At 53.5% G+C, this 278,955-nt stretch overlaps 10 protein-coding genes, 1 non-coding gene and 1 pseudogene across 17 annotated transcripts in view; 5 read left to right on the forward strand and 7 right to left on the reverse strand.

Annotated features, from left to right (window-relative positions):
* Positions 1 to 13,254: 13,254 nt before the first annotated feature.
* SRL (sarcalumenin) lies at positions 13,255 to 50,829 on the reverse strand. The gene is made up of 9 exons (XM_068524772.1): positions 50,343 to 50,829; positions 43,600 to 43,656; positions 24,513 to 24,529; positions 22,842 to 23,886; positions 21,076 to 21,177; positions 19,872 to 19,967; positions 17,337 to 17,453; positions 16,113 to 16,346; positions 13,255 to 14,208 (listed from the first exon to the last, which is right to left on the reverse strand). Exons 1-9 carry the CDS (start codon positions 50,827 to 50,829, stop codon positions 13,397 to 13,399), a joined length of 2,967 nt encoding a protein of 988 aa, XP_068380873.1. The 3' UTR covers positions 13,255 to 13,396.
* Positions 50,830 to 52,342: 1,513 nt separating this feature from the next.
* Positions 52,343 to 86,273, reverse strand: TFAP4 (transcription factor AP-4). Of its 3 annotated transcripts, XM_068524836.1 has the most exons (8): positions 63,323 to 63,396; positions 58,795 to 58,905; positions 56,534 to 56,699; positions 56,325 to 56,423; positions 55,746 to 55,916; positions 55,002 to 55,142; positions 54,204 to 54,359; positions 52,343 to 53,382 (listed from the first exon to the last, which is right to left on the reverse strand). In XM_068524836.1, exons 3-8 carry the CDS (start codon positions 56,606 to 56,608, stop codon positions 53,188 to 53,190), a joined length of 837 nt encoding a protein of 278 aa, XP_068380937.1. In that variant the 5' UTR covers positions 56,609 to 56,699; positions 58,795 to 58,905; positions 63,323 to 63,396; the 3' UTR covers positions 52,343 to 53,187. The 3 variants fall into 3 exon arrangements, with proteins under 3 accessions (XP_068380937.1, XP_068380936.1, XP_068380935.1); XM_068524835.1 differs by lacking the exons at positions 58,795 to 58,905; positions 63,323 to 63,396 and adding an exon at positions 86,190 to 86,273; XM_068524834.1 differs by lacking the exons at positions 58,795 to 58,905; positions 63,323 to 63,396 and adding an exon at positions 64,322 to 64,535.
* A 5,678-nt stretch (positions 86,274 to 91,951) lies between these two features.
* On the forward strand, positions 91,952 to 113,031 carry GLIS2 (GLIS family zinc finger 2). 2 transcript variants are annotated; one of them, XM_068524346.1, is made up of 7 exons: positions 91,952 to 92,251; positions 106,346 to 106,589; positions 107,469 to 107,641; positions 108,184 to 108,360; positions 108,460 to 108,593; positions 108,678 to 108,796; positions 110,070 to 113,031. In XM_068524346.1, the coding sequence occupies exons 2-7, from the start codon at positions 106,418 to 106,420 to the stop codon at positions 110,867 to 110,869; spliced, it is 1,575 nt and encodes a 524-aa protein (XP_068380447.1). In that variant the 5' UTR covers positions 91,952 to 92,251; positions 106,346 to 106,417; the 3' UTR covers positions 110,870 to 113,031. The 2 variants fall into 2 exon arrangements, with proteins under 2 accessions (XP_068380447.1, XP_068380448.1); XM_068524347.1 differs by lacking the exon at positions 91,952 to 92,251 and adding an exon at positions 102,942 to 103,018.
* A 751-nt stretch (positions 113,032 to 113,782) lies between these two features.
* On the reverse strand, positions 113,783 to 121,330 carry PAM16 (presequence translocase associated motor 16). Its single transcript, XM_068566018.1, has 5 exons — positions 121,222 to 121,330; positions 115,730 to 115,814; positions 114,768 to 114,904; positions 114,346 to 114,411; positions 113,783 to 113,938 (listed from the first exon to the last, which is right to left on the reverse strand). The coding sequence occupies exons 1-5, from the start codon at positions 121,222 to 121,224 to the stop codon at positions 113,852 to 113,854; spliced, it is 378 nt and encodes a 125-aa protein (XP_068422119.1). The 5' UTR covers positions 121,225 to 121,330; the 3' UTR covers positions 113,783 to 113,851.
* A 1,307-nt stretch (positions 121,331 to 122,637) lies between these two features.
* Positions 122,638 to 181,215, reverse strand: CORO7 (coronin 7). Its single transcript, XM_068566017.1, has 28 exons — positions 181,076 to 181,215; positions 178,612 to 178,708; positions 177,725 to 177,799; positions 173,409 to 173,479; positions 172,850 to 173,033; positions 169,955 to 170,031; positions 158,251 to 158,301; positions 152,452 to 152,538; positions 151,924 to 152,006; positions 131,520 to 131,574; positions 130,939 to 130,996; positions 130,717 to 130,862; positions 130,537 to 130,629; positions 130,251 to 130,382; positions 129,305 to 129,431; positions 128,749 to 128,924; positions 128,148 to 128,256; positions 127,957 to 128,043; positions 127,734 to 127,876; positions 127,556 to 127,660; positions 127,393 to 127,478; positions 126,459 to 126,600; positions 126,272 to 126,361; positions 125,545 to 125,661; positions 125,142 to 125,277; positions 124,654 to 124,745; positions 124,043 to 124,129; positions 122,638 to 123,920 (listed from the first exon to the last, which is right to left on the reverse strand). Exons 1-28 carry the CDS (start codon positions 181,133 to 181,135, stop codon positions 123,915 to 123,917), a joined length of 2,772 nt encoding a protein of 923 aa, XP_068422118.1. The 5' UTR covers positions 181,136 to 181,215; the 3' UTR covers positions 122,638 to 123,914.
* Positions 136,551 to 147,522, forward strand: VASN (vasorin). The gene is made up of 2 exons (XM_068524432.1): positions 136,551 to 136,703; positions 144,844 to 147,522. The coding sequence occupies exon 2, from the start codon at positions 144,854 to 144,856 to the stop codon at positions 146,882 to 146,884; it is 2,031 nt and encodes a 676-aa protein (XP_068380533.1). The 5' UTR covers positions 136,551 to 136,703; positions 144,844 to 144,853; the 3' UTR covers positions 146,885 to 147,522.
* Positions 181,216 to 183,861: 2,646 nt separating the features above from the next.
* On the forward strand, positions 183,862 to 184,364 carry LOC137749944 (small ribosomal subunit protein eS19 pseudogene; annotated as a pseudogene).
* A 7,259-nt stretch (positions 184,365 to 191,623) lies between these two features.
* DNAJA3 (DnaJ heat shock protein family (Hsp40) member A3) lies at positions 191,624 to 223,946 on the forward strand. 2 transcript variants are annotated; one of them, XM_068566176.1, is made up of 12 exons: positions 191,624 to 191,834; positions 197,673 to 197,806; positions 202,772 to 202,855; positions 203,661 to 203,861; positions 204,866 to 205,018; positions 212,188 to 212,335; positions 213,378 to 213,442; positions 214,927 to 215,055; positions 215,566 to 215,681; positions 216,443 to 216,540; positions 221,996 to 222,112; positions 222,721 to 223,946. In XM_068566176.1, the coding sequence occupies exons 1-11, from the start codon at positions 191,624 to 191,626 to the stop codon at positions 222,097 to 222,099; spliced, it is 1,443 nt and encodes a 480-aa protein (XP_068422277.1). In that variant the 3' UTR covers positions 222,100 to 222,112; positions 222,721 to 223,946. The 2 variants fall into 2 exon arrangements, with proteins under 2 accessions (XP_068422277.1, XP_068422278.1); XM_068566177.1 differs by lacking the exon at positions 221,996 to 222,112.
* Positions 223,947 to 226,459: 2,513 nt separating this feature from the next.
* NMRAL1 (NmrA like redox sensor 1) lies at positions 226,460 to 236,651 on the reverse strand. Of its 2 annotated transcripts, none has more exons than XM_068524099.1 (6): positions 236,456 to 236,651; positions 236,187 to 236,260; positions 232,151 to 232,389; positions 229,266 to 229,515; positions 227,812 to 228,002; positions 226,460 to 226,748 (listed from the first exon to the last, which is right to left on the reverse strand). In XM_068524099.1, exons 2-6 carry the CDS (start codon positions 236,224 to 236,226, stop codon positions 226,569 to 226,571), a joined length of 900 nt encoding a protein of 299 aa, XP_068380200.1. In that variant the 5' UTR covers positions 236,227 to 236,260; positions 236,456 to 236,651; the 3' UTR covers positions 226,460 to 226,568. The 2 variants fall into 2 exon arrangements, with proteins under 2 accessions (XP_068380200.1, XP_068380201.1); XM_068524100.1 differs by lacking the exon at positions 236,456 to 236,651 and adding an exon at positions 236,419 to 236,437.
* A 6,345-nt stretch (positions 236,652 to 242,996) lies between these two features.
* On the forward strand, positions 242,997 to 269,069 carry HMOX2 (heme oxygenase 2). Of its 2 annotated transcripts, none has more exons than XM_068524467.1 (6): positions 242,997 to 243,086; positions 264,253 to 264,379; positions 266,289 to 266,406; positions 266,774 to 267,265; positions 268,060 to 268,186; positions 268,276 to 269,069. In XM_068524467.1, the coding sequence occupies exons 2-6, from the start codon at positions 264,294 to 264,296 to the stop codon at positions 268,401 to 268,403; spliced, it is 951 nt and encodes a 316-aa protein (XP_068380568.1). In that variant the 5' UTR covers positions 242,997 to 243,086; positions 264,253 to 264,293; the 3' UTR covers positions 268,404 to 269,069. The 2 variants fall into 2 exon arrangements, with proteins under 2 accessions (XP_068380568.1, XP_068380567.1); XM_068524466.1 differs by having other exon boundaries at positions 243,000 to 243,120.
* On the reverse strand, positions 257,508 to 257,614 carry LOC137750809 (U6 spliceosomal RNA). The gene has a single exon (XR_011070593.1). It is a non-coding gene; the product is annotated as a U6 spliceosomal RNA (small nuclear RNA).
* An 828-nt stretch (positions 269,070 to 269,897) lies between the features above and the next one.
* The window catches only part of CDIP1 (cell death inducing p53 target 1), a 23,560-nt gene continuing 14,502 nt past the window's right edge, over positions 269,898 to 278,955 (reverse strand). The window contains exons 2-6 of the mRNA XM_068524393.1: positions 273,290 to 273,373; positions 272,607 to 272,712; positions 272,316 to 272,471; positions 271,297 to 271,570; positions 269,898 to 271,175 (exon numbers count right to left, since the gene is read on the reverse strand). Coding sequence (XP_068380494.1) covers positions 271,064 to 271,175; positions 271,297 to 271,570; positions 272,316 to 272,471; positions 272,607 to 272,691 — 627 coding nt within the window. The 5' untranslated portion in view covers positions 272,692 to 272,712; positions 273,290 to 273,373 and the 3' untranslated portion in view covers positions 269,898 to 271,063. The remainder of the gene's footprint in view (positions 271,176 to 271,296; positions 271,571 to 272,315; positions 272,472 to 272,606; positions 272,713 to 273,289; positions 273,374 to 278,955) is intronic.

The raw sequence follows: 278,955 nt of genomic DNA on the forward strand, positions 1-278,955 counted from the left end.
ACACCAGATTCCTTGGGAACACAGTCAGGGGGCATCTGTATCCTATCCCAGCCAGCGTGAGGCTGGGCACACAGTAAGTACCAAAAACCTCTTTGTTGACTGGTTGCTGAAGTCTATAGGTCCAAGAATCATGAGATGACAGTTTCACAGACAAGGCGAACAAGAAAGGGTAGCATGTGTAACCCTCACCGGGGATAACAGTGAAGCGATTAGGAGAAGACATGTACCTCTGGTTTTAGGGTTACCTTTTACAGAACTGAGCTGAATTTAAATCAAGGGGTTCAGACTTGCTGGGTCATTCTGTGGGACTGCCCTGCATTTCCTGTATTTCACCTTCTGCTCTCTGACCAAGTCCCAAGGTTCCTTTAATCTGTTTTTCTAGTTCCTGCTTGTCAACATTTTCCAATGAGACATGGTGTCTCATCCTTCCTCTTGGAAAGAATAATGGGGAGGACAGCAGAGTTGTCACTGCCAGTCTGGAGACCTACAGTCCAAGGCCGGAGGAGAGAGCACAGTCAGGGCTGGATGGAGGTGGGAGTGGAAAGGACCCCAAGACAGAGTACAGCTTTCTACTGGGTGGACAAAACTGACAAACAGGCACACTGGATAGGGTCAAAATCCAAACAGGTCCCCATGGGGGAATAGGGCAGCTCATGCTCCATCTCCCTGGGAGATGGTCCATCAAGGTAACCAAGTAGGAACAGGGCGGGAGGGGCAGGTGCAAAAAGGACCAAAGGCCCAGGTGGTGAGTTTAGGGATTATCTAGTCCAACCCTCTTCTCTAACCCCACAGTTGAGGTCCTCAAACATTCCCTCCTGTGACAGTCTAACCCATTTCCGCCCAGTGTCTCTCTTCATCTTTGATGCTTCCAATCCATCCTCCAGGTTGCTGCCAGAGTGGTCTTTCTGCAACACAGTCGGTTCAAGTTGTCCCTCTACCTTCAGGATAAAGTCCAAAGTCCATACGGCCTAAGAAGGCCCTTCTCTGCTAAACACAGATAGACCTTCACGTATAATCTCCTGTCTTTACCCTACTCCTCTCCACCTTCCACTGACCTCATTCCACTGACAAAATACTGCACGACATTCTCCAAAGACGCAGTAGACTTACTCCCATCTGCCAGGAGAATTCCAATTTCAAGGTCCAGCTCAAGTGTCACCTCTTCAGTTAAATCTCCCCTCACGTCCCCTAGGAAGGATGAGTGAGTTTCTCTTCTGTGCTCCAAAAACACCTCTGTATAGCATTTATTACCGTGATTTGTACTGATTTACAGAGACTGAGAGACCATCCAGGTAGGGATGGGTTTTGACTTCTCACAGCCCTCCTTGCCCTTAGTTAGCATGACAGGAGCAGGTGGTCAAAAAAATGTTGACTTATAAAGAATGAACCCCTTTCCTTTATAAACACACAGTGAGCTCCTGGCAGAGCCCAATTAAAATCTAGGTTGTTGATGCCCAGATCAGGCCTCTCCTTCCTAGGTTGCCTCTTCTACCTGTTTTCCATGCCTATCCCATTGGATGCTCCTCACTGACCTGGACTTTGAAGCACTGGGGCAGCGACAGATATTGGCAGAAGCAGGAGCCCAAGCTGTCATCTGTACGGAGAGCCTTCTGTGCTCCTCCTAGGGAACTGTTTTGATGCCGAGGGGCTCTGAACCAAGCTGTAGGCGGTGACAGAGCAGGTTAGTCATCCCAGCCCACACCCATTCTCTGCGCAAGGGCCCCAGCACCTGTCTGCCTTGGGTGATACGGGAAATGGTGCTCTGAGCCAACTCTGGTCCCAGGGAAGGAGGGCTGTCACTGTGGCCAAGGTCTCCCCCACCCCTGGTGGTGAAAGCGGGAGTGATGGCCTCTACCTATCGGAGCAAACATAAAGGGACTCAGGGAGTACAGGGAATGGCCTCAGAAAAGCTGCAACCCGTGATAAAGGTCAAGGGACTCAGCTCACCACTCTTTGGGCCCCATCTGGAGAGACAGATGTGTAGGGCTTTCCACCTAAGCAGCTTGTTCTCCACTGCCTGCCCTCATTGGTGTGTCTTCATTTCCCCAAATTCAAGGCTCCCCGAGGAAAGCACAAGGCATCCTCCACCACCTATCCCCCAGACGCAACCAGGACATTTATTTTATAGCTGAATCTTGTTTCAAGCAAAGTTAGCATGTAAAGTTGTGGGATAAACCTTCACTTAACTCTTTTCACCACAAAAAGCTCCCCAGATGCATTCATTCACTGGTGGCTTACTGCGTATAAGGATAATCCCTGCCCCCAGCAAAGAAAATAAGTTGCATATCCAAATTAGGGCACATACAGGAGACAATGCGATAAATCCTCTAGGGGAGGCTCACCAAGGTGAGTTTGGGAATCTGGAGGTGAATGAGTTTGAAGGAAGTGGCATACGAGCTGGGCTTTAGAGAACAGGCTGGATGTGCCATTCAGAAATAGGTGGAACGGCCCTCCAGACGGAGGAGGCATCATCAGCAAAGGCCTGGAGGAAGATCCACGGACTATGGATGGAATCAAATGTGAGGCAGATCCACACGGAAACCCAAAGGGTGGGCTGAAACAGTGCATTCAACATGCCCAAGCCCCAGGGTCGCAGGCTATGGCACCCGGAGAAGGCTCTGGACAGCCAAAGTGCAAGAGGAACGCAAATATTGCAGCAGCAGGGTTTATCCTGGGTGAGGAGTGGGCCAGGATGAGCCTGGGAATTAGACCACAGTTCAAATGCCAGCTCTACCCTTAAGAGCTGTGTGTTCTTGGACATGTTACCCAACCAAAGTCTTGCTTTTGTGCAAGGTCCCTCCCTAATACTTCCTACCGAGTAGATCACGATGAAACGAAATGAGATTATGGCTAGGAAGCACCTGGCAGCGTCAGGCACACAGCAGGTGCTCAATATAGGTCAGGTTCCGTCTCCATGCTTGAGGTGTTGGGACGATGAACAGCAAATGAAAGACTCTGGGGGACCCTTGACGAAGGAAGAGGCCAATAATAGAGGATTCTGAAGGAAGGGGGTGCTGAAGGAAGAGGAAGCAGGGAGGAAAGAGCCCAGTGCCTCTGAGCTGAGGTTTCTGCTCCATAGCAGGCCACATTAGGGGTGCTGGTAAAATGCTCCCGGCCACACTGGTCTTTGGTTCATCCCCGAAGAACCCTGTGTTCCAGGAACAGCACAGCAATGCAGTGAGCAGAACGAAGCTTGTGGGTGGAGCGCAGGAGTTGAGCAGGGAAGGGAGGCAGCACCTAGGCCCCTGCCCAGATGGTGGGGGACCAGAAATCAGGAGGTGGGTAAGGCTGGTTGCAGAAAGAGAAATGTTTTTAACTCCAAAGATATCCTCTACTAGGAAAGGCAAAATGTCCAAGGTGTGGGGTGGTTTTTTTTTTTCAGATCTATATACCTACTCTTTTAACCTGAATAACCTGGCTTATCACAAAGCGGCAGGAGAGACACCAACAGGCTCGGGACTCACCTCTGCAGACAGCCTCCAGTCCCTCCAGCTGCGCCCCAGCCCCAGAGAGAAGAGGCACAGCTAAGGATCTTCAGGGCGATTCTCCATCGAATCCAGCCTCTATGTGCTCCTCTTTCATTTATTCATCCCACCAACATCCACAGAGGAACTACTATACACAAGATAAGATCCTGGAGAGGCAGATGTCAGCTTAGTTGTCCACACCTCTATCCCTCGAGTTGTTTCTCTAGTCAGTTTCTTTATCTGTCAAATGGAGAAAATGGGTTTATGGCAAGATGCAATGAGATAATGAACATACCTGGCATAGAGTAAGTGCTCAAGAAATATAAACTATTGTTATACTGGTAGAAGCAAGATTGCATGTTATGCTGGTTATCTTTCATTTGTTTCCCCCCACCCCACCCCCGTACATTCTACATCTTTTTCCACCCTGTGCAGTGCCCTAGAATTGCTCTGTATGGACTAATCAAGACTCCCTTGTCCCTGATTTCCCATTGGGTTTGGTCCATGGGGAGCCAGATTAGAGGGAGGGAGAAATTGAAGACAAGGCTTTTATTCCCCCAACTCCCTTCCTGAGCCCCTTGACCCAAAGTCCCAGCTCTAGGAAAATGACCTTCCACACAGCCTCCCTGCCTCCGGGCATACAGGTGGTAAGATCCCACTGTGACTAGCCCCAGAATATTTCACTCTCCATAGTTGTTACCCTACACTCCGCCTCAAATTACGCAATTGAAATATGCCATCTGTTTTCTACTGGCCCCTGACATACAGGGTGAAGGAGTGTGGGAAAAGGCTTGGGGATCAGGAGACCTGGATTTGAGTCCCATCTCTCCTCCTCACTGGCTCTGTGACCCTAAGCCAGTTTCTCCTTCCCTAGGCCTCAGCTTCCTCATTGGTAAAAAGAATAGCTCTTTTGTCCTACAGTTCCCCGCCACCACTGGGTATTCTGTGAAGTTAAACCCAGGAAAGGGATGCATATAAGGAAGTAGAGCTGCCTTGGGCAGAGGGCAGGTGAGGCAGCTAAGCCCCACACCAACGCATTCTTCCCCAGGAATCACCTAACCCCTTTCCAAGGACTTTCCTTTTCTTCTCAGGCACCAGGGTACCAGATACCCAGATGATCTCCGCTCCAAAGCAACAGCCGAGAAAACTCAGGGAATTAAAAGAAATTCCCTTTACTTTCAGTAAGCAGCTGGCCAACCCTGGTTTAGCCACAGAGGTCCCTTCCCAATTTCTAGTGTGCACAGGGGTTCAAGCACAGAAGCCAGTAAACACTTGATGCCCACAGGGCTGCAAAAGAAGGGGGCAACTGGGGCAGAGGGACCTAAGCCAGCATCCTGTCTGAAGACCCTGAATAGAGATCCCTGTCGCTGGGCATGCGTCAAGGAAAGGCTAACGACCACTTGATGAGATACTACAGAATCTCTGAAGTCCTTTTTAGCTCCTGAAATTAGTGACTCAGGAAAACCCAGGAGCCACAAGAAAGACATTCTAATAATATCACCCTCCATGGCCCCCTTATCTGAAGTTTCATTTGCCCTAAGTGCTTTCACAACTGCGGTCACCCAGAAATAGAAAAAAGTGAGCAAGGTAAGGCTGGGTTTCTGTCCTAAAGGACAGGAAGAGAGGGCAGTGTGGATTCTAGCTTTACCAGCTTCTCTGAATTTCTGGCGGGGTGAGGGAAGTGGAATAACCTCCTAAAATTATCAGTTCCTGTTTTACCTGAGGTTTGACCGCAGGTGAAAACCACAACATAGTAACTGCCAGCACCAATTTGCCTTTGACGTTCTTCACGTCCCCCAAATGCCTCCAGAAATCTGTGGCTTCACCCCAAAACTCTGAGCAAGTTCAAGGCCTTTCCCGACCCCAAATGAAAACTTCCGCGCTCCTCCGGGCTTCCAGCGGTCGGACCGCGCACAGAGCCGGCTGGGTGGGCTAGCCTGCAACGCAGCGCGGCCCGAGGTCAGCCTCCGCTCAGAAGGCAGTAAAGGCCGACAGAGCCAAGTTCCTGCGCCCCGCGGGGAGGGGACCCCGCTGCCCGCCCCGCCCCCGGCGCTGAGTCACCGCCCGCCCCGGCTCAGCCGAGCCCGCGTTCCCAGGAAGCGCCGCCGCGCGCCTGCGCATGCGTGATCCCGGGAGCGTTGTCGGGAGCTCGCAGCCCTGGATGAGGCGGGGCCCGGCCGCGGGCACGAGCGGAGGCGCGTGCGCGGGGCGCGCTCCCGCGAGCGAGGCTCAGCCGGAGCCCGGGCTCAGTGGCCGGGCGGGGTACCTCCGCAGGGTTGCGGTGAGGAGCCTTTCAGGGATAACAATTTGCGAGTCAAGAGCCGGGCTTGAGGGGCGAGGCCAAGTTCTGGCGCCGGGAACCGGATTCCCCCACGCTCACGACCCTGGTCCAGAAATGCCCTGCTCCGGGCCTCGGTTTCCCATGGAAGGCGGGGGTGGGAGGGTGGGGGCCGTGCACCGACGAAGGTTGAGGCCCTCCGGCCGCGGCGTTGACCTCGGACTGGACCTGGCCGCGGTGAGGATCCGGACCACAGCGCCCGAGGCCCCCAAACGCGGAGGTCGCTGGTCGGGGAGACCCGTCCCTGCGCAGGAAGCCGCCCCCGACCCCCTCAGGAGCCCGTCTTGCTGGATGATCTGAGACCCGAGGCCGCGGGCCAGGAGCACCCGTGTCCTCGTCTGGCCCGGGGTACACAGACCTGCGTGTCCTCTTGTCTGCTGGCCCTGGTCACCTGGGCTGGAGTGACCGAAACGTCACAGGGGCCCAGAGAAGGAACACAGATTTGCTTCTGCCCCAGGGCTGGTAGGGGCCCAGGGTCCAACAGGGGCTCCTAAGTAGGGCCAGAATGATGGGGTGGGCTCCTTCCCGCCGCCTCCTTACCAGGCTCCAGCTCCTAGGAGTGGGTCAGCGTCGAGAGAGGACAGAAACCTGGTACCCCCCACCCATCAGGCCATGGATCACTGTCAGAGGAGCATTGCCCGTGGGACACTATCTGGGTAGCTGAAACAGGCTCCTTGGTGCTAAGCTCTCACCTCTCCAGTCAGCCCCAGTGCTGCTGCCTGCAGAGACTTCCCTGCTTCTTTTGGCCCTCTCTGTTCAGAAATGGAGTGGCCTCGAACCCAGGTTCCTTGGGCTTCCATTTAAGTGCTAGTTTTCCCTAATTCACCTCATCTCACCTTGATTCCTCACTGGCCACACAGATGTCTTCCTTTTTGTGGGTTTGGGCCCTTGATGTTCCCCCAGAATTCACCCCCCTGGCCTCTGACCTTCCAAACCCACCCATCCCTCAAAGTGTAGCTAGAATTCCCATCCCTCAAAGTGTAACTAGCGTTCCACTCCCTTCCCAAGCTCCATAACCCCCTGGCTGTCTCAGTATTCTCAGGAGACGAATTCTCAACAAAGGAAATCTATTAAATGCTTAAGTAAATTACACAGTCTATATGCATTGGTCAGACTTTTCAAATAATTACATTTGAAAATGAGAAAAAAATCCTCTGCCAGACCATGTATCCCCATGTATGATTTAGAAAATGTGGTCGCTTCATCCCAGAGGACTTCCCTGGTCACTCGGGTTCCATGACTGTATCCCTAACTGGATTGTTAGCTCCCCAGGGCAGAGACTATGCCTGAATAAATATATAAGAATTCCTGGGCTTTTGAAGTTGCGGTGGAAAAAAATCCAGAAGTCTGGAGAAAATGGAAGTAGAACAAACAAATATTTTTAGCACTCTTCACAAAGACAAAATCACTCTTTTTAGCGTGTCAGAAAAATGTACTATCATAACTTGGCCTACGCTCCAGATTAGCACAAGTCAATGTGATAGAATATAGTAGAAAGAATAATGGGATGGACAGAAAATTGGCCTTTTAGTTTGGTTTGTCATGTTTTAACAGGGTGAACTTGGACTTAACTTCTCTGGATATGCAGTTTCCCCATGCTGGATTTGGATTTAAGGATAAAAAATATACCTGCCCCATCTACTTTACAAGATGATCATGGTAGAGATCAAATTGAAATGGAATTAAGGGTTTGGTTTTTTTCTTTTAATATTTTTTTGTTGTTGCTTAGGAAATAATCCTCAATAATCTTTTTAATGAAAATTACTTTTAAATGATATTTTTTTTTGTTATTAACAAGTTTCAAGGTGCTGACCGAACATCAAAAAAAAAAAAATCAGACAATGCTTAATTTTTGCCAGTTTGTAAAGAGGAGGGAAAGGGATAGGAAAGAACAGTGTCACCAAATGTGACCCTGGGCAAGTAACCTAACATGACCTGTAGGGTAAGTCAGACTTCAGATAGAATTCTGGCCCTCCCAAATACACAGGCCATCATCCCAACCGCTCTGACCATCAGTTTCCTCATTAGTAAAGTATGATGAATAATAGTAATAACATTTACTGAATGCTTTCTGTGGGCTCTGTACTATTTCAAGCATGTTGCATTATTAAGTCATTTAATCCCCTCAACAACCCCATGAGAGAGGGACTATTAATATCTCCATTTTGTGGGTGAGGAAACTGAAGCACAGAGAAGTTAAGTCATTTGCCTAGGGCTGCCCAGCTAGTAAGTGGTGGAGCCCAAGATGAATCCCAAGCACTCTGACTCCAGAGCCTGTGCTCGTGTCTGTGCTGGACGGCTCCTTCCCTGTGGGGTTATTTTGAGGATTAAATGAAATAAGGCAGGGAGTTCCCTGGCAGTCCAGTGGATAGGACTCGGCGCTGTCACTGGCGTGGCCTGGGTTGGGGAACTAAGATCCCGCAAGCCGAGCAGCTGGCCAAAAAAAAAAAAAAGAAAAGAAATAAAGTACACAAAGCACTCAGTGTGGTCTGGCACACAGCTGTTAGAATTACTGCATAAGCTTAAGGTGTAAGAGTGGTAATGTCTATAGGTCTATAGACCAGTTCCTGGCGCAAAGGAGTGCTCTAGAAGTTGTTTCCCTTCCCCACTGACTTTATGGGAAAACAGAGAACAAGTTCCAAAGTGGAAGCACACACAGAATATGCTCATTTATGCATGTCATTTTTGTATGCTTTGGATAAGAGGTTGGCGCAGGGGATACCTCAGAACCTGTTGAATCCACCTTTGCTGCATTGCTCTACTCTCATTTTTTTTTTCTTTCTTATGCTTCTTTTTTATTGCCTTTATGGTCTTCTAAGGAAAAATTCAAGTTTCCCTGGATTGGGAAAAGCTTGAGCCGAATGTCACAGAAAGTGGAATTGGCTTGTAATGTTGTCTGAAGGCTCAGACTTTGGGGGACACATGAAAAGCCCAGGGACCATTGGGATGTCCTCCTCGGGTGGAATCTTCCTGGGTCTCCACCCTGGGTTGGGCACCCCCTACACACATCTGCCTGCACACATGCTCCCATGATCTGAAATCCACACACTGTTCATACAGTTACTTCACAGCCACGCCCACCTCCCCACCTCAGACGTCCCCATTGCCCATGGACCTTCTCCACACAACACACAATGCACACCCTCTAGACATCTGCATCTGCTGCCCGACACACACCCACACACAGAATTTACACGCATGCGTTTGCATGCTCCTTATAGATCCCCCTGTAACCCCCAGATCTTCAGGGGACACATACACATAGCTGTAGACTCTCCATCCACAACATCCCTCATATCATCAGGCTATGTTTAGAATGGTCTTTGATTTTGCTTTCTGCATTTTGCCCTTCTGTTTCCCTATCATCCTAACGGCAGACTTAACGTAAATGTAGTAGGATGAGGCTTGTGAAACAGCACAATTTTGAACATGTCAGCAGGGTCTGATGTGTTTTATTTATCTTCAGAACAGACCTCACCTACCTTGCCTTTTCCTGGGAAAAGCTCCATGTTCTTCCATTCGTGGGAAAACGCTGGTTGCAGTTACGGGCAGGGCCAGTGACTTTGTGGGGTGGGTGGCAGCAGCAGCCTTAGTCAGAGCAGCTTGCTCAGCTGATCAGTCTGTGGAATGTGGGCCCCCTAATCGGGAGGAGGCCAAGGGGAAGAGGGCATTGCCTTAAGATCAGCCCCCACCTCAGGAGAAGCCAGAGCAGATGGCCTCGCGCTGAATTCGCTGAGTCCAGCATCCTCTCCAGTGTGAGCCCATCAGTGCTGGCGTGGGTTAGCTCTCACACTCCCCTTTTGCTTATCCCCAACCTCCCACCAACACCCCAGGGCCCGGTTCTTTTCCTTTTGGGAACATGCTCACGCCAGGACAGTAAGGTGTGGCGGGAAGGGCACAGGCTTGAGGAGGCAAGGACTGGCTTGGGTTTCCTTGAAGGTGGGTACCAGCAGGAGTGTGACACGCCGTGGGGGCACCACTCTCTGCAGAAGCCAAGGGGAGGCACCATCCTTACGTTCAGGCCTGACCTGTAGCATCTCCACCTGAGCCTCAGGTGCCAGGTGGGCAGCCACATGGTTGAGGGCATGGACCAAATGCTGTGACCGCCTGGGCCAGCTCTGTGGGACAGAAGCTTCAATAACTCCTATTAATGGGCTACTGCCACAGAGGCCAGGGAAAATGACAAATTCAAGGTGATGAGGAGAGAGTATTACTTCAAGTTTCCAATTGTACAACAGCCTTAGTTTCAGAGCTGGCTGAAGGAACAAGTCACCTTTGACACCAGGAGGCTAGAAGCAGGAGGGAGTTCCAGAAGATGCTGGGAGGGCGTCCCAATCAAGGGTGGGCAACTTATACATTTTCAGTCTATCCCCAAGAAACTTAGAAATTAGTACACAGGGGACTTCCCTGGTGGCACAGTGGTTAAGAATCTGCCTGCCAACGCAGGGGACACGGGTTTGTGCCCTGGTCTGGGAAGATCCCACGTGCTGCGGAGCAACTAAGCCCGCGCACCGCAACTACTGAAACTGGCATGCTCTAGGGCCCATGTGCCACAACTACTGAAGCCTGTGTGCTAGAGCCTGTGCTCCGCAACAAGAGAAGCCACCGCAATAAGAAGCCCGCGCACCGCAACGAAGAGCAGCCCCCGCTTGCCACAACTAGAGAAAGCGCACGCACAGCAACGAAGACCCAACGTAGCCAAAAATAAAATTAAATTAAAAAAAAAAGAAATTAGTACACGGGGTGAGAGGCGACGGGAGGAACAAATAGGTGGAGCACAGAGGATTTCTAGGGCAGTGAAACTACTCCGTATGATGCTACAGAGATGGACACATATTGTACATTTGTCCAAACCCATAGAAGGTACAACACCAAGAGGGACCCTAATGTCAACTCTGGACTCGGGGTCACTATGACGTGTCAATGTAGGTTCGTCAGTTGTAACAAATGTACCATCTGGTGGGGCGCTGATACTGGGGGAGGCTGTGTGGGGAGGGGTTATGTAGGAAATCTCTGCCTTCCTCTCAATTTTGCCTTGAATCTAAAACTGCTCTTTAAAAAACTTAAAAGTCAATAAAAATCAGTACACTCCACTAGATAAAAGGAAGAAAAAGAGATTACACTGGTTGGAGGCAACGAGAAAGCACGAGGCGTTAAAGAGAGATTGGAACTTTATTGAGACTTTCTCCCTGATGAACTCAGAATGGAAAGAGCACTGGAAAGGTTCTGCTTCGGAGAGAAACAGCAACTGTTCAGGCACAAACGTTCATAGATACTCCTCCTGGAGGAATCTCCGGATTCCAAATCCCCCCCAGTTCCCCACTACCCCCCACCCCCACCCAAAGAGTCAGAATTCTGCTCGAAATCCACCTCCACAGAGCGGGGTACAAAACAGCACTTAAAGCCCCAGCTGGTTGACAAGCCTGCGGGAAGTTAGAAAGAAGGGAAGTCAAGGGGTGAACAGAGGAACAGAAGGAGTAAGAAAAGTTAGCTGGATGGAGAAAAGAAAAGGGGGGAAAGATTGCTGATGATGTTGCCCCCCCCAAGAAAATATAAATATTGTATGAATGTGTTCATCTCATTCCCGCTGCTTCCCCCAAAGCAGTGGCGACCTCCGCAGCTATGACAATGCCCAGTTCTCCACTTTTTCTTCCCCTTCTTCACTGGGAAAAACAGATATGCCAAGAGTAGCTGAGGGCAGGAAGGGGCATTAAGGAGCAAAGTGGGAGGGCAGCCCCTTGAGAGTGCAAAGGATGGGAGATGAAGCCAGGGCTGCTTTTTAATGAGAAGGAAGCAGCTCCCCAGGTGCTGGTCACCAGGCTCCTTGGATGCCCCTGGCAGGCTTTGCTTCTCCGGTTGGCTCTGTCCTTAGAAACAACGTCCTGGTGGCGGTGGGTCCTCTGGTCTTCTTGTGGGAGGTCCCGGGTCCTCCAAAAAGCCAAAAGAGGCAGCCTCTGATGCAGCACTCGCTGGAGTGCTAATCATTCTGAGAAACAGGAATTCCGGGATTGCAGTTCTCCACGTGGGCCTAATCTGATCACCAATTTGCCAATTTGCGTCCACTGCCTAATCCTCAGGGCGCCGCTCCCTCTGCTTCGTCTTCACTGTCCTTCTGGTCCGGGTGATCCCCTGGTGCTGGTGGGTCCTCCTGGTGAAGTCCCCCGAGACAGGTCACTCCCAGGAGGGGCCGGGTCAGTTGTCACTCGGCAGGAGGAGGCCCTCGGGGCAGCCGGGCCGCCCGGGTCTCCTGGACTTAGACTCTTCACCCACTCACTTCCCATCAAGAGGCTTGTCCCCTCCAGGCTCTTCCTTCTGTCCCCCATCCCCATTGCCCTCCGCCAGGCAGGCATGACTCTCATAGCTAGCTCCTCCTCTGTGCCCTCAGGCACCTGTTATCTCCCTAATCTCTCTTGGACAACTTAATACACACACATTCACACTCATTGGTATTTGAAGGCCAGGCTCCCCTACCATGTGCGCTTGGTGGGTATCAGCATCAAGTTCAGGTGGGAAACTGAAGGTCAGGCCTAGGTTGCCACCAGCACCAAGTGGCTGGTGCTGGTTCTGACTCCTGGGAAATTGCTCCGAGTATCGAGTGTCAGCGCATCAGGGAACGGAGAAGAAGGGAAAGGAAAAGCCATGTGATGAAAACCAGGAAGGAACGAATCTTCTGCCAAGTGTCTCCACGGAGAAGCTGTGGCAACAGCAAGAAGCTCTCCACTGTCCCCTCTGAAACCCAAAGCCTTTGGGGTCTGAGTTTTCCAAGACATGCAATAGACAAAGACACACTGCAAACCAATTAACCCTCTGAGCCCTGCCGGGACTTTCACTGAAGTCACTTCTAACAAGTAAATTACCTGAATGCATGGAACAGTCACCCTCCTCTTGGGGCCAAGGAAGGGACTGAGCTTCCTGGCTGGCTTAGAAAACAATGCCAGAGAAATGGCCTAGGGGAGGCAGATCCTTCTAGCCGGGAACTCTTGTTCTCTCTCAGCATTCTGGTATCCTGAATCGTTCCCCACCCCTTGGGGAAACAGGGGAGAGGCCTGGGGGTAGGCTCAACACCCAGGTTGATTCAGACCCTGAGAGACTGTCTCCTGTTGAAGCCAACCCAAGCTCAGGAGGCAGCCGAGGGCTGGGGACAAACAGAAGACTGTGTGTGGAAGGCAGCCACGTGGACGGAGAAGACAGGCCTACGGAACTCAAATCTCCTCTAGTTTCCCAGCTTATCGGGGGAAAAAGGAATTTCAGCTGCTTTTAGCTCATGTGATGCTCGTTAATCCAGTTTACACTAGAATTTAGCTGCTCTCTGTCCCTCCAAGAGGGGTCCAGGAAAAGCAGGTGTGGCCTGACGTGCCTCAGTCAGGTTCCTAATTGAAGCAACAAGACAAGCATGCCACAATTCACAGTTTCCACTCTCCCCCCTCGACCCACCCCTTACCCCACCAACTGGCCTCAATTAACTCCCAAATCTCCAATGCATAACGGTTCCTGCCAGTGTGGCTCAAAGGGTTAATAAACCAGGACTTCTCAGACAGTTAGGACACAAGCTCATTCACCAACAGGAGCCCGAGAATGGCGACACAGCAACCTAGGGTTTCCTATAGCGATTCTTTGGGGTTTCGCCACACCCTGTTTTGTCACAGTTGAGAGCACCTGGATTCTTCCCCAGCCCAAGGCTTCCCAGGAGGCTGGGGAGCTCCTGGGTGATGGCCCGCTCAATCTTATCCAGAAAGCAACCTCCCATGTAGGAACACTGCTGGGACAGGAGCTTGAAACTGGAGATAGGGTTGATGCCAAAGAAGTCCTTATAGGCCTCGCGGTTGGGAAGGTCAAATTTGCTGACGTTGGTCTTTGCCAGGATGGTCTTGAAGATGTAGAATTTATCAGGGTCTTCCACAATGTCCTTAAAGACCAGTTCCCCATCACTGAAGAAGGTCATTTTGTCCTTGTATGTCTGCAGGTAGCGGTCGACCAGGAGGGCGTGAATGCGGACCCGGATGGCATACTGGCGGATGAAGGCAATCTTGTTCTCCAGCCTGTTCTCAATCACCTGATTCAGGTCTTCCAGGAGGGAGATCTCTTCCCTGAGAAACAGGTCCCTGTGGGTGTCGGGCTTGTAGTCATATGGCCAGAAGGAGCTGACGTACACCCTTGGGGGCTCTGTGACGTTGATGAGCGGGGCCAGGCTCCAGAAGAGGGCCCCATAGACCCTCATGAGCATCTGCATGGCCAGGTTGTCGGCTTTGTTCAGGATGATCCTTATTTGGGACTCACGCCCCTTCAGCTGGCGGAAGAGCATCTCCAGCTCCAGACCCACGTCCAGCTTGGTTGGGTCAAAGACAACAAAGATGAGGTCCGCTCTGTCGATGAACCACTGGCACACGTCGTTGAATGGGTAACCTTGGGGAGAGGGAGCGAGAAGTCAGGCTGGGCAGGTCCCACCCCAAGCCCCTCGCCCCTCTTTCCAGAACCAGACCACCCCATGGCTCGAAGGGAGTAACGGCATCAGGGAGTTTCCGGGTTTCTAAAGACTTTTAAAGAATTAATTACATATCTCCTGTCCCTTGTCAACCCTCAGTCAAGAATGGCCTGGTGGGGGGCGGGGGGAACTTCCCTGGCGGCGCAGTGGTTAAGAATCTGCCTGCCAATGCAGAGGACACGGGTTTGAGCCCTGGTCTAGGAAGATCCCACATGCCATGGAGCAACAAAGCCTGTGCGCCACAACTACTGAGCCTGTGCTCTAGAGCCCGTGAGCCACAACTACTGATTCCACGTGCCACAACTGCTGAAGCCCGTGCGCCTAGAGCCTGTGCTCCGCGACAAAAAGAAGCCACCGCAATGAGAAGCCAGTGCACCACAAGGAAGAGTAGCCCCCGCTCACTGCAATTGGAGAAAGCCCACTGGCAGCAACGAAAACCCAATGCAGCCAAAAATAAATAAATAAATAAATTTATTTATTTTTATAAAAAAAGGATGGCCTGGGGAATTCCCTGGCAGTCCAGTGGTTAGCACTCCGTGCTTTCACTGCTGAGGCTGAGGGTTCAATCCCTGGATGGGGAAATAAGATCCCACAAGCCACGTGGCACGGCCGAAAAAAAAAAAGAACGGCCTGATCCTTGTTTTAATCCACAATGGAATCCAAGGCTTCAGGAAAGCAAAACACTTTTTCCAAATGGAGATTTTCCCAGTGTCTGAAAAGATCTGGGCAGTGGCAAAGATGTTGAAGGAAAAAAGTCAGGGAATTAGAAGGAATAAAAGAGAAGGTGTCTTACTTAGGGGAAAGAAACATGGACATGCCATCAAGACCTGGACTAGAACTTGGGCTCTGCCACTGGCCAGCTGAATGTTAAATGCTTCTAAGCCTTAGCATTTTAGCTGCAAAATGACAAGAAGAACAATAACACCTAAGATGATATAAAGATTACGATGTTGCTATAAATTTAGGAAAGCACCAAACTAAAACTGCCAGCCTGTCACACAGCCAGCTCGATACATTCTAATTCCTTTAATTTATTTCCAAAATGAGAGGACTAGGAATACCTGTCTTGAAATGTTTCTAAAATGATCAATCAGTAATGCATAAAATTATCCTATGCATTATAGGAGTGCAATAAAGATTAATTTATTATTATAATTATTAGTGATAATATTATTACTAGCTATAAAACAGGGTTCTGGTTATAACCAAAATGAGAGTTATAACCATAAACTGAGATCCACCATCTGGTCATATATTCCTACAAATGCCCCGTTTGACTCATCTCTGCAGACGGCCCTGCATCGTAGTGACACTAAGTGGCACTCCCCTGTCACCTGAAGGCAAGCAGAGCTTTGGAAAGTCTGAGACAGGCTTCTATTGAAGCAGGCCTGGTAAAGCAGATACTGGGACTAGGAAGAGTTGAAGGTCAGGTTTAACCCAGATCCAAGTTAGCCAGAGGTCAAGTACATGGGGACTGGGGTCCAATGAGTCCAGGCTCTTGATCACCCAGACACCCTGGGCCTCCCAAAGGCAGCTCAGCCCCAGCACAGACCTCAAGGAGCTCCTGACAGAGAAGACCAGGCTTCCCCTTGGGAAAACACTGATGGCCTCCAAGCCTGATCAGTCCTTGGGAAGGGAAAAGGATGAGGTACCCCACACCTAAGAGGCACCACGGTGACAACAAGAAGGGGCTGGAAGCAAAGAATGCATCCCCTGGTCTTGGACAACACTAGCCTCTCCCACGTCTGCCTTCCATCCACTGTCTAAAATATTAACAGTTTTCTAAGACAGCGCTCATGCTGTTCAGAAATGATTGTTAAATTACCTCTTTCTTGTTGCTTGCGGTTCTCGATGATGCCTGGAGTATCCACAAATGTGACCCGCTCCAGAAGTTTGTGGGGAACCTCAATGCCGATCAGCTTCTCCAGGAAATTCTGGCCAAACTTCTCAAGGGGAGAGAATGACCGGGCGCTGTCAGCAGCCATGACGATACCCTCGATGGTCTTCAGCTTGGGCCCGTGCATGAGGACCGTGAACTCGGAGGTGGTGGGCTCGGCGCCTGCACACACAGCATGGGGTCAGAGGGGACACAGTCATCTCCGGGGAAGCGATCCACCACCAAGGACATGGACAAGCAAGATGTTTCACGGAGGGCTTGCCACAGGCGTTGGATACTATGTTTGCTAACCCAGTGGCTTCTTTTTTTTTAGTTGTGATAAAATATACATAACATAAAATGTACCATTTTAACCATTTTTAAGTATACAGTTCAGTGGGATTAAGAACATTCACGTTGTTGTGCAACCATCACCACCATCCATCTCCAGAATATTTTCATCTTGCCAAACTGAAACTCTGTCCCCATCAAACACTAACTCCCATTCCCCCACCCCCCGCCCCTAGAATCTCTTCTGCACTTTCTGTCTCTATGAATTTGACTACTCTGGGACCTCATATAAGTGAACTCATACAATATTTGTCCTTTTGTGCCTAGCTTATTTCACTTAGCATAATGTCTTCAAGGTTTATCCATGCTGTGGCATGTATTAGAAATTCATTCCTTTTCAAGGCTGAATAATATTCCACTGCATGGATGGAACACCTGTTTGTTATCCATCATCCATTGATGGACATTTGGGTTGTTTATAGCTCTTGGCCATTGTGAATAATGCTCTGTGAACATGGGCATAACTGCTGGTTTCTTGCATGTAATCTTCATTATTATATTGAAGACACGTATGAATATTTTAATTTTTCTTTTTTCTTTTTTTAATCTGTCATATTTTATTTTTTTAATTGAAGTATAATTGACTTACAATATTATGTTAGATTCAGGTGTATGACAGAGTGATTCAATAGTTTCATACATTACAAAATGATCTCCACAATAAGTCTAGTTACCATCAGTCACCACATAAAGTTATTACACTGTTGTTGCCTATATTCCCTGTGCTGTACATTACATCCCCTGAATGTTTTCATTCTTCAAAATGCTTTTTACATATGACACTAAAATACCAACAATCACACAAGAAAGTCTCACTGTTACCTGTATAGAGCTGGTAGCGAGTGTTTTCCAGCCCAAGGAGATAGTTTATCATGGTGGATTTGCCAACACTCCACGGTCCCAGGAACAGCACCATTGGCTTGGATGTGATTTCCCCATCTGTGGGCAGCAGGGATGAGACATGGAGGTGAACTCACAAAGCTCCTTACTGCGGAGGGACAGGGTTCTTCACGCTGTGTCCCAGACAGTCCATCTTGAGTTGTGGGATTCTACCCTGGACCAGAGAGCGTGTCGCCATCAGGGGCACATCTCATGCTATGTTAGTGCAATGACCCAGTTAGAGGACATGGGAAGACAGCATTTGGGCCATGCACAGATCCGCAGCACACCGGCCCCAGAGTGGGAGGGATCAGTTGAAGTCAACTCCTCCTGGTTCAGATCTGGGAGCGAACGGTTCATAAAAGGGGCAGGAGAGAGCAGCCATGCGGGGAGAGGCTGCAACGCCGCTATCTGGATTGGTAACCGAACAAAGGACACAGAAGAGGCTTATACACCCTTGGATGGTCTGGACTCGGGCGCTGCCTGTCCCCTGCCTGCCTCCCCTTAACTGCACCTCCAGACACCCGTCCTCAGGCTCAGCCCAAGCCAGGCTCCAGGGCCGGTCTCAAATATTAGTCTCCAAAGTCCACGGCACATTTGCCAGTGTCCGAGACCAAGCGCTGACTCGGCAATTCTCGGGTTCTTGTCCCATGTTGGGGAGAACACCCTGCCTGGGCTTCCCCAGTTGGGGTTCCTGAGCAGGAAAAGCAGAATTCTCCAGGGCTCGGGGAAGGGGCAGTGAGAGGCTTCTTCCTGCTGACTTACAGCCCCTCCTTGAGCCCTGAGACCAAGATGGTGTCTTGTGAGGGGAGAGCACATATTTATTACCTGAAATTGGTACCAGGCCATGCCCCTTCCTCCCTGCTGGTAAAGACACTCAGTGAGTCCTTTGCACTGCTAGGTGTCAACCCCTGGCTCGGGGACAGGAAGGGACTGGCGGGCTGGGGGTTGGGGGTGGCAGGAGTCCCCAGTTATAGCCACAGAGATCCCACAAGAAGCCTTTTTCCCCAGGCCCAGGCCACACCAAGGGGAACTGGGCCTTCCAGCTCTCCCGGGAGACCACCCCAGCGGGCTTTCCCGGCTGCTGTTCCCGCTCTCTGCAGCAGGGGGCGGCACTGGCACACGCAGGAGGCTGCAAGTGAGGGACCCAGCAGGGAGGTCACACAGGAGGCTGCCCAGGGGCACAGAGGAGCCCTGGCACTGGCGAGAGATGAGGGGAGAGGAGGGAGCCTGGAAAGTGAGATCAGGACACTGAGATGCTCTCCCCACAGAGAAACCATCCCCCTGGGCCGCCTGCCGAAGAAGATTGCAAGGGAATTGTGAAACAGGAAGGAGAAAGTTACCACTCCTAATTCTAGCTGTGTGGTCTGAGTAGCCCAGCATCTCTCAGGGCCTCCGGTCCACCTTCTGTAAAGCAGGAATAATGTAGGCCCTACAACACCCCATCCGCTGTAGAGCCATTGGGAACGTCACGGAGATGATACAGAAACAGCCAACTAATATAGGAAGAGACGTGCAAACCACTGGCCGGCCATTAAATGGCAATTAGATGCCATTGTTAACAGGTTTCCAAGACAAGCAACACTTAAAAATGGCCTTGCTGTGGGGCAACAAGAACACTATCCTGTGGTTGTGGGTACACAGAGGACAACCTAAGGCAATTGAGCAACAACTATCAAAATATTGAATTCCAGCATTTCTTTAAAAAATGTATCCTACAAATATACTTGCATGAAATACATAACACTTATAGCAGTGTTTGTAACGCTTTAAAAACAGAACATGGCAAACACCTCGTGGTCCATCAGCAGGGTATGTTATTTAGGGTGGTGGGTTCACAAGGACCAGAAAGAGCAGCTGTGTGGTGTGATCCCATCTTTGTAAAACAAACGAAAAGACACCCTTGGATGTGCTCATGTAAGCAGAGCAATATCTGGAAGTATTCATGAGAAACCGTAGCAGCAGCTGTCTCTGGGAGTGGAATTAGAGAGGCTGGAAATCAAGAAAGAGATTTTTATTTTTCAATCTATACTATTTTGCACAGAACTTTTTTGGCAACAAGTATATCTTATTTTTATGATTTTGAAAATCAATTTTTGAAAGAATCCAGACCCAAGGGAAGTTGAGTTGAGAAGCCATTAGGAGGAGGGAAGGATTCTAGGCCAATCAGGGGACTGAAGACACGACCTGTATGTGAATGGGGAGCCCTTCATGGCTCTTGAGCACAGGAGGGATGGAAGTTGGCACCTCCATCCTTGGAAACCAAAACTGCCTGCATGAATGCTCACAGATGAAACACTTGCTCTCCCATAAAGCCCTGCGCAAATTAAGGGGCACACCTGCTGGGAAAGGATGGTTCGTGCCACTGAGGTCTCTGCCCCTCCCTGAGAACTCAGGAGAACTCCCCTTGAGGGTTCAGGGAAGTGTGGACAGTCAGAGGTATAGGCGGGACCTCCGACCTCCAGACACTAGAGGTACCTGTGATCTCGTGCTGCCGAAGCTCATTGTATTTGTAAGACTGCTCCAGGGGCTTGATGGATGAGTGGTAGATCTTTCGAAGCCGCTGCAGCACCACTGGGGGCAGAGAAGGGCAAGGGTCAGGCAGGGGCTTCACCAGGCGGCTTCACCGCTGTGGATCCATCTCACTCCCCAGCGCGGCTCTGGCCCCGCCTGGTGGGGAGCAGGGGCCGTGCAGTACATCAGTGTTCCTGGGGGGAGCTGGTGCACATCCCAACCCTCAGAAATCTTTAAACCGAAAGGCATCCCCCCAACGCCTGAAAGCCTCCAGAGGTTTTTTTTAACCTAATCCTCTTCTCCTTCCCCTCAACAGTGTGTCCAGAAGCACCGCCTCAGCCTGCAGCTACCTGAAGGCCCTCTCTATGGCAGATGGGAACCCCATCTCCTTCTCTCTGCCCCCACAAACTCTACTCATGCTTGCCTTAGGTTTAGAGGGCAAGGAGGCATGGCCACCCCAGCCCTGCACCTTTCACCGCATCCTCGGTGCCCCTGGGAGGATTCAGACATCCCAAGTATCTTCTTGAGAAGAGTGTGGCTCCAGGGAGAAGGGGCTCGTGGGGTGAGGCACAGGGAGGGAAGAACATGGGGCCACCGAGGGTCAGTCTTTCCAGACCCTGCCCGTGAGCTGCCCGTCCCCAGCTGTGTGCCAGAGCAAAGCCCTGCCCTGCTCTGAGCTTTCACCAGCTCATCTATTAAGAGGAGACAGTAAGCCCTGCTGAAAGCCTTGGGTTATTACAAGGATGAAATGAAATACTGGACACCAAAGGGCTTTATCAACTGAAAAAAATCAAAGCCAAAGTGATGAACAGCCCTCCCTGGCCATGACTTGGAGGCTGCACCGTCCCCAGGCAGCAGCACTGGGATTTGCCTTCCACCCTTTCGCTGGTCCCTCTGCTTGGATCGCCTTTCCTCCTCCCCGCCAACCCAGAGCCCCCCAGCCTTGGATGCCTTCTCCATGAAGCCCCCCATCTCCAGGGCGCTCCTCCTCCCTGGGGTGCCTGATGGCCTCGGAGCTGCAGCCATGTCCCGCCAGGCGCTGCGTGGCCGCTGGCCACAGGGCTCTCCCAGCCCAGCCCAGCTCCCCACCAACACACCACACAGCCCATCCCCCGCCCCACCCCTACCACCCCAGCCCCCCCACCTCCCAGCCTCTGCCCCTGGTTACCAGAGAAATCATCAGTTGGCTTGTCCTCATTTAGCATCAGAGTTTTCTCAATGTGGGAGCGGTCCCTCAGCGGGGCTTCCTCACTCACATCTTCCGCCTCTTCTGGGGAGAGAAGCAGAGAGCAGGGTTAGGGCAGAACTAGGAGCCAGTGGCTCTAGGTTCCCTCCAGTCGGGCAAGGGCGGGGTTGTGAGCAAGTGCTGACCAAGCCTTGCCAGGTTCAACTGCAAGGAACCCTGTTTCTAGGAGGGAGTTTTAAAATTCAAACTCAACTTGTCAAGCTCCTCGATCCATTTTAGGTATTCAACAACTGTTGATTGAGCACCTACTACATACACCAAGCACGGAGCACTGCATTGTGAATGCCGTGGTGCCCAAAACCGACCCAGCTCTGCCCTTGTGGAGTTTTCTACAGTCTGGCGGGGAGACGGGGTGAAATAACCTGGAAAGTAATATAATTACAGACAGCGATGTGGGTACGGAAGGAAAGATTCCAGAAGTTGGAGGGCCTAAGAAGTGTGCCTACGAAGTCTTAGCAGGGGGAGTTAGAAAACTTCCTGAGAGGAGTGATTTATAGGAGTCTGTATTTTGGGTTCTAAGAGAACCACTGGCCTGGTTAAGTGAGCATTTTATCAGGAAGAGCTGCTACAGGGAGTCTTGGGGAGCAGAGGGGGGAGGGGGGAGGGAGAGGCGGGAGCACTGCTGCTTCTGACCCAGCAAGAGATGTCTGTGACCACCTGAGGCTCCAGGGAGGGGTGCTCACATTCCTGGGCCTCTAACATCACAGCTGTTTCTATAGGGGCTGATTGCACAAAGGATTTTAGGTGATAGAAGGAGGATAGACTTGGCCTGTGGGGCAGAGGGAGACCAGTTCCAGGAGGGAAGGGAGAAGAGAAGAATCAATGTGCCTCATGCAGCACCTCAAGAGAGTGATTCTTTCTGAGATCAGATCCAGAACTAGGAGGCCAGGGCAAGGGGAGGGGCCTGCTCCCCCAGTGCGAGTACCTGACAGGTGTGGAAACTAAGCTCTGCAAGGAAACCTGTGCTGGAAAGTGAAGGTTGACCCCAGTGCCTCCATCCTACAAGCCAGTTCTTGGTTCAGGTCAGTGTACTTGGTGGATGAGGCCACACCTCCCTAGGATGCTGCAGCCTCCAATGTTGCCCAGCAGCTTTGGCCCTGCCCACCCCCCCTCCCTGTTCCCCGGCCCAGAGAGCAAGCAAGGCTGCTGCTGCTCCAGGTGGACGGACAAATGTGGGACATTAGTGTCACAGACAGCCTGAGGTTTCTTATCACCATCCTAACATGGCCTAGTCTTCAAGGGGAGACCCCAGGAGCTAGCCCACCAACATGGTCCCGCAGTGCCCCCTCACATCCACCAGCCTGCCTCCGGGCCTCAAATCCTGCCACTATGCCCCCCACCCCAACCCGGTCCTTTGGGTTAAGGCACTGGTCTGTTAAAGTGCATTGAGGGACCTTAACCGGTAAGTTTCTGATGGCCTATAACGTGATCAGGTTCCTCTGGGCTCTCCAGGGTCCCTCCGAATTGGGGATAAGTGGCTAATGAACAGCCCGAAGGCACCCCGAGGGCCGGGCAACCCCCATGGGGCCTCCACCCCACGAACCCGGGGCTGGCTGGGGGCTCTCCCGCCATGTGGGTCCCTGCCTGCCCCTACACACAAGACCTCCGGGAAGACCGCAGCCGCCACGCCCCACCCCCACCCCCGCCACCCCCGCGGAGGTGCCCGGAGCAGCCCTGGGATCCCCTACCCTGAGGCCCCTCCTCCTTGGGCTCCTGCGCCTCGGCCCCCTCGGGCCCCTCGTGCGACTCCTCAGCGCTTGGTCGGGGCCCCTCCTCCCCACTGCTCGAGCTTCCCGCCGCTTCCTGGGGTCCTTCCCCGACTTCCTCCCCGGCTTCTTCCTCCTCCGAGGCGCCCCCTGATTCTTCCGAACTAGACCCGTCGCCGCTGTCCTCTTCGGATTCTTCCCCCCCCTCTTCTTCGTAGGAGGCCGCGTCCTCATCGTCCTCGGGGATCCCCTCTGCGGGGCGGTCCTCCTGCGCGCCCCCCACCTCTGCGCGCGCGTCCGACGCTGGGCTGGGGCTGGGCTCCCCCTGGTCCTCCGCCCCCTCCGCGGCTTCCGCGTCCAAGTCCGCGACTCCATCTGGCAATTCTGGCTCCGGGCCGGGCCCTGGGCTGCCCTCCCCTCCTGTCTCGACCTCCTTGCTGGGAGAGTCCCCTGAGTCTTCAGGCTCTGGGGGCCCTGCTGCTGCTCCCTGCGCGGGGTCGTCCCTTAGCGCCTCCGCGGCTTCCTCGGGGACCTCGCCACTCCCAGCTTGTCCCTCCGCCTCCTGTCCTGGGCCCTCTCCTGAGGTGAGCTCTGGCGCCCCCTCCTCCCCGGGCGCCGCCTCCCCTCCTGGGGGAAGGGCGCTTGCTCCAGGCGGGCCCGTATCTTCCTCCCCGGACCCCGCAGGTTCCCCGGGGGAAGCTGACTCGGAGGCTGAGGCTTTGCAGAGGCTGGCTTCGGGATCAGAGCCCAGGCCGTTGGTGGCGGGGGCCCCGGCGGCTGTCTTCTCAGAGCCCCCAGCCTCCCTGCCATCTGTGGGGTGAAGGAGCAGGTTCGTCTCTCCAGGGGCCGCTTCTGCCTGAAGCGCCCTTTCCTTCTCCTCTAGACTTGCGTCTCCAGCAGAGGAATGATTCTCCAACAAACTGCCAACATCTTCTGTGCCACCCGAAGCGGAAACTTGCAGTTCTAGATGATTAGAACACGATTGGTAAATGTCAAGGGGTTGGCACTCGCTTTGCTTCTCAAAAGTCTAACTCAGCCTAGCTCCTGTCTCCAGGAGAGCGGTGTGGACCAGCGGGACTCTGGGGCTCCTCCCTCCCTGGTCTTCATAACCGCCCTGCGTGGCCGGCAGGGCCTCCCTCTTGACGGGAGCCGTGGCTCAGAGCGAGCAGCTGACCCACCCCGAGCCCCGCCCCTGACCCTGCCTCTCCAGCCTCCCCGTGGGGATGGAAGTTGGGCGAGCCCTTCCAGCCCTTCCTCAGCCTTGTGGGCAGGCACGTGCAGCCTGGCTTACCCGGAGATCTTTCCAGGATAGGACAGATGCATGTCCACCCCACCCCTTGTCAGTTCCTAGAGTCATTAACCAGCGTGCTTTTTATATTGCTACCAGCAAAGCAGTGAAAACAGGTGTGTGCTGGCCAGATCCTCTTAGGTTAAGGGGCAGAGCACTTAGGGGATTACTTGTGGCTCTCAACCTTAAGTCACACATCCAATTCTGTCCCCTTAAGGGCAGGCATTTGCTGGCCTCTCTACCTAAGATTAGAGGGGACATGGCCTGAGGAGGAAGAGATACCCAAAACGGGCAGGCCTGGGCTTCCTGGTGGACTTAGTGAACCCCTCCTGAGGGGATCCCCTTCTAAGGGCCCAGAGCTTTACCGGGATAGCCAAGGGCACTGGGAGAGCAAAGCAGAGGGCAGGAAGGGGCCCAGTCTGTGTCAGATGCCTCTGTCAAGGGACAAGTGTGATTTATTTGGACAATGGGGTCAAAAGGGAGGGTGGGGCCTAACGCTTCTGCCCCCTCCCACCAGGCTGGGACCTGTTTAAGGAGGAGACCCACAGAGGGGGAACATCGCCGACACATGGGGATGAGGGGACAGGACCGTGGGTGCCCTGCCTCAGGGTAGCTGAGACATCCCCGGGTCTCCCTTGATTCACAGGACTCTTTCTGAGGAAGAACCATCCCTCCTCCCTGCTGGGTACAGCGCCTCCTCTCTCAGGCCCAGCTCTGCCTCCCACAAAGAGAAGCCACTTCTTGGGGGTACCTACCCCTTCTGCCTCAGGGTACCCACCCCCTTGTTCCCTGAAAGCTGGGGAAGACACCAGGGGCCAGGAACAAATATTTTCTCATTAACCCTCACAGATACAACCTGCTATCAAATTCAGAAGGATGGGAAGTTTGGGTGCCTTTTATTATAAAGGAGCACACATGTTGATATAACACTTCCCCCAACAACCTTCACATTTGTGACCACATTCACCTCCCTTATTACTGTCAGCCAGGTTTCAGAGGTGAAGGTCTAGAGAAAGTCTTTGATTTGCCCAAGACACCAGGTGGCTAGAGGGCAAGTGGAACCCAGAACTGCCTGCTCCTTGCCCAGGCCTTCCATGCTACGCTGTGTTGAGGGGCTCATAGAAGAACCCCTTCCCGCTGGTACCTCGCCCCTCCCTGCATGCGCCCTCTCTGGCTCCTGGATTGCAGGAACCAAGGCTTAATCCTCCCTCTGTTCCCAGAGCTGGGACCCTGCCTGACCCCCAGAAAGTGCTATGAAGATGTCCATGGGGAGATTTGGGTACAATAGGAATTCCTGGTCCCTTAGTGGGGGAGCTGGAGGTTACTCATTAAAATTTTCTTTCATTACCACCTGAATACCTGTAAGTCCTGATTCCTTTGCTTGCATCTCTATCTCCCCCCCCACATGCCCCCCCCACCCCGACAACCTCTGGAAAAAAATCTTATGGCAGGTATTTGGTTTAACCCAAGAGACTGACAGGCCTCTGAGCAGCAAGATATATGTGAGATACATTTGTACAATTATTCAGTGTGCCAGGCAATGCTTGAGCACTTTATGTATAAAACATGAACTTACTTGATCTTACTCAACTTGCTTACTTCTGTAAAACAAGTCTTACTCATCCCCATTTTACAGATGAGAGGACTGGAATCAGAGGCACTGAATGCCTTGCCCAACATCACACAGCTAGCAACTGGCTGAGGCCAGTTAACTCCAGAGCTGCCAAGGAGATTGCCTGACCCTACAGAAGGGTTCTACCCTGCCCCCTACCCCATCCTACTCCCCCGCGCTACTCAGCGTGTGGTCCAGGCCCCTGCAGCATCAGCATCAGCTGGGAGCCTTGTAGAGATGCAGACTCTCAGGCCCCAGCCTAGAACCACTGAATCAGAATCTGCATTTTAACAATTCATTTGTTGCATATTACAGTTTGAGAAGCACAGTCTACATGAGCTCAGAAAACTGCCTCTGAACCAGTGGTTCTTGACACTGGCTGTATATTGGAATCACCTGGTTCTTGATCCTACTCCTCTCCCCCTCCTCAGAGGTTCTGATTGAATTAGTCCAGGGTGTAGCCCCAGCAACAGAACTTTACCCCCCCAAAAAAAAATATTGGGGAGTAATTCTAACATGCAGCCAAAGCTGCAAACCTCTGCTTAGCCAAATTATCCTGACCCCAAGGCTTCTGCTCTTGGCCCCTCCCCACTCACGTGCCCACTGGAGGCTCCCAAATTGGATGGGTCACCAGGGCTTTGCATCTGACCTTGAAATAGCAGTGGTCAAGGATTCTCCTCTAGGGAATCCAGCCCTTTCCAACAGGCCCTGTCACCCTCTACTATTAATGTTGTTGATGATGATGGTGGTGATAGTGATTTTGATGGTGTTGATGATGGCGATGATGGTGGTGATGATGATAATGGTGGTAGTGATTTTGATGGTGTTGATGATGGTGGTGATACCGGGCTGAACAGACTGTGGGTCTGACTGCCTGTGGCATTTCTAATATTGTCAAAACACCCTCTGTCCTGGTTGGGGTGAGAGAGCTGCATCCTCTGAAGGGAGGTAAGGACCCCAGACTTTGGAGGTATACGTGACCTTCGCACTGTTGTGTATTTCCACGCCTGGGCCCTGGACAGGAAGTCAAGTGGGTATATGTGTGTACACACATTTACATCCATGCTCTTCCCTGGGTTTTATGACTTAGTGCCAAGCTGCCCCTGCCCTTCCACTAAGCAATCTGGAGTGAAAAAAAACCCAGGGTAATGGTTTCATGCCCTGTGACCTTCCTTCCCAGGCTAAAAATAACTTCTCTGACAGAAAGTCTCTCAATGGAACAAGCCATGCCATTGGGTCCCCAGAGCTCAATCCCCAGGAAGCAGCTGTGCCATTGGGCCCAATCTCTCCTCCAGGAGGCAGTCAGAGGCTTCAAGAGCCTCCAGTTAAACTCAGTTCAATTCTGTGAAATCAAACCCAGTGTCTTACCACCCACCCTGGCCTCCCTAGGGTCTTGCTGAAGCCCCCTAGTGGCCCTGGAGGAGGGGTGGGGGACGCAGAGGACCCAGGACATGCTGGCCAGTGTGAGAGCCTGGTAAGATGAGTCTCAGTCTACCCCAGGACATGTAGTACCGCACTGTACGTGCTAATGTCAAGGCAGCCGCCCGGGCCCTGGACAGGGTACGTGAATAGCAAGTCCCCAGCTCAGCCTCGGCGATCATGGGAAGGCCCCTGAGCCTGACAGGCTGGTGCCCCAGGCAAAGCACAGCATAAACTGGCTCTGCTTTCTCTCCTGACACCCCCTCTGCCATCAGCCTTTCTCTGGGGGGTGGGGGGGGTCAACCATTCAGCTGCTCCCCAACCCTCCCACAGCCTTAGCAGGAACCCCAGGCTCAGTTCCTCTCTCCTCTCTCCACCACCAAACACGGGACTTTTTTCCAGCTCCTAACTCTTCCCAAACACTTTTGTACAGACTCAGGTTACTGCGGAGTTGCCAGGGGACTTGGTGAGTCCACTGCAGAGGAGGAAGCTCTGGCTGGGGAGCTTTAGAGACTTGCCCAAGATCAGGGGGTAGAGCTGGGACAGAGCCCAAGTTCATGGCCCTCAGTCTAGAGTTCTTTCTGCTCCCACATGGTTTGCAAACCACGCCCCATGAGATGCTAGCGTTCCATGGAAGGGCCTAGTGGGTGAGGGGAGATGAAGGAGCTGGGGTTCAGCCACCCCCTTGGTACTTCCTGCCCAGCAGCTCTCCTTGGGTCTGTCTGTCCCACTGCCTAAGTCGGGTGGGGTGGGGTGGTTGACAACCATTCTCCTGCCTCCCCTGCCTTTTCCCTAAAAATTCCTCCTCTTGATCATTTTCTCCAGCAGCCCAAAAAGACCCCCATCACAGCATCTTTCCACTTTGCTGATCAACATGCACCCAGCACAGAGCTAGATGACATCTGACCTTCACACAGAACTTCATACTTCCCCAAGTAACTTCATGTTCTTCATCCCCCCCAGCAGTCCTCTGAGGCAGGGAAAGCAAGGATTATTAACTTCTCTTGAAATGAGGAAGCAGACACAGCAAAGTCAAGTGTTGGCTCAACAGGCCATCCAGGGCTGGGCTAGCACTCAGGCCAAGAAACAAAGCTGAGCTCTCTGGACCACAACAAGTGGCATCCGAGCCCTGCAGGGCTTTCCCGGCACAGATGCCCCATCTCTAGGGTTGGGTCAGTGTGAATCTGGGTGTTTCACAAGGTGATTCTAATGAACACCAAAGTTTGAGAATCCCTGCTCTGGGTCACCCTCAGTACCAAGTGTCAGGGAGTCTGTCTCGAGTTTGGAACTGGACCTTGGGAGAAGAGAGGTCAACACCCAAGATCTTTTGTTTGGTTGACCTGCTTTGGCCGACCTCTTCATGGACCAGAAAGTAGACTCAGTTCCAACCTTCCAAGTCTCCTTAGCGCATGTTTCCAAGCATCTGTTGACGTGACTTCTCATCCGTTTGAACTGAAACCATTGAGTCCAAAGTCACACACAGGTAGAATACACCGTTACTCATACATGATGATGCAGATGCGTCATCAGTTAAAAAAAAAAAAGTCCTCGTGGTACAATCACTTTCCACTTCTACCTCTGGACACACCTGTCCCCGGGAGTCAGGAATAGTGGTCTGGTCGTCCAGGTAGTCCCCCGTCTTTCACCAGGCTGTCCTCTGCCCAGACACTTGGACGTCTCATCTGCGGTGCCTGAGGTGCAGTGGAGGGCACTTCAGAATCAAAGTTCACAAGGCCAGAGCGGCAGCCCAACCCCTCCGTGTTCTAGATCCTGTCCCTGAGCGCTCCTGGACTGAGCCAATGGCAGCGACCCCCCTGGCATCACATTTTTTCTTGGCCTTATTTATAGAGTAAATGTTCACTGCTCAGGGCCCCTTGTTTCTTCACCTCTTGGATGAGTCTTCAGATGGCTTTACAGACGCTGATGCTGAAAAGGAACTTAGGAGGGAAGTGCCTACCTCCTCCTGGGACCCTGAGACCCTCTCCCTCACCGTTCTGTGGGCCCCTCTCTCCTCCCCCCAGACAAGGAGACCAGGCAGCCATTCTCGGAAGGTTCTTTGGCTTCCTGGCCAAGCTCCTAAAGTCAAGGCTAATCCCACCAGGACAGCTTTTCCCGGGCTGGACTCTAGCCCCAAAATAATTCACCCAGGGGATAGGACACAACGATGTGGCAGCAGTCAGTGGGAACCATGGGATGGGGGTCAAAAGGGACCTCCTCACAGACGACCTGGTTTAATTTCACTGATCAGGATCCTAAAACTCTGATAAGTGATTATCCCAAGACCACAGGGCTAGTTAGGCTAGTTAGCAGTGGGCTGGTTCTGGAACTCAGCTCTCCACCAATTCCGAGTCTCTTGAGCTGTCCCAGCATCTGGCCACTCCCTTGCCCACCCCGAAATGAGAGGGGGTGAGTCAGCCTCAGACGGACAGCGACTTCTCTGCCTACCCTCTTCTTCCTCCCTTTGAAAAGGATGTTCAAGACTTCAAGACAATTGTTTTTAACCCATAAAGTCCAGAGATTGACAGAATAACTCCATCCCCCTTCCCCACCCCTAATTCCCGGGAATTCTTGGTTTGGGAGGTACACAGAGAAATCGCCCGGGATCCCACAGCCATGGTGTACACACGTGCTCAGTACTGACGCCCGGAGGATTCATGAATATGGGTGAGCACTCACTTTCAAAAGGCAAGTACCTTTGGAAGAATCAAAACATTAAGCCCTAAGCCCTGGGTGTGACTCGATCATTAAAGGGATGCTCACCTTTCCCTGCCTGAAGTGGGCACAGATTCTTGCAGGAGTCGTTGGCAATACTTCCTCCATCATTCAGAGGGGCCGAGGTGGGTGGGAGGGAAAAAGAAGGAGGGAGGGATGCAAGTTGGATTCTGAGACAGGCTGAGGCAGGCGGGTGGTTTCCCCCACCTCCACCTCCTCACCCGAAGAAACAACTTCCCTGGGAGCTCGAGGACCACCTCTGGGAGGGCTGATGGTCTAACTTTGGGGTACCAGGCAGGGAGCAACCCACTGGGGGCTAAGGAATGTGGCTCCCCAAGGTCGCGGTCAGATAAACGCCTTGGGTTCAGGTCAGAGCTGTCATGGGCTTGGCAGGGGTGGGGGAGCAATGACACAGACCCACCGCCTCCCCAAGCCAGGGAAGTGGGAGGAAGCTGGTTTGGTTCTCGAGCTCAGGAACCAGATCTGACACCTTCCTGGGCCAGGCCCACATCTCAGGGCTTTCCTTTGCCGCGAGACCCAGAGCCAGACTGGTCTCTCTGTACACCGTTAGAAGCCAGGAGAGCTGGGCTCTGCTCCTTGGAGCCTTCCTCACCGCCACGCAGGTTAGTATATGGGCTGCCCCTCACTCCCCACACCCAGCTCCATTCACCCATAAAACGCAGAAAATGATACCTGCTTTGCCAACCCCTTCAGAGTATTTTAAACATCAGACGATGTTTAAAAACATTCTACAGGGAATTTCCCAGTGGTCCAGTGGTTAGGACTCGGCGCTTTCAATGCCGGGACCCAGGTTCAATCCCTGGTCGGGGAACTAAGATCCTGCAAGTCGCATGGCCAAAAAAAAGCATTCTACGAATGTCAGGTATGATAATAATAATTTCCTGGAAAAGCAAAGATGCCAGGCCAAAAACAGAACGAGCTTTGGCCAGGAACCAAGCTGGCTCACCTGCACCCTACTCCCCTCAACCCCCTGTTTCTGGGGGTCAGTCAGTGGGCCAGGCGAGGTCTTTCTGCCCGGGGTCCTTCTCCCCTTCTTCCAGCTGGAAGCAGCTCAGACAAGGAGCTGTGGGCGCCTGGGGGTGGCCCAGCTCTCCGTGGTTCCCGCTGGCCTGGGTCAGGAACAGACCTGAGCTACCAACACTCCCGGGCCCAGACCTCGGCCTCCTCAGCCCCAGGCTAACTCCTGCGGCCACTGACTCCCACTTCCAGGCAGCCCTGACTCACCCAGAAACTTCCGCGGCCACACTCGCCTCCCTCTCTTTCTTCTGCCTCCCGGGCCCCTCCCATCCAGCTGTTGAAGTGAGGTGACCCTGCACTTCACCCCAGTGCAAAGGCATATCAGGGGCCACATCTGTGTGAGAACGGGTGAGGGCCCTTCCCCGCTCTGGGAACCGGCAGCACGATGGGAGATAGGCCACTCGAGTTGCCCACGTGGCCTCACCGCCGTCCTTAAGACCAGTGAACACAAGGAGCAAAACAGTGAGCCCTTCAGGAACGACTCAGGCCTCAGGGACACTGCTTTGGCTGTCCCAGAGACAAGGGAGAGCAGCTCCAGCTCCCCCTCAGCGGCACTTTGCTTGTCCAGCAATCAGAGCTGATGTTTCCACGGCTCGGAAGGGCCTCGCACACCGGCCTGCATGCCCCGACCACCGCAGCCCCTTCACCTTGGCACCGCCAGCAGCTCTGCCCAGCTCCACAGCTCTCCCCCCACCATGCCAGCTCAGGGGTGAGGCATCATCCTTAGCAGATCTCACCCCCAGGAGCCCCTGCCACTAGGTCTGCTCAGAGGAGTTTAGGGAGGAAGGTCAAGCCAAGGGGGGAGGGTATACATTGCATGATTCCATTTACATGAAATGTCCAGAACAGGGAAACCCACAGAGGCAGAAAGCAGATTAGTGGCAGCCAGGGGATGGGAGGCTGGGCAGGGGTGGAACAGGGTAGGGGGTGGGGTGACTGCTGACGGACACAGGGGTTTCTCTTTGAGGTGAAGAAAAATATTCTAAAATTGACTGTGCTGATAGTTACACATTTCTGTGAATATACTAAAAACTATTGAATTGTACACTTTAAATGGGCAAATTGTAGAGTATATTAATTATATCTCAATAAAGCTGTTCCAAAAATGGGGCTTCCCTGGTGGCACAGTGGTTAAGAATCCGCCTGCCAATGCAGGGGACACGGGTTCGAGCCCTGGTCCAGGAAGATCCCACATGCCATGGAGCAACTAAACCTCTGCGCCACAACTATTGTGCCTGCGCTCTAAAGCCCGCGAGCCACAACTACTGAGCCCATGTGCTGCATCTACTGAAGCCCTCACTCTCTAGAGCCCGTGCTCCACAACAAGAGAGGCCACCGCAATGAGAAGCCCGTGCACCGCAACGAAGAGTAGCCCCCGCTCACTGAGAAAGCCCGCACGCAGCAACGAAGACCCAACACAGCCAAAAATAATAAATAAATATAAATCAATTAATTAATTAATTAATTAAAATTAAAAAAGATAAAGCATTAGGACATCCCTGGAGGTCCAGTGGTTAAGATGTGGCACTTTCACTGCGGGAAACTAAGATCCCAGGGCTCAGCCAAAAAAAAAAACACACAAAGCATCTACAATTCTTTTCTTTCTCCAAAACCTTAGTTGAACCTATTGTCTACCTTCAAAATCTATCCTCAATTTAACTGTTTCTCCCCCACCTCACCCCCCGCCCCCACCAGCCCTGGCCCCAGGTGCTGTTGTCTCTCACCTGGGCTGTGGAACAGCCCCTTCCTGAGCCCCTTGCCCCCCTCTGCACACACCCTCCAACGCTGCCCACCCCCACCCGTCTCTGTCTCTTTGCTTCGCTCTTCCGGGGAGCGTCAGGCCCCCCTTCCTCCCTGTGCTGTGCTTTCTGCTGGGAATGCTCCCCACATAACTGCCTAGCTCTCTCCCCTCCTTCCCTGAGTCTTGGCTTCTGGTCACCTTCTCTGCCAGGCCTCCTGGCCACCCTGGTGAGGCTACCTCCCAACCCAACCTTCCCCTCTTTCCATCCTAGTCTCTTTCTCAGCTGCACCTATAAATGTCTAATGAACTAGATAACTTATCTGGTTTCCTGTCTATCAGAGATTTTTGTATCCCAGCACCTGAACAGCCAGTGGATGGATGGATGGATGGTGGCAAAACATGAGGCCTTCCCTTAACTCAGGAAGTTCAAATTTCCAGAAGACAGGAGATTCAGGACCAGGATTCAGAACCAGAGAAGTACCCATGGGCGGGGTCACTTTACCTGCCCAGTCCTATTATTTTGTGATCAAATGGTCCTAGGAGTATCTGCCTTACCAGCTCAGGAGGTTGCTGTGATAACCACGATCTGGATTCCTAAATATAAAGATCCTCCCCTTAAAGAAATAGCAGCTAATTGGAGGGGCGGCGGGCAGGCAGGAAGAGAGAACTCGCTTCCTGGCGGCAGAGTTTCAGTGCCAGGCAGGGATGTGGACCCCGGGGGCTCATCGTAGGAGCTCCTGGGGTAGGGGGGGTAAGGCATTTTGGGTGCAAACTGGATTCACTGGTGAGCATTTCTGGAAAGGCGAGGGGCCCCTGGAGACCTGCCCCCACCCCTGCGCTCCTCCAGAGCCAGGACAAGCCACAGAGAGCGCCACAGAGACAGTCACCAGCTCCCAGAGCTGGCCGACACCCCAGTCTCTGGGTTGGGGACCCGTAACTCCGCTGTGAGGAGACCCAGACACCTTCCAGCTAGGGGCTCCTGCCGGCAAGGAGAGCGTAGGAAGGCAGAGGCCAAGAGGTGGACCCCTCGTGGATGGTGTCAGAGGGTCACCGGGAAGTTCCTTCTCCAAGTGGCGTCTGCAGAGTAGTAGGAGGGGCCTGCACCCTGTTCCTCCCCTGCCGAGCACGTAGGAGACAGTGTGGGGCTGGGTGCTGGCGCTCACTCCCCAGGAGAGTTTCTGGGTTCTCAGCTCACCGCTCTCCCCATCACACGACCAGACCCCCTGCCCTCAGCACATGCCTATTCCTGGAAAATTCTCGCCACTATCCTCCCCAGCACCACCGCTAGGCTAGGTGCTGCTCCTGGAATCCCCTGCCCCTGGCCAGCTGTCCATCCATTCATTCAACACACTTGTCCAGGGAGTGTCAGCAGAGCTCCAGATTAGCCGCTGGTGCAATCGCGTAGGCAGTGGGGCCCGAGAGAGGACCAAGGAAACAGGTGCGACCACCTGGGAGAGAGACGAGAACAATCTGTTCATAGCCAGTAACTGCTCAGCAGCCTGGGTCCAGGGCTAAGGAACCGTAGTGGTTGAAGAGCGTCCCATCTGGAACCTCAGGATGTGACATGATTTGGGAATAAGGTCTGTGTGGAGGTAAGTAGTCAAGATGAGGTCATATTGGATTAGGGTGGGCCCTGAATCCAACGACTGGTGCTCTTATAAGAGGAGGAGAGGGCTTCCCTGGTGGCGCAGTGGTTAACAATCCGCCTGCCAATGCAGGGAACACGTGTTCGAGCCCTGGTCTGGGAAGATCCCACATGCTGTGGAGCAACAGAGCCCATGTGCCACAACTACTGAAGCCCGCGCTCCTAGAGCCCGTACTTCGCAACAAGAGAAGCCACCGCAATGAGAAGCCCGCGCACCTCAACGAAGATTAGCCCCCGCTCACTGCAACTAGAGGAAGCCAGTGTGCAGCAACGAAGACCCAACGCAGCCAAAAATTAATTAATTAATTTTAAAGATATATATATTAAAAAAAAAAAAAAAAAAAGAGGAGGAGACACACAGAGAAGAGGCCATGTGAGGGCAGAGGCACAGATTGGAGAGATGCACCAACCAGCCAAGGAAGGCCTAGGCCTGCAGACCCACCAGAAGCTGGCAGGAAGGATCCTCCCCAGGAGCCTCCAGAGGGACCGCAGCCCTGCCCACACCTTGATTTCAGACTTCTGGCCTCCAGACTGGGAGAGAATACATTTCTGTTGTTTGAAGCCACCCAGTTTGGAGTCATTTGTTATGGCAGCCCCGGGAAAATAATATAGGAACCAACACCTAACTCAGCCCCACAAAAGCTTCCCGGCCCCTCTCTTGCTAACTTGGTCATGCTCACCAGCCCCAGGGCCCCATCCCCGTCCCCTGCTCCCCCTCTCCCGGCAAGCTCTGACTACTTATTTTTAGCCCCTGATTACACCTGCCTTATATGGTTCCCTACTCCTACCGTGAGCGGGGACAGCCTCCCCTCCTAGTTTGTAAGCTTTTTGAGGACAGAGAATCCCGAGGATATTAACAGTGCTGAGAAGGGGCAGATGTGTTGATGGATTCCCCGAGGTGTCCAAGTTTCATGATATTTGAGGAAACCAGAGGCAGATGTCAAGCTACAGGAATACTGTCCGCAGCGAGACCCTGTACTCATTGCCACAGTCCTTCTAACCTTAAAAAGTGTCTGAGATCGAAAAACATCCTAAGCATCCAATAACCATTTTCTTATTTTAGTCATATAACAACCCCAGGCTGTAAATAGGGCAAGTATTATTATCCTGTTTTACGGGCAAGCAAACAGGTGCAGAGATGGTAAGGGGCTTGGTGGCGAATTGTGACAATGCCAGGGCTTGCTCTGTCCTCAAGTCCCAGAGTGCATGCCACCCCCCACCCCAGGCACACGTGTGGGCAGCCTCGGGGAAGGGGGGTCTGGGTGGAGAGGCCACTGGCCAAAGCTATCCACTCAAAAGCAAAACTGAGGCAGGAAAAGACAGGAGAAGGAGGTGGATTCGCCACAGGACTTCTGTTCCTGTCACAGCTGGGACCCAGGCTCCTTCTGTCGGGAGCCTGAGGCCAGGATGGGCTCCCCCAGGCCACGGCGAGGGCTGTGACCCCCTCCTCAGTTTGTCCAGACCCCTTCCCAGGTCCCAGGGAGCATTCCTGGTGTCTTCACCTCCTGGGATAAGCTAGAGAAATAAGCGATCTTCTATTACCTGATCCTTGGAACAAAGGGCAGAAGGAAATTCAGGAAAAACCAAGTAACCAGCAGTGGCTGGTAGCCTCTCTGGTGACTGCAGGTGTACAGGGCAGGCAGCTATGGAATCAGATGTACTTCAAAGACCTAGTGATCAAGGCGATGGCTTTGTCCTCATCTATTGCCATCTAGGGAAAATTCTATGGGAGGCGGATGAATGGCCACTTGGAGGAGAACCAGGAGCCGCAGTTTTGGCAGCGACCCGGTGGGGGAGGGTGGGTTTGCTCCCAAACCCCAGGGCTCTCCCCTGGCCTGGTTGTGGGCTGATCTCCCAGTGCAACCCACTTCCTGCGGGCCCAGAACTCCAGACCAGACTTTGCCTGCACCTGTTTGAGCTCAAAATGCAGTCCCCACTCTAGAAGGATCCAAAAATATCTGAGAGGGAGGAGAAGGGGAGGGGCTCACTGGAAGGGGAGCAGGCTAGAGTATGCTGAGGGCTAAGGAGAGAGCCACTTGGCTTGGCATTCAAGGCCATTTCCAATGGGCTCCAACCCATCAGGGTGGTCTGATCTCCCCAAACAGGAGCCCCACAATCTAGCCAGAGCCGGTGTCAGCCCGTCCCTGCCAGCGCAATGCTCCGAGCTCCCCCACTCCTGGCTTTGATCACCATCTTCAGATACTCCCCTGTCTCTGCCTCCTCATTCATCAGACATTGTCAAGTGCCTCCAGTGAGCCCAGTGCTGTGCTAAGTGTTGGTAATGGAGTGATGAGCAAATTAAACAAATGCACAGCCCTGTCCTCTTGCAGCTGACAGTCCAGCGATGGTTCCCTTCCTCCCAGTGTAGCTGAAACCCTGCCCCTCCATGAGGCCAACCTTCCAGCCCTCCTCTGAAGTCCAACCAGAGCTGCCAGGGGTGTTAGTTACATTTTTTTTCAGTGCGTGTCATCTCCCTAAATAGAATGTGGCTCCTGGGGGCAGGGCCATAGCCCATTCCTGCCTGCACAGCATGGCCAGCTGGGACCTCACTATGGGCACAGCCTGGCCTTGGGGCTGGAGAGCTGGGCCTTTCAGAGAAGGGCCCCCATCCGCCTCATCTTTCCGGCCTCTCCCGTCAAGTGTCCACCTTGTGTGATTAACCAGCCCCACCCTTCCTCCCCACTGTTCCTGCTGTGTCCAAATCCACATTGCACCCTCATGCCTCTTGCTGATCATGTACTGCCTGTCACCCCAAATCACAAGTCCATCCTGGTTCCCGATCCAGGGTGGGCTCCCCAGGGATGGCCACATCGCCCATTTCTTCAGGACCCTCTGCTTCTGAGGAGCCCTCCTCTCCCCAGGACTGGCCACACAGCCTGTGCTCGTTCTGTGCCCTTGAGCACTCTCTCTGAGTTGACAGAGGGCTAGAGGTCAAGTGCTCTCCAGGTTGCGAAAGACAAGGACCCCTGGGGGAGGGCCCACCCAAGGGCCAGAGGAGAAAAGCCTCTTCTGATCACTTAACAGCCTTGCAATGAACTTGGGGAGCCTGCCCCAGCTGGGCCAACCTCCCACCCGAAATCCTTCTGGGTCCCGGACTGAGAGCTGGACAGAGCAACGGCGACTGTGCCTTCCTGTGGTCCCGATGACACGATTCCAGGAAAGACGGGCTCCTGGGATGGGGCCAGGCAGCGGCTGCCAGCCAGCCCCATGGTCTCCTGGTCTTCAGAAGCAGGCCTCTGGGCACACCCACAACCAGGCTCCCCTCCACACCAGCCCAGCCGGGGAAGAGCTGGAGGGTAGAGAGGTAGCTACTGTAGGCCCTGCCTGGGGCTGTGAACAGCTGACCTAACAGCTCAGGCATTTTAAAAGCAGACTCCGCCGCCCAAGCCCCTCACGCTGAGGATGGGCAGCTCAGGACAGGCTGATCTGGAGCTCTCTGAGAGGGAGGACAAGGAAGCGAAAAGCGCAGGCTTGTCCCCGGGGCAGAGGGGTACCTGGGACCTTGACTCTGAACAAATCCTCCTTTGGGGCTGGAGAGGGATGAGGCTGAAACCAAATGGAACAGGATGTCCCTGAACCCAGAGAAAGACACAGCACAGGTGACACAGACCAGGAAATGGATGTCTCCAGAAACTCCACTAAAACTGACCCATCCCATTTGCCGAATTATGCACCCGCTTCGCCTCCAGCTGAGGTCACAAAGGCTGGGGGTGAGCAGAGAGGATGGGGCCTCCTGAGGACTGAGCAAGTTCTGCAGCTGTGGCCACCGTGGCTCCCTCCCTCCCTCCTTCAGGGTCCAGTAGAGAAAGCCCCGCTCTACAGCTCACCCCTCGGCACTCAGAATCGATGGACTATCTATTGCCTCAATGCCGTGATTAGGGACTTTGGGTAAGACCTTGCCCACCAGAGCAATAAGAAATTCCATGTTAGAGATGCATTCCTTAAGGTAAAATCTTCTGACTCTTTTGAAACAAGTGGTTTGGGAAAGTGACAGTCTAAGTGTTGAGCCATTGGCCCTTGTTGGAACAAGTTTCAGGGCATGTCTTATGGGGGGACAGAGCAGGGCCAGTGTTGGGGGAGAGAAGGCAACCACCAAGAGGGAGAAAAGGAGCCCAACAGGGCAGAGGTAGGAGTCTGAAGCCAGACTTCTAGCTCCCAAGTCCAGATGGCCCCTGAGAAGGCAGGTGAGGCAGGTGAGCGGTCTTAGAGGGGCCTGGCCTCCCAGAGCAGATCGTGGGTCCCCTCAGCCCAAAATGAGTCCCGCCGATGGGCCAGGGAGCCACAGAGGGAGGCCTTGCAGCCACCGGGAAAACACCCTGGAGGAAACCTGAGCCCAGCTGCCTCTGGGCCGCCGTGCCCCACGGTGGCTTCCACTGAGGTAATCTAACCGGAGTCTGAACACAGCGCTTTCGGGTGCAGGCCCAGTGCACATCTGCGGAATTAACACCTCGGGTGCGGAGCCTGGGGTTGAATTTTGGGGCTGGTAAACCAACAGCAAGAGACCAACATCCACTGTGACTAAAATGCTGATTCACTGGCCGTCTCCTGGCCTCATCTCAGACGGGACTGGAGACCAGGCTCTGGTCTGGGCCCTGCTGTGCAAGTCCACACATCTTGGGACAACCAGCCTCCCTTTCCACCCCACAGGGTTCTTGGGCAGATCAGCTGGTTCCTTCCCCTCCATGGCCCTCCCCACTCCATAGCAATCCCCAGTATAGACCAGGATCCCCACTTCCTAGTTCAGCTCCCTGACGGGTACTAGGGCTGCTGAGTGGACCTCGAGTGTATGGTGTCCCTCTGAGGTCTCCACGACATGTCCCCTCAGACCCACCTAGGACCTGTGCATCCCACTCAAGCTCTGACGTCCAGGCCACTCCATCCACTGTGTTCATCAGCCTTTCCTGCTCCTCCGCATCCTCCCACCAGCCCATAAACACACAGCCTCCTCTGGCAAACACACCCACCGCCACCTCCTCTTAGGGTCATTTATCCTTCACAGACTTAATGTTAAAAGTCTCACTGGGTGAATGTGTCGCCTCCCTGTCCTCACTGAATAACATGAGCCGTTCGTTGACAGTTCTCGGCTTCCTGGTGTCCAAGCTAATGCCTCACCTTCCACGGCTTCTCCGTGAGACTCACTGCCTCTCCAGGAAGCATCCTTCCGCTCCGCTGCCAGGTCACACCTCTGCCTGGGTCTCATCCCATCTTCCTGAAATCCATTTATCTTCTTCCTCTTCCCACTCCCCAGGGACCGGTCCTTGAATCTCTTTCTCTACAAGAGCTTCCTTGGCAATCTCACAGCCTCGCCCTCATCTTTACTCAAACAAATCTCATCTCTGGATCCCCAGACCTGACTTTCCTCCTAAGCTAACTATCTCCATCCAGATGTCCCCCAGAACCCAAAATTCATAAGGACCCCAGTTGAACTTTTAAAATTGGTTCTTTTATGATCCTGGTCTTCTTTTTTTTCTGGCAAGGTCATGCCAGCCGTGACCTACACTATCCTCGAGCAATATTTAAATGTAAGAGGTTGTGAGTCCAGCTTTAGATTGGATTTGGAGTAGGGGAGGGGCATCCAACAGCGGCAGACCCCACCCGTTCCCCCTCCCCCAGCCGCCACCCTTGTTCCCGGCCAGAAGGCATCATATCTATGCCTTGTACTGGCCCCCCAGACCAGGTCGAAGGAGGACCAGCCATCTTTCTCCTGTGTCTATAGGGATTAGGCTCCTTCCCAGTCCACCACACCTAAGCGAGCACCAAAGGGCCAGGTAGATGCAACTGGCCTCGTCAGGACCTCCTTCTGGTCCAGAATTCCAGCTCTGGCCCTTGAACTAGCTGTTTGAGCTTCACTGTCACACCCAGATGGGAGGCAAAGCCAGCATTTCCCAAACTGTGGTTCCACAGGCCACCAGGCAAGGTGCCCACGTCTGAGGGCTGCATCCATTGAGCAAATCCAGACTAGTGCCTCACACGGTGGACCACGTGCTCCCTATGGCTCGTCCAGCTGCACTGAGCCAGGAGTTGGGGACCTTGCTGGGGACACAACTTGCAGGAGGGCTGGAGAGGCTTCTGGGGTCTGCTATCTCCCCGGGACCCCTGAGCGCATGACCTTCTCTCAGAGCCCTCCCCACGGTGGATCATGGTATCTGGGCTGCCGTGCTGAGGGTATATGAAAACCGCCTCTTTCCAGGTGGGTGAGGAAGGGTCACGAAGGAGTTCCTGAGAGACCCCCATCACTCATGGAGGGCCCGGGGAGCCCCAGTGTGAACCAACCTCTCGCCATTGGATGTCAGGGTGGGGCCAGAGCAGGTGGGCAAGTCTACAAACCAGGGCTGGGCTGGAGGAAACAGATGAGCAGACTCAGAACACCTGCCATCCCCCCATCTCTGCCTCAAGCAGGTAACAGGAAGCAAGGATGTCCCAAATTCGGCCTAACAAACGCCAGCAGCTTAAGCCCAAAGCAATGTTTTCTCAGCCCCTCCCCCATCCCACCCCACATGCTCTCTGAGGAGTCTTGCCCTGTATCCCGAGGGAAGCTAGCCTCCTGTGGCCTCACGCCCACAGGCAGAGGGACTGGGGCGTCCAAGGAGGCCTGTCAGAGAGAGAGCAGCTGAGGAAGGACAGAAACTCCCAGGTGGGCTAAGACTAGCCCTGGCTGGATGTGCCTGCCACTGAATTGCTGTCTGACCTTGAACATGGCTCTCTTTCCTCTGGCTTTCGCTCCCTTACCTGGACAATGCAGACTGAGTAAACCCTCTCGGGGCTGTTCTCCTCTGTCCTTGAGCAGGCTTGTCCCCAGGCCAGGCCCCCGAGACAAAGGACTGGGCTGGATCAGGGTTCGGGGGGGAGGATGTGGAGCCCATCACCCCAGATCAGAGGGCCACGGGAGCAACATGGGCACAAAAGAAGGAAGGGCAGCTCTGTACGGTCCCCCCAGGAAGCAGGAAGGGGAGTTAGAGAGAAGTCTGCCTGCCACCAGCGAGAGGCGAGTGACACAGGAATGGAAATGAGGATTCAGCAGTGGGGTGGGAAGTTCAGGACCAAAGCCGCTGCCTGTGGGCATGGTGGCATTTACCGGGTGGCATATTTTAGGGGATAGTCAACCAGTAGGAAGGACTTTCATTATGGGGGTCAGGGGAAGCCACTCTTATGGCTGAAATCTCCCCCAGGTATCGCAGGAGGAAGCAGTCTTTGGGGTGTGCAATATGCAACTGGAGTGGTGAGAAAGCCCACCGCCGGGAAGAATGCACAGCCCAAGTCTTGAGCAGGGGTGAGGAGGGCGGGAAGCTCGCACACTGGTGGACAACCCTTTCCCGGAAGCCAGGTCAGGGTCACACCGCAGAGTTTGGGAAGGAAAGGGCCTGCAAAGAGAGGATTTTTGCACAAAGCACCCACCCGCCTCCTTTCCCAACAGAAAGATCCCCCAATGAGGCCTGTGGAACATTCCAGATGTCCAGTTCCCTTCGTGGAAGAAAAGATAAAGGATGTCCCTAAAAGGCTAAAAGTTCCTGGGGCAGCGGCGTGGAAGCAGAGAGAGGTGGCAGCTGGGGCCGGGCGGAGCTGGGGAGAGGGTGGCAGTGGATCCCGGGCTCAGGATCAAATGACACGGCTGTTTCCATACTTAGCCGCCTGATAGCCGCTTGGAATCCTCGCCACCCCAGCCACTGCAGCCCCACAGAGCCCAAATTAACTCAAGGGCAGACAAGGGCAGGGCCCAGCAGCACATGCGAGGCCAGAGCCCCCCACCTTGGTCTCTAACCCCCCAGGGAATGGCTTCTTCTCCTGCCTGCCGCGGGCTCTCCTGCCTGGGTCTGGGACCTCAAGAAACAGAAGCTCCCAGACCCCACGATCCCCAGCGCAGATGAAGCCAGCCGTCATGAAAAGGCAAAGCAGGAGGTCCGGGTTCCTGGGGTGTCCCCAGAGCACCCCTGGAGCACCCCTGAGAGGAACTCAGCCCCAGGAGTCTTGGGAACAGAGGTGACAAAATGCTCGCGTACCCCTTCCACGCCTATAAATAACCCCCATGCCGTAACCAGAGCCACTGCCTCGGCCACACAAAGTGCTGAGATGTCAAAGGAAAACCACGGCACGCAGGGCCCATCCCCCTTCTGACAAAGCCCCCAGCCTAGCCCAGCTTCATTCGAGTGGGTCCCATTCCTCCTCTGAACTGTATCCAATTTGGTTTCCAGCCTGATCCCCAACTTTTATCTCCAGTCCCGTCCCAAACTGACCCGCACCCTGTCCCATTTTTTCCAAGCCGTGTCCCCCCACCCCGCCCTCACTCATGCAAAGCCAGGCCTCTGCGATCTCCACCAGGTGGGAGGGTCAACTCAACGACCTCCAGGGGCCCCTCCACCTCCAAGATCGGGGTCTTTTGTCCATCTAGGAGGCTCTAATCTTGACTTTTGGGGTTCTCTTCCGCAACATCTACTGGCCAGCCCTTGTCTCTGGCCCTGGCCCCCTGCTCCAGGCCTTGCACCTGCCTGCACCTCTCCGGTCACGGCTTCCGCTCCCTCTGGCCTCCCCACAAGCCCCAGGTGCTCTCAGGTCTCCGCACCCAGTGCCTTCTCGGTCAGACCGGCTGGGAGCAAAGGTCTGCCATCAGCTCCAGGAATCACGGAGGCCTCATCCTCCATCTCCCGCCCAAGCCCCCCACCCCCCCACCCCATGGTAAACATAAAACCTCCGGGCTTCGTGGGGGTCGCAGACTGGCCTGGCCGACAGGGCAGGGGTCATACCTGCTTGTCCTGGGAGCAGAAGCGAGGCCACGAAGCAGCAGAGCAGGACCAGCGCCCTCATCGTGACTGCCAAGAGAGCCCAGCTGCTCCTCGCCTCTATTTATAGGGTGGGTGGCAGCGCGGAGCGGGGGAGAAGGGTCACACAGTCACTAGGGCAACTGGACGGACATGATAGGCAAGCAGCTCAGACCCCAGAGGCTGCAAGGAGGCTGCTCTGCCCCTGCTGCGCCAGCTGCCGACCCCTGGAAGGCAGGGCCCCGTCTGGATTCTCTCCCCTAGCTGCCTGGGGTCACGTGACAGGGGTCACGGGGCGGGGTAGCAGAGAAAACGTGGGGCGTCCTTTGGGTCAGGTCTGGGACTCAGGAACCGAGTCTTCCCAGCATCTGCAGTAACTTGAGCTGAAGTCTGGGCAATCAGTGACCTTCACACGCTTCAGTTTTGTGAACTAAGGGCCTATTCGACAGCCACTGACACAGGTTTTAGCCCCTCCCCGAAGGTCAGGAGGGGAGAGCCTCGATGGTTAGTTAAGGAAACCCCGCGACCTGACCTTTGAGGTCGATGGCGAGGAGCTTCACCTTCCCAGGCCTCTGGAAGAGACAGAATGCTGGCGGGAGGGAAAAAAGGGGAGCGAGGAGGCGCGCTGGATGCTCTGAGTGTGGTCGGTCAGACAGTGGAGGGACGGATCCCTTTCCAGCGGTGCCTCTGCTATGTGCTACTTGATGCACTCTTCCTGAGGGCACGTGATGGCCCCTGAAAGCCAGTTCTAGGAGGGGTAGCACTGGCTGGTCCTGCTGGGAAGGGGGGTCCCTGTGGGGGTGACAGCTGTCTGTGGAGGAAAGGACGAAAGTCAGTTTGGCATCTTTCATGTGCTTTTTAAAATGGCTTTACTGAGGTACAACGGCCACACAGCAAACAGCATATTTAAAGTGTAGAATTCGATACATTTTGACACACGTACATAACCACCATCAAAATAACGAAGATTCCTCACTCCCGAATTTTCCTCATGTCCCTCCCTCCTACCCCTTCTCAGGCAACCATTGATCTGCTTCCTGTCACTACACGTTTGTTTGCATTTCCTAGATTTTGATATAAATGGAATCTCCCCATATGTGCTCTTTTTATCTGGCTTCTTTCACGTAGCATAATTACGCTGAGATTTCTCCACATTGCAGCGCGTATGGGTAGTTCACTCCTTTTGATCCTGATTCCATGGCCTGGATGGACTACAGTTTGTTATCCATCATCTATTGAGAGACTTCTGGGTGGTTTCCAAGTTTTGGCTATTACCAATAAAGCTGCTATGAACATTCGTGTACAATTCATTATGACATACGCTTTCATTTCTCTTGGGTAAATACCTAGGAGTGGAATGGCTGGTAGGTGTCTGTTTAAATTTTTTCTTTCTTTTATTAATTAATTTTTTAAAATTTTTATTGAAGTATAGTTGATTTACAATATTGTGTTAGTTTCAGGGGTACAGCAAAGTGATTCAGTTACATATATGTATATATTCTTTTTCATATTCTTTTCCATTCTAGGTTATTACAAGATATTTAGTTCCTTGTGCTATACAGCAGGTCCTTGTTGTTTATCTATTTTATATATAGTAATGTGTATATGTTGATCCCAAACTCCTAATTTATCCCTCGCCCCCTTAACTTTTTTTCTAAGATGACTGTACCGTTTTACGTTCCCACCACCACTTCCTCCAAATCCTTGCCAGCACTTGGTCAATCTTTCAAATTTTAGTCATCCTTACAGGTGTGTAGTGATATTGCATTGTAGGTTTAATTTGCATTTTCCTAACGACTAATGATATTAAGCATGTTCCCATGTGTATATCTGTCATCCACTTCTCCTTTGTTTTTGTTTTTTTTTTGACCGCACCATGCGGCTTGCGGGTTCCCCAACCAGGGATTGAACCTGGGCTCCCGGCAGTGGAAGCATGGAGTCCTAACCACTGGACCAGGAGGGAATTCCCTGTCATCCACTTCTTCAGTGCATCTTCAATGAAGTGACTGTTCAAGTCTTTTGCGCATTTTTTACCGGTTGTTTTCTTTTATTGAGTTTTAAGAGTTCTTTACATACGCTGGAGACAAGCTGTTTATCAGAAACATCATTCATAAATAGTTTCTCCAAGTCTGTGGCTTAACTTTTCATTCACATGTGTCTTTCAAATGGCAGAAGTTCTTAATTTTTATCAAGTACAATTGATCAATTTGTTATTTTATGAATTATGCCTTTGGTGTCATACTGAAGAACTCTTTGCCTAACCCAAGGTCACAAAGATTTTTTTCCTGTTTTCTTCTAGAAATGTAATAGTTTCAGGTTTTACATTTAGACCTATAATCCATTTTCTGCTATTTTTTTAATATGTTGCAAGATGTGGACCAAAATTTAGATTTTTACAAATGGATGTCCAGTTGTTCCAGTACAACTGGCCATTTGTTAAAATGGCCACTGAATTGCCTTTGCATCTTTTTTGAAAATCAGTTGACCATATATGTGTGACTCTATTTCTGGACTACATTCTGTTCCATTGATCTATGTGTCTATCCCCTCACTAATACCTCACTATCTTGATCACCATGGCTTCCTAATAAATCTTGAAAACAGGTAGTGTGAATCCTCCAACTTTGATCTTCTTTTTTAAAGTTGTTTTGACTATTCTCGTCCCTTTCATGCACTTCCACATGAATTTTGGAATCAGCCTGTCAATTGTTTTTCTAAAAGCCTTCTTGGAGTTTAATTGGATTAGGATGAATCTATAGATCAGTTTGAAGAGAACTGATGAGTTATCGATTGCAATGGTTAACTTTATGTGTCAACCTGACAAGGCCATGTCGCCCAGCTGTGTGATCAAACATCAGTCTGAATGTTGCTGTGCGGGTGTTTTTCAGACGTGCTTAACATTTAAATCCACAGCCTCTGGCTCAAGCAGACCATCTTCCCTAATGTGGGTGGGCCTCACCCAATCAGTTGAAGGCCTTAAGAGAAAAGACTGAGGTCCCCCGAGGGGGAAGGAGCTCTGCGTTCAGACTAGACAGCAACTTGGACTCGTGGACTTGCCTGACTCTCCAGCTGCCGCCTCCCCCGTGGATTTCTGACTTTCCGGTCCCCACAACCTCCCTCTGTAACACATATCCCCTTGGCTGTTTCTCGGGAGACCCTGACCGACACACCAACACTGAGCCTTCCAACCCATGTTCACGGCTGGGGGGCTGGTGGGGGGCTCCCCGTGAGGGAGGAGGCAGCGCTCGGTCACGGGAGAGAAAAGGACGTCCAAGCCAAGGAGGCGCCCGCCCCACCAGGGGCTTCAAGGGACGAGAGGCGGACTTCACCACCTCACAGTGGAGCCCGAGGCTCAGGGCTGAAGGGACTTGTTCAACGTCACCAACTCAGAACAGAGCTGCTGGGCCTGAACCCGGATCTGCCCGACTCACAAACCCGGGGCTTCTCCCATCAATCAAGTGAATGCCATCCTTGGGGGAGGAGAGGAATTAGCAGGGCAGGGAAGAGGGTGGAGGGCTGTGACAGGGGGCGGGGGGTGCAGGACAGAGAGAGGGTCAGAGAAAGCACAGGAACCCAAGCCAGGCAGACGGGGAGGGTGAGCCCAGCACTGCTTAAAGGGTTGACTGCATTTGATTTAAACATGCCCTGTTTGAGCTCAAACAGATCCTTGTACAGCCAGCAATGATTCACAACAGCCAAAAGGTGAAAAAAAGCCCAGGTGTCCATCAGCAGATGAATGGATAAACAGAATGTGGTCCATCCATACAATGGGATATTATTCAGCCATAAAAAAAAAGAAAATACTACTACATGCTACAACATAGATAAACCTTGAAAATGCTATGCTAAGTGAAACAAAAGTCACAAAAGGACAGTATATTAGTTTGCTAGGGTTGCCATAACAAAATACCACAGATTGGGGACTTAAACAGAAATTTATTTTCTCATAGTTCTGGAGGCTGTTTAAGTCCAAAATCAAGGTGTCAGCAGATTTCATTTCTTCTGAAGTAGCCCTCACTGAGAGAACCTTCCCATTTACCTCAGAAATTAGAGGCTGTCTACCTTAGAAGGACCCAAATTCATACCCAGTGCAGGAATCCCCCCCCCACAATAGCTCTGACAGAGACCTCTGTTTGAATACCTCCAGTGACAGGGAACTCACTACCAGAGAACACTAACTCTGCTGTTTTGACTACGAGGTGAGGCCCACAACCAGCCACAGTGCTCCAGATCTCCTCCTCACCTGCCACCGCACCTTCCCACAGGAAGCCAGGGACACGCACCACGAGAGTCCCCTAGAGAATGGAGACCGCCTCTCCCCTGATCTCAAACATGCAGCCCCCCACTAACCCTCTGCGCCGTCCACCCCAGACAATTCCTCCTCCCTACAAGGGTACACATTTTCATCAATTCTCTTTCCGAATTTTCAGAGCATCCTCTCTATCTCCCACAGGAGGGGAGGCAACGTGAGGCAGACAACGAATCTCTGGAATGTGTACAGCACCGCAGCCTTCTCCAATCACTTTGCCGTCTCCTCTTGAACTTGATCCTGAGGCTGCCACGGAACCTGTGACCTAGGCCCCCTAATTCAGGAAACTCTGCAGCTGTCACTCCTAGCTCCTTTTCAATACCAGGGGTGTGGTGGGGGAAGAGCCAGTTTGGGGAGCTCATTCCTTCCTACAGCTGCCAGATTCAGGGCCCGACCTGCCCCCCAGCCCCCAGTCCTACCCCTCCTCTCAGCCAGCACACGCTCACGTCAATCAACACCAGAAGCTGCAACTCAGCAGGGCAAGAGGAGAGAGGGGACCAAGGCAGGGGATGGCACTAACCTCACCCCTAGCGCAGGACCTGCAGGGCAAGGGAGGCACACAGAACTCCAGAGAGAGGGAAAAAGACAAATGCCACAAGGATGGTAGCATCCAGGAAAGCACAGAGAGGCAACCGGATAAAGAAGGGCCCATGGGATGGGCTCGGGTGGGATAGGGGAGAGCCAGAGACTACAAAGTCTGAGGCTAAGGACAGCGTGGCCAGCCAGCTCCAAGAGGCGGCTGGAGGATTTGCATGTGCTTTATGTACTGGTCTGAGGACAGTTAACCAACCGCTAAGGTGGCCAAGGTCACAGGAAGCCCCCTTCCCCCCCACCCCTTTCCACTAGACAACCCTTCAAACATCTCACAGAGCTGGTGCGAATGCCCTGCTGCCAGGGACGCCCCGAAATCAGGGCAACAAGCAGCATTTATTTATCATAACCCACCCTGTGCCAGGAAAGCATAAAGATGGCCCCCAAATATCCATAAAGTACACCAAGAAAGCAATAATTGGACGTAACAGGAGATGAAAACCACACAAAGGCAGGCACACAAAATGGAGCCATTTGTAAGGCTGATACAAAAGCAAATGGCACTACATACGTAAGTCCTCCCATGTGTGTAACTTGATCACTTGCCAATTCACAGTGTCCTTAAAATAAGAACAAGCCAACTGTTCGGGAGAAGTGAAATTATTTCTGCTGCTGAGACTCAACAGGAATTTCTTCTGAGGATCTTCACAAAGAGGACACGATGTAATGTAATGATCCTTGAGATCAGAGCAGACATACATTTCCCATGAGATTTAATCCCTAACAAAAACCTTAAAATAGGGTGGGGGAAGCCACCAGGAACCAAGAATGCCTAGCCCCCTCCCGAAGAAACCATCACCAAAGAGAGTCACATGCTTAGAATGTCCCTCCACGGCCACACTGGTGGCAGAATCAATAGCCTAGCACAATCTATTTGGGGGACAACATCTACTAAAATATATTCATAATAGCCATTAAGTTGGAAGCAACCTAAATGTCCATTGTTAGGTGACTGGCTAAACAAATTTGTGGTATGTTCATACAATGCAATATTCTTAGCAATAAAAATGAACAAACTGCTAATATACACAAAACCATACATGAATCTCAAAAAATATTAAGAGAAGCCAGACAAAAAGAGTATATATACTGTATGATTTGTATGAAGATCTAAAATAAGCAAAACTAGGGAGTTCCCTGGTGGTCTAGTGGTTATTAGGCTTCAGCACTTTCACTGCTGTGTCCTGGAGTTCAATCCTTGGTCAGGGAACTGAGATCCTGCAAGCTGTGTGGCACGACCAAAATTTAAAAATAAATAAATTAATTAAATAGACAAAACTAATCTATAGTGATAGAAATTAAAACTGTGGGGAATTCTCTGATGATCCAGTGGTTAGGACTCTGTGCTTTCACTGCAGAGGGTGCAGGTTCCATCCCTTGTCGGGAAACTAAGATCCCGCATGCCACGCTGTGTGGCCAAAAATAAATAAATAAATAAAACTGTGGTGAGATTCCACTTTACACCTACCGAATTTGTTGAAAAAAAAAAAAAAACTGAAAAATATAATGATCTGACAATATCAAGTGCTGATGAGGTTGCACAGCAACTCCAATTCTCAAACATTGCTGCTGCAAAATGGTACAGAGCAACTGTACACACACATACATAAGTGAGAGCACGTAAAACTGTAAAATCTGAATAAGCCCTGCGGTGGGCACTAACAGCGATCACCTGGTTTCCATGTCATACATTAGGCAAACAAGACGCTAGCACTGGGAGAGGCGGGGTGAAGGGTGCAGGGGGCCTCCCTGTACATTTCTATACTTCCAAATATTAAGTTTTAAGAAGCAAACCACTTGAGAGCTTGGTGGGGTGCCGGCTACACGGGTGTATATTCAATTTGTGAAAATTCACGGAGCTAAACACTTCAGTTATGAGCCCTCTTCTGAGTGTACTTTATACGGTACTTCAATAAAAAGGCTTTTAAGACAGGTTTTGTTGAACTTTGCATTGATCGTGGCTCTCCTAGACCCCTTCCCATCACAAAAAATAAAGTCCAAGCTTCTTAGCGTGGCTTGGAAGTCCTCTACGATCCGGTTCCCACATGGTCTCCACTTCTTCCTCCTCCCAGGCCAGTGTCCGCACTGCCCGTAGGATACCGTGCCCTTTCCGACCCCCTGGACTGGCTCCCACGTGCCCCTGACGCCCGGACCCGCGGCCGTACCCACGGAGGTGTAGCCAGAGCAAGATACACACAGGGCTCACAGACTCGGCAGGAAGAAAAGAATGAGATACTTCGTGGGTAGTTTCTTGCATTCATCACCTGCGTGGAAATGGCAACGTTTCAGACACTGCGGGTTAAAAGGAAACGTGCTGTTAAAATTAATGTCTCTTGTTCCTTTCTGACCGCGGCCTCTAGACCGTCGTAAGTCACGTGTGCAACGCGCCGGACTTCCGCCGGGCAGCGCAGGCGCCACCACCCGTGGCCGCGTCCTCGGAGCCCGCGGGTGCAAGGAAAAGCCGGCGAGCGCCTCCACGCGGAAGACACGCAGGAACCGCGGGTTCGCGGCGTTTGCGTGCGGAGCGTGCGTGAGAGCGCGCGGGGCGGAGCCGAGCCTGGGCCAGAGGCGCTTGCAGTCGGGAGCGCGCGAGATGGCCTGAGGCACCAAGGAGCATGCGCACCGAGGGGCGGGGCGGAGCGAGTCCGGGAAGAGGCGGGACGGAGGCCGCGCCCCTGATTCTCGCCGCCTGCTGGTGAGACCGCCTACGGCCGCTGGGCGCGCCACGACAGGTCTGGGCTTGGGGTATTCCCCTGGCCCCGCCCCTGAGCCTCGCCTCTGGCCTATAGGAACTGCGTAGTTCCACAGACACCGGAAGGAGGCGGAGCCTCCGCCTTGCTGGGCCAGACATCCCGGTTCCATAGCGCCCTCTATTGACCCTCTCAGGAGCTGCCTGGAACCCGTCGGACGCGCCTTGCACCTGGCCAAAAGGGGTCGCTCTGCTGGCCTTGGGAAGAGGCGTCCCCGCCCAGATCCTAGCGAAGAGGGTTCCCTCAAACACGCATTTATGTAAATATATCTAAATATATCCCAAAAGAGAAAACTACAGTAATAATGCTAAGTGAAAGAAGCCAGACTCAAAAAGCTAAATATGTAATGTCATATACTGTAAATGAATATATTTATAGTATATGACATTTTGAAAAAGGCAAAACTATAGGAACCATAGGAATAGATTGGTCGGTGGTTGCCAGGGGCTGGGTGGACCACAAAGGGACATAGGGGAACACAAGGATGAAGAAACTATATCTTGATTATGGTGATGGTTACACATTTGTCAAAACTCCCACAAGCAAAAACTAAAAAGTGAATTTTTACCGAAGTTAAATTACACTTTAATTTCTTTAAACACTAAAAAACAAAAAGCAGATTGGTGGTTATCAGGGGCTCAGAGAAGGGAGGAATGGGGAGAGACTGATTAATGGATAAGGGGTTCATTTTGGAATAAGAAATGTTTTGGAACTAGATAGAGGTGATGGTTGCACAGCATAGTAATGTAGTAAATGCTACTGAATTGTTCCCTTCTAAATGCTTAATTTTAAGTTATGTGAATTTAAATTACTTTAAAAAAAGTATTAAAAGTTCTAAGAAAAAAGAAAAAATGCAGGCTCCTGCCTGCCTTTCTATTCAACAAATTCCTGTCTGGAGGCATTCATTGTGGGGTGAGATGTGAATCAGCTATTCTTCCTCCCTGGCCTCAGTCCCCATGTACCTGTCATGTACCTGAGGAAAAGCAGGTCAAGAGGGACACATTATAAAGCAATCTCTGGTCATGGAGGATGAAGGAATTTAAAGGACCACCCCCTTACCAATTAAGATGTAATGTCCTTGTGCCATTATGATTCTCAACTTTCAGAAGAGAAAACTGAGTCTCAAAGATCAAGTGGTTTGCCGAAGGTGGATCTGATCACCAGCAGACCAACCCCAAGACCTGAGCTCTTAAACACCGCACCATAAGGGAGTGCTCACTTCTCTTCTGTAGATGAGGATACTGAAGTTCCAAGAGGTTACACGAGCCGAGGAAGTTGCAAAGCCTAGGGATCAGTCAGGACCACTGAGCATCTTGTGTCCTTTCTCTAGGAGACAGGAACCTATGGCTTGGTTGTTCATTCTCTCCTTGCCTCCCACCAAGGAGGAGTTGGGAGCCACTCACCTCACCCCCAACACTATCTCCCATCTTTGCAGAATCCCCAGAGTAAACCCAGGGAATCTAAGGATGCCAATTTCTCATCATAACACCACACATAAGTTGGGGGAGTCATCATGCTCACCCACATCCAATCCCCTCCAGTGGGCCCAGAGAACACCCCCTACGCTACCCCAGGAAGCCTTCGCCAGCTCCTCATGACAGCACACATCCAGGAGACACAGAATCTAAAAAACAAAGTACAAACTTTATTTTGTTTCTTTATAAAGGCACAGTGGCCTCTTGGTTTTTTCCCCCCACTTTCTTAACAAAATATAATAGCTTCTCCTTGAACACAAAGACCTCAAAATTGTAAAAAAAAAAAAAACAAAAACAAAAACAAAAAAACAAAACTAAAACCAAAAAAGAACCAACAACAAACAAAACAAAAAGAGAAAGACAAAGACTTTTTTGGGGTGTAAGATGGGAAACCTGGAGGGAGAGGTGGGGGCCGGACAGTGGTGGAGAGTGGCGATTCCTAGTGCTGAGACAAGGAGGGGAGGGAAGAAGGGCAGCAGCAAACCCCAACCGAGAAGCAACGGAGACCCCCGGACCCCGAGAGCCCCGACCCAGCCAGACCCCCAACCCATGTAAGTGCTTAAAGAAGAAAGAACACCAAAAAGAGGAAGGAAGGGGGAATTAAAAACTGACGGTCGTAGGGCTGGCTCTGGGGAGGGCAGAAATACCTTGGGGTTTTGTTTGATTTTCCCTGTTCTTAAAAACATGTTTCAATGAAAAAATGCTTTTTGGCAGAGAGAGGCCAGGCACCTCCGTGTCCGCTTCCCCAGCCTCCGGGGCCGAGGCCCAGCCCCAGGTGTCCCGGTGCTGCCATGCGCTCCTGCCACCCCAGCCCCGGACCTCGGGTTGGGTGGCTTCACTCAAAGGTCGATTTACAGTATTGAAAAAGAGGTCATAAAAGAGACCCAAATGATGCCGTAATTTTGTAAAAATTCCTCACTCGTTCACCCTCATCTCTCCCAGTTGCTGCCCCGCCCCCTCCAGCCCCCAGAAGGGAGAGGAGGGCTGGGGGGTGGTCAGGGAAGCCCCCCATTCCCCACTGGCTCCTCCCGGCTCTGGTCCATGGCGTCGCTGTCCGAGGCCTCCGAATCGGAGGCGGTGTCGGATGCGTGGGCCTCGGGGCAGCTGCGGACCGGCTTCACAATGACGGCTCGACGCTGCTCCTCCTCCTGTTCCTGCCTTTCCTGGGTGCCCTCGATGTGCTGGATCGCCTGGGGGAGAGGCTGCCATGAGGATGGCAGGGCCATGTGGACAGCCACCATCTCCCCCACCACCCACACCCCCCCCCCAGAAAGGTCCAGAAGTAAGCCTGGCAAAGCAGGGGCAGCCTGCCAGAGTCAGGGGAAACAAACTTCAGAAGCCCTCTGCTGAGCTGAAAACGACTTGGAGGGGAGACAGTGCCCAGCTGCGTGAAGTCACAAGCGTCTTACGCTCATTTATATATTTCAAAGTCTGCTTGTTGGCTTATGGAAGGCCTCTGTTATAAATTTTATTATTCAATTTGTCGGGTTTACGTGCAACTCAAGTTCTGGGGGGTTGATGGCCTTTTTTCTGTTTGGGCGTTTTGGGTTAATTGTTTCTTTCTTTGCAATGTTGTTGGGCCTCCCAAGAGGTCTCTGCCCCAGGCTGGGCACAATAGTGACTTCAGGTCGACCTTCAGAGCTGACAGTGAAGCCAGGCTTCACTGTCACCCAACCGGTCACTGCCACCTCCACCCCCCATCCCAGGTCCTGGACCAACCCAAGAGCTGGATGCAGGAACTCTGAAAGCAGCGGGCTCCGGGAATAAAGGACCCCCCTCAGCAAATGCCACGTGGAGAGAAAGAATGGGGTCTTCCGGGCCATCCAGTCCCCCCTCTCTGCCCCTCACCCCAGATGCAGAGATGGAGACCCATCTGGCTTCCAGACTTCCTCCCCACAAAGCTCAAGCTCTGTCCCAATCCCCTCCAGTCGCCCACTTTCTAATCTCCCCACAAAGGGCCCATTCCCAGAGGACGACCCCCCATGCGTTGCCCCCTCCCCAAGCCAGGTACCTGCACAATGGTGTCCAGATTTTGCCGGGATGTTGAAACAGAGTTGATGACCGAGGAGGGGCCCATGGTGACGACATTGATGTGGTGGGAGGGAGGGGGTGCTGGCGCCGGCACGATCACCGTGGGGTGGTGGGTAGGGGCCGGAGTGGGCAGGAGCTGCAAGACAGAGGCCCTCAGTCTTTCTGCGAAGGTTCTGGGAGCTGCCCCTTCCCTTCTGTCCGCCACAGAGGGTATGGGACGGCCCTCCAAAACCATCTCCCTCTGCCCACTGCCTGGAGAGCCTCCACCGATCACCCCAGCCCATCGGCCTCCTTCACTCGCTGGGGGCTGTCCAGTTTGTGACCCCTCCCACCCCTCTTATTTTAAGAATGAAGAAAAGGTGGCCTGGAGAGTGGCTTTAGGCTGTCTAAGACTGCATGGCCCTTCCCTCTCCAGAGCCAAGCCAGCACTTCACATCTAACAAATACAGTGATGGTCGGGAGTTCAGACTGAATTTAGATGGCCAAGGTTCAAATCCTTGCCCCAAACTGCTGAGGATCTTGGGTGTGTTACTGAACTTTTCTGTGCCTCCAGTTCCTTGTCAGTAAACAGGAGTAAAAACAGCTCAGGCCTCAAAGGGCTACAACAAGGATTCAATGTAATAATGTATGCAAGACACCTGGAAGCCAGGAACATCTGCATTACCATGATTTAGGCCCGGGGTCCACCCTGCTAGACACCCAGAGGCACCAACGTTGAGTCTGAGAGCCCTGGCCCCGGCCCAGGCCCAAACTGCCCCTCCAGGCACCTCCTGCTCACCTGGGTCCGCAGGTGCTGCTGTTCCCGCTCCAGCTTCTCCTGGTGCAGCAGCCGCACCTGCTCCTGCTGCTGTTGCAGCTGCACCTGCTGTGCGATCACCTTGAGCTTTTCCGGGTACATGTGGGCCTCCAGCGAGCGCACCTGGGGGTGGAACGGCAGGCTCAGGGGTAGGGCCCGGGCCACACCCTGGCGCCTCCCCCAGCTCGGGGCCCACAGACTGCTGAGGTCGGCCTCCCTGCCACCCTCGGGGTGGAGACCAAAGTCCTGACCGTAGCCAGCCAGGCCCGCCCTGACTCTGCTCCCCTCCCGTGCAGCCCCCCTCATGCCATGCTCCCTCCCTGCCTGCCTCCAGCCCCAGGCCTTTGCCCATGCTGTTCTCTCTGCCTGGAGCACCCTTCTCCCCTCTCTGCCTGGTCAGCGGTGAGACTCGCCCTCCCACCCTCGGCTCAGGTCACTTCCACAGAGAAGCTATGGGGCGGCCCATCTGGAACCAGCCCAGGTCCCCCTCCTGATGCCCACCCATCCGGTGTGGCCTTTATCACAGCTGCATGATTACGATGTGAGAGCCTTTGACTCATCTCTCCCCAGGCAGACAGGGACCCCCAAGGACTGGGACCTCTCTGCTTTGCTCCCCACTGGACACCCCTCTCCTAGGCCTGGCACAAAGCAGGAGCTCCCGTAAATAACAGGAGGAAAGGAAGAGAGCTGGACAGCATCCCCCGCCTGCCAGCCCACCTGCCTCACCTGCTCCTCCAGCATCATGCGCACCGAGCGCTCCTTGTCCAGCTGCTGCCGCAGCTCAATCATCTCCCGCCGCAGGTCCTCCGCCTTCTCGTCCTCCCAGATGTCTGGCGAGCCGATGCCCTCGTCCTTGTCCTCTGCCCGCCGCCGCTTGGGGGATGAGCCGCTCAGCTCCTGAGGACCCCAAGGGGTCGGTGAGTGTGCTGTGACACTGCATACACCACAACCACCACCACCACCACCGGGAGTGGGGGTGGGGAGCTCCATCGCAGCCCCCCAAAGCTGTCAAACCCAGGTGCACCGGCACTGGGGAGCCCCAGTGTGCAAATCCACCAGACAGCCAAGGCTGGGAAAGGAGGCAGAATGGACTTGCTTCCCAAAAGTCACCCAGTTCCTTCCACAGCCCACTCCACTGCACTTGACCCTGGCTAAATCAGGGCCTGGGCAGGAAGGCAAGTGCCAGAAGTAGGCAGGTCAGTGGGGAAGAAAGGACCCACAGCCACATCACAGTCCCAAGCCAGTGGTTGGGCCTGGACACGCCCATGCCAGTGAGAGGGAGCCAGGAGGAGGGCAGGGCGCTACCTGGATAAAGCGCTTGAGCTGTGTGTTCTGCTGCAGGAGCCTGGTCTTCTCCTGCTCCAGGGAGAAGATGTATTCCGCCGTCTGCTGGAGAATGGCTGCCTAAGGGCAGGACGGACAGACAAATCAGGGACCCTGGCTGACAGTGTTTTCCGAATCTCCCTGCTCCAGCCCACCACCTCCTCCAAGAAGTCCTCCCGGCGCTTGCCCACCTTGCTGAGTTTCTCTCCATCTGTGTGGGGGATGAGGGTCTTGAGGGACTGGAAGCCCGCGTTGATGCTCTGCATGCGCCTCCGCTCGTTGCTGTTAGCAATCTCCCGCCGAATCCGCCGCTCCTGGTCCCGCTGAGTCTCAGGGGTCAATGGAATGTTGGCAAGGCTGCGGGGAGGACAGGGACAGGCTCAGGCTGGGCGCCCTCCATGCCCTGCCCCCAGTGGCCCCTGTCTTTACAATTCATCTCCAGAGGGGCCTAAGTGTAACAGGCATCCCTCCCACTACAGAAGATACCAGCTCTGTCTGATGCTTACACCCCCAGTAGATCAGGGGGCTGATGGAGTAGCGTGCTCTGGGATGCCTGGGTGTCAAAATAAGCGTGCAGACATCAGGTCCCAAGCCCAGTGTCTGGCCAGCATGTCTGAGTGGGGCCCAGAAACCCACATGGCTAAGAATCCCTGTGATTCTGATGCAGGTGGCCTCAGGTGATAATCAGAGACACCTGCTCTTGGGACACCTCTGAGCTCCTTGCTATGCACCTGGACCCCCTCCTTCAAGGTCGCAGGCTTGAGGACTGAGGGAGATGTCCCTCCTCCCTTCCCATCCCCACAGCCACAAGCTACTACATAAGCCCCCAGCCCGGCCCCAGACCCTGGGCTAAGGCTTCAAAGACAAGACAGGTACCACTCACTCCAGGAAGAGGACCTGGCCAACCTCCCCTGGGGACAGTTCTCCCTGAAGCCCACCCATCCCAAAAGGCAGGCCCACCCTGTGCCAGAGAATCGAGGCTCCCAGCATGCAGTAGGCGATGTTATTGCATATTATGTGATTGCATCTTGCAGGAGCGGCAGCCAGTGGGGTGAGAGAGAAGGCAGCAAGCGGTAGGGGGCGAGGCTGCCGGCCGAGAGGCATTGGCAGGAGGCAGAGACGGCAGCGGGGCCTGTGGGCCCAATGCCACTGCTCCCGAGAGGTGGGCCTGTGTGTGGCCTGGAGGAGGCATGCTCCCCTTCCAGGCCCTCTCCTGCAACTCCCCCGCCCCTGGACTGATGGCTTCCAGATGCTGGGCTCCCAGAAGAGGCCACCGGCCCCACCCAAAGCCACAGCCCTGGCTTCTTCCTGAGGGGCCCTCCTGGGGTGACCTGGTCCAGGCCTGGGCCAAGAGAGCTCACACCTCTGGGTCTGGGCAGCCTTATTCCATTGGTGGGGGAGGCTGGGCTCAAAGAGGTAGGTGCCCAGGCCCCCATGCCCATCCCTAGGCAAAAAGGAGTTTGCTTGGAAACGTAGGAGGGGAGCACATCTGCAACAGCTAGAGACAACCGAGGCCTTGCTGGCGTGCCAGCCTGCCCCACCTGTCCCCCCTCAGCTCCCTGAGGGACCCTAAACTCGCTCTTGCCCCCTCCTGGGTCTCTGCCTCCTCTCCCCACAGAGAGGGCGGTCAGCTGGGGGTGGGCTGGGAGCAGGCTCCACATCAGCCGCTGCTGGGGGTCTGAAGCCCTGTCCTGCACCAGCACCCCCAGCGTCTCTCTGGGACCCTCCCCAAGATACAGTTCCCTCACAGCACTGGAAAGGGGGCCCACGACCCCCATTTACAAATGAGACTTAGGGCTCAGAGTGGGAGGGACACAGTTTTAGGGTCAGACAGCCGGGCATCTGGCTCCCCCATTTCTGGGCCAGGGGCACCTCCCTTCTGTCAGTTTCCCTGCCCCTACAGTGGGGGTGATGGTGAAAAGGGGAGGATGCAGGTCAGAGACCTGATAAGCAGTGGCTTGCCTACCCCTTTGCAGGCGGGGGGGTGGGGTGGGGCGTGGATCAGAACTGAGTCCAGGCTCCTGGGTCTGGCAGTGCCCTCCAGACCCTCTGCGGCAGGTGGATTAAAGACATGGGGAGGGGGGACTTCCCTCGTGGTCCAGTGGTTGAGACTCTGCACTTCCACTGCATGGGGCACGGGTTTGATCCCTGGTCGGGGAACTAGGATCCCACATGCCACACAGCTCAGCCAAAAAAAAAAAAAACTGTAAAGACACGGGGAGAAATATCCCTAGGAAGCCAAGCCACTGAGTGACTGAGACCTGTCTGGGAGCTTCCCCATCCCTGCCCCAGAGAGATACAGGGAGAGACCGCCCCCCCCCACTCACCCCACCCCTGGGCACTCCCTGGTGATGCCCACAGGCCAGAGCTGACCAGAGTGGTAAGGGGTCAGAAAGGAGCCCCACCTCCAGCCCTGGGTCACCCTGAGTGCTGGCCCTTCCAGAAGGCCCACCTGGAGACACTAGCAGCAGAGTTACTGTTTTAACCTGGCGGTCTCGTGGTTAGGACTTGGCGCTTTCACTTCGTGCGCTGGGGTTCAATCCCTGGTTGGGGAACTAAGATCCTACAAGCCGAGGGACATGGCCAAAAAAATAAAATAAAATAAAATATGAAGTCTTGAGTTCTTAATGTAATGTGCTAAGGACTCACTTTGCTGGAATTTTCTCACTGAACCATCTCAATCTTCCTCTGAGTTAAGCGGCCTTATGGCATGAGGACACTGACGCTTGGGAAGGGAACAGCTACAGTAAGTGCTGGGGCTGGGACTTGAGCCCTGATCCCAGAGCCCTGCTCTTACCCACAGGGCAGAGTGGGCTCTGCACCACCCCTCAGAGCCGGACACCCCGACAGACAGGTGACAGTCACCCCTGTAGAAAGGATTGAGCATGGGTGTGCACTGCCATCAGGTTAGCTCTTACTATCACTCACAGGACTTTTTATATTTTTCCCTGTGTGACTCCCATGGACACCCAGTTGGGTGGCTGCATTGCAATAAGGAATCTAGGGTTCTGGGAGGGGAAGTGACATGTCCAAGGTCAGGCAGCCACACCAGGGCACCACAGGCACCTGCAGGAGCCAAAACGAATGCTCTCCTCCCCCACCCAGGTGTGGCACCCTCTACTGAGGGCTCACACATAGCCCTGCTTACCAGAGCCCTGTGTGTGGCCTCAAGAGGCAGCGCCCTGGCCCTCCTGACAAATGGTGGGACAGGACGAGGCCCAGAAGTGAAGTGACTTGCCCAAGATCACACCATGACAGCGGGCATAGCAGGGTACAGCTGCAACGCACCTCCTGCACTTCCCAGCCCCCAAGTCCCACCAACTCCCCAGGCTGAAGCCAGAACTCAACACCCACTGCCCCCTACCACTGCCGCAGCCCCACCAGCCAGCTCATCTGCCCATGAAACCTCAGCCCAGGAAAGCCAACGTTCAGCCCCTCCCTTCTCCCCAGGATGCCCACGAGCTGGGGAGACACCAAAGGAGACCACAGGACCCCAGGCCTGAAGGCCCCAGCCCAGAAGTTCCCAGAAGGAAGGGGCCTGGCGTCCAGGCAGGGAGAAAGGGCCTGCTCATCCTGGCTCTTCCGAATGTTCTATCCTGTCCCCTTTACCACCAAGTCCATCAGCCCAGGCTCCTGGTTCAGGAACCAGCTGCTGGTTAACCTAGTACAGACTTAAGTCCCAGAAAACAGACTTCACCCCAAAGCCACAGTTCCTCATAGGGACTTAGGCTGCCACCAAGACCAACTCACCTAAATAGCCCTGGAAGTTTCTTTAATAGAATGCAGACTAACCAGGGGTTCTGACAAGTGGAATCATGACCATCCAGGGGTTCCTATACAGGATGGCTAATTAGCATTTCCAGCTGCTACTCTGATAGATAAAGTGGATTTTTCTGCAAATGCCTGAAAGTTTCTTACATTTCTTTCTGAGTTTTGCAGAAGGAAACATGATTTACAGTAACTGTAAGGTCCTCCACCTCCTTCACATCAACTTCAGACCCCCCCAGGTGAGCAGTGAGGTCTGGTCCACAGATGCTCTCTCTTACTTGTCTCCCTCCCTGAGAGCCTCAGCCAGCCAGTCTCCTGGGGCTGGGCAGCCAATGGCCAAGGAACTGTTTGCGTACCAGCCTCCAGTGCCAAGACCAGAGCTGCCACCCCCCTCTACCAGGGTGCCCCCAAGACAGCCCCCCCCCTGGAATAATGCCCACATCCCAACCAGAGGCTCAAGGGCAGGAAGCCGACTCTTCAATTCTAGATCCGGATCTGTACCTGTCCCTCCTGCCTAGCCCAAGGGCAAACTGGTATCCCCTAATCCCCACACCCCCCTGCCCGGCTCCAGCCTCAAATTAGCCACTGAGAACTCTCATTTCACACTGCCCCGAAGTCACTCACACACCCACCACTCAATGTCTACACAGTCAGAGGTGGGAAAGCCCACGCAGGGTTTCTCCCATACCCCAAAAGGAGGACAGGAGGAAGACGACCCTCTCATCAAGGATGCCCAAGGCCCCCATCCTTCTCTCTGCTGCAGGTACTGAAGCAGCCCGGGGCCCTCGCCCATCCCCACTGCTTCTATCCATACACCCTGCCCTCAGTCCCAGAACAAACCACGTCCAGGTTGTTCCCATCAGAAACACCCCCTCCCCACAGCTTCTCCAGCCCCTCAGAGGGAGCCCTGCACTGGGTTCAAGTGGAAACTCCAGCCCTGCCACTTACTAGCTGTGGAACCCCAAGCTTAGCCACTTCGTCTCTCAAAGCCTCAGTTTCCCCATCTATAAAACAGGGGAATACGGCCTCACTTCATAGGGTCGTGGTGAAGTTTAAAAGAGATGGAGGAAAAAAAAAAAAGGGAGACAGATTGAGGATAACAGGATGCCTTGTTTTTTCAGAGTTTGTACCCAGGATCCCAGGAGAACCCATGGCTCTAAGGAAACTGACTTGTCCTGTAGCACCATGAGATTTCTAGCTCTTAGAACAGGAGCAAGTTCTCGTTTATTGTGGTGTCCTCAATCCCAGCACAAAGTAGGTGCCTCGTAAATACCAGATCAGGGACCCAACACACTCCAAAGTCCCTAATTGTTCTCTAACTCCTTCTGAGGGGAGCTGGTCTCTTTCCCCCCTATGGCAGGCAGTAGGTAAACTCTTTAAGACCACCGTGCTCCTGCTTCTAAGAATCTGAGTGCCACTTAATAGCTACCAGGCACTTTCCACACACGTAGCCAAACTTCACAGGTGCTCCATTTTACGGAGGCTGAGGGCAGTTAGGCAACATGTCCAAAACCACACAGCTTATGTGCGTGCCGCTGTACGGTACCGTCCCCTCTGGGAGACTGAGGAGAGAAGCAGGGAGCTCTGCTAGTCACTGAGGGATGGAGCAAAGTCCACCAGCCTGAGAAGCGAGTATATCCAGCCAGAAGGCCCCGCCCAACCCACACTCAATCCTACCTCACCCGGCAGCTCCTCCTGAAAATGAAAAAACCCAGAGGCCCCAAATCCACACCCAGTGCATGGGCTGACAACTGTCTCACAGCTGGACAAGCTGAGTAGTCCCCGTGCCCAACCCTGGGGCACTTGGTCCCTAAGGGACTGCTGGACTCCTCTGAAGGGGGGCTTGGAAGAGGAACAGGTCAAGCCGGAGTCCTAGGGGGCCCAGAGAGGACACAGCCAAGGCCCAGGCCTGGCAGCCAGAGGGTCCTATGGTACCAAGCCTGCCTGGGATCAGGCCCAGAATGTCCACTCCAGCATCTGGGGCAGCTCAACCCACCTCCTCACTGCCCAGGCCCCCTCTGAGCAATCAGCAGCTCATGGTAAGAGCAGGGCTCTGGGATCAGAGTTCAAGTCCCAGCCCCACCACTTGCCCTACCTGTTCCTTCCCAAACCTATCCTCCGCCCACACAGAAATCATAAAGCCACTTTACTCAGAGGAAGATTGTGACAATTCAGTGAGAAAAATCTCACAAAACGAATCCCTACAATGCATTATGTGCTCCAGAATTTTTTTTTTTTTTCTTTTCACTTATTACAGCTAAGCCCTCCAGGTGATCCTTAGGGAATGGCCAACACTCAGGGTGGTGCTGCTGACTGCCCACCACCTTGAACTTAAGAGTAGTTAAGGGACTTCCCTGGTGGCGCAGTGGTTAAGAATCCGCCTGCTAATGCAGGGGACACGGGTTCGAGCCTTGGTCCGGGAAGATCCCACATGCCACGGAACAACTAAGCCCGTGCGCCACAACTACTGAGCTTGCGCTCTAGAGCCTGCAAGCCACAACTACTGAGCCCTCGTGCCACAACTACTGAAGCCCGCGTGCCTAGAGCCCGTGCTCCACAACAAGAGAAGCCACCACAATGAGAAGCCCGCGCACTGCAACGAAGAGTACCCCCGCTCACCGCAACTAGAAAAAGCCCGCACGCAGCAATGAAGACCCAATGCGGCCAAAAATAAAATAAATAAATAAATTAAAAAAAAAAAAAAGAGTAGTTAAGGTGGTAGCCCTGGTGTGTGCGGGGGATGGAGGGGGTGTAGGGGTGTATACGTGTGCAGCAACCTTCCCCCAACCTGGTTTCTGCAGCCCCTGGTGTCGACCAGCCTGGGCCACACCGCCTGCGGCTCCTCCTCCCTCAATCCCCGCCTTGCCTGCCCAGAACCGCAGAGCACGTGGCCCCAGCCCTGGGGAGCCATTTCGCTCCTAAAGTAGCACGGCAGGAAAGGGGCCACAGGTCCCAAACTTGGACCCGCAGAGAACAACCCACGCAGTATCGCCGTCCCACAGGTTGTGTTCAGTATGCAGATGCCCAGGCCCTTCTCCTAGCGATCGGAATTGCGGGCGTGTGCATTTTAACAACTGTCCAGGGCGATTCCGCTAACCCATAACTCTGCGGTAAAGGGTAGATCTGGAGCAACCCGGGCCAAACTAAGAAAGTGCCTCCTGGGGAAGGCTACGGATCTCAGACCACCCATCCACCCACCCACCCAGCCTTACGGACAACCAGACGCTTTCGGTTTATGGCTGGGGGGAGGGGCACGAGACCGGAAAGTTTGCAGCGGAGACCCACGTGCGGCGGGCAGCGGCCTGGTGAGGCTAGGGGCGACCTCTGATGCCCCCTCCCCAAAAAGCCCCGCACCCGGCCTGCCTCGCCCAGCCCGCCCGCGGGGTCAGAGCTTTGTGCGGGTAAAGCGTGGCCCAGGAGCGCCTACAACTCCCACAATGCCGCACCGACGCGGCGCGGAGAACTACTGCTCCCGCGAGGCGGCGCGCTGAGGTCCGCCTACTCCAAGAGGGCTGCAGAGTCACGTCCAGGCCTCGCTAGTAAACAGCGCCCGGGCGCGGGCGGCAAGCTAGCGAGTGGCCGCCAACGTGCCCGGGTCCACGGCGCTCCCGGCGGGCCGCGCCGGCCCCTCGGGTCCCGCCCACTCCCGCACCCCGACTCCAGCACGCCCCCCCGACCCCGCTGCAGCCGCTCCCTGCAAACACTCACACCACCCGGCTCCCCGCTCGCCCCCCCGCGCTCGGAGCCGCGGCTTAGCTGCATTGTAGCCGTCCGCCCCGCGGCCCCACGCGCGCCCCGGGCTCCCCAGACCCCCTTGCAGGGGGCGCCCAGAGAGAGCGATGAAGGAGGGAGAAGAAGGAAGCCGCCGCGGGAGGGGGGAGGAGGAAGCGAGGTGGGGAAAGCCACCAGCACCAAGCATGGCCGGGACTGCTGCAGAACCACGTGGGTCTGTTTGCAATTTACAAACGTCGCGACTCGCCCGCCTGCAGCGGACAAAAGTGACCGGGGCCGCCCGGGGCCCCCACGTTCCGAGGGAGGAGGGTCCCCGAGCGGCCCAAGCCTGGCGCGCAGGGCTGCAGCCACCCCGGCGGCTAAGAAAGGCGAGAGGGTCCGCGGCGCGGGCCATGCGTGCGCACACGCGCGCCCGCCGGGGCGGACTAGCCGGGGGCTGCAATCGTGGGAAGGGGGTGAGGGGGAGGAGGAGTACACACCTACAGAGCCCTCCTATCACTTCTTTCTCTGTTTTCCTGAAATGTTGCAAAGAGGGCACCTTCTGAGTGGGCACCATGAAATACTCCATAGCGATCGGCCCCCCTCCTCTGCACGAGCCAGGTCCCGCGGTCCGCCGGAGAATACAAGATGGAAATCCGAATCAAAGGGCAGCGCCGGACGGAGGTGCAGAATCGGCCGGTCCCAGATGCTGGCTGCGGCGGCGGCGAGGGGAGGGAGGCGGGCGGGAGGGGCGGGAGGGAGGTCTCTCCGGCCTGCCTCCCCGGGCGTGTGTATATGTGTGTGTGTGTGTGTGTGTGTGTGTGTGTGTGTGTTTGCAGCTGATCAGATGTCTGTTTCAAGGCGGGAAACAGCTGGTGAAAACTCAGCACTCCCCCGGCCTCCTTCCGCGGAGTAAGGAACTGCATGTAAACAAAGGACTATTTGCAGCGCCCCCCAGGGCGGCGCGAGGCCCGGGCGAGAGGGGCGCTGGCCCCCGGGGGCGAGTGGTGGCCAGGGTCTGCGCGCCTCCCCACCAGCTCCGGGTGCGGGGGCCGCGGGCGGGCTTGAAGGGCGCGGCGTGAATGAAGCGAGCTGCGGCCGAGCTACATGCGCCACTATGGGTGATGAGGTCCATCAGCTGACAGGTTGGCAAGCGTAGCAAAAAAAAAAAAAAAAGGCTAGCCACAGCGAGGAAACCCAGCCCGCGCGCCCGGGGTCCGGCGGGGACTGCTCCGTGCAGGGTCTGCGCGCTTGGCGGCCGTCGGGGTGCGGGGGTGCGGGGGTGAGCAGCTGGGCCCGGCGAAGGCGAAGGCGGCCTGAGGTGCTGCTCTGGGCTTTTTTCTTCTTCGGTTGCAACTGCACAGAGAGGAGCTGCTCTGGCGCGCTCCCTCCGAGCCCAGGGCCCCCTGGAAACTTGCGTCATAGCCACCGCTTCCCACATGTAACTTGGGGCCGACTTCAGAGGCCGGCCAGCCCCCTCCCTCACTCGCTCCCTGCCTAGCTGCCCGCCACTGCCCGCCCGGCCTGGGCTCCGGAGCCTGGGAATCCCGGAGCGGGGGAGGGGAGGGCAAAGGGGGGCGCGCCGGGCGCCTCGGATCCTGGGGCTGCCTTAGGAAGCAGGGGCCCCGGCGGGGAGGGAAGGGTGGAGGCGGGCCAGGACAGCAGCGGCCCCGGAGGCGGGCTGCCAGCGCGGCTGGGAGGTTTGGTGGATGCTACCGGGTCGCCTCCTATCGCCCCTCGCTTTACCCCTCCGCTGGGAGGCTGGACAGCAGGAGGCACGCCCTAGCTTGGCCTGGGCAGGCGAAGGCTGCATCTTCCCATTCAGGGCGAAGCCAGTGCGAGACTTACTCCCCCGCCAGGGTGCGCTCTCTACTAGGGGTGAAGGCCTGGAGCGGGTGAGGGAGGGACGCCTTGGCTGCGAGCTTCCGTCCGCCCTTCCCGCGTCCCCTCCCCTGGCTCCTGGAGGTTGGCCCCTGGCTCAGGAAGACCGCGCTTGCCTTGGAATGTCCTCCCTCCTGCCCACCGCCTTTCCCAATCCCATCCGCCTTCCAGGTTCCGCCCAAATCGCGCCTCCTAATTGAAATACTGCTACTTATAACAAGGATTACTGTTATTATTAGGAAATGTTATTGTTATTAGATATTCGGAGCACCTTGTAGATGCCTGGCAGTTTTGCGTGAATATTTTCCAATCCTTAAAGTAAGCTGTCAGGCTGTTTCTGTAAGTACAGATCCTGGACCGTGTAACATCGCAGTCCCTGGAGACTTCACTGTGGGGACAGGAAGGATGACATCTGGGGACAACATAGGATACAGGGCCACATAACTGTGTACACTGAGCAGCGTCCATAGTGCCTGGGTGAATGAATGAACGAGAGCTGGGAGAAGTGTGCCCACCCTTAGCTCTGTCTTCTACGGAAATGCCTTGACCCAGCCTGAGCCCGGTTCCTGCGAGCGCACTGTCACTCAGGCTGGCCTCCCCATTTCTGCCAAAGGCGTCCTCTCATCTAGAGCCCTCTGCTGTCTCAGATGCACAAACCCCCACCCCCCTGGCTCAGCTGCTCCTGCCCCAAGGCCTGAAATATCATCACTGCCCCCACTGCTCCCACCGCCCCACTCCAACACTCTCCCATCACTAACCCGCTTCACGGCAGTAGCACCAGAAGTCCCCAGAGTCCAGGCCGTTTTCCATTCCCAGGAGGCTCTGTACACCCCTTAGTCTGATCCCTTCCCAACTCCTAATTCGGTCCACTGTGCCCTCTGGAGCCCTCAAAGGGTGTTCAGCAAAATCCCCTTTATCCTTGGTCCCTGACTTTCCCCCTAACCTTCTTGCTCTAAGTTAGGTGTCAGCAAACTTTTTCTATAAAGGGCGTGTAAAAGTTATTTGCATGTGGAATCTAAAATATGACACAAGTGACCATATCTAAGAAACAGAAACACACTCACAGACATAGAGAATAGACTTGTGGTTGCCAAAGGAGCGGGGGTGGGGAGGGAATGACTGAGAGTTTGGGATTAGGAGATGCAAACTATTATATATAGGATGGATAAACAACAAGGTCCTACTGTATAGCACAGGCAACTATATTCAATATCCTGTGATAAACCATAATGGAAAAGAATATGAAATATATATATAACTGAATCACTTTGTTGTACAGCAAAATTAACTCATTGTAAATCAACTGTACTTCAATAAAAATTTTTTTTAAATATTTGTATTAGCTTCCTATTGCTACTTTTACAAATTACCACAAACTTAGTGACTTAAAACAACACAAGGGAATTCCCTGGCTGTCCAGTGGTTAGGACTCGGTGCTTTAACTGCCATGGGCCAGGGTTCAATCCCTGGTCGGGGAACTAAGATCCCGAAAGCTGCGCAGTGCAGCCAATTTAAAAAAAAATTATTCTCTGGAGGTCAGAAGTCCAAATGGGTTGTATTTGTCTGAAATCAAGGTGTCAGCAGGGCTGCACTCCTTCTGAAGGCTCTAGGGGAGAATCCATTTTCTCACCTTTTCCAACTTGTAGAGCCTGCCCACATTTCTTGGCTCCTGGCCCCTTCCTTCATCTTCAGAGTGCATCACTCCAACTTCTTTGGTCATCACATCTCCTTCTCTGACTCTGACCCCCCACCCACCCTTATATGATGACCTTGGGCCCAAGCAGATAATCCAGAATAAATTCCCCATCTCAAGATTCTTAACTTAATTATATCTTCAAAGCCCCTTTTGCCATGTAAGGTAACTTATTCACAGGTTCCAGAGATTAGGACATGAACATCTTGGGGAGGTCATTTTTCTGTCTACCATACCATTCTTAGTTCATGAGCCATACAAAACCTGGCAGAGGTTACAATATGCTCCATCTATTCCACTCCTAGGTACACATCCAAAAGAATGAAAACAAGGACTCAAACAGATGATCATATACCAGTATTCACATCAGCATGATTCACAATAGCCAAGGGTGAAAACAACCTAGGGTCCATCAATGGATAAATGGATAAACAAAATGTGGTCTATTCAAACAAGGGAATATTATTCAGCCTTAAAAAGGAATGAAGTTCTGGGACTTCCTGGGCGCAGTGGTTAAGATTCCGTGCTCCCAATGCAGGGGTCCCGGGTTCCTTCCCTGGTCAGGGAACTAGATCCCACATGCATGCCACAACTAAGATTTCCCTGCCGCAACTAAGGAGCTTGCCACAACTAAGACCCGGCACAACCAAATAAATAAATAAATAATAAATATTTTTTTAAAAAAGGAATGAAGTTCTGATATATACTATAGCATGGCTGAACCTTGAAAACACGATGCTAAGTGAAAAAAGCCAGATACAAAAAGTCACATGTTGTATGATTCCACTTACATGAAATATCTAATAGGCAAATTCATTGAGACAGAAAGTAGATTAGAGGTTACCAAGGGCTGGGGGGAGGGGAGATGGAGAGTTATTGCTTAATGGGTATGGAGTTTCTGTTTCGGGTGATGGAAACTTTTGGAAATAGTGGTGATGGTTGCACAACACTGTGAATGTAATTAATGCAACTGAATTGTGCACTTTAAAATGGCAAATTTTATATGTTTTTGACCACAATAAAAAAAAAGTTTTTAAAAAATGGTCAGTGGGGGACTTTCCTGGTGGTCCAGTGGTTAAGACTCTGCACTCCCAATGCAGGGGGCCCAGGTTTGATCCCTGGTCAGGGAATTAGATCCCACATGCCACAACTAAGAGCTCCCATGCTGCAACTAAAAGATCTCACATGCCACAACTAAAAAGATCCCGCGTGCCACAACTAAGACCCGGTGCAGCCAAATAAATAAATAAATTTTCTTTTTTTTTAAGTATAAAAAAAAATGGTCAGTGGGCTGGATTTGAGCCGTGGGCTGTAGTTTGCCTGACCCCATTGATCCGGGGGTTGCTGCAAGCCCCTTAACTTCTCACTTTGCTCCTTTGCCAGCTTACATTTCACAGCCCACCAATATAATCATCTTGCATGCATGCTCCCTTGTGAGTCTAACCCCCACCTGCCTTGCCCCAGCCCTGCCCCCTGGAGCTGAACAGCGCTAGGAGAAGGAAATCCCACCATCTCACTTTTAAATGCCAGAACAAGATCCTCATTTGTGCAGCTGGCGATCCCTTCATGTTGCCCTGGTCCATCCTCCCTCCCTCCCAAAGGCTCCCGTCACCACCTCTGCCTCCCTCCTTGTACCTGAAATCTGCCTCCTAACCTGTGTCTGGATGCGTGTCCGCGCTCTGTCCGTGCACGGAGAAACCTTCCGTGTGAATTCTTCAAAGATGTCTCTCCAGCGGCTGTCCCCAACCCCCCGCCCCCGCATCCTTACCTCGTGCCCTCTACTGGGTCGTTCCCACACCGAGAACAAGCTGTCTTTATTCCCATTTAAAAACAATAACAAAAGGGAATTCCCTGGCCATCCAGTGTTTGAGACGACACGCTTTCACTGACAAGGGCGCAGGTTCGATCCTGGTCTGGGAACTAAGATCCCACAAGCCCCTCGGCACGGCCAAAAAAAAAAAGCACAGTCATACATCCCCTTCCCGCTACCACTCTTATGCTGCTCTCCTTGACTGCAAAATTCCCTGTCCCAGAAGTGGGTACCTATGCTCACTCTCCCATCCTGCTCACTTCATCTGGAGCCAGGACTCCATGAAAACTGCTCTCACTGGTGACTCCAAGGAGCTCTGTTTTCTGTCTTCACTGTATCTGATCTTTTTTTTTAGTTCCCCAACCAGGGATTAAACCCGGGCCCCTAGCAGTGGAAGCTCGGAATCCTAACCACTGGACCACCAGGGAGTTTCCTACCTGACCTTCTTGAAGTTCTTTTCTGCTTGGCATCCGAGATATCCCGGGGCCACAGTCCTCAGACCTCTGTCTCTGTCTACACACACTCCCTGCTCTTCGGACAACAGACTTCCAGAAAGGACTTGAGGCCATGCAGTGTGATTCAGAATCTAGGTTCTGCCCGAACCCCAGCTCCAGGTGTTATCAGGGTGACTGCGGGCGAGTTCCTTGACCTGACTCAGCTTCCTGGTCTGTAAAACACAGGCCGTATAGCACCTAGCTTGCAGGCTGTCACGAGAAGTCGCCGACACACCTGGCACGTCGTAGCATTAATAAGTGGTATTTCCTATTATCACTGGTACTGAGTTGCCACGGGCAGCAGTGGCCAGAGGCATCTGAGTGGGCCCAGGGAGAATGAAAGGGTTTGGTGATGTGCAGGGGAGGGACACAGGAGAAGCCAAGCTTTCCTCCTTCCCTGCTCAAACTTGTCACAGTGATGGGACTTCCCTGGTGGCTGAGTGGTTAAGAATCCACCTTCTAATGCAGGCGGCATGGGTTCGATCCCTGGTCGGGGAACTAAGATTGCATATGCTGTGTGGTGCAGCCAAAAAATTTTTTTAAAAAGACAAAAAAACCAAAACCTTGTCACAGTGAAAGGAAGCAGGCGTGTTGTAAGGTTCTTTTCTGTTGAATGTGGGGCTCCCCTCCTTTACAGTAAAGACACTCCCAGATAGGATCCGATGGTGTGAAAATCAGCCTGCAGACAGTTTGCCCTTTAAAAGGGGAGTCTCTGTGAAGACTGTCATCAAATAACTGCCCGTGGATGATCGGTGTTAGAAATGCAGATTATCACGCACTGAGTCGGCAGAGAGCCGGCCCACCCGCAGCAGGACTCTGGGGCTGGAGACCCTGTTCAGACACTGCTTTGGAAAGCGAGTGTGGAGAAGGGGCTGGCTCGGCCTGGGGGAAAGAGCCGGGGACAGCAGTGCGGCCTGGGACACCTGAAAACCCGGCTTTCCTTCCTCTATGTTGTCAAACCCAAGCCCAATCAGCCTCCCTCCCCAAAATTCCCCATTGCTCCCCTTTCCCCAACCCCACCCCCAAATTCCAGGTGGGAGGAGTGAATGAGAGTCAGCAGTAGGCTTTATTGATGACTGGTCTATCAAAAAAACATGGTCTATCCATCCAATGGAGTATTACTTAGCATAAAAACAGATGAAGTACTAATACATGGCACAACGTGGATGAACCTTGACAACACGATGCTCAGTGAAAGAAGCCAAACACAAAAGGCTACATATTGTATGATTCCGTTTCTATAAAATGTCCAGAATAGGCAAATCCACAGAGGTAGAAAGTAGATTAGTGGTTGCCAAGGAATGAGGGGTAGTCAGGGGGAAACGGGGAGTGGGTACTAGTGGGTATGGGGTTTCTTTTGGGGGGTGATAAAAATGTTCTCAAATTGATTGTGGTGATGGTTACAAAACTGATTGTACAAAAAAAACCCACTTAATTTTACACTTTAGATGGGTGAATTATATGGTATGTGAATTATATCTAATAAAGCTGTTATGTTGGGTTTTTTTGTTTTGTTTTTGTTTTTGTTTTTGGGTGCGCTGGGTCTTCATTGCTGCGCGCTGGCTTTCCCTAGTTGCAGCGAGCAGGGGCTACTCTTCGTTGCGGTGCGCGGGCTTCTCATTGTGTTGGCTTTTCTTGTTGCGGAGCACAGGCTCTAGGCTCGCGGGGCTTCAGTAGTTGTGGCTCGTGGGCTCTAGAGCGCAGGCTCAGTAGTTGTGGTGCCTGGGCTTAGTTGCTCCGTGGCATGTGGGATCTTTCCGGACCAGGGCTGGGACCCACACCCCCTGCATTGGCAGGCGGATTCTTAACCACTGCGCCACCAGGGAAGCCCAAATAAAGCTGTTAGGTTAAAAACAGCTTTATTGACCCTAAAGATGTCCAGAAGTCCCGGGAGCCCCAGAAATCAAAGGGATCCCCTACAGCAGAGGGTTCCAGAGCTTCTTTCTTCAGCCAAAGTGGGATCTGGCTGCCCTGATGGTGCGATCAGCACTGTCCTTCTCAGAACACACCTGCCTTCCTCTGAGGCTGGCTGGAGGTTCAGGTGAGAGATGGGAACCCTGAGAATGTGGATTTAAACTGCAGCCAGGAAGACTGTCAGCACAGAGGCCGAGGCAGGTTTCCACTCTACATAGCACCCATAGGGAGGGGGGATGCATTTTTCTCAGTTTTAAACTTTTATCCTACATGTGTGTCAAGAATACTCTTCTTCTCCTTGGACAGATGATGTATTCATTTCTTGCTTCTGTGTAACAAGTTTCCATAAATTTATTGGCTTGAAACAGCACAGTTTATCATCGCCAGGTGTGGCATGGCTGGGCTCTCGGCTCAGAGTTCTGCCGGGTGAAATCGAGGTGTCAGCGGGGCTGCAATCTCATCAGGGGCTAGGATGACCTTCCAAAGTCACTGTTTGTTGGCAGGATTCAGTTCCTTGCAGCAGTAGGACTGACGTCCCGTTGTCTTGTGGACTGTCAGCTCCTGGAGACCATCCTCAGGACCTTGTCCCGTGGCCCCACCATCTGAGGAACAGAGAGGGTCCCACAGGTTGATTCCCTCTCTCGCTTTGAATCTAATTTCCTCTTCCACAAGCAGCTGGAGAAAACTCTGCTTTTAAAGGTCTTGTGTGCTTAGGTCAGGCCCACCTGGATAATCTACCTCAAGGGCAACTGTGCCATATAACATAACCTAATCACGGGAGTGATGCCATAGTCACAGGTTCCGCCCACACTCAAGGGGAAGGAGTATACGAGGGCAAAGGTCATTGGGGGTCATTGGAGAATTCTGCTACCACCGAGATGGAACCATGAAGGAGAAGCACAGAAAGTTAAGGAACGTCCCTCAGGATGTACAGAGAATTGGAGATGGAGCCTGAAGAAGAATCTAGGGCCCCAACCCTAATTTGAGGCTTTATCCTCTACACAAATATGCCAGGAGTGGTGGATGGAAGGACCAGATGGCCTTTAGGGCCCCCGTTGACCTCTAAGGCTCCAGCATACTCTGGTGCATATGGGGAACCCCAGCCTGCTTGAGGGGGGGCAGGGTGGTGGGGGGTTGTGGATACCAGCCATTGGAGCAGGGATGAGGCCCCATGGAAGCAAAAAGCCCCTGCCTGGGAGAGGATCCTGAATGCTCCCAGGAAGGCAGAATGCGGGTCAGACGCTTCTGTTGTGGACTGGAGCAAACCCCAATATCCCCCAATGCCCTGGTCCCCTTTCTTACCCTAGTCACAGGGAGACCTCTGGGCCGACAAGGCTGGGGTCCCCCAACCACTAGGGGGAGCCTGGCAGGCATGATGCTTTTTTGCAAGCTGAGCCTGAGCACACTGGTGGAACCCAAGGCAGGTACTGGGGTGGAAGGACTGACCGCCCAACTCCCCACACCCCCGAGGCCCTGCAGATCCTGGGGCACCAGGCTTGTCAAGGTGCCCGAAGGCCCTGACCTCTGGATGCCCGCTTCCTTCTAACAGCCCGATCTGGTTCACTTTGCTCATAAGCGAGCCCTTGGAAAGGGGACTGGAGTCCACCTGTGGCGTGTCCCCCATTCCCCCCTTTAGTCCTGCCCCCCATGTTTCCAGACCTGACACTGCAGCCCATGGCGGGGGAGCTCCTGCCTTCTCTCCTCTTCCTCCACCAGCTTGCCCTGTCTTGGGTCCCCCCAGGGAAATGCCTCTCTGATTTTCAACACATGGACAAGGAGGAACCAGGCCATCTGCTTCGATTGGGTGCATCCCACTGAGTTTTATAAAAACTCAGTGAGGGAATTCCCCAGAAGTCCAGTGGTTAGGACTTGGCACTCCCACTGCCGTGGCCCGTGTTCAATCCCTGGTCGGGGAACTAAGATCCCGCAAGCCACTGGGTGTGGCAAAAAAAACTAAAAGCAAAAAAACCAAAAAACAAAAACAAAAACAACAACTCAGCGAATGGCCACCCTGGCTGGACTTTCAGTTTTAGACAGAAATGGCTGTGTGACCACTTCCTCAGTTGATTATAAGCTGACAAGGCAGTTATAACAATCCCACCAGGCAGCCCAGTAGCCTGGGGCACAGCATAGCAGTAAAGGGGGACCTAATGATGCCCAGCCTGGGCTCTTTAACCAGGGGTGCAGGGGGAAGGGGAGGACAGAGCTTCTGGTCAACATAAAAAGAGAGTAAGTCAGCCAAGGCACCAAGGGGGTGTGGCTGGATAGGACGAAGGGTCAGCAGAGGCGCCACGAGAAATCGGGAGGGAGCATTTGGGGTTCAGGAGAAAGGCAGGAAGGAGAGGAATCAGGAAGAGGAAAGCTGGGGAGCTGCCGAGCTCGAGAGGTTGTCCAGTGTGCCTCTGGGCAGCGGGCTCTCCTCCCACTGGAGGAGTGGACGGGGGCGGGGAGACAAGGCGGGACGTCCAGTCCCATTTGAGGATGGAAAAGGGTGGGCTGGGACCAGCCAGGCCAGGGGAGGGACACAGGCCTTCTCTGATGAGAAAGCAGACCTGGGTGGGCTGTGACGGGGGAGGCTGCCAGGAAATGGGAGTAGCTCTCCCTGAGGAGGGGAGCTCAGAACCCTAGCGTGTCAGGACGCACGTGGGCACGAGAGGTCTGGGCCACTGTGTGCCAGATGCTGCTCTGGCGGCTTTACCTGCATTCCGCATTTTATCCTCACTACAGGCCCCTAAGTCCTGTTATACCCTGGGGACTTGTCAAGGTCACCTGACCAGTCTGTGCCAGCACCTGGTTCCTTCAACAGCCTGTGCTGCTGCCCCTAGAATAGCCTCCAGGCTGAGAGCTCCCCTGGTCCCGGTGGCCTGGCCCTGCCCAGGTATGGCCAGGTGCAAGAGGGGAGCTGAGGGATGTGGAGGGAGACAACCCTGTCTGCTGAAATGGCAAGGTCAAGTTCACGGTGATATGGAACCCATGTTCTGTGGTTGACTGTCAGTGCCCAGACAGCCAAGGGAAGGAGCAACTCCTAGGGGTCAGGGAAGGCTTTGGATTCAAGTTTGGGCAGACAGGGAGGAAGGAGGTGAGAGAAGCTCTCCAGAGGGCAACCTGACTGGTGCAAAGGACAGTTTCAGGACGGCTTTCTCCTCCCTCGACACCTCCGGACCTTGCACCAATTTGCGGCTGTGCTGCTCCCGCCAGCACACTGGGGGTTAATATCTGTCTGGTGTAGTGACCACAGCAGCAGTGGCAGCAGGCTGTGATGCCAGTAACTCAGAAGCTGAAATGTGAGAAGCAGGAGGAGAGGGGCAGGGCTGGGAAAAGCTGAGCCACCGCGGCAGCAGCAAGGAGAGAGGGTTTCCCTGGCAGGAGCCTGCAGCTCGGCTCCAGCGGCCAGAGGAGGCCCTCCCATCCTCGGCCCACGTCCCCTCCACATCACTGCCCCTCCTGCCTCAGGCCATGGGCTGTGGCACCCACTCAAGGTGGTCCATGGTCACGGTCATGACCAGCGTCCGAGCCCTTGGGCCATGGAGCAGCAAGTCGGGGCTGCAGATCTGGGGAAGGGACGGAGGGCGTGCCCAGGCGACCAGCAGAGAATGTATTTGTGGGGCCCTGCCCAGCACTGCCGGAAGCACTGGGTGGGGAGACAGGCAGAGGGCAGAGTGGGGAGGAGGATGGGAGGTCCCTCGGGCCCCGACCTCAGAGGTCTGGCCTTGACTTCCCCCTCCTCGGGCAGAACTGAGTCATGGGAGCCTCCCGCTGCTCCAAAGGCAGGGAGACACACAAAGCTCCCGGCCCCCTCCCTGGGCCCGCTGCCAGCCTGCCTCTGCCGTGAGGACCGACCTCAACTTCCCAAGTGTGTGCGAGGTGCTGGGCACCGCGGGAGCCCCTCATCTCCCTGTCCTTAGTCAGTCCCACACTCGCAATATCAGAGTTTCGGCGGGTGTGTGTGTGTGACCCGCCCCCCCAATACAGATGAGCAAACAGAAGCTCAGAGAAGTTCAGAAATTTGCCCAAAGCCACACAGCCAGAGTGAACCTGGGCTTGTCTGACAGCAATTACCCACCATGCCATGCTCCCAGGAAGGCAAAAGGAACAAAGTCCACCGGCAGGTGACCCGGGGCTGTGCGCCAAATCCAAGAAGGCAAGAGATGAAAGGCAGCCCAGGAACCTCAGGAAAGAGGCTGCAGATGAACAAAAGGGGCAGTAATGTTTGGGGCTTGGTACCCCGTGAGGTGGTGAGAATGGCATCCAGAGGAAGCAGGGGAAAGGCCTGGTCCTGCCTGGATCTGTGGATGATGATTCTATGGTGGTAGAGACCTCCTGTAATCCCTTAAGATGCATCCCCTGGAGCCACAGGATCACCACTGAGCAGGTGACCACTCACCTTGACAAATCACAGAGCACTTCTGGGGCTTGAGGTTTGCATGGCCCTTGTTTGAAGAGTTAGCAACATTTACTGTGGGAGGGACTTCCCTGGTGGTCCAGTGGCTGGGGGTCCGCGCTCCGGGTTCGATCCCTGGTCGGGGAACTGGATCCCACATGCCGCAACTAAGAGCCCGCATGCTGCAACTAAGAGCCCTCATGCTGCAACTAAAGTTCCCGCATGCCGCAAGGAAGATTGAAGATCCTGCGTGCCGCAACTAAGAGCGGTGGGCAAGGCTCTGCTAAAAATCTACAGAAGCACCGTAGTAGGCCCCACTGGGGCCTGTTGGCCAGGAGGCAGGAAGGTCCCAGCTCCACAGCTTCCAGCTGTGACCTTGTGTGACCTTGACTCACTTCTCTGAGCCTTGCTTTCCTCACCTGCAGAAGGGGGATCATGCCAGCACCGACACGGAGGGCTGCTGTGAGGATTAAATGGGTCATTTGTCAAAAAGCACTTAGATTGAAAAACTTCACCTTCACAAAAACTTGTACATGCATGTTCATAGCAGCATTATTCACGAAAAGTAGAAACAACCCAAATGTCCTTTGATGGATGGATGGATAAACAAATGCTGATCCATCCATACAGTGGAATATTATTCACCCATAAAAAGGAATGAAACACTGACACAGGCTACAACATGGATGAACCTTGAAAACATGATGCTCAGTGAAAGAAGCCAGACACAAAGGACCACATATTGTGGGACTCTATTTATTGGGGTGGCCAAAAAGTTCGTATGTCTTTTATTTCTACTTAAAACCAAATGAACTTTTTAGCCAACCCAATATATGAAATGTCCGGAACAGTCAAATCTGTAGGGTCAGAAAGCAGACGGGTGATTGCCAGTGGCCGGGGTGGGGAGGGGAGGAATGGGGAGTGATTGATTACTAATGGCTTCAGGGTTCTTTTTTGTTTTGTTTTGTTTCTAAATCAATTTTTTTTTTTTTTTGGCTGCACCGCGCGGCTTTTGGGATCTTAGTTCCCCGACCAGGGATTGAACCCAGGCCCTTGGCAGTGAAAGCGCGGCGTCCCAACCACTGGACCACCAGGGAATTTCCAAAATCGATTTTATTTTTTAAAGCAGTTTTAAGTTCAGTAGTTTTTTTTTTTGTTTTTTGGCCGCACCTTTTAGTTCCTTGACCAGGGATCGATCCCGCGCCGCCTGCAGTGGAAGCACGGTGTCTTAACCACTGGACCGCCAGGGAATTGCCTAAGTTCAGTAGTTTTAAGTTTTTAAGCAATACTGAGCAAAGGTTCAGAGATTTTCCATACACTCCCTGCACCCACTATCAAATCCCCCATGTAAATGGTACATTTCTTACAATTGATGAATCTGCTGGGGTTCCTTTTGGGGGATGATGAAAATGTTCTGGAATTAGATGGTGGAGATGGATGCACAACTCTGTGAATATACTAAAACCCACTGAATTGTATTACTTTAAAGGGGTGAATTTTACGGGATGTGAATTCTACCTCAATTTTTAAAAAGCACTCAGTAAGAGCTCAGAAAACGTAGCTCTCGTTACTATGTCCTTCAACTTCAGAGAGTCTGTCATTTAATGGAAGAGACCAGACGAACACATCAAAAAATGTTTCACACCCAGAAGAGAGCCGGGCAGCCTGGTCCCAGCAGCCTGGGACAACTGTCGTAGAGTCACGATCAGGGCGTGCAGGACATGGACGAGTGACCGATGCAGGAGCCCCCAATCGCTATGCTGGCTATGTGGAGATAAGCTCCGCACAGAGGTACCGACCCCACCACGTCCAGAGGAGAATAACCATGAGTGCGGGAGTCTTGCCAGGAATCTAAGGAGGTGGCATTTGGGCTACGAGTCACAGGACGTGGGTGGTTTGGCGGGGATGAGCAGGCACCCACAGATGTGTGGCATCCCAGAGGGATGCTGGCAGGCAGGGCTGGCAGGAGTGGAGGGCGCTGAGCCCTGGGGAAGGCGGGGGACACTCCTTGGAGCACTCCCTGTGCCCCGAGCAGATTCTGGGAGGGGCTTTACTTCAGTTCACAAATGGTTGCAGAAAGCTTACAGGAGGCTGGCCCTCCACCCTCCCAGAAGCTCTAGGATTCTGGCAGGTGTCCAGGAGGTTCGGACCACTCTGGGCACCGAGTTTCCTCTTCTGAGCCACCCCCCAGGTTCCAGCGTTCCAAGAGAGAGAATATAGGAGATGGGCAAGCCTGGGTCAGGCCCTTCACCACCTAACCACCCCCCCCACACACACCCCCATGTCAAACGACCAGGCTTATGCTGTGGCATGGGAGGGAAAGAGGCAGCCACTCCCAGGAGTAGAGCCTGGGCCCCTCCTCCAGCCCCAGGTGGAGCTGAGGGCACATGGAGGCGACTCCCAGAGGCAGGCCTGAGCCTGCAGGCCCACAGATGAGGCCCACCCACTGCTCCCTCCACCCCTTTCCTGTCCCTCCTGCCTCCATCCTCTGTCCCATGTAGTCCCTAACTCTCTCCTGGGAGAAGCTCCTTGGAGGAGAGAAAGGGGCCTGCACACACGCAAGCGTGCACACACGCACACATACACACACACACACACGCATCATCCTTTCAACCCACAGGGCAGATCACACAGCACCTAGATACAGGGAAGAGAAAGGGACCTAGGCTAGTTAGCATAGAGCCTTCTCCAGGCCAGGCAGGTGCCAAGGGATTTGCAAACATTGTCTCAGTCAATCCCAAAAAGAATCCTATGAGATTTCATAGATGAAGAAAATGAGCTTCTGAGAGCTTAAGGAATTTAGCCAGTGGGACACCCCAGTAGGTAAGAGCCATAAAGCCAAGCACAGTGCCTGGCACAAGCCCCAGGAGGCAGTTCTGTGGGAGCAGCTCAGCAGAGTGCTGTTTCTGCCCACCCCTGGCACTGGCTCCTTTGGGGGACCTCTCCCACTCCCACTTTCTCCGTGTGGCTCTTGGGGCATCGGCCCTGCACTGAAGCGAGCTCCTGACCCAGGCCTGTCCCATCAGTGTCCGGGATGAGCTGGGCCCCAACTGGGCCAACAAGAGGCAAGCCTAGGGTCTCGCTGGAGCCCCAGGGAGAGGCAAGCTAGGAGTTCGCAGGCCTTGGGGAGCAAAGGCCCCAGAGTAAACCCACACAGAGGACACTGGGCCAGGAGATGCAAGCCAGTGTCCCAGGGCCATTGCTGAGCACAGGACCAGCTAGGCCCTCGGCCTTTGCAGTTATATGAGCTCTCTGAAGGAAGGTCTGACTGCAGAGCTCACGCTGTTTCCCTGCCCCACGCTGTCCCCTTTGGGGCTCTGGTAGCTTAGGAGCTGGGACAAGGCTGGGGATGGGGCCTCACCTCTCTCCCAGAATCCTGGGGTGGGGGGGCCGGGAGTGTGGGACCCTCTCAGCCTCCTCCTCCCTGGCTCATCGCGCAGTTTGACCTTCAAAGTTGACATCTGCTTCCAAGACTCGGTCTCTCCTCCTGGAATTTAGCCTCCAGATGTCAGATCCGAGGCGGCAGCGGTGGCTGCCTGGCTCCCCCCAGAGTGAATCAGCCACATTCCAAAGGTGCAAACACAGACGCCGCGCCCTCGGCAGCCTGGGGCTGCAGACTTCCTCCCCAGGCCCGCCCGGCCCCAGCTCCCGCTCCGCTCCGCTCCCCTCCCCAATCACCTCTTCCCAGCCAGACCAGGCTTTGGGCTTCCTTTCCAGAGACATTCTGGAAAAAGAATGCCGCTGGGGCCGGGAGACACCCTGATCCACCCTGCTGGCTCTGTCCCCTGCAGCGAGCACGGACCCCAGCCTGGGCGCCCCCAGCTGTTATCAGTATATGTGGCTCATTCACACAGCAGGAATTTACTGAGCACCTACTATGCGGCAAGCAAGATAGACACAAGTCCCTGACCTCACGGAACTCAGCCCAGCAGGAGAGTCAGACAGAATCAGGTCCACAGACAGAAAATAATTCCAAGTGCGGGCACAGCTCTAAAGGAAAGAAAGAAGGGACTGAGACAGATGACAAGGGACAAAGGGAGGGCTGTGGGGGCCTCTCTCAGGAGTCACAGGGAAGTTGAGGCCTAAAGGATGAACGGAAACCTCATCTACAGGGTCAATTCTCAGCGATCTTGTCACGAGAACCACAGCAAAGCAACCCCAAAGAATGTCCCCCGATCGCTCAGCAAGTTTTTGAGTCCTTGTGCTCACGCCTTCTGTCAGCATTAATGCAGGGGTGTCTGGCTAATTTTTTTTTAATAAAAGCTTTATTGAGATATAATTCACATAGCATACAATTTACCATTTAATGTATACAATTCAATGGTTTTCAGTATTTCAATGTAGTGCAACCCTTGCCACAATCAATTTTAGAATATTTTTACCACCCTCAAAGAAACCCTGCACTGCTTACCAGTTACATCCACACCCCTCTGCCCCCAGCCCCTAGCAACCACACATCTACTTTCTGTCTATGGATTGGCCTATTCTGAACATTTCCTAGAAATGGAACTATACAATATGTGGCCTTTTGTGTCTGGCTTCTTTTACTGAGCATCACGTTTGCGAAGTTCATCCACATGGTAGCCTGTGTCAGTACTTCATTCCTTTTCATGCCTGAGTAATATTCCATTGTGTGGACAGACCACAGTTTGTTTATCCATTCATCCGTTGATGGACCTTTGGGTTGTTTCCACCTTTTGGCTGTTGTGAATAATACTGCTGTGAACATCCGCGTATGAGTTTTTGCATGGACGTATGTTTTCATTTCTCTGGGGTGCACACCTGGGAGTGGAATCGCCAGGTCAAATGGTGACTATGCTGAAGAACTGCCAGGCCCTGCACCACCTGACATGCCCACCGGCAGTGGGAGAGGGTTCTAATTCCTCCCTCTCCCCCTCAACACTTGTTATTGCCCCTCCTTTTTTGTCACTGCCATCTGCTGGGTTGAAGTGGTATCTCATGGAGTACCCAACTGCACCCCCATTCCTTTCATGCCTGCACTGCCCCCACCCTCTGGAGATTCCAAGGCTTCCAAGCCCTACAGCAGGTCCTGCTATGATCCACCTCCTCCTTCACAAGGGTCAAACCCAAATCCAGTCCAATGCCTGCAGGCCTTTAGGTACAAGGAGCACTGGGGAGGCGAGATGCGGGGTGGGGTGTCCTGGTCTGTGACCCCAGGGCACAGTGAGGAAGAGGGGCCTTGGGCAATTTCCTACAGAAGTTCCTATGCATCTCAGCCTATCTGCGCCTTCACAGACAGGGCAGGGCTTCTTCTGTTCCTTCACTGCCCTAGATCGTAGGCACACATTCATTCACTTATTCAGCATAAATAATTGCCAAGGGCTTCCCTGGTGGCACAGTTGTTAAGAATCTGCCTGCCAATGCAAGGGACACGGGTTCGAGCCCTGGTCCAGGAAGATCCCACATGCCGAGGAGGAACTAAGCCCGTGCGCCAAATACTGAGCCTGTGCTCTAGAGCCCGCGAGCCACAACTACTGAAGCCCACATGCCTACAGTCCGTGCTCCGCAACAAGAGAAGCCACCGCAATGAGAAGCCCGCGCACTGCAACGAAGAGTAGCCCCCGCTCGCCGCAACTAGAGAAAAGCCCACGCACAGCAACGAAGACCCAACGCAGCCAAAAAAAAAAAAAAAACTTAAAAAAAAAAATTTGCCGAATGAGTGAATGAATGAACAGAAGATGAAGAAAGAGAACCCAAAGAGGGGATCATCGGTTAGAAGCTCAGGCTCCTGGGTGAACTGGTTTGCACTTGAATCCCACCTCTGCTACTTTGTAGCTGTGTGCCCTTGGGCCAATCACTTGGCTTCTCTGAGCCTCCCCCGCCTCATCTACAAAATGGGCCAGACAGTGACTTCCTACCTGACAGCATGGTTTTGAGGATTAAACGTAGTGATAAAGATCAAGCAGTATTCCATGCCAAGGACTTCTAGAGACGAGGTCATGTAACATCAATCCTCACAAGAACCTTGTGAGATAGGACTATTATTACCAGCTTTGACATCATAGACAGGAAACAGGAGCTTTGGGGGCTCAAGGAATCTGTCCAGTTAGAATGCTGGGAATGGCAAAACCAGGATCTGGGGAATCCCCTGGCGGACCAGTGGTTGGGGCTCCACGCTTCAACTGCCGGGGCCTGGGTTCCGTCCCTGGCCGGGGAACTAAGATCCCAAAAGCCGGGCAGCGTGGCCAAAAAACAAAAAAACAGGATCTGAACCAAGACCCCTGACTCCAGGCGAGGACACTGACCCAACGCCACATGGCCCCTGACACAGATGGTGGGAAGCCGGGCAGCCTCCGAGCAGGTGACCGATGGGCTGGTCTGGAAGCGGACCTGCCTGTTCAACGGATGCCCCTGGGCTCAGAGTCTGGTTCTCAGAAAGTGGGCAGGCCGCTGGGGAGTTCAGAGGCCCCTAACAGCGGGTGGACGGATGGAGGGACGCCAGAGATGCTGCCAAAGCAGAAGTTGACCGTGCCTGGGGGGGCGGGGGAAGAAAAGGTGCAAAGAGACACCGTGGCTGCAAGCCTGGGGCACTAGGACAGACACCAATGAGGGGAGTCAGGAAGACGAGGCGGTACTAAGAGTTTTATCAGCGAAAGCAGAAAGAAGTCAGAAGTGTCCAGAAGGGAAGCCGGGCTACTGAGAGGGGCACTCTTTCCTCTACCAGCGTGTGTGGCATAGAAGGAGCCTGGCAGAACCCACAGCGGCTGGACCACTCTAGGGTGACAGGTGTGGCCAGACTCCCCTCAAGTCAAAGAGCCTACGTCGAAGAGCTCCAGGGGGCTAGCTGAGGGGAGACATCAAGCTAGCCCCTAAAAATGTAGGCCTGGTGCACCCCGAAGGCTGGGTGTAAGTTTGGGGCACTCTCCTGAATAGAGATGGGGTTCCCCTCACTTTTGCCTCTGCAACTGAGGAAAGGCATCAAGCCGAGAAGGCCCAAGGATGGAACTCCAGGGAATACCTGGGTTTAGGGGGCCACAGGCAGGGGAGGCAGTGCAGACCCCAGAGGGCTTCAGGCGCGCAGGAGCACAGGCTGCTGCGGAGACGCGGCTGGGAGGAGGTCTCCACAGGAAGTGCTGCCGAGGGCACAGCTCGGGACAGCTCAGCACTGAGCAGGTTATCGGGGTGGCCTGCTCTCTGGGGAAACTTGGCTGGGGAGGGATGGAGGTAGGGCTATTGCTTGAGAGTCCAGCATTTATTTTCAACAGGGGAGAAGCTCAGCTGATGACAGCACCCCAACGGAGAGTGGAATGCATTTAAATTCAGTCGTGGAAAACATTTACACACACCAGGCTCCGGATTTGCTAGAAGGGGTTTCTCACAGCTGCCTGGCTGGGAAGTCCAGGACAGTGGTTTTCCAGGTTTAGTCAGAGGCCCACATGCACCTGGAGCTTGTTAAAAATGCAGATCCCCGGGCCTCACCCTGGACTTACCGGTTCAGTAAGTCTCTCAGTTTGAGAATCCACTGGGGCTGTAAGGCTCAGAATATCACCAGCTCAGGTGCGGTGGTTGGGAGTCCGCCTGCCGGTGCGGGGGACACGGGTTCGAGCCCTGGTCCGGGAGGATCCCGCATGCCGCGGAGCGGCTGGGACCGTGTGCCACAACTACTGAGCCTGTGCTCTAGAGCCCGCAAGCCACAACTACTGAGCCCGCGAGCCACAACTACTGAAGCCCGCGCACCTGGAGCCCGTGCTCCGCAACAGGAGAGGCCGCCGCAATGAGAAGCCCGCGCACCGCAAGGAAGAGTGGCCCCCGCTCGCCGCAACTGGAGAAAGCCTGCGTGCAGCAACGAGGACCCAACACAGCCAAAAATAAAATAAATAAAATAAATAAGTTAAAAAAAAAAAAAAAAAAGAATATCACCAGCTCAGTAGACGACAATGCACGGAGACTCACCTGAGGGGACAAGCCCTCACCTCTTTCCGGCATTCTATCCACATTTATCCACATGAGTCTCAGGACTCACATGTGCTGCCTCAGACCTCTAGACCTCCACCTGGACACTCCCACACTCTTGGCCCACCTGGTCAGTGACCAGAACTCCAGGTGCCCCCTTAGCTAAAGGCCAGGGTGTACGGGAGGTCCTAGGCACCCAGGTAGAGTGAGAGTCATTCACCTAACCCCCAAACTTCATGAGGAGGAAGCCCTCTGCCGGCACCCCCCAAGGTGCCTCTGGCCCCACCTGTACCAGTCCCACTGTGAGAAAGGACTGACCTATTTGACCCAGACACAAAGGCCTAGTGACAAGGTCTGGGGACAGTGTGGCTGAGAAGAAAAGCAGAAAGTGTCTCCATCCCCTTTGGTCATCATCCCCTCTGCCACCTCTACAACCCCACAGAGTATGTGTGTGTGTGTGGGTCTCCAAGCCAAACACGAAATGTTTCCCCTCTACAGGGGTGAATCAGCTCCCAGAGGGGCAGGGCTTGGGCTCTGCAGTCAAATGGTTTGCACTAGGATCCCATCTCTGCTCTTTTACAGCTGTGCATGCTCAGGCAAACCACTTAACCTTTCTGAGCATCTACCAAACAGGCCTGACGGTAAGTCCTGCTGTGGTCCTGTACCACCAGGACCTCTGACTGACTGGTGACCGGAGACTCCAACACAGGGGGCTGGGTCGCACCCATAACCCTCCCAGGGCCACATTTCACACCACAGCCCAAAGGCCAAGGCTGGAGGCTGTGCCAGGCTGGAGAAGGGGCAAATTGCAGAAGACTCGCCATCCTTGCCCCATTAGAAACCCGCAGCCCTTCTCGGGATCAGAGGCACAAGCAGATCTTCACAGGAGCACGAAAACATTTCCCCCCTTCCCAAAGCAGAGAACCGGTCAGCATGGCCAGCAGAGCCCAGATCGGTAGCCCTGAGGCTCTTTCCCTCTGGTCTGCACAGCAGGCAGAGAATGTGCTGCAGGTGCAGACATGGGCGGGTTTCGTGTGTTTTGTGTTTGTGTGTGAATCTCTCCAGACTCACAGGGATGTTTGGGGGATTCTGCTTGTTCTGCACTTGCTGGCCGGCACACAGCCTGCCTGGCTGACTCCACCTTTGTTACTGCTCTGGAGCACTCAGCCGCACCGGGCTCCCCCAAGCCACCCCCAGAAGCAACCTCTTCCAGGCTCTGGGCCTTCTGCCCTCTCTCCCCAAAGCCACTTGTACCCGCACGAGAGCCGAAAGGGGGACAAGTGCTTCCCAGACAACAAAAGCCTCTCCCAAGAGAACAGACATCCTCGAAGGCTCCTGCTACACCCTTGTTCTGTGCACTGATTTCAGGCTCAGTTTCAGGGCCCCATTTGCTGGGTATGAATTACAGCCAGCTGGCTTTTGGGCAGATGGTCAGCAAAAGGACCCTGCCCACCCATCTTTCACTTCAGGAGGTCAGTCACACCCTCTCCCTCTAGCACTCTGGGAGGAAACTGAGGCGCGGCACAGAGGACCTGATTTGGTCAAGGTCACCCTACCCTGGGTCTCCTGGGTGTTTCAGGCAATGACGCCAGTCTCCTTGGGCTCCAATGCTGTGTGACCTTGGGCAAGTTATTTAGCCTGCCTGAGCCTGATTTCCTCTCACACAATGGTAGCGCCCACGTCTGGGCTGTCCTGAGGCTTAAAGGAAATAATATGCGTAGAGCACCTAACACTTTGCCGGGCACCTGCTCAACACTGAGCCATTACTGTCATGATTCCGTCCTTTCTTTCTGCCCCTCTCTCCACTCCAGCCACACTGGTCTCAATGCCCGGCTGCTCCCAACACCCCCAGGCACCGGTTGTTCCCTCTTTTCCTCCGGGACTTCGCTCAAAAGTCACCTTCTCAAGGACCCTCCTAGCCGCCTGGTGCATGTCCGTCCCCCGCTTTTGTCCTCACCCTGACACTCATCCGACATAGTGGACATTCTACTGATTCACCCGCCGGCCTCTCCTCTCGCCCTGGAGCACAAGCCCTGTGAGGGCAGGGCTTTTGCAGCCATCTCCACCCCGGGTGCACGCGCTGCAGTGAACGAAGGGTTCCTATCGCGTCTACCCGGCTGCGGGCGCGCCTGGGAGCCTAGTTCAGGGGCCAGATTTCGCCCTGGGGGCCGCCAGGCCGGGCCGGAGCAAGAGGAGCAGCGCGCGCTGGGGCCGCGGACCGGGGTGGGTGGCGGGAACCGGGACTCCGGGGGGCGGCGCCGGGGACAAAGGGCGGCCCTACCTGCGAAAGGGGTGCGGGTACCTCCCCCAGGGCGGCTCCGGCGCGTGCCCGCGAGGTCACGTCCGGGGCGCGCCGGCCGGAAGGAGGCCCCTGGCGGGGTGGGGGGCGGGGCGTCTGCGGCCTGGCCACGCCCCCAGTCGCGGGCCCGAGGCGGGGGCGGAGCCAGCCGGGTCGGGGCCGCCTCGCACTTCCGCTCTCCCCCGCCGGCTCATTCATATTCATGAGGCCGTGAGGGGCGGGGACCGGGTCCCCCGCGGCGCTCTGCCCCCCCCCACCCCACCCCCCAAGCTGCGGATCCCGCCTCGGCTGAGGCTCCGGCCCCAGTGGGGCGCCCCCGGCTTCCGCCTTGGGGAGGGAGTTTCCACTTGGTCACGACTCAAAAATGTGTCGCTCCCGCTCCTCCGCCCCCTCGTCCCTGCCTGGGATGGGGGGGGGGGGGTCTCCTCCCTCGGAAGACAGCGGGGCGGGGTCAGGGGAGGGGCGGCTCCTCCTTCCTGGGGCAGGTCCGTAGGGATGGGGCTAACCCTTCCCTCCAAGTTAGCGCCTGTAATAATCTTCATTTTTAAAACATAATAATAGTTCTAATTTATTGAGCGCTTACTCTGTGCCAGGCACTGTGCATGTTATATGAACTACCTATTTTAACCCTCCCAACAGTCCAACTCAGCTAAGTACAGTGTTGTCAGAACCAGAAGGTCAGAAAGTTGAGTGACTTACCCACCACCACACAGCCGGCCTTGGGCTTTTTCCGGAAAGGTAGGTACCAATAGGTTGGAGGGGCAGGTGCTTATCGCCCACCACCCCCAACCCCTTGCAGGAAATGGGCTTACTTAAGGCACTCCTGGCTGGCTGGGCGTGGCTGAGGGGTGGGTCTGAACGCCTCATTCAAGGGAAAAGCTACAGACTGGGGGAAACCAAAGCATGAGGGCAGGACAGGCTGCACAATTTGCCGGACCCAGTGCAAAATGAAAATGCACTGGTTCAGTTTTGAACAGTGTGTTCAAGAATGATTAAGAATCTCAAGATAGTGACGGCAGAACATTCAGCGAAGCATGGGCCCTGCTAAATGTCAGGCTCGTGCGACTGCACAGGTGAACATCCATGAAGCTGGCCCTGATGAAGGAGCCAGGGGCTCTTCTAGGGGCTGAGAAGACAGCATAGACACCCCCACCTCCAATATCTCCCCCTCCCTCACCCCCGCAACCCAGGAGACTCACTCCAGGCTGGCATCCAGAGTTTAGCCTCCAGAACTCCAAAAGCTGAGCACTTCAGGCCCTCTAGGGGTCAGGTGAGTCCTCACGGGGAGAGTGTGTCTCAAACCCAAATGACCCTGCTGGCCCCTGGGCATTCTCAGCCAGGGGCCCTGCTGGCAGGTGGGCTGGGTCATACATGCTGGGCCCAGCAGGGCCCTCAGTTCTGACTCAAAGCCCTTCTTTCTCACTGGAGCAGGGAGTGAGGAACAGTCAGGGCTGATTCCCAGAATAAACACTCCACCCATAGTCAGCCCCAGCCCTCAGCCACGGCAAGCCAGCACCAACAGGGAGAGATCTCCCCAGGCTGCCTGCTCAAGGTTAATAAGTCACCCTGATCTCACTCCTGCCATCGCTCCATCCTTGTGCCTGGGCCCCCACTCACAGTGGGTTGCAGGCTTCATTAATAACAATAATAGCTACCATTTGCTGCACTCTTTTTCTCCCCTCCCGGCATTGGTGGGAGCCCTTTGTGTGCCCTCTCAGTAGAGCCTCACATAGCTCCATAACAGGCATGAGGATCACCATTTCACAGATAGGGAAACTAAGAGAGATGCGATGACTTGGCTAAGGTCAAGGGCTAGAGTTTGGGATTTGCTGCCATTCATCTGTCCCGGTTCCTATCATCTCTCCTACATCTGTAACATAGGTCTTCAGGCTCACTTCTCTGTGTTGTCTTGTATTATTCACATCCTGCCCCTAGAATAGATTAAACGCTCTGGAAAGACAGGAACCGTACTTATACAGCTGAGTTTCTGCTGGACCTTGCATCGTGTGTTAATTGAAAAGGTACTTACTAAGCATCATGTTGTGCAGGAAACCCTCCTTGCAGTGGGCAGGTATGTGTGTGTGAATGAGTAAGCCATGTCTCCTCTGGGTACTGATGTAAGGAGTCCCCACTAGACTGAGAGATCTCCTTGAAGACCTGGCTGGGTTTGCTAGCCCAGCACACAGTAGGCCCTCAATAAATGTCGTTGAATGACCACATGATAACAATTTAATAAGCATCTGTTGAATGAATGGGAACCTAGGAGATGTTCAATAAATGTTTATTGGGAATTCCCTGGCAGTCCAGTGGTTAGGACTCATCGCTTTCACTGCTGGGGCCCAGGTTCAATCCCTGGTTGGGGAACTAAGATCCCACAAGCTGCACAGAGTGGCCAAAAAAAAAAAAAAAATGTTTATTGATGAAAGATTAGGGGACCAGATTCAGCCCCCAAATATATTAGCAATTATCTTAGCTCAGGCTGCTATAACAAAATACCACAAACTGGGTAGCTTAAACAACATGTTATTCCTCACAGTTCTAAAGGCTGGAAGTCCAAGATCAAAGTGCTGACAGATTCAGTTCCTGGTGAGGACTCTTCCTTGCTTGCAGACAGCCACCGTCTTGCTGTGTCCTCACATGGGAGGGAGAGGGGGAGGGAGAGAGAGAGAGAAAGAGATCCAATCTTTCTTCCTTTTCTTGTAAGGGCACTGATCCCATCACGGGGACCCCACCCTCATGACCTTATTTAAACCTAATTAACTCCCGAAGGCCCCATGTGCAAATATTATCACACTTGGGGGTGGGGTGGGTGTGTAGAGCTTCAACATATGAATTTGGGGGAGGACACAAACATTCAGTCTATAACAGCAATATTTATGAAGCATTTATGAAGAGGACATCCCTCTTCACCCACCTTTCACTAAGAAGGAGGAAGCCATGCCTGGCCTAACTACTATAGCAGGTGCTGCCTCCCAGAAAAGCATACTGTGAAAAACCCTCTCAGAGACTGGCCCTCTGAAACGTCCCGTACCCCTATCCTGCCACTTATCTGATGCCCCAGGGAGGTAGCGGGTTATAACACAAGCTTTGGAATCAGATTGACTGAGACTGCAATCTGTTCTATGCCTCCTACTAGCTTCTAAGACCTTAGCCAAATTACTTAATCTCTGCCTCAGTTTCTTCCTTTGCAAAATGGGAATAATAATAGGACCCACCCTCAGGGTTGTTGTGAATATAATGAAAGTAAAGCATCTCATACAGAGGAAGAACTAGTCTGGCTGAGAATCGGGGGTTTCAGGTTGGGTCAACTCCGCCAAGCTAATATATATAGAGTTCCTCATTCTTGTTGGATTTCCAGGTGCCAAATTTAGGGGTTTATTTGGCACCTAAGGGGACCCCAGCTGGGTCCTGGAATTGAAAAGCGGTGGGTCAGGCTTGAAACCTGGTAGTGACCACTAATGTGTATTGAGAATGTACCTCATTTAATCTTCACATCAACCTCAGAAAGGAGATACTATTATTCACTATCCAAACATTGGAATCCCAAGTCAGAGTTCTCACTGGGAGCAACATGCTTGTCCATGAAAACAAACGGGAGTAGAAAAACAAATAAGAAAGGCCCTCCGGGTTAAGGCTTCTTATGGTCAGTTCCCCTCGTGGGGCAGAGACCTTTGGATTTCACTTGAATCCGTTCCCACTGAACTGTGAGACCCAGGAGGGCAAGGATGGCTGGGGTTGTTCACTCTCTGTCCCTACTGTCGCACAGTGCCTGGCATCCTGTAAGCATTCCATAAGCATTTTTAACAACTATAAAACTAGCCCCTTGTGTACCTCTTTTCCACACACCTGCATTCCCTCGGGGCTGGAGCCCGGCGCCGCCAACGGGGCACGAAGTGAGGCCCCAGGCTTCACGGCCGCGCTGCGGGCTAAATCGCTGCGATCCGGGATGCCGGAAGGGGGCGCTCTGTGGCCTTGGGTCTCCGCCCCTCCCCACGCACTGGTAGGTCGGCGGACCCAGAGAGTCGGCCCTTAACAGCCCCTTCCAGAAGGCGCTAGGTCCCGAAGCTGGCCTTCCCCAGGGATCATCTGCCGGCTAATGTTTAACCCGGCCTCATTCCACATTATCCACAGGAGGGAAACTGGGGTGGGATGGGGGCAGGGGAGGTCACCCCCAAATTGCCGCCTTCCAGGCCTACTGGCCTTTCATGTATCACCCAACAGTTCATGAGCGCCTACTCTGTCTATTCACGCAACAGTCGTGAGTACCTATTACGTGTCCATTCTTGCAACCTACTATGTATCCATTTGCCCGAAATATAATGAGCATCTACTATGTGTCCGCATAACAGCTCACAGCACCTATTATGTGTCCATTCATGCAAAAGTCATGAGCACTACCATATGTACATTCAGTTAAGATGGAATGAGCACCTACTCTGTGTCCATACGAGCAACATGTCCTGAGCACCTACTATGTTCCAAGCACTGTGCCACACACTGAGGATGCTGCGTGATGAAGACCCACTCGTCCCAGGCTCTGGTGGGGCACCGCAGCATCAACTACACGAATGAAGGCAAAATTACGCCCACAGTCAGATGCCTCACCTATGGAGGATGGTTTTCCTCTCCTGGACCCCTCAAGGCCAACTGGCAGGGCTGGCCAACAGCAGGAGGGTTGTTTCTGAACCAAGATTTGCCACCAGACAGCAAGAAGATAATTGGGCGGGGGCTCTGGGTTGGCCCAAACAAAACACACTTAAGAATGCGAGTCTGGGGTTAAATCTCAGGAGGTAGAAATCAACTTAGCCGTGTGCGGGTGCGGGGCTTTCTCATTCGCGTGTACCCACTCCTTCCACTTCCTAACCGCTGGCACCGCGCTGGGAGCTGAGGGTCCAGGAGCGATCAAGGACCCCAGCGGCACTCGGCCTGACAATGCAGGTTGTCCCAACTGCTGGGACCAAGACCGCGGTGGGGCCTCCTCCTTATTCCACGGGAAACTGAGGCCGAGGGCAGGGCGAGGACCCGCCCGACGTCCGACGGGAAGGATGGGCTGAGGCCCACCTCGAATCCTGGCTTGCACCGCCCCGAATCCGGAGCCAGGGCCTCTGCCCGCCGGGCGCTGCCCGCGCGTTCCTGGAACTGAGCTGGGCGGAGAAATCAGGGCCCGCGGAGAGGCATTCCTGCCGCCCTCCCCGCCGACCGGGGCCGCAGGGGGCCAGGCCAAGGTGACCCCGCGAGAGGGAGACGAGGGGCCCCCGCCCCCTCGGCCGCCGCGACCTCCTCCATCTTCCCGGTCTTGGGGCTTTTCCTCTGGGCCCGCACACCGTCTCTCCGGTCCTCCTCCGCGCGCCGCCCCCTCTCCGGGCTTCCCCGAGGGCGGGACGTCCCTCCCCACCCCGCCACCCCCAGGCCACCTCCTGGGCCGTGTCCTAGAGCTGCCCTCGGACCGGGGGCGGGGCCGCGGGGGGGGTACCCGAGGATGGGGCCGCGGAGGACGCGCGCGGCTCGGCCGCGGCCCAGCGCCCCCTCCCTCCTGGTGCCCGCTCCCCCGGCCGCGCCGCCCTCCCTTCCTCCCCTCCCCCGGCCCAGCGCCGGCTCCCGGCCGCCCCCTCCCCCCGACGCGCACGCCCCGCCTGGCAGCTGGCGCCCCGGACCTGGGGCCGCGGCGGCGAGAGGGGTTTGCTGGGAGGGCGGGAGTGAGGGAAGCAGCGGGGGAGGGAGGAGGGAGGGAGGCCGCCCCCCGCGCCCCTCCTCCTACCCCTCCTCCGCGGCCCGCCTGTCCCTCCTCCCGCCGCCTCCCTCCTCCCTCCTCCCTCCCTCTCTAAGACATCCCCGCACGGCCCGGCCGCCGCGGCCACCTTCCCTGCCGGAGCTGCAGATGTGGCGGAGCGGCCGGGCGCCGGGCGGCCGTGCCAGGGGAGCCTGCGCCCCGTGAACCTCGGGCCCTGGCCCCCGCCCGCCCGGCCCCCTCCCCCGCTCGCTCTCCCGCCGCCCCCAGACCGCCGGAGCCCGCAGCCGGGAGCCCGACCGCCCCCGCCGCCGAGGTAGGAAGACCCCCGTGGGGACGGGAACCGGCGAGGGGGGCTGGCCTGTCGCGCGGGGGCTGCGGGACCCGAGGGTCGCCTCCCCCTCCCTCGTCCGCGCCTCGCCCCGGGCCATTGTGAGCCCTCGCCGGGGCCCCCGCGCTTGCTCCCTCGCTCGCTGGCTCGCGCGCTCCCTCCCTCGCCGGCTCCCCGGCCCCGTCCCTCCGTCTCTCTGTCTTTCTCCTCCCTCCTTACCTCCCTCTGTCCGGAGGCCGGGCCGAGCTGCGGCCGAGCCCCGGGCGGGAGCAAACTTCGGCGGGGAAGTTGGGCGGCCGCGGTGGGGGCGTGCTGCGGGGTGAGAGGGGGGGCCCCCACCCCTACCCCCGAGCCCGGCCATGAACTTGTCTGGGGCAGCCGGGCAGCCGCCCCTTCACACGGCGGGGCTGTTTCTAGGATGGGGGCTGAAAGGTGTCTCCTCCCTGGTCCAGGAAAGTCTCCCCCTGCTGCCCCTGGCTAGCCCCGACCTTCCTCGGGCCAGGGGAGGGAGGCGTCCCGGGGGGTCAGGACTGGGAGCTGGCGTCCTGTCCAACACTTGTTCCTCCCCTGCTGTCTGGGTGCAAGCAGAAGGGTCTGGTAGAGTGGGGAGGGCAGGGGTTTCCAACCCGCCTGAGAGAGGGTCTGGAGGGGGCGGAAGGAGGGGGCAAGGCAGGTGCATCCCGAAGGAGGGAAATGCCTGCGCCCTGCTTCCCCGAAGGCCCCCTGGGATGGGGCTGGAATCCAGGCTGGCACCTGGAGGCCTTGGCACACTGCCCTGCCCAGCCGGGTACTCAGGCCACAGCAGGGCAGCATGCGGCCTGTCCGCCTCTCCAGGAGGGCCCGCCTGGCCGGCCACCCTGGACAGTGATGGTTGCAGGGAGCTGCCCAGCCCTGCCCTGGGGCCTGGGAAGCGGGAAGGGATCCTGGGAGGAGCCCTGGGCCCCCAGCCATCACAGCCCAGGATCTTGGCTCTGAAGGGAACGCTTGACACTGAGGGGGCAGCCAGGCCAGCTGGGGACCTGGCCAAGGCCTGGGCTCCCATGGTTCTTGGTCTGGGCCAGGGACAGGGCCTGAGCTGTGGTCCTTGGAGGCAGCCATCTGAAGGTCCTACATGCCTTGTCTTGACATCCTGGACGGAAGGTGGGGCTTAACCAGCAGCTACGGAAGACAGGCCCAGGGAAGGGGAAACTGGCCCCTTCAGTGTGCCCACCCGCCCAGCCCTCCCCAATCCCCACACCAGTGCCACGGTGCCACAGCTGTTCCAGCCCAGCTCACACAACCCTCTCCACGACCTCCTCGGCACCTCCCCTCTGCTCCTCCTTCTCCCCTCTGGGCCCAGGCTGGGCCTCCCAGCTGGCCCTGGCTGGCACTGGGGGAGGGGCTGCACCTGGGGGCCCCTCCCAGGACACCCCTTTCTGAGCTCCAGCCCAGCTCATTTCACAGCCCAGCCCAGCTTGGCTTGGCCCTGTCTACAGTCAGCCAAGCAGGAGGCAGTGCCAGGGGCTTGGGCACCATTTATGGGGGTTGAAGACCCCTTGAAAGCGGCCCCGTTTTCCTTAGCCCCTTCCCCTCCCCCTCCTTTCCGGAGCTGCCATTAGCGCTGACCCTCTGACCCCTATGCCTGCCAGCCCTTCCCTGTCTGTGACCTTTGACCTTTGATGTTAAATCCCTCCAGCTGGGGCTCTTCGGCCCCTGAGTGACCCTGATGCAGGACCCCTGGGGGGGGCCTCTCCCTGCTCCTGGCTCTCTACACAGGGACACCTGCCAGTCCTTCCCTCACTGATGGGGAGGAGGTGCCCCAGGAAGCCAGACAGTGAGTCACCCCACTTCCAGGCACCACTGCTTTTGGGGTCAGTGGCTCTGGGGGATTCGCTGGAGCTGGGCCACAGCTTGGAGGGTGAGTGGGAAAAGCCCCTGGCCTGGGAGTCTGATGTCCTGGATTTGACATTTGGCGGTGCCACCAACTCCCAAGGGTCCTTGGGCCAGGCTCTTCCCCCTTCTGGGTCTCAGTTTCCTCTTCTGTAAAACCAAGGGGTCAGACAAGGTGAGCTTCCTGACCTGCAGAGTCCATGAGAAGACCTGGGGGTGGGGGGTGCCGAGAGGGGGCTAAGGCCAACAAAAGCCAACTCTCAATTATCCGTGGGTGGAGCCACTATGAATAACTGAATGCCACAGACATCCAGAAACCTCATTTTAAACAATCCTGTGAACTGAGTCCCCCCCCAAAGCTTTTGTTGTTTCTGAAAAGCCCAGCTGCAAATGGGTAGCCACAGCGATGTCTTCTTCTGCCTGGGCTCCCTCCTTGCTGGGAGTGCCGGGCAAAAGCGCAAACTGGTCTGGGGACAGAGCTCTGCCAGGGCCTCTCCTTGGAGCTTGTCAGAGGGCCTGGATCCCTCTCAGCCCCATCGTGTGGACCCCTCTCCCTTTTCCCCTCCTTTCCTGGCCTTGGCCCAGGCGGTGGGAGTGTCATCTGCCACCTAATCCTCCTGGGGTCTGAGCTGCCTTATAGAAGGAAGAATGTGTTGTCCTGACATTTTCCTATGTGCATTTCCATCTACCCCAACTCGACTTGCCTGGAATCCGAATTTCCCACTTGGGCGAGGGGGCGGGGACGGGCGCCAGGCAGAGTTTGGGGCAATCCCAGGATGAGGGAGGGTGGCGACAGCTGTGGCTGGGGGACCAGATGTGGGGCTGGGGCGTGCAGTTGAGCTCTCTGGGAGGCGTTTGGGGTGGGGCCCCTGGCGCTGAGAGGCACACCAGGGGTTGGGGCGAGGGCTGCTGCTGGCTCGCTGCTGGCTCTCTCCCGCTCAGGAGGCCTCCCCAGGTTCCCGTGTTCCAGGCAGGGCTGAAGAGGCCCCTCACCCAAGTGGGAAATTCGGATTGCAGTGGGGAGGCCCTGAGCCGAGTGGAATGGGGCGGTGGGGGGTGGGTCTGCCTTTTTCGAGGCTTTGAGAAGCCCTCCTCTATTATTGTCATTTTATATTTCATACAGATGACTGAGGCCAGAGGGCTGACCCCTGGAAGGTGCTGGGTGGTCCTCCCTTCACCTCGATAAGCACCCTTCTCAGAGGTGGGGGTGTCCCTGGCTGGCGAGGGGGTCTTTGGGGCCAGCCAAAAGATGTGGATCTCCCCCCAACCCAGATTGCTTCCCCTCCCAGGGCCTGTGAAAGGGTCCTAGAGATGGACCACAGTCCAGACATGAGTCTGGGGGTTCACCTCTCTGAGAATGCCAGGGCCAGGCGGGGATGGGATACCCAGCCTTGCCCCAGCCTGCCTCCAGCCCTGGGTGGGAGACACCACAGCTTTTGCAAGGCCCTTGGGACACATCTGCCCTAGTGGTTTCCAGGGTGGCCGCTTCAGTCCCACCCTGGGGGCAGGGACTCTGCACTTTCACCCAGGACCTCTAGTGCTTTGCTGATCAGCCAGGGTTGGGGTGACCCCGACACCTGGACAGGAAAGGACTTGCTGAGTGGGTGGGGGGTGTCTTATGCAGGGGCATGGTCTGGAGTAGACCCAGGTTTCTCTCCAGGATCCAACTTAGCCCTATAAACCCCTGCTGTCTCTCCAACTAATAAAAATATCAGCTCAGGTCCCGGGGGCTGGGGGTCGGTCGGGGAGGTGAAGTGGGTCAGGAGATGGAGCAGCAGGGGAGGAACGCCTCTAACAGCTCCCTGAGAAAATCAAAAGGATGCCTTCCAGTGGCCATCACAGGCACTGACATCTGTCACCTGAAATTGCTACCGTAGCCTCGTGAGAGAGACCCATTGATCCCTATTTGACAAATGAGGAAACTGAGGCACAGGATGGAAGAGGGCCGATGGGCATCTGGGCCTGAGTTCCTGGATCTGCTATGGCTCGGGAGGGTGGGGTTGGGGTCTGGGGGCCTGGCACAAGAGAGGAGCCTGCTCTTGCGGGGGCCCGAGCTGGCCCTAGCAGCTGTGCGTACTGGGCCCCGAGCCTCCATCCTCTCCCTGGCACTGATCCTCCTGGCCTCAGCTCCAGACTTCTCCACGGGGGAGATGAGGCCTGGCCCAGGTCTGCAGGGGTCCTTGGTCCTCTTTCCCATTCCAGCTCTGGGGCTGTGGGACCCCTCCCAGGTGCTCCGGGAGCCCCAGAGGTCTGACTTGCCTCCTGCTTGGGACATGTCTCTTCAAGCTCCCTCAGGCTGGGCAGGGTAGAGGCCCTGGCTCTGGGCATCTTGGGGGGCAGGGAGCTCTGGCTCTTCACTCCCCTCCCCCTCTCAGATGGGATGGAGGGTCTGGGTAACTGGAGGGGCCTGGGGGCCACAGAGATGGGGGAGGACTTCCCATCTGCTCCAGTTGCCCCTGGTGGGGGATGGGCAGCGGGGGCTGAGAATCCTCCAGAGCCATAACTGGGGGGTGGCTGGAGCCTCCTCAGGTCCTTTGTCTTCACTGCCAGAGGCCAGGTAGTACCTCCACAGTGAGGGCCCGACGTGAGCATGTGTGACATGCATGTGTACACGTACCCCCGTCATGGCAGATGGCTATCTGCAGAAGGACTCAGACCCGGCCCCTGGCCCCCTCCTCCAGTCATGGCCAAGGGAGGGTGGGAACCTGCTGAGGCCCCAGGAGACTGCTGAGCTGCCTGAGTCAGCCCCCGGGAGCCTCCAGGAAGATAGTCCTGCCTGGCTGACCGAGGGTCTTGTTTGCCTGACACACTCACAGGGTAGCATCCCACTGGGACCCTGGGAGTAAGGAGGCGGGTGGGGAGGAAACTGAGGCTCAGAGACTTGAGGGCTTGGCCCAGGGTCACTTGAGATCAGGGAGGGTCAGGGGGAACCAAAGCCTAGGATTGTGTTGTCCTGGCCCCTGAAATGTCAGTTCAGCCTGGGAATCCCCCCAGCTTCTCTGCTGCCCCCCATCCTCTGCATGGGCATCATGTGGGGACAGCTGTGTCTGGAGGAAGCCTCCCTCCCTCCCCCCATCGTCCGCCTGGGTCTGCCTGGCAAGTCCCAGCCTGCCTGAGCCATTTCTCCCCAGGGCCACTCCTTCCTGCGTCCAGACCCCCGGCAACCCCCATCACCACACTTCCAGGCTGACTGACCCAGAGCTGTGATGTCCACCTCCCCCCAAGGCCGTGGGGCCCTCCATCGTCCTGCCTGTTGTAAAGTACCCCCCATTCCAGTGCTGCTGGCTATCTGCCTGCCAGCCCCAACCTCCTCCAGGCCAGGCCCCCAACACCCCCTTCAGGATACCTAGTGGACACCCTGAGTGGTCCCGTGGGCCCTGGGCCCCAAGGGCCTGAAACAGGCCAGGCCTGGCACGGCCCCACCCAGTGGGTGTTTCCTTTGGGTTCATGCCCCTGGCTTCTGGACTTGCTTTGCTGCCCAGAGTGGGAGCAGGGGAGGGGCAGGGGTGGCTGGGAAGAGGGCATGGGGGTGGAGTCCAGAGTTTGTGCTGGAGCTCCTGCTGGGCCTGGTCTAGACCAGCTGTTCTGGGGCGGCTCTGTGTCAGGGCTGGGTGGGAGTGGCAGGAGATGAAGCTGGGGGAACTGCGCCCTTCTGGTCATCCCAACCGATCAGGGTGATGCTGACTGCCTTACCCTCACCGCCCAGGTCTGCTCCTGGGTCCCTTGCCCCAGACAGGGAGGAGGAGACATCTGTGTCAGGGCCCTGCCTCGTGGGCAAGCCACTTCCTTCTTTGGGCCTTAAGCCCCTCCACACCTCCTCTGCTGGTAGGTACCACCAATGGATTCGTTCTCTCATTCACTCAGCAAACATTCACTGAGTACCAAGTGTTTGAGAAAAGTGAAGGGCTGGGGACTTCCCTGGCACTCCAGTGGTTAAGACTCCGTGCTTCCACTGCAGGGGGCATGGGTTTGATCCCTGGTTGGGGAACTAAGATCCATGCCTTGCAGCATGGGCAAAAAAAAAAAGAGAGAGAGAGAAGGGAAGGGCAGGTGTGATGGTGCCGTTAGGGGTGTGGTTTGGATGTTCAAGCTCTGGTCCTACTCTAGGCCAGCCCCCTCCTTTCACCAATGGGGAAACTGAGGCCCAGAGCCTTGCTCACATCAAATCGGAGCAGGCCTGGTTGTCTGGCTCTGAGTCCCCAGCACTTCCCATTGCTGCTCAGTTCACTGTGGTGGAAGGAGTGGCATTAGTGATGCACTTGTGAGGACTTGGACCCAGGGCGAGTGTGGCAGGCAGCAAGGGGCCACTGCAGGGCTAAGGATGCTGCCCTCAGCGGTGTGGGGACAGAGGCAGGTCCTCTGCTCAGCTTTCAGGCACCTGGAAGAACAGCCATGTATGGCTGCAAGAGGCAAAGAGTGAATCAGGGGAGACTCTCTGGAGGAGGAGATCGGAGGGGAGTGGCAGCTGGAGGAGAATATGGAAGCACAGAAGGTTGTGAGGCAGGAGCTAGCACCCAAGAGCATCAGGTGAGCAGGAGGCAGGGAGTCCTGAGAAAGGAGGTGCTGAAGGGGAGAGCCTGGGAACAGGAGATTGGGCTGGAAAGGAAGATGGCAGTCTTCTGTGTAGAGCAGACCATGGCTCCCCAGTACCCTCCAGGTCCTGGCCCAGCCTCTCTCTTGGGCTTCCTCCTCTGCTGAATGACAGGCAGGTTCATTGTGGGTCAGTTGGGGCCACACTCCCAGGCCTCTGCAGTGTTGGGCGCAGAAAGAATGTGGGCTTTGGAGCCTGGAGGTGAATCCCAGCCGTGCTATTTATAAGCTCTGTGACTTTGGCAGGTAACTGGACCACTCTGAGCTTCAGTTTCCCCATCTGGAAAGTGGGGAGAATAGCACCTAATTCACAGGGTCCTGAGGATGAATGGAGATGGCCCACAGCACTCGTTGTCAGGACCCCAGCGCTTCACTGCATGTCCACGTGGCCAACTTGGATCCAACCCCCCAACACACACACACACACAGGAGCACCTCACCCCTAACATTGTTCACCTCTGTGAGTCTGGGCGCCCTTCATTCTCATTCATCTGTGGGCCCCCAGGACCGAGCGGAGGGCCTGGTGTTGGAATGCATAACTGAGTGGTTGGTAAATGAGGCGGAGGGAAGGGCCAAAGTCCAGAGCCCGCCTAGCCGCCTCCTGCCACCTCCTGCGGTCTTGAGTTGGTGGGGGCTGTTCGCAGTGGGCCGGGTCCCTGTCCCGGGGTGGTGGGAGGGTTGGGCCGTGAGGAGGGGCGCCCAGGACTTGGGTGGCACTCCTGGGCTCTTCCTGCAGCCAGGCTCAGTGTGGGAAGCACAGTGTTTCCTTCTCTGTGGGGACTGGGCCTCATCCCCGCTCCCACCCATAAGCCAAGACTCCTGGGTCCAGGACCCTGACCCTGGTTACCTGCCGTGTCCTGTGTGTGGCGTGTTTGTGCACAGGTGTGACACATATGCATGTGCCTATATGTCTGGGGGTGCCATGGGTGCCCATCCATGTCCTGTGGGACACTGGCCAACACCTCTGCAGGCCCTAGAGAGCACTGGCAGAGCTCCCAGCCCTGCCCGCCCACTCCGAGTGGCAGTGCTGCCTGGCAGGGCCTGGGCTGCTGTGCCTAAGCCTTGCTGGTGTGTGTCCCTGTCTGGCTCCCCTGGTGCTGGCCCCTCCCAGGGATTTGGGCGGCCTGGGGGCCCAGCCCTTCCCTCTCCACCCGCCACCTGGGCGTGGGGGCTGCTTGGCGGGCTTGCCTCTGGCTGAGGCCCAGGTGCAGGCAGTGCTCATAGCCCCACACACCACCCCCCCACCCCCAAGCTGGGCAGACAGGAAAATACCAGACATAGTTGTGCAAAGGTGGCTGCAGGCAGGCAGGCAGCGGGGGGTGGGAGGCCGCCTTGATGGGCCTGGAGCCACCAGGCTAGGGGAGGCCTCTGTGCCAGGCTGGCCCTTGCAGCTGGATGGGTGTGTGTGTCTGTGTGAGTGTGCATGTGCAGGCCTGGCCCATGTGTGAGCTGCTCCCCCGCCCCCGCCCCCGAGCTTGAGCCTGGTGTCACCCTGCTGGCATTGGGGAAGGAAATGTAGCTCCTGGGAAGCTGGAGCTGGGGAGGGGCATAGGGGAGCCAGCTGCTTGCCTTCCAGCATCAGTGCTGCTTGAACCATCTGGGTGACCTTGGAGGCTGAGTTACTGTGTGGGGCACCCCCAGCCCAGGGCTGGAAACAAGAATCTTCAAGGCTACCAGTTGCTGGCACCTCCTGTGTGCCAGGTACCTGGCAAGCTCGCCCTGTGGGGTGCCCCGTGAGCTGGCACCTTATCCATGGGGCCTGTATTCCTGATGAGGAAACCAAGTCTCAGAGGTGTGACAGGGGACTGGGACCTGGTAGCCTGACTCTGGGTAGCGCTTTCTAAACGTACCCAAGTGGGGGTTCCCGGCATGTACCCCTGCTCAGGAGGTGCCCAGCTGGGAGCTTTCCCGAGGCCCCCATGGCTAAGCAGAGAGCTCAGCCCTGGTTGCGTCACCTGGAGGCCCTTGAGCTCCCACCTGGGCAGGGTCTGCCCTCCAGGGGACCTGGGGAAGCCCCCCACCCTCACTCCCATGCTGGCTGAGTGCCCATCTTGGGGTGGGGGCGGGGTATGCTTGTCAAGCAAGAGGTTCCTGGGGAAGGCGAACCCCACACTCTTCCAGGAAGTGCTGCCGGTACTGGCCCCTCTCCTGGGACCTGCTTGGGTCGAGGCCTCAGGATAAGCCCCCTGGGTCCTGGGAGGAGGCTTCCTTCTTCCAGGGCTGCTCAGAGCCTCTCCAGGGCCTCCCAGTGCTCTTTCTTTGATGCAGTCGGGCTCTGGAAGGTGGCTTGGGTTAGCTGTGGCCACTCCACTGGATAGCAGAGACTGCGGCCCTCCGAGGGGCACAAGCTTGTTTAGTTACACCCTCAACTGAAGTACAGGTACTCCCAGCTGAGGGTGAGACTGTCTGTGATTACAGTGGGAGGGCCGGTCCCCTCTCAGCTGTCCTCACAGCCCCAAACTGGCCAAAGACTGGGGGACTCAGCAGAGCTGGTGACCATTCACAAGTTTGATTAAGCACCTACTATGCGCCCAGCAGTGTTCTAGGTGCTGAACATTACATACTAGCGGGAAACATTGATCATTGGATGTGCACCATTTTATTGATTTCTCCCCAAAATCCAATGAGGGGTATGTCTTTAAATTTATTTATTTATTTATTTATGGCTGAGTTGGGTCTTTGTTGCTGGGCGCAGGCTTTCTCTAGTTGCGGCAAGTGGGGGCTACTCTTTGTTGCAGTGCTAGGGTTTCTCATTGCGGTGGCTTCTCTTGTTGCGGAGCACAGGCTCTAGGCTTGTGGGCTTCAGTAGCTGTGGCTCGCAGGTCCTAGAGCGCAGGCTCAGTAGCTGTGGCGCACGGGTTTAGTTGCTCCGCGGCATGTGGGATCTTCCCGGACCAGGGCTCAAACCCGTGTCCCCTGCATTGGCAGGTAGATTCTTAACCACTGTGCCACCAGGGAAGCCCGAGGGGTATGTCTTATACTATGATTATCGTCCTGTTTTAGACATGACAACAATGAGGCTCAGACTGGGAGGTGACTTGCCCTAAGTCAAATGGGCAGGAAGTGGCAGAGCCAAGTTGGAGACCCAGGTGGTCTGACCCATACTGGAGCCCTGCTCTGTGGCCTGGTCAGGAAGGGGGGCCCTGAGAAGATGAGGCCTGCCCCTGCCCACCCGCCCCCGCCACTGCGCGGCTGAGGAGGGTGGAGCTCTTGGCCAGAGCAGGGCACCGCAGCAGTTCCCAGGAATGCAGGGCTGTGGGGCCGTTTGCTTTGGTAGCATATCTGCCCTCAGCTCCCCAAGCCTCCCTGTGGGCCCCCCCCAATAGTCAGCCCCTCCAGCCCCCACTCATGGCCTGCTGTCCCTCCTGGGCTCTGCACCTAGCTCCCACAAACCCTTGGGCAGGGAGGGGGTGGGAAGCCAGACCCCCTTTGCCTGCCCCTTCCCATGTCCATGGGCCCAGGAGGGGCTAATGGTGAACACAGCTTCTGGGCTCACATGGGCTTGAAACCCAGCTCTTCCACAGACAAGCTGTGTGACCCTGGACAGATCACTTAATCTCCCTGAGCTTCAGTTTTTGCATCTGTAAATGGGGATGAAACAACACCTGCCTTAAACAGTGGGCATGCCACCCACTCATGCAACCTGGGCCAGAGGTCTCCCCTCCCAGCCCTCAGCTTCCCCCTCTGTAAGACCCACGTGCTGACAATGATGGTCCCTGTACCAGATGCAGGGGCACCCTTCCAGATGCAAGGAAGCCAGGGACTTGCTTCTGCTTTCCATTCCATAGCAAGAAAGTCACGTGGGCTTTTGAGAGGTACCTCCTGGTTCCTGGTCCCCAAGTCCTAGGCTGGACGGGTCATGGCTGCTCAAAGGGCAGTTTCAGGACAACCCCTGGAAATAAGGGGTATGCCTCTCGTTGCCCTGACAACACTGCTACCCTGGCACTCGCTCACCTGGTCCCACGCTGCTGTGGGGTGGGCAGGGAGGCCCCTCTTACCGGGGCCCTGTCCTCTGTTTCTGCCAAGGAGACCCTGAGCGCTTCTCAGGGGTCGTACCAAGCCCGCCGCCTGTCTACACAGGCCCCTCTCCCGGCTCAGGCCCAGCCAGCGGCCCTCTCCCAAGCAGGGACGAGGGGCTTTCTCCAGAGCAGATTCCTGCCGGCGGCTCCCATTAGCCTGGTGACCTTGAGCCTCAGTTTCCCCATCTGTGCCACAGGGAAACCAACGGCGTCACTCACAAGAGCGACTTTAGAGGGTTCAGAGAATTCGTGCACAGACGGCTCCTGGCACATGGTAGGTGCTTAATGGATGCTGACCCCCGCTTTCGGCTGTGCGTTCCACCCCACGCCGCAGGACCCTGGCGGAGGCGGTGACTTGTCCCGGCCTTAGTTTCCCCGAAGGGCCGGCCCCGCCCCCCGCTGGGGTGGGCCGGGCTGCCAGGTAGGGCCGGGAGGGCGCTGCGGGCGCTGCAGCTGGGGGCCGTCTGCGCGCGGCCGGAGGGCGCACAATAGCGGCCATTGTCTGCGCTTGGCCAGCAGGCGGGCGCGGCGGGGCGGGGGCGGGGGCCGGGCCCCCGAGGGCCACCGCGGCCCACCCTCGGGGTGACCCCGCCCCGCCCCCGCCGCCCCGGTGGTCCCCGCGCCACCCCCGCGCGCTCCCACCCGCGCCGCTTCCTCCCGCTCCCTCCGCCCTAATTAGTTCCTTTCGCAGCTGGAGCAGCGGCGCCCGGCTGCGCGGCCACCTCGGCGCCGCCTCCCCGCCCAACCCCCGCACTCGGGGACCTCATGACCCCGCGCTAGCGGGGCGCTTGTCGCGTCACCTCGCGATCAGCGGGAAACTGAGGCCGGGGTTCCGCAGCCAGGCTCCGCGCTACCTAAGAGACTCGCCTCTACTCTCAGCAAGGCGGGTCACCCTTCGGAGCGTCCCTCTCCTTCTCCGGGAAACAGACACCGAGTGTCCACCTCCCCACCCCCAAATCGATCGGGTAATGGATGGCTGGCTGCCGGCCTCCGGAGGTGATCACAGCGCCAGTCCCGGGGTTCCAGGCCCGGCTGCGTACCCACTCTGGGCCTCTAAGGCCCAGGAGAATGTGACCCTGGCTCTCTGACTGCCCCCATCACCCAGCCCGGGAACAAAGAGCAGAGCCCGAGCCCAGAACTGGCCACTGCTGGCTGGGGGTGGGGGGTGGAAGGGGACACTTTGACGTTGGCCAAGGTCAGAGCAGGAGTGGGGGTCACAGGCGTCTCCCCTTGGGTGGGGACAGCCCAGGGTGGGGAGCTGTGGGCTTTTGGGGGCGGCTCCTTCCTCCTTTCCCAGGGGTGGGGAGGCTGGGCCTCCTGGCTGGGCTCTGGCTTTCATCAGAATGAACCCCTGTTCCCAGGGCAGGACCCAGTGGCAGGAAGTGGGGGCGGGGTCTCTGGGGACTGGGTCTGCTGATTAAGGGGGGTGCTGTAGTCCCAGCCTCACCCTGGGAGACAAGCTCCTTTTGGGGTCCTCCCTAGTTCTGGGCTGAGGCAGTGTCTCCTACAAGTCTTCAAAACAAGGTGACCCATGGCTCCTCCCTGGCTCCCCTCTGGCCTTAGGAGAGGGTATCGGGCAGGTGCCAAAGGATGTTACTTGGGCAGTGTTGCCAATGAGAGTCAGTGTCAGTCTGAATTCCCAGTTCCCAAACTATCCTGCCCTCGTGGTCCCCTTCTCCAGAAGGTCGGGTAGAGGGGTGGGGGACAGAGGCTGTGGGGAGGCCTGTGGCTCTAGGCCAGCTGAAGGACCAGGCCACCAGCCCTTCCTGGCTCCTGAATTCTTAATCAGCATAAATATTTACTTCCTTCCTCCCCTTCCAGGCTCCCAGCACAGAGGAGCTTCAGGGAGGTTGGACTGGGCCTGTGTCTAAAAATAAACAGGTGGAGGGACAGGCAGACACACAGACAGACAGACATAACTGGGGGGGTGGGTCAGGCAGAGGGCAGCTCCCTGCCCAGCCAGAGGAAGAGTGGAGGGGGCCCAGGTCCATCCATCACTGTCACCTGCCCACCTGGGTCTGGAGCTCCTAAGGGGACAGGGTGGCAGTCTGGTCCCAGCCCCCCGGCATCACTGGGAGCCCCTGGCCCATGCATGGCCTGCGGGTTAATCCAAACAGATCTGCCAGCTCCCACCTGATGGAGTTTAACGGGGAAAAGTAAAGTCACAGACCTCGGTCCCACAGCCAAGTGTGGCCACCCATTCTCTGATAATGCTGCCCCCTCCCCAGGCTCAGAGACTCCAATGTTAGCCATGTGCTGGGGTCTTGGGATGCGTCCCCAGAAGCAGAGGGTCCTAAGTGAGGGAGGGGACCACTGTTACCTGTGTGTGCGGAGGGTCTTGGCAGAAGTGGAGCTTGTCGGGGAGACGGATGAGCCCGGGCTTGGAGCTGGGGCAAGCTCCAAGTTGCTGAGGGGCTTGGTCTGGAGAAGATGAGTGAGGACGTGGGGTCCCCGTCCTGCTCTGTGGAGAGAGCTCCAGGCAGCTCTGCAAACACACACACTGGTGAAATATACAAAGTCTTTTACCATGTGGTGGTCTCAGGGATGTTTCCTATTAAATTGTGAAGAGCTAGATTCGGTGAATGACAGAGAGTATCTTGTTTGGCAGATAGATTTTCAGGGTGTGATCATCTCAATTAACAAACACGAGGAAACACCATTTCCCAGCATGTGAAGATTGCTGCTGTAAAAAATGATGTTTGAATTTGGAATAAAGAGTTGACCTTGCTCTTGGGTCACTTATATGTGAAAAAAATTACACCATTGAGAAATTCAAAGTGGTGAAAATTCACCACTCAAAATAAAAGAATATCATCACCATTAAAAAAAAATTATGTATGTATGTGTTTTACTAACCACTAGACAGCTGATCACTTCCCCCTACCCTGCCCCTGGCTAGCCTGGCTGGGCCACAGTCCCCAGCTGCCCCCTGGTGGTGGCCCAGAGCCCTTGGGCTCCCCACTCCTGTGGGACCCTCTCCTTGGACTGCCCCTGGGAGGCAAGGGCACCTGTTTGTCTGCCCAACCCTTGGGGCCAGGCCAGGCTTCGCACAGCTTGCCTGGGACAAGCTCTCAGCCTCATTCCCTTGGAGGTGACCACAGCTGCCTAGGTGCTAGCGGTCAGTAACTAGCACCTCTGAGGGCCACCTGGGAGGACACTCATTGCCCTCCTGGCCTGGTTCTGGGTCTTCCAGCTCATACCAGGCATATGTCCTAGGCGTGACTTCCCACTCAGTCAGAAATGACCTTTGGGACTTGCCTGGCCAGGGAGAAGATGTGGCCTTGAATCTGATGGTTCTGCCACTTCCTAGCTCTGCAACCTGAGGCAGTGTCACTAAAACTCCATTCATGGCAGAATGGACCCTGTGAGCTTTGCTTCCCAGAAAAGTCTCGTGGGAAGTGGAGGAGTTAGCTGTGGGTTGGTGGTTGGCTCACCATGATACCTGCTGTCCAGAGCCACTCAGAGGGTCTCTCTACCCGGGGAGACAGCCTTCACACTGCCCAACACCCACTGCCTCTCCACTCCTGTGGGCTTTAATGGGTTCAGCCCGAGGAGGAGTCTGGGGTCACAGTGTCACAACACAGCTCCTGTCCTCTCCCAGGTTCCTGCCTGAATACCAGCTTGGGAGCCCCTCGCTGCCTGCTGCCGCCCCCACCCCCCAGCCCCCATCAACATGCACTCCTTGGACGAGCCGCTCGACCTGAAGCTGAGCATCACGAAGCTCCGGGCGGCGAGAGAGAAGCGGGAGAGGACACTGAGTGCAGTCCGGCACCGAGCTCTGCACAGGGAGCTCGGCCTAGTGGATGACAGCCCCACCCCGGGCTCCCCGGGCTCCCCGCCCTCAGGTACTGTGCCCGGGCAGGGCAGCAGTCTCTGAGCCCTGATGGAGCCCTGGCGATAGGAAAAACGTCCCAGGTGTATCCACCAGGACATAGTCACAGCCCCTCACAGCCTCACTTAGGGCGCCCTCCACACTGTCCATCCATCCTCCCAGCAGTTTATCTTTGGAGGTGACACTATCCCTGGGAGGAGGGAACTGACTTGCCCAGCTCCTGAAGCTGACACAGCAGAGCCAGGATTCAGACTGAGGCCTCTGGGAGGGTTTGGAGGAGCTGGTAAGGGGCACGGGGGATTCATGGGTAGTAACAAAAGGCCCCGCGGCCCAGTGTCTGGGCTCTGAGGCAGAGTGGTCGGTCAGCCAGACCAACTGAGACTGGGGACCGAGCCCAGCAAGTGCTTCTCAGGGGGTGCTTGGGGCTCAGGTCTTCTGCTCCGTCTCCGGTGGACCCTGAAAACCAGATCTACCACGTCTGAGCTGGAAGGCTCTGGAAGCAGCCCATCCCAAACCTTTCATGTTACAGAAGGGGGCAGAAAGGGACCGGAGAGAAGTGAGAAAGGTCCCTACCAGACATTGTGATGGGGAACCAGGGGCCCTGGGTTCCAGTCTCTATTCAGTTACTTACTCTGTGTGCCAGTCCATTCCCATCTGTAAAATGGGTACTTCCCGTCTTAACCAGTGGCTGAGCTCTCACCACAGCAGAGGTCACATTTGTCAGCTGTACAGGCTGCTACTCAGATTCCTGGGTCCCAGGGTGGTGTTGGGGGGGGGGGCAGGGCGTGGCTGGTGTCTGCTTCCAGAGTCACAGTGGAGGAGTCGTGGGCAGGAGGGCCTGGCCCGTCAGAACTCCTGGCTCCAGTATCCCTGAATCATGCCTTTCCCCTAGGCTTCCTGCTGAACCCCAAGTTCCCCGAGAAGGTAGAGGGACGCTTTTCAGCAGCCCCCCTGGTGGACCTCAGCTTGTCGCCGCCGTCCGGGCTGGACTCGCCCAATGGCAGCAGCTCGCTGTCCCCTGAGCGCCAGGGCAATGGGGACCTGCCTGCAGTGCCCACCGGCCCGGTAAGGAGGGGATGTGTGTTCTAGAGAAGGTGTATTCCTGGGGCCGCTGTAACAAAGGACCACATACTGGGTAGCTTAAAACAGAAATGTATTATTCTGGAAGCTGAAGTCCAAAATCAAGGTGTTGACAGGGCCATGCTCTCTCCGAAGGCTCTAGGGGGAGTCCTCCCTTGCCTCTCCCAGCTTCTGGCGGCTCCAGGTGCTCCTTGCCTTCTAGCCATGTCACTCCACTCTCTGCCTCTGTCATCACACGGCCTCCCCCCCTCTGTGTGTCTGTCTCCAAATCTCCCTTTCTCTTATGGAGACACTGGTCACTGGGTTTAGGGCCCCTGTCCAGTCTGACCTCTTAACTTACATCTGCAAAGACCCTATTTCTATACAAGGTCATGCACACAGGTACCAGGGGTTGGGGCTGGGACATGTCCTCGTGTGGGACACAGCTCAACCCCCAGACAGAGGGAGACCGGGGGTGTGGGGGTGGGATTTGGGCCCACTGGCCCGTGGGCAGGTGCTGACCAGCTCTGCCCCCTGCCCTCCCCCAGGACCTCCAGCCGCTGCGCTACCTGGACAGCATCCCCAGCTCCTTCCAGTTCTTCCTGCCCCTAAGCTCCGGGGGGGCCCTGCACCTGCCTGCTTCCTCCTTCCTCACCCCCCCCAAGGACAAGTGCCTCTCGCCAGAGCTGCCCCTGCCCAAGCAGCTGGTGTGTCGCTGGGCCAAGGTGAGTGGGGGTTGGGGTGAGTGGGGGTTGGGAAGCGTGGGGCAGGGTCTGGGGGAGGTGGCGGCCCCACTCGGGCTCAGCACCCTCTTGGCCCTGCAGTGTAACCAGCCCTTCGAGCTCCTACAAGACCTGGTGGACCACGTCAACGACTACCACGTCAAGCCCGAAAAGGATGCAGGCTACTGCTGCCACTGGGAGGGCTGTGCCCGCCATGGGCGCGGCTTCAACGCCAGGTGAGGGAGGGCGAGGTGGGTGGGGAGGGGGGCCTGGGTGTCCAGCGGCTGAGCTGTACTCCTCCTGTGCCCTCCCTGGAGCAGATACAAGATGCTCATCCACATCCGCACACACACCAATGAGAAGCCGCACCGCTGCCCCACCTGCAGCAAGAGCTTCTCCCGCCTGGAGAACCTGAAGATCCACAACCGGTCACACACAGGTGAGGGCGGGGCTGGAGCGCGGGCGCCGGGCCATCCCCGCAGCCAAGAGACAGGCGCGTACCCCAACTCTTTGGTGGTCCCTTTCTGAGTGCCACTTGCTGGGGAAGCCTCTCCCGTGGGTCAGACCCTCGCCACGCGCTCTCGGGACACAGACTTGTCTTCCTGTGTCACACTCGGCATTGTGTTTGTATGATCGTCGACTCATGCCACCTGTGACCGCAGTGTGTCTGCTCGCTCCTCATGGACCCCAGCACACAATAGGGCCAGCACTGGCCAGCAGAGCCACACACTTAATTTATTTATTTTAAAAATATTTATTTATTTATTTGGCTGTGCCGGGTCTTAGTTGCGGCACGCGAACTCTTAGTTGTAGCATGTGGGATCTCATTCCCTGACCAGAGATCAAACCCGGGGCCCCTGTATTGGGAGTGTGGAGTCTTAGCCACTGGATCGCCAGGGAAGCCCCTAAATTTTAAATTTCCTAATCGCCCACATTTAAAAAAGTACAAAGAAATACACGGTGAGGTGAATTACAATGATACATTTTCTTGAACTCAATATATTCAAAATTTAAAAAAAATTATATTCAATATTAAAACATCAGGGAGGGACTTCCCTGGCAGTCCAGTGGTTAAGACTGTGCTTCCAATGCAGGGGGCGCAGGTTTGATCCCTGGTCAGGGGACTAAGATCCCGAATGCCTGCGCTGCGTGGCCAAAAAACAAACAAACAAAAAAACCCCACACACATCAAGGAGACACTGAAATTCTTCATTTCCTACAAAGTCTGTGGACTCCGGTGTATATTTTACACTAGAGGCACATCTCAAAGGCTCACAGCTTCACGGGGCTCCGGCCAGCCCTGGTCAGCGGGAGCAGCCCTTTAGTAAATCTGGAGGAACTGTGTTGTCAGGGCCAAGGGCATCCACGCAGCGCTCACTGTGAGCCAGGCCCTAGCAGGGTCTTTAAGCAATTACCTGTGGAAGTGGTCGCTGTCATCAAAGTCTGAAGCACAGGCCTGAGACCAAGGGCACACACAGCCAGGCCACAGGCTGGCTTCTCAGCAGCCACGACCTGCCGTCTCCGCTGGAGTCAGAGCTCCTGCCGGTGCTGAGCACAGCGCCCCCCAAATTACACAGCCCCTGCTCTCAGGGAGGTCTCGGTCTGGGGTGAGGGGCCTGGGGACTCTCGAGTGGGTGGTGGGGGGTGGGAAACTGGGCTGGGATGGCCTGGGTGGCGGGAGCCCCTCACACCGGCACCGGCGCCGCCCACAGGCGAGAAGCCCTACGTGTGCCCCTACGAGGGCTGCAACAAGCGCTACTCCAACTCCAGTGACCGCTTCAAGCACACGCGTACACACTACGTGGACAAGCCCTACTACTGCAAGATGCCCGGCTGCCACAAGCGCTACACGGACCCCAGCTCGCTGCGCAAACATATCAAGGCCCACGGCCACTTCGTGTCGCACGAGCAGCAAGAGCTGCTGCAACTTCGCCCGCCCCCCAAACCACCGCTGCCCGCCCCTGACGGCAGCCCCTACGTCAGCGGGGCCCAGATCATCATCCCCAACCCGGCTGCCCTCTTCGGAGGCCCTGGCCTGCCTGGCCTGCCTCTGCCCCTGGCCCCCGGCCCCCTTGACCTCAGCGCCCTGGCCTGTGGCAATGGCGGGAGTGGTGGGGGTGCAGGGGGCATGGGCCCTGGGCTGCCCGGCCCTGTCCTGCCCCTCAATCTGGCCAAGAACCCGCTGCTGCCCTCGCCCTTTGGGGCTGGCGGGCTGGGCCTGCCCGTGGTCTCCCTCCTTGCTGGCTCCGCTGGCGGCAAGGCTGAGGGGGAGAAGGGGCGTGGGGCGGTGCCGGCCAGGGCCCTGTGCACGGAGGGCCGCAAGACCCCCCTGGAGAGGACTGAGAGCGGCCGCTCCCGGCCAAGTCCCGATGGCCTCCCCCTGCTGCCGGGCACCGTGCTGGACCTGTCCACAGGCGTCAACTCGGCGGCCAGCAGCCCAGAGGCGCTCACTCCTGGCTGGGTGGTCATCCCGCCGGGCTCCGTGCTGCTCAAACCGGCCGTGGTGAACTGAACCCACTCCATAGACGCCGACCACCTGTAGCCCAGCCAGCGGCTCCCAGCCCTGCCCCCCCGACGAACGGAAACTCTTCTGTGAAATGGCAATAATGTTCTCCGGCCCCAGGGCCCAGTTGGCTGTGTCCCCTGGGCAGACCCAGCCCCAGATAAGCTGGGCAGCAAGGATGGTGCTAGAAGGGCATTGCTGGCACCCCAGGCTCCCAAGGGAGGAACTGGGTCTGCCAGCTAGGGAGAGCTGTGCTCCTGGGTGCTGAGGCCTGGCTCACCTCTGCCCCACCCCACCCCATCCTCCACCTAGCCCTCAGTGCCCCCATCCCCCAACTCTAGTGCCACCCTCATCCAGTGGCCAACCAGGCAGGTCACCCTCCCTCCCTTGCCCACCTGCCAGCCCTGTCCGAGCAGTGGGGGTGGTGGGGTGGCATCTGCCCTCCTGACTAGTGCCAGGCTCCCTCCCCACCCCCTTTGATGGTGAGCTGTGAGGACCCCCTGGGATCGAGGCCCCACCCCATCCTGCCTAGCCTCACTGGGCCCCTGCTCTGGGGGCTCCTGACGCCTTTCCCTCTGGTCTACCCTCCAGAGGGAGAGCAAGACAGACGCAGGCCCTGGCAAAGCCACAGGAAGAAGCCACCTTACCTTATGACAAGGCGCCTCCCAGCTTGGAGAGGGAGGCCCGCTCTGCCAGCTGCCCCTCACTGCCTGCCATCTGCAGCAGCCAGCACGCTGCCCGAGGGTCGGTCCCTCCTCTGGATTGGCTGACCCTCCAGATTGAGGGGGCTGGCTGACTACTCATCTGCCCCTTCACCACTGGGCCTCCCTCTACTTTCAGGTAGCCCTGAGCGGGGAGAGGTGCCAGGACCTGGGGCCGGCCCAGCTCAGGGAATAGGTGGGGCTGGGCTTGGCCTGGCCTGGGGTGGTGCCACCCTGCACAAGGGGCTGTGGAGGCCTGCAGGGTGTTGTTAGGAGGGGAGGCTGGCTGGGCACAACCCCGGGCTGGGATACGGCTCCTGTCCTGGGAGCACCAAGTCACGGCCAGCACAGGCGAGGGAGGGCTCCAGGCCGGTGCTGGGCACGGGAGCTTCCAGAGGCCATGGACGGAAGGACCTGGCCTTGAGGAGGGGAAGAGGGGCCGCGAAGCAGCCAAGGATGCCCTTGGGAGGGCCCTGCCCCTCTGCCTGGGAAGGGGAAGCCAGACAAAAGAGCCTGGACTTGGCGACCTGGCTGCTTCCTTTGGCTTTTCTGAGCTGAGCTCCTGCCCTAGGTGTCCCTGCTCTGCTCCCCCATGGAGGGGGCCAGAATAAGCTAAGGATGCTGGGGCTCCATGTGCCCCAGAGCCCACACTGCTGCCCAAGCCCAGGGAGCTGGGCTCTCCCACAGGCCCTGGCGGTGCAGCACATGTCTCATTCCCCGCCCTGAGCCCTCACATTCCCTCCCCGTAGGGGGCCTGGTTCCGTCTGGGAGGTGCTGGCCCAGCAGTCAGGAGCTCTGTCTGGCTCCTAGGCCTGCCCTGCCCTTGGCCACAGTGACCAAGCCCTCCGTGTCGCCGGCTGCAGAACAAGGGAGCTATGGGACTGCAGGGGGTCCTTAGCAGCCCTGCAGTTTCCCTCCTCTGAGCAGCTCTGCTGACCCTGCCCTTTCCTGGACTGCCCTTCTGTCCCAGAGGGGTCATCCTGACCCGGCCCACTGACAGGGCCCGGCAGCACTGGCTTTGCCCCTTGAAGGGGCTGTGAGCAAAGCAGGAGGGAGCTGGTCTCCTTCCCTCGCGCCCCACCCAGGACCCAGGCACCCCCACCCCCACTAAGGGCCCCAGGCCTTAAGTCCCCATTGGGGTGAGGGGTTTGAGACTCAAGCCCCGGGAGCGGAGGAACAGGGCACTGGAAGGTGACATTAGCTCAGCATGTGACTCGGTGATAGACCAGGCCCGAAGGGGCCGGTGTACGTGTTGTTGTTGTCGGTTTGTTGTTGCACATTCCAGGATATCAGTATTCTAACAGGTTCTAAGTGCCTTTCTATCGTAGCTTATGTTTTTCCTCCTCTTGGCTCCATTGCTGTTAGCATAGAGTTTTAAAAAAAGAAAAGAGATAAGCTAATGACTATAACAATATATTCCTCCATGTGAGAGGAAGTTTATAAAGAAACAATAAAAGTGAGTTACAAACACGGTTTGTCTTGGATGTGCCAGGAGCTGGGCCATGCACAGGAGACCACCTCTGACCGCTCGTGCCTGGCTCTGGGGTCCCCCCCCCGAGACTGCAGTGCCGAGGCCCTGTTCTGGGGTTTTCTCCCAACCCTGTGGGGGCCACAAGCTCTCTATCTGCTGCTGGGAGCCGGAAGGGAAGGGCAGCAGCAGGAGGCGCTGAGATGGAAGGTTCTGGACAACACATCGCAGGTTCAGGTCCTCATCCGCCACTGCCTGCCATGACTTTGTTGAGCGCCTTAGCTCTGGGGAAGCCCGCCTCCCTGGCCTCGGTGCAATGAGAGGCTGGCAAAAGCTCCTCTTTCCCGGCCACACCCTGGAGCTTTCCCCCCAGATTACTGAGGTGCTAGAGCCCAACCCAGGTCAGGGAAAGGCGGCCTGTGACAGAGCCCGGGGGGCCTGAGCTCCATCCACCAGCGGGGTGGGCGGGGCAGACCTGAGGGCGGTGATGCGGAGGGGAGGGCCTGGCACTGGGACCGAGACAGCAGGAGTGCCTGTGTCCGGTACTTGACAGAACGTGACCAACTTCCTTGGACGAGCAGGGCCAGGCTGGCTGGCTTCTCGCCAACCTTGCCCACACTGGCCCCGCTGGGTGTCAAAGGCCCAATAACGGTCAGGCAGATGCCACTGCTTCCCCTCCCCTGCACGCACAGCCCCACGGCTGGCGGGAAGAGCAGCCTGCCTTCTGGAATCTGGACGTACGCACTCAAGAAATGCAGAAAAGACATTTATTACCAAGCTATAAATTAGAGGTGGGCGGGTGGGGTGTGAGGCACTGACTGGTCACGTTTTGGGCGGCTGCTCTCGCTCTCTGTCCTCCTGGGCCTGGATTCTGAGTTCCTCCTCAAGGCGCTCCTTCGCTCGCACCACCTGGGGAGGGAGTCACAAACAGTTAGGCAGGATGGCCCCTTCCCTCCCCGGGTCCAGCTCCAGCTTCCTGGAGAGCAGTGGGCAGGTCAAAGGTAACAGCCTGAGCAGAATATAAACAGAGGGGCCTGGGGACGCACTGACTGAGTCTGGGAGCTGACAGCTGGTTCCAGCACTCTACCCTTCAAGGCCTCGGCTGCTGGGGGCACCACTGTCCAGGGTGACACAGGGCCCAGGCCAACACAGCCCCACTGGCTGGGCCACATGGAGCTGGCAGCCCTGAGGGACTGGCAGTTCAGGGGGCTCCCTGCGCCCCAGGGACCTTTCTCCTGCCAAGCTCTGAACTGCCTGGAAAAGAGGGAGGCCCAGTGAGAAGCAGCCCCGCGGCCTGCCCTCCTCCCAGCACTCACCTTTGACTGCAGGTAGAAGGAGCCACCCACGGATTTATCGTTCACCTTGAATAGGTGTTCGTAGTTCTGCAGAGGAGGGGAGACGGTGAGGGTCCCTGGGTTACAGAGGCGGGGGAAGCTAGGAGATGACAAAAAGGAAAGCGAAAGGGCTCGCCCCCTCCGCCGCGCTACGGCACCCGGAGCCGTTGAGGGGCGGAGAAGCGGACAGGTGCCCACTGAGGGAGGCCCACGCCTCTGCCACCGCTACCTGTGCCCTAAACACTGACAAGGGACAGTGGCTTCTTCGAATCCAAGCTGGCCGTAGCCAGAGCCCCCGCTCCTGCCCGTTTCTGCCGCCCCCATCCCCCCTCCCAACGCTGGTGGCCTGCCGCCCCATCCCCACTTCTGCTCTGCTTGTCTCGGAGCTGGCCTGGTGGCCTCACCTTCTGGATCTCCTCAGGGCTCAGCTTAGAGATGTTGAGAATCTGCTGTGCCTCCTGGAGGCTGAGGCCGGAGAGGTTGGAGGCGGCTGCAGACTGGTGTCCCGCGCGTCCCCGGGCGTCAGCTGCTGCCCGGCTGGCTGTGTGGACACACAGGTGAGCACTCGGCCCTCAGCAGCCTGGAGCTCCCCTGGGCCTTCCACGTGGGCAGCTCACCGCTGCCAGGTGGCGTGGAGGAGGAGACAAGCCGGGCCAGAGGGCATCTCTTCTCCAGGAGTGGATTTTTTGGGGGTGGGGGGTAGTAAAGTGAGGACAGGGGCAGGGGCTGGTCAAACCTGGCATCAGGTCCCCAACCTAGACCGTGAGATGACCCTGTCCCTCTTCTCTCCCCTGGCCTCCACCTCCTGGGTGCATCGCAAGTTGGGGAGTTTAGGTTACTATGGGGAACAGAGTGAAGCTGTGAGCAGGGGGAGGCAGCATGGCTCTGCCCTGCGGTTACCTAGGCCACCAAAGCAGGCTGCCTTGGGTGACCTCTTCCCTTTCAACGCCTCTAGATTCAGGAGCCAGTACACTTTTTCTTAAAGGGTCAGAGAATGAGTATTTTAGGTTCTGCAGGCCAATTAGTCTGTGTTGCAATTACTGGACTCTGCCTTGAAAACAGCCAGAGGTATGGCTGTTCCAGAAAAACTTTATTTACAAAAACAGGCGGCCAGGAGGGCCAGTGTGCCCATTTCTGGCCGGATGCTCACGCCCATCAGGTCTCCCTTTTATGGGATTGTCCCAAGATCTAGTAGCACTGCCCCACAACGGGAAGTGCCCCAGGCTACCTGAGCTGCCAGAACCCCAGCCCACAGAGGGCCCTTGCATTCACAATTGGCCCAGTGTGAGGGAGGGGCCCAGAGCTACTGGGAAAATCTGAGCCAGGCAGGATCTCCCAGCCCAAGGAGACAGAGGCCCAAGCTTACCTGCAAACTCCTGCTGCAGGGCCCGGGCAAAGGCCCTGCCCACCACCTGCACGCCCATCACAATGATCTGGGCCAGGTACTTGGCCTGTGAGCAAAGCAGGCACCTATTAGCAGGCTGCATTCTCAGAGCCCCCAGTGATGGACCCTGGAAGTGGTGGCTGTGCGACAAGACTTCTGGATTGCTGAGGCAAGGAGGCTCACAGCAGCAGCCATAGACCACTTCCTCCAAAGCACCCTGATAAAAAGCTTCTGCTTTGGGTGGCTTCGGGTGCTCGTGGGACAGCAGGCCCGGGGAAGGTGGGGGAGACCCAAGAGAGTCCCCAGAGGCAGACGGGACTCTCCCTCGTCCTTTGGAAGAGGCGGACAGGAGCCAAGGCAAAGTGGCCTGGGAACCAGAACTCAGGGCCGGTCCCAGACCCACCATTCACTCTGCCACCACCAGCTGCTTCTTGTACTTGGCTGGTCCAACCTTTACTGGTGGGGAAATGCAGTGCCATTCTAATTCTCCCCACACTATTCAAGTCAGTTCCAATCAACACAACGAAAGAGCAAAATACCCTCCACTTTCAAGGAGCAAAGCCCACTAGGCGGGCATTTAGACAAACACAGAAGGGACCAAGTGGTGAGGGAGAGCAGGCCAACCCCTGTTCCTCCACCGGCTCACTCCTTCACTCAAACCCTGCCTGAGAGTCAGCACCGCGACCACAAAGATACCCAGGACCCGGCCCTGCGGGAAACCCTCCACTGCAGCGCAGTGCGAGCGTCTTCTACCCTAAGACCGCGTGGGCCAATGCACCACGGAGACAAGTGGGGCATCTCATCAAGCATGACCAGAGGCGTGGAAAGGCACCGGAGGGACACCTCAGGAAGGACAGGGAGACTCTGGGAGGCAACGGCACTTCTCCTGGCAGGTAGACTCTTGATGGGAAAGTGGGGGATTTCTAGGCAGGGGGACCAGGGTGAGCCCCACTGGGAGAAAGTGTAGGGGATGCCTGGGAGCAGCCAAGAGCCCAGAGGTCTTGTAAAATAGTAGGAGGTAAGATGAGGCAGGCGGGTGAGATGGGAAACATACAGATCTTACTGTGACCAAGGATTACAAACAGACAGCATGTGTGTGTGAGATGGTACAAACGTGGGTGCGTGGAGGACACCCGGAGAATGCTCGCGGCAGGTCACCACTGCTCACGTGGCACATCCAAGTGGTTTCCAACAAGAATGGACTTAGCCAGGGTGCTGAGCACTGTGACAAACACATTCTATCTATTGTGCCATCTAATCCCAACAACTCAAGACACTGAAACACGGAGGGGTTTAGTGACCAACATGAGGACACACAACTAGGACCTGGGGCAAGATGGGCAGAAAACCCATAGCCAGTGCTATCAGCTATCCCCAGGCTGCCCACCTCACACAGAATCCCAGGGTCTGCAGGGAAGGCGACTGCACAACATGACAAGGATCAGGACCCAACCCAGAGGCCGAAGAGGGGCTTGTTAGATTCCAGTGGAAGCCCGACTCCAGAACTGACCTTGCTGGCCTCCCTAACGGGCGGGGTGGGATGCGGTTCTGGGCCATTAGCGGGGATTGATACATGGGAAGTGGGTTTGGATTTCACAAGTGGGTGGAAATTTCATAAGCCCCGTATTTCACACCATGAAGACTCTCCAGTGATCAGAGGGAGGGGCGGGGCTGCAGGTGCTGCACTGTGGTGAATAGACTAACGAGGATCTGCTTCAGATGGGAAAGTCTCACCTGGCTTCTCCCCCAACCCCTGCTTGCCTAAAGCCTCTCCCAAGTTGGGCAGGAGGCTCTGAGATGGACAGCTGGTCCTGTCTGAGGGACAGAGAGGCTGACAGGCCAGCAGGTGATTCCGACTGTTCCCTTGGCCAGGAATTCCCACCAGGCCTCCGACCACACCCCCTTCTGCTGCCACACCTGACAGCAGCCCCATCACACTGCCTGCATGCACTGCCTCGTACTCAGGTGTTTACTTCTCTGCCCAGGTGGTGACTGTTGCTAAATAATGAACGTTAAGAGCTGAAGCTCTAACTGAGCAGCTCCCCCACCACCCCCTGCCCGTGGTTCCTGCTGCCAGAGCTCCATAGCTGCAGGGCAGGCTGGGCTTCCTGCAAAGTTTCAGAGGCTACCCCAGCCATCCAAGGGAGCTGCCTGGTCCACCCACCGCAGCTACCAAGGTTCCTGCGGGAGGCATCTCCTGGGGGGAGGCAGTGATGTGGAGGTTACACAGGCAAGCTCTGGGATCACCTGTGTGCAAATGACAGCTGTGTGCCCTGGATAAGTTCCCAGTCTCCCCGAGCCTCAGCTTCCTCTCTTACTGTGGCCAACAATAGGGCTGTCACGGGGATTAAATGAGATAATGCTTATAAAGTGCCTGGCTCAGACCGTGATAATATAGTAGGTGCTCAATAAATGTTGATTTTCATTTATTACTACTCTTTGTTTCCCAAAACCTGACACTGGCCAGGCACTGGAGAGTAACAAAGCTCCGCCCAACACAGCAGCTCATTTGATAGATGGTCTAATTCCTCAGGGGAAAAAGCTGCAAAATGCTGGGTTACATTCCCAGGGAGCTGGAAGCAGCGTGGAAGAGAAGTGAGAAGGCTGCTTCAGTCAGGCTGACATAACCTGGGTCCCCGCTTTGCTTCTTGCCAGCTGTGTGGCCCTGGCAATCACTCAACCTCTCTGAACCTCAGTTTTCTTATCTGCAAAATGGGGAGAATAATACCCCCCTTATAGGAGGGCTAAGGCCCTCAGGAGGCAAGGCATGTAAAAAGTGGACACCTGACAGTGGCAGGTCCAGAGTAGCTCAACAGCTGCCTCTGCTTCCAGACCAGATCCTGCTTGGTGCTGAATGATCTAGAGATCAGAGGTGCAGCCAAGCTTCTCAGCTACCTCCTCAATACCCAGATGCCTACCAAGTGCCAGGTGGGTCAGCTGTGCTCAGAGCTGAGGATTCATGGGGAGCACAGCTGTGCCAGCTGCAGCTACCACAGGGGATGAAGACAGTTACTGGCTGAGGCCTCTCCCAGAAAGCCCTAAAACACCCCATAATCCACTGACTGACGCTCGGGCCTGAAGACCCTGAGCAAGAGCAACTGGCCAACACAGCATCCAACTCAGGCCAAGCTGATGGTCAAGGATTAGAGGTCAGAGCCATGAGACTCCACGCCTGGGACACTGCAGATGTCACATATGCTTTCCTGCCTGGAGAGTAACATGGCACAATGCGGGACCAAAGCCCTGCAGCTGGGGCAGGGCCCCAGGCAGCGTGGGGGGTTGGGAAGCCCTAAGGAATGTGGTTTGTCCTGTGTGAAGTGCATCAAGAAGGCAACCTGGCTTTGGACAGATGGATGTGCAAAGTTCCCTTCAAGGCACAGTTCCTTGGGCTGGTGGGCAGAGACAGCCACTGACTCACCCTCTTCTCAAGGATGCATGGAGATAGAAAGGGGGCTCTCTTCACCCAGGGCCCCTGCAAACAGCTGCTGGCATCACAACTAGGCAGGAGGGAGGTCAGGACCACAACTGTCACATCTGCCAAGATATGTCCAGGGCCTGGGCTGTGGCTAGCACAGCAGGTGCCCGATACATATTTGAATGAATGTGACACTTGACAGGGCTTCCAAATGCCTCCCACTCCCTCTGCTGAAGGAGGGCTCTGGCCATCCTCCCAAAACACGCACACAATACCCTACCTCTGCTGCCACTGCCAGCCAATTCAGTCTACCCCCAGCTTGGCATCCCCAGCTCTGGCTACAAATGACTTCTCTAGCTTTTTCTCTCCCCTCATGGCTCTCCACATCACGTACTGCAGCCACACCATCTACTCCAGGATCGGCTCCCCTACTTCTTTACTCTGAATTCATACACCACACAGGTCACTCTTTTCAAGTGCACAATTCAGCACTTTTTAGGATATTCATAGAGCTGTATAACATTTTCATTATCCATCTCCCCAAAACTCCATACCCATTAACCCACTGAACATCCTCTCTCCTACTCCAATACTGTCTAATCCCAACATCCTTCAAGACTTAGCTCATGTCAGGCTTCCCTAGTGGCGCAGTGGTTAAGAATCCACCTGCCAATGCAGGGGACATGGGTTCAAGCCCTGGTCCGGGAAGATCCCACATATCCCACATGCCGTGGAGCAGCTAAGCCTGTGCACCACAACTGCTGAGCCTGCGCTCTAGAGTCTGTGAGCCACAACTACTGAGCCTGTGTGCCACAACTACTGAAGCCCACGCACCTAGAGCCTGTGCTCCGCAACAAGGGAAGCCACTGCAATGAGAAGTCTGCGCACCGCAGCAAAGAGTAGCCCCTGCTCCCTGCAACTAGAGAAAGCCCCGCGCAGCAACGAAGACCCAACGCAGCCAAAAATAAATAAATAAAATAAACAAATTTATATATATATAAAAAAAAGACTTAGCTCATGTCACCCCCATTCCCCTGGGTAAAACCTTTCCAGGCTCCACCCATTTCTACCCTCCCATATCACTGTTTTTCTTTTCCTATTAATATTGTCCTATTTTACGGACTCGCCTGCTTTCTCCTTTAAGGTACCAACTCCTCCAGAGCCACATGCAGGAATGTGTGTGAAGGACCCAGCTGAGGTGGGGGGCGGGGTCCTCAGAAAATGGCAGTGACTATTACAAGGCAGGAACAATGGGTGCTAAGTGTGTAGTCTGAGGACACAGGAGCTGGGCTCAAAACTGGGATGACCCTGGAAAAGTCAGACACCCTGAGCTTCAGATTGTTTATCTGTAAAACAGGGACAATGAGAGCACCGACTTCTTTAGAATTAAATGGGAATCTACATAAGCCTCAGCTCAGGGCCTGGCACTTGTAAGCTCTTACCTTATCCTTAACACTATCAGTTAAGAAGTGGCTCCCCAAACCCACTGCCTCAATCACTCAACAATCCTCTATCCGGGGATAGAGCTCAAGACCCTGCACTTTTAAAGCTCCCCAGGTGACCTGACGCAGCCAGTGTGGCCCAGATCTGTGGGCTGGCCCTGGGTGCCAATGGTACCGCAGAAACGCTCAGTTTTCGGTGTTGCAGGGTCTGGTTCAAGTCCCAGTTCTGCCACTTCCTCGTGAAAGTCCCGGAGCCCGTTTCACCAGCTTTCAAATGGGGACGATAATAGGGCGACACCATCAACTAGCTCGAGGACCGAGCAGGGGCTCGCGGGCCGGACTTACCTCCACCTTGGGCTGCCGGCACGTGGCTGGCGCACACGGCGATCGCATCTGCTCGGTATTTCCCGGCCCGCCAGACCCGCCCTGCCTTCCAGCCAGAAGGCTCTCCCTGGCCCCGAGGTCGCCAGCGCCCGCCTCAATAACCCCCGGCTGCGACACCCCAGTCCCCGCTCCCCGCCAGGAACGCAGGTGGCGCGCGGCGCCCGCAGTCCGGCCGGAGCTCCCAGCCCCGGCCCCGAAACTGCCTCCTTTCCCCTCCCCTCCTCATGCCTCACCATGGCGGCCACTCTGCTTCGGGGGCACGGGCTCCGGCTTGCCGGCCCCTCGGCCCCGGCTCAAGGGCGGCCGGCGGGTCAAAGTTCAAGGGAAGCTGCGAAGAGCGCGTGCGCTGGGCATGCGCGTTGCTTCAAACAGAAAGGGCGGGGCGTGGGCGGAGACCTATGGCCCGTGGGCGGAGTCGGGGCGGGGCCTGCCTCAGCCTCCCGCGTTCCGGCGGCCACCGGAGGCTACTGATGGGCGGTTTCAGGACCCTCTGGCCCTCCTGCTTATCCTGGGGCGCTAAGAGCAACAGAACAACAACACCGGTCAAATGGGGGGGTTGCTATTTCTTCCCTCCATTTTGCCAAAATATTTGGGACTAAAAGACATGCAATAAACATACAACACCTCACAAACATAATAAGTAAGACGTCAAATTCTCACAAATATTCAAGAAAACAGGAAACTTCAAAGTAGGTTTCATTCCAGGTTCCCTCTGTCTGGAAAGGAGGGCTCGTCTCCCTCCTCCTTCAAGTCTTTGTTCCAATGTCACCTTCTCAGTGAGGCCACCCTGATGCCCTACCATCGCCGCAACTTGTCCTCCATTCCTTTGCTTTTCTAATACAGGCTTTATTGAGAGAGAATTCATACACCACACAATTTGCCCTTTTGAAATGCACAATTCAGTGCTTTTTAGTATATTCACAGAATTGTGCAACCATCACCATTAGTTGCAGAACATTTTCAGCCCAGCCTTAGCAACTCCATACCCATGAGCAGTCTCTGTCCATTTCCCCCTCCCCCAGCCCCTCGTGACCACTAATCTGCCTCCTCTTCTATGGATGTCTCATAGAAATGGAATCATACTACATGTGGCCTTCTGTGTCCTTTTTTTTTTTTTTGGCTGCGTTGGGTCTTCGTTGCTGGGCGTGGGCTTTCTCTAGTTGCGGTGAGCAGGGGCTACTCTTCGTTGCAGTGCACAGGCTTCTCACTGCGGTGGCTTCTCTTGTTGCAGAGCATGGGCTCCAGAGCGCAGGCTCAGTAGTTGTGGCGCATGAGCTTTGTTGCTCCGCACATGTGAGATCTTCCCAGACCAGGGCTCGAATCCATGTCCCCTGCATTAGCAGGCGGATTCTTAACCACTGCGCCACCAGGGAAGCCCCTTGTATTTGGTTTAAACCTCCTTTTTTTTTTTTTGTCCACGCCATGTGACATGCAGGATCTTATTTTCCCCACCAGGGGTCAAACCAGTGCCCCCTGCAGTGGAAGCCTGGAGTCTTAACCACTGGACCACCAGGGAAGACCCATAAACCTCCATTCTCGATGCCTCCTATTTTTTTCTGAAGCTCTTACCACATTCTATCAAATTATACCATTCATTCATCTTTATGTTTATTATCTGTTCCCTCCCACTAGAATGTGGATTCCTGGAGGGCAGGACTTTGACCTCTTTTCTCCACTCTTGGGCATCAGCACCTGGAAGAGTGGCTGGCACATGGAAGGCACTCAGCAAATGTTTGTTGAGTGAATGAGAGTCGGGCTGCCTCCTACTATGTTCTGGACCACTGCCCTTCTTTCCTTTCCTCCAACTCTCCAAATTCTTTATTCTCTCAGCACCCTGGCTGCCCTTCCTTTTGTCTGAAACGTTCTTCCCAGGGCTCTCTCCATGGCTTTGTGGCCTTCAGGTCTTAGCTCTCAGCTTAAACGTCGCTTCTCAGACCCTGACCAGTCTCCCCCTGCATCCCCGTGGCTCCTCCCTTTCACATAGTTTATCTACTTCACAGCCCTCCTTGCACTGTCTATTTGCGAACTTGCACATGGTCCGGCTCACCCCTGCCTACTAAGACTATACTAAGTGCCTTGAGAAGCCATGTCTCTCCCGTTCATTACAGGAGCTGCCATCCAGAACCCTGCCGGATACTAGCGTGTTGGATGAATGAATGAATTCCCAGCAGGAGCAGAGTGAGGCCTGGGACAAGCGGGAGCCCAGGGCCAAACCGACCTCACCCATACTCCTGTCCCCTTCCCCTTCTAGCCAGCCCACAGACCACAGCGGCACGAGAGGTGGCCAGCTTAGAAAAGTTTAATTGCTAAAAACATCCAAGGTACGTGCAGGCTACTCCCTGCGGGGCTCACACCCCCTTCATTGGGCTATCAGCTCTGTGATGCCCATTCCTCCTGGCTTCAAGTTTGGGGAGCAGGGCTACTGGTCCCAGGCCCCTGAGGCTGGTGCTGCTCCAAACGGCCTGGTGGGGGGCCAGCCCCCTAGGCCCTTGACCAGAACTGGAGCAGCAGGCAAGATAGGACGGCATGTGATAACTGAAGGTGCTGGGCGAAGCCAGCCCAAGCTGGGACCAGCCCAGGTCAGAGTAGAGGGGACAGGGAGCCCAGCGGCTGCCCAGGGACATGCCACTGAGCCCTCACGCCCACCCCACCCCCACGCCCCTGGCTCCACATGCTAGCAGGCAGCTGAGGAGAAGCAGCTGGTCCCAGAAAATGCAGAGATGCGGACAATCCATGGGGGTTGCAGCAGGGCCCAGAGGCTACGGAAATGCCCAAGACCCAAAGGAAGCCAGGCCTTCTGGGCTGAGGTGTGCCCCGGCCAAGAGGTGGTTTCCAGTTTGAGGGTGAGACGTGAGGTGTGCAGGGGCACCAGGTGGTTCAAGGAGGCGGCAGTGGCAGGTGAGGCTAGAGGTGGCTGGTGGGCAGGCTAGTCCTGGGGAGATAAACCAAGAAGTGGGAGGGAGCTGAGAGGGCCTGGGGGAGGGGGGTGGCGCATGCGGCAGGCGTGAGTCGGGGAGAGATGGGACAGGCAGCAGGGCCCACTCGTCCACTCACCCACTCGTCCTCGTCCACACCTTCGAAGGAGTCCTGTGGGAGCGGGTCCACCCGGTTCCCCAGCTTTGCCACCATGGCACTCAGCAGCTGGGAGAGGGGACGGGAGAAGAGGTGGGAAGGGAACAGGACTTCTGACCCCAAGAATGTCAGATCTCAAGGTTGGAACCCCGAGGTTCAAGGTTGTGGGAGAATCATTTTCATTAGAGCCCGGACAAAGTTGATGGTTTTCATTGAAAAAGATACCTTGACAGAGACGGGGGAGCCAGAGACAGACAGACTATAACACGGAACATCAGAGTCACAGGGCAGCTGTCTCCACATATTGCCTCAGATGCTCAAATATGCACCAGGGTCCCCAGCGCACTTGGGTCTGGTTGGGTTGGGCCAGGCTAGGGTGGGGCCTCTTTCCACCCTTCCCTGGCTTCCTGAGCCCTGTGCCCTGGGGGCGGCAGCGGTCAGCTTCAGGGCTTTGGAAGGTCTTCCCTGTCCAACTGACAAGTGGGTGACACTGGCTCCTTGCCCAATCTGGGTTGGACTAGAGAACTGAAGGGCAGTCACCAGGAGCAGCCAGGACCCTGTGACCCCAGCGGCCAGCCCTCTTCCACGCCTACCTCTTCCTTCTTCTGCTGGTCCGACTTCTCTTCCAGGTAGAGTGCTGAGGATGGGGCCCGCCGGGCAGGGCCTTCACGGGGGGCCTGGCTCACTGGGGTGGGACAGCAACAAGCATCAGGCAGCAGAGAGCCCCTTGGGTGGGGCCTCCTGGCCTAACCGCTTGGTACCAGCCCCTAGGGGATTCCATGGCAGAGAGTCCAGAGGTGGCACTTCGGCTCACAAGGCCTGCCCTCGGCACCAGGCCGTGTGCACGTGCGCATGTGTGTTGGGGGTGGAGGGCTTGTGATGGAAACACAGACCCTGGGCCCTGCCCTCCAGGGGCTCAGAGACCAAGTCCGAAGAGCAACCACCCCATCCCTGGGAGCACTAGAGGTTTCTGATTGCCAGCAGGGATGGAGGTTCGGACTTGGGCCTTCTGCCCCTTTCTCCAACCCCCACCCACTCCCCTGCTTCCTACCTGCCCCCCCAGCCCAGTCCCTCATCCTACCTGGGGTCATGTCAGGGGGCTGCAGGCTAAGAAGCCGGGGCTGCCCGTTAGCGCCTCCCAGCCAGGCCTCAGCGCTGAGCACCGGCTCCCAGCTCACGGCCGTGTCTGGGAACACGTCATCCTGGAAGAATTCTTTCTGCAGGGAGGGAGGAAGGGGCTGCCCTGAGGTACTGACCAGAGGCCTAGGGCACACAGGCATCCATTGGGAAGGGGGCATGGCAAGACCCAGGACCCCAATCTGAGGTTTCTGCAAGTTTCAGAGCGTCAGCAGAGTAAGGGGAACAGGTGCCCCAAAGAGCAGTGAGTGGGGCAGTTTGGTGACAAGACCAGTCAGGCCCCAAAGCCTCTGACAGGGGCCAGGCAGGGGGTGCTGGGCGTTGGCATGCTGGGCCCCCAACCTCACCCTGACCCGGGGCAGCCGGAAGGTGACAGGCTCCAGGGAGGTCTGGCGAAGTCGCAGGCATCGGGCAAACTCCACCTCCCGCACGTCACACTCTGTCTTGGGCAGGAGAATGAAGCCCTGGGGCGGCAGGGGAGTCGAGCTGGGGCTGGAGTCCAGAGCTCACACTGAGCACCTGGGCCCCCTCACTTAGGACCATCAGGACCAAGGCCTATCCCTGGAGAGTGGTGTGATATTTAACAACTAGCTCTCTGGAGGGAAAATGCCCTGGTTTGTAGCGTTTGCCTATTTCCATGGTGTGAAAACTCCCACCATGCCAATTTCACACTACTAACATGACCGGGTGAATGCAGATTTGGGAAGAGATGTGCAGTAGCAGCCCATGATACAGTATTTCTGCCAGACAGGGCCCACAGATGTAAATAACCTCAACAGTACAAATAATAGTGAAGTCAAGTAAAATAATTAGGAAGTGATAAAGTAAGTATCTATTGCCTTGGTCTTTACTGTAACTTATTTGTGGGTTCATAAAACTTAAACTTACATAGTTTAATTTTTAACAATGGTTGAGTTTAAAAACCAGTTCCGGAGGCTGCTGGGCACACCCCGCCCGGCCCAGTGACTCAAGGGCCCCACAGGCCCCTGCAGTCCTGCACATGGCCACGAGAGGGCGGGTAGCCCATGGTCCCACCTACGGAAGGAGGACCAGGGAGCGTGTGCGAGGGCTCACCTTGTGGGGGTCAGGTGATGTGAAGCTGTTGCACTCCAGGAAGAAGGGGGCCTCGGGGAGCAGCTCATACAGGAACACGCGGGTGTCGCCCTGGGGGGACGGCAACAGTGAGGTAGCCAGCATTAGCTGCCTTTCCCCCCACCTCCTCTCACCTGCCCAAAGCCCCCGCCTGTGCACCCCAGCCCACCTTGCCCGTGAGCAGCACCAGGCGGGTATCTGGGTCATAGCTGGGCAGCAGGGTCGAGGGAGCCACATCCAGCCCCAGCACTGCCAAGGGGCCACTGGCCAGGGCCTCAGCCGAGTACAGGAGTAGCTGGCGCTCACTTCGGCTGCAGGGGGGCAGAAGCAGGTCCTCAGAGCTGGAGGGGCCTGGGGCATGGCAAGGACTCCAGCAAGGCCCCCAATCTTGTGGGGCTGGAGGCCTGAGGGCCTCGGGGTGGGAGGAGAGGCCTCTGCCCATCCTCCTTCCTAACCCAGCCTCAGAACCACTGGCCTGGCCTAATACAATAGCTTTCTAACCTGCCGCCCCGCCTCCTCCCGGACCTCTGCCCCCTCTGTCCCTCCTCAGCACACTCCTGTCCCATGGCCACCATGGCTACTAAGTCTGGACTTTTCTCCCCACATTCTGTTCCAGGCCCTTTGCTCCAGCCAGGCTGGTCACCTTCTGGGCCACTCCACCCAGAGGTGAATGCCCTCTCCTCCGGGTCTGTGTTTACCAGCCCCTTTGTGACCCAGTTCAGATGATATTTCTCTTAGGAGGCCCTCCCTGATCCTTCCTCGAGAGCACCAAATGCCCATCCCTTGGACCTCTTCAGGAGTCTTGGTTCTGTGTTTTGTGTGCTTCGTCTGATCCCCACCAGATATGGGCTCTGCAGCAGGGATGGCTTTCATCCCTCTGGACCCCTAGTTGATTCATTCCTCCCCATCTCCTTCCCTCCCATCAATCCACCCATGCACCCATCCATCTATCCATCCACATATCCATCCATCCATCCATCTGTCCAATAAATGAGAGTTGGGGATAGCTTCTGCATGCCTGACAGGTGTATGTGTATCTGGGGGAGGGGGCACAGGTGGCTGCTGAAGTCTGGGGATGGGAATAGTGGTCCCGGAGTTCTCACCTGTCAAAGCCAGACACCAGGAGACAGTGACCATCACACACCCAGACAATGCGGGCTCCACGGGCCCCCTCAGGCCCTGGGCCTTCCTGTTGGAATATAGTACATGAGGCCCAGCTGGGACCCCCGCCAGGTCTGAGGGCCGCCCCCAGCCCCTCCTGCTCACCTGCAGGGGCTCAGGGCTACCCCGGGGCTCGTAGATCCGCAAGTGCCCATCCTTGCAGACAGTGGCCAGCTGCCGCCCATCAGAACTCCAGGCCAGGCCAAAGATCTGGGGGCAGGTGGGGACGTGAGAAGCAGCCTCTTGCCCTGTGGCTGGGCGCCTGCCCCCAAAGCTGTCCTACCTGATCCCGGTGGCCCTGCAGCCTCAGCCGCTCTGCTCCAGCCTTAAGGTCCCAGATCCGAATGGTAAGGTCATAGGAAGAGGAGGCCAGCACATCAGCTGCCAGCGGGTGGAAGCGCAGAGAATAGATCTTCTCCGTGTGGCCTGGGGGCGAGGCATGGGGTGACACTGAGCCCCTCAGGAGCCACCGCCCACCCCCCGGCCCCCAGCCAGGCCCCCCTGACCTGTGAGCACGGCCTCGGGCATGGTGAGCACCTCCTCAAGGCCCTCTGGGGGCACCCGCCACAGCCGGATCCTGGCATCCTCCCCAGCTGCGGAGAGCACAGGTTCATCACTGCTGACCCAAGGCCCCCCTTCTCTGTTCCCACTGAGGGCCCTGGGACCCTCCCTCAAGCCCAGTGCCCAGCCTCCTTACCCACAGCGAGGTGGTGGGGATCAAAGGGGTCCCAGGCCAGATCGGTCACGGCTGCCCCATTCTGCAGCGTGGGCAGTACTGTGTCGGGCAGACGGCCGGGCTTCCGCAGCTGTGGGAGGTGCCCCCACCCCGAGGCCCATCAGTAACGGGCAGGAGAGTCCGGTCCCCAGGGCTGCAGGGCAAGCAGCATGCCTGGGCCCACACCCTCTGCAGCTGATGATGCACCACCAGGTGGCCCAAGCTCTCTGCCTCAGCCACCTTGCGCTCTGAGCCCCAAGCGCCAACCATGAGGCCCCCGGAAAGTGAGGGAGGCAGCATGGAGTGGTGGAAACAGCTCAGGCTTGGGGCTCAGGTGGCCTGGGTTCAATTCCCAGCTCCACCACTTACACAGCGTGTGACCCGGCAGGTGACTAAGCCTCTCTGTGCCTCACCGCTTTCATCTGTAAAATGGGGATAAGAGTAGCACCCCCCCCCACACTCACACCACATGGGATGCTGGGCACTTGGTTTGTGCTTAGAGAATGTGAGCTGGTGTGGGCAACTGACGCCCTCAGCGTCCTGCAGGGACATGGGGACAGCGCGGCAGGGTGGGGCCCCTCACCTCAAGCACGGCCACCTGCCCACCACTGCTGAGCAGGGGCATGGCCACACGCTGCCGGTTGGCACAGAAGCCATCGCTCTCGCCAGGCGTGGTGAGGTTGAGCCCCTTGAGGTTGGTGATGTGGCTGTCTCGGTGCAGGACGGTGCCCTGAGCGTGCCGGAACTTGGAACTGGGGCCTGGCGGGCAGCAGGGACACGGAGCCACGTGAGGTGAGGGTGCCCTGCCTGCCTGCCCCGCGCTGTCCTGCAGGAGGACCTGGACCAGTCCTGAGTCCGGGCTGCCTGCTCCCCTCAGCAAAGGACCGTGCGGGCTGTGTGCCCAGGTCTCTGCCAGTCCAGCCAACACAACTCGTCCAGAATGAGACTCGAGGGATCTCGGAACGTTTAGGCCACCCTCTTACAGGTGAGACTCTCTTCATCCCGCAAAGAAGTGACTCCTCCAGGAGGGGGGGCGGGACTGTGGGGGGAGGCAGGACTGGGGTGCAGAGGAGGGTGGCTGGGGTGGGGGTGGACAGGGCTCCCGTGGTAGGGGGTTAGCCCCGCGCTGAGGCACTTACCCAGCAGGCTTTGCAGGGACCTCTGGCTGGGGCTGGTGCCGATGCCGCTGGTGCTGGAGAGCGAGGGCCCCAGGCTGGAGGGCGTGGAGGGCGAGGTCAGCAAGCTGGGAGGGGAGGAGAAGCCCTCCTGGGGGAGAAGCTCCGGTCAGCCAGCAGCCCCGTCAGGCGGGTGGTCAGCCAAAGAGAGAGGGGATGCCGGGGTCATCACTTTGGGACACTGGGGTAGGCAGGAAGCCCCACCGTGGGATGTGGGGTGGGGACGCAATCGCTGATGGGCAGGAGGTAACTCGGGGTGAGCTGAGCGTTAGCACGTGGGACAGCAGGTAGCAGCTGCTGCTCCTGGGAAGGTGGGCCCTGAATGGTCAAGATCTTTCAAGAGGGGCTTCCCTGGTGGCGCAGTGGTGAAGAATCCGCCTGCCAATGCAGGGGACACGGGTTCGAGCCCCTGGTCTGGGAAGATCCCACATGCCGCGGAGCAACTAAGCCCGTGCACCACAACTACTGAGCCTGCGCTCTAGAGCCCGCGAGCCACAACTACTGAAACCGGTGTGCCACAACTACTGAAGCCCATGCACCCTAGAGCCCATGCTCCGCAACAAGAGAAGCCACCGCAATGAGAAGCCCTTGTACCACAACGAAGAGTAGCCCCCGCTCGCCGCAGCTAGAGAAAGCCTGCGCACAGCAACAGAAGACTCAACGCAGCCAAAAAAATAAATAAATAAATTACTTTTTAAAAAAAAGACCTTTCAAGAGAAGCTAGAAATCCAGCTTTTATGTGAAAGTCTCACTTTCTAAGCGTTTGCTCAATTTTGAGAACACTGAGGTTCTTCACTTGTGCTTCTTGCGTTTCTGAGACCATTGGGCAGGCCACACACTCCTGCCCTGACCTGGGGCCCCTGCTGCAGCATTGCAACGGGGAAGCCAGGTGGGCTATGCTGATACTCACGCTGGGGTCCGCATCACCCACAGGTGTCTCTGCAGGCTGGGCCTCTTCCGGGGTGGGCCCTGCAGGGGGCACCAGACGGGAAGTGAAGCTGGGGTGGGGTCGGCAGGCCGGGTGGAGGCTGACCCTCTGCACCTGTGGGTAGAGGCCGGCAGGTGAGGCAGGAGGGCTTGGGGTGGGGATAGGGGACACCAGGCAGCTGAGTTAGTGCACAGCTGGACCACGTGCCACGGACGCGGCTGCTGCCGGTGGTGCAGGCCAGGAGCAGTCAGCCAGGCCTTGGCCCTACCTGCTGGTTGCTACCAGCCCACCAGGCATGGGGGTCGGAGGCGGGCACACAGCCTGCAGTGTCCGGGAACAGGTCCTCGTGGAACTCCACAGCCTGGTGGCACACAAGCACACAGGCAGTGAGGTCAAGTCCCCCAGGCTCCCCCAGGCCCTCCCAGTCCCTCACGCAGGACCCCCTCACCTTGCGGGGCACGTGGTAGCTGATGGGCACGATGGCTGTGTCGCTCAGCTGCAGGACGCGAAGCACCTCGCAGCCCATGACGGCCAGTGCTCGTCGGGGCACAAGGGCCACCCCCCGCAGCGCGCTCTCCAGGAGGCACTGGGTCACTATCAGGGACACCGTGGAGGACAGTCAAAGTGGGTCGGGGAGGGGAGGGGGGACAGGGCGGGGAGCAGGGCTTACCTGGGCTCAGTGCCGGCTGCTGGGGGGCCACCTCATAGCAGTACAGCTGACTCTCGCCCTGAAACGATCCCCACCCAAGTGCGGCTCGCTGACTGTGCTGGTGGCCTGGGCTGCCCGGCTCTAGCTCCAGCCGCCCCGTCCCTCCCCAAAGACAGAGTCACAGAGCCATGGCCAACGTCTACAGGGCGCTGATGTGCGCTGGGTGCTAAGCTGAGCCCTTGGTAGACTCTGCCTCGCCTGTTCATCATCACGGAGCACGGAGTGAGCACCAGGGGTATACGTTCAGTAGGACAAAGTGCCTGCTGTGTGCTGACTCTGCTCTATTCTCGGCCATGTCTTCACGAAGCTGACGTTCTAGGGAGTGACCCCGACTGCATGGAATGGAGACTTGGAGCCCTGTGTGCCTGGAGCCCCTGGCAGGGGTGGAGTCTGGGCAGCACTGTTCTAGCTCCTCCTTTCCGGGGTGGATAGCATCCTGCACTCCCCACTCTCCCAGTTGGCTGGCCAGGTCAAAGGTCGGGGCCAGGTCTGGCGAATGAGGGCACCAGCCGACATGGGTGGGGGCTTGAGCTTCTCCTCACCTTTCCCGCCAGGACCAGGAGCCTGGAGTCTGGATCCAGCAGGGGCATCAGAGACCTGGGGGAGAGACGGCCTGTCGTAGGGATACAGCCAGTCATTGGGGCCAAGGGGCAGGGGAAGGGCTGAGAGCATCGTGACTCTAGATCGGGGCTCAGGCCAAGCACAACAGTGGCCAGGAGTGATGCAGCCCCTCCAGTTGCATCCAGCCTGGTCCCCAGGGACCCTCCACCTCCTCTCCCTGCGCTCCCGACATGCTGAGCACATCCTCACGTCCCAGCCTTTCTTTCCCAGGTCCTCCGTCTGCCCAGCTGCTTCACCCCAGGACCGTGCTGGGCCTGGGCACAGGGGAGCTGCCCCCTCCTTCTGCACCTCAGCCCTGATCTCTTTCCACGCTCAGCAGCTCCAGGAAGCCCCCCGACATACATCATTCTGTCCCTGGTCTCACCTCCACCAGCCTAAACACCAGGCCCGGGAAGGTAAGAGGGGTGCTGGAACTGGGGACCCCCCTCCATCCCCACCTGGCACAGTCGGCCTGGGCACTCCAGGACCCAGGTTTAGGGGCCCTCTCCTCAGTCACCCCTGCTCCTGGGCCTTGATGCTGTCCTAGAGACTCAGAACTCCCCTAGGCACCATCTCTGAGCCCCAGTGCCCAAGCCTGAGCCAGGGGCCAGGAGCAGGGGCTCCCTCCTGCCATGCTTCCCTGGCCTCCCTGTTCTCTGTCCCCCAGGTGGGGCCCTGGGGGCGGGGGCAGAGGCTGGAAGCCCCCAGAGCCCCTGCTGTTCTGTGTTGCCTGTCTCGGCCAACAACCTGTTGCTCTCCAGAGATTTACCACTCCTCTTCCCCTCCCAGGCCCTGCAGGGCCCCTTGCAGCCCCCAGCCCTGACCGCTGTTTTCCAGGCCCAGAGTCTCCTGGATGTGGGGCACCCAGGAGAACTCAGACTGGTGTCTTCATCTGTTTCTGTTTCCTGCTCCTGGTCTTCTGGTCCTGCTCTCACATCCCTGGGGACCCACGGGCCTGGACCCCCACCTCAACGCTGACACTCATCCTCCAAAGGAACCCCGTCCTCCTCACTGTGGTCCCAGCAGTCAGAGGTCGCCCAGCTGTGGCAGCTGCCTCCATCCCTCACCCAGGCAACAAAGGGTCCAGCCCACCCCCTCCCCTACCCGGCCAGCTGCCCACCACCCCTCCCCACCCCGCTGAAAGGGAGTCACAGAGTGGACTGGGAAGCTGGGTGGGTCCCTGGGTGGCTCCACAGCTTCCTGGAGTGCCCTGGGCTGGTCACCTGTCAGTAACACAGCCTCTAATTGCCTTGGGCCCAGCAGGGTGAGCTGGGATCAGAACTGCCCTCTTGACCTGGTCTGACCACTGCCTGCTGTGGGGGAGAGGGGGGCAGGGGGACAACGTGGTCATGTGACCTCGGGTGTCCCCCACACTGACGCTGGAGCCAGTGGGGCCAGACGCAAGTCCCTTCAGCAGTTCTAACAGGACTTTCACTCACCCACTAGTTCATCCACAATCATCCACTCCCTTGGTGAGCTGGTCTGCACCCTGCCCTCAGCTGGGCCGGCAGGCGTGACCAAAGGTGAGTGCAGCAGACCCCACCTCTGGCCTCAAAAGCTCACGGCCTGGGTGAGAGGCAGACAGAATTCCACAGACAAACACGTGAAGGAAAAGTTCTCTGAGGACACACAGCGGGGAGCAGAAGGGCGTGACTCTGGCTGGCCACAGGGGAGTGGGTATTCTCTTGACCCAAAGGTTAAAGAGAAATCAACCACGTCAAGGGCAGAGCGTTCCAGGCAGAAAGGGCAGCATATGCAAAGGCCCTGTGGCAGGCAAGTGCACAGCCTGTTTGCGGAACAGGGAGTAGAACGACATGGCTGGTGGTCTGGGCAGTAAGGGTGAGGGGCTGAGGCTCAGGATGGGGTGGGTAGAGGTCACACAGAGCAGGGCCTAGTACATCAGGAGGAGGGTTCTGTCTCCCTCCATTGGATGAGCAATAAAGAAGCAAATGACACATCTTAAGTGAAGAGGGACAGGATCAGGTTTGTGCTGAGCAGAGGCCACCGTGTGGAGACAGGCAGGAGGAAGGAAAACAAGAGTCTGAGAGCAAGTATGCTGGGCGGGGACTCTAGTCACCCTGCTGCTGCCTTGGCAAGAAATGGGAAATTGGCCTGCAGTTTCCACCCTGGCATCAATGGCTCACCTATGCTCTAAACCAACCTCTTTAAGAGGCTTGACCTGGCACCCCTGTGCACCTGCCCCATGAGCCCCAGCCGGCTGGCCCACTGACTCAGGTGCTAGGGCCGCGGGGGCAGGAAGTCAAGGAGGGCAGGGCTGGCTTCTCTGACAGGTCAGGCCAGTCTTCTTCACCTCAGGCAGAGATACCTGAGAAGCTCTGTCAGGCGGGAGCGTCCTGCCCACCACAGCGCAGGCCAGGAAATGGGGTCATGGCACCCAGCCCCAAGAGTTGGCCAACAGCTGGCACGGGCCTGACCCCAGGCCTTGTAAAGAGAGCCAAGCCAGGTCTGGGTCTGGAATGCAGAACCAAGCCCCAGCCTGGCATAGGGCCAGAGGGGGTGAAAGCTGGCATGGGTACCTCTCCTGCTGCCATGGCAATGGGGGAGGGCTGGCATCTGGGCCTGCCACTGGGAAAGGCTTTGACCCAGATCTAGAGGTCTCCAGACTCAAAGCCACAGAAGGTCTAGAGCCCAGACCTGACACCTACCCCTGAGCCCAGGTCCCAGAAGATGCAGAACCATGGTGGTATCAAGTGGATCACGTGGGGGAGGGGTTACCCCCTGACACTCCCATCAGCTTTCCCAATATTGCTGCAAACAACATAGGAAGTACCGCAGTGAGTCTGCCAGGAAATGCAGTTTCAAGAGCCCTCCTCTGGTTCTCCCTGCCAGCCCATCTCTCCCACTCAGACCCACCACCTAAACATCCTGGCATTGCCACTGGTCCAAAGCAGAACAGGTCCCCTGTTCCTGTCACCCAGGCTGGGCAGTGGGGACCCCCTTGAACCAAACCCTGCCCCCTACTCCCTTGCTCCCTTAGAACCAGGTTCTAAGGCAGGTGGTGCCTTGAAGCCAAATGAAGACAGGATGGACATACTGGGGAGGGGGGCCTTCTGGAAGCTGTCCTTGAACCTCCGGGTGGACGGGAGCATGGCCTGTGTGAGTCCAGGCTTAGGATTGGGGCGGGGGATGGATCCTTTAGGCAGGTGGGATCTCACTATCAGCAAGAAATGGCCACAGAGGCGAGAAGCTTCAGGACCTGTCAGGAAGTCCTGTTCCTGGAGGAGAGTCAGGCTGGGGTCTCCTGAGGGCCTTAGGGGACACAGGGCCCAAGGGCAGAGGCATAGGGACAGTCTGAACTGACCGCAAACTCAAATGCTTCAGGAAACTGAAGGAGTGCAGCAGCCTGGTGTGAGACAACTAGGCTTGGTGGGGACTGGGGCCACCTGTGAGTCTGGGCCTTGGTCACAGGGGGCAGCTGCTGCTCAGCCTTGGCCGAGAGATCCCACTCAAGGCAAGCTGGGAAGTCCCATTTTAATGTGAAACCACTGGATTTTTCAATGTTGGCAATGGCTTCAAAGTTTTAAAAAGTCCCACAGGAGCAAAATGAAACACACCTGAGGGCCTGCACTGGCCTAGGAACGGACGTTTAGAGGTGTGCAAGGCACACTCCACATCCACATATAACAACAAAAGCATGGGGTGCAGACCTCTGCCCATCCTGAAAGGGGGCCATGTTGGGGAGAGGTCCTGAGGAGGCGAAGAGCTGAGAAAGAAAGTCTGGGAGGTAACCGTTGCAACTCGACCCTGCTTAGCCCTGTTAAGAGACTGGACATGGAGGCTATCCTGCCTTCTGGAGGTGATCCAGTCCTTCAAACACCATGCAACCCCTCCACCCCCGCAAGTTGGTGTGGCCCAGCCTGCTGGGATAAGCCTTCAGGCCCCCCGAGATTTGAGCTGGCCCAGCCAAGCCCTGACTGCGGGCTGGGCTGGACGGGGTGGCGGGTGTCCTGGAGCCGGCTGAAAGTTAGGAGCTGAGCTAGGTCCCCAAAGGCTCTGAGGCATGACTCCGACCACAATTGCAGAGGGGGAGGAGGGCAGAGTGTTTTCCTGGAATCCTCCAAGGCAGGGGATTTTTCTGGACTAGCCCAGCCCCTGGCACCCGTCCCTTCTGCCCCATTAAGGGCCACTGTCAGCAGCACCCAGGCCCCACCTACTGACAGTGAGGCCCAACCTCACATTTCAGCCCAGCACCCCCCAGCATATTCTGGCCTTGAAGCTGCCGGTAACTGTGGATAGTCTATCACGTCCCCTTCCTGGGTGTCGCTCCCTTCATCTAAGACATGGGGAAAGTGGTCCAGAGGTGCTCACAGCAAAACGACCCCAGGACTCAGATTTGGCATTAGAGGTTGTACTTATGAGGCTCTCAGAAGGGATCTGTGTGTGTGGCCTACCCAGGAGTTTCTGAAATTGGGATTAGCTACCAACAACAACACGGAGAGATTTCACATAAAAAATCCGTATTTCCAGTTTCTCCTGAAAAACCTGAAGCTCTGGCAGACTGGGACAGGTCATAGCGGCTGAGTCTTACACCAGTCTCCCCTCCCCAGGTCTCCACAGGCTCTGGGGTCCGTTCCTCGAGTTTTTATCACCTGCCTGGTATGTCACAGGCATCCAGGTTTGGGATGCTTGGTCTCACTCATTATTCGCTCGCTTTTTCACAGGGAAAAAGGGATCTGCCAGGGTCATATTACAAACTAGTGGCAGACCAGACTGGACCACGGGACTCCTGACTCCCGACGGAGCCAAGCAAGGTCTCTCTTGCCCTCCTGGTCGGGAGTTGGCGGGTTGAGGACCAGGCTGCTTGGCCGAATGACCCTTTCAGCCGAGAGGGGCGGTGGGCCTCCGTCGGCCCCGCCTCGGCCAATAGGGAACAGCCCCGCCCCCCGCCCATGGCGGCCCCGCCCCCCAGACTCTTAAGACAGAACCCGCCTCCCGCGAGCCGACTCCGCAGCCCGAGCCTTGGGGCGGGGAGACGCGGACGCGGCTGCCTCGGCACCTCAAGACCTCAGGACGCAGGACCCCTCCGGCCTCCGGGCCAGGAAGCACTGAGGCCGCGGCCCGTCCCGCCCGGCTCCCGCCGCCGCCGCCGCCGCCGCCGCCGCCCGGTGAGTGTCTACCGGGCTGGGGGGCTGCGGGAGGGAACAGGGGACGGGCTGTGCACACGCGCCGATCACGCGCGCGGACCCCCCCGACCTCCGCCGCGCGCACACGCACTCAGGGCGGGCACGCGGCCCCCAGTCCTGCACGATCACCTGGGTCAACTCGGGGACGCACGGCGGGCGGGCATCGTGCGCCCCCGGCCCGCCCCCTTATCTGGCAGTTCTCGGGCTCCGACAGCTCCACGGCCGGGGTGCGCGCACGCGCGAGTACGCGGCTCACCGGCCCGCGGGGCTGCAAGCAGACAAAATAAACACCCCCTCCCTCCTCCCACGGCTGGGCCCTCCGGCATGACCAGTTTTATGAAACAAACCCCTTTGAGGGGATGGCCAAGCCACAGTCTTAGGTTACTTTTACCTCCTGGAGTGACACTGGTTCTGGGCATGAATACCCCCAACCCCTGTCCCCCTGTGCAGATCGACGGCCTGGGGTCTGTCCTGAGGGCTCCTGTCACTCAGGGCAGAGCAAGGGGCCCACAGGCATGCAGCCCTTGAAATGGGGTACGGACCTTGGCTGACTGGGTTGTACTCCAGGTATCAGGGTGCCCCATCTCTGCCCCTGCCAGGGAAGGGGCTTTGCTCAGGCTGTGAACCCAATGGCCTGGAGCCAGCCTAGTCTTTTGTGTCCCTGGGCTGGCAACACTGCAGCCTGAGGGCTGCTGAGGTCCCCTGTGGTCACTGGCAGGCCAGATGATTGGTGCCAGCCATTCTGCCTCACCCCCATTTGTTAACGATTACCACACCAGGGTAGCTGACTACCTCTCCCGCTGGGGCCAAGGGCTGGAGTGTGAAAGGTGGGGAGGAGGAAGTGGCCCTGAGGGTCCCTCTGCTTGCCTTCTGCACCAAGGGCAGGTGAGGCTCTGGAGCGTGGCACCAGGACCCAGAGCCCCCTCCCCAGACCAAGAGCTTCTAGGGCTGGGGGACTGAACTAAACCTCAAGGTCCCTTCCCACTAGGCTGGACTTTGGGCGTTGGGGGCAAAGAGGGGTGGCTGGGCGGGTGACCTCCAAGGGGGGTCAGCAGGCCCAGTGGGCCATGACGTCCAGTATGGGCCCAGCTGTTGGCAAGGCCCAGCAGGGCTAAGGCAGGCAGTGTGGGGGATGGGAGAGTAGTCCCCTGAGTCTGCTGTCTTCTCCCAGGGGAATCAGCCCCTGGAGCTTCTGTAAACAGAGTGTCAGAGGCAGGAAGAGGGCTCTGGTAATGAGCAGCCCAGCTGGATTCCCTCCAGACCATTATCTGGCCTCTCCCGGGCCCAGGGAGGGAGGATGAGCACACACGTGCCAGGCTGGGGGCCCGGGCACTGCCTGTCCCCACCTCCCCTGGCCTCATGTTTCAGTGAAACAACTACCTGGGACCAGTGGGCAGGTGGGGGCTGGTGTCCCAGGTCATTTGCTGGAATGGCACCACTCTCTCCAGACCCTGGACATGGAGGAGGAGGGGTTCAACATGAGAAGCCCCTCAGACAGTGCCCAGACCAGTGCTCTCCCCAGGCAGCCCCCCTCTGGCAAATGCCCCCAGGGAGATGCCCTGGGCAGGAGATGCATCCAGCTCCTGGCTCCCATTCCTGACACCTCCACTACAGTCCTGGGTGAGCTAAGACAAGTCCCAGGTGAAGAGAGTTGAGTCCTTGTGGGGGCTTTTAAGTGGGTAGCAGCTCCTGGGATCAGGACAGCAGGGTCTCAGCTGGGGCCTGGAGGCAGCTGCCACCTCAGTAGGCCAGCCAGCCAGTTCCCCCTGGTGACCAGAGAGAAGGCTGGATGAGCCTCTGCCCACAGAAGCATCCCTGACCACTGGCAGGCCCTGAGCTCATGGGAAGGACAGCAATGCCACTTAACAGGGTTAGTGATCCCTCCCGGAGCCCCCCTCAGAGTCCCCTCCCTGGGCCAGGGAGCCCAAGGCTCTGCACTGCCAAGAAAACCAGCTCCCCTCACTGCTGTGGAATTTGAGAGTTCTTGGAGAAGGGGGAGAGCATGTGTATGCGTGTGTGTCTCAAAGCACAGCCCAGTGGGCGTGTGTCTGGCGTGGGCATGTGTCTGCGCGCGTGTGACCAGAGCAGGGCTGTGTTTGGGGGCGGGCAGGGGTGTGCTGAGGGTGGGCGGGGGCTCAGCCTTCTTCCTTTTATCAGTTTCCACATTCCAGAGTCAGCCGGATTGCTTTTCCTCAGCTGGCTGGGCCGCCTGGCCGGCCAGACCCGCCGGCCTCCCCCGCTTTTCCTCATTCCACCCTGCCTGGGTATGAGGAGGCTGGAGCAGACTCCCTTGGGCCACCTTAGGATTGGGGGGTGGGAACAGGCGAGGGGCCAGTTCTTCTCCAAGGTGGGGAAGGGCCCCCACCCGTCTCCTCCCGGGGAACGCAATAAGGCTCTCACATTCCTCGGAGGCTGCCTGAGAGATTTAATTAAGGAGGAAGGAGAGAGCTAGCCTGCACTGAGAAGAGGCTGAGGCTGGGGTGGCCACTGGGGCCCCCCTGGCCGTGGGCCTGGGTGGGCAGCAGTGAGAGGTGAGAGGCAGGCTTGTGGCTCCCCTAATCAACCCCACCTGCCCACCGATCAGCTCACAGGCCCCAGGAAGGGCCTCCTTCGCTGCAAGGTAACCGAGAACCCTGGGCGTGATGGAATGAGAAGGGCAAGACCCCTCTGGGGCTACCTCCTTCTCAGACCCTGTCTAGGCCCCAGACAGCCTGTGCCCAGCCGGCTTGGGGCTGGCGGCCTCCCTTGGTGACTAAGGTCTTCCTCTGGCAAATTCAGGGTTAATTGCAGAGTTAGGGCCTTAGTTGATGGGTGCTTGGCCCTGGGTGGGGACAGGGCAGCGAGCAAGCCCCATGTCTGAGCCCAGCCCCAGTGGCATCACACCTGCACGTGCTGACGGTGGCATCTGGACCAGCCCATTTCAAGTTGGGCCGCAGCCACCACATAGCTCCCGGGGCAGCAGGTATCCTCTTCCAGCAGAGTGGCACCTCTGCTGACTGAGAAGGCACGTCCTGCCACCCTGAGGGCTCACTTGAGCCAGGAACTGGCCTTAGTCACTGGCCTCCCTGCCCTGGGCTGACAGGTCTAGCAGCTGCCAAGTCACCCACAGTGCCACAGAAGACACCCACCTGGGGCCAGGCAGCTCCTGCCATGGAGTGGGGAAGGGGGAGGAGGTCCAGCTCCTGCTCTTCTGGTGCTGCCAGCTGGCCATACCTGCTCAGGGATCTAGACTCTTCCCTGGACAGGGAGACAGGCTGACATACAGACTATCCCCCTTTGCAATATTCTGCCCCAGGATCTGAGGCTTAGCTATATGGGAGACCCACCCAAGGAGCTTCTCTAAAACACAACCCTGCCTGGGTCTCACCCCAGAAATTCTTATTTAATTGGCCGGGGGAGGGTGTGGCGTGAGCATTAGGAACTTTCTAAAGCTTCTTGGTGCTTTTGATGTGCAGCTGGGGTTGAGAAGCCCTATAGGTGGGAGACGGAAGGGAAGCCCGGATGAGGTCGTGGTGTGGAGTGTCAAGACTTATCCATAGCGTGAGTAGAACCAGCTGGGGGTGGTGATGGAGTAAGTAAAGCAGAGACGCCAAGACTGGTGGGTACCCCCACCACCAGTCAAAGGGCAGGGCTTAATCAAAGGGCAGGGCTAGGACCACCCCCCAAGAGGGCTATCTCCGAGGACCTGAGGCTCAGCCCCCTCGGCCCCTTCCATGAGGGCCCAGGATAGAGACCCCAACCTGCTGGGCCAAGGGCTGCTTCTCCCCAGGGATGGGGAGACTGGTGGACCCAGCCCGGGCCCGGAGCCTCCTCAGACACGTCAGCGAAACTGGAGCCAACTGTCCTGGCTGCCGGCATGGTCCCGCCTGCCTGGGGGGTTGGCAGACTCCTGGGCTGGGCTGCTGCCAGGCCTGGCCGGCAGTGCTTCACCCTGGCGGGCCGGCACTGGGAGCCAGAGGCCCAGAGCCGTGGGGTCAGATCTGCAGCCCCAGACCCCTGTACCCACTCCGCAGCATCGGGTACGGAAAGGGACGTGTGCCTGCTTCTGTCTGCCCATTCCTGTTCCCCACGGGCCAGGCACAGGAGATGCTCCAGCCTGAGGTCTCATGTGGTCACCCGAAGGCCCGAGTTCCACTCACTCGCCAGTCCCTGCCTGACCCAGGGCCTATGAGTGGGTGCCTCCAGGTGTCCCACACTTGGGCGTGGGTGGGGACACTCTGGGTCCCCCTGAGAGCTGAAATGATGATGTCCTTACTCACAGAGCCCCTCCTTGTGCTCCCCCTCGTCCCCCGTCACATGCTGAACTGCCGGCCAAAGGACAGCTCACTTCCCCCCACCCCCTTCTAAAACTAAAGGCACCTTCCTCCCACCCCCCAGGCTGCTCTCTCTAGCTTCTCCTGTTCTTCCACGCCTGAGGATGGAGGGCAGCCTTTGCGTAGAGGCCTCACCCTGGGCCCAGGGGCCTCCTGTCTGTGCCTAAATCTGCGTGAAGCCCCTCTCACACCATGGCATCCTCACCCCATGCATGTGGAGGGCAAGACTCAGGTTTTATGGGTGACACCCTCAGTAGGTAGTGTTTACTGACCACCTAGAATGTCCTCCAAATACAAACTAAACAAGCCCTGAGACTCAGGCGCTGTACCCAGCCTCCCCCACTTCACAGATGGGAACTGAGGCGAAGGGCTGTGGCCAGGCTGTCATGCAGCCAGGCTGCGAATGCAGGCAGTCAGACCCCAAAGCCCCATCCCAGCACTGTCCCCTGGAGGGCCCTTGTGGTGGGGCCAGGCCAAGGCGAGTCCAAGTGGAGGGGAGGCCCTGGACACTCTGCCCTCCTGCCTCCACCCCCCCTCCACCCTCAAATCCCAGGGCTACCTCCAGAACTCTCCCCACACCCTTTGCAGAGGGAAAGGGCCCACCTCCCTGCCTCGAGTCAGCAGATCAGATATCAAAGCCCAGGCCCCTGGTCCTTCAGGGCTGCTGAAATTGCAAGGGCCAGGGCAGCCATGACCCCAACGAGACACTCCCACCCCCAATGCACACACACACCAGCACGCACCCAGACAGGCGGAATCGCTCCCAGAACTTGTTAAAAGAACTTCCCCATTTTAAAACAAACAGAACAACACAGAACCACAACCCTGGGTGCTCAGAACAACTCCAGAAGGTGAAGCAGGGCTGCTAAGAAAAAAAGCCCACAGGTGATAAGGGATCTGGGAAGCTATTTAGGGGCAGAGCTGGTCTCCTGCTGCCCTGTCACCGGCCCCCTCCAGTCAGTCATTGCCCTCTGGGTCCCCTCTGGGGGCTCTCTGATCTGTTCTTGGTGGCAGAGCACCCCGGAGCTGACAGCCCACAGCTTGCCATTTTCCCAAGCCCCAGTGCCAGCTCCTTGCTGGATGGGTGGAATGGGGCTCAGGCAGAGGCACTCATCCCTGCATCCTGTGGACTTCCTGTGGAAGCAGGGTAGCTGCTGCCTACTGGGGTCTCCCCAGCCCAGAATGCCAGCTGCTCTTGTTCTGACCCAGCCCCCACTCTCCATCAGCTTACCCAGATTGCCTCTGCGGCCAGACAGACGCCCGGTGTTCCTGCCTCCCTCCCCCATGATGACTTTACTGATTAAAGGGCCAGCAGACTACAGGTGAAGCTCAGAGCCCATGCTGGTCCCCGCCTCAATGCAGAATGGGAAACACCCCCCAGTATGCATCCCAGGCCCCCAAGGACCACACACCTGGCTCCTCAGAGCTAAGTGCTCCCAATCCTGGGAGGTGTCCATTCTGGAATGCCCAGGTGGACAGATGAGGAAACTGAGAGAAAGCAGCTGTCTGTGGCCTCACAGTTCGGGTGCCCCTGGCCCAGGGCTGCCTGACTGGAGTGTGAGCTTTTAACTGTGATCTTTTATAAGGCCCAGGGGAGCTGAAGCTGTAGGGGTGGCCAGGCTGGCCAAGTGTAAGGTCCCCTCCCACCCCAGAGCCTGGCTGCGCCCTTCCTGACCCTGCCCACCACCCCCACCCCCGCCAGGAGGGCTAACTCAGGGGGAGGCAGCTCACCCACCACGTGCATGAGGGGGTGGGGGTCGCTCACAGCCCACATCTGGAGGCCAGGCCATACCCACCGCCTTCTGAGTCAGGGAGGGTGGAGCGGGTCCCCACAGGGAAGGAGGCCAGGTGCGGTACACACAGTCCCCCTGGGAACGGTGCCGGCAGGGCCGGGGGCACACGAGGCCTCCCGGGTTCTGGCTGAGGTTCATCTGAGGCTGAGTGCAAGATGCTCCTCCACCATTCACTCAGCAAAGATGGGCTCTGGGATACAGGGAGCAAAAACAGACAGGGCCTCCCCTCAGGGAGGGTACAGCAGAATCTAAAGAGCAGAGGAGGTGGCACTGACTAGGGTCAGGGAAGGCCCCCCTAGCTGGCCTCTGAAGGGCAGTCATCAGTGTTAACTAGTGAGGGGCAGAGGGGACCCTGCAGGTGGGCAGTGCCTACGCAGGCCCAACCTGGTGATGGGCTTTTACTCAGAGCTGGCCCAACACCATAGTGGCCTCCTGGGGACCACCTGCCCCTCCTCCGCCTCACGTTCCAGGAGCCCACATCCCTGGGGAGGGGCAGCCCGATGGACGGCATTGGGCAGAACATGGGCTGGGTAGGGGGTCACGCTACCTGTGTGGCTGGATGGCTGGCCAGCGTGGGGGAAGGGGAGGCTGAGCCCCAGCACAAAAGGCCCTTGTGTGAGTAGGAGGCACCTGGAGGGGAGGCATGCCGGCCTCTCAGGGACTTTAGGGAACCAGAGTGTGGGGACCGCTGCTGGGGTGGCCACCGGGCTCCCCGCAGGAGCCTGAGTGAAGGGGGGCCCATGCTGTGGCCCTATCCTGTCTCGGGCAGTTCCAGCTATGAGTGGGAGCCTGGAGCGGCTTGGGGAGCCGCCCCCACCTGGGCAGGACTGGGCCCCACATCAGGAGGGCAGGCCCAGCCACACCTGGACGTGGTTAAGGACCTGGGCTGTGACTCAGATTTCCCGGCAGTGCAAAGGCAGCAAGTCACTGCACCTCTAGGAGCCTCTTCTCCTGTCATCTGGGAGTGAGGAGAACAGCTTCCACCTGGAGTGGCTGCTGGGGGAGACCGTAGACGTTCGGTGCTGCGGGCACGTGGGAAGGGCTGCTGCTCAGGGCTTGGCCTAGAGTGGATCCCAAGAAATGATAGAGGATCCGATCTGCGGAGCGTTTCCAGGCTTGACACTGCCTCCGGGGCCACCACACAACCAATGTCCCCCAACCTGAGACCTGGGTCAGCCCAGGGAGGCTGGGGCCCCCTCACCTCTAGTTCTTTCATCGTGGCTCAGAGATGGGGGATCTGAAGACCAAGGTTCCCTGCCTCCCCCCTTCCCACAGGGGGACACCTGCCAAGGGCTCCAGCCCTCCTCTGCCTCCCCAGGGGACTCTCCTGCTGGCCATGTCCTAGGCAGGTCTGACTTCACAAGTGGAAAAACACCGATCCCAGAGTTTCCCCGTGAAGTCTTCCCGCTGTGGTCTCTCCTCACTCGGAGGACTCAGAGTGCGGCGGCAGCGGCCGGTGGCCCAGGGCAGGCAGCTTCTCTACTTACGTGCTCGGCCGCCTGCCTGCCTGGTCTCTCCCAGATGCTGTGGGAGGGGCTGCCGCTCCAGAACCCACCATTCTCCCTCCTTCCCTGTCCACCTCAGCAGAGATTTTTGGGGTGGTTTAGGGGGAGGGCACAGAGTCTGATGTTTTTTGACCATGTGTTCTCTCTGAGCCACAGAGAAGCCAAAGGGCTGGAGTTAAGGAGAAGGGGGTTATTTGTGGTCACTGAGTGTTTGGGGGCCAGGCCCCCCTCTGTGTGCATCAGCCCACCGAACCCTGGTGTCAGCGCAGGAAGTAGCAACTGATATCATAACAAGGTCATGTGATTGCTCAAAGTCACATAGCGAAGAAGTGACGGGGCAGGGACAGGAACCCGGCCAGGGCACTGGGGACCTGACTCATAACTACTGTATGCTGTTGGGTTTGGGGGCAGGGAGTGAAGGGGGCTGGGAATTCCCTTCCCGGTCCTTCCTGGAGTGGCTGTCCCCTGGGGCCCCTGACTCACGGTCTCCCGCTTTCCTCTCTGCTCCCAGGGACCAGAAGATGCGCTCCAAGACACCCCCGCCCCTGTTGCTGTCACTGCTGCTGCTGCTGCCGGCCCTGGAGCCCAGGGTGCAGGGCTGCCCAACCGGCTGCCAGTGCAACCAGCCACAGACAGTCTTCTGCACCGCCCGCCAGGGGACCACCGTGCCTCTCGACGTGCCGCCCGACACAGTGGGCCTGTACGTCTTTGAGAATGGCATCACCACACTCGACGCGGGCAGCTTTGCCGGCCTGCCGGGCCTGCAGCTCCTCGACCTGTCACAGAACCAGATTGCCAGCCTGCCCGGTGGGGTCTTCCAGCCACTGGTCAACCTCAGCAACCTGGACCTGACTGCCAATAGGCTTCGGGAAATCACCAACGAGACCTTCCGCGGCCTGCGGCGCCTGGAGCGCCTCTACCTGGGCAAGAACCGCATCCGCCACATCCAGCCCGGTGCCTTTGATGCGCTCGACCACCTACTGGAGCTCAAGCTGCAGGACAACGAGCTGCGGGCGCTGCCCCCGCTGCGCCTGCCGCGCCTGCTGCTGCTCGACCTCAGCCACAACAGCCTCCCAGCCCTGGAGCCCGGCATCCTGGACACCGCCAACGTGGAGGCGCTGCGGCTGGCCGGCCTGGGGCTGCAGCGGCTGGACGAGGGGCTCTTTGGCCGCCTGCGCAACCTCCACGACCTGGACGTGGCCGACAACCAGCTGGAGCTCGTGCCGCCCGCGATCTGGGGCCTGCGGGGCCTGACGCGCCTGCGGCTGGCGGGCAACACCCGCATCGCCCAGCTGCGGCCCGAGGACCTGGCTGGCCTGGCAGCCCTGCAGGAGCTGGACCTGAGCAACCTGAGCCTGCAGGCCCTGCCGCACGAGCTCTCGGTTCTCTTCCCCCGCCTGCGGCTCCTGGCGGCTGCCCGCAACCCCTTCAACTGCGTGTGCCCCCTGAGCTGGTTCGGCCCCTGGGTGCGGGAGAGCCGCGTGGCACTGGCCAGCCCCGAGGAGACACGCTGCCACTTTCCACCCAAGAACGCCGGCCGGCTGCTCCTGGACCTTGACTACGCCGACTTTGGCTGCCCGGCCACCACCACCACGGCCACGGTGCCCACCATGAGGCCCACGGTGTGGGCGCCCACAGCCCCACCTTCCAGCATGGCTCCCACCTGGCTCAGCCCCACGGAGCCGACCACTGAAGCCCTGAGCCGACCGCCCCCTGCCCCGCCCACCATGGGTCCTGCCCCCCAGCCCCGGGACTGCCCGGCGTCCATCTGCCTCAGTGGGGGCACCTGCCACCTGGGGGCGCGGGGCCATCTGGAGTGCCTGTGTCCTGAGGGCTTCACGGGCCTGTACTGTGAGAGCCGGGTGAGGCCAGGGCCGAGGCCCAGCCCTGCCCCGGCCACCATGCGGCCACCCCAGCCCCTGCCCCTCGGCATTGAGCCCGCCAGCCCCACCTCCCTGCGGGTGGGACTGCAGCGCTACCTGCAGGGCAGCACCGTGCAGCTCAGGAGCCTCCGCCTCACCTACCGCAACCTGTCGGGTCCCGACAAACGGCCGGTGACGCTGCGGCTGCCCGCCTCACTCGCAGAGTACACGGTCACCCAGCTGCGGCCCAATGCCACCTACTCCATCTGCGTCCGGCCCCTGGGGGCCGGGAGGGTGCCTGAGAGCGAGGAGGCCTGTGGGGAGGCCCGCACGCCCCCGGCAGTCCGCTCTAACCACGCCCCAGTCACCCAGGCCCGAGAGGGCAGCCTGCCACTCCTGATTGCGCCCGCCCTGGCTGCCGTGCTCCTGGCCGTGCTGGCTGCCGTGGGGGCGGCCTTCTGTGTGCGGCGGGGGCGGGCCGCGGCAGCTGTGGCTCAGGGCAAAGGGCAGGTGGGGCCAGGGGCCGGGCCCCTGGAGCTGGAGGGGGTGAAGGCCCCCTTGGAGCCAGGCCCCAAGGCAACTGAGGGTGGTGGGGAGGCCCCGCCTGGCGGGCCTGAGTGTGAGGTGCCGCTCATGGGCTACTCGGGGCCCGGCCCCCAGGGGCCCCTCCCAGCTAAGCCCTACATCTAAGCCTGGGAGTGATGGACGGCCGAGGCCAGGCTCTCGGCCCCACTGGGACTGGCCAGGGCCCTCCTGCTGCCAGATCAAGGAAGTTCTCAGATCCGTACGATGAGGACATGTCAGGACCGGGGCTGTGTGACCACAGCAAGTCCCTGCCCCTCTCTGGACCTTGGTGTCCTCATCCGTAAGAAGCTGGGACCCAGGTGATAACCTCTAAGGTCCCCCCTGCCCGAGTGCCTAGAGGATGGCGTCGGCCCCGTCTCTGCAACATGCAACCTCTGGGGTGGGGCAGGCCCTGCCGTGTGCTGGTAACACAGGCCCGGGGCTGCCAAGCCCCCCACCCCAAGGAGACTCTGGGGGCCAGTGAAGGAAGCCCCCAGAAAAGAGAGCAGAGGGAGAGTGGGACTGGGGATGGGGTGGGTGACCCTGCCTCAACCCCAGAAAATGAAGGAACAAAAGAAACTGGAAAGAAAGATGCTTTAGGAACAAGTTTTGCTTTTGTTTTTTAAAATATATTTATAAAAGATCCTTTCCCATTTATTCTGGGAAAATGTTTTTCAAACTCAGAGACAAGGACTTTGGTTTTTGTAAGACAAATGATGATATGAAAGCCTTTTGTAAGAAAAATAAAAGATGAAAAGAAACAAGCATGTTTCTCAGGCATGGCCCCAGAGTACCTGGGCTGGACGGAGGGAGGGTGGGGGCTCGCAGGGTCAGCCTAGAGGGACAGCCCTCTCTGTGGGGAAGCTGGGGGCAGGGACCCCTCTCCCCAGCGGGCACCAGGCCCTAGTCAGCATGCCCTAGGCTGTCCTGCCCTGGGTTGTGTCTGCTCAGTCTGCTCGACTGAGGTGCCCGGACCAGCCTCCCAGTGAGACTGGGAACCAGGAGGGAGCAGGGATAGGAAAGGGGCCACTTCAACCTCCGGGCAGAGGAACGGTTAGGGCAGCCTTACCCTTCCCAGGCCCAGTCTTCTGCCAGCAGGAGCTGCAGGGCTCCTGGGAGAGGCTGGGGAGATGCTCGTGGCAGATGCAAGCCAAGACGACCCCCAAGGGTCCCTCCTCAGAGATGGGTCTGATGAGCAGTTCACCGCCTGCCTTCCTCTGTGGAGGAGGTGCCTTGAGCCATGTCCTGCCAGGCCCTCGTGGATGGTCCTGGACCAGATGGCACACATGGCCCAGCCCTTCCTGCAGTCCTGTTGCCCCTCTGCATGGGCTCAGGCTGGGAGACCTTGCTCCCAGCCTCCTGCTCTAGCTACAGAGAAGGGGCCTTGGTAGAGGAGCAGCACAGATCCTGAATGGCAGGAACTCTTTGCTGGGTGAGGAGGCAGGGACCGAGCCAGGGCTGTTAGGGGCAGGTGGCCCTGTGATGCCCCTTTACTCTCTGCACTTGAGTAAAGTACCCAGGCTTTCCAGAAACCCCGGGAGTGTTTTCCAGGAAGCCACAGGCCAAGGTGGGGGCAGGGCCCCCAGGGATGCTATGCACAGCCCTGGCCTGGACCAGGTGCTGGGAGCTTAGGAACAGTGACAGACACACGCGCCCAGCACCTTTTCCTATTACCCTCTGGCAGGAAGGGAGGTGCCCCTGGGGCCATAGAGAGGCCCTGCAAAGGCTAGAGCGAGCCTCCCTGCGGCCCCATGCCCATCTCCCTGCATGGGTCATGGCCCCTGGTCCCCAGCCTCACCCTGGCGGGAAGGAGGCAGCCCAGCCAGGCCTGGGGAGCAGGCCCTGCGGTTCTGGGCGTTGATGTCAGTGCAGAGTCAGGCCCGGCCACACGAGGCTCTGGATTCAATTATCGGCTGCTGAGGGTTCTGGCATGAGAAGGGAGGAGGTGGGTCGTGATGGGCAGAGAGTGGTGGCAGCGGGCCTGGGTGGGGCCCCTTCTTCCTGAGGCAGCGGAGGCAGCAGCCCAGGTGGATTTCCTGTGGGCCTGGGTCCCATTAGGGGAATGGCTCTGGCGAGGCCTGCCCTCCCCTTCGGCGGCCCCGTCAAAGGGGCCATTGTGGGCCTATGGGCTGCTGCTAAACACAGTGGCTGCTGAATGAATGTTTTCGCTGCAAAGCTAAACCTGGCTAGTGGGGCCGCAGGGGCGGGGTGAGTGGTGGGGCCCACAGAAAGGGGCCTGAGCACTCACGCCAGCCCTCCCAGAAAAGGTCTTTGGGCATCCCATCAGATGAGGGGCCGGGGGACGAAGAGAGGGCCAGGGAATGAGTGGGGGACCGAGCCAAGATACAGCCACTACCCAGGGTGATCCTGCTGTGGGGAAACGCCAGCCCCCAACTGCTGCGTCCTCACTGCCACAGGCCCTGTGCCACACGGGCTACACATGCTCCCATTTCACGTCCAGCAATCTCTCTACAGAAGAGAATCACAGGCCGGGAACGGTGAGACAGCAGCTTGCTCACAGCAGGCAGGGACGGATCCCAACACCTGCTCCCTGGCCCAGGAGGTGGGGGTACCAGCCTTGGGGGGAGGGCTTGGCCCTCCAGGAGAGGGGAGGGGCTCCTGAGAGCCGCAGAAGGCAGGCAGGGAGGGGGCTCCCAACCTCCAGGGAACTCGCTGGGATGCAGGGCCGGTGCCTCTGGCCAGAGGTGGACACCTCAATGTGAAGAAGCAGAGCAGACTCCCAGCCTGCACCCTGTGAGGCTTGCTGCCAGGGCGACCTCAACAGAAGATCGATTTTTCCGGCTTCAGCTTTTATTCTTTGGTAACATGTGGAGAAAAATCTCCATCTGCCTTCAGCTCAGGGCCGATACTGTTGACCATTCACCCAGCCCAGGAGCAGGGCACCCGAGACAGGTGGTGTTTCTGCGCCTCCCGGACCGGAGAATGAGCTGCTCCATTAGCCCAGGCCCTGCCGGTAACCCCCCACCTCCACCCAGCGCAGGAAGTACGGGGCAGCCATCTGTGGACCTGCTGCCCGAGCCCAGCTTTACAGATGGGACCTGCTGCCCTGCGCTTCCCACGTGGGGAGGTACACTCCACAAACAACACAGATGAGCAGGGGAAGGGCAGGAGGGCCCATCCTCTCCCTACTGGTATGGGATCTCACTCAGCCTTGCCTCCCTCATCTGCAAATTGGGCCTTTCCAGCTCCCCAGCCTTTCTCTGGGTTGTGATGGGAGCAGAGACAGAGGCCCCTGGGAGGGTGGGGCCCTGGGTCCTCCCTGGGAGAGGATGGGGAGGGGCATGTGCCTGACCCCTGGCCCCCTATAGCTCTTATAAGAGCTCATACTGTTCTGCCCAAATGGAGATGGAAAATCTGTAAAATAGAAAAGAAACTGAGCGGGTGCGGTGGAGACCCATGCCGTGCCCGCAGCTGACACCCTGCACCCTTCCTACCTTCAGTCCAGTTCACTCAGCAGCCCCCAACACCCCAGGGGGCTCCTGAGGGGTTCTGGCTTCTGGGGAGCCTGGGGGTAGGGGACCCACCACTTCTCAGGCCAGCCTGGAGGCTGGCACGCATCCCTGGCGTCCACCAGCTTTGTAGAGGGCTGGAGAGTCCCAGCTCCTTTGCCAAGGGCGTGGGCCCAGTGGGGCAGTGGCCAGGACTGGGGGATGAAGGGGGCGGGATACTGGCCTGGCCGCCCATCTGGGAGTGATTTGAGAAATTCCAGGCCTCGCTGGCCCTGCAAGGCTATTCTTAACTGCTATAATTACAGGGTCAGCCTTGGCCAGTGGCACCACGGGGTCTGGGCATCGTTAACTCCCCCAGGGGCCACACTGGGGCTGGGCGGGGGCTGCTCCTCGGGGTGGGGGGGGCGGGTGCCGGCACAGACCGGGGCGGAGCCTGGAAGGCAGGAAGTGGTGGGGAGAGGAGCACTTGATGGTAGTGCTGGCTCCCTTTTCCAAGCTGGGCCAGTTCCCTCCCTCTGCTGGGGGGCCCCATAAGGAAGGGGCTGTCTGGCCTGGGTAGGCGTGGAGGACAAGATATCAGTGCAGCATGAGGGCTGGGGGAGGGGTTGCTGGACATGAAGCCAGAAGGCCTGGGGGCCCTGATTCCTCCAGCGCAGGGGTGCCCTGGTAACATCCCGCTGCATTCCCAGGGCCAAGAGCAGGCAGAGACCTCACACCTACTGGTATGGGATCTCACTCAGCCTTGCCTCCCTCATCTGCAAATTGGGCCTTTCCAGCTCCCCAGCCTTTCCCTGGGTTGTGAGACAGGATGGGAGTGCCATCCTGACGGTTTCCCCTTCTCTGGGGGCTCTCAGCAGGGTCGCCCTGGCAGGAGCTCTTACGGCACTCAGCCCTGCGTGCCCCAGACACGGCCCTCACTGCTCCCAGAGCCTGGACAGGTCACCACGCCCTCTATGACTCAGTTTCCCTAGTTGTAAAACGGAAGAGGAAGGGGCTGAATGGATATCCAAGGACCAAGGCCCCATCCTGGCTCTGACCTCCTAGGTCCCTGCCTGGGTGGGGGGTTCAGCAAGCCGCCCCGAGAGTCACAGCTAAACAGGGACCAGGTCCCACCGCCTCCTGCACCAGCCGGGCTGGTCCTCCAGCCTCCTGTACCTCATCTCCTCAGCGGGCCTCCTGGTGCGTGGGTTGTCCCTGCACAGAGCTGGCTGGGCCAGGACCCCATGGAGCACCACCATAAACCCTCTTGCACACGCTTCCAGGAGGGTGGAAGGACGAGGTGCACTTGCACCTCCACGCTGCCTGCACCCCCCAACCCGCCCAGGACCACCAGTGACAAGCATGCGGCCAGGGCTGAGGTCTCACAGAAACTGCGGGTCCGAGGCCTGCCTCCGTCCTGCACTGGAGCCTCCAGACCTGCCAGCCCACCTGACCCCACGTCACCCCGCGGCCACCTCATGATCGGAGCCTCAGTTTCTTCAGTCTTCGGCTCCACCAGAACACTCACAGCAAAATCAGGCGCATCCCCAGACCCCCCGTCCCCACACCGCTGAGTCACAATCCCCTCCCCAAATGCCAAAACACACCAGCACGAGCCCCCGGGCAGAAGCCTGCCCCACAACCAGCAGCGTGCACTTACAGACATCACTGGGTCCTCAACGCCCCCAGCCATCCCAGCACGCCAGCCACTCCTACCTGGGAGAGGTGTCCAGGGTGAGGGAGGTGCAGGCGCTGGAAAAGAGCCGGGTGTCCCAGAGCTTCACTTCACGCTCACGCATCTGCAGGGAGGGGGCACAGAGGGACTCAGAGGGGCCGAGCCCAGAACCCAGGGACTAAGGACGCAGCCTGGCACAGGAGCACTTGCCACAGAGCAGAGCATTCGGGGGGTGGGGGGTGGGGCGGTGAGTCATGCCAGGGAGGGAGAGTTTGGGTTTTCATGTCCTGCCCCTTTAAGAACCCTTAGGTGACAAGGGACAAGGGGCGGTTCCCTCTGTGGACTCTGGTCCCTGGGGGGGCCCACCGCAGTTCCCAGGGTCAGGCTTAGCTATTGCAGATGGAATCTGCCAGTTTTCAGCAGCCGTTGGTCCCCTGGGGCTCTGAGACCCGGCTGCACACAGGGCCGTATATGGATGGGTCTGGAGCTGGCCGCAGCCCCCGCCTCCCAGTGGGCCTCGTCCCCGCCCTCTTGGTGTGGATGCCCTACTCCTCCGGGAGGAGCCCTACCTTGTTGAAGCCAGTGGACACAAGGTGCTCCTGGGTGCCTGTCCACACCAGCCAGCCATCCCTGTTGTTCTCATGGGCCCACGTGCTCTGGAGGAGGAAAAAGATGGCACTGAGTTGAGCCTTGGGGGCCTCCTCAGGGGGGCCACCCACCTGAGAGCCCTCCAGAGGGCAGGAGGGGCCAGCTGGGGCCAGCTCTGCACCCAGAGGGCCTACTTGGCCACCAAGCTTGGGCTCAGTCTCCCTCCTTGTAAGGGGCCTGTCGGGCTGCTCTGCTCATGGCCAGGCCCCTCTTGCCGCGGTGATGGGGCTCAGGACAGCGGCACGTCCTTGCCTCTGCAGGTGTCCGGGGGGAGGCACTTGGCTGCTGGTCACCATCCTCGGGCTCTGAGGACCCCAGCGCCCTCTCGGAACTTCACTGTCCTTGCTCGTGGCCTGGGCTGCCTACTTCCCAGGACTGTCGCGAGGATCAACTGAGACCACATGTGATAGGAACAGGCCGGCCACAAAGCGCCGTGCAAATCGAGGGATTACGAGTATTACTGCTGCCTCTTGACGCTGCCAGGGGGCCGGGGAGAGGGCCTGGTGCCAAGCATGGGGAACAGTCCCTGGAGAGGGCAGAAGAGTGCCCCTCTTGGCCCTCCCGTGGTGCTGGAGCTGCCAGAAGGAAGGTTTCCTGGGCCCCAGGGAGGAGAGACGAGTTCAAACCGCAGGCGGCCCTGTCCCCCGGGCCCAAGCAGGGGGGAGCTGAGGGGGCCAGAGGAAATGCAGACTGCTCCCTCCCAGTCACCCTGGCCCCTGGAGCCTGAGACCAAAGACCCTGTTACCAAAATTAGCTCACCCCAAACTGTGGCCAGCTTCCTCCCAGCTTCCCACGATCTCCTTGGGAATGAATGAGGGAGGCAGGCGGCTGTGAGGAGCTGGCCCTGCGCCCCCTCCCCAGCCCGCGGAAGCCGACCCCAGCGTGGGAGACCATCGGAAACGGCTCCGTGTCGTTCAAGGGGCTTTTCTCACTGCTTCCTTCCCACCCGGCTGTAGTCGGCACAGGAAGTCAGGGCTGGAGCCTGAGAACTTGGGCCCAACATCCCTCTCTTTACGCAAGAGGGGCTGTGGGGTCAGGGCAAGGGTCAGCTCCGCCACCAACACCCCAGGGTCAATCAGAAGTGTCACATGGGCTCTCGCCCTCTCATCGGTGTGCAAACATCCCACGTAAGGAGCACCAGACGGCTCGCACCACATTAGCACACCATTCATTCATTCAATAGTCGTGCACGCCTCCTCCTGGCCAGGTACTGTGCTGGGAGCTGGCGGTGGGGCCAGACACATCTCAGATGGACGGTCACGTCCTGGGTGAAGCAGGGCTGCTCACTCACTTGTTCTTTCATAATATGAATATTCGAGCTGCACATGACACTAGGCACTGGGGACGTGGTCAACAAAACAGAAAGGGTATGCAAACTCATAGAACGTGCAGGTTGAAAGGCAGATGTGAACCAAACAGAAATAACTATGTCAGCGAGTTGCTGTAAGTGGGGGGTTAGGGGCGCAAGCTTTGCAGTCAGACTGGCTGGGTGAAAGCCAAGCCGTCAACAGCCTCGTCCCAGGATGTGCCTCAGTGTCCTGACCCACACAAAGAGCACCATGACAGACCCAATGTGGAGGGTGATGTGCTCAGGCTTGTGTCCGGCACACATCAATGTGCATTTTTTAGAAGCATGGTAACAGGGTACAACAGAGTATAATTGAGGGCAGTGGATTTAAGGTAACACTTAAGATGTGAAGGATTGGCAGGTGTGAGCCAGCGGTGGGGACCAGCATCTGTGAAGAGTCAGGGTCTCGGAGAGCGAAGAGGCCGGCACAGCTGGCAGCAGGGTCAGGGGAGAGGAGGAGGCGGTGCAGGGTCTACGGGGCCTGTGGACAGCGAGGGAGCGTTTTTCATCCAGAGGCACAGGTTTGGATGGAACATTCCTTGGCCCGTGTCTCCACCTTCCTATTTCACACACAGAGAAACCAGAGGCCCAGAGAGAGGAAGCCATCTGCCCCAAGTCACCCAGCAGGATAGCCACCTGCACCAACCGTTACTGTTCTCTGTCTGCACAAGAGGAGCAGATGGAGGACAGGCGAGGAGACAGGCACAGCCAGAAGGCAGCAGAGCCCAGACCAGGAGGAGCCCAAGATGCTAGCTGCCCCCAGGCACCTTGGGTCTCCAGCAATCCTCCCTGGACGAGCTCACACTGGGGGAACCAGGCAGCGCTGGTCAGGGCATTGTGGGCTGGCGAGTCCTGCTCGCCCCACAGCTCTCCACTCTCGCCTCGGGTCTCAGAGGACACGGCACCCAGGAAGTGGAGACGAGGTCAGAGCTTAGGCTGAGCCCAGTGCACCCACCATGAGCACACCCAGCTCAGTCTGTCCCGGGGCCAGAGGAAGCCCCAGCAACTTGGAGGGAAGGCCAAGGACCCCCTCCCCAATCCTCTATCCCCAGATCACTGGAGTGACTTTCAGTTTCAAAAATGGCAAGTTCTTTGCTGACCTCAGTGGGACTCGGGGAGGAGGAGCCCTCCTGCCAAATCCCCGGATTCTCATTCTCCTGGGGTAGAGGGGAGGCTGCATTTGGGACCTAGGCACCCTGCCACCCAAACCTGAGCCCTGTCGTAGGAAGCCGCTGATGGTGATCCCGAGCCTGCAGGCCAGGCCTTGGGGTTTCCCTCTTACAGGCAGCTAAGTGTCCTGCTCGTGGAGAAGCCCCTCGGTACCCCCATGTCTCCCCCACACCTGGCCCCAAGGAGAGAACAGGAGGGGCTGAGGCCAGGCCGAGCCTGCCCAGTACAGGGGCGCCAGGAGCAGGCGCATACCCAGCATTCCAGCTGCAGTAAAGCCAAATCCCCCTCTCTGTCGCCACAGCAACGCTTCCTGTGTGGGGCAGGGCGACTGGAAGAGCGGCCCTGGGCTCCTTCCTAGGGTGAGGGGACCTTCTCCGGTGGTAAGACCCCCATCACTCACCCACACCCCTCCTCAGCCAGGCTCAGTCCTGGGCTGCAGATGCTGGCCCCCCAGGCCTGCCTGACACAGGGGGTGGTCGGAAGGAGCAGTTCCGCCTGTCCACGCCAGAGGTTCTCTGGCCCCCTCCTGCCCTGGACCAGCCTGTCGAAGCTCACCAGCCCTGGGTACCCCCTCAGCTGTGGCTTCTACTTCCCTGGCACGGCCATGGCTTCAGGGCCTCGGCCACCCCCACTGGGGCTCTGGCACAGTGAAGGGGCAAGAGAGGGCTGGGGCTCCGGAGTCAGATGGACCGAACCTGGCTCTGCCACTCAGCTGTGTAACCCTGGAGAAAAAATGACCAAAGGACTGACTTTACAGGACGGTCAGGAGAGTGGAAGGAGGTTATGCGTGCCAAGAGCCTGGGACATAATAACCCGTCATAAATGCAACCTAAAAACAAAGCAGAGGGTGTGAACAGGAGGGAGCCGCCCAAGCATCCCCTGCTCCAAGCTCCAGTCTCCAGAGGCAGGGCCCAAAAAAGACAGTGGAGGGAGAATTCCCCAGGCCTCCCTGCCCATCCTCCAGGCCATGGAGACAGCCAGTGGGGCAGGGAGGGCAGAAGCTGGAGGGAGGGCAGTGCCTTCTTCCCCAACCCCCACCAGTACCCCCTCCACTGGGGAAGGAGGATCTCAGGAGAAGGCACTCCCAGAAGGCCTCTCCCCTGAGCTGGCCCCTCGGCTCACACCGACCCTGGCTGCCAGCAGCAGTTTTCTTAATAGAAGCCAGGTGTGGGCCAGATGCCCTGGCGGAAGTGGGGGGCAGGGCCAGGCAGAGGGCAGCATTCCAGGTCCTGCTGCCCCCGCACAAGCGGCCAAGCACAGGCACGGTCCCAGGAGCTAGGAGCGGGTGGGAGCCACCCACGCTCTTCCCGGGTCTCCTCGGCCCAGAAACCCCCTTCAGAGGGGCTCCCTCCCTCTTCTCTGAACTTGGAGCCCTTGGACGGCAGCCACTGCATCTCTACCTCAGCACCATGACTGCCCCCCGTTGCCGGAGGAGGAGGAGAGAAAGGAGGAAAAGGTTCAGCTGGATGAGCTGGCCAGAGGCACTGCCCAGCTGGGGCAGGAATGGAGGTGCCGGGCGCTGTGGCCTGGACCCTGGGGAGGAGAGGGTGACCTGAGAAAGCTGCAGGGAGAGGGCCTCAGTCTCCCTCCTCGAGCTGAGCCTGGGGCCCCTTTCCAGGCAAAGACTAAAGGTTATTTAGCACAGAAAGCTACAGTGAGGCCCACTGCTCACGCTGCCCTGAGGCTCACACAGCTCCACCACAGCCAAGGGGCGACGAGACCAAGGAACCAAGACCCAGCCTCGAGGAAGCAGGGCCAGGGTGGAGCTAAAGCCACTTCTGCTGGGCTTGGTTCACCTGCCAGGATGGGGCCTCCTCTTGGTCTTCGGCCAGTCAGAGGTGGAGCTGACTGCACTGCCCTGGGAAAGAGCTGCAGTTGGCTGTATGAAGGGGAGTGTGTGTGTGTGTGTGTGTGTGTGTGTGTGTGTGTGTGTGTGTGTGTGTGTGTGTGTGTGTGTGTGTGTGTGTGTGTGTGTGTGTGTGTGTGTGTGTGTGTGTGTGTGTGTGTGTGTGTGTGTGTGTGTGTGTGTGTGTGTGTGTGTGTGTGTGTGTGTGTGTGTGTGTGTGTGTGTGTGTGTGTGTGTGTGTGTGTGTGTGTGTGTGTGTGTGTGTGTGTGTGTCTGTCTGTGTGCATTACTGCTGCTTGGGTTTAGACTGGTGGATTACCCTCGACCCCGGGTGGGCTGTATGAAGGGGAGTGTGTGTTAGACTGGTGGATTACCCTTGACCCCGGGTGGGGAACAAGTCCTAGAAATGGAGATGAGGCATCTCTGCTGGGCCTGGGGCCTCGCTGGGGAGCTCTGCGCACGAGCTAGCAGCAGAACCCTGAACTGCACCTTCCTCAGGAAAGAAGGCTCCTCAGCTTCTAGAATAATTTTTAAAAATGTAAATCCGCTCATTTCATTGTTGGCTTATAACCCTAATGGCTCCCAAAGCACAGGTGACAAGCCCCTGACTCAGGCTCCTAGGACAAGCTCAGCCCGCCCAGGCCGTCCACGGCAGCACTCAGGCCTCAGCCCCAAGCCAGCTCCTCAGGGAAGCACTAAATCACTACAGCAAGCGGAGCCCCCCAGCAATTGTCCGTGTCTGTCTCGTTCACCACAGAACATTCTGTGCCTGGCACCAAGTTGTTCTCAAATGAATGAACGAGTCCCCAGTGGCTCAATGCCTGCAGCATGAACCCATCGCCTGGCCTCCTCATTTGGAACTCGAAGGGCCACATGCACCCATGCACAGCCAGACACAAACCGAACCCGCTCAGCGCCCGGGGCCCACAGATCAGGCAGGCCCCCCAGCACCAGGGCCTGGAGGGGTGCAGAGGGTGGGGGCTGGGTCTTCTTGGCTCCTCTGTGGCTGGCCTCCGCTGACCGTACCAGGAAAGGTGGGTAGGGATGAGGGTTTCAAAGGAGAGGAAGTTGGAATCTCAAATTAGCTTCTTGAAGCCACAGGATGCTTCCACCGAAGGCCTGTGGGCGGCCTGGCTGCCCCCACCCTGTGATCAAAGCTGGATCCTCCCAAGACCCAGAACACGCTTCCCAGAAAGAGCCTCGAGCCACCTCCCAGGTGACCCCCGCGTACCCGCCAAGCCTCGGCCAGGGGCACGGGGCGTGGCAGAATCTGTGTGCCAGAGGCTGAGTTGCCCTTGCCCGCGTCTGCTGGAGCCGCTGGGGCCTCAATCCAGCTCCGCTGCCCACACAACTCACCTGGGAGGCCTCGGGCTTGGCTCTGGGGTCGAAGATGCGCAACTGCTTGTCCTGGAAAAGCAGAGAGGAGAAAACAGCACAATTAGGCCGGGGAGGTCCTCTGGGAGGGGGGCCTATCTCCCCCATCCCTAGGCTCTGATGGTCCCACACCCAGTACACAGGTTGAGCATCAGGCACCAGGCAACCCCTCCCCAGCCCAGTTCCTCCTTCTCACAGCAGGGGGCAGGCCCCCTTTCCAGCCCCAGTCACCCGCAACAAAGACTGTGACAAGAGTTCACATTTCCTGAGCACCAACTATGTGACACGCATGATCTCACCCTATCTTTCCAACCACGTTATGAAGCCGCGCTATCACCACGACCCCTTCACAGATGGAGAAACTGAGGACCAGAACCAAACTCTAGGTTACCAGCTGCTATACGTGTGTCCGGCCCTGTGCTCAGCCCAGCCTAGAGGGGCTCACAGGACAACATCATTTCTACACTTAACTTGGCGTCTAACCAGGACGGCAAGCTTGCACATCCATCCATCACTCAGCACGCAGTTACTGGTTCAGAATACCTGACTGAGGGTGGGGATGGGAACAGACGAAAAAAGAAAAAAAAAAAAAACCAAAACAAAATACCCATACCTTATATAAACAGCTTTCTTTCTGTGGAATAATCTCTCTGCATGTGTGAGTGTGAAAGTGTACACAAATGTACATACATAAAGAACTGGGGGAGAGGAGGCAGAATCTGTATCCGTTGACTATTTACAGGCTTGGCCATGATAAATTGTTAACTGCAAAAAGGAAGATGCAGAGTTACGCAGTGTGGTGTGATTCTACTGTGGTAAAAGTAAAAAACTCCATTTGTCTGACCACATTCCTGTATGTTTTGCAAGTCTGCTGAGTAAGGAGAAAGGTCTTGACAGGCACGGGCCGCGTTTTAATGCTGGCACCAGGGGTGAGGCAGGTGAGGGGTGATCAGCTTTTCCTTTTTATATCTTAGCACGGCTCCACTTTTTTCCGATCAGCACAGATTCATATTTTCTTATTTCAAAAAACAATCAACCAGCAATGAACAATTGGAATTTGAAATTAAAAACACAATACCATTTACATCAGCACCCCCCAAAACTGAAATACTTAGCTAGGAATCTAACAAAATGGGACTTCCCTGGTGGTGCAGTGGTTAAGACTCCATGCTTCCACTGCAGGGGGCGCAGGTTCAATCCCTGGTCAGGGAACTTAAGACCCCGCATGCCACACGGCACAGCCAAAAAAAACAAAAAAACAAAAAACTAACAAAATACGTATAAGATCTACATGAGGAATACTACAAAACCGCTGAAAGAAATCACAGAACCAAACAAATGGAGAGATATTCCATGTTCACAGTCAGGAATACTCAATATTGTCAAGATATCAGTTCTTCCCAACTTGACTTATAGATTCAATACAATCCCAATGAACATCCCAACAAGTTTTGTGAATATCGACAAACTGATTATGAAACTTATGTGGAGAGGCAAAAGACTCAGAATGGTCAACACAAAGTAAAGGAGAAGAACAAAGGTGGAGGACTGCTGCTTCCCGGCTATATTCTAAAGCTACTGTAATCAGGACGGTGTGGATCTGCACAAGGATAAACAAATAGATCAATGGAACAGAACAGAGAGCCCAGAGAGAGACCCCCTTAACTACAGCCAGCTGATCTTCGACAAGGGAGCAAAGGCAATACAATGGAGCAAAGACAGTCTTTTCAACAAATGGTGCTGGAACAACTGGGCATCCACATGCAAAGAAATGAATCTAGACATAGACTTTACATCTTTCACAAAAATCAACTAAAAATGGATCATAGTCTTAAACATAAAAACACAAACCTTTATTATAAAACCTCTAGAAGATAGCATATGAGAAAACCTAGGTGACCTTGGGTTTGGCAATGACCTATTAGATACAATACCAAAAGTGTGACCTATGAAAGAAAAAACTGATAAATTGGACTTCATTAAAATTATAAACTACTGGTCTGCAAAAGACACTGTTAAGAAAATAAAAAGACATGCCACAGACTGGGAGAAAACATTTGCAAAGCACATATCTGAGAAAGAACTTATATCCAAAAAACACAAAGAACACTTAAAACTAAAAAAAAAAAATTAAAAAATAGGCAAGAGACCAGAATGGACACCTCACCAAAAAAGATACACAGATGAAAAATGAAAACATGAAAAGATGCTTAACACTGTATCTCATTAAGGAACTGTAAATTAAAACAACAATAAGCTACCACTACAAACCTACTAGAATGGCTAAATTTCAAAAAACTGACAACACCAAATGCTGGTGAGGATGTGGAGCAACAGGAACTCTCATTCACACTTCTGGTGGGAATGCAAAATGATTAAGGCCACTTTTAGAATACAGTTTGGCAGTTTCTTACAAAGCTTTAAAAAAAAAAAAAAAAAAAAACTCTTACTACATGATCCAGCAACTGTATTTACCTAATATCCTAAGTATTTACCCAAATAAGTTAAAAACTTATAGCCACATAAATGTTTATAGCAGTTTTATCATAGTTGCAAAAAACTGGAAGCAGCCAAGAAGTTCCTCAATAAGTGAATGAATAAACTGTGGTACATTCATACAATGGAATATTGTTCAGCGATAAAAAAATAAATAGCTCAGACCCCAAACCATAAAACTCCAAGAAGAAAACATAGGGGAAAAACTTCATGACTTTGAATTTGGTAATGATTTCTTTCTTTTTTTTTTTTTTAATTTATTTATTTTATTTATTTATTTTTGGCTGCATTGGGTCTTTGTTGCTGTGCACAGGCATTCTCTAGTTAGTTGTGGTGCATGGGTTTCTCATTGTGGTGGCTTCTCTTGTTGCAGAGCACGGGCTCTAGGCGCCCAGGCTTCAGGAGTTGTGGCTCGCAGGCTCTGGAGCACAGGCTCAGTAGTTGTGGCACACGGGCTTAGCTGCTCTGTGGCATGTGGGATCTTCCCAGACCAGTGCTCGAACCCGTGTCTCCTGCATTGGCAGGAGGATTCTTAACCACTGTGCCACCAGGGAAGCCCGGTAATGATTTCTTAAATACGATAGCAAAGCACAGAGAAAAGCAAAAATAGACAAATGAGACTACGTAAAACTTAACTTTTGTTTATCCAAGGACACAACAGAGTAAAAAGACAACCTATAGAATGGGAGAATATATTTTCACATCATCTATCTTATAAGGAATAAATATCCAGAGCATATAAAGAACTCATATTACTCAAAAACGAAAAATCAAATAAACCAACTAAAAATGAGCAAAGAACTTGAATAGACATTTTCCCATAGATACACAAATGGCCAACAAGCATGTGAAAAGATGTTTAACATCACTAATCCTCAGAAAAATGCAAATGAAAATTATAGTAAGATATCACCTCACACCCGACAGAATGGCTACTATTAAAAAATCTAGAATATAACAAGTGTTGGTGAGGATGTGGAAAGTTGGAATCCTTGTGCATGTTGGTGGGAACATAAAATGGTACAGATGCTATGGAAAACAGTCTAGCAGTTCCTCAAAAAATTAAAAATAGAATTATCATATGATCCAGCAATTCTGGGTATAAACCCAAAAGAACTGAAAACAGGGTCACAAAGAAATATTTGCACACCCATGTTCGCAGCAGCATTATTCACGATAGCCAAGACACAGAGGCAACCCAAGTGTCCACTGACAGATGAATGGATAAACAAAACATGGGACTTCCCTGGTGGTACAGTGGTTAAGAATCCGCCTGCCAATGCAGGGGACACGGGTTCGATCCCTGGTCCAGGAAGATCCCACATGCCACGGAGCAACTAAGCCTGTGCGCCACAACTACTGAGCCTGCACTCTAGAGCCCAAGAGCCACAACTAGTGAAGCCCACACGCTCTAGGGCCCGTGTGCTACAACTACTGAGCCTGCATGCTACAACTACTGAAGCCTGTGCTCCGCAACAAGAAAAGCCACCACAATGAGAAGCCCATACACCGCAACAAAGAGTAGCCCCTGCTCGCCGCAACTAGAGAAAGCCAGCGCACAGCAACAAAGACCCAACACAGCCAAAAAAAAAACAAAACATGGTATACACATTCAATGAAATATTTTTCAGTCTGAAAAAGGAAACCCTGTCACATGCTACAGTATGAATGAACCTTAAGGACATTATGCTAAATGAAATAAACCATTTACAGAAGGACAAATAATGTATGATTCCATTTATATGAGGTATTTAAAGTAGTCAAATTCATAGATATGGAAAGTAAAATGATTACAAGAGGCTGGGGTAGGGGTCAAAGAGAAGTTGTTCAGTGGGTGTAGAGTTTCAGTTCTGGAGATCTGTTTCACAACAATGTAAATATACTTAATATTAGAACTGTATATTTAAAATGGTTAAGATGGCAAATTTTATGTGTTTTTTATACCAAAATTAAAAAAAAATAGTTATCAGTCCACAAAAAGATATGGAAGACCTATAAATGCATATTACTAAGTAAAAGAAGCCAATCTGGAAAGGCTACATATTCTATGATTCCAACTATATGACACTCGACATCCAGGAGAAGGCAAATCTTACAGAGACAACAAAAAGATCAGTGGTTGCCAGGGGTTTGGGAAGAGGAAGGCAGGGATGAACGGGTGAAGCACAGGGCACTTTTTTAGGGCAGTGAAACTGTCTTGTGTGATGCTGTAATGATGGATACATGACGTCATGCATTTGTGGGAACCCATAGAAAGCACATCAAGAGTGAACCCTGGGGACTTCCCTGGTGGTCCAGTGGCTAAGACTCCATGCTCCCAATGCAGGGGGCCCAGGTTCGATCCCTCGTTGGGGAACTAGATCCCACATGCCGCAACTAAGAGTTCGCATGCTGCAACTAAAGATCCTGAAAGCGGCAGCGAAGATCCCACGTGCCGCAACCAAGACCCAGGACAGCCAAATAAATAAATAAATTTTTTCTTTTAAAAAAAGAAAGACCAAGTTTGTTTAAAAAAAAAAAAAATGGAAGAGCGAACCCTAAGGTAGATTGTGGGCTTTAGTTACTGTAGCAACATTGGTTTAACTATAACAAACGCAACTCACCAATGCAAGATGGAGTGGGGAGGGGAATATGGGGACTCCTGGCCCTGTCTGCCTGGCCCTGCCTAGGTGCTTGGGATTCAGACAGAGCAGACAGTCCCTGCCGAGTGCTGGTGCCTGCAACCCAGAGGTGGTCACAGGTAACTCTGGGGAGGAACCTGGACCTGACTTGAGCCCAGAGGACAAGTGGAGCTTGTACTGGGAAGGGAAAGGCATTCAAGGGAGGAGGAAGAGTACGAGCAAAGATGTGGAGACAGGAGCTCGCTGGCACGAGACGTGGAGGGAAGACGAGGTCATAAAGGGAGAGTGAATGGCAGGAGTGGGGGGCAGCAGGCAAGCACACAGCTGGACAAGGGAGGGGTCAGCCTGCAGAGGCCTCGAAAGCCAGGCCTCCCTTCACGGGCCTTCACGGGCAGGGTCCCAGGGTTCTCCTTCCAGCTGCAGTTTACTGAGCACTTGCTACGTGCCAGGTGGGCACCAGGCACAATCCAGTGGTCGGTTCTGAGGCACCGTCCACTCCACAGCCTCGGTCGGGAGGAGGCTGCTTAGAGACAGACAGCGATCAGACAGACAAGGCCAGTAAGGGACACAGGATGGAGACAGGCAGAAAGAACAGTGAGAGGCAGAGAGAGGATGGGGAAAGATGGAGGGTCAGAGAGGAACAGAGACACAGAAAGACAGAGAACAGAGACAACTATAGACACAGAAAAGACAGCAAGGGACAGTGAAAGAACCAGAGACTGAGAACAGAGACAGGGCAGCACAAGACAGACAGAAGATGGGTCAAGCAGTGAGCAACATTGGATCTCGACAGATGACAGGCAAGAGAGAAGGCCTCCTGGCAGCAAGGGCCACTCCCACCCCTGTGGAGACCAGACAGGCAGGGTTAGGACGCCAAATCCACCACTGATGTGCTCTGTGACCTGGGCAAACCCCCGAGCCCAGGGTGGGGTGAGGGTGATGGCAACACTTCTCACAGGTCGGAGGCACGGTCTTGGGACCTGGGCACCTCCCTAAAGGCAGCTGGGCCATCGAGTGCAGAATTCCAACAGGAGGTCCAGACCAGGCTTCAGACTGGGCACTGGGGGCTGCATTGGCGCTGGTGGGGCCTGCAGGGCCGGGCAGCAGGGGTGGCACTGGGCTGCTGAGGCTCTGGGCTCACAGGCACACTCCCGGTGGAGTGGGAGCCCAGCTGGCCAAGCCCAGCCATCTGTGGGGCCAGCGCGCCCCCTAGCGGCCACCTGCTCCTCCCCTCGGCCGCAGGGGCTGGGAGGGGAGCCAGAAGGGGCTTCACTGGGCTGGGCCAGCCCCTCACCCTGCAGGGGCACCAGGAGGCCTGCAGGTAGAACTGCTCCAAGGCAGGACGGGAGTCATAACCAGGTGGCCAGGGAGGTTTTCCCCATGGGGTTGGGGGGGAGCCCAGTGTGGAGACCAGGGAGGCTCTGACGAGAAGAATGTTGCCGACCACTGGTCAAGAGGGGCTCAGGCTCTCTCCTGCTGAGGGTGGGCCCCTCACGGGCTCCTCCCACACACTCAGAACAAACCCACGGGCACCTCCACCTGGACTGCAGTCACAGGGGCAGCCCCCCTCCTTCACCACTCCCCAAGGGCTTGCAGCTTTTGACGAACCCGTTCAGGATCCTGAGGCTCCCTTTACAGCAAAGGAAGGGGCAGTGGACACAGGACTGCGGTGATGCCTGGCACTCGCTGACATGTGACACCCTTCAAGGACAGCGTCCTCCCCCAGGATGCCGCACCCACATCAACAGTATCGTGAGGCCCTGAGTCCCCACAGGTAACCAGGTCTAGGAACTGGGATGGGAGCTGGGGGGCCTCCCCTGGGCACCACTCCAGCCAACCCACTTGGGAAATCTATGCTTCTCGTCCCTGCGCCTTTGGGCTCTGGGTGGAGAAGGCACAGAGGTCCACCAGACTCAGAAATGGCCTGTTCCACTAATCCCTCCCCCCAAGACACCAGCAGGCGAGGAGTTGAGTCGCCGTCCCAGGACACAATGGGGACAGGGTGCTCTGTGACTGGGTGGCTCTTCCTTCTCCACCCGCCCCACTTCGGGCCCAATTTTGATGGTAAATGGGGCTCGGACCCCTGGGGACGTGGGGCTGGACCCCAACAGCAGAGAAGCCCCCTGTAACCAGCAGGGGGGCAGTCCAGAGTTCAGGAGCCCAGCTGGGTGGTGGGGAGGGAGAGGATGAGACCAGCGGCCCAGGGTTCTTCTCGGAAGGTTGCAGCCAGATCCTGGGAAAGCTGTCCCCAGGGATGGCACCCTGGGGACTGCCGTGGCTGCAGGGTTTGTGGTGAGGCCCTCCGTCCCTGGGTGCTGAGGGCTCGCAGCTGTCACCCCTCCTGGCACTGCTGCCCACAGCCATGCGCACGTCCAGTGACTGGTCAGCATGCGGACAGGGCCCAGCCCCCTTGCCTCAACAGGGACAGCTCCCGCGTAGCTCCACAAGGCGTCTGCAAGCAGTCCCTGGACCCAACGCCCTCGTCCCCCTCCTAGGTACCCCCAGCCCCATGCTCCGCCAGGCCTTCCCCTGGGAGTCACTTCTCCCTGCGCTGGCCCCCCTCCTGGAGGCTGACATGCTCCTTGCCATCACCCCACCCCCACACCGTGTCCTCCACCACGGTGACCGCTGCCCGCTGCCCTCAGAACAAAGCCCTCGCGTGGCCTCAGGCTCGGCCTCAGCTGGCCCCACCCTGCCCCCGGCCATACCCCTCACCTGGCTGCCTCTGAACACAGCAGGACCCCCAGGAGACAGGACCCCCGGGAGAGTGCCTGCCTCCTAATCGATCCCCCCGCAGCCTTGTCAAAGCCAGACTCAACCACACTGGGGGTTCCAACCACTCTGGGGGGTCTGGTTCATATCAGGCCCAGCTGGGCCGGGAGCTCTGGGGAGCGCCGGCACCTCTGGCTGCTCCACAGGAAACGACCCACGTCCAGCCCCCAGACACCTGCTCCCCAGACACCCTGCCTGGGGCTGGGCTGGGGGCCTGGAGCCGAGTGGACGCAGGGTGGAGGCCACAGGCTAGACTGGCCTCGTGGGTTGCAGCTCTCGAGTGAAGGGCCGTCTAGGCCACAGTACCTGCGGGCAGTGTGGGGTGCTGGCGGGCAGCCTGGGCGAGCTCTACAGAAGTTGCCTTCCTCCCCGTCCAGGGCCGTGGCCCAGGCAGGCTGATGTGTGGGCCCTCGCCGAGGCCAGTCCCTGCTCAGAACATTCACGGGGTGTGGAGACGGCACCTGTCTGCCCAGGGCTGCTCCATCACCATGGAAACCAAGGCCCCTTCCTGCTGCCCTCCTGTCAAGCTGCCCGCGGCCACCACGTGCTGCAGCTCTGACCCCCTCAGGCACCCACTGGAGCTGTGAGGCAGAGGAAGAGCGGGGTCCTCCCTCAGGGGCTGGAGCTTTCCGCACACTTCCTCGCAGACTCACATGTGGGACGGGCAGCCCTGCTCTGTTCAACCTCCAGGCTCAGAGGGCTGACTGCGTACCCACGGACACATGTCTCCCCCCAAAGACCAAGCTGGAGCCCAAGGCGTTCACAGAACAGCCCCAGGGCCGCCTCCTCTGGAAAGCCGCTGGCTAAAATGTATCAACCACCTTAAGAATCTTCACAGCCTGCAGCCAGCAACACCCCTCATAGGAATCTAGGTGGGGGTGGGCAAGCTCTAAGGCCCACGGGCCACATCCAGCCTGAGACCTGGTTCTACCAATGCAGTTTTACTGGGACACAGCTACGTCCCTCATTTATGTACTGCCCATGGCTGCTGCTCTGCTACAAGGTGCACTGACAGAGACAGGCTGGCCTGCAAAACCCAAAGCATCTACTATCTGGCCCTTCACAGAAAAAGTCTGCCCCTTGCTCTAGGCTAAGAAACTCACAGAGAAGGCAGAGAAAAAGCCTATATACAAATACATTCAAACGTTACAGTTTATAACACAGTGACATAAACTGGAAGTAATCCACGCTTCTGAGAGTAGGAGCTCCACTGAGAAAACTGTGAATCTATATGATTAAATATTTCCCATGACATTTATTAAATTTTTGATGAATTAGAGAAAATGTTTATTATGTGGAACAAAAAAAGTGCAGGATAGGACTTCCCTGGTGGCGCAGTGGTTGGGAATCCGCCTGCCTATGCAGGGGACATGGGTTAGAGCCCTGGTCCGGGAAGATCCCACATGCCGCGGAGCAACTAGGCTCGTGTGCCACGGCTGCTGAGCCTGCGCTCTGGAGCCCGCGAGCCACAACCACTGAGCCCAAGTGCCACAACTACTGAAGCTCGCATGCCTAGAGCCCGTGCCCCACAACGGGAGAGGCCACCGCAATGAGAAGCCTGCGCACCGCAACGAAGAGTAGCCCCCGCTCGCCGCAACTAGAGAAAGCCCACGTGCAGCAACGAAGACCCAACGCAGCCATAAATAAATAAATAAATTTATTTAAAAAAAAAAAAAGTGCAGGATAAACTAACATGGAGAGTATGATTCCTACACGTACAGAAAAAGCATAGAGAGAAAGACGTCAAAATGGTGACAGGCCCTGTCCCTGGGTGGAAGGGTTACAGGTGACTTTTTTTTTTTTTTTTTTTGCTTCTTTACTTTTTCACTGCTCTCCAAAATTTGTAAAACAAGCATAAACTACTATGCTTGGGTGATCAAAAGAAAACACCTCCCGTGACAATTCCCTTCCAGCTTCCTCCTCGCTCCCATCCTGTCTCATTCTGTCTCTCTCTCTCACTCACTCACACACACACACACATACACACAAACACACACACACGCTGTGGAGACAGCACAGAGGGGGTTTCTCAGTGGAGGAGGAGGTCACAGCCCAAACACAGGACTCTGTCCAGGCTGGTCCCTCTGCCTGGGACACCTGTCCCCTCCTCAGTAAGGGTAGCCCCGACCTCACTGTCTCTGGGAAGCTGTGTCACCATCGTATGCCCGAGCAAGGGAACCATGTGACTGCCTTGCCCTCGAGCACGGCTCCTTAGGGACCTAAGGGGACAGTAGCCCCGTCTGATTTACCTCTGGACCCCCAGAGCTCAGGCCAATGTCTGGAGCCTACTGTTTAATAAACCAAACAGGGGGAAAAAGTGGATAAAGACCAGGAAATGGGGCTTCCAAGAAGGCAGAGAGAAGAGAAAGTGGGAAACAGGATCCTCCCGTGTATGCAGGCCCCACGTTTTCTCTTCAGAGGTGTCAACCCCACCCCAGCCAGCTCTGGTCCCCACCCCTCCGCGGCCACGCTTCCTGGAAGAGCCCTTGCGGGCTCCTTCCTCGCCTCCCACCTTCCTTCACATGTGGCTTCAGGCAGCAGACACCCTGCAAGCTCCTGAAAGTCTCACGACCCAAATCCACAGGTACGTGTCAGCCGCGTCTTCTCAGACCCCTCCCCGTGTTCCCTGGACGCCCTCTAGCCTGGGTCTCAGGGCTTCCTTCCTCCCACCAGGCGCTCCCCCGTCTCCTCGCAGGTTCTGGTCCTTCCTCAGGCTCCCTCTGCCTCTGCTCTCAACCATTCTCTCCCACTCAGGGCACTCTCGTCCCTCTGCAGGTGCCACATAAACACAGACGCCACCCAGGCCTCCACCTTCCACTCAGACCACTGCCCACAGCCAAGCGCACGGACTCAACTGACACCTCCGCCCAGACTTCCCCGGCACCTCCAACCTGGGGAGTGCCCAGTCTCGGTGGCAGGCCTCCTCCAGCCTGTAACCCAGGAGCCGGCCTCGGGACCCCCCACCCCTCACACACAGCCCACCACCAACCCCGCAGCTCTCTCTTCCCCTGCTCCCTCGTCCCCTCTGCAATTCTCTGTCCACACTGCAGCAGGGGAGCCTCAAAATGCAGATCTGCTCGCCTCACACCTCAGCCACCCACCTCTGGCTTTAAAAACACTCCAGTGCTTTCCCGTTGCTTCTGTAGTAACAAGTGCGACCCTGTGTACGCAGCTCTGCTCTCTGCCCCCAGCACGCTCCCCCTGCCCCGCACCATGAACCCTTCCCTTACAGCCCTTGCCGGAGGCCAAGCCTCCCCTGGCCTCTCCAACCACTCAAAGCACCTCATGTCCCTCTTTCACAGCCTGGGTCACAATTATCCTTTTATCTGTACAATCCCTGGACCCACATCGGCCACCCCCACTAGCACAGGACTCAGTGGGCACAGGAACTGGCATCACCGAGGACCCTGAGACCTTCTGACTGGCCGGAGGGCCAGCACAGTGCCCAGCTTGTGGACGCTGCCTAACACGACCCTCACGGAGAGGCAGGCAGTTTGGACAAAGCAGCCAGGCAGCCAGGTGAGGCTGGCTGAGGGTGGTGTTGGGAGCCCCAGAGGTCCAGTGTGGGGCTTTCTTTAGTGGGGTGGGGGCTTCAAGAGACAGGTATGAGCCAGAGGCATGAGGACAAGGAAGGTGAACACCTATCCTGGCCTCGGTTTGCTGCTGCCCCACAAGTACTGCCAAGTCTGACAGGTACAGCCCAGGACACGGGCTCTGCGACACGACGGCCCTGGCAGAGCTGGGCATGCCTCAGGCCCCCCACAGGCACTTACTCGAGTCTCACCGCCCACCCTTACCTTACATGTCGTGCCCACCAGGGCTCCGTCCCGGCTCCAGGTGGCACCCTGCACCAGGTCCCCGTGGGCCGCCAGCTCTGCAGAGAAGCAGCCAAGGTCAGGAGGGGTCCAGGGTCCCCCCAACCCTGTCCCACGCAATGAGGGCATCAGGGAAGCGGATGCAGGCAGGCCTGGCTTGGGGGTAATTCAGGGAAAGGGGCAGCAGCAGTGAGGGTGCTTCAGGCAGAGGAGCAAGGGCAGCAGCTCCTCCCAGATTGGGGGGGGTGCTTTTGAGGGGGGGTGCTTCCTTCAGCCCTGCCCTCCTCAGGCCACACTCCCACTCCCTTCCCAGGCTCCCTGCTCCTGGGCCACCCCGCTCTGCTCAGTCACCAACATCCCCCCAATCCCCGCAGACCACGGACGTGTCAAACACACACCCGCCCTGGGCCCCTACTCGGGCCATCCCCATTCCCTCCCCCCACAGCGTGACAGTTTTAAAATGTGTCCACAAATTCTTTGATACTCCTCGTATTATAGACCGAATTGTGTCCCCCACAAAAAGATGCTGAAGTCCTAACCCTCAGCACCTGTGAAGGTGACTTTATTTGGAAATAGGGTCTTTGCAGATGATCCACGGGGGAGACCTGAGATGATGATCAAGTTAAGCTGATATTGCTAGAATGGACCCTAATCCAGTATGAACGGTGTCCTTGTGAAAAGGGAAATCAGAGAGAAGATGCAAGCACAGAGAGAAGATGATGTGAACAGAGGGAAGATGGCCATCGACATGCCCCAAGAAACACCTGAAGCCACAGAAGCTGAGAAGGGGACCTGGAACAGATTCTCCCTTGCAGCTCAAAAGGAACCAACCCTGCCAACACTTTAATTTTGGACTTCTGGTCCCCAGAATTGTGAGACAATAAATTTGCTTGTGGTACTCCGTTACGACAGCCCTAGAAAACACGTCCTTTCAAAATGTAGGGCCCGATTCCCTTCTTCTTGAGTGTGAGCAGGACTCAGAAACTTGCTTCTAACGGAGAGCCTGTGCCTTCCAAAGCTGGGGTGTAAATGGCACCGTGGCCTCCTCCTTGCTGCCTCTCTTGGACTGTCCACCAGGGGAAGCAGCTGCCATGCAGTGAGGGCGCTCAAGCAGCCCACAGAGAGACCCATGCGGGAGAACCAAGGCCTCCTTCCCACAGCCGGCACTGTGTGAGTGAACCACTTAGGAAGCGGATCCCTCCACCCCAGTCCAGCCTTCAGGTGACGGCAGCCCCAGCTGACAGCTCAGCCCCAACCTCATGAGGAGCCCTGAGCCAGAACCACCCAGCTTAGCTGCTCCCAAATCCCTGACATTCAGAAACTGTGAGATGATAAATGTTACCAGCTGTTATAAGCCTCCAGGTTTCGGGGTAATTCTTTCTGTAGCAATAAGAAACTACTATGACAAGGTCTACTCCCCCGAGGTTAATCCTGGCCCTGTCACCTGCTTGCACTGTGGCCTTGGTTAAGTTATTTAACCTCACCTGTAGCACGGGAACAGCAACACCCCCCCCCCCCCCCACGTGAAGCCCTCAGCACAGCGCTGGGCACACGAGAAGGGCTTGAGAGATGCTAGTTACAGCTGGGGTGACTCTCTGATGACACACTGCCGGGTGGCCTGCACCAGGTTAGGGTGGTCTCCTCCACTGCACCAGCAGCACTTTTGGGGACAAGGCCTGCACCTTGAATTTCATGTCCCCTGTGGCACAAGACAGCTCCATGATGGGCGCTGGCTGACTCCTCAGTAATAGATGCTGTCAGGAGGGAGTCCCTCAGACACCCCGTTACACTGTCGGCCCTTGGTCCCAGCCCCAGAAGTGGGGGTATCACCATGGTGAGCCTCACCCACCCTGGACACTCTGCACAGCACTGTGGGGCAAGTCCATCCTTCAATTCTCTGAGCCTCATGTCTTTCTTTACCTTGAACCTGTCAAGGAGGACTCTGAAGAAAGGATTTGGTGATGCTGCCACAGAAAACAGCTGGGTTCTGCTGTGGGTCACACTGCAGGGTCATAACCATTCAAATACTGAGGAATCTGACCCAAAGTTGTCACCATCTACAAGTGGTCTGAGTGTGTGCCCCCCAAATTCACATGTTGAAACCTAACTCCCACTGGGATGGAATCCAGAGGCAGGGCCTCTGGGAGGTGATAAGGTCATGAGGGTGGAGTCCCATGAAGGGTATTAGGTCTCTTATAAAAGAGGCCCCAGAGAGCTCCCTCACCCCTGCTGCCACGTGAGGACACAGCCAGAGGACGGCCATCTGTGAACCAGGAAGCAGGTCCTCACCAGACACTGAATCTGCTGGTGCCTTGATCTTAGACTTCCAGCCTCCAGAACTGTGAGAAATAAATGCCTGTTGTTTATAACCCACCCAGTCTGTGGGATTTTGTTATAGCAGCCCAAATGGACCAGGACAATATACACTGGGAAAATAAGAGAAGCAGCACCGGGCGGGAGGGGATGTAGAAACAGCAAAATTCTCATCCCCTAGAAGAGAAATCAGTAGTTTGTTTTCAAAACTGAAATGTCACACAATTCAAGAAATAACAGTATAAGGAAGTTACTTAGACATATGGAGGAAAAAGCAGGAAAAACAGCTAAGTGAGATGAAAACATATGCCTATGGGATTTAGGGAGGGATGGGGTGTTTGTAACAAGCCTTGTAAAATTATATGTAATATATACACACACGTATACAAACATACACATACACACACCCATATATATACATAAATACATATATACGTATATATATCACGTACATGTGAAACTTTGATACGTGTCTTAAAAGTCATGTTACCAAAATCATAAACAAAGAAACAAAGTGCTGCCAGACGGGGCTGCCCAGGGAGGGACAGTGAGTGTGGCCCATACCTGTGAGGGGCTGCTGCTTGGCGGCATCCCAGACCTTCACGGTCCTGCCCGCCGCGCTCACCAGGACGCCATCTGCGGTGGGGTGGAACTGCAGCACCTCCACCTGGACGTCCTCGGGGCCCAGCACCAGCCCAGGCCCTGAGGGCAGCACCCCGCCGGGGGCAGGCAGTCGCCAGAGTTTCACCTGCAGGAAAGAGCGAGTCCGTGAGCTCAGGACTGGGTGGGGCCTCGCTGCCTCCAGCCAGCCTTGCCCCAGCTGCCCCCTACCCCAGGAGAAGGGAGGGGACGGGCTCAGGGTCACAAGGTGTGGTTAGGGGCCGAGGGGAAGATGTGGGAGTGGGGAGAGCCAAGCGCACTGCTCCCCCAGCACCACAGGCCTGCTGTCCTCAGGCAGCCGAGCAGCAGAATGCAGGTCATGTCCACAGCTCAGGGTAAGCGCACGGGAGCACACGGGAGCTGGCGTGGGTTGAGGAACTTAGCAGGAGGGGCTGGACTGCAAACCAGCAGGGCCCTGGTGGCTCATAAGGCCTGGAATAGCTCTTCCAGCCGCTCCACTCACCGTTTTGTCGGCTGAGGCCGTGGCCAGGAGGAAGTCATCAAAGGGAGAGAAGTCCAAGTCCGTGACCAGGTCTGAGGGAGAGAAACAGCTGACACGGGCCAGACATGGGCCAGATGTGGGCCCGCCGGAATGTCCTGTTCCAGCCCACCGTGCCCTCTCCCAAGGCCGGAACCACGGCCCAGGGCCTCTGAGCTGACCCCTCTGCCTACACGTCAGCAGGCTGAAAGTCCTCGAGGGGAGGGCACCTCTGGAGACCGCAGGCCAATGCCACAGGCCCCTGCCTGCAACACACATCCCCAAGAGCCCTGCATCCCAGGGTGGTCAAGGGCCCATCACTGGGAGGTTGGCAGGATGAGGGGCAAGAAGCTCCTTGGATCACCAGGTACCTGCATTCGCCCAAAATCCAGAACCCAGCTCTGGTGAATGGATACAAGCGCCGGCCCCGACGGGATTCACATATAGGGCAGACTAGAGGCCACCCAGCCCTAACAGACCCTCATCACATCCACAGGGAGACACACACTTCTCTGCAAATGCAGCAAGAGGCGGGCCATGAACTCAGGGGGGACCCCAAGGTCAGGGGTCAGGAGAGGCTTCCTGCAGGGGGCACAGTGGGCCCTGGAGAATATGGAGGGTGGCACAGGTTAGGACATCGGGTAGGCAGGGGGCTGGAGTGACATGCCTGACCTAGGAGTTCTCTGCCCCTTGACAAGCCAGGGCTGGCCCACCTACAGGAGTGCACCTGACCCAAGCCCAGGCAGCCAGCTTCTCTCCGAAGGGAGTTAAACCAGGAATGGGAGGCCTAGAGACAGGGTGCCTTAGGGACTGGCCTGGGTGGAGAGCAGCCAGCTGGGAGGGAGCTGTCAGCTCTCAAGCCAGGACCCTCTTAAGGCCTGTGTGTCCAGCTGCTCCTTCAGTTCTGGAAGCTCCCCAAGAGTCTCCCAAATCCCTTTTTGGCTTAAGCAAGCTGGAGTTAGTCTCAGTTCTTTGCAACCAAAGAACCTTAACTGCTCAGCTCCGGGGGGCCGGGAGGGGAGGTGGAGCACACGGAGTGAGCCAGAGCCCAGAGGGGAAGTGAGACTGGGGCTTTCGGGGGACAGAGACAAGGCCAGGGCTCAGGTGTGGGGGCAGTGGAGATGTGAGCAGGACGGCCAGGCCCAAGTCACCAGAGCAAGGAGCACAGTGACCATCCCTACTGCCAGCCTCCCCAGGGGGGCCGAGCAGGTACTTTCCTCCCAGGCCAGAGCCTGACCCTGGGCATCCTGCCAGAGGAGACAAGGAAGAGAAGGGGCGGGGACTTCCCTGGTGGCGCAGTGGTTAAGAATCCACCTGCCAATGCAGGGAACACAGGTTCGATCCCTGGTCTGGGAAGATCCCACGTGCCGCGGAGCAACTAAGCCTGTGCGGCACAACTACTGAAGCCCGCGTGCCTAGAGCCCGTGCTCTGCAACAAGAGAAGTCCCCACTCATCACAACTAGAGAAAAGCCCACATGCAGCAATGAAGACCCCACACAGCCAAAAATAATAAACAAAATTTTTAAAATTAAAAAAAAAACAAAAAAGGAAGAGAAGGGGCGGACGGGAAGAGGCACACCTTGGGACAGCCCTAACCTGGACTCCTGGCCACGGAAGCCCTGCCACCCCACCCTGCGGGCTCCTCACGGGACAGGGCAGGGCCCAGGCTGGGTGCAGATGCTGGCACCCCCAAGGGAATGAGCAGTGGTGATGTGGCCGATCTGAGTGCTCAGTTGTGCCGGCAGGCTTGTGGCCTTCATGTGTGTTTATCTCACCAAATCCTCACAACGACCCATCAGGATGGCACTGTGGTGTCATCCCCAACTGGAGGAAGAGGACACGAGGACAGAGAGGTTAACTAACCTGCCCATAGCTGCACAGCTAAGAAGGGGCAAGGCTGAGGGTCAGGCAGGCAGTCCAGCTTCAGAACCTACATCTTCAGCGCAACACATGGTGTTTCCCAACTCAGAGCAGGCCCCCAGCCACCACCCCCCAGCCCAGTCATTCAGCAATGCTCTCTAGATGCTTCCCAGCCTTCTGCTCCCCTGGACCAAAGGGCCGCTTGGCCCTGAGCCAAGAGGCAGAAGGTGCCCCTGAAGGCAGGGTGCCCCGAAGTCAGGGCAGCAGCGAGAACCCAGGCCACCACAGTTCCGCCCCCCGACCAGCACCTAAGAGGGCAGACCGGTGCCTGGTGCCCAGACAGCAGGTTCTGAGGAGCTGGAGCTCAGCTACCCCCAGAGCAGCTTTCTGGCAAGGCTGCTCCTGCAGGGAAAGGCTCTGGATAGCTGGAGCCACAGTGAGGCTACGATCTGCCAACACAAGCCTGGTTCCCCAGTAACAGGGGGCCCACCACCTTGCAGACAACACCAACTTTTGGCCACTTCCCCATGAGAAAAAAGCATCAAGAAGCAAACAGCATGGTGCCTAAAAACACCTGGGTTCCGCTTCTGGCTTACCAGCAGCAATGCCAACACTGCTAAATTCTTTATCTCTTTGAGCCTCAGTTTTCTTAGCTGAAAAACTGGTTATTTAAAAACCTACTTAGGGGCTTCCCTGGTGGCGCAGTGGTTAAGAATCCGCCTGCCAATGCAGGGGACACGGGTTCGAGCCCTGGTCCGGGAAGATCCCACATGCCGCGGAGCAACTAAGCCCCTGCACCACAACTACTGAGCCTGAGCTCTAGAGCCTGTGAGCCACAACCACTGAGCCCGCGTGCCACAACTCCTGACGCCCGCACGCCTAGAGCCTGTGCTCTGCTCTGCAACAAGAGAAGCCACCACAATGAGAAGTCCTCACGCCACAACGAAGAGTAGCTCCCGCTCACCACAACTAGAGAAAGCCCGTGCACAGCAACGAAGACCCAACGCAGCCAAAAAAAAAAAAAAAAAAAGAGGTATGAGAATGGATGAGAAAGCAGACTTCGTCTACGCGCTACAACATTAGATGGATCGCAAAAACATCATTCCAAAAGTAACAGACCCGATTCGAAAGACTATGTATAGTGTGAATCCATTTATGTGAGACGTCCAGAAAAGGCCAGTCTGTAGAGCAGAAACCAGCAAACGTTTTCTGTGAAGGTTGGGATAGGAAACGTTTTAGGCTTTGAGGGACATACAGTCTCTGTCTCCTTAACTCTGCAGTTGTTGGAAAAAGCAGCCACAGACGGTAAGTCAATGAAGAGGCGTGGCTGTGTTCCAATAAAACTATTTACAAAGACAGGCAGCAGGCCAGATCTGGCCACACAGTAGCTTGCAGCCCCTGCGGCAGAGGCAGAAAGATCAACGGATGCCTGAGGCTGCAGCGCCCAAGGTAGAAATGCATTAACTGCCAAGGGGCACAAGGGGTCTTTCTGGAATAATGGAAATGTTCTAAAACTGGATGGTGGGATATGCAACCCTGAAACTTTAATAAAAGTCATCGAATCCTTCACTTAAAACAAGTAATGTTTATAGTATGTAAATGATACCTCGATAAAGTTGTTTCAAATTTTAAAAAAGGATTAGGTGAGAAAACGCAGATACACGCTTAGCACCCGGGGAGCTCTCCATCAGTCTTCACTACTGTCATTTTATTAACCACCACCATCTTCATCAGGACCGCTACACTGAGCTGCACACCCAGACCAGGGACGAAGGATCAGCCCCCTTCCCTCACCCAAGGCTGCCCAACAGGCAGCCAGGAGCACAGTCCAGAGGGTCTGGGCCCATGGCCACTGCAGCTGGACAGGGAAAGGGGAGGCAGCTGGGCCAGCGCTGCTGTAGCCCAAGGAGAGCAAACTGTTCCCTCAAAGCAGGCAGGCTGCCAGACGGACTGCTGGGTGCCCCCAGAAGCAGCTGTAGTGGTGGACAAAAGCTCCCTTTGTGAGGGCCCATCTCCAGCCCTGCAGCCCAACCAGCCCCCTCCTTGGACTGCCCTGAGCAGCCTGGCTGGAGAGGATGGCTGGTGGTGAGAGGTGATCTGCTGGGCTCCAGGTGAGCACACAGGGCTAAGAACCGCATAGGGTTGAGTCTTCTGCAGTGATGGGGAGCCAGCATCAGCCTGGAGCCTGCACTGGCCGGTGCATATCCCCCTCCTTCCAGTCTGACCACCTGGAGCATCCAGCTTCCCTCCTCTCTGCCCAGGCCGGAATTCTCAACCAGGAACCAGCCTTCCAATCCGGACCCCGTCTGTCAGAAGGCACAGTGAGGAGAACAGGAAGGACCCAGCCAGCCACAGGGCTGTGGGACCAGGTGAGTATGAATCCTTGGCCCCAGGGAGGGAGGGGCAAGTTCCAGGCTTCCTGGGTCCAGTCCCCACTCACCTGAATGGCAGCCCAGGTGGGTCACATGTCTCTTGTCCTCTCCCTGACCTTCCAGAGGCACGATGCCCAGCACGCCTGTCAAACAAACACGGGGACTCTGACTTCAGGCCTACTAGGGATCTGTTACCCAGGACTCCCAGAGCACACAAGACCCAAAAGCTCAGCCTTGGACCTTCCCAGAGCCTCCACCAACTGTAAGGCCACACCCTTTGGGACAGAGTGATTGGCAGAGGTTTCGGTTCCTGCCCCACACAAGAGCCTTCCGTGACATCGACTGCGCAAAGACACTAGGGTAAAAGGTTGTCTCTTTAAGGCACTGTGGGTCATAAGCAGTCAGCTTGGGGCTACCAGCTGCCACCTTCCCAGCTTTACCTGAGAAAGAAGCCCTCACCCAAGGGCAGCAGAGCTGAGGAACAGGTAGAGAGGTCAGGATACAGTGAGATACAGCTCTGGCCTGAAGCCTCTGGAATTCTTAGTTCTATAAACCAAAAGGTATCCATTTCTTGCTTAAGTCAATTTGAGGTCTGAGTTATCACTGACAACCAAAAGAGTCTCACCCAACACAGGGAGCTTTTGCATTCGTATTGACCCCAGCTGCTCCCAGACGAGGAGTGGATTGCATATGAGGATAGCTGGAAACAAAGGCGACAGCCCCCTCCCCACCCTCCAGGCCAAGCTCTTGAAGACCAAGCCAACATGTTTATACAAAGTGTGCTGGCAATGCCCGAAGCAAAGTCAATCTGCCTACTGCACATTGACCAGTTTGCAGGGGTCTAAGGCCTTCATGGTGCTGACCTCTGAGCCCTGAGAGACCCCTCCAAGCCTCTGGCCCCACCCTATCTAGGATGACAATGTCTGAATCCCCACAACCATGTTCACCTCTCTACCTGGACGGTCAGAGTTGAATGCAATTAAGCTGCAGCTGGCTTTGATATGGTTCCCACATGAGGGGACAGTTCCTGCTCGAATGTCACTGATCCAGGTCTGAAAATAAAGAACAAAAAACGTGTTGGCCAGGGCTCTGCCTAAAGCAAGGGATAGGGCATACGGCATAATCCAGGGAAATCTACCTTAAAGCTGCACCATTAGAGATGCATTCCTTAGGATCAAACCGTGTCCCCACTCACACAGTCCCTTAGAAAATGTAAAATGTCCTTGAAATGATAACCTGTCATTAAGGGGTTGATTTTGCTTATTAAATAAGTTCTCTAATAAGGGGGAGGAAGCTGTCAGAAAGAAGCTCAGGCTGAACAAAGTCAAGAGGCTAACTGGGCAGTGTGTGTGTTGGCGGGGGGTGGAGGGGTTTGATTCTGTTGAAAGGGAGAGAAGCAGAGAAAGGAGAAGCACCTAAGGTAGAAGACAGACTTGACTTCCTCAGCTGCATTGCTGAAGGCCTCCACCAAGTACGGGGTCTCTTCCAAGCCCCAGGAGAAAACACTCAAGCTCAGAGAGGGGAAAATAAAGGCCTTTCCATGAAGTCCCATAGTCAGGTGAACGATGCACCCCCATAAAAAGGCAATAAGGTTAACACCCCCACACGTGGAGGTGCAGAGGAACACTTTTTCTAAAACAGAGGTCAGCGAGGTCCCAATGTTTCCTGTTGGTTTCAGCACCTCGCAGCATCCCTGCCGCCTGACGATCGAGCACCCACATTTCCCAGCCCACCCACTCACAGTGTCCTGGAAACCACCCCCACCATACAAGTTTCTAGTTCAATGTTCACCTGCCACGGGTAGAACATTATCATCTTGCATTATTCTCCCCTCCTGATTCATGTTTACTGTACAAATATAGTGACAGGAAATATCTTTGAAAAGAACCCATCACCTGTTCTCCCATCTCCCTAACATATAAACCGTTTTAAGCTCTCCCTGTAATCCCTAATTCCATGCCTGTCTGTTTACCTTGTTGGACTGAGGTCCACCCAGAAACAAGCCCCAGAGCTCCTCAAGTACACTCCAGACCCCTCCAAGCATTACTGCACTCAAGAGCAATGGTCTTAAAGAAAATGTGAGAACCTCTCCACCACCAGCCCCCCACACCCGCTTCAACCTTTCGATTGCTCCCCACTGCACTCAGAGTAAAACCGAACTTCTTCCTGTGGCCCTCGGGCTCTGCAGGCCCACTCTGGACTCATCTGACACCATGCTTCCCTATCACTGCCCTCCATCCACCCTGGCCCACTTTCCTTCTTCCACCAGGCTCTTTCTCACCCCATTCTTCCTATGGCTGGCTGTTCTCACCCTTCCTGCCTTAGCTTAAATGTCACCTCCTCCCAGCAGCCTTCCCAAACTACCCTACTGAGGTTAACCCCACCTCTAGATCCATCTGCATCTTCATCTTCATCCCGGCCCCTCATGTGTGTTCTTCAGTGCACTTATTAAAACCTGCATTGCCCTTGCATGCCTGTCTGCTTTCTGGCTGTCTCCCTCAAGAGACTAAGCACCAGAGAGGAAGGAAAATGCTGTCATGTTCACCGCTGTGGTTCCAGCAGCTGGACACAGCACATGGGACATGCCCAGGAAATATGGTCCAGAGGATAAAAACCGGGTTTTTGCTCCAGGCTGCCCTCATGTGAGACAGTCCCTGATGGGGTCACCAGAGGTCAGTTCCTAGGCTTCATTATTGGAAGACACTCACAAGCCTTCCAAATAATGTTTCGCTGCAGACCAAGGATGGCATCATCTCTGAAGCACACCCCTCATCAGGCCTGCTGCCCTTCCAGGGGACCGAGGTGCCCCCCCCACCACCTGGTTCAGCTCTTCCTCTGGGCTCCACCTGCTCGGGCTTCCCAGGCCCCACCCAGCCTTTGGCAGCATCACCCCGAATAGGGGAAGAGCTCACGCCAGCCGCGAGAGGAAGCGCCGGCGGAAACCCGAGGGAGGGGCGCGCTTCTGGCCGCGGAGCTCCCCCTCTCCAGCTGACACACCCGGACTCGCCAAGACCAGGGCAGAGAGGGGCATGTCTCTCACACCCCAGCCCCGGGCAGGGACGATCGGGGAGGCAGGGAGGAGGAGCCGCCCGGCTCGGAGCGAGGCCGACCGGAAGCCGGGAAGGCAGGCAGCCTCGCAGGCTTCAGGCCTTGGCCCCACTGGGCTGGCTGCGCCGCCTCGGTGGTCCCGGTGCGAGGCGGCCGGGCCAGCGGACCGCAGGGCTCATCGAGAAGCCAGAGAGTGTCCAGGGAGCGCCAGGCTCTGACCGCCGCGCGGCGACGGACGGCCCGGACGACGGGCCCGGGCCTGAAGGGGGCGCGCCTGGGCAGGCGGGCTCGGGTGGCGGGGGGTCCCCACGCTGGGCCAGAGAAGGGGGAGGGGTGGCCGCTGGGCAAGGGGCGACGGCAGCCGGGCTCACCTCGCGGCGGGGCGGCCGAGCTTCCATATGCCGGAACTTGGACACCTTGAAGCGGTTCATGGCGGCGGGGACCGCGGCGGGCGCAGCTTCGAGGACCCGGGCGTCGGCTCTCAGGTGCACCGCGAGCAGCCGCGACTCCCGCCTCCTCCCGCCCCACCCACGGACCGCCGCGCGCGGCCACGCCCCTACGCGCCTCAGGCCAATCGCAGCCCGCTCCGGTCCACCGAGCCACTCCCCCAGCCCCTCTCCCTCCGCGCGCACGCCGCGGGCCCCGCCCCCCGGCGGCCAATCACTGCTCGGCATCCCCTGGAGGCCCCGCCCCGATGCCGGAGGCCTGGCCGCGCGGGTCCGGAGGTCACGTGCGGCGCGCTGTCCACCCCCGGTCCCGCCGAGCGTGCGGGACTAGGGGCAACGGCTGTGATTTTGTGGCTAGGGATTTGCCTCGGGAGACTTTCCGGTGTGCGGGGCACGCCCTTCCCCGGGAGGAGGGAAACCAAAAGTGAACTAGCTCCACTTACGAGACTGGGAACGCTCTCAGGGAGAGACGGGCCGCTGGCACGGGTCACACAGATAGTGGCAGCGGAGGGGAGCCCAGGTCTGATGCAAATCCCTGTTCGTGGGACCTACTCTATAGGCTCTGCATCCCACCCACCCTGCTTAGGTCATGTGGGCTCGGTAGGAGGGGGGATGGAGACTTCAGCGTCCCCTTATAAGGACGAGTCAGGCCTTGGGCGCGGTAGGGCAAAACTCCTAGAAGGAAATCAATCAATTACAGATAAGCTGAAAGGGCAGTAGATAAGGGCCTTGGAGAATCTCTTAAACAGCAAATTTGCCCAACCGGCGCTGATTGGTTAGTCCCCGGACAAACCTGGGGCGATGCATTCCACAAGCCTTTCTCTTCGCTTTGAAAATTGACTCCGTGATTCCAGAATATGCTTTCTGCTTGAGAACAGACATAACACCTGCTCAGGCGTGTCTGGAAAGGGGACTTTGATCTGAGGAATGCGAATGATTGGTCGCAACGTCCCGCTGCTGTGAAAATTCGCCTTCCGCAGCCTGCTGCAGACAACAGCTTCAACTTAAGCTGCCCAGAGGGTAACTCTGAAAGCTTAGTCTGACGATGGGCACGAATGGACTCCAAAATGCAAGTTCTTTTTTTCAGTTCTCACAGGTAAAATGTGACCATTCAGGGGCCCTTACTGAGTTAAGCGCGCCTTTGATCTCCATAAACTAAAGATAGACTGTCAGTAGGGTTGACTGAGGCCTGGGATTTGGAATTCCAAGCAGTCTGGCAGCCACTGGAGTTCAGCTTTCCCATGGCACATACTCTTCAGACTCTGGAATTCCAGCAGCTTTGGAAAAGGCACCATCAGTACAGTCTTGAGTTCGTGTGGTGTTCAGTTACTGCAGGTGTCGCTTATGCTTTTTTTTTTTTAATTGTGGCAAAAAACATATAAAATCTAACATTTTTACCTGTACAGTTCAGGAGTGTTAAAGACATTCACAGTGTTGTGCAACAGATATCCAGAACTTTTTCAAGCAACGCTGGAACTATAGCCATTAAACAACAGCTCCCCATTTCCCCTTCTCCCCAACCCATAGTAATCATCATTCTGCTTCCTGTTTCTATGAATTTGACTACTTTAGATACCAAATATAAGTGAAATCATGCACCATTTGTCCTTTTGTGACTGGCTTATTTCATTGTAATGTCCTCAAGGCTCATCCCTGCCGTAGCATGTGACAGAATTTCCACCCTTCTTAAGACTGTATAATATTCTGTTGCATGTATTTACCACATTTTGTTTATTCATTTGTCCATCAATGGTTACTTGGGTTCACCCACCTCTTGGCTATTACGAGTAATGCTTCTAAGAACACGGCTGTGCAAATATCTCTTCGGGACTCTGCTTTCAATACTTTTGGATATATACCCAGAAGTGGGATTGTTGGAGCATATGATAGTTCTATTTTAAATTTTCTGAGGGATCTCCATACCAGATATTGTTTTTAGAATTACAGTTACTAAAAGTTAGGGTTTTAAAAAAATATTTATTTATTTATTTGGGTTGCAGTGGGTCTTAGTTGCGGCATGAGGGATTTTTAGTTGCGGTGTGTGGACTTCTTAGTTGCAGCATTTGTGCAGGATCTAGTTCGCTGACCAAGGATCAAACCCAGGCCCCCTCCGTTGGGAGCACAGAGTCTTACCCACTGGACCACCAGGGAAGTCCTACTAAAAGTTTATTACCATCCTTTTTTTTTTTTTTTAAATTTATGTATTATTTATTTATTTATTTATTTATGGCTGTGTTGGGTCTTCGTTTCTGTGCGAGGGCTTTCTCTAGTTGCGGCAAGCGGGGGCCACTCTTCATCGCGGTGCGTGGGCCTCTCACTATCACGGCCTCTCTTGTTGCGGAGCACAGGCTCCAGACGCGCAGGCTCAGCAATTGTGGCTCACGGGCCTAGTTGCTCTGTGGCATGTGGGATCTTCCCAGACCAGGGCTCGAACCCATGTCCCTTGCATTGGCGGGCAGATTCTCAACCACTGCGCCACCAGGGAAGCCCCTATTACCATCCTTTAGTTACTGTTGGTTGCTTGGTTAATTCTACAGTATGCAGTAACCCCTATTTGCATCAACTGTATTTGACTTATAACTTCCAGTACGGGGACATTCAGACGTTATGTATTGTGGTTCAAATATAAATCAACTGTAGACCTAAAACTGTAAAATTCTTAGAAGAAAACATGGGGCAAAAGCTTCACAACAACCTTTCCCCTGGCTGGCAGCTTGGAGGCTGCACGATGCCTGGAGTTACTGTAAAAGATGTGAACCAGCAGGAGTTCGTCAGAGCTCTGGCAGCCTTCCTCAAAAAGTCCGGGAAGCTGAAAGTCCCTGAATGGGTGGACACTGTCAAGCTGGCCAAGCATAGAGAGCTCGCTCCCTACAATGAGAACTGTTTCTACACACAAGCTGCTTCCACAACACGGCACCTGTACCTCCAGGGCGGCGCTGGGGTTGGTTCCATGACCAAGATCTATGAGGGGTGTCAGAGACATGGTGTCATGCCCAGCCACTTCAGCAGAGGCTCCAAGAGTGTGGCCCATCGGGTCCTCCAAGCCCTGGAGGGGCTGAAAATGGTGGAAAAGGACCAAGATAGGGGCTGCAAACTAACACCTCACGGACAGAGAGATCTGGACGGAATTGCTGGACAGGTGGCAGCTGCCAACAAGAAGCATTAGAACAAATGATGCTGGGTTAATAAATTGCCTCATTTGTAAAAAAAAAAAAAAAAAAAGAAAAAGCTTCACAATGAATTTTTGGATATGACACCAAAGGTACAGGCAAAAAAAGAAAAAATAGACAAATTGGACTTCATAAGAATTTTTTAAATTTGTGCATCAAAAGACACTATCGGGGGCTTCCCTGGTGGTGCAGTGGTTAAGAATCCGCCTGCCAATGCAAGGGACACGGGTTTGACCCCTGGTCCGGGAAGATCCCACATGCCACGGAGCAACTAAGCCCGTGCTCCACAACTACTGAGCCTGCGCTCTAGAGCCCGTGAGTCACCAACTACTGAAGCCCGCACGCCTAGAGCCTGTGCTCTACAACAAGAGAAGCCACCGCAATGAGAAGCCTGCGCACCGCAATGAAGAGTATCTTCCGCTCACCGCAACTAGAGAAAGCCCGCGCGCAGCAATGAAGACCCAACACAGCCAAAAATAAATAAGATAAAAAGAAAAGAAATAAAGACAATCGGGAATTCTGTGGCAGTCCAGTAGCTGGGACTCTTCACTTTCCCTGCTGAGAGCCAGGGTTCGATCCCTGGTCGGGGAACTAAGATCCCACAAGCCTCATGGCGCAGCCAAAAAAAAAAGGAAAGAAAATCTGCAAGATGCAGATTTCATCAGGCATAGATGAAACTTGAGAACAAAAAGATAAATACTGTACGATTCCATTTATGAGGTACTTAGAGTACTCAAAATCATAGAGATGGAAAGTAGAATGGTGGTTGCCAGGGGCTGGGGGAGGAGGAAGTAGGGAGTTTAATGGGTATAGAGTTTCAGTTTTACAGGATGAAAAGAGTTTGGAGATGGATGGTGGTGATGGTTGCACAAAATTATACATATATTTAAAACCACTGAACTGTGCCCTTAAAATAGTTAAGATGTTAAATTTTATTATGTGCATTTTCCCACAATAAAAAAAATATATAAATCAACTATACACCTACTGCAAAAGTTCATTGTAAACTTCCCAGATTTGCTTGATGTCACTTCACTGTTATCCCTGAATTACTTGTGTTTTTTTTAATGTACCATTATGTCAGATGGGCCTAAATGGGCACAGTCAGAAAGCGAGAAAGCCTTTAACCCCCAGAGGTAACAAATGGATATGCCATGGGCTAAATCTGGTCTACAAATATGTTTTAGTGGTTCACATGGTGTTTTAAAAATTGGGAAGCTTCAAAAAAGTTTGGATTTCAGATCTCTTGAAAAACTGAAAGATCTGGCAACACTAGGTCCACATCCCTACGTGGCTAAAATGCGCTGGAGCTCACAGCAACTGCCACTTTTAAAACATGTTTTCCTCACTCACCACAGTCCCACCAGCCCCTGTGGTCTTTTGTTTGTTTGTTTGTTTTTTAAATACTACTGTTGGTTTTTTAAAATTATTTATTTATTTATTTGGCTGCATAGGGTCTTAGTTGAGGCACATGGGATCTTCACTGCAGCATGCAAGATCTCCATTCTGGCATGTGGGATCTTTAGTTGATTACTTCTGGCTGCGCTGGATCTTCGTTGCTGCCCGCGGGTTTTCTCTAGTTGCAGCAAGCTGGGGCTACTCTCGATTGGGGTGCACGGGCTTCTCACTGTCGTGGCTTCTCTAGTTGCAGAGCACAGGCTCTAGGCGCCCGGGCTTCAGTAGTTGTGGCTCGCGGGCCCTAGAGCACAGGCTCCGTAGCTGTGGCACACGGGCTTAGTTGCTCCGCGGCATGTGGGATCTTCCTGAACCAGGGCTCAAACCTGCGTCCCCCGCATTGGCAGGTGGATTCTTAACCACTATGCCACCAGGGAAGTCCCAGCCCCTGTGGTCTTATGCACAGCCACTCCACTCTTGTGCTTTACCTGTCTGGTCCTGGCACCTGGGTTTGTGATCCCCTGACCTTCTCTCCCAGGAGAGAAAGAGGCCATGCCCCTGGCTGTGCTGGGTCAGGTGACTGTTGCCACAAACTGGGGGCTGGTGGAAGCAGAGTAGAAGAATATCAACTTTTCCATTGCCATAGTGATGAACCTGAGCGCCACAGCAGGGGAGACGGAAGGGCCAGAGGGACATCATCAAGGCCCAGAGAATGACCATCTCAAGTGTTCCCAGGTCCATTCTGGCTGAGTGATCACTGGAGAATAATTTTAGTAGAGTTCAGAGCTCTAAGGCTGCTGCAGACATGAGCAGAATAAGTTACTTCATGGATTGCAAAGTTGAACTGACAGCCTCCAAGATTCCTTCCAGCCCCTCAAGCCTATGAATTGACAGCTTTGTCTCTTTGCACTCCTAGAAACCCCATTTCACTGTCTGTTTATAAGGACACAGGAAGACACCTCTCTACCTTAAAAGGCAGCCTATCAAAACGTGGATCAAATTTCAACAGGGCGGATGTCTGGTTAGCTTGGTGCCTGGCAGGATGATTTCAATTTCACAGGTCCTATTTCCAAGAGTAATTAATAATGAACAAGAATTTGGGAGTCCATTGTAGTGAGGTCCTCATTCTAGAAAACTCAAAACACTTCGTGTAACCAAAGGAAGAGACATCAGCAGAAAGAAAAGGGACGAGCAAGAAGAAAGCAAAAAAAAAACCACACAAAAGCATTAAAGAGCCTTAGGATGCATCTTTATTTTCAGCTGTGATGCCAAAGAGAGGAAGTTTCTGACATGGTGTTCCCTTAATCTTCTGTAAAGTCAGTTGTTTCCATAAATTAGAATTTTTGCAAGAGAGGGAGGCATGAGGCCAGCTTCAGTGCCAATAACAAATTATTTAGATCTAGTTTTCTGCCCCTGAAATGGTTGTCTATTAAAATACACAAAGGCACATGTAGTTATTTCAGCACAGGAAGCGAACAATTAAGCAACAAAGTACATTTCAAAAATGGAGAAAAACATGACAGTGCACCTTGTATTATTATTTTGTTGTTTATGGAGGTGTAACCATGTAGTCTTGGGGCTCTGAAGTTTTACTACATCTAGTGATTTGTTCTGATTTTTTTTTACAATAATTTGCAAACTATTTATATATATATCTTTGGCCATGCTGCGCGGCATGTAGGATCTTAGTTCCCCCAACCAGGGATCTAACCCATGCCCCCTGCAATGGAAGCACGGGGTCTTAACCACTGGACTGCCAGGGAAGTCCCCAAAATATTTTAACAGAAACACAAAATTTAACTTTTGTGGTGATAATTCACAACTAAAGGACATTTCCATAGAAAAGACTGTCATTTACTAAGGTGATGTTTTTCACTTTGGAGTCTACTGATCACCAGGAGACCCACAGCTTTATTCTCAGCATCTGTGGTTCTTTTTTTCCTTTAGGAGTTCCTTTCATTTCTCAGGTTTGTGAAACATTGCTTAAGGTTAAGCCTAGTTTGGGCAGAAGAGTATTTAGCTGGGAGCTGAAACCACTTGTGGTTTTTTTAAAGGGCCTTTTAGGAAATCATTAGCATGAAAGTCCTGTTGGGAATACCCAGGTGAGCCAGGCAAGGATATAGTTCATCTTCTACTGCAGGGAACTGCACCCACTGCAGAGGTCATGCCTGGGGACATCTGGGTCCCACATTCCACACTCCCTCGGAATTGTCCCATACTCTCTTGGGGAGGAAAGGAAATGCTACAACTAGAGAAATTGTGACCTTGCTTGTATTGCCTCTGAAGGCTTAGGCCCTTCTGCCCTCCTGGGAAGGGCTCCTCACTCATATGGAGACGGAGCAGCGGTCCCATCATGTAGCCATGGACTTGGGCAGTCCCATAGTACCTCAGAAGCCCAATGTCCACTGGAAATCACAGGGTAGACCCTCTAGTCTCCCTTTGCCTTCAGCCCGGCACGCTGGAGGACCACACTTAAATTCCCTGCTAGTGCTCCCAGATCTCCCCACCTCAGGAGAGCCAGAAAGGGCGCAGTAGAATAGTAAAGTGAGAAGTGCAGACAGGAAGATGCTTGCGAAACTTGTCTGCCTTTTCCTAAACATTTGTTTCTCCTTAAAGCTGAAGTTTTTGGCTTTAGACCAGAGAAGGGGGCAGGGGTGGGGGAGGAAGCAGGGAAGGAGACCCAGGACCTATTTTGCCTGAAAGTGTGGGTAGGTGTCGCCTGTGTGCTCATCCCAGTTTTTAGCCACAGCCTGGGATGGATCCATTTGTGTTCCGTCACAGCTGAAGTCCTTGGATGGCGGTGAAATCATCTGTAGGTGAGGGTGGTAATAAATACTTGCCGTGCCTCCCTCCTTTTGTTGTAAAAAGCAAATGAAATTCTGCATGAGGAAGTGCTTTGTAAACTATCCAGGGTTATATGACTGGGATCTACTGATCACAATTTACCAAGGCACACGGTTTAAAGAGAAGAGCTCTAGTTTTGCTGTTAAAAGATCTTAGTTCACCCACTCACCAGCTGTGTGAACTTGGACAAGTCTTTTCACTTTTCAGAGCTTATTTTGCTGTTATTATGTGGTGAGGGTGAGGGGTCCATTTGTAAAAATATCCTCTGCCCTACTAACCCACAGGGTTGTGATTGTATCAAGATAGAAAACATGAGAAAGTTCTTTGTGAGCTGGAAAGAGACTGTTCTTAGCACAGCCAAAGTTTTCCGATCCCTCCATAGCCACCAATTGCCTGAAATCGGTCCCATCGATATCTCAGGGGTGTTCAGTCCAAATAATAATAACTCATTATCTTTTTCCCCAAAAACTGCTTCTTTCCTGGGATTTTTAGCTTGGCATGACTACCGTTTGGAGAACATAAAAAAAGCATATTCGTTGTATCCAAACAACCATCGACTCAAGATGATTCAGGAAGCACAGACCAAGGACCACTGCTGTGGAGATTTCCCAAGCTTTGTAATCTACTCATGTTTAGTAATTGTATCATCTCTTGTTTTTCTATGGTGATTAGCAGTGAGAGAAAGCAGGCACAGCCCTAGGCTGCTCTCACCAGGGAGTCTTGCCAGAGGCTTCCGTGTTCTCTCCAGGGCCTTTTTCCTCTCCTTTAGTAGTCACCCTCACCCACTCCATTCCCTTGGGGCTCTCTGCTTCATAAGAGAAAATATGGCCTCCCCAACAATCAGCCTTCCTGCTATCCCCTAAAACAAGAACACACACCCACTTTCGGTGTGAAGGATCTTCACTGTTAATCACTGTGGGGAAGTAGATGGGGGAGGGGCTGGTACTAAAATACAAAACAGTGAGGAAGTTACAAAGCTGACAAAGTTTTCATATTAGTGAGTCCTCCTCTAGTTCCTAACTCGCTCTGAGGTGGTAAATGAAAATCCCTTGCTCTTGTTCTCAGCTTTTATTCCTGAAAGCTGTACTTCTCATCCAGCACCCTCCCTCCTCCCCTTAGGTTTTGGGATCCCTGTGGGCAAGTAACTGTCTGCGTTCTCCTTGGTGTTCCAGTGCTTAGCATAGAGCCTGGCACATAGGACTGACATATATTGAGCACTTACTATGTGCCAAGTACAGTATGAAGGCTTTACATGGATTATCTCACTCTCTCCTCAGATGATCCTTTGAGGTAGTTACTATTATGCCCCCATTTTAGAGAAAGGGAACTGAGGGACTTCCCTGGCGGTCTGGTCCAATGGTTAAGACTCCACATTTCCACTGCAGCGGGCACAGGTTCGATACCTGGTCAGGGAACTAAGATTCTGTGTGCCGCGTGGCGCAGTCAAAAAAAAAGAGAAAGGAAACTGAGGCACAGAGAGGTAAAGTAAGTTGTCCAAGGACACACAGCTGGTAAATGGCAGAGCTGGGATTCAGTCCCAGGCAGTCTGACTCCACAGCCCATAAGCTTAAGCACTATGCTGGAGACATTTAAATATTAAACAAACTCTTTTCCCCACTTCCCATCCCATGGACAGCCTTTTCCTTGTTTCTCTAGAATGTCCCTTGCTCACCTCAGTCCTCTACATTTCCTAGTGCAAACTCTCAACTATTTCTTGCAGTTTACAACAGCCTCATAACTCTTTTTCACTGGACCAGTGGTTTATAACCTTCTTTCAATTGCAGAGCCTGTGGAGAATTTGATTGATGAAAGCTATGGATATTTCCCCAGATTTACATCCACATACACAAAAATTTCATGTATAATGGGGGAAGGCGCAAGGAGCACAGACCATCTTAAATTCATCCATGAGCCCTCAGGTTACCTTTCTATTGTTAGGGGTGGTGGTGGTGGGAGTGTGAAAGCAGAAACCCCTCTACAGGACTTACCAGGCCAGGTTTATCTTTCCAGCCTCATCTCCAGTCACACACCCCAAGTTTAGAGCGTACAAGGCAAGCACTTTCACATCTGCTTTTGAAGTTCTTGCTGCTTAGAATACTCTTCCCCTCCACCGCTACCTGACACACTTCTCACCAAAGTCCAACTCGAATGTTACCTCTCAGATGCCTTCCCTGACACCCCAATGCCCCTGACCTATTTGAGAAACTCCTTCACCTGTGTGCCTGTAACACTGTTTATACCTACGATAGCACTGATCACATTATCTTAGTTACCAAGGAGCCTGTCTCTCTCGACTCATCGTGAGCTCCTCCAGAGTAGGGATGGTATGTCATTCATCATTGCATCCTCAACATTCTAGAACGCGCGGGACACCTAACAGGTGCCCAAAACGTTTATTAAATTCGTTTTCGGGTAGCTCGGCTCTCATTCAGCGATCGGCAAGTTCACTACAGGTTTGGAGAAGACAAATAGGCTTAGGAGAGAGCTGAGTGATCAAAGTTCTTTTAGTGGGGAATCAGCCAGAGGGAGAGTGAGCTTGAGGCCTGGATCTGGGAGTAGGGCAGAGACCGCAGCCGCTTGCGCCTACGCCGGGTGAGTAAACCTCAAGCAAGGAGACCTAAGACTCAGGGTCAGGAAGAAGGAAGCCGTGCGCTGCATGCTGAGATCTGCGCTACTGACGGCCGCATTGCATGCCGGGGTTTGTAGTCCCGCCCCTTGCAGGGCCCCTCAGACCAGTTACATTCGGCTGCACTCAACCACGTCCTTATACAGATACAGTATTGATTGTCCAGCACAGAATGACTAGGCTCTGCAAGACAAGTTACCTATTAGCACTTTTTAGAGCAAACATCATTTCGGCGTCGGCCACGAAGAAAGCGCATTGGGTACGGATGCACGTGCGCAACGCACGCATGCGCCCCGGTGTGTGCGTGTGTCCCCCTCACTCCCCCCGCGAGTGAACGCAGCGGGCCCCGCCCCCAGAAGTGCCGGCTCGGCGCGCGTGCGTCGTCCGCGTGAGGCTGCCTTGAGCCGGGTGGCGCAGGCGCAGTGTCCCCGGGCCAAGATGGCGGCGTGGTGCTCTGCACGCTGGTTGCTGGTGGCCGTGGGGGCTCCGCGGCTGCCGGCTGCAGCGGGGAGAGGGGCCCGGCCGCCCATGGGGGGCGTGGTGGGGGCGTCGCTGGGTCGCAGTCTGAGCGTCACCGCCTTTGCGCCTTCACTGGGAGCTCGCGGTCCCGGGGCGCTGCTGACATTGAGACCTGGTGTCAGGCTCACAGGTGAGTGCAGTCTCCAGCGCCCGAGTGAGGGGCTCCAAGGCCTGGAAAGGAGTGACTCGCTTCGCTCCGACTACGGCGGTAGCGGGGTGGAGCGTGTCTTCTGATCTACGTGCGGAATCGCTTGGGGGAGATGGGCCAGCAGGAGGCAGAGATACCCAAATGGCTACTCAGAGGTGGTAAACGAGGGAGAGCTGCGTGGAGCCTCCGGCGGCGGGGATGAAACGCCCCGCAGCCGTGAACCTTCACCTCTCTGTAAACATTTCTGGAGGCTTTTTTCCGGCCTGCCGCTGCTCCCCTGCCCAATTCCTTTCCCTTCCCTCTACCTCCTAGCCTGTAACGGAAGGGAAGAGGTAACTGCCATTCGGTGAGTACCTGCTCATGGGCTAGCTGGGCACTTTGTGCCTCTTCTCCCTTGCAAGGTGGGGCTCATCATCCCCATTTTAAAGAGTGGGGAACTGAGGTTCTAGCAGAGGAGTTGACCCGCCCGAGGTCATAAAGTTAGATAAGGAGAGTTGTCTCAAACCCAGAGCTGTTCTTCCATAGCTTACGCTCTCCACCACATGGTGTAAATCGAAGGACATACTTACTGTTTTTTAGAAGTCCCTTTTGATTGACATATATACACTAGTATGTATAAAGTAGATAATAAGAGCCTGCTGTATAAAAAATAAATAAAATTCAAAAAATAATTAAAGAAGTTCTTATGTTGGTCATTGATGCAAACTGATATATATTGAGCACTTACTATGCACCAGGCATGGGTCATTTCCATGTGATAAACACTGCTCTTAATTCTATTTTATAGATTAAAAAATTGAGGCTTAGATGTTAACTTGTAGAATGTCACAAAGCTAGAAAGTAGTTGAGCCTTGATTCAAAACCGAATGCTTTCTTAATTGCTGGAGGTGATGTTGAATTAGTATATGTTAAGCCTTTTAAGTGTTTAGCTATGATGGTTTCTTATGCTGTGTGTTGGGTGACTTCCCTTATAGTGAGATAAGGAAGGAAGGAGGAAACAGTGAACAACCAGCGATGTGCCTGGATTGTGCTAGATGTTTGTGTTCCCTAGAATTTGTGCAAATGATATTTAAACTATAAACTTACAAAGATGATTAATTAGAGGGTCCTGACAAGGTAATTTACACAAGATAATTTCCTATTGAGATCCAATTTTTATTGCTTACATAAAAGCCAGTAATTAAAGTATCAGTAATTGTTATTACCTTGTACAGTGAACACTACTCCAGTAATGTATGTGCGACCTGGGTGGATTATTTAATCCTTTTGTGCCTCTCATTCCTTAAGTGAAAATTTTTTTATTTACAGGTATTTATTGAGGACTTGTCATATGCTAGGTACTGTTCTAGGTACTGGGGATACAACAGAGAACAAAGAGATTGGATGTGGTTTTGGTCAGAATGGTCCCATTTTTAAATTCTGTTCCTGCCACCTGTATTTCCTCATGGATGGACGGAGCAGTAGTCTGCCCAGGTTTCCTCAGGATTATTTGGATCGATGTCATGCTGTATTTCTCAGTATGAGCAAAAGTGATTATTTTTAGGTTTTGCCAACGTTTTCTAATGTCAAGGTTGTTGTGAATAGAATTTGACTGCATCTTTATGCTCAATTATTAATTCCTTAGATACCTATTAAGCTAAATTAGTTCATATCACATTTGTACAGGTTTGGGAACATTTTTTGATAATTGTGTATGTGTATGTGTGAGAGACAGACAAGCACTAAGTACTGAGCCTGGCATGGGGTGATTACTAAGGAACTGCAGTCAGCTGTCCTTTTCCCCAAGTGAGCCCAGTGCCCACAATGGGCATGTTTTGTAACAGGTGTTGAACACCTGTGAGAGGTGGCATCCTTCAAGGTGCACTGTTACCACATCTAAGGTCATCATCTCAGCTCCCAAACGTTGGTGTGTGATCTCATCTCAAATCCAGCAGTACAGTTAGATGATGTAAAAACTTTATTTATTTTTGGCTGCATTGGGTCTTCATTGCTGTGCGCAGGCTTTCTCTAGTTGCAGAGAGCGGGGGTTACTCTTAGTTATGGTGCGCAGGCTTCTCATTGCAGTGGCTTCTCTTGTTGTGGAGCACGGGCTCTAGGTGCGCGGGCTTCAGTAGTTGTGGCGTGCAGGCTCAGTAGTTGTGGCTCATGGGCTCTAGAGCGCAGGCTCAGTAGTTGTGGTGCACGGGCTTAGTTGCTCTGCGGCATGTGGGATCTTTCTGGGCCAGGGATTGAACCCGTGTCCCCTGCATTGGCAGGCGGATTCTGAACCACTGCGCCACCAGGGAGGTCCCTAAAAACAACACTTTAAATCTGACTTTTTCTCCCGGAATGGAAGGTAGTTATTTCACACCTTCTCCCAGAGTGGAAGGTTGGCCATTCTTGGAATGACTTGGAGGCTAATCCTGTTCTGGGTTGTTCTAAAATGGGCAAGACATTTATTGGTCATATCTCGGGGGAAAATGTGTCTATTAAATGAACTCTTTCCAATCATTGCTAATCATTGATGCCTTTGGGATAATGTCAAGTCATCAAACTTGTGCTAGTTAAATGTACTACTTGTCTTTATATGCAGTTGTGCACATTACTGTCTCCCGTTCTAACCCAAGCCTGAGTTCTCTTCTCATGATGTAGAAGCTGCAGCTTCCAGAACCTTTGCCACTACCAGCCTTTGCCTTCTGGATTGGAAGGGGTGGGGGAAAGAGGCAGGATAGGTCAAGGTAACCCCTCAGTCCTGGAGTGAAGCGGGGGTTGAGTATGGCAGCATTGAGAAACTAGTTCTGCTCTTTTTCTCAAATCTGACCAGAGAAAGACGATAGTGGTCTCTGCCTCTCCCACACTGTCTGCTTTTCATATTCCAGGAAATCTAGGGTGCAGCAGCAGAAAACAAGTATGGGGGATACTGAAAATACGGATTTACTGTTTCTGATTTTATCGTTCTGACCATTCCTACTTATTCTCCTGGTTATCCTTTTTCTTGCCCCCTTCCTGGATATGCTCCACACCCTGGGTTGTCTTTTGTGCATACATAAATTTTAAGTAGCCTCCCAATCCTTGTTGTTGTTGTTGTTGTTGCTGTTGTTTGAGAGCTCTTTCTCATGCAAATCTGATCAGTTCTCTGTTTAATGCTTGCAGTGGCTCCCTATTGCCCTCAGGATAAAATCCAGACTCTTCAGCATACTCAAAGGCCCTTCTGTTTATTCCTAGGCCCTATTAATTATCATCCTCATCAACATCTGTAACCACTCCTCTACCACCACCACCACCACCACCACCACCACCACCACACACACACACACACACACACACACGCGCGTGCGCACTCGAGTCTCTAGTTATATCATAGTACCTGCAGTTACACAAGGACTTTCTCTCTCCAAACCAAAGGTGATCATATGATGTAGTTGCTGAATGGAGCACTTTTGAAAGCAAAAGAGGATGCTATTGCAAACAGTGCCGGGACTACAAGCATAAATCTGGATGGATTCCAGCCCTCCTTAGCTGAGCTAATTTCTGCAGCTTAACAGCAGGTGCCTTAGAAGACCTCTGAATTTCTGAGATTGGGTTTACTGGTTCTCAACTGGGGATGATTTTACCCTCCAGGAGACATCTGGCAACATCTGGAGTTTTAGTTACCAGTTTGGGGTTGGGGGGTGCTACTGGTAACTAGTTGGCCAGGGATGCTGCTAACACATCCTACAATAAATACATAGGCATGTTAGGCTATAAATAGATAACATAGGGCTGCCATAACTAAGTACCACAGACTAAGTGGCTTAAAAAAATAGAAAATTACTTTTTCACAGTTCAGGAGGCCATAAAATTCCAAGATCAGTGTTTTGGTAGGGTTGTCTTTAAAGACCCCCATCTCCAAATACAGTCATGTTCTGCAGTGCTGGGGGTTAGGACTTCAACATGTGAATTCGGGAGGGAGGACCCAATTCAGCCCATAACAGCTCCCCCCCTCCCCCTCCCGCGAGGAACCTGATCCCGTTGTGAACATTGTGGAGGCTGAGAGACTCTGGCTAGGTGACCCTTTTGTGTATTCTCACTCTGTGTTCCTGTGTGCTAATATCACTTCACACACTGCCTCCCACACTCCCCTGCTGGGCGGTAAGCTCCTTGAGGGCACTGGCTTAGACTCTTTTATTCAACTTGTATCCTCAGTGCCTAGTACAGTATTAAGATCCTGAATGAATGCAAGCTCCCAGAGGGCAGTACCTTTGCATGGTTTGCTGCTGTGTCCCCTGCGAGGAGCCCAGTGCCTGGCAGGCGTGTTTGCTGAATGAATGAGTGGTGAATCTAGAAGCTTCTCCTTGGCAGGGGAACCTTTGACTTAAAAACCTGGAGCTGCCTCATGATCCTCATTCTCTTTTGTGGCCCTGCCCTCTCTTTTGACTTAACTTGGCCCCTTCTGCTCCCAGCCCTGCCCTCCCCATCTTCAGTTGTCACAGGATGGGTTGGGGGTTAGGAGGCAGGTTATAGAGCAGCTCTCCCCCCTTCACTTGGTGACAGTCCAGTTGGCTCTCTGCTCCATACAGAGGGCAGTTGAGTAGATTTGTCTGTCAGCCTTTCCTCCCAGCTGCTGATGCAGGAGGCCTGAAAGGAGGGCAGGGCATGGAGGCGGGGCTACCATGTGCTTTGATCACTTTTGGGTTGTCTGCTCTGGGGTAAACAGAGGTTCTGGCACAGGGCCGTTTAACCTTGTGTGTCTATATATATGTATTGTTTTTAGGGGAGGGGTCAGTGCTTTTATTGGATGCTCTCAAAGAGATCTGAGACTCTAAAGACCAAGAACCATTTATTTAGCACAGTGGTTCTCAAATTGAGTGTGCCACAGAATCATCACCTGGAGGGCTTGTTAGACACAGCTTGCTGGACCCCACCTCCGGAGTTTTGGATTCAGATTTGGGAGGGGCCTGAGAATTTACATTTCCAGCAAGCTGATGATGCTGCTGGTCTGGGGACCACACTCTGAAAACCACCCCATAAGCAGATATCCAAGGTTGCATGGTGGAGGGAAAGAACCTGGGGAGTTGTTAAGCTTTAAGTGAGACAAGGCCTATGTGAACACCTGGCATATGGTGGGTGCTCGGCCAGCCGTGTAACAGGAGAGCTAAGTTCCTTTTCAGTCATCCCCAGGTGCAACCCCCATCTGGGGGTGGTTCCTTTAGAGGTATAATGAGGCTACAGCCCTAGTGTAATCCAGCAGAATCAGCCCCACCCAGCACTCTGTTTTTTGTAGACTCCGTTTACAGTGGCTTTAGCTGTTTTTTTTTTTTTTTAAACATGTTTTATTTTGTTTGCTTCTTTGACCATGAAGCTTTAATTTTATTTATTTATTTATTTATTTATTTATTTATTTATTTATTTATTTATTTTTGGCTGTGTTGGGTCTTCGTTTCTGTGCGAGGGCTTTCTCCAGTTGGCGGTGACCGGGGGCCACTCTTCATCGCGGTGCGCGGACCTCTCACTGTCGCGGCCTCTCTTGTTGCGGAGCACAGGCTCCAGACGCGCAGGCTCGGTAGTTGTGGCTCACGGGCCCAGCCGCTCCGCGGCATGTGGGATCCCCCAGACCAGGGCTCGAACCCGTGTCCCCTGCATTGGCAGGCAGATTCTCAACCACTGCGCCACCAGGGAAGCCCGCTTTAGCTGTTTTTGAAGTGCAGTGAGTTTGGTCCCCAGTGGGCTTGTAGGAGAAGAGGCCCTAAAGCTGTGACCTCTCTGCTCCTTCACAGGTATAGCCTGGCTGGTTGTTTGCTCACTATTTCCTTTTGTTGAGTACATTCCCAGAGTGATTTTCTTTCCTTTTTTCTTTTTTAGGAGTAAAAAGTTACCCTTTTCTTTGTACTGCCTCCTTCCACACGAGTGCCCCTTTGGCCAAAGAGGATTATTACCAGATATTAGGAGTGCCCCGAAGTGCCAGCCAGAAGGAGATCAAGAAAGCTTATTACCAGGTCTGTATGGAAGATTTTACAGACAAGACTGCAGAAGGGACGCTGTGGATGTAGTGTGACCCTGACGGGTGCAGTGTGTGTGCCCGTACGTGTCGGTTGTGTGCAGCCGAGAGTGTGGAAGAGATGATAAAGATGGGCTTTGCTGGACCATGTTCCTCAAGTGCGTGAGGCCACGCTGGTTAATGCTGCAGAAAAAAGGAGAGTCAGAACCAGAGATTTAAAAAAAAAAAATCTTTTTCCAGAGATGTTTTTGTATTTAAATCTCTTCTGTATCTTCTGAATCAGTAGGTGTGCTGTTCTAAGTTTTAGGTACTCATTCTTTGCATTTAGATAAAAGTTTATGGGTTTAGAATTATTTCATTTTTTTAACCCATCGTCCATATCCCGGAATGTATTGGGCTGATTGGTAAAGTGGCATGTGAGTTATCTAGACCTGTGGTTTCCAGGCTTTTGCTCTGATGAACACAATCAAAATTTAAAAAAAAATTAAAGATGAAGGGCGCCGATGTAGGAATGCTAGCTTTTGTATTTTGCCTAATATAGGTGTTAAAAATAATCAAGTACAATCTATTAATGTCATTTGATGAAAAAAAGAGCACTTTAACACCATAAACATAGGAAAGCCATATCAGAATAAAGAAGATTGAAATTTAACAAAATTAATAAATTAAATACAATTTAAATTTTAAAAATTACCGGGAGTTCCCTGGTGGTCTGGTGGTTAGGATTCGGCACTTTCACTGCCGTGGCCGGGGTTCAGTCCCTGGTTGGGGAACTGAGATCCCGCAAGCTGAGCGGCGCGGCCAAAAAGAAAAAAAACTTTTTTTTAAAGCCAAATACTGATCAAGACCAGACCTAACATCTTATCGCTTGGATAGCTACTCTCTTCTCTTACTCTTTTTTTTTTTTTTTTTAAGGGTACAGTTCACTGGTTTTTAGTATATTCACAGAGTTGTATAACCGTCACTACAATGAATTTTAAAACATTTTCATACCTCAAAAAGAAACCCCACACCATAAGCCCTTATTCCCCATTCTCCTCTGCCCTTGAAATTGCTAACCTACTTTCTGTCTCTGTAGATTTACCTATTCTGGACACTTCGTAGAAATGAAATCATGTGATATGTGGACTTTTGTGACTGGTTTGTTTTACTTTATTTTTTATTTTTCTGGCCACGCCATGTGGCATGTGGGATCTTAGTTCCCTGATCAGGGATCTTACCTGCGCCCCCTGCGGTGGAAGCGCAGAGTCTTAACCACTGGACTGCCATGGAAGTCCCATGGTTTCTTTTACTTTAGAATAATGTTTTCCAGGTTCATCCGTGTTGTAACATGCAGCAGTACTTCATTCCTTTTAGTGGTCAAATAATATTCCATTGCATGGATATACTATGTTTTATTTATCTATTCATCAGTTGATGGATATTTGGATTGTTTCCACCTTTTGTTATTATGAGTAGTGCTGCTATGAACATTCCTCTGTAAGTTTTGTATAGACTTATACTTTCATTTCTCTGGGGTATATACATATACCTAGGAGCAGACTTGCTGGGTCAATTCATAGCAATTCTGATTGCCATGTTTAACATTTTGAGGAATGGCCAGGCTATTTCTTTTTTTTCTTTTACTGAAATATAGTTGATTTCCACTGTTGTTAGTTTCAGGTGTACAGCAAAGTGATTCAGTTATACATAAATATATATATCTATTCTTTTTCAGATTCTTTTCCCTTACAGGTTATTACAAAATATTAAGTATAGTTCCCTGTGCTATACAGTAGGTCCTTATTAGTTATCTATTTTATATATAGTAGTGTGTATATGTTAATCCCAAACTCCTAATTTATCCCTCCCTCTCCCCTTTCCCCTTTGGTAACCATAAGTTTTTTTCTATGTCTGTGAATCTATTTCTGTTTTGTAAATAAGTTCATTTGTATCTTTTTTTTTAGATTCCACATATAGGTGATATGTAATATTTGTCTTTCTCTGTCTGACTTACTTCACCTAGTATGATAATCTTTAAGTCTATCCATGTTGCTGCAAATGGCATTATTTCATTCTCTTTTTATGACTAATATTCCATTGTATATATATGCCATATCTTCTTTATCCATTCATCTGTCAGTGGACATTTAGGTTGCTTCCATGTCCTGGCTATTGTAAATAGTGCTGCAGTAGATGTTGGGGTTTATGTATCTTTTCGAATTATAGTTTTCTCTGGATATATGCCCAGGAGTGGGATCCCTGGATCATACGGTAACTCTGTTTTTAGTTTTTTAAGAAACCTCCATACTGTTCTCCGTAGTGGTTGTACCAATTTACATTCCCACCAACTGTGTAGGAGGGTTCCTTTTTCTCCACACCTTCTCTAGCATTTATTTTTTGTAGACTTTTTGATGATGGCTATTGTGACCAGTGTGAGGTGATACCTTATTGTAGTTTTGATTTTCATTTCTCTAATAATTAGCAACGTTGAGCATTTTTTCATGTGCCTGTTGGCCATCTGTATGACTTCCTTGGAGAATTGTTTATTTGGATCTTCTGCCCATTTTTTGATTGGGTTGTTTGTTTTTTTGATATTGAGCTGTATGAGCTGTTTGTATGTTTTGGAAATTAATCCCTTGTTGGTTGCATCATTTGCAAATATTTTCTCCCATTCTGTAGGTTGTCTTTTCATTTTGTTTAGTTTCCTTTGCTGTGCAAAAGCTTTTAAGTTTAATTAGTTCCCATTTGTAGATTTTTGTTTTTATTTCCATTACTCTAGGAGACGGTTCCAAAATGATATTGCTGCGATTTTTGTCAAAGAATGTTCTGCCTATGTTTTCCTCTAGGAGTTTTACAGTGTCCGGTCTTACATTTAGGACTTTAATCCATTTTGAGTTTATTTTTGTGTATGGTGTTAAAGAATGTTCTAATTTCATTCTTTTACACGTAGCTGTCCAGTTTTCCCAGCACCACTTATTGAAGAGTCTGTCTTTTCTCCATTGTATATTCTTGCCTCCTTTGTCATAGATTAATTGACCATAGGTGTGTGGATTTATTTCTGGTGCCAGACTATTTCAAACAGGCTGCACTGTTTTAGATTTTCACCAGTAATGTGTGAGGGTTCAAGTTTCTCCACATCCTCGCAAACACTTGTTATCTGTCTTTTTGATTCAAGCCACCCTAGTGGGTGTGAAGTGGTATCTCACTGTGGTTTTGATTTGCTTTTCCGTGGTGGCTAATGATGTTAAGCACCTTTTCATGTGATTTTTGGCCATTTGCTGTATGTGTATTAGATCCTTTGCCCATTTTTAAATTGAGATATCTTTTTATTACTGGGTTGTTAGGGAATGAGGAAAGACTTGGGGATAGGAAGCAGAGATCCTGGCTTGGGATAGTGAATAGTGTGTCTCTTGAGCTGGAAGGTACCTGATACAAGGGTGGGAGAAGACTGGAGAGATGGAGCCTGAGGCCAACTTAAGGGGGCATGTGAGGCCCTTAGCAAGTACTAGAGATTTAATTTAAGAGAGAGTAGGGAACCATCCAAGTTTTTAGGTGTGGAAGTAAATAGATCAGGTAAAGCTGTGTAATTTAAAACTGGAAATTTAGAAAGTAGGCTTTATGGAGCAATAACTGGGGTCAACCCTTGATAAAAGCTTTTCATGTGTTACATCATTTAATCCTCGTGGCAAAAGACTTGGCAAGGTTATGACATGCAGCTGAGGCCACACAGTCAATAAGTGGCATACATGAGACTAAAGCACAGGTCTTTCTGACTGCAAAAGGCCTCTGTTTTCCTTGTGCTGATCTCATGAGCGTATCAGTGTATCTTGCCCTGGCCTGGAACTAGACTTGTGGCCCACCATGATCTACTGCCGTGCCTTGAGAGCCCCCTTCCGGCTGAGCACTCAGCCTCTGACGTCCTTCCACGTGCTGGTGTGAGGACCAGCATGTCCAGCAGCAGAGTGAGCAGCCAGTTGCCAGCAGTGGTGGAGCCAGACGTCTCCTGAGTCACTTTCAGCTTTAGGATTCTGTGCCCTCCTCACCCTCTATCAGGGTGACCCAGACTTGGAAGGCATCGGTAGCTGCAGCAAACATAGTGAACACCTACAAAGGTGTCGCACAGCACTGCTCAGCATGGCCAGGAAGAAACCTTCATTTTAGAGCTGCTCAGCTCGCCTGTGTGCTCTGGACAGCCAAGGGAGATCTTGTTTTGTTTTTTAATATTTAAATCTATGTTTTTAGTGGGTAATATATTCCCCTTGTTCAGAAATCAAAAAGTACAAAGGAGTGTACATTGAGAAGTCTTCCTCCTTCCCGTTCATCCACATCCCTCCTGGAGCAGTCAGTGTTTTCAGCTTAGTGTATGTTCTAACTAATTTATACAACAGATACAGCTACTTATCTATCCAGTTATTTATCTCTCTTTTTATAAAGATGGTAGTCTACCAGATACACTCTTTTGCATCTTTCACAAAGGTGCTCAAGTTCTAAAGAATTAGTTTTTATTTTTGTTAGAGATTTGTTGTGGTTGAAAAATGTGTACACACCTCAGATTTGAAGAGATGGTTTTATTTATTTATTTATTTATTTATTTATTTATTTATTTATTTCTCTTTCCCAAAACTCAGTTTGTCATTTTGTAATAAACTTTTGATCGAATTTGAAAGCTGAACACAATGTGTATGTTCTTAATTCTGGCTGTGTGTGCTTTGCTTTTAGTTTGTTTTTATTGAGGTATAATTGACATGTTAGTTTCAGGTATACAACATAGTGACTCAACATTTGCATACACTGAAATGATCATCACAATAAGTCTAGTTAGAGATGGTTTATTTTAAAGTCTTAAACCTTGTTTTAAAAATTGCTATTGGTTGTAAAGTCTCAGACAACTGCTACAAAGGAGGTGAGGTGTAACTGGTATCTGGGGTTCAGTTTTAGTAATCATCTTGTGTCCATAGTAATTTACCATTTCCTCCCTTAGCTCGCCAAGAAATATCACCCAGACACGAATAAGGATGATCCCAAAGCCAAGGAGAAGTTCTCCCAGCTGGCAGAGGCCTATGAGGTAATGCAGCCCACCGGTGTGTGCAGTCACTGTCATTCCGCTGTGTGTGTGCATCAGAGCTCGCTGCCCAGGGCAACCGCTGTGTCAGAAGGTCCAGTGGGAAGGCTGTGTTCCCCACCAGATCACCTCGTTGAAGGAAAAAAAAAATTCCCAGATCCAAAATTTTCACATTAGATCTAACTTCGAATCTCAACAAAGAACAGGATCCAATAATCTGTGTTAACAGAGCTCCCTCCACTCGGACTTGTAGCTGGGTCTGGGAGCTCCTTGTCAGAGTAAAAAGTTTTGCGTCTGTTTGATGACCCCTCCCACCCCCAACTTAGGGCATCACTGTCTGGTGGGGATGGTGGGTGTTGTAAAAGTAGACCACCACTGCCCTAGAGGAGTGTAGAATGTAATCAGGGGGACGAAGCGGACGTGAAACAGCCACTGAGCATTGCAGAGTTAAGTGAAAGTGGACCTCCTTCCTGGACTTTGGCCGTGCTGAAGGGGTTCAGGATATGTAGGGTATCATACGTCTGCTGTGTGTGTGTGTGTGTGTGTGTGTGTGTGTGCGCGCGCGCGCGCGCGCAAGTGTGCGTTCCCCCGACCATTTGACAATAAGTCGCAGATGTGGTGTCTCTCTATCCCTAAGTACTTCTGTGTATATTCGCTAAGAACAAGAACATTCTTTTCCATAACTTCAGTACAGCTGTCAAGATTAGGAAATTTTATGTTGATACGATACCACTGTCTGTGTTTGGTGTCCATGTCCCTGGACCTTGGGAGACTCGGGAGCACCTGACTGCTGTGCCTTTCACGGTAGGTCCTGAGTGATGAAGTGAAGAGGAAGCAGTATGACACCTATGGCTCTGCTGGCTTCGATACTGGGGCCGGCAGCTCTGGGCAGAGCTACTGGAAAGGAGGCCCCACTGTTGACCCTGAGGAGCTCTTCAGGAAGATCTTTGGGGAGTTCTCATCCTCCTCTTTTGGAGACTTCCAGAGTGTGTTCCATCAGCCCCAGGAGGTAAGCATCTCATTTTGAAGAATCATTCAAATTTTAGCTGCCAAGTGTGATGCAAACAGATTTTACCAATTCTTTTTCTCAAAGAAAAAGCTAAAGCAGCTTAAATGGGATGATTTGGAGGCAGCCGTCTTGGTAGGAAATGGTTCCGGTATTTGAAGAATCATATAATAATGTGTACATACAGTTTTACTATATTCTTACAATTGCTTAATCAGGCAGCACCTAAGGCTCTCAGAGTCCATAGTTAGAGTGTGACTATTTTATCTGGAGCCTGCCTCGTTATTCTAGGAGAGCTCAATCCATAGGGAGGTACTGCCAGTCCTGCCTCTTCCATATTTATGTCTTGTTTCAGACATTATTAGAATTGAAGAGAGAGGGGAGATGTTTTATGATGTGAGTTATGATTGTGGATCGTTTGAGTTGTTAGTAAGGACCCTGTACAGATATTTTCTGTGAGCATTTTCAGTTTGTTGAAAAGCACATTTTCACTTAAATATTATCTCTTAAAAATTCTGAGGAGTAGGGCAGAATCAGTTGAGTCCCATCTATTCTTGCTTGACAAAGTACAAGTAAGTTAAAAAGTAAAGTAACTAGGGGATCAGATGAATTGGTGGAGCATAGGATTTTTAAGGCAGTGAAACTACTTTACATGATACTATGACGAGGATACATGTTATTATACATTTGTTCAGACCCATAGAATATCCAAAACCAAGAGTGAACCCTAATGTAAACTGTGCGCTTTGGATGATTATGTTGTGTGAATGTAGGTTTATCCTTGATAAAAAAAATACCATTCTGGTGAGTGATGTTGATAACAGGGGATGCTGTGCATGTGTGGGGGCAAAGGGTATGTGGGAAATCTCTGTACCTCCCTCTCAATTTTGTAAACCTAAAACTGCTTTAAAAAATAAAGTCTTTAAAAGAAAAAGTAACTGTAAACTGCTGGCCAGTGCTCTCCCTTACTTTAAGAGAGATAACAGGTGGTCCCTTGATTTCTTTAGTACATCATGGAGTTGACATTCAATCAAGCTGCCAAGGGTGTCAACAAGGAGTTCACCGTGAACATCACTGATACCTGTGAGCGGTGTGATGGCAAAGGGAACGAGCCCGGCACCAAGGTGCAGCACTGCCACTACTGCGGCGGCTCCGGCATGGTGAGCGTGAGGCCGAGCCCTTGGCCTCCCACCTCTTGCCCCCTTCCTGCTCCCCTCCACCACTCCTCTTTTCTGTGCTCCAATGGACCTAGGGCTTTGAGAGCTCATAACTAGGTGGGACTGTTTTACCTAGAATCTTCTGCATTTTCCCAGGAGTGCTCTGTCCTAGTCAACAATATGGAAGAAGCAATGAAACTCTGCTGTCTTCTCTGAAAATACATTGTGGGGTATTTTGGTAATTTGAACCTGGGGTAGCGGACGGGGACTTAAATTTTGCTTGAAGTGTGATCATTTTTTTCTTTTTCTTTTTGGTAAGTTTTAGGTATAACTCAAACTTATAGAATAGTATGAAGAACACTCCCTTACTCCTTCTACCCAGCTTCAGCAGTTGTTAACATTTTGTCCCATTTGCTTTGTCATTTGTGGTGTGTACATATGTGTGTGTGTGTGTGTGTGTGTGTGTGTGTATATTTTTTTTTTTTTTTGGCTGCGCGGGCTCTTTGTTGTGGCACATGGGCTTCTTTAGTTGCGGCGTTTGGGCTCTAGAGTGCGCAGGCTCAGTAGTTGCAGCGCACGAACTTAGTTGTGGTTTGTGGGATCTTAGTTCCCCAACGAGGGTTCGAACCTGGGCCCCCTGCATTGGGAGTGTGGAGTCTTAACCAGTGGACCACCAGGGAAGTCCCTATGGTATATATTTTCTAAGAGCAAGAATATTCTTTTACGTAACCACTAAGTTGTCAAAATCAGGAAGTTTAATGTTGATACGATACCGCTATCTGTACTATTCAGATTTTTTCAGTTGTCCTTATAATGTTCTTTTTTTCCCACAAGCCCAGTATCCAGTCTGTGATCTTGCATAATATCTGGTTGTCATATCTTTTGTCTCCTTTAATCAGGAACGACTTCTCAGTCTTTCTTTTATGACAACTGACATTTTTTAGGATTACAGACCTGCTTTGTAGGATGTCCCTCATTTGGGTCATCTGATGTTTTTTCTTGATAAAATTCAGATTATGCATTTTTTGCAGAAACACCAGACATGTAGTGCCCTTTTCATGGATCATGTCAGGAGTCATGACGTGTCAGTTTGTCTCATTAGTGGTGATGTTACATTTGTTCACAATCAGTTAAGGTAGTGTCCACCAGGTTTCTTCATTATAAAGTTATTATTTTTCCCCATTGAAATTAACGAGGAAGTTGTGAGGTACCTTGACACTATATAAATATCCTGTTCCTCATCAAACTTATACCCAGTAGTTACAGCATCCATGGATCAGTCTTGCGTAAATCAGGGATTACTCTGACTGTTGCTAAATGGTGATTTTCTTTTTTGTTTTTTAAGTTTTTTTTTTTGAATTTTTGAATTTTATTTATTTTTTTATACAGCACATTCTTATTAGTTATCTTTTTTATACATATTAGTGTATATATGTCAATCCCAATCTCCCTAAATGGTGATTTTCTGATTGCAACATCCCTTCTTTGTTTATTAGTTGTCATTCTACTGAAAGGAAGAGCTTTCTCTTCTCCATTTATTTATTCATTCTTTCATTCATATCAGTATGAACTCATGGATTCTTATTTTATTCACTGAGCTGTCATTAGTATTACTACTTTGACGCTCAAACTGTCCCTGACTTGGCCTGTGGAAGTCTCTTCTGGCTGGCTCCTGTATTCTTTTGATGTGTCCCCATCATTCTTTCAGCGCTTCCTTACTTTCTATTACAACAGGATATTCTAGACAACTTGTACTTTCCTTGCCACACCCTGGAAAACCAGTCATTTCTCCAAGGAGTCCTGGTTCCTTTTACTGTCTAGTGGGATTTAGAAACCAAGATCTCTGCTCTAGGTGTGGTCATTGTGCCTGGAGTGTCACTGCTTCCAAGACTTTTCAGCAGACTGAGCCAGGAAAAAAGCATGTGTTTGTGTGTATGAGCACATGTGCATGTGCACATATAGATACATATTTCATACCTATGTTTCCATATTTTTCATATTGTAGATGTATATACACACATATGTTCACACTGATCCATCCACCCATCATCCACCTGATAGTTCCACTTCCAGCCCAACACCACAAGGTTTATCTAGTCTTCTGCCTATCCATATTTGAAACTAAATAATAAAGATAAATTATTAATTTCTAATAAAGAGAAATCTGGCTCTCATTATCCTCTATATTTACTCATTTGCTCAATCCTATAAGACACAAAAAGTAGTTTCAGAATTGTTACTCATACCACTGCAAAAAGAAGTCCTACTTAACTGGCATTTAGTATTTAGAGTTGTTTTTACCTTTGGATTAAGGGTATATAGTTAAAATACTGTGCTCAACTTACTTAGATCACTTCTTTTTCTCCCCCTTCACCATGATTATTTGTTTGAAATGCAGTTAGGTTTCCATTGAGCATGTTTGTATTCCATTTAGATGGTTTTTTTAAGGGAGTTGGGAAGTTCTCCATCACCCACCTTTAAAGTCAAATCATTGTTCATGATATGTGTGTGTATGGGGGGATAGAAGTTGTCTTTGAGTACAGAAAAGCATGAAAAAGGAGACAAAAGTCACTGATAATCCCACCACTGTTAGTATTTTGGTGTGTTTCCTGCCAGTTGTTTTTTGTTTGTTTGTTTGTTTTTTGGGGGTATAATTGTTTTACAATATTGTGTTAGTTTCTACTGTACAGTGAAGTGGAGTTCCCTGTGCTATACTGCATGTTCTTATTAGTTATCTATTTTATACATATTAGTGTATTTATGTCAATCCCAGTCTCCCAATGCATCCACCCCCACCCCCCCCTTGGTGTCCATACATTTGTTTTCTACGTCTGCGTCTTTATTTCTGCCTGCCAGTTGTTGATTAGGAATGTCATTTCTGTTTTATATTAGCTAGTTTTTGAATAGGTTGTATATGCAAATCATTGGAAATTCAGTGGGTACAAATTGAAAACTGTGTAAGGTAAGTCTCCCTCTCAGTCTTGACTTTTAGCCATTGAGTTCCACGCTCCAGAAACATCGTTTTGTCTTTCTGTATGCAAGCCTCTATGTGTGTGTGTGTGTGTGCATTTTTTCATACCAGAGATAGAATACAATTGTTAGCACTGTTTGTACCTTGGTGTTTTGTTTTGTTTCTAGTTCTCAATATGTTTGGGAAATACTCTGCATTTATAGCTGCCTCAGTCTTTTTTTTTTTTTTTTTTTTAAATGTTTGCTTATTTGGTTGCGCCGGGTCTTAGTTGTGGCAGGCACACTCCTTAGTTGTGGCATGTGAACTCTTAGCTGCAGCTCGCTGGCTCCTTAATTGTGGCATGCAAACTCTTAGTTGCGGCATGCATGTGGGATCTAGTTCCCTGATCAGGGATCGAACCCGGGCCCCCTGCACTGGGAGCATGGAGTCTTATCCACTGCGCCACCAGGGAAGTCCCTGTCTCAGTCTTTTTATGGCCATGGTATTCCTTTATATGGACACATCACCGTTTGTTTAGCCAGGCCCCTGTTGCTGGATGCCTAGGTGGTTCTTATTTTTTTCATGTTATAGACAACGGATACCTTTGAATAGTGTCATTCCTCATATTCATTTTCTGAATATACAGGTATCTATTATGTGTGGAGTAGAATATCTTTTCTAAGATTTGAGAGCCATTGTTTTTTTGCATGTATTCCATCTTTTGTCCTTCTTTGTATTGAGTAATTGGTCTTTTTCTTATTCATTTGTAGAAGCCCTTTATAAATTAATTGAATTAGTCCTTTGCCAACGATTTTAGTTGTATTTGTCTTTTGACTTTGAATATATTTTTGCCTATTTGTATATAATTTTCAACGGTTGAGAATCATACATGCAATTTTTCCCTTTTTTCATTTATTATAATGAAAGCATTTTTCCATATCTTTAAATATTTTTAAACATTATTTTTGATGGCTAAATAATAGTCCACTGATGGGTGTGCCCAGAGTTACCTGTAAATACTCCTACAGCTTAGTCTGAGAAAGTGAAGTTGTGCTTACATTCCTCTAGAGGGCGCTCTTGGAGAGGATGAGGATTCCTGTGGTTACAGTTTTGTGAGTTGAGTTGCTGCCACTTGTTACAGATACTTTTTATTTTATATTTTATTTTATTTTATTTATTTTTGGCTGCGCCAGGCGGCTTATGGGATCTTAATTCCCCAACCAGGGATTGAACCCGGGCCCTCGGCAGTGAAAGCTCCGTGTCCTAACCGCTGGACCGCCAGGGAATTCCCTACAGATACTTTTTATTGATCCTAATTCCCTCTCACTTCTAAGGTCCTTTCTCCAAGGCCCTGAATTGCTATGACTTTCTTTTTTCACACTTCTTTGGTGAACATTGAGATAAGACAAGCTGAAGTGTATTTCTCTCAAAATGTAATGTTTGAGATTGGGAAAAAAAATTTGCAAGGCATACGCTAAAGGATTAGTATTCCTAATATGTAAAGGGCTCTTTCAGAATAATGAGAAAAAGACTAACAGCTCATTAGAAAAACAGGTCAAGGTGAGAAGAGGAAATGCAAGTGACCAGCAAATGTTTCTCGCTGGCGATCAGGGAAGTGCAGGTGGAGCCAAGGAGATGCCTGAAGTTCGCCACACATTTCAGAGACGGGTTCAGGCCCTGCTGACAGGCCTGTGGGATGTGGCACTCGTGTGCACTGATGGTGGATGTGGAAACCACCCTGGCCTTTGGGAGTGGCAGCTGCAGTGGCTGTTCACCTGCACATATGCCTCTCTCTGTGGGGATGTAGCCTATAGATCACACCTGGAAAATAGCACATGTACAGGGTGTCCCTTGGAGCCTGTGTGTAATAGGAAAGGACTGGACAGCCTCAGTGACCACCAGGAGCGAGTTGTCTGAAAAATACGCTGATGAGGAATGCTCTCTGAGGTTATTAAATTGTTAAAAACAAAATAGCAAAAGCCACAGAACTGTGTGCACGGTATGCTACCTGGGCTTATTGAAAACTTGTAATGCACAGATGGATGGCTTGAAATGTGTATCTGTAAAAAGTAGGATACACAAGAATATCACTACAGCTGTGCATCTATGGAAGGTACCTGGAATGGTTAGGGGCCAGGGGTGAGGGGGACATTTAACTTTTCACCGTACCTTCATTTTTTACTTCAGAATTTTTTTAAAAAAATAAATTTATTTATTTATTTATTTTTGGCTGTGTTGGGTCTTCGTTGCTGCACATGGGCTTTCTCTAGTTGCGGCGAGCGGGGGCTACTTTTGGTTGTGCGTGGGCTTCTCATAGCAGTGGCTTCTCTTGTTGCAGAGCACGGGCTCTAGGCGCATGGGCTTCAGTAGTTGTGGCGCACGGGCTTAGTTGCTCTGCGGCATGTGGGATCTTCCCGGACCAGGGCTTGAACCTGTGTCCCCTGCATTGGCAGGGGGATTCTTAACCCCTGCACCACCAGGGAAGTCCCTACTTTAGAATTTTGTACCATACGCACATAGGACCTTTTCAAATAAATGTAGCACATAAAATTGTATTTAAAAAAAAATTTTTTTTTAAAATTTATTTATTTATTATTTATGGCTGTGTTGGGTCTTCGTTTCTGTGCGAGGGCTTTCTCTAGTTGCGGCAAGTGGGGGCCACTCTTCATAGCGGTGCGCGGGCCTCTCATTATCGTGGCCTCTCTTGTTGCGGAGCACAGGCTCCAGACGCGTAGGCTCAGTAATTGTGGCTCACGGGCCTAGTTGCTCCGCGGCATGTGGGCTCTTCCCAGACCAGGGTTCGAACCCGTGTCCCCTGCATTGGCAGGCAGATTCTCAACCACTGCGCCACCAGGGAAGCCCAAAAAAAATTTATTTATTTATTTATTTATTTGGCTGCGTCGGGTCTTAGTTGTGGCATGCAGGATTTTTAGTTGCGGTATGCAAACTCTTAGTTGCGGCATGCGGGATCTAGTTCCCTGACCAAGGATCGAACCTGGACCCCCTGCATTGGGAGTCTTAGCTACTGGACCACCAGGGAAGTACCTAGCACATAAAATTTTAAATTTAATAAATATTTGTCCTAGCAAGTCCACCTTTGGGAATCTGTCTTAGAAAAAAAAAATTAAGGCATCAGAACAGAAGTATCTATGTGAAGAGATTTTTTTCTTCCGCACCGAAACAAAAATTAAATATTAAAATGGAAATTGAAATCTGTATATATTGGTCTGGAGGAATGTTCATGATGTGTCATGAAGATGAAAGGGAAAGCAAGTTTCAGAGCAATAGTATAATATATTGTCATTATAAAATTTTTACTTAAAAAGTTTTTCATGGAGAGAAAGAGAGAGTGAGTGAGCGAGTTGTGGGAAAGAACACCTCAAACTGAGCTACCAAGAGCTGGTCACCTTGGGAGTCAAGATGAGGGGAGAGATTAATAATTTTTTTTATATATGTCTGTATTCTTTGATTTGCTATAACAACAGGTATTTGATAATTTACCAAAAACAACCCACAAAAAACCCAAGGATGTGAGGTTAAATAAAAAGGTAACCGATTTCCAGTGCCCAGTGAGGAGCTGATGGGAGTGGCCACAAATTGTAAGGCCCCACCAGCTGTGCGAGGGGCTGGGAGCCGGGGAGGCTCCTGGAGGACTGGGGTGGGGAAGAAGAGACCCCTGGGGGGGAGCATGAGCAGCACCAGTGCCTGTGAGAGGAGCTGTTTGGCTCCTTGCTCCCAGGGTGCCTGTGATGGGGGCTGGGGACAGTGGGGGGCCCTGGGAGGCAGAGAGGCCAGTGCTGCTCCTCCCTTGGAGTGGGCAGTGGCAGTGGCAGCTCTGGGTGGGGGTTGCATCCAGTCGTCACTTTCCTCTTTCTTTCCCTGCTTTCCCAGCTGTCCCTTTTGTAATGGGGGGGGGTACTCTTTTTAAAGCATATTTGTTCAGCTCCCAGGAGTTTCGGGAACTTCTGTAGAGAGGCAGCATCTCATTTTTCAGCCTCATATAGTCAGGTTTGTGGTTTGGGATTCAGAAGTCGGTGCGCTCTAGGTCAGATTAACAGTTTGAGCTCCTGCACCTGTGTCTTTAGGCGGTATGTTTTAGTGCATGTGCACGCAACACGTGAATCTTTGGTGAAATGTTTCTTGTGCACATTGTGGTCCCAGGACCTCGCTGTCAGGGTTTACCGGTGTCTAAGGGTCCCGTTTTTCTTCTCCTTTTTATCAGGAAACCATAAACACAGGCCCTTTTGTGATGCGCTCCACGTGTCGGAGGTGTGGTGGCCGGGGCTCCATCGTCACGTCTCCCTGTGTGGTGTGCAGAGGAGCAGGAGAAGCCAAGCAGAAGAAGAAGGTGGTGATCCCTGTGCCTGCCGGTGGGTCTGGGGCTCCTCCACGCGCAGGGCCTGGGAGCCGGGGCCATCGTGTTCTTGTTTCTAGAGCCCAAACTCGAGGAGGAACCAGGGTCTCCTTGCGTTTTCCTCTGCACCAGTTATCCTTAAAATCTGCACACATGTCACATGGGGAGATGGAACCCGATGTGACCGCTCTGCTTCTGCGTGAAGGACTCCCCCATCTCCTCCATCTTTTGTCCCAAGGCCAATGTCGTCCCCACTGCCAGCCCAGTGGGCAACACCACCCCCTCCTCCTGCCCCCAGGGCCAGCTTGTGGCTGCTCTCCCTAACTGGCTCCTGTTCCTAGGGTAGTGTTTCCACTGTGCGGTCTGATCATGTCTCTCACCCTGTTGAAGACACCGCAGTGACTCTCAGGGGCTGAGAAATGGCCTCCCCTTCCAGCCCCTGCTGGTCTCAGCCTCCCCTCTTTTTAGTCTCCCCCTCATTACCTGCCCTGCAGCTTCCTGACTCTGACGTAGCCCCTGCCTCCCAGAACAGAGCCTTTGCGTACGCCATTCCCGGTGACTGAAGCTCGCTGTCCAGCTTCTTTTCAGTAGGGTAACTCTGTTCTCCCGGAGCTCCCAGCTCAAGGGTCACTTCCCCAGGGGAGCCTTCTGGAACCCTCCCTGTTCCTTAGATGTTCCTTTGTCTGGAGTTGTGATCTTTTCTTTCTAAGAACACGTCTCTGTTTGTAGTGACACATTTGTTAGTGTTGTTATTTGGCTAATAGCTGTCTCCCCGGTTAGACTCTAAACTCACTGAGATATTAGGTGGACCTGGCAGTAAACCAAAGGAATGAATAGAAGGGGCTTTTGTTCAGTTATCAATTATTGTATGTTGCACCTTTGGAAAGTTATTCTTGTTTTAAGTTATACTTGTTGCTATCTTTGGTAGTTGTGTTATTCCTTGTTAACAAGAAACAGGAATGAGTAAGTTGGTGGGTTGTAAATGGATCTAGCATAGAAGATGCCTTGGGAGGTCCCAAAATAATCGTTCTCTTTTAAACTTTTGTTTTTACTTACAGGAGTTGAGGATGGCCAGACTGTGAGGATGCCTGTAGGAAAAAGAGAAATTTTCATCACATTCAGGGTAGGTTCTCTGTTTGCACAGCTTCTGTCAGGCCCTTGCTCTCCTGGAGAGGGTACGGCCCAGGCTTCTCATAGGAGAGGTAGGAGCTTCACAGAGTGTCTGGCCATCTGAGTTTCCAAGGTGAGCAGTGGCCACTTTGGCAGGGTGATTAAACGTGTGTTACATCAAGCTTTTGTGCTAAATGTGGAGAGAACAAAGTTTCCTCGAGGTGTTTACAAGTTGGACTCATAAAAATACAGAAAACATCTCCTTGTATTTTTTATTTATGTATCGAATTGTTCGTAGGGACAATAAGTGCCAAAGCTACAGTTTTACGTGCAATGTGCAGGGCAAACCCACTTTTCTGAGGTGAGGGAAACATGAGAGGAGGTGGCGCCTTCTGCCAGCGATTCCACCAGACATGTACCCGAGGAGGTGCAGTTCGCAGAGGCAGGGTGTGTGACAGCCTCATTAACAACAACGAGACAGTGACAACAGCCTGCTGTCCTTGGAGAGGAGAATGGTGAGTGGTCTGCGCTGTGGGCCCAGGGCATCTCAGAGCAAGAGGCTCGCGCTACACGTGTCAGCATGAGACGTCCTGGGACTTCTCAGTTACAAACAGGGAGAGAGCAGGTTGCAGGACGAGGGAAGGACGTCATCTGTGTAAAATTTTAAACCATGTGAGGTGGTGTTATGTATTCTTTAGGGACATGTAAACATGTAGGAAAAGTAAACAGATGCTTGTAGGAATGATACCTACTAAATTGGCCTGGTTACTCTGGAGGGGTGAGCTGGAGGTGGGGAGAAGTCACCTGTGTCCTAATGTTCTGTTACCTAAGCTGGGTTGTGGAAACACTGTGTGTTATTTACTTTGCTGGTTTACGTATATGTGAAATATTTCGTAATTTAAAACAAAGAAAAAAATAATGTAAAGGGTGAGTCTTCTAGACTGAGAAATCGAAGACAAAGGCAGCGGGCTGGAAGCCAATCTATAAGGAAGGCTTGGTAGAGAATTCAGATTGTTTCCAGCTGATAATAGAGAAGAAAAAAAGAAAGAAGAAATCAGTGGAAGGCAAAGAATGTGTTTGACACACAAAAAATAGTGCTTATAAAACGAGAATAATTCCAGTGTTGGCAGTGTGACTTGAAGGTAGTTTGTACCAAATGGCTCTTTGGAAAGTAAACCGTTTTCGCCTTTGTAGATTGTATTGGTCTGTGTTTCTTTATACTTTCCAATAAAGAAAGATTTTTATTTTTTTAATGTTCAGAAGCTGATTTTACTTTTTAACTTCCCTCAACAATTGAACAGCTTGATCTGAGATGACACTCTTGCGTTGCAGTGGAGTAAGAACCTGCCCTGTAACTCCCAGAGCCTGGGGGCGTGGTCGCTTTGGTGAAAGTACATTCTCTCCCTGACGCTGTGCTCTGAGCTGCTGAGATGCGTCTGTTGCCCGCTCTCCAGAACGACTTCTCTGAGCGTAACCCCCTCTCGTGCTTGGCTGTAGGTGCAGAAAAGCCCCGTGTTCCAGAGGGACGGTGCAGACATCCACTCCAACCTCTTCATTTCCATAGCTCAGGCCATTCTGGGAGGCACCGCCAGAGCTCAGGGCCTGTACGAGACCATCAACGTGGTGGTAAGAGGACAAGTGTGGCGTCGCCACCCTTGTACTTCCTTGTTCTTTTTTTCTGAAACGGGAAATGGCTGAGAAGTGGCTGGAACCTGGGAACAGCCAGCCTGTCGGGGATTCGAGGAGACAAGCTGGGTGTGGGGGGGGAGGAGGAGTGTTGGCCGTGCCTTGGGTGTGACTTGGCAGGGAAGGCAGCTCCCGGGCCATGTCCACTGCTGCCGGGCCGGGGAGCGGCCTCAGTAGCGCCCCAGTTGGCTCTGCCTCCTCCCAGGTCTCGCTCCCCGTGCTCCCTCACTCCTGCTCTGGGCTCGCCGCCCCAGACTCCCTGCCCTCAAGGCCGTCACAGGCTCTGCTCGGGATGGACCCGGCTTAGCCAGTTTCCGTGTGGTGTCTGGTGGGTTTGGTTTAGAAACCTGAATGGAGTTCTTTTCGGGAATAAGATTGTCTTCACATAGTGAAATGTTTTCATTTGGGCAACTGGAAACCAAGGAAAACCAGAGATTCCTTTCTTTATAGATTCCCCCTGGGACTCAGTCAGACCAGAAGATTCGCATGAGCGGGAAAGGCATCCCCCGGATTAACAGCTACGGCTATGGAGATCACTACATTCACATCAAGATCAGAGTTCCAAAGTAAGCGCCGCTCAGCTGTGGCGAGGCCCGCCCGATCTCTGCAGCTTTCAGCACTGGGCAGGAGCCGCTTGAGGGCTTCTTACCTGCTGAGTTGGTGCTGAGCGGCATGGTGGTTCAGCGCCGAGCCCGACTGCCCGGCCTGTGTGGCTCTGCTGCCATAAGCGCTGCGGCTTAGGCGGGTTACTTCTCCCTCTAAGTCACGTGTGTCCTGCCCGGGCGCTCCTTCTGAAAGTGGACGTAATACAAAAGCTCGACCTCGTTGAGTTGCTGGAAGATTAAAGAAATAACCCATAGGGAATGCTTAGCTATTGCTGCTGCTGTTGATTTTGTTATTATTGTTCTCAGGTTGCCTGCCATCTGGTGGGAGAGACCTATAACCAGATAGTGGTGGGTGATGTCTGTGGTGTCTGGGAGAAAAGTCCAAGCAGGGAGCTGTGGGCATCCGGAGCAGGGCATGCCAGACTCTGCTTGGGAGGACTGGGTTTCCAGCCCTCTCTTTAATTAGATCATTTCCATTTTGTTCCCCCCTGTAAACTATTTAGCATAGCCACAGTGGCAGTTGTTTAGAACAAGTTAGGGCAGTTCAGGAGGTTTATTTTACAGAAGCTTTGAGGGCGTGGGCTGTTGGGTTCAGGGTGTGTCCTGTGCCTGGGTTGCGGGTCTTGCATTTCCCACACGCTGCGTGGGGACTGGCCGCGTCCACGTCCTTTAAAGAGCTGCCCAGAGGAAGCACTCTGACACTGACTGTGCTCGGTCCACAGGAGACTGACAAGCCGGCAGCAGAGCCTGATTCTGAGCTACGCTGAGGATGAGACTGACGTGGAGGGGACAGTGAACGGCGTCACCAACACAAGCACTGGTAAGGTGGCCCAGCGACCTGTGGGAGCCCCCAGCCCCTCGGAGGGTGGACGGTTCAGAAGCGTGTTGGGGTTTCCACTTGGGCAGAGCAGAGTAGAAAGAGGGGAGCTGAGGGCTAGGAACAGCGGGGGCAGCCGCGCTCCAGAGTAAAGCTGCTCCCCCTTCCTCTGCGCCTGTGCTGCTTGCCAAGGTTAGCAAGTTCCACGATGCTTCCTGCCAGGTAGCAGCTGTGTGTCTCAGAGGGCTGCTCTCCTGAGTTCTATCCTTGGTTCTGCCACTTGCCATGTGACCTTGGGCACATCCCTACCTGAGATCACCTTGTAACCATTAAAGGAGAAGATGGGTTGGGAGGCTTAATGCATTCCTCTCCCAGAAAGCTTCTCCAGGATTTCAGAGTGTCCTGTAAGCAACAGCTACTATAGCAATGAAGGACCGTGGTCACATTACCCCAAATCTGCCTGTTCATAGCAGGCCTAAATTCTGAATTCCTAGGGCAATGAAAAACAAAACACCTTATTTACCCTGAGCTTAAACATCATAGGCCCTCTGTAGAGTGGAGTTAAATATTGGTGATTTGATACCAAAATGCCCACAGGCAGAAGCTTTGGCCATGGGAACCTCGGCCACAGCCCTCCTCCCATGGGATGGGGGTGCTCTGCTGAGAAAACGCTGTTCTTTGTCGGTTGGGCCTCTGTTGGGGCCGGGACAGGCTGTGCCAAGGGTGAATTGGCTTCAGCTGCCCAACATGTTGCCTCCTCGTTGCATCATTTTGTTTTTGTCTGGGTCCTGGATCTGCCTCTCACCTTCTCAGAGCTTGAATGGCATTAGATCAGTGTATGGTCATTCAGAGCAGGTATCGGAGCAGGGGGTGGGGGCTTGGTCTTGCAGCCCCGGGGTAGGGGTGGGGGTCCCAGCAGCAGTAGCCTTTGCGTGGACTTGGCTGAGCTCCTGTTTTGTTTTTGTTTTTTGTGTTTTTTTTTTGCTGTGCCACGTGGCATGTGGGTTCTGAGTTCCCAGACCAGGGATCGAACCTGCACCCCCTGCATTGGAAGCGTGGAGTCTCAACCCCTGGACTGCCAGGGAGGTCCCCTGAGTTCCTTTTAAGTCCAGGGGACCAAGTCCTCCGTGAAAAAGCAGCTGCCACAAATCCTGTCTGTGGCCAACTAGGCACCAAGTGGGCACTTATTTTAGTGGTTTGGTTCATAGACTTTTTTCATATTTTCTGTTAATATCCCTTGAACTAAAAGGAAGTGGGAATGGTTGTTCCATGTAACTCTACTTATGCACCTCTAGCTTCTTCCTGAGTCCCAGATATTTCCGCAGTCATGGAGCATGTGAGATTTGTTCTGCAGCCAGCTCTCAGCTGTGCCCCCTCCCACATTGGGTACTCGAGGTCCACCTGGGCCTTGTTCACTCTCTTTGAATGTCAGGTATTAGTCGTCACCAGTTGTTGTCTTCAGTCCCTTTCTGAGAGCTTAAATTGGGAGTTGATCATACAGTCAGCTTATGAGTGTTCTTAGAACCGTCATTACTTTCATGGTTCTTTGTCCTGTTAGCTCATTCCCTGTCCCCTTGTTCAGCCAGAATTTATTGGGACGCTCCTGTGTGCCAGACACTTTGCCAGTTCTTCCTTTAAATGTTTATTGACATAATTTTGCTGAGTATAGTGTAACTTTAACATAGGCATTGGATGCATTTGTGAAAAGTGTTTATAAAGTAAAATGCCGAATTATTATTTTTTCCACTTCTGTTGTCATTTCAGAATTGTATTCCAGTGGGAAATTTGGCTGCCAGACATAATTCTTTAAAAGGCATTTAAGAATCTTAGTAATGGCTTCAAAGAATGCATTGTCAGTCAGTCTGCTACCTGGGTGTGGTTAAGCCTCTTGTTACACTGTGAAGAAAGTTACCTTTGCAGTCCACGCGTGAAAACACACCAGTGTACAAAATTCCCCTCCTGTCAGCTTCCCTAAGGTGACTCCTATTTATTTAAGTAGAGCCTGAATCTCTTTTATTAAAGTTTTACTAGAAGCAGTTGCTTGCAGTCATCAGTGGTTCTTGGGCTAAAGTGTCACTTCTTAATAGCCTCTAGAAGTGAGATAGTCATCGGAGACTGTCACTGCAGATACAAACGGATTCCTGGGTGTCTGCTTTCATTACGGGAAGGCATTTGGAATAGTTATAATTATGTAGGAAACTGACCTAAAGTTGTTGGTGGGTTTAGTATCCCTTGTTTACTTTTGTTCCCTAAAGCCCCTGCTGAAAACCTTAATGTCTGACCCTGGCTTCATTCCCAGTCTGTGAAGCAGAAGACCGTAGTGAACTTGGGACCCTTAGTGCTCTCGGGGGTCTGGGGTGCTCTGAGCTTACCACGTGGCCTTTTGGGTTTAGAGACAGTGTGGCTCATTGTTTGTGTTTCTGGATCATCATTAATTCCTGTGACAACCCACGTACGTACACTTAGCTGTCGTGTAGGAGCCTGTTCCACAGCTCGTTATTTGGGGATCCCGCTGCGTTCTGTTCTCTGACAAGCTGACAGTTGACTGTAGAGCCCCTTTATCTAGGCAGTGTGGAGGCAAGAGGAAGATGAGGGAAAAGACATTTTAGTGGAACGAGGGGTGCTCCACTGGCTCAGTCTGTGCGTGTAGACGGCTCAGGGAGTCAGGCTGTGAGTGTAGACCCGCATCTCTACCTGTAGGGTGGGTCCAGTCCTCAGAAGTCATCCTGGAGTCCTGTTGGCTTCTGTTTCTTCACACAGATGGTCATTGAGCATTTGCCATGTGATAAGAAGCAATGCACAGAGAGACAGGGTCCCTGCCCCATCCAGCTTACAGTGTGAGCGGGGAGGACAGGGCAAGCACCGAACCTCCAAATAAGTGTTAGACCTTGCTTATAACACTAGGGGTTTGTGACTGTGGAGAAAAGTGGTACACATTCCCAGAATGAATGTTACCTGGTTATTCTTCACTTTGTAAAGAGCCATCAAACACTTTTGACTGGGAATCGCTGCCTGTAGGCCGGGAGCATGTCCTCTTTGAATCCCCTGCACGTGCACAGTGCCTGTTAGCTGAGTTTATTTGAATTCATTTTCCTTCTGAGGGATGGAAACGTAACCCCTGCTCGGCCAAGCTGCGTGTGGTCTGATAGAGGAGTCCTGTGCCTCGGGTCCGACCTCTGCCTGAGGTTGGCTGAGCCAGCCCCTCCGCTCTGGTCACCTCCTGAAGGTGCGGACTGGAAACGCTCATGCAGTGCCTGTGCAGCTGGAGGGATCATGGGCATTTCCTGTTTATCCTAAGTGCAGGAATCATGTGCCAGCTTGTATCCTGTAATGAGACCAGAAGGCACCTGAGTGCTCAGGACATCCTGTAAGGACACGTCCCTCCTCCCCTAGGCCAGAAAAGCGATGTAGGTATAGACTGCGTCATCCGTGTGCAGAGGCCCACAGTTTATCCCTGACTTTCAGTTCAGAATTTTAAATTCAGTGTTTAAATCCTTTGATGTCCCTGTCAGTAAGCCTTATTCCTGAAGGAGCCCACATTTAAAATAGAGATAAGAATGTGTTCTGGTGGCAGGGGATGAGAATTTCCAGATGTGTCTGTGTTCTGTTGTTTTATTTTTCGGTTTTGAATCATTAACCCGCTAACTAGGTATTTATTCTGGCTCTCCCAGACTTTGGCCAAACGCTGTGGCCCCGGGGCATGACTGCAGGGACAGCAGAGTGGGGGTGGGGGTGATGGTGGTCACTGAGTGTTTCTGTGCCCCATTGTGACTAATAGTTAAGAGCTTGGGTTCTGCTATCAGATGATTCAAGTCCCAGCTCTGCCATTTTTAGCTATAAAGCCTTAGGCAAATTTCTTCGCTTCTGAGCCTCAGTTGCCTCATCTATAAATTGGGGGTAATAGTAGCATCTACTTCATAGGGTTCTTCTGTGATTAAATGAGATCATGTGGATAAAGCATTTGGCATGATACCTGGCACATGTTAAAAGCTCCATCAGCAGCAGTAACTCATAGTGTGTGAGACACACACACACGTGCACACACACACAGACTTGCCGTCCCCTCACCAAGGACATAACAAAATTCAATCAATACTTTTGCCTTGCCTTGCCTTGTCCAAGGAGGCCCAGGAAATTTCTGGTTTGTGGATTCCTTTGTGTTAGGAGAGTCCTTTTTTGTTACTTAAGTCTTTATGTAAGAAAAGGGGACGTGAAGGACTGAAGGAGGGCACACCTGGCCTTGTAACCTGTGGCCATGGATGCCTCTCGCAGGGGCCTGCCGCCGTGATTGTGCAGTGCCCGGGTCCTCACCTGGGGAGCCCTGGGCATCGGGCTTTTGTGGTTGCTCAGACCTCTGTCAGCACATTCTTGTTTGGGGCCACCGCTGTCTCTCTGAGGACATTCCTGACTTAGGAGAGCACGTCAGGTCCAGAGGACGGCCTGGGGGGCTGTACCCAGGACAACCTGCCCCACCCCTGCTGGGGGCCTGTTGCCCAGAGCTTTGGGCCTCTCACCAACAAAGGCGTCTTAGACTGAGATCTTGGGGACGTGACCATTTTGTACCCTCTATGCGCTGTACTTGATGTACATCTTCTAGCATGTTGAGATGTGCTAATTCTCCTAGCACAATGAAAAATATTGACTACAGTCCAGCTCATAACAAGTTGGCCCTCTGCCTCGTGGTTGGCAGGTCTTTAAAACGATGTGTTTGTGCAGCAGAATTGCTCTCAGTGGGCCCTCAAGAAACAGCAGATCAGCTTCCCTTTATCTGGAGCATTTGGAGCCAGGTGCTTGCCCAGTGACACACAGGGTCCTCGGCTGCCGTTGTCATAGATGAGAAGTGCGCATGTCCTGGGATCCCCAGGTGTCCCGGAGACGGTTTGTGTGCACCGACGGGCTGTGGAAACTGGTCAGTTGGTCTTGGTGCATGTTCTTCACTTCTCAGAGCCGGTGAGCGAGAGCCTGGACTTTGGCGTCTGACTGCTTGGGTCTCATCTCGGGCCTCCTGCCTGCTTACCGGCTCTGTGACCTTGGGCATGCCACCTAACCCCTTTGTGCCTCTGGTTTTTGGTTTTTTCATCTGTGGCATTTACTTGTAAGGTTAGCCTGAGGATTGAATGAGCTAATGTGGATGCTGTGTGGCCTGGCCCAGAAGACATCTGGCACTTGGCTCTATTTCTATTATGGTTGTTAAGGTAGAGACAGCTCCTTTTTGTCCCTTTCTATTTCTTATCTTCCTCTCGAGGGCCAGTGACTCGAGCAGTTGATATGCTCTGAAGTGCTGAGTCATCTGACAGGCGGGGCAGCCCCGGCCAACCGGGGTGCAGCCCCCTCTCCTCTCCGGGTGGCGCTTGGTGGCTCCTTGAGTGGCGAGCCCTGGGTGGCCAGGCGGGGCCTGGGATGGGACACATGGAGGTGTGCGCCCTTGACCCCAGTTCTCTCTGCTGTTTGTGCCCAGGTGGCAGCACCGTGGATAGCTCCGCAGGAGGCAAGGCTAGGCCTGAGGCTGGGGAGGACAAGGAGGGATTCCTTTCCAAACTTAAGAAAATGTTTACTTCCTGATATCCTAGCCGAGGTAGGAAAACCCCTGAGGTTCCTCCCCTTTTCGTTCCCTTCTGTGAACTAATCCCTGTTTTCTGTCACTTTAACCAGTATCGTCCCCCCACACCCAGAGTTGAAGAGGTTCCAGTCTCAGGCGTGGTGTGTCTGGCTACCCTCAGAGCCAAGCCTCAGCTCGTGGGGAGTCAGCCGGTAGTGCAGGGCCGAACCACAGATAGTAGCCGCTTCTGCGGCTCCACTTCTGGAGAGGTTGCTGCCTCCCAGCCCTCCTTCCACCAGCTCCTGGGGGCTCTGCGTCCTGCCGTGGTGAGGACCAGGTTGCCCACGGTCACAGAGGGCAAGTCATAGCAGAGCCAGGCCTAGAACTCAGATCTCCCCAATCCCCGCCCTGTCCTGCCTGGGAGGCGCGGGGAGGTGTCAACCTTGGTTAGGGCTGGGGTGGGGGGCACTGCCAGGAGTCCTGCTTGCTCACTGTGGTGTCTCGGGACTCACTTCTTACTTGTGCTGGTCCCTGGTGGCTGAGGCTCCTGGTGCAGCTCCTTGCCAGGGATGACAGAAGCTCACCAACAGGGCGTGTTCTTCCTGCGATGCCAGTGAAACGTAACTGTTTGTGTCTTGGCTCAGGAAAACGGTCCACTGGAAACTAGGCCGGGAGCAGCAGCCCCTCCTTGTGGCCAGGGCATCTCAGATGCAGGAGGATTCCACACAGCAGCACCGAGCCCCTGCCTGCAGAGGCCCTCTGGACCACCTTGGAAACAGCAAAATCATGTGACAGTGCACCTCTCCATGAAAGGGTCATGGTGGACAGCCCCTGGGCAGTGAGGCATGGCAGGTCTAAGGGCTGGTAGTTTCCTATCCATGAGTAGGTAACTTGGCCTCTTCTGGCTCTGGCAGAGTCAGACAGCTGGACATTTCTTGCAGAGCTAAAACTCTGATTTGGAATCAAATGTGGTTAAAGAATTAAAGGCCATGCTTACAGCTTAAAAATGAAGCCTTAAGCTGCACCGAGTTGTGAAGTGATTAATTTCCCTCTCAGCAAACCTCTGGAGGTTCCAGAATGAGTCTTTCCTGACAGGGTTGTCTTTTCCAGGAACCTGGGGCATGCACGCCCCACTGGTGTCATCCACCCCTCAGCAGGGGCATCCCCTGCTAGAGTTTGTTTTAATTCCAAAAGGTACCAAGCAGCTGGAACATGGGGGCCTTGGGGGCCCAGGGTGACACATATGAAGACAGTCCCTGGAGATGCTACTCTTGATCACATGGGCCATGATCTCTGTCAGGATGGATAGTCCTTCCTCCCACCCCACTTGGGGTGGCCCCTTGTCCCCTGACGGTTGAGTTCTGTTGTTCTAAGCCGGGTGTGAGTGGAGCTCCTGCCCTTCTGCTGGACCACAGCCAGCCGTGGCCTGGGGCCGACTAACGGCCTCTTAACCCGGAGCCCTGCCCTGCTGCCTGCCAGGGCCTTGGTTCTCACCACTCACAGTTGACCTCTGTTTTCAGAAGTGTGTTTAAATTATTCAGTGCTAAGAATCATCGTCTTTTCCTGATAAATGTTTGTTCAGAAAAGGAGAGCACAGTCTCAGCAGTTGAAGGCTCTCCACCATCCAGCCAAAGCAAAACACTGTTTCCCCAGCCTTGGCTCGTAGGATGTGTGGGTTCCATTGTGTTTCCAGATCCCCCAGCTGTGGTAAGACAGGTTAATGGAGAACACTTCTGATTAGTTCCCTTTTTGCTTTCCTTCATAATTTACTAAAATAAAGCATCTACTAGTGTTTGCTCTAGGAATGTAAAATGATTCTGTATCAATGTAAATAAGATTATCTACCGCAAAGAGATATTTAAAACCTAAATTGTCGTCATTTCTTCTTTGAAAGAGTTCAGACAGCTTTCAGCAGGTGGCCCAGCAGGGGGTTACTGGTGGTCACCTGCCAGTCAGGCCACCCCACATCTCTGCTGGCCTTCCTGGGGCGGCTAGAGGTGGCTGTCCTAGTCCTTGGAGTCATGTGCGCCAAGGGACGGGTGGCGCTCTGACAGGCGCTCACCCTCTCCAGCCCAGATCCCAGAGTGGGGAGGGTGCTGATCTGACGAATGTTCTAGGGTTCGGCATGTAGCTTTTTCTTTGGGAGCCTGCGATTTGAGAGACGTGCAGTGTGGCCTACTTAGGTCCCTACACGTCACCACCTCCCTCACTAGATTTTTTTTTCCTCCATTATTTTCAGAGGAATATTAAGGTATTTTTTTGTGTTGCAGTGTTAGTCTGGGCTGTCTCACAAAAGCCCAAGTGCTGTCATGGCTGGAGTGGGCCCCGAGCACATAGCTCTGCCCCACTCTGGGTTCTGGGCTGAGCAGGTTGAGGTGTGAGGGCACTTGCTGGGTTGGGTGAAGAGGCTGGGAATACCTGTTGGGTGAGAAAGGGGCTCAGTGACTTCCTACCAATTTCCAAACTTGTCCTTCATTGAACAGAAGTTTGTCAAGCGCCTGCTGTGGACTCAGTATGGGCCTGGAAGGATCCTAGACCCCGGGGTGTGGCGGTGGGGAGCTAGATGGTTTCTCTCATGATAGCTTAGGTTTTCTTCCTGGAGAAGCCAACCGAAGTCTCACTCCTGGCCTGTCTTCTGAAAGCAGAAGCCTAGACTTTGAAAGGGAAAAGTGGATTTTCTTTCTAGCGAGACATCTTCATTGCTGTACTGAGGCGTCCTTCCCTCAGATGGTCAGAAGGTGGCGGGGCAACATCTGTAGAATCAAGCCCCACTCAAGGCCTGGACTGGATTTGGTTTATTCCCACAGCTGGATCCTGAGACGTGTCTCCAGACAACTTTGCAGCCAGAGGTGGGGCTGGAGCATGAGGTGAGCTATTTAAAAATACAAAAGAGTATCTCCAGGTCCCTGAGCCTCTGGGGATCAAGAGGCGAGGTAGATGGTGTGAGCATTTGCTGAAATGTTTGGAGCATGGACAAGGGAAGGCACTGGAGGCTCGCCAGGCCTGACCATGTGGGCCCAGGGGAGTCAGACACTGCTTCGCACAAATGCACTCACGTTGCCTTCACAACAGCCTGGCCAGGGGGCACCGGGTGAGCAAACAGACCCGAGAGGCTTGGCGACGTGTCCATGGCCTGCTGCTTGTGGATGAGGAGCGGCTGGAGCCTGGCATCAGCTCCCTGCAGTTCGCCCTGGACCTGGACCTGGACCTGGACCTGGACCTGGACCTGGCACAGCAGGCTCTCCCCAGGCTTGGTACTGACCAAGGGCTGCTCCAGTATCTCGGCACGGTGAGTCGCAGCCCCAGCAGGTGAGTTTCCCACGCAGGGGCCTGGGGGACTTGGGCATCACAGGGCTGGACACAGATGACCTCTCATGTTCTCTTGCTGATACGGGTGGGCTTGGAAGCCCATGTCATCACGTCCTTTTCCTCCTACCCTGCCTGGGAGGCTGCTCCCCTCAGACGGCAAGCTGTCCCTGTCACACTAAAGTGGGCCCCTCCTCCAGTGTTCCTCGTTCCGCCTGCTCTCTGCAGCCCTATGTCAGTCTGCAGTCATTCTGCAGATTTGTATCTGGCTCTCCTGCTAAACCAGGCTCAAGGCAGGGCGCATACTTTTCTGGTGAACATTGTATTTAGGGCCCAGCTTACACTGGTAGGTTGTCAAAGAAGTGCTTTTTCAATGACTCAGTTAATGAACGGATCGAATGAGTTTGGCTGACCTGCTCCCCTTTCAATGCCTCTGCGGGTCCTGAGGCTGAGGCGGGGTAGTACAGACGCTGGTGGAGGTTTCACAAGTCCATGGAGACACTGGTCAGCCCGCCGGATGTGTCCTCTGGGCCTTCATTTCTCTTCTCTAAAGCGAGCGGGAGACGGAAACCGTCCAAATGCCTGGGGAGCTCAACCCGCCAAGCAGGGCTGGGTAGTTATTTCCCTGGTTTCCCTTCCCAGCCTTTGCTGTGGGTGGCGTCACCTTTTCTCAGCAGTGTCCAAGTCTTATATGACCTGGGGTCCACAGAACTGCCACGTTCCTTCAAGGGTTTCTTTCCAGCCTGTTTTGCGATCACCCACATCTTGAGGCCTCTGCACCCGGGGGCCCAGGAGGCAGGAAAAGAGAGAGGGAGAAGGGGCCGGTCTTCCTGCCCTAAAACTCAAAGAAGGAACACGTGGGTGGCTGCACTCACGTTCTGGAGAGGAACGGTGTGTGTGCAGGGGTGTCAAACATTGCTCCTGGCTGGTGGGGGTGGGGGTGGGGTCCTCTCAGCACCCCCAACTTGACTGGGCCCCCCACCACTTTATGCTCCCTGTTGGAACTTTCATGTCCTCAGGCAGCTGCCACCCGAACCCCAGTCCCTGAAACAAACCACTTTTCTTTTGGAAGCCATCTGTGAGAACAATGGCCTTTATTTAAAAAATAAACTTTCTTGTAACACGAGAAAGGATCACTGTGACTGCACCTCCTGTCCCCCCAGATGGGGCTGAGAGGTGGGCAGGGTCACAGTCCTGCGAAGTCCCCTTTGTGCTGCTCCAGCCACTGGTCCAGCGTCCTGGCCTTGGGGTTGAGCCTCAGGCTCAGTTCGATGTTGCGGTCGGGTTTCAGGGCATAGAAACGGAACATGTTGGCCAGGTCCTGGGCGCCGGGGAAGCCAAGCTTCTCGTAGTCCTCGGGGCTTATCTGGAAGCAGAGGGGAGTCTCTAAGGGTCGATCGGCATCTGCAGCACCCTGACCACGCTGTTGACACCTCAGTTCCTACCCTGGTCCCCACTAAGTTCACCTGAAAACCAGTCTATTATAAAGATGAAACGTCAAAAACCACTGTTCTAGGGCAATTTAAATCCTGTTCTTCCAAGATCACGAGATGAAAACTCAGTCCTTTCCAAATCAGAACTATGCTTATGTCACTTCTTGCTCAAAAAACCAAAGTTGTTCCCCTTTCCTGACCAAACTGAATCTTAACTCCTCAGCTTCCAAATCCTCCATGACTGCCTCAGGCTTTCTTTGTTTAGAGAGTAATACGCAACCATTTAGTGCATGCTTTCTAGTGCATTCATTGTGCCAAGGGAGCGTTTACAGCAATTGTTCCATTCAATCCTCACAGCAGCCCGAGGAGGGGGATACTCTCCATACACCCACTTTACAGATGAGGAAACTGAGGCAGAGAGGGGTCAGGGGCTGGGCCTCCAGTCACACAGGGGTGGGTGTTAAGGGCTGGGAGCAAGATCTGAGTCCAAGGTCTGACTGGCCCAAAATGCGTCCTGCCGTGGCCTTTCCCCCATCATTGCTCTGCTTGGGTCTGGGGGGCGCTCTACAGGTGGTTTTTGTCATTTAATGACTTGGAGTAGCCCAGATTTTCATAATGAGAAACAAGGAACAAGGCACCTGGGGGTCTGGACAGGAAGACAGAGTAGGCATGGGGAGACCAGGATGGGGGCCTACTCCGGCCTCCTTCCCCTCCCCGAGAGAAGCCCAAGACACCCTGCGTTTTCCCTCCTTGCTTTGGCCCCTACTGTCCCCTCTTCCTGGAACCCTTCCTTGCCATTTGATCAACTGACAAAACCAGAAGTTTCACTCAGCGGCCACACCTGGCTCCTAAGAACAGCACGACATAAACGTTCACAGTGAGAATGAATTTGGCTTTACGTTGCTCAGAGCGCTGGGGCAGCTCTAGATGCCCCTTCCCTTCTACCCGCAAAGCCCCTCTGACCACGGCTGCCAAGTCCCAGCCTGGGCCCTCCACCTTGGCATCTCGCACGGTCTTCCTGGTGTGCCTGGAGAGCAAGGCGGCGTACTCCTCCACCGTGTGCCTGCAGGTGCTGAGCCCGATGTTCCGGCCGATGTAGTCTTCAGGCATCTTCAGCAGGCTGAGCACCACGGGGCCCAGGTCGGACACAGACATGCCGTCCATGGGCACGTCACCCATGGGCAAGCCTGGGAGGGAGAGAGGGACATGCTGGCATGCATCTCTGAGGGGTCAGTCCCCACCGGCCAGTCGACTGGATGTGTGCACAGGCCAGCACCTGGCACGAGGCAGACACCCATGGTGCCAGCAAGAGAAATGAGTCAGGAAATGGGACACGATCGAGCTCTGCCACCCGGCAGGCCATTCAAACCCTGGGAGCCCGGCTGTGCCCTTCCCGAGGCGGGGAGAACCCTGGGCCTGCCGCCCCTCAGGCCTGAGACGGGAACAAGGGGAAGGAGAGGAAGGGGCTTTGATAGGCACCTCTGAGAACGGGAGCTCCCAGCGTTCAGGCCCCCGTACACTTCGTCAAACCTGAATCTCTGATAGGGATGCCTGTGGTGGGGGGTGCTCCAAACGCCAGCTCCACCGGCAGGAATGCTCGGTCAGCTGAGGCCAGGGCTGACCCCAGAGCAGCATGACGGGTGCTGATAAACATGTTAAATTAACGAGTGACTCCACCTGCCGAGGTATGGTCTTGGGGATGGAGAGGCAGAGCTGTGTCCTGATGAGGCACCTGGAGCCCTCGGGCCCTGCCCTATAAAATTTCCGTGGCTGCCCATTCAGACGGCCCGGGGAGCCTGCGGGGGTGGAGCCTGTTCCAACTTACAGATGGAACACAGGTGAATCTCTAATTACAGCTTTTGCAAACTGTAAAGGGAGATACCGGTGCGCCAACACAAGGACGAGACTGCTCACCAGCAGGCAGGACCCAAGCGAGGGTGAGCGGCGTTCACGCAGAGGTGAGGGGCTGGGAGGGCTCAGACCCCTCCTGCTCCGCCTGCTGAGCCACCTGCATTAACCCACTGCCCCGCCAGCAGGACACAGGTCGTACGTGGTTCCCTCCAGGCTGTTTACAGATTTGCAAACAGATGTTGAGAAGAAAGTGCTTTCCTACTTCAGGAAATCCACAATTGGACCTCGCCTTCCAAATCCTCTCCTTATTTGTGAAGCAGTAACGATAAGCACACACTCTCCGTAAAGCTCTCCGACAGACAAAGCACTGCATCCCCAGGCTCGGCAGATTTTCCCATGGCCCCGGGGAAGTCCGAGTCATGCCCATCTCATGGGACAGGACGCAGAGGCCCAGCATGGTCACACGCGTTGCTCGCAGTCACAGCCTAACGTGAGCGAGCCAGAGCTTGGACCCAGAGCCCTCTGAGGACAAGCCCAGTGGGCCACCATGGCTCCACACGGTGAGAGGAGACGCCCGAGGAAGCAGGGAGGGCACTCACTCAGCAAGTAGCTCTTTCCATCTGGGGCTTTCTGGGGCAGGAAGAAGGAGAGGAGGTTCTCGAAATAGCAGGGCAGCCGCACGCTGGTCATGGGGACACCAATGTCCCGGAAATATTCCTCTACCTCCCCTTTGCCGTCAAAGTGTCCCGCTGCCAGTCTCCCTGCTGTCAGCTTCTTGATGTTCTCCAGGCCACTGTAGACCACGTAGTGCAGTCCCAGGCGCTTGGCCAGATCGGCCAGCAGCTTTCCCTGGTGGGCAGGGAAGGAGAAACCACAAAGCTCAGAGGGAGGATGTGTGTCCCCATCACGGCACTGGCTCTCCCACCCCAGAGGCCACTGTGCCCGGTGCCAAGAGCCCTCTTATAAGGCTCCCTCTTCCGTGTGCGGCTCACATGGCGCCACACGCTCTGCCACGGGATTATAAGCTTCCCACCACCCGCATAGCCTTAGCGCCCCTTCTCTAGATCATCTGGGTCGTTCCACCTTCCAGTGTGCTGGACTGCGGCCCACCATGTGCCACCTGGGAGGGTGCGCACAGAGGCTTCCCGCCTCTGCCTGCTCTCAGAGAGCATCTTGTCCCCGTGCTGGGCCGTCTTCCTGGGAGAGCCCCAACCATCCCCTAGGGAAGTGCTACGGCTCAGCAGTTAAGCACACAACACACACCACCTGGGTTCTGGACCAGCTGTGCCATCCAGGACAAGGGGTCTGTTTTGGCCTTGTCGGTTAAATGGGGACAGAAACACGACCTGCTGCACAAGGCTGTGTAGGGCGCTGGATGGTGGCCTCCCAAAATATATGTCCACGTCCCAAACCCCAGAACTTGTGAATGTCACATCATTTGGAAAAAGATCTCTGCAGATATTTTTGTTAAGGAACTTGAGACGAGATCATCCTGGATTACCCTCATGGGCCCTCAACCCAATGACGAGTGTCCTTATGAGAGATGGAAGAGGAGACACAAAGAGGAGAGGCCTTGTGTAAACAGAAGCAGAGCCCGGAGTGATGTGGCCTCACGGAGAGCTGGTACCACTGGGCGCTGGAAGAGGCAAGAATTGGAACCTCCCTTGGAGCCTCCAGACAGGGCAGGGCCAACACCTTGCTGTTGGACTCCTGGCCTCCAGAATGGGGAGAGAATAAATTCCTGTTGTTTTAAGCCACCTGGCTTGGGGTCATTTGTTATGGCTCAGGAGGTCAGGTTGACGAGATCTGCGTGAACCAGAAAAGCTGTCTCTGTCCGCTCTCTGAGATGGGCTTCCATGTAAGACTGCAACTGAAGAAAGGCTCAGGGCTAAAAACAAGTTTGGAGACCAGTGGTCCGGTCCAGTCTCCCTTTATTGTACACGGGAGGAAAGACAGACCAGTGCAGGGAAGTCACGTCCACAGCCGCAACGGTGGGGAGCTGTGGACGAGGCAAGACTGAAAGCCGACAGGCACGGGTCTCAGCCCAGTGCCTTTGCTGTGGCACCAGTCATACCTTCCACAAATACCTGAGTGCCTGCTACGTGACAGGCCCACCGCAAGTGTCCCCACCTTCCAAGAGACTTTAAAAAGATGCATGTTTGTCTCACATCCCTCCCCCCACCACCTGGGCTCAATAACCACCCAACCAGAGAGAAGCTGGGTGGAAAACAGAATAAAGAGAAACAGAAAACATCTGAAAGGGGACATCGAGGACTTTTTGGAATGATGAAGATGTATTATATTTTGATTAGAATGGTAGTTACATGGGTATATTTATTTTCAAATTTCATTAAATTGTACAATTAAAAAGTTTACTTTTTATTTATTTATTTATTTATTTTTGGCTGCACTGGGTCTTCGCTGCTGTGTGTGGGCTTTCTCTAGTTGCGGAGAGCGGGGGCTACTCTTTGTTGCGGTGCACAGGCTTCTCATTGCGGTGGCTCCTCTTGTTGCGGAGCACGGGCTCTAGGTGCACGGGCTTCAGTAGTTGTGGCATGCGGGCTCAGTAGTTGTGCTTGCGGGCTCTAGAGCGCAGGCTCAGTCGTTGTGGTGCACGGGCTTAGTTGCTCTGTGGCATGTGGGGTCTTCCTGGCCCAGGGATCAAACCCACGTTCCCTGCATTGGCAGGCAGATTCTTAACCACTGCACCAGCAGGGAAGTCCCTACATTTGATTTTAAGAAAATTATGGGTCAATAGAGTTTTTTAGAAAGTGTAAAGAGTCACTGGATGACACAAAGCAGATTGTGGTTGCCTGGGGCTGAGGAAGGGAGGAATGGGGAGTGACCACTACCAGGTATGGTGTTTCTTTTGGGGTGGTGAAATGTTCTGGAATTAGGTAGTGATAATGGCTGCACAACTTTGTGAATGTTAAAAACCACTGAATTGTACACTTTAAAAGGGGGAACAGGGACTTCCTTGGTGGTCCAGTGGTTAAGAATGAGCCTTCCAATGCAGGGGACGCGGGTTCGATGCCTGGTTGGGGAACTAAGATCCCACATGTCGTGGGGCAACTAAGCCTGTGCCTCAACTACTGAGCTGGTGAACCAGAATTAGAGAGAAGCCCACGTGCTGCAACAAAAGATGCCGTGTGCCGCAACTAAGACCTGACACAGCCAAAAATAAATAAATATTTTAAAAATAGTAATAAAAGCTTTAAAAACAAAAGGGTGAACAGTACGGTACATGAATGATGTCTAAAAAACGTCATCGGATGAGGAAGCGGCCACCTTTTGCCCTCATCAAAGTCTAGGAGGGCTGCATAGAAGAGGAGGGGAAAGGCCTGCAGTGTCAGTGGTCAGGCAGGGGTCAGCCCCTCTCTGGCAAGTCGGAGCTGCCCCGCAAGGGCAAGCAGAGACCTGGGAGCGCCTTTGAAGATGGCCTGCTCCTGCCCTGGCTTCCCCACACCCTCCCGCCTGCCCTTACCTGCTTGACCTCCTGCTCCTGGCTGCAGTTCTCCCAGTAGTTGGTCACGATGAAGGTGGCGTGAGCCCCGATCAGGGCCAGCTCCATGCTGGCCTCATCATCCTGGTCTCCCTCCACTACTTCTGCACCTTGCAGCCTCAGCTCCTTCGCTGCCCTCTGCCCAGGGTCCCGGGTCACCACTCGGACCCTGAATGTCCCATCTTCCAGGAGTGTCCGGGCCACTGAGCCCCCCTGGGCACCTGCAGAGAGTCAGAAAGACCCGCAGGGTGGGACCAGCCTGGGAGCCTGCCAAGGGTGAGGCCCTGCAGGGAATCCTCCACCACAGCAACACACCTGGCACTTTTCACCTGTGATTCCCACTGTTTTACCTCACAGTCTTTTAACTAATAGCTTCATTGAGATAGAATTCACTTACCGTAACATTCATCCTTTTTTTTTATTTTTTTAAATACAATTTTAAAACAAATTATTTACTTATTTTTGGCTGTGTTGGGTCTTCGTTGCTACACGCAGGCTTTCTCTAGTTGCGGCGAGTGGGGGCTACTCTTTGTTGCAGTGCACGGGCTTCTCATTGCGGTGCTTCTCTTGTTGCAGAGCACAGGCTCTAGGCGCGTGGGTTTCAGTAGTTGTGGCACACAGGCTCAGTAGTTGTGGCTCACAGGCTCTAGGGTGCAGGCTCAGTAGTTGTGGCACACCGGCTTAGTTGCTCCGCAGCATGTGGGATTTTCCTGGACCAGGGCTCGAACCCGTGTCCCCTGCATTGGCAGATTCTTAACCACTGTGCCACCAGGGAAGCCCACATTCACCCTTTTAAAGTGTACAGTGCAGGGCTTCCCTGGTGGCGCAGTGGTTGAGAGTCTGCCTGCCAATGCAGGGGACACGGGTTCGAGCCCTGGTCTGGGAAGATCCCACATGCCGCGGAGCAACTGGGCCCGTGAGCCACAATTACTGAGCCTGCGCGTCTGGAGCCTGTGCTCCGCAACAAGAGAGGCCGCGATAGTGAGAGGTCCGCGCGCCGCGATGAAGAGTGGCCCCCACTTGCCGCAACTAGAGAAAGCCCTCGCACAGAAACGAAGACCCAACACAGCCATAAATAAATAAAATAAATAAATAAAACAGTTCCACACACCGTGGTCTAATTAGTTGTGCTAAGGGAATTCAAGCACAGAGAACCATTTAAAAAAAAAAAAAATTCTTAAAAAAAAATAAAATAAAAAAATAAAGTGTACAGTGCAGCAGCTTTTAGTACATTCAGAGTGTGCAACCATCATTGCAGTCAATTTTAGAACATTTTCATCACCTCAAAAAAGAAAGTCCGTACCCATCAGCAGTCACTCCCCATTTTCCCCTCCCCTTCAGCCCCTGGCAACCACTAATCTACTCTCTGTCTCTACGGATTTCCCTATTTTGGACACTTCACATAAATGGAGTCACACAACATGTGGTGTTTTGTGTCTGGCTTCTCTCACTTATGTTTTCAAGGTTCATCCATGTTTTAGCAGTCATCACACACCTTTTACAAAAATTTTAAAATGTATTATGAAATATTTTTTTAATATTTATTTATTTTGGCTGTGCCAGGTCTTAGTTGCAGCATGCGGGTTCTTTAGTTGCGGCATGCATGTGGAATCTAGTTCCCTGACCAGGGATCGAACCCAGGCCCTCTGCATTGGGAGCGTGGAGTCTTAGCCACTGGATCACCAGGGAAGTCCCTATTATGAAATATTTACCACATACAAAAAAGGGATACTAACACCCATGAGCCTACCACTTAGCTTAAGAAATAAAGTATCATCTATACCTTAAAAAGAAGACTGAGGGGAATTCCCTGGTGGTCCAGTGGCTAGGGCTCTGCACTCTCACTGTTGAGGGCCTGGGTTCAATCCCTGGTCGGGGAACTAAGATCCCACAAGCTCCGCGGCACAGCCAAAAAAGAAAAAAAAAAAAAAAGAGAGAGAGAAAATTATTAAAATCATCAAAAGGAAGAAAATAAAAATCATCCATAAATATATGTATAAGAACACTGGCTGCAAATAAATAAATCCACTTCTTACCAATAAAAAAAAAAAGAACATTGGCTGCAGTATTATTATCCATAGTGGAAGTTTATAGACAACCTAGACGTCCTTTGGTAAGAACTTGGCTAAATAAGTGATAAATCCATACAAAAGTGATTAAAAAGAATGTGGCAGGGCTTCCCTGGTGGCGCAGTGGCTAAGAATCTGCCTGCCAGTGCAGGGGACACGGGTTCGAGCCCTAGTCCGGGAAGATCCCACATGCCGCGGAGCAACTAAGCCCATGCGCCACAACTACTGAGCCTGTGCTCTAGAGCCCGCGATCCACAACTACTGAAGCCCGCGTGCCTAGAGCCCATGCTCCGCAACAAGAGAAGCCACCGCAATGAGAAGCCTGCGCACTGCAACGAAGAGTAGCCCCCTCTCGCTGCAACTAGAGAAGGCCCGCAGTCAGCAACAAAGACCCAACGCAGCCAAAAATAAATAAAAATAAAAATAAATTTACAAAAAAAAAAAAAAGAATGTAGCAGATCTGTATGCATGACTTATGTGACCACAACGTGTCCTGGAGTGGAAAAGGCAACCTGAAGAACTACAACTACCCTCATACAGTACTGGTGGGAATGTAAAGTGGTACAGTCACTTTGAAAAAGTCTGGCAGTTCCTCAAAATGCTAAACACGGTCACCATATGATCCAGCAATTCCATTCCTAGGTATAGTCCCAAGAAAATTAAAAACATATGTCCACACAACAACTTGTATGTGAAGGTTCACAGCAGCATTATTCACAATAACCAAAAGGTGGAAACAAATCAAATGTCCATAATGGATGACGGATAAACACAATGTGGTATAGCCATATAATGGAATATTATTCAGCCATAAAAAGGAATGAAGTACAGATTCATGCTACAATGTGGATGAACCTGGAAAACGATGCTCAGTGAAAGAAGCCAGACACAAAAGGCCATGTACTGTATGATTTCATTTATATGAAATGTCCAGAATGGGCAAATCTTTAGACAATAGACTGCCAGTTTCCAGGGGCTGGGGAAACGGGGAGTGACTGCTAGTGGGTATGGGTTTTTTGGGGGGGTGATGAAATGTTCTAAAACTGATTGTGGTGAGGGTCACAGAGCTCTGTGAATATACTAGAAACCAGTGAATTAAACACTTTAAACACGTGAAGTGTATGGTATGTGATTTATACCTCAATAAAGCTGTTATATATTTTTAAAGTACATACAGGAAAGAAAAAAACAGGTGGGGTAAAAATAAAACACTCCCATTTAAAAAACAGTATCTTTATATACCTAATTTGTCCCGAAGGATACTCAAGAAACTTGACAACAGTGATGGATGGGGTTTCGGGGACAGAGGTGGGAGGGAGACTTAATTTTGATATTATGTGCAATCACCTGTTATTCAAAGCTAAGTAATTTTTTTTTTTTTATAAATCTGTTGGTTTGTTTATTTTTTTTAAGTTATACAATTCTTATTTATTTATTTATTTATTTATGGCTCTGTTGGGTCTTCGTTTCTGTGCGAGGGCTTTCTCTAGTTGCCTCAAGTGGGTGCCACTCTTCATCGCGGCGCGCGGACCTCTCATTATCGCGGCCTCTCTTTTTGCGGAGCACAGGCTCCAGACGCGCAGGCTCAGTAACTGTGGCTCACGGGCCTAGTTGCTCCGCGGCATGTGGGATCTTCCCAGACCAGGGCTCGAACCCGTGTCCCCTGCATTGGCAGGCAGATTCTCAACCACTGCGCCACCAGGGAAGCCCCCTAAGTAATTTTTTAAAAAAATTAAAAGGGAATCAGCGCTCAGGTCCTGCCCCACGGCCCCACCCTGAGTCAGGGGTCCCAGCCATCTCATCGCTCCCTCCAGGACCCCGGGGACGTCTTCTGGAGCTGAGGGGCGGGAGCCCAGGCTCTGCGGGGTCGGACCGGCATGACCCCTGCCCTGGGCTGGCCTTGGTGAGGGGTCCTGCGCCTCGGGGCCTCCGTTTGGGGTTTCGCTTACCTGTGGCTCCAAACACGACCACCAGTTTCTTGTCTGCCATGAGGCCGGGCGCCGGAAATGCAGTCCGGAGAGGTCTGAGGGCCGTGAGAGGCGCAGAGTCGGTGAAGGGGCCGGGGGTGCCTGCCCGGAACGACCCCGCGCGCGCCGGGTAGGACCAAGGGGGCGGTCCGGCCGGGAGAGGTCGGGACCCCGCGACCCCCGCCCCCTCGGGCCCGACCCCCCCGGGTCCTACCCGCACCCGCCGCCCGGGTCCCCCAGGTCGGCTATACCTCCTAGCCGCTGCCTACGTGGGAAACGGTCCGGGAAATAGGGACCCCCGGTTTTTGCAGCCGAGTCCACCGCCGAGGGGAGGGATGGAAGCCTGCGAGCGGCGCCGCCCCCCGCCCCCAGCTCCAGCTGCAACCTGGCAAAGTCACCCCTTCCCGGCCACCCTGCGTGAAGGGACCCCAGGCTGGGCTGCTTCCGAATCCCAGCCGTCTGGGCCCTGACTCTGCGCGGAGCTGACCCGCCACCCCCCTCCGCGGACACAGATGGTTCGTCCCGCCTCCGCCTAGACTCAGCGGCCGGTGAGGACCAGCCAGCCCCAGGCCTGCGTAAACCGAATTTGTGTAAATCGGATCTGACCGAAATGTACACGCCGAGGGCTGCTTAGCGGGATGCTGGGGGTGATGACTGTGCGAAGCAAAAATAAATACATAAACACATAATAAATAAATAAAATTTTATCTTGCATGAGCATCTGAACTTTGATATACGGGTGTCATCCAAAGACAAATAAATCTGTATCTGTGAGTCTTAACACCCAAGGCTCTGTTTGAGTTCTTGTATGCCTGACTCACGTTTGAGGTTGCTACTATTTGCCCGTTTTGAATTCTATTTAAGAGGTAAGAGATCTCTCTCTCTCTCTTTTTTTTTTTTTTTTTTTTTCTTTTTTGGCCGCAGGCAGCGTCATGTGGGATCCTAGTTCCCCGACCAGGCATTGAACCATGCCTCTGCAATGGAAGTGGGGACCGCCAGGGAAGTCCCCAGAAAAGAGATTTCTTTGTGTTCAACTAAAACTCAAAAATGGCCCTCTCACTCCTCTTCGGAAATTTATTGCTGACTGGATAAAAGCATTCAATTTTTTCCTTTCATTCATTCCAAAATGTGTACTGACTCCTCAGAGAATGTCAGCTTCCTGACAGTAGACACTCGTCTGTGTTCACTGCTGAGTTCCCAGCACCTAAAATAGTACCTGGCACAAAGTAGTCACTCAATAAATATTTGCTGACTGACTGGTTGTCTAAACATCTACTAGGAACTGGAGTCACAGGGAAATCAAAGTAAAACTGGTGCTGTTTTCCCGAATCTAATAGTGGAGATAACCCACCAGGTAATGTGTATTTTATGTATGTAAAATATTGGTCTTTATGTGTTGTAAGATACGTGTATTTATTTTAATAAATACTCATTTATGTTTGTGTTTACAAGTGAAGGTGGTGTCTAAATAGAGTGTTTAAATCTTGCATTGTCTCCACACCCTGTTATGTATGTCTCTGAGCTCAGACTGCAAAGTTTGCCAGGAATACCTTCCTCCCACCACCTTAGATAGGGCTGACTCCTACTCATTCCTTAATGCACCACATAACCACCACTTCCTCCAAGAAGCCATCCCTGACCCCTAGGCTAGGGTAACTACTATTTCACTCCCATCTCTATTCCACTGGCAACATTGTCTCTACCATATTAGACCCAGGGCTTCTTAAGAGCTGGCCCCATGTCTTTTTTGTCTCTATCTCTCTCCCTCCTGGCACAATGTCCTGCACTTAGTAGGAACTCAATAAATACTCACTAAATGGAACCCAAGTGCATATTATTCTGATAAAAGATGAGGTTTTTCTTTAACTGCATGGGTTAAACCACAAAACTCGATGTTCTGAGGTTTCCACTTTAAGGAAATAAGTCCAAACAAGAAGATCCCTAGTGGGACCAGCTGCATAATTTGCAAGGCCCAGTGCAAAAAGAAAATGTGGGGCTCCATGTTTTAAAATTACCAAGAACAGTGATAGCAGAGCATTAAACCAAACCCAAGGTCCTTCTGAGCCTGGGACCCAGTGTGACTGCTCCAGTCATAAGTCCATGAAGTTGATCGGCCCTGGTCCCTAGGTTTGAGAGTAGCAGCCCAGGGCCACGCTGGGGCCTGAGCAACTCCAGTGCCCTTTGGCCTTGCTGAACCTGAAGCTTGGAAATCAGTGCAGGCAATGAATGGCAGGGAACAGCATCTCTGCCCCGGGCTTCTGGTCAGTGGTGCTGGTGCCAGGGAGCTGTCCCGAAGTTGGTGGGCAGACAGGCAGCCTGGGCAAAGGTCTTGTTTCTTGAAGCCCCAGCTACCCACCTCAGGCAGTTCCCTGAGGCCTGAGGGAAGAGATTTGGCTATTGACTGGCATATGATCAGCCATGACTCAGCACCTCCTGTGGGACTTTATATCTGACAAAGCACTTCCTGCAAAGCACTTGCCAGCAGCTCACTCAGCCAAGCGACATGTACTAAAGATGATAACAGTGGGAACCCTTCTCTGGGCTTCTCCTACATGTCAGGCAAAGACTTAGCCCCACATTATCTCATTTTAACTCTTGAGCAACCCCTCCTTCAATCAGTGCCACTCGGTTTAATTCAATTTTACGTGTGCGTGTTTGGGGCAGGGGGCAGTTTTAAGATTCATTCATTTTTTTTTCTTTTTTTTTGACCATGCAGCATGGGCATGCAGGATCTTAGTTCCCTGACCAGAGATGGAACACATGCCCCCTGCAGTGGAAGCACGGAGTCTTAACCACTGGACTGCCAGGGAAGTCCCAAGATTCATTCTTTTATTTTTTTTTTAAGTTAATCCTGTTGAGTTTTTTTTTTTTTTTTTAATATTTATTTATTTATTTGGCTGCACCAGGTCTTAGTTGTGGCATGTGGGATCTTCGTTGCAGCATGTGGGATCTAGTTCCCTGCCCAGGTATCAAACCTGGGCCCCCTGCATTGGGAGTGAGGAGTCTTAACCACTGGACCACCAGGGATGTCCCAAGATTCATTCTTTTAAATTTGATTTTGATAGCATAATGCATTTATTCATTCTCATAAAAAGTTTAAATGGTACAGATATATAGCACAAGTGAGCCTTGACATCCCTCTGTCATTCTAGTGTGTAAACCTTCCCTCTTTTGGATGCATTTACATGCCTAAACATGAACATGTAGAAAGATAACATTTTGTAGTTAAAAAAATAAAACAGAAAACAATTTTTTTTTTAAAAGATTGAGACTTTTTTAAAAAATTAATTAATTAATTTATTTTTGGCTGTGTTGGGTCTTTATTTCTGTGCGAGGGCTTTCTCCAGTTGCGGCAAGCGGGGGCCACTCTTCATCGCGGTGTGCGGGCCTCTCACTGTCGCGGCCTCTCTTGTTGCGGAGCACAAGCTCCAGACGCGCAGGCTCAGTAGCTGTGGCTCACAGGCCTAGCTGCTCCGCGGCATGTGGGATCTTCCCAGACCAGGGCTTGAACCCGTGTCCCCTGCATTAGCAGGCAGATTCTCAACCACTGCGCCACTAGGGAAGCCCCAGACAACAATTTTTAATATAAAAAATAAAAGGGATTGTTGACTAAAAAAATTAAATAGCCAATCTAAGAAAGAAATGGAAAATTTTATTTGCATCAACCTGAGCTCTGAGAACTGTTCCAAAGAGGTAAGGGAGGAGGCCGGAATATATGTGATTTTGATGAAGGGTTACATGCAGTCAAGCACACACCCTGGGAGAAGGCTACTGCTATTCATGAGGAACAGATATCTTAGTTAATGGTTTTAGTGCTTTTCTAAGTATGGGAAGATACAGGAAACTGGGTTCATAAAAATTTCTCCTGAAAATATCTGAGGGCCATTTCTGTCAGTTTTCCTAGAGCACAAAGTGCCTCATCCTGATCTTTGCCCTTTCAGGGTGGGTTGTAGGTCAGTGACTGTAGTGGCTAATGACTCAATTCTTGTAGAACTGGATGGTGGGCAACATTCTTTATTTTACAATCTCCTCCCTTTCGGTCTTAATTTCAACCAAGTTTTGGGAGGCATTTTGTGACCAGTTTGTCCCATGGGACTAGGAATGCTCATTCTCAGGTCAGGATTTCATTGATAGGCCACTTAATATACTATTACTGGACTTGGCCCTGTTTAGAGTAGTCAAAAGCCTCTGGACCACCTGTCTTACAGTCTGTCATGGTCAAGGAAATGGTTCCCTCTTGTTGCTTCTTCCCATATGTAGTTACACTATTACAATCATTGATCTTACAGAACTACATATAAGGTCAATTGTTTCAAGTTGGTTAATCGTCATTAATTTGATCTGAGGCTCAGTCACACATTTGGTAATGCAAGAAACATTAATCTTGTAAACGTAGAATACAAGTAATTCAGCTAGTTACATTAATAAGGTCATAAATAAATATTTAAGCTAAGAACTTCCATTAGGTGCAACCCAGTATCTCCCCAAGATATTTGCATCCTGACCCCTTACAGGATTGAGAAAGGAATGTTATTGTCTCAGGAGTTTCATGACTGGCTTCAGAAGGAGAAAAATTGATATTTATGGTTGAGCAAGTATTTCTGCCGCTAGGGAGGGCTGGTTAATGCATAAAGCAGATACACAATGCACACTAGAGGGGAGGAAGGAGGCCCAAACAGAATTTTTTTTTTTTTTTTGGCCAAGTTGTGAAGCTTGTGGGATCTTAGTTCCCTGACCAGGGATTGAACCCGGGCCCTTGGCAGTGAAAGCGCAGAGTCTAACCACTGGACGGCCAAGGAATTCCCAGAATTTTTCTTGTCTTGTCTTAAAATGTGAATTTTTACTTCATCAGGATCATATTGAATATATTTTTCCCCCGAATTTTATTATGAAAATTTGTGAACATAAAAAAAACTTGAAAGAACTGTATAGTAAGCAGCTATATATTAATACCACTTTCATTCTTTTTTTTTTTTTTGGCCATGCCATGTGGCACGTGGGATCTTAATTCCCCAACCTGGGATGGAAATCGCACCCCCTGCAGTGGAAGCATGGAGTCTTTTAAAATTTTTTAAATTATTGTTTTAAATAACAACAATTTATTTATTTATTTTTGGCTGTGCTGGGTCTTCATAGCTGCGCGAGGGCTTTCTCTAGTTGCGGTGAGCGGGGGCTACTCTTCCTTGCAGTGTGAGAGCTTCTCATTGTGGTGGCTTCTCTTGTTGTGGAGCATGGGCTCTAGGCCTGAGGGCTTCAGTAGTTGTGGCTCTTGGGCTTAGCTGCTCCGTGGCATGTGGGATCTTCCTGGACCAGGAATCAAACCTGTGTCCTCTGCATTGGCAGGCGGATTCTTAACCATTGGACCACCAGGGAAGTCCGAAGGGCAGAGTCTTAACCACCGGACCTTCAGGGAAATCTCACCACTTTCATTCTTAACATTTTGCTATATTTGCTTTATCAGATATCTATCTAGCCATCAACTAATCTTATTTTTTTATGTTTTTCTAGTGAGTTGCAGACATCAGTACTCTTTACCCTTTAACACTTCAGCACACACATTGTTTAGAGTTCAATATTTGTTTTTAAGATTAAATTTACATACTATCAAATGTATTTAAAAAAAATTTTACTGGAGTATAGTTGATTTACAATGTTGTCTTAGTTTCAAGTGTACTGTAAAGTGAATCAGTTATACATATACATATAACCACTCCTTTTTTAGATTCTTTTCCCATATAGGTCATTACAGAGTATTGAGTAGAGTTCCCTGTGCTATACAGTAGGTCCTTATTAGTTACCTATTTTATATATAATAGTGTGTATACGTCAATCTCAATCTCCCAATTTACCCCCCCCCCTTTCCCTTCTGGTAACGGTAAGTTTGTTTTCTACATCTGTGACTCTGTTTTGTAAATCAGTTCATTTGTACCATTTTTTAAAAAAAAATTCCACATGTAAGAGATATCATATATTTGTCTTTCTCTCTGACTTACTTCACTCAGTATGACAATCTCTAGGTTCGAATGTATTTTTGTATTTTCCTACAACTTGCTTTTCCCCCTTCTACTTGATGTCTTCCCTTAAGGCGGCGTCTGCCCTTCCTTTTTTTTTTTTTTTTTTTGCGGGATCCTAGTTCTCCGACCAGGGATGAAAGCGGGGAGTCCTAACTACTGGACCGCCAGGGAATTTCCTGCCCTTCCTTTTTATTCGGCACAACTCTGTTGAATAGATGTGCCCCTGTCAACCCCAACCCCATCGTCTTTTGATAGACGTTTAGGTTGTTTCAAGGTTTTCACCGAAATGCTGTTGCAATGACCTCCCTTGTTTGTGTCTCTTTGGGTTCTTGTTGTTCTCTAGAACAGCTACCCAGAAGTGGAAGTACTGGATCAAAGAGAATGCCTATCCTGAATTTTAACAGACCTTTTGCCAAACTGTCCCCCCTTTCCCAATAACTCCCGCAAATACCGCTCATTCCCCACACCTTTGCCAGTACCGGACAATATCAGTCTTAATCTGCAGCCAGTCGCGTGGTTAAGGAAATGACGGGAAATCAGTGTGGCTGAAACAGAAGGGACAGGTGGAGCCCAGTACCAGATGAGCCTGAAGCGGTGGTGACAAAGGACAAGAAAAGCGCGTAGCCCCGAGGCGTCCTCATAAACACCCCCTCTAATGAATGGGAACATTCAGTCGCAAGCACTTTCGACTTCCGCAGCCGACCAGCGCGCTGGGATTGCAGCCACTTGCCCGCCGCAGGGGCGTGTCCTCCGCAGGCCCCGCCCCCTCTGCGTGCGCACGTCGGGCTGCCTGCTTGGCTGCGGCGGCCGCGGTGCTGAGCGACGCGCGGACTCGGCGCTGACGGGCGGCGGACCTGACCTGCGGTCGGTGAGTGTCCACGGCCAGTGAGTGTCCGCGGCCGGTGAGTGTCCATGCGCTGCCGCACCTCCCTCGGGGCTCCTCCGCGGGCCTGGCCCGCCCGGGCCCTCGGGAGCTGGGCTCGGTCGGCCACGGCCCGCTGCGCCCCAGCGCCCGCTTGAGGGAGCCCTGGCGGGCCCTGGGCGGGGGGCGGCCCGGAGGGGACGAGCGGGGGGACCCCGCTTCCTAGACGGCGTTTCACAGGCCCGGGGAGGCCTAAGCCGCGGGTTCGCGTAGTTGTGCCCCGGGGGAGGTGACTCCCTGGTCGCCGCGGGCGGACTTGGCGTTCCCGCGGGGCCTGCAGCCTCTGGCCGACCAGCCTGCACGTCTGTCCACCTTGGGCCGGCGAGGACCCAGACCTGGCCTGGCGGCGGAGAGCCGTGCCCAGGCTGTTGGCGTGGGCCGGGGCTCTGCCCTTCCTGCTCTTGACTCACCTCGGTCCGTAGGGTCCTTTGAGTCACTGTCTTGATTTCCGGAGTGACCCGCGGCCGCCAGATTGCGAGGGACCAACGTCAGGGGCAACCGGTTAGTCTGGCAGGGAGTCTACCTGTCACCTCATAAGCGCAGTGCCCTAGGTGTATTAATTGTCCCGTAAAAGCTGCCAGGACCGCCTTGCACAGTCTTTGCACAAGGCCTGTGTCATGTCATTTAAGTGACTTCTGATGAACCGGTTGCTGTGGCCTGTGGCTGTTCATCCTTATTGTCTTGTATTCATGGCTCTGTGAACCACACAAAGCGGAGCATGACTGAAAAAATATAAACATCCTATGGTGCTCTACAATTCAGGAAGCCCTCTCACTCTCAGCCCCTAACAAAACCCTGTGAGTTGATAGTTCTCCCACAGGTGAAATGGGTTTAATGATGAATCTCAAGTTAAGAGATTTAACCTGCATCCCACAATCAAGAAGATGGCACAGGTGGTCTTGTTCCTGGTGGTCTGCTCCCAGATCCCATGCTCTTTCCTAAACAGAGCCATGGAGATTGGAAATGGATTATGTTATTTAAACTAGACATTTTTCCCTCTCCCCCTAAACTGCCCTCCCAAGTAGAAGGAAACAGGGAGCTTACTGGTTTTATGTATTTGAATTTCTGTTAGGCATTAACCAGGTGTTTTGATTAAAATTTTAACTGCCATATTAAAATTTTTAGGTTTTCTTTTGTGAGGAGGAGGATAAGGAATATAAATGAGTAAATCTGTGCTTTTTAAAAAATTATTATTATTATTTTATATTTATTTATTTATTGGCTGCTTTGGGTCTTCGTTGCTGTGCGCAGGCTTTCTCTAGTTGCGGCGAGCGGGGGCTACTCTTCGTTGTGGTGCGTGGGCTTCTCATTGCGGTGGCTTCTCTTGTTGCGGAGCACGGGCTTTAGGTGTGCGGGCTTCAGTAGTTGTGGAACACGGGTTATAGAGCGCAGGCTCAGTAGTTGTGGCGCACGGGCTTAGTTGCTCCACAGCATGTGGGATCTTCCCGGACCACGGCTCGAACCCGGGTCCCCTGCATTGGCAGGCGGAGTCTTAACCACTGCACCACCAGGGAAGTCCCTAAATCTGTGCTTTATTCATTATGTTTTTTTCAAGAAACATCACAAGACAAGACATCACAAGCTTACCAAGAGCTCACAGTTCAGTTGGGCATTTCAAGTTTACTTGGTGAAATTGGGAAAAGTTTTCAAATACAGTACCTACGCCAAAATACTGGTCGGGGTATGGGAATTCGAGGGAGCTTGGAAACACACTTACTGAGTGACCTCGTCGGACTGGGGATGTGAGGAGGAAAAATCTGTGATTCCCGCATTGTCTGACTTGATTTCCTTTTTTCCTTTGCCTGGGCCAATGAGATGATATGCTGTGAGTCACCAGAGTCAGGAGTATGAGCTACTCCAGAAATGACAATGCCAAGGAGAAGGTGAATTACAGAAAGTAAAGTATTCATTGCCTTTGGCTTACCTTTCCTTGAGTCTGTTGAAAAGCAAAATAGCTGGGGCCTTTGGGCTACCTTGGTTTTTTGGTTTCTTTTTAAAAGCTGACTCTCTTCATAGGATAGTTGGGCTCTGTATCAGGTTTGCACCAAAAACTGAAATATCACTCCTCTAGGAGGAAGATATTTTTGAAAATTGGAATTGTATATTTCAGTGTAAAATTCGGAATTTAGTTTGTAACTCCTTGGAGAGAAAGATGAAAAATTTGAACAATACATTACGTCCTTGTATATTATTGGCCATAGTTAACTAAAAAGTTATAAATAGACATTTAATGCAGTCTCTTTTTCTGATACTAGTTAATGGGAGAATTAAGAGATCTGGGTCACATCTCCTTTTGTGTTGAACACAGTGAAGGTTATTTGCTTTTTAACTTAATTTATTATATTTGTTAGGTTTGTTTGTGTAAAAGTATAGGATGAAAGCTCTGCCTTTTATTGTAATCTGAATAGTCTTTCAGGGTATTTTTGCCCTGCTGAGAAGCAGTGCCATTACTGATTAATTCTTGCCAGCAATGAGAGAGAGTGGGGGGGGGCATATCTTTAATTGGAACAGTTAATATAACTGCTTATGCTGGGGTCTTCCTATTTTTTATATGGGAGTTATTTCACTCGGGTGACCACTCGGGTGCTCTGTGATAGTTCACTCCAAGGTTTACTTTTCCCTATTGACTTCATTTATTTACCATAAGATGTCTCCCATTATATTACACATTGTAAAGCCAGCTAATGAAGGCAGCTGGCTTTAAATTCTTTTAAACTTTCTAATAAATCTGACACACAGTACTGAAATACAGCAGCCCATAACTGATGGTCTGTTCTAGCAATGTTACATATGTTTACAGGATATGCAGTTACATTTATTCATAAATCCTTTCTGTGTGACCAGTGTCTTTCCATTAAGAATAACAATGGTTTTGGAGTTCACTATAGATAATTTAGAGGTGCATAGCTATTATAAAGGGAATATATTTACAATCAGCCCATCAGAGGACTGCATCTAAATTGCGATCATGGCTGACTGCAGTGGAGCCAGGAACTCTTTCTGGGTGGTCATATCAACCACATCTGTAGTCAGACCTTACAAGGTAATACTCTAAACCTTAACTAGGCATTTCAAAACAGCAGTTAAATTCATGAGGCTCTTCTCAGTGAGCAGGTTTTAATGTTGCTTTGATGTAATTTTAAAAGGCTTTTAGCAAATGTGCATTTCCCTATGTGATATATTTCTTTTAATCAAATATTTTAATAGTAATCCAAGGGTGTTTAGTCTGCTTTTGGAGTAGGAATTGCATCAGATTGCGTGTCTTCTTGCTGTTCAATGATGTGATGTTGAGGAGGGTTCTTTTTTCAAATGTATGCTTAAGTATCTCTCTCTCTGAAAGTCTACATATACACGAACTTTTTGTTTGCACTTCAAAATGATTGGATTGTTAAGTACAAAATTGAGCTGATTAATCAATTTATAACCATTATTTTCACTCACAAACAACTATTCAACACTAGACAATGTTGTTTTACATGTGCGTATGTGTATCCAAATACATACATATTAATTTATATTAGAAAGAGTGAAAAATAAACAGTTTGTTTCTCCCCAAAAAGGAAGCTGTGGTATATTTTTGATCATGAGAAAAACATTTAAACCCCTTGAGCTGCAGTTTCTGTGTCTGAAAAATGAGGTTAATACTTGATGAGCCTTCAAGTCTTGAGTGCCTTGAATGCTGCTTTTCAATCTAAGACAGGGGTTTCCAAACTTTTCTATTTCACTAAGTTTGGGGTTGGGCCTGAGAACATGTGTTTTTAAAGTTTCCCATGTGATTCTTGTCTGGGGCCTCCTTGTCTAAAGCCCGGGCTGGATGGAAGAGGGAGTAGATTGGTAGGAAGGCAGAGAAGTAAGCGACAGCATACATGAGGAAGGAGACAGCAGAGAGGACAGAAAGGGCGGATTGCTGCACACAGTGACTGCGGTCAGCTTTTCTGCCAGAGGCCCAGCAAGTGGATATTCTTTTCTCTCTACTTAGGGGAAAAATTAATTTTTGTCACACGAATAGATTTGTTTCCTTCCCAGGAATATCGTAAGCCTAATTATTGTCATAGTTCTCAGTAACTTTAAAAGGGCTTTGGGGAAGAATGGCATAAAGAGGCAGGTGTCTAGCACCCCGCCAGCCTGACTTTTTCTCAATACTCCCAGCTTCTTGCCTTTCTCCCAGTGAGCGCTCTCAGTCTTGGAAGCCTCAAGTTTCACTGTCTTGTATTATATTCAATCCCGCAGTTACCTCAGGGCTGTGGGAAGGTGCTAGCATGATTAAAACAATTTGCCATCATGCTTTTAGCTAATCTAGTTGGCTGACCTGCCTCCTCAGTCACTGGGGTGATCGTATTTATTATGCCAAACAGTGGGACCCATAGTCTGAGCATACAGGTATACTGAAGGAGTTGGTGAGACAGGATATTTGAGTCAGAACTGTCCTGGAAAATCTGGAACATAAGGCTCCATCTTTAGCACTGTTGTCTGTACTGCACAGTTAGCATTTATAATATAATACACCTGTTATGTTATTTATTTTTCTAGTTCTCTCTCTCTCTTTCTCAGTTGAAAGCTGCTTGAGGTCCCGAACATCTTAGGCCTCTTTGTAGTCGTAGAGCCCATGAGCATTATAAGTGTTTGTTGATGATAAGATGGCATGTCACATGCCTTCCTTAGTACTGGATCTGCTGTTCTCTCTGGCAAGACCACTAGGAGCTGCTGCAGAGAAGCTGTTGTCACCTGGAACTATTTCCAGGGCAATTTGGAGGAGGGCAGGCAGATGAAGGGGAAGAATCAGTGAGCAAAACTGAGTGTGGGTTGGGAGGGGGGGCTAGGTAGTAGTGTTTGAAGGCAGATGAGAAAAGCAGACGTAATGAAGTGGCATTAAACCTTTACTCCCTTGATTTTCTACAGGAAGGCAAGGGGAGAGTCATGCCTTCTCTTTGCTTAGTAGTAACAGGTATCCCACTAATTAGAAAATAACTTTTAAAACACTCTATTCTGGGGCTTCCTTGGCAGTCCAGTGGTTAAGACTTCGCCTTCCAATGCAGGGGTTGTGGGTTCGATCCCTGGTTGGGGAGCTAAGATTCCACATGCCTTGGGGCCAAAAAACCAAAATATTCAAAAACAAAAACAAATAAACAGAAACACTATTCCTCTGCCACACTTGGGTTTTTGTCAGCCTCAGCAAAATTTCTAAGTGTCTGGGCTCAGTGTCATGTTTGTCTTGTTTTGTAACACTTTTTGTGTTTGCAAAAAGTCTTACTGGCGGACCCAGAAGGAACAAAGCGGGGTGACTGGCTGCTCTAGGTTATGCTTTCTTCCCTTTGCATGTGGCTTTTCCGGGACTTATGCCCAGATTTTAAAGTCAACACATTCAAGTGCAAATGCCTACAGGTAGAAGGACAAAGAAGCTATCTATGTGCCCATTTGGCACATGTCTTGCCTCTATGGTGTGCAGACTATTGGCACTGAGGGGATGTACAAAAACAACAGCAAACCCAGCAGTCCTTGTTCACGGGGGGTTGGCAGTCACCTTGAGGAGGTGCAAAACAGTAAATTCACTTTGTACGGTTTGATTGTTGTTTTGGCACTCAGTATTCTGCGAGGTCAAGAAAGTGAAGAGCTGAGAAGTGGAAAGGATGATAATTTGAATGAAACCCACTGGGTTAGGTAAAAGACAGAGTAGGAAGAGAAAAGAAGGAAGGAGGGGAAACCCCTCTTCAATGAATAAGCATTAAGGGGTTTTACTGAAAACATATTACCCACAAAAGGAATGTCTCTCATAAAGTAACTCGTCTAGAATAGGGATTCTTAAGCTGAATTCTCGGTCCACAGGTGAACTTCAGGGGCCTGTGGTTGCTCTGGAATAGCATAGGCAACATTTTTTAAATATGTAATTGTTCTGGAGAGAGAGTTTGAAGTCTTCATCTGATTTTCAAAGGGATTTGCAACTTCAAAAGGCTAATGATTGTTATATTCTGACGAATACCCTTGCTACCCATCTTCAGAAGTGCACGTCTGTGAATTTGTATCTTCAGATGAGGAGGTATTTCCGTGGAAGATGAGAGACAGAAACCGTAGGATTCCTTTGTAAACAAGCAGCCTTCTACCAAACATCAAGTGTCATGGGACATACTTGAGTGTTCATGCAAAGGACAGCATGTTCCCATGTACACAGTGGTCTAATCTGGTTCCCAGGAGTGGGGCAGCTAAAGTGCCCTTACCTGACTGGTGTGGGTAAGGCTCCAGGTCTGCCCTCAGGGACCTTATAGTCGAGTGCAGCCGATTAGAATGTGTACCTGTCTGTGATACAGAGGTAGAGCCAAGTAGGAGTGTTGGGGAGGGGGTGAGTTGGCACAGAAATCACATGCTTTTGGAAGGTCAGGACGTTTTTCAGAAACTACTAGACTGTTGGAAACAAGGTATGAAAGAGTGGAGGGAGCCCTGGGCAGGTCTGTGAACAGTGGCTAATTCAAGACCAGCTTCCCTCTGCTGCTTTGGACATGCAGACCTAAAAGACTGTCCTAGAGCTGCCGTCACTTAGCACACACGGCGGGAAATGGAAACCGTCTGTTTCAGAGTGAGTGCCCTAGCTGCCCCAGACCACAGCCAGCAAAGCATGCTGAGCTCAGGGCTCCTGAGGGCGGAGGAGGAGCTGAGCTCCCGCCCCCCACCTGCCCTGACTGCTTTAACTGTGGATGCTCCACTGTACTTGCTCCATGTGTTGGCCTTCTGTGTAGGGTTTGGTTTGGGAAAAGGGGTGAGCATACCTCTTAAAGCCCTGGAGCACATGATTCTCTGCCTTTCTTGACATTTGCCCTTGCCATCATGTCTACCTTTTTTCCCCCTAGTTATTCATTCGTTATTGCCTCATCAGGTCCTTAGTCAGCAGTAGATGTTCTGGGCTATTTGAGTTTCCTCTCGATAATGATTAGTGGTGACAGTGATGTTTGATCAGTTCTGGAGACCTCTTGGGAATTACAGGCACCCATTTCATGTATCTTTAATTTATGTATTTTGTGCAGGCTGCCTCATGGAACAGGAAGTTATTTGTTTTACAGTGGCAAAATGCTGTTTGTTTTTTAATTTTCTTTTTGGTAAATTGCGGTCACTGTAGCATTTTGCTTTTCCCCCTTGCAATAATAACCTAATGCCTTGGTGTATTTCCTCCAAAATGTGCTTAAAGACAGGATAAGGGCATGTTAAAAGAAGGTTGACCCCTTCCCTAGACTAACGAACATGAAGAGAATGCTGCTGTGAAATCCCTTCTCTAAAGCCAACTGGGGGAATAAAGGGTTTTCACAGAGGTGGACAGCAGGAAGAGTTGGTGGTTTGTGCATGCATGGGGTGGAGGAGTGCTGGTAAGCGTTTGTTACCTGGACTGTTAAAATTTTGCCTATCCATTTATTTATTTATTTATTTATTGATTGATTGATTGATTGATTGATTGATTGATTGATTGATTTATGCATGCATGCATGCATGCATGCCGCACTGCGCAGCATGTGGGATCTTAGTTTCCTGACCAGGGATCAAACCCGCACCCCCTGCGGTGGAAGTGCAGAGTCTTAACCACTGGACCACCAGGGAAGTCCCGCCTATCCACTTCTTTAAAAAAAAAAAAAAAAGGTAAGGTAGTATTCTGCTCTTAATCAGGCTTTCAAAGTCCTTAAAATCTAAAAGGTGTGTGGTCAATAGCTGTATCTGTAGAATGTCAGGAAGCCAGTTTAAAACCAATGCAGTGCAACATTTCTCTTTCAGTGAGCTATTTGAGCACAGAGCATCATGTGCTTGGTCCCCTACAAGGCCCGTGTCACCCCCCACCCTCCATCAGTAGAAATTTCTGCAGTAAAAATGCTGTTCAAAGATGCTTACTCACTAGCTAGCCATTTTTCTTATTTCTGGGATTCACTTTTAAATGTTCTCTTTGTCATCTGCTCTTTGAGAATACCTTGATTTTGAGAATACCTTACATTCTGGAAATTGTCTATTCACTCAGCAAACCCTGATTAGGTAGGTACCCTGTGTTGGGCAGTAGGAGACAAAGATAAATGAGCCATAATCTGGAAAAAAGACGTGTACAAATAAATACTGTAACAGAATACAAGTGCTGTAATAGATCATGAAAGGCTTACTTAGGTAGCTCTTAATGTAACAGCATGCCTCCAAGATCATCCAGCTCATTGTTATCTAGACCTTATTTTTAGAAGCAGTACAACTCCATTTTCAGAGGAATAGGGGAGCTGCTCTGTCTGAAATGGGTGGGGGAAGCCCACAGTCTTTCCTGCTCTGCCTCCTGTTAAATACCATCTTCCCTGCAGCTCACTGAGAAGTGCCTCTTATTTTATAAATGAGGATGTTGGAGTTCCAGGGCAGTTGTGTAATACAGCTAGCTAGCGCAGACCTGGTAGTAGAGCTTAGTTCTCATTCTTAGCCTACTTGTCAGTCAGACACCAGACTGATAAATAATAATTAGATTTTCTCCCAGTTTTATGTTCTATTCCTCCAAGAAGTCAGTGAGCACATTTCTATCAGGGCTTCACCTCTGCCTGGCTTTGTTACTGAGCCTGCTTTATAGGTTTTGCCTCCTAGCGATCTAAATACAAATCAGTCCTATTCCCAGGAAGGTACTGTGACCCTTTTCATTGTCATCTGTGGGCAGTGCCAAGTTGCCCCACCTACAACCTCTTCTGTTTTCTGGTGGAAATTCAGTTTTCCCAGAAATCTCTGTAAAGGATATTTCATGAAGGTGTGATGGATGGTGTGAAGCTTAGCGTGAAAACAAAGCTCTTCTTGTCTCTGTAAACTGATGAAGGGATGAGAGGTTCGAGCAGGGTTTTCAGCCTTGGTGCTGTTGACGCTTTGGGCTGGATAATTATTGTTGTTATTGGTGTGTGTGTGTGTACGCACATTTGTGCTTTCTGTGGGATGTTGAGCAGCATCAGACCCACCTCAGACCCACTGGATGCCGGTAGCACAGCCCATCCTCCAGTTGTGACAACCAAACATGTCTCCAGGCATGGCCAAATGTCCCTTGAGGGATAAAACGGCCCGCATCTGAGAACCGCTGGGTTAGGGATTGATTGGCAAGAGACCTAAATGGAAATCAGAATATTCAAGTACATTTTTCATTTACCTAAACTTTTATTTACAGTGATGAGCTGCTCTGAAGAAACAAAACAGTAACATGTCCCGTCCCCGAGCCTGACCCTCTGTGGCATGGAGGGGCTTCACGTAACTCATGTTCAGAGCCTCCTTAAAAGAGCTGAACTCTGGTGATTATCTTCCTTTAGGTCCTTTGCAAAATTTATTTTGCTAGAAATTCCAAGGTTTTTCTGTTCCTTTCTTGGTATCTAGTGTTATCAGAATGAAAACAGAGGTTCTTTACAGTGAGCATTCAGCTCAGTCTGTGACCCCAGTATAGATTTGATGCTACCTGTAGGGCCTTTCATAGAGACAGGGGTTTTTCCATTTCTTAACTAAAAGTATACAGGAACATTTGTTAACTTTAAGTGACACTTTATTTAGTTTATTAATCAACATCATACTATATGGCAGTTTTATAAGTAAATTATCTCATTTAATTTTTATACCTACGTTGCAGAGTTGTTATTACTATCCTTACAGATGAAGAAACTGAGACTCAGAGAGATAGCTGGTCCAGGGCCACCCAGCAGGTGTGCAGCAGAACCAGGGTTTTCTCTCTGTCCTGCCTGACTAGAGCCTGTGCCTCGACCACAGCCCTATGCTGCCTCTCAGCCTGTGTGTGGCAGTGGATTCTCTCTTGGCTGGGCTTAGTTCAGGTCAGGTTTGTTGGGCGCCTACCGTAGGCCGGCTCTAGAGATCATCATGCAATTCAGTCATTGCCTCAACTCCTTTGGTGTCCTGTCAGCACATTAGCATTGTGCTGTGCAGATAGGACTTCTGTGCGTATGGCTGCTGTTAGACTTGTTGAGCCCATCTTCTAGAAACTTTGAGATGGAGGGATTTGGCCTGCATGTCATAGGATGTATACCGAAATACAAATACTTATATTTGTATCTAAGTTAATAGTCACGTTTATACATATGCTGAGTTACTGCCAGTGACTACTGCATGGGGAGGCTGTGTCCTGGGCACTTCGTCCTGGTGAGGAAACTAATGCACATGGCTGTGGAAATTTCACGGACAGACCAGGTAGAGTAATGTGTGATGATCTGTTATCTCTTACCTTGGATCCAAGAAGGCTTCAAGGAAGAGCTAGAGTATCTAGAAAAAGAGTTTGAGGGCATTTTGCTAAGTAATCACTGTGCCACCTTGATTTTTCTGCCTTTCAAGTATGGTTTTGAGGGGTGTTGCAAGTAAATTGTTACTAACAGTGAAATTTGTGAATATTTTGTTGTTCAAAATATAAGTTTTATTGAGTTAAAGATTATCCTTATAAGTCAGCTCTCCTTCTGGATGCTTTTTAGAGTGGAAGAGAGGGCTGCTGTTACAACTAACTGCTGATAACTTCACATCACCTACAGTATATTTTTTCTACCCCCTAGTTCCTGGCTACTCCTAGGGGACATTTTCATCCATGTACAAATAGGCCAGATATACTGAGGGAGGAAAACAGTTGCGCACCCCCATTCCTAGGAGCTGTTGCCTCATTTATTAGTACAGGGAACCAGAGAGTCGAGTGGCAGCAGGCTGCCTGCTCTGTGCTCCTGACCGCTCCTCCAGTGGAGGCAGGGCCTGCTGGGAACGCTGGGAAAGCCGAGCCTCTTACTCTAAGCAAGTCCAGTAGCTATTGCTGCTGGTCCCCTGCCACCATAGACGCAAGCCTGTGAGGACAGCGCCAGCCTCTTGGAGTTGCCAGTTCTTGGTCAGGGCTTGTTTCCTTGCCACCACTTCACCCACCCCTTCCCCTGCTGCCGGAATCTAGGCAGTCGTGAAAAAGCCTGAGAATGATACCTAACTCTGTAGGCCTGTGGAAATATGTTAAGATCCCAAACAGGTCCACAGTGAGACAGAGGAGCCACCTCATTAGATTGACCAATGCCTTGGCCTATGGAGTTGCTAATCTTATAAGAAGTTTATGTTGATGTACTTCCTATCCATCACACTACTGTTTCAAAGGCAGATGTATTTTCAGTAGACAGAAAGATAGGACTGAATAGGTCTTAGACACTTAACACAGGGAGGACACGCTTTCAGATTCTTAAAACCAGGTCTTCTATTTCTCTGTAGTTACTATGGTAATAGGTACTATAGAAATGTGCAGACTCTACTGTGACTTCCTCTTGGCGTTGGGATGCCCCAGGGCCTCTGGCTTCATCGTCCACCAAGACCTGGCAGATCCGGCTGCTTCCTTCCAGGTACTGAGTGGTGGCGGGGGTGGGGGGATGGAGTGGGCACCATCCTCCCCCTTGGGACCAACCATCTCCAGCCTTGGCCTGCCGTGTTACTCAACAAAAGCAGGGCTCGCCAGGGGACAGCCTTCTCGGGTTGCCCTGTATTCTGAGTGAACCAAGATGAGAGTTGTGGGGATGGGCAGCAGCAGCTTCTGAATCTTCAAATGGGAGCCTGAGCATTTACTTCTCAGAAATCATAGGACTGAGCTCACTTTTCATACTAAAAAAACAAATGGCACTCAGTGGTTTAGCAAACCCCTCCACTGTGAGCGTAAATGCAGTGTAATATAACCTCAGTTTCCATGTTGCTAGTAGTCTGTCGTGACAGCCTACTAATTTCACGTTCATGTACCACTGAGGGTTAGCTGGGGACACAGGAGGAATCACCTTGCATTCAGAAGGACTCAGGTTTGGTCCCAGCTCCACTGTTTACTCTGAGTGACCTTGGCCATATTACTTAATTCTCTTGATCTTAGTTCCTTCATAGTCATGGGATTCTGCTCGAAAGTGACTTAGTCTGGTGTGTCCACATCTGTTAGACTTTAGTCTGGTGCTCTTCCTCTGCACCACCCTCTCTTGGGTGAACTTGAGGGCCTTTGGTCCCTGCAAGGATGCTGCTTAGGTTCTGTCGATCCTTTTTGTACAGAGGAAATTACCTGGGAGCCCATAGCACTTCTAGGTTTTCCAAAATGGAAATTCAGCAGAAGCATCCTAATCATCCACTCTCTCCCTCAACTCCCAAATGCTATTTGTAGTCATCATTTATGAGAGAAGCTGAAGTCACAGGTGACAGTTGTTACACCTGAGTGAAAGGAAATGTGGCTGACCACTTAACCCACAGAACACGTGCTTTCAAGATTGTTCCAAAGTTGGAATGATTTTTGCTTGATGGGGATGACCCACCAGCATTTACTCTGTTACAACCAGCCCTGTAGATGTCTGGTGCCTAGGCTTTGTTCTTATAAAATCCCAGCCTAACCATTTTAGAAGTCAGTCAGTACTTCAGCCCCCACCCCTCCAGGTCCTTCTCATGGGACTGAAGAGTCTTGTCTTCTCAGCCCTGAGACCCAGTGGCACTCAGGGAACAGGGCAGGTCTTGTATTTATTTCATTTGTAGTAGGAAGTGGCGTCTTTGGTGCCAGCAGCAGTAGATTTCTGGCCTCTTCTCTGCTCTTTTCAGTGTTTCAGGTTTCGTCCCAGTGTCTGCTTTTGAATTCTTGCTCAGCTGTATTAGAATGTGCTAGAGATGAGCCCACCCCTCCACAGTGAAAAAAGCCTGCCAGAGAAGTCTTGGACTTTCTGAATCACGCCAGTTTTTGAGGTTACTAAGAGGCTAGTGCCCTTAGTTGCTTTCTGGTTGCTTGTTGCCCAAATGTGCAGGTGTGTGTTGAGTAAATCTGACGCAAGAGCTTTGTGTCCCTGGACTCCCCACTTTTCCAGGATTCTTTGTCTGAACTTGCTCTTTGTCAAGAGGTTAATAGTCATCCATTCAATGAACTGTGGGATTGAATTCACCCAGTGATCAAAATGAAATGGGTGAAGCGTGTGTGTAAGATTTCCTGAGGTGTGGCTGCACCAGAGTTCAGAGACCTCAGGTCATTTATTCTACAAACTCAGAAGGTATTGATCTAGATGATGTGGTTTCCTCAGGGTTTTGAGAGGCCTCTCTTATCACTGCTTTGTAGGGTTAGAGCCGAGTCAACCCTGTGCACCGCTACCAACCTCCAGCTTAGCTAGCATCGGGCAGCATCTGCAGTGTGGATTTTCTAGCTTCAGTGGTCACAGGTCTCACCTCAGAAAGAGCAGGAATTCCCATTTCCTGACACTGTCAGAGGATGAGGGTGGAGTCAGAAGTCCTCAGGTGTGACCTGCCCAGAATTACCCATGGATTCACCAAATTTCACATTCTTCCTCAGTGTTTCAGAATCACCCAGCTGCCCATTTTCGCCCACAACTTTCTCAAGAGATCATCAGCATTTGAGCAGCGTTGAGTTTCATGAAGCACTTGTGCACACATTAGCTCATTTGGTCCTCACAGCACACTCGAGAATGTGGAGCAAAGAGAGTTTTGTTACCCAGTTTTATGGATGATGAAACTCAGCCTTCAGAAGGTTATGACTTACCTATAGCCATGGAGCTACTAAGCATTGGAACTCCAACCCAGATCTTTCTAACTCTAAAGACCATACCCTTTGTGCAGGGCCCAGCTACCTTTCCATTCCCGAAGGTGAGCTGGATCTAGAGCAATAATCAACAGTTAGTGGGAGCCCAAAAGTGTTCCCTGTAAACTGACAGGTCCACTGAGCTCCCCCCTCCCCTGCATCATTCCAGCCCTCCCTGAGGTCTGGGAGCAGCGCAGGGACTGTCAAGGCTATTTGCTACAGAAAACAGGTTGCACCTCCTCTTCACATCCATGTGCCAGCTGGGGTGCAAAACTGGCCCTTGGTGCAGGGTTTACGCTTATAGATACTGGATTTTAAACAGTGCTAAGGAGAGCAAGTTTATTTCCACGTTGCATCCGGGAACAGGGCTTCTTCCCCCTGTTGAGAATTTCCTGGTGTCCTAGCATCTGAAAAAAGCTCACCAGGAGTGTCTCCTAGGGTAGACCAGCTAGTAAACAGTTCTGAGTTCATTCTCAATTCCTTTTGTAACATTAACATTTGTTATAAAGTGGTTTCATAGTCATTATCCTATTTGATCCTAGTAATAGTCTTTTATTGAATGCTGGGCAGATATTCATTGCATTTTACAGGTGAAAAATGGAGAAAGCTGGAGAGATTTGGAGGCTCTGAAGAGATGCACCTTCCTGCCCCCTGGCTTCCTCCCTCCTGCTCCCTCTCCCTCCACAGTAGCCCTAGCATTGTTTGTTCCCCAGATCATATATAGGGTTAGAAGTAGGATGTTAGAATTTACTCTTTTTGTGTAGACAGATATTCAGAAAAGAACTTGCATGATGGGTAAACAACCCATTTCTTTTTTTTTTTTTAACATCTTTATTGGAAAAAATATGGAATGCTTCACAAATTTGCGTGTCATCCTTGCGCAGGGGCCATGCTAATCTTTTCTGTATCGTTCCAATTTTAGTGTATGTGCTGCCGAAGCAAGCACAACAACCCATTTCTTTGTATCTGCTGAGGCTTGCCTGATAGGAGTGTGTGGCACCATTAAGAATTGACTTGGCCTGATTATGGGATTGTTCAACAGAAACAGGTATTCTCAAAGGTGAAAAGGGGATGTAGAGAAGGAACAAATCCTATAGTCCAGGAAAGGGGGTGTCTTGGACTCTTGTATTCTGTGTTTATCATCTGAAAACATTTGTGGTGCACATATTGTACATGGTTTCTGTGAGAGGTGATGCATCGTTTTTAACTATGACCCTCCTGAATGTCACAATATGTGGGTGGGGTGAGATCATAGACAAAGATGTATACAGTTGAAAGGTATTAGTTCAGCCAGAAGAGTGGAAAACACACAAACACATCTCCATGGGCTCTGGGAAGAAAGCTGTACCAATGACCAGAGGCACCTTGAGACAGAAGAAACCAGAGGCCTCATTACCAGCAGTACTGGCTAAGAAAAGGAGTCAGAGCTTGCTGAGGCGCCTGCCCTCACAGGCCGGCGGGTGAGGAGCAGCCTTGCTGGGCAAGGGGAGAGAGGACGCGGGACTGGGCCTGTGTGGTGCTGTCAGAGGGGCCAGGGAGTCAGTGTCCACCTCTGATGTGGGGAGAGCAGCCCCGGGCGGGGACTACGGGGGAGACCCTGGGCTGCTGCAGCCCTGGGAGAGGACTCTGTGGGAGCAGCAGAAAAAGCACAACACTGGCCCCTAAACGAAGGCGACAACCCAGCTGGGCCCTGTGAGGTGAGAATGGCCTTGGCCAGCTCAGAGGCATGGGAATTATAAACAAGTCATTAGTTAGAAAAAAACCAGACCACCAGAAAGAGGGGTGGAGGTGGGGAGAAGGAGGGAAGGAGGGAGGGAAGGAGTCAGATTTGAAGGAAAATAAAACTAGATTTCATACCATTTAGTTCAGAAACGTAGTACCCAACTAAATTTTTTATTATTTTACTTGGTGTTTTAGAATTTAATCCATATTTTATTGTCACCCCTCACCCGCCCCCTTCATTTAGCTCGCTTTGTCAGTAGGCATTTCATTCATGCATTGGCAACAATTACAGCTCAGGATGGAGACTCCTCAGGGTGCTGTGCTGTACATGATTTGGAACATGGTATTGGACTCTGAGAAATTCAGAGTATGAGGGAGTCTTGATCTGTCTTGTAGGATGCTTCTAGTTTAATGGGGTGGGAAACAGGCTGATGGCACTTGTGGAAGCTGAAGAATAATCACCTCTTATAAATGTGACGCCACTTCTAGACCGGACTGAACTCTGAGCCGCCAGCAGCCTTCTAGGAGGCAGGCAGGGACTTCTGGTGCCCAGTAGGAAGCCATTCGGTAGGGAGGGAGCAGCCGCTCACCTTCCCTCTGGCTGCTTCCTCCTCTGTGTATGTGGGAAAACAACACTAGCTCATGTTGTGGGCATCCCATGAGTTGCGGTAGCTGATAGCTGGTCACTGTCAATTCCAGTCAGGCAGGAGGACTGTTCTAATTTCAGGGAGCTGGTCGCCTGCCTTTCCTCCCCCTTCCCCCCTCCTTCCTCTCTAGTTCTGGCCAGGCTCAGCAACCTGCCCCCTTCCCTCAGTTGTGGTTTTCCTGGGCAAAGAAAAAGAATGGGAATGAAAAAAAGAATTGTTACGGATGAAGTCTCCACTGTGTCTTTTGGGATCACCAGGTGGGGAAGGAGTGGTGATTATGTTTCCATCTGGCAGCCGTGTCCCAGGCTGACTGACCTGAGATTTGCTGACGTGAGTCTCTATGGAGGAGGATTTAACGTCTTTGAACATGACTGTTCTTTCAGAAGCCCTAGAGTCTTGAGCCTGTCATTTACCAGGGCAGAGGCTTTGAAATGAGTGTTGTGGATCTGCTGGGCTAGGTCCACAGGAGGGAACATTGGTGATCGGGGCGTTGTTGCCACTTCTCTCAGATCAGGTGTGGGAGTGAAAACCAGTAGTGATCAGGTGAACAGCTAGGAGTACAGGAATTATGGAGTTGTGGAAGTAGATTTTATAAAGAGAGTCACAGTTTTCTGGAAGTAGAAGAGAGAGAGAGGGCAAATCGACCTTTCTAGAATTAGTAAGAGCAAAGTAAAGGGCCCAGGGGACTTCCTGGTGACCACTTGGTACAGTACAGGGTCTTAGCTGGTTTCCTTGGTCCAATTGCTGTCTCTGTCCCTCCCTTCTCCCATGCCTTTCCCTCCCCCCTTTCAAGAGAATTGAGCCACTTTATATGAAAGAAGGAGCCAGTTAGCTAAAAAGTCCAACAAGTAACAAGTATTCATAGTTTTCCAAATTCCCTTCCTGTCACCATCAGTATACTTAGTTGTAGATAGTTGTAGTCAGTGTTTGGGGGCCTTTTTTTAACAAAGAAGTTTATGTAGACTTCTTTATGCAGGGGTAGAGCCCAGTCAACTTGTTGCTGTGGTGCCAGGATTCCATTGTTTACTGTTGTTTGAGTAGCCCTGCCCTGTATTGTTAGGCTGTGTGACTTTTTTCAAACGTCATAGTATGGCTACTTATCATTTTGGTACAGATTACTATTAATACTTCTTGAAGTGTATTTCCCACAGTGGAATATTTTGGGATCTTTCTGTTTTCATTTTTGTTGGGGGGTTGGGGCAGCTTCATGTTGATAACAAGAGGCTGAAGTCTAGAAAGGTTCCACATTTATGATTTGGCCTCTGATTTTCTAGGGATTACAGTGGTTCCTACAAAGAAAAAAGGATTTGAGTGTAGAAGTCAGCCTGACCAAGTTTGGCCACGTAGCTTTTCAGAGAATGAAGTGATTTCTGTTTCTGACGTGCAAGGTGGCTCCTGAATGCTGCACCCCAGGCCACTCCCTTGAGGAACAGTGGCCAGGCCTCAAGAATGGACACAGCTCTCTTCCTGGCACCGAGCCTGTGTGGGTTGAATGTACTAACTGAGCCTTCCTGAGAGTGTTCTCCTTCCCTGCCAGATGGAGTTTTTAGCCTGCGTAAGGACTCAGTATTCTTGCCGCTGGGATGGAATAAGCTGGTATCTGTCCTTCTTTCAAAGCAAAATCCTTAAACCGTGTTTTGAGTTTAGAACCTGTTGAAGTAGTGGACCGCAGAGTGTGCTTTGCTGGCCACAGATGCCTACTGTTGGCGGCACTCATTACACCCACCTTCTTTCTTTTGGATTTGTTGTTCAACAAGTGTTTATGGAGAGCCTGTTATTTTTGGGGCCCTGTAGCTACAGCAGTGAAGCAGACAGCTGTGGCCCTGCCCCTGGGGGCAGAGTCGGGCCTCCTGAGAGCTGGGAGGAGGGAATTAGGGGCTGTTGGGCAGGACCAGGTTGAAGAGGGTGGGCGGAGGGTGTGCCTGAGGGGGGACTGGAACAAATAAAGTGCTGCTGAGAAAAAAAATGCCACGACAGGCACTGGAGGAAAGCTGGCTTTCCCTTCCTCTGTGTTTTTAAGAGAAGCAGAAGCCTTGTTGCTCAAGTGACTACGCCTCCCAGAATGTGCAGTTATCATCAAGTAAAACAGTTAGTGGTCAGATTTAATCACTCATACAGTCACTGCTGTGCAGCATGATGATCAGGTGGAGGAATTTACCTAAGTTACTGCAGTTGGTAACCTAGGCAACCAAATGGCATTTGTTCTTGTCTTTGCCTGATTTTAGTTTTTTCCTGTAAGCAGCATGGGGGCTGCAGTCTTCAGGTGCCTGGGGCGTGTCCTCAGTGTGGCCGTGCACCTGCCTAGAGCCTCTGGGGCCTTTTACTGCAGCCTCTCTCCTCTGGGAAGCCTAGAACTCTCATCTCAGCACCCTCTCCTCTCTGCAGTCTGAGTGCCGAGCAGCTGGGGACAAATTGTGGCTCTCAGGGTCCCTAAGGGAGTGGAGCTCAGATGTTCTTTCTTAAAAGTCTGGGGAATTCCCGGGCGGTCCAGTGGTTAGGGCTCCACACTTTCACTGCTGAGGGCCTGGGTTCCATCCTGGTCGGAGAACTAAGATCCCATAAGATCCCACAAGCCGCGTGGTGTGGCCAAAAAAGAAGTCTGTAAAGTTGGGTCAGTATGAACAAGCTGGGGGAAGCTATGTGGGGCTTATTCCACAGTTGGCAGAGTCTACCTTGACCCCTCAAAGAGGACACATAGCTGGGCAGCCTTTCACCATCTCTGTGGACTGTCCAGTTTCTAGCTTTGTTCATATTGTTGCTTGATCTAGAGGCACTTCCTTTCCCCCACCCCAGATCCCATCTGTTGTTGATGGTCTGCACCATACCGTCACCAGCACTTTGATAGAGGAGAGTGTATCTAATTTGGAGTGAAAAGAAGGTCCCATTTTCTATATTTTGCTATTTCTTTTCTCTCTTCTTTTCAGCTTTATTGAGTTACAATTGACAACAAAATTGTAATTGTTTAAAGTGTGCAACATGATGATTTGGTAGATGCATACATTGTGAAAGGATCCCCACAATTAAGTTAACACATCCATCACCTCACATATTTACCTTTTTTTAAAAAATAAATTTATTTATTTTATTTATTTATTTTTGGCTGTGTTAGGTGTTTGTTGCTGCGCGCGGGCTTTCTCTAGTTGCGGTGAACGGGGGCTACTCTTCGTTGTGGTGTGCGGGCTTCTCATTGTGGTGGCTTCTCTTGTTGCAGAGCACGGGCTCTCGGCGCACGGGCTTCAGTAGTTGTGGCATGCGGGCTCAGTAGTTGTGGCTCGCGGGCTGTAGAGTGCAGGCTCAGTAGTTGTGGCGCATGGGCTTAGTTGCTCCGTGGCATGTGGGATCTTCCCGGACCAGGGCTCGAACCGGTGTCCCCTGCGTTGGCAGGCGGATTCTTAACCACTGCACCACCAGGGAAGCCCCTACCTTTTTTTTAAGTGAGAACACTGAAGATCTATTCTCTTAGCAAATTTCAGTTACGCAGTGCACTATTATCAGCTATAGTCACCATGCTATTCATTAGCTTCTCAGACCTTATTCATATTATAACTGAAAATTTGTACCCTTTTACCAGCCATTACCCATTGCCCCCACTCCCAGGCAACCCCCATTCCACTGTGTTCTATGAACTGAACCTTTTTTTTTTTTTTAAATTGTACATAGAAATGGTACCATGCTTTGTCTGGCTTATTTAACTTTCTGCTATTTTCTAAGTGTTCTTGGGCAAGTACAAACCATTATATCTGATATTTACTGAGTGCTTACCAAGTGGCAGGCACTGTGCTTCCATGTTCTCACTTAATCCTTCCTATCATTAATCCCATTGTATAAATACTAAATCTAAAGGTGAGACAAGGTTCAGAAAGATCCTGCTGAGCAAAACCATGCCTTATAATATCCCCAAAGATAACAAAGAAGATGTTATCTAGAGAAAACTAAGGATATTTAGCAAAATACTAACAGTGGTTGTATCTGTGGGGTGAGATAGAGGTTGTTTTTTACTCTTTATACCTTTCAAGGACCTTTATGCCTTCTTTATACCTTTCAAAGACCATTTCTTATACTTATTTGTTCTCCTTGAACAAAGAAGTACCTATTTCTGGGTAGAGCTCAGTAATGCTCAGTAAGTAGATGCTGCTTGAGGTAGAAAGTTAAGGTCTCTTCTTTTCTTGGCTTGATTTGGCCTGAGTTGGTAGCCCTGGTCTTGCGTTACCTTGTTAGTTGTTGGTGCAGCTGTGCTGCTGTTCATCTGGAAAGTTCCCAGATGGGCTCCCACCCCTTTGCACTGCCAGGGTGGAGGGTGAGCTTGTTGTGTTCTGGGGCCGTATCTCCCTCGCTGACGAAGGCTCAGCCGTGGCAGCAAGCAGCAGGCACCGATTGGCTAACTTATTTCCTTCAGCTGGGCAGAGTCTGGAGTGGGCTGGGGACAGTTTGCTTGCGTGGTGACTCAGTGTAGCTGATGCAGGTTGTCAGGGGCCTTTCAAGCAGCTCTGCTTTAAAGCAGAGCTGCTCTGAATGGCCTGGCTCGACATTCCACTTTGTGTGCTTCTCTGCTTCTCTCTGCACAGGGCCACCTGCCTTTAATAGGTAGGCTGGGCTGGCTCAGATGAGCTTGCTGCCGCACTGAGAGCTGCTGCATTGCTCTTTTTTTTAAAATGATGTTTTCTTTGTTATTTTATGTTTTGGATAACTTTTAAGTTTGCTATAATTTCAGAAATACAGAAAAGTTGTAAGAATAGTACATAGAACTCTTGTGTATGTTTTATCCAGATTTACCATCAGCATTTTGCCTCATGTGCTTTACTTGTGTGTCCTCCCCCCTCCATGTACGTGCCTGTACACACACACACGCGCACGCACGCGTGCTCTTTTTCTCTGTCTCTGAACCATTTGACAATAAGTTGCAGGTGGTACGCCCTGTTACTTGTGAATACCTCAGTATGTGTTTCCTAAAACAAGGACATTCTCTTAACTAACCACAGTGCAATTAAAAAAAACAGCAAGTTCAGCATCAATACAATGCTATCACCACTGTCCATATTTTGTCCATATGCAGATACAGTCCCAGTAACGGCAAAGCTTTATTTTTAACGAAAACATTCCTGAGGCACGTGGGTGACTCCTTGCTTATGTTGCTCAGGGGAGAGCAGAACCAGCAGGTGTTTGGGGGACGTGACTGTCGTGGGCGCCGCATCACCTGCTCCTCATGTCTCTGCAGGACCAGAGTAGTGAGAGCAGGAAGAACCACACTTGGCAACGATGTCAGCGGAACTGGAGACCTCAGAGGGGGTGGATGAGCCAGAGAAAAAGAGCTCTGGGGCCCCAGAAAAAGAAAACCATACCAGGTGAGCGATGGGGGCTGGCCATGTTGAGTCAGGTGGGCCCAGGGCCTGCCATGCCCAGCACACCTGGCTTCAGGTGCTGGAGGCACCAGGTGTGGTCAGGGTCATGCTGCTGTGGTCCCCGGACACCAGGCTGGCACTGCAGAGACAGCATATGGCACCCTGGGCTGCTCAGCGCTCTGCCTGCTCCTTCTCACCGTCATCTCCATCATACGAGGAGGCAGGACGGGCACTGCTAGGAATGCTGAATAGTGGAACTTGATGGTATTCCTGGTCCTTTTTTCTTCTTAAAATTCTAAGCGTTTTGTCATCTGGGGTGAGAAAGGGTAATCAGAGGCAAAGCTGGCACCTTTTCCAGTGTCTCCCACCCCCTCGAATGTGGGAGCAACTCTAACTTCAGGGCTTTCCTTTCTGGGGAGGACCAGTTCATCACTCAAAGCCTCTAGTTACCTGGGCCTGTTCTTCATTGTTTTTAGCCTCTCCTTGTAGCCCTGTCATTGGCAAAGTTGTTTTTTTTTTTTCTGAATATTTATTTATCAAAGTATGGTTGATGTATAATATTATATAAGTTACAGGTGTACAGTATAGTGATTCACAATTTTTAAAGGTTATACTCCATTTATAGTTATTACAAAATATTGGCTATATTTCCTGAGTTGTACAATACATCCTTGTAGCTTATTTTATACATAGTAGTTTATACCTCTTAGTCCCCTACCCTTATATTGCCCTCCCCCTTTCCATCTCCCCACTGGTAACCACTAGCTTGTTCTCTATATCTGTGAGTCTTCTTTTTTGTTATATTCACTAATTGTATTTTTTAGATTCCACATGTAAGTGGAATTTAGTATTTGTCTTTCTCTGATTTCACTTAGCATAATGCCCTCCAAGTCCATCCATGTTGCTACAAAAGGCGTTATTTCATTATTTTTTGTGGCTAAGTAATATTCCATTCCATATATGTGTATGTGTGTGTGTGTGTATATCTATCTATCTATCTATGTATATATCTCACGTTCTTTTTTTTTAATTGGAGTATAGTTGCTTTACAATGTTGTGTTTCTGCTGTACAGCAAAGTGAATCAGTTATACATATACATATATCCACTCATTTTTAGATTTCCTTCCCATTTAGGTCACCACAGAGCAGTGAGTAGAGTTCCAGCAAAGTTCTTTTTTTATATCTTGAAATAATTGCTAATAATAAATATTGTCAGCACATGAGTGATATGAGCCAGTCTCCTAAAGAAGCCAACAGAGGCTGGGCTTCGAGAGGTCAAGTTTTTCTCGCTCTAGTAGATGATTGTGTGGACTCACGTGAGCCCCCACCCAGCGTGTTCTCCACCTTGTCTGGTACTGGCTACTGGCATCTGTCAGCACCACTCCATCCGGCATAATTTTGTTAAGCAGCACAAACCTAGGTCCTGGCTCTAACCTCCCCGGCCTTGATTTCATTTGCATCCTCCTACTCCTGGACCCAGCCACATGTAATCCTGAAGACACTGTGGGTCCAAGGTGGGAGGAAAGCAGCAGGGCCACCCCAGGAGATGCACGGTCAGTCCTTCTCAGTGGTGTGGATTCCGGGAGAGACATTCCCAAAGGTTGTCTGTTCCCTGAAGCCAGCACACGCTGTGGTAGGATTAGAGGTGTGTGTTTGTTCGGGCACTAGGGGGCCACAGAAGCAAAGCATCATTCATTTGGGTGGTTCAGAGAGACACAGACACTGTGGAGGAGTAGGTCACAGTCATCCAGAGCGTCTCCCAAGTCCTTGGAGCAGACTCACGTCTGCCTGCCCTGTGCTTCTTGGTAAGAGGCTGGAATCAAGTTTCTGAGCAGCCTGTGCCTCTAGCTCAGCAAGTGGTCAGCCTAGAGCTGGGAAGCGCTAATTCACACACGCATGCTCTCTCCATAGGATGGTGGACCTCTCCGAGCTCCTGAAGGAAGGGACCAAGGAAGCACATGACCGGGCAGAAAACACCCAGTTTGTCAAGGACTTCTTGAAAGGCAACATCAGGAAGGAGCTGTTTAAGGTTTGTGCCCTAGGTCATGGACTGGGTTGGGCTGGGGGCCTTAGTCCCATGAGGAAGCCCCCCTGGAGCCTTTCTCCATACTCCATGCTTTCTCAGCGTCAGGCTGTGGTTTCATGTCTTAAGTGGAATAACATAGTGATGTAAAGGAAGTGATCCAGGTTCCAAAGAATTCACCGTGTCATTCCTTTAAGAAACAAAAGCTTCCTGCGCATGTGAAATAATTCACTGTATAAAAGTAGGCCTTTGGGGAATGGAGGTGGGTGCTACTCGAGCCTTTGTCTACAGCTGCTCAGAAGTGTGGGCAGTGGGCTCGGGAGTTGCCGGCCAAGGTCCCCCTTTCCCATGGTCTCCCCATCGCCCTCGGCAGCTGGCCACCACTGCACTGTACTTCACATACTCGGCACTTGAGGAGGAGATGGACCGGAACAAGGACCACCCAGCCTTTGCCCCCTTGTACTTCCCCACGGAGCTGCACCGGAAGGCGGCGCTGATCAAGGACATGGAGTATTTCTATGGTGAGGACTGGGAGGAGCAGGCGCAGTGCTCCGAGGCCACCCGGAAGTACGTGGAGCGGATCCACTACGTGGGGCAGGATGAACCAGAGCTGCTGGTGGCCCACGCCTACACCCGCTACATGGGGGACCTCTCAGGGGGCCAGGTGCTGAAGAAGGTGGCCCAGCGGGCCCTGAAACTCCCCAGCACAGGGGAAGGGACCCAGTTCTACCTGTTTGAGAATGTGGACAATGCACAGCAGTTCAAGCAGTTCTACCGGGCCAGGATGAACGCCCTGGACCTGAACCTGAAGACCAAAGAGAAGATCGTGGAGGAGGCCAACAAGGCCTTCAAGTACAACATGAAGGTACTGCCAGGGGTCAGGCGGGAAGGGGCCTCTGACCGCGGGGGGCCGCCCTGGGTCTGCCTGAATGGACATCAGTGCACTAGGACAGAGGAGCTGCCCAAATGGGCATCAGTGCGCTAGGACAGAGGAGCTACAGCCTGCCCGAGAGAAAGTCAAGGGACCAAACAGGCCAGAGAGCACGAACCCAGTCATGGCTCTGCCTTGTTTGATAGCCTGTGTGTTGTGTTTTGGGAAGGCGAGGCCCCAGCACATTGAGGGGTTGGGAAGGAGAGAGCCATCTCCCTCCCTCTCACCCCAGGATCCTGGTCTTAAGGAATGGGTTTCCCCTTTTAAGCAAGGATTGCCACGGGAGGTGGTGAAGCGCCAGCCTGACCACAGGCCTGGCAGCCCTCTATTCTGATCTCAGCAGGCCTCTGAGGGCCACTCAGGCTAGGTCAGCCCTGTCAGGGCCTCATTCTCCCATGTTCCTCTTTTTCTGTTGTTTCTTGCTAAAAATACCCAGCAGCTGGAAATAGGGAAGTACCAGTGCTCACACAGTGTCTTGGGGCAGCGCTTTTGCTTTCTCCTCCTATCTGTTCCCTGGTAGTTTCAGTTGTGGGCTGTCAGTCTGGGCAGCACAGGTGCGGCCACACCTCCCAGAGCTCGGTGGCGGGGCACGGACTGGGGCTGCTGCTCTGCACTCCTGAGCAAGCCTCGCCTGCTCCAGCTCCCTCTGTGTCCGGGGGAGAGAGATTTTTCTTTGAAAACAGAGGATACACAGTCCAGTGATGGCCGTCGATCCTCTGCACCTGCAGATATTCAGTGAACTGGACCAGGCTGGCTCCTTGCTGGCCAAAGAGACCCTGGAGGACGGGCTCCCTGTGCACGATGGGAAAGGAGATGTGCGGAAATGCCCCTACTACGCTGCTAAACAAGACAAAGGTAGGTCTCATGTGTCCTGAGCTCCCCCCAGGGTGGTTGTGTCCGTGTCCCCCGCTGATGCCATGTCCCTTATTGGTGCTGCCATGCAGGTGCCCTGGAGGGCAGCAGCTGCCCCTTCCGAACAGTCCTGGCTGTACTGAGCAAGCCCAGCCTCCAGTTCATTCTGGCCGCCAGCGTGGCCCTGGCTGCCGGCCTCTTGGCCTGGTACTACATGTGAAGGACCCACCACCCACGCTGGCACCCTCCTCCTGACCACTGGCCCGCCCTCACCTCCACCCACGACCAAACTACCACCTCAGGTGACTTTTTTTTAATGCTGGGCTTGAGAAAACAAGCAACCAGTAAAAGCCAGATGCTAAAGCCTTTGCCTGTCAGCATCCCATCTGCGGGCCAAATGCTGACCTGGGTGCAGGCCCACCCTCCCTGCAGCCCCCAGGCCATGGCAGCAGGAGCAGCCAGCGCAGCTCAGCGGGCCAGCCTGGGCCTCTGGAACCAGCTCTGCTGCCGGGGCACCCACACCTCTGACCCCAAGGCTCTTTCCCTCTGCTCTCTCGTCGTGTCGGCATTTAGGTGGGTATCTTTCCCCTGCTGGGAGTGGGGTAGCTAGCAAGTTCAGGCTCCCATAGCCCTGGGGTCTGGGGGGCTCCCTAGATGTGGCTGCTCTTCTGCAGGACCTCTCCTGGGGGCGGGGGCCAGGAAGAGGACAGAAGCCAGGCTCGCACCCTGCCTCAGAGGCCCTGGGAGCTCCGTCTTGGGTAGCCAGTCCTCATGCCTCTCAAGCAGAAACCTGAGTGGGGTCTGTTTGCCCGTGGCCTGTCTCCTCTGACCTGTGGAAATGCTACTGCACTCAATAAAATGGACTCTGACAGCTGCCTCCCTCCTTCCTGGTGTGATGTCATCCTTCTCGATGGCCCCTGGCAGCCCCTCACGTGCTCCCAATACTGCTGGTCACGTTCCAGCAGCACACCTCTCCAGGGCGGAGTCACTGTGACCATCTCACAAAGACCCTTAAAGTCCATGTTGTCCCGTGGTTTTCTAATTCTCAGAGTGCTTTGGAGTTTTCCTACTTTTTGAATTTTTTTTTTTAATAACTAAGATAAGAGCATATAATTATATAATAATTCATTGTCTAAAATAGAAATGAAGTATTTATTTTAATAGGAATTTATTACCGGTTTTATATATTGAGGATCTGTGAAAGTTTTACTCAGAAAAGGGTTCAATGGTGGGGACACTTTTTTCAATAACTGACCGAGCCCACTTGCCTTCACAAGTCAGATGAGGGGCAGAGGCAGAGCCGGCCAGAACCTGCGGGCCCAGCTGCCTGCCCACCCCCAGTAGCCTCAACCCCAGTGGCTCTGTCTTGCTTAAGGGAGCGAGGGTACCTCCCTGCAGGGTGGGATGACCCTGAGCTCTAGCTGGGGGTCTCCAGCTTGCAGACCCCGTGGGTGGATGCGTGGTGTGGAGGCGGGTTACATGTTATCAGTAAGGCGGCCTGACAGAGCCATGAAGCCAACTTCCTGGCGCAGTCACAGCTGGAATCCTAGGGCTCGTCCACACTGGGCTCTGGCGGGTTTAATTAGGGACTGAGATAGCAGTGTCGTCCCTGGATAGTCGGTTTGGCATAAGCACCGACACCCTGAGGACTCAACCCCCCACCCTCTTTCCCTCACAAAAGAAGGAAGCCAGGCAAGAGAGCAGAGGCCTCGGGCAGGGGAGTGAAAGGGCCAATTTAATGAGAAACTATGAACTGAGACCAGCCACGATTCACAGTGACAGGAGGCCATGCAGTGGCAGTGCGAGACCAGGAGAGGGGCGGCAGCAGGATACAGCGGTCCACGTGAGCAAGTTCACAGACAAACCATTCAGGAAATAGACAGTGTGGGCTCAGGCCCAGGGCAGGGCTGGTATCCACCAGGGCACTTCGGCCACTTGCGGCTGCTCCTTTCTCGTCCCCAGCCAGGGCAAAGGGTGCAGCGCTTACTGGGAAGAGGATCCGTGGAGAGTGCACTGCAGATCTGAGTGTGCCTGCAAGGAGGCCCCTCCTCTCTGTCACTCTAGTCCCAGCTGGGACACACCCCACAGAGGTTGTGCCCACATGCAGCAAGGACACGGTATAGACAGATGGGCTAGGCTCCTGGGCATTCCTTCTGGCCCTAGCAAAGACCGGGGTTCACAGAGGTGTGGCTGGAAAGGGAGCTGGGCAGGGGCCAGAGGAGAGTCCCTTCTTGGCAAGCTAGGGCCCAATCTCTTACTCCATGGCCTGCAGGTGTGCCAACGTCCACATTACCCCAGGTGGCTTCTGGGCACTGTTAAGAGTTCCTGAGTTCTGAGGGCCAGAGTCATTCCTTCTGACCATCATACCTGCCTCTAGCACTCCAGAAACAAACTCAGGCCTGCCTGGGTCCATCCCCCACTCTCAGCCCAGCAGATCAGAAATGACTGTGGCTACAGGCTAGGCCCCACTGCAGGCCCCAGGTCTGGGGAACCAGCCACTGCTCTGGCTGCTTTTGGTCCCAGGAAGACCCAGGACCGAACCTGTACCTGGTTCAGAAATGGAGGAAGAGACCCCAGCAGGGAGACCATGTGAGATCATTCCCTGCTTATCTTTCTGATCACAAACACCAAGCAAACCAGCAGCACACAAGCTCAGTGCCATCCCCCTGCCACTTGCTGACCCTTGGCCTAAAATCCAACAATTTTTGCCAAAAGAGTCAGATGCTCAGGGAAGGGCAAGGCGAAGAGGACAAGACTTCCAGGGGACGGACTGGTGGAACGGCTTCCACCCCCAAGTGGGAGCGGGGAAGCGAGCCACTGAGCGCGGGGAGCAAAGCACAGGGGGCCAGACTGACAGTGGGGAGTCCAGTCCAGGCTCCGTTAGCAGAGGCGCTTGTACGTGTAGATGTAGGCTTTGCAGCTGGGGCACGTGTGCGTCACATCCTTGAAGTCGTTGATGAGGCAGGGGATCAAGCAGCAGCCCAGGTCACACCTGAATCGGAGATGGGGAGAGACAGGGAGGCCTGAAGAAAAGGCGCCGAGGGCCGGGGCCTACTCCAGCGTGGTGGTGGGTGGGCTCAGCCTCCCCACCCAGCAAGCGCCATACCACCTACCCCATGAAGCAGCAGAAGAAGCCCAGCACGAAGTTCATCAGGCCAATCTCGTAGGAGATCTTGGTGGTGATGGCCTGCTGGCAGTGGGGACACACCGTCTGCACGGGTGCACCCTCAAAGATCTCTCCCTGCAGCACTGTCACTGTGGTGGCAGCCCCTGAAGGGACCAGGACCGTGGCCGTATGGCCCCCAGGGCCAGGGTAAGGCCCTGGCGGGTAGGGCCCTGGTGGGTAGTAGCCCATGGGTGGATGGGGGCCTGGAGGAGGGTAGAAACCTGGAATGACACGGAAGATGGAGCAAAGACAGATCACTGCCTTGCCACCTGCCCCACGTGAGAGGTGAGCAGAAAGCCCTGAGGCCCTCAGCACCCAAGGACATAGGGTGAAGCCTTGGGGACCAGGCCCTGGGCCAAAGTAACCATCCACATTCTCCCAGCCTTTCCTGGTCCCTGTCCCATGGGGACCAAGACAGAGAAGCTACTTGGCCCAGCCAGATAGGGCAGAGAGCTGGGAACAAGGTCTAACCTCTCCTCTCCTCGGTCTTATTAGCTTGATGCGTTGAGCTCCCTTGCCTCTGACACACAGGGGACTGAACTGTGCTCAAGGACCTTGACCACAGGAGGGAAAGCCTTGTCTCTCACCAGCCTCTCCTCCCCACCAGCATCAGGTATTGCACTGTGGTGCCAGGGGCCAGCCCACCTGACCAGGGCCCTTCTCCAGCCAGTGTAGTCTCTCTCAAGAGCTGCTGGGTAAGCAGGATCCCAGGCCTCCACCATGGACTCAGGTTCCTGGCAGCACCTCCAGGAACCAGCCCTCCCCTGGCAGGGCCCGGGACACCTCTGGCTCACAGAACCTGTACCGTGTTCTAGGGCACCTTCCCATGTCCACGGTCCAGACTCACTGTCGGCCCCCCGCCCTTATATTAAACACCCACACAGACTACCTGCCCACAGCAAAGGCTGGCTGGCAACCCAGGTGACATGCTGGGTGCTGGGCTAAGCGGATTCCTTTCCAGCTTACCTGGAGGCATGTAGGTGCTGTCTGCATTCACATGTGGGGGGATGAAGCCAGGCTGGGGCATTGGGTGACCCGGTGGCTCATAGGGTGGGGGACCAATGTCTGCAGGGGGCAGTGACATGCCCGGTGGGGGCTGCATCACAGCTGGGGAGGTGCGGCCTGGACAGAGAGAGACACAAGAGAGGCGGGGAGAGGAAGCTCAGAGGGCTCCAGCCATCGGCAGAGGGCTGCTCCAGGCACCAGCTCCTGGCAGCTGGAAAGGGCAGGGGACAGCAATCAAGCACTGAACCCTACCTGGGGTGGGCGGAGCTCCACTTTTCTCCTCCAGAAGGGGGGCTGTGGGGCCCCCAGGGTAAGGAGGGGGTGGCTCATTCGACATCTTTGCTGCTTCTCCTGGACCCTGGAGGACAAACCAAGATGCAAAGTATGCTCCCAGCCCGCACCCCCCACCCCCCACCGCCAGTCAGGCACTGGTCTGTGATGAGGGGCTGCAGCACAAGGTGTGTGGTCATCCTCAGAGCCACCCCTGCTGAGCCCAAGCACACAGGGCCTCCTGTGGCTCCTCCTGCAGGTTTCCCCTGCCCTCGGGGCTCAGGTCACCTTTCACTCCCCTCCCCATAAATCTCCACGCTTGTGATGGGCTGGGACCAATTCCTTTGAGAGAGCAGACTGGGCTCCCTGTAGGCCCTGGAGATGCCCCACCATTGCTGAGGTAACCCAGCCCAGAGCCACCATCCTCCAACCTCCAGAAACTACCAGCTTCAGGGGTCACCCACACTTCCTTTGTGAAAGCCAGAGGGTGGGGTGGCCCTGGGAAGGGGACAGAACCCAGCAGCTCGGGAACCTAATCTAGGGCTTCTCACAGGGCAGTCTGGTCACTGGTCCTCTCCTCCCCTCCAACTTAGGGAGCACCAGGCTGGCCTCCACGCCAGGGCACTGTGGCCTGCTTGTGGGAGGGGGTCTGGGAGAGTTTTTACCTCCAATCCCAGGTACTCAGAGGAGACAGGCAGGTGAGGCTCCTTCTACTGCCGGCCTGGGCGGACACACAGGGTTCTGGGGAGCTGTTTCAGGGGGAGAACAGGTAGCGCCCTCAGCAGCGGGGCAGGGCTGCTCTGGGCACCTGGCCCCACGCAGCCACACTCCTTCGGTACTGTATGTCTGGTGTCTCCCCCGCTGCCCAGCTCAGCGCCATCCTGTGTCCCTACCCACTCCTCAGCCCCCCCCTCTTCCCTTCCCCACAGCTGCTGTCTCCCCAGGGCCACGGCCAGTCCTCTGTGCACTCCCCACCAGGCCCAGAGCAGCCCCCCCACGTCCACATGCCCTGTGGGAAGGAGTCAGAACCAAGGGCTTCTCCCCACGGCAGCAGCGCTGTTTTGGTCGGGGAGTGGATGGGGCGAGAAGGAAGGAGGTAGCGTTGGTCATTTCCTTCACAAGGTCCGCTGAGCACCTGCTGCCGGGTACTGGGGGAGAAGCGGGGGAAGCAGGCCATCTTCCCGCCCCTGGGTCTGCATTCTGTGTCCTTTAGTAAGACACTTCCTTCACTCTATTCAGCAGCATAAAAGGCTAAAAATTAGTAACATTTTAAAGTGAGACTCATTTTTTTAAACTGATATAATATGAACTAGAAAAAAAAGCTAAACAGTATAAAAAATATATACAGTGAAAGCAAATCTCCTAGTGTAGCTCCCTCCTAGAGCCCAACAGTGTTAAGTTCAGAACGATGTGGGGATGGAGGGCCCCAAACAATCCTGCCAGGGGAGAGGGAGCCTGGAGTCAGTAAGTTTAAATATTAAATTTAAATCAGTGGCAGGGCCAGAGGAACTGAGTCCAAGCAACAAAAGTGAAAAAAGATACAATCGATTTCATCATAATTTAAAACTTGTGCTTCTAAGGATACCATCAAGAAAGTGGGAAGACAACCCACACAGTGGAGTAAAATTTTTACAAATCATGTATCTTATCAGGGACCTGTACAATTTAGAATATATAAAGAACTCTTCTAATTCATTAACAAAAAAGATAACCCAATTTTTTTAAATGGGCAAAAGGATCTGAACATACATTTCTCCAAAGATAAACAAATGCCCAATAAGCACATGAAAAGAACCTGAACATTGTTAGCCAAAAGGAAAATGCAAATCAAAACTACAAGGTACCATTTCCTACCCACTAGGATGGTTAAAATGAAAAGGACAATAATAACAAATATCGTGTAGAGAAACTGGAACCCCCCACACTGCTGGTGTAGCCGCTCTGGGAAACAGTCTGGCAGTTCTTCAAAAGGTTAAAATAGAGTTACCACATGACCCAGCAATTTTGCTCCTAGGTATATACCCAAAAGAATTGAAAACTCATGTCCGTACAAAAACTCGTACAAGAATGTTCATAGCAGAATTATTCATAATAGCTAAAAAGTGTAAACAACTCAAGTGTCCATCAACTGATAAATGGATAAACAAACTGGAGATATATATATATTTCCATACAGTGGAATATTATTCAGCCATGAAAAGGGATGAAGTACTGACACAGCTACAACCTGGATGACCCTTGAAAACATTATGCTCAGTGAAAGAAGCCAGACACAAAGGACCACATATTATATGATTCCATATATGAAACGTCTGGAACAGGTAAATCCATAGGGGCAGAAAGCAGATTCGTGGTTTCCAGGGGTTTGGGGGGCTGGCCATAGAACGGCAATTACGGAGTTCCTTTAGGGATGATGAAAATGTTGTAAAACTGACTAATGATGGTTGCACAATTCTGTGAATATACTAAAAACCACTGAATTGCACACAATTATTTAAAATATTTTAATTTTTTGGCCATGCCCTGCGGCATGCGGAATCTTAGCTCCCTGACCAGGGATTGAACCTGTGCCCCCTGCATTGGAAGCACGGAGTCTTAACCACTGGACCGCCAGGGAGGTCCCTGAATTGCACACTTTAAATGGGGAAATCGTATGGTATGTGGATAATTGTATATCAATAAAACCTATTAAACTGAAAGAAAACAAAATTGCCCAACCTTATCACCCTAATGCAGCCAGTCTCTGCATGTCCCTGCCAGTCTGCATGTATAGGCACCTATATTTTTATATAGTTGCCATTGTGACAAAGTTTTAAATCCTTTTAACATTGTGTCACATATATTTCCTCCATCTTGCAAGACTCCATGACCATAGATTTTAATATTTCCAAAAATGGGCCCATCACTGTTTACATGACCAATCCCTATTAAAGCATTTAGAATGCTCCTTATTTCATAAAAAACTGGAACACCTTTGGCTAATGTTCTTTCCCTTTCTTGGATTATTTCCTTGGGCTAAACCTGTCAGAAGTGAGATTATTAGGTCAAAGGGTATGGGCATTTTATGCCTTCTGTGAAGGATGATGCTGATTTACAGTGCAAACTCTGAATACTACTGTTATGATTTGTAATGTTAAGATGACACTTGGTTATGTTTACTTCTTTGATCACTAAGAGTGAGGACATCTTCCCAAGTGCTTATCAATTATATGCCAGCTCTTGTGAGTTGCTGCTTATAATTATCCTTTGAAGACATGGGGGCCAAGGAAAGACAGGACCTGTCTGAGGTCCCATGGCTTATTAGAGGCTGAGCCAAGCCTAAGACCCTGGCGTGACTCTTCCACCCCCACCTGCAGGTGACTCCTCATAGCACGGGGTCAAGAACAGTAAACAGCAGAGCCTCTAGAGGACGTCACAGAAGGTCCCTTTCCAGGGGCACTGGCTGTGCATGCTGGGCCTGAGGACCCTTGCTCAGGCCACTGCCAGCGGCCACAGCCACCCCGATGGGAGAAAAAGGCAGCTTTCCTTAAGGAGCTTGACTCGAGTCTGCAGAAAACTCTAATATGCTGAGTCTGTTAGAACCCAGGCTGGCACCTGCTGCACACTGCCATGCTCCGCCCATCAGGGATGCCTCTGGGGGTGGCTCACCAGGAAACTGGCGGGTCCTGGGTCGCTGAGCAGGCCGGGAAGAGCTGCACTGTGCTTGGCAAGGCGCTTGAGCACCTTTGGGTTTAAGAGGGAGGAACTAGCCCCTCCATGTCTGGGGAGCAGGCACACACATACACTTCTGAGGATGTAGGCATGGCCTGCCTTGTCACCAAAATCTCTGGATCTAATTCCGTCATCTCCTAGAGTGCAAGAATTCACTCTGGAATCCCACCATCATAATGATGGCATAAGCCCTGCACACAGGGCAGAGGCCTCCCCTGGTATCCAGCAGAACCTAGAGCAGGCACTGCTGCAGGACACTCATTCCACTCCAGGCCCTGACTGCACCATGGCCCAGCTGCTCCTGTCTCCTCCCCTCCCCTCCACACCCACACCCACACCCACACTGCAGCTGCCTTCCTGAACTGTGGGAGAGACTGGGGGGCAGGGCCCTCCAATACGAAAGAGAGGTTTCTGAAAAATGGCTCACGAAGATTTCAGGAATTCAAACCCCAGTTCCCCTAGTGCCTCCCAATATAAAATCAAATGTGTGTGTTCCCACAAAACTGCATTGTCTCTAAGGTGTAATCAAAAACCTCAAGAATGCAATAATATTAAAAAAAAAAAAAGGCACGTGTCCAAAAGCAAAACAGTTTTCCAATAAAAACGCACACTGGGGCTTCCCTGGTGGCACAGTGGTTGAGAATCTGCCTGCCAATGCAGGGGGCACGGGTTCGAGCCCTGGTCTGGGAGGATCCCACATGCCGCGGAGCGACTAGGCCCGTGAGCCACAATTACTGAGCCTGCACGTCTGGAGCCTGTGCTCCGCAACAAGAGAGGCCGTGATAGTGAGAGGCCCACGCACCGCGATGAAGAGTGGCCCCTGCTTGCCGCAACTAGAGAAAGCCCTCGCACAGAAATGAAGATCCAACACAGCCATAAATAAATAAATAAATAAATAAATAAATAAATAAATAAAATTTAAATTAATTAATTAATTAAAAAAAAAAAACAGCAATGCACACTGCTCAAGTTAAGCTACAAGTGCAAGCGTGGAATCTGAGATCACAGCCCAGGCAACTTCACTGTTGGGCAGGTGCTGGAGCGTCTGTTAAAAGAGGCTCAGGAAAGGCCACAAGTTCCCAACAGAGGAGAGGGAGGCCCATGGTCCTGGGAGCTCAATGAAGCCAACTTGCAGCCCCTGAAACCCGAGACAGGCCTCTCAGCCTTCTGTTTAGATATTGTAGCTACAGACTGTGAAGAAACAGAGTTGTCTGAGAGCCATCATGAGTCTATCATAAACCAAACAGGAGCTCCCGGGGGGCCCAGAGGATGTTACACAGCACACCTCTTTATGCCCTCTGGACTTGGTGGATGCAGAGGTATTACCCAGTCATAGTACTGATAAAATACAAATTCTCTGAGAAGAGAGCTAGCGATCCAGCTGACCGCTCAGCAGCTGGCCAGCCAAGGTGCTGACCCCAGCAGCACGTGGGTGTAAGGTGCAGAGCAGGGCGCCCAGGACCTGGGAGCTGACTCGACTCTGCCACAGGCTTCATGGATTTCCTCTTTAAGGAGCCTTAAATTCCTGCTTACCTGATTTCAGGCAGTTTTGGGGATGCTGGGGAATTTCCACTTCACCCTGGATGAAAGTGAAGTGCCGCTGCCCCAGCCCTGACGGCTCCTACTTTAGAAGCCACTGGCCTTGGGAGACAGAGCACTTTCGAAAAGCTGAAGTCTGGGCTGGAACTAAGCAGGAGCTGGAAATGTGTGCAGGGCAGAGGCTGGATTCCTGGGGCACCTGTCACGGGACCCCGAAGATGAAACTGACAAAGGAGATCAGTGTCCCCTCCACTGCATTTTCAGGTTGAGGCCTAGCCTGAAAGGAATGTCCTGACTATGGCCAGGGCGGGGAGGCAGCGTGGGGCGCGTGGCTGGCAAGCTGAGAGGCGCTGTTAGCCCACAGCTTCCTCAGGAGCCGAGGACAGACCAAGGGACAAGAGGGTGTCCAGAAGCTCTGGGACCATCATCCCCTACATGGGAGAGAGGAGAGGGAGGGCCTGCACCCTGTTCCACCAGGGGATGGAATGGGGCCACTTAAAAGCTGCATCTGGCCTCTGCCCCCACAACCAGCACAGCCTAGCACCTCACCCCCTGTGCTCTTATGTAGGAGGGAATTATTCCGGTCACCCTAAAGTGAGATGAAGCCTGTCTCCACGTCTGTCTGTCTGTCTTTGGACCCACTCCCTGCTGCAATCTCATCTCACCTTCCCCAGAGCAGCAGGCACTGGGGCCTCTGGGGTAGGACACAGGGCCGGGCACTTTCTGCAAAGCCAGGTCTCCCCATGTTCCCGAGTGGAGTTAAAAGCACAAGACCTCCCGGCCCTGGGAAACGGCTCTGGCGTTCTGCTCTGCTCCCAGCTACTCACTGTGCCCTGTGGAGAGCGCTGCTGTTGACCCAGGGCCAGAGCCCGGCCAACTGGCAGCAGCCTGAGGTGGCCCAGGTGGCTCCCCGTGGGAGCTGGGAGGGCCTGGGACCAGGCCAGCAGGATACACCCCTCACTGGCTCAGCCGCTGCTGCAAACTCCATTCTGTAGTCTAAGCTGTCCTGCACACCACCATGGGGGTGCCAACCCTGCGCCCGGTCCCCCCACCCCAGACAGTCTCTGCTGAGGAAACACAC

The sequence above is a fragment of the Eschrichtius robustus genome, chromosome 16 (assembly GCF_028021215.1).
Source record: "Eschrichtius robustus isolate mEscRob2 chromosome 16, mEscRob2.pri, whole genome shotgun sequence".
NCBI classification, from domain to species: domain Eukaryota; kingdom Metazoa; phylum Chordata; class Mammalia; order Artiodactyla; family Eschrichtiidae; genus Eschrichtius; species Eschrichtius robustus.

Coding starts and splice junctions, on each gene's coding strand:
- SRL (XM_068524772.1), bottom strand. CDS start 50,829: ATGGAACCGGGATGTCTGGCCCAGCAAGGCGGAGGCTCCGCCTCCTTC. Junction 43,657..50,342: donor AAGTCCGGCGCGTTGCACAC/GTGACTTACGAC, acceptor CCCTCCCGCCAG/CATTCTGTCTCTTCCAGAGG. Junction 16,347..17,336: donor TCGCTACCAGCTCTATACAG/GTAACAGTGAGA, acceptor CTGTGTGTGCAG/GCGCCGAGCCCACCACCTCC.
- TFAP4 (XM_068524834.1), bottom strand. CDS start 64,410: ATGGAGTATTTCATGGTGCCCACTCAGAAGGTGCCCTCTTTGCAACAT. Junction 56,424..56,533: donor ATGGAGAGAAACTCAGCAAG/GTGGGCAAGCGC, acceptor TCCTGCCCTTAG/GCAGCCATTCTCCAGCAGAC. Junction 53,383..54,203: donor ATCTGGACACCATTGTGCAG/GTACCTGGCTTG, acceptor CCTCTCCCCCAG/GCGATCCAGCACATCGAGGG.
- GLIS2 (XM_068524346.1), top strand. CDS start 106,418: ATGCACTCCTTGGACGAGCCGCTCGACCTGAAGCTGAGCATCACGAAG. Junction 106,590..107,468: donor CCCGGGCTCCCCGCCCTCAG/GTACTGTGCCCG, acceptor CCTTTCCCCTAG/GCTTCCTGCTGAACCCCAAG. Junction 108,594..108,677: donor GGGCGCGGCTTCAACGCCAG/GTGAGGGAGGGC, acceptor TCCCTGGAGCAG/ATACAAGATGCTCATCCACA.
- PAM16 (XM_068566018.1), bottom strand. Junction 114,905..115,729: donor CCTGCAGCAGGAGTTTGCAG/GTAAGCTTGGGC, acceptor GTGTCCACACAG/CCAGCCGGGCAGCAGCTGAC. Junction 113,939..114,345: donor CCTTCTACCTGCAGTCAAAG/GTGAGTGCTGGG, acceptor CTCCCTCCCCAG/GTGGTGCGAGCGAAGGAGCG.
- VASN (XM_068524432.1), top strand. CDS start 144,854: ATGCGCTCCAAGACACCCCCGCCCCTGTTGCTGTCACTGCTGCTGCTG.
- CORO7 (XM_068566017.1), bottom strand. CDS start 181,135: ATGAACCGCTTCAAGGTGTCCAAGTTCCGGCATATGGAAGCTCGGCCG. Junction 130,863..130,938: donor GCAGCCGGCACTGAGCCCAG/GTAAGCCCTGCT, acceptor TGTCCCTGATAG/TGACCCAGTGCCTCCTGGAG. Junction 125,662..126,271: donor CATCACCTGACCCCCACAAG/GTGAGCCCTCGC, acceptor CTGCCGCCCCAG/GGCTTCATTCTCCTGCCCAA.
- DNAJA3 (XM_068566176.1), top strand. CDS start 191,624: ATGGCGGCGTGGTGCTCTGCACGCTGGTTGCTGGTGGCCGTGGGGGCT. Junction 191,835..197,672: donor ACCTGGTGTCAGGCTCACAG/GTGAGTGCAGTC, acceptor TTTCTTTTTTAG/GAGTAAAAAGTTACCCTTTT. Junction 205,019..212,187: donor ACTGCGGCGGCTCCGGCATG/GTGAGCGTGAGG, acceptor CCTTTTTATCAG/GAAACCATAAACACAGGCCC.
- NMRAL1 (XM_068524099.1), bottom strand. CDS start 236,226: ATGGCAGACAAGAAACTGGTGGTCGTGTTTGGAGCCACAG. Junction 232,390..236,186: donor GGTCGTGTTTGGAGCCACAG/GTAAGCGAAACC, acceptor GACTCTCTGCAG/GTGCCCAGGGGGGCTCAGTG. Junction 228,003..229,265: donor TGGAAAGAGCTACTTGCTGA/GTGAGTGCCCTC, acceptor TCTCCCTCCCAG/GCTTGCCCATGGGTGACGTG.
- HMOX2 (XM_068524467.1), top strand. CDS start 264,294: ATGTCAGCGGAACTGGAGACCTCAGAGGGGGTGGATGAGCCAGAGAAA. Junction 264,380..266,288: donor GAAAAAGAAAACCATACCAG/GTGAGCGATGGG, acceptor CTCTCTCCATAG/GATGGTGGACCTCTCCGAGC. Junction 268,187..268,275: donor CGCTGCTAAACAAGACAAAG/GTAGGTCTCATG, acceptor GCTGCCATGCAG/GTGCCCTGGAGGGCAGCAGC.